At 40.4% G+C, this 288,358-nt stretch overlaps 3 protein-coding genes across 17 annotated transcripts; 2 read left to right on the forward strand and 1 right to left on the reverse strand.

The window, feature by feature from the left end:
• The first annotated feature begins 19,958 nt into the window (after nt 1–19,958).
• CALD1 (caldesmon 1) lies at nt 19,959–221,436 on the forward strand. 9 transcript variants are annotated; one of them, XM_039368434.1, is made up of 15 exons: nt 19,960–20,165; nt 108,967–109,080; nt 192,053–192,196; nt 193,209–194,499; nt 195,133–195,210; nt 201,268–201,425; nt 204,418–204,673; nt 206,460–206,600; nt 211,679–211,722; nt 211,817–211,895; nt 213,083–213,220; nt 213,654–213,749; nt 215,246–215,326; nt 216,721–216,754; nt 218,768–221,436. In XM_039368434.1, the coding sequence occupies exons 2-15, from the start codon at nt 109,010–109,012 to the stop codon at nt 218,797–218,799; spliced, it is 2,643 nt and encodes an 880-aa protein (XP_039224368.1). In that variant the 5' UTR covers nt 19,960–20,165; nt 108,967–109,009; the 3' UTR covers nt 218,800–221,436. The 9 variants fall into 9 exon arrangements, with proteins under 9 accessions (XP_039224854.1, XP_039224368.1, XP_039224685.1 ...); XM_039368751.1 differs by having other exon boundaries at nt 218,771–221,436; XM_039368597.1 differs by having other exon boundaries at nt 108,972–109,080.
• Nucleotides 221,437–229,661: 8,225 nt separating this feature from the next.
• Nucleotides 229,662–255,212, reverse strand: LOC120320107 (perilipin-3-like). Of its 5 annotated transcripts, none has more exons than XM_039369601.1 (9): nt 255,104–255,212; nt 252,550–252,842; nt 251,233–251,316; nt 244,655–244,740; nt 243,035–243,230; nt 239,759–239,841; nt 238,338–238,602; nt 235,311–235,540; nt 229,662–230,207 (listed from the first exon to the last, which is right to left on the reverse strand). In XM_039369601.1, the coding sequence occupies exons 2-9, from the start codon at nt 252,614–252,616 to the stop codon at nt 229,782–229,784; spliced, it is 1,437 nt and encodes a 478-aa protein (XP_039225535.1). In that variant the 5' UTR covers nt 252,617–252,842; nt 255,104–255,212; the 3' UTR covers nt 229,662–229,781. The 5 variants fall into 5 exon arrangements, with proteins under 5 accessions (XP_039225535.1, XP_039225699.1, XP_039225620.1 ...); XM_039369765.1 differs by lacking the exon at nt 255,104–255,212 and having other exon boundaries at nt 252,500–252,621; nt 252,693–252,715; XM_039369686.1 differs by lacking the exon at nt 255,104–255,212 and having other exon boundaries at nt 235,311–235,507; nt 252,550–252,832.
• A 4,695-nt stretch (nt 255,213–259,907) lies between these two features.
• LOC120320369 (perilipin-3-like) lies at nt 259,908–268,227 on the forward strand. Of its 3 annotated transcripts, XM_039370036.1 has the most exons (8): nt 259,908–260,000; nt 261,400–261,472; nt 263,918–264,113; nt 265,477–265,559; nt 266,066–266,264; nt 266,482–266,669; nt 267,618–267,680; nt 267,795–268,227. In XM_039370036.1, exons 1-8 carry the CDS (start codon nt 259,918–259,920, stop codon nt 268,194–268,196), a joined length of 1,287 nt encoding a protein of 428 aa, XP_039225970.1. In that variant the 5' UTR covers nt 259,908–259,917; the 3' UTR covers nt 268,197–268,227. The 3 variants fall into 3 exon arrangements, with proteins under 3 accessions (XP_039225970.1, XP_039174386.1, XP_039174465.1); XM_039318452.1 differs by lacking the exon at nt 267,618–267,680; XM_039318531.1 differs by lacking the exons at nt 259,908–260,000; nt 261,400–261,472 and adding an exon at nt 263,076–263,172.
• Nucleotides 268,228–288,358: the final 20,131 nt, after the last annotated feature.

Genomic DNA, 288,358 nt, shown 5'->3' on the forward strand with positions numbered 1-288,358 from the left:
GTAACTCCTAACTGTGTAAGGATGTTCTTATCCAACACATCCTCCCAGAAAATGTTAATGAACTTTGGAGTCTCTCCCCAAATCAGTGAATCTGTAGAATGCAATCTTTGAATTTGCCTGTTTCATGGCACACATAAATCAGGTAGCAGAGAAGAGGAATTTTGGATTAAGATTACAGACTGTGATATATAGGGATGACTCCCATTATGTTACACTGCAACCATCCCAGTGCTAAATCCTACCAATCTCTGCCAAATTGGGAAACAAGGATTAGCCTCTTTATCCCTTGTTTTGCAGCCTTGACCCTCACCTCTCCTCAACTGCCTTCTGAAAAAGATGTTGGGAAAATCCATTGCAAATATTCGTTGGTGTAGTCTGGTTCTGAACTCCACTTCTTGGTCATAATTAGCATGTCCCCCAGAATGTAGTGTCTTATTATGTATGTGGAACTGTGTGGTAGAACTGGGGTGATAGACTGTTAACCATATTTGGGGAGGGAGGAAGAATTAGCCTAATTCTTCTAAATAAACAAATACATACATACATACATACATACATACATACATACATACATACATACATGAAGAGAATGACTAAAGGTGACCTGATAGCAGTCTTCCAATCTTTGAAGGGCTATCACAGAAAAGAGGTGGGCTGGGTGTCAACCTATTCTCCAAAGCACTGCAGCATAGGACAAGACATAACTGGTGGAAACTTATCAAAGAGACATCCAGCCTAGAACCAAGGAGAAATTTCTTAACAGTGGAACAATTTGCCTTCAGAAGTTGTGAGTGTATCATCACTGGAGGTTTTTTAAGAAGAGATCACACAGCCATTTGTTCAGCGTCTCTTGCTTGAGCAGGGGGTTGAGCTCCAAGGTCCTTTCCAATTCTGTTACTCAGTAATTACCAAGAGTTGATTATACTCCATAATAGCATAGAGAGAACCCTTGATAGACATAGAAAATGAAGTGGTGGAAGCTTTTCAATTTATACCACTTGAGAACTGTTACTGATGCAGTAGTTAAAATGTTGGCCTAGAATTGGGAAGACCCAAGATCAAGTTCCACTCATCAAAATCATTGAGTGATTTGGGGCCAGCTGCTTTTTCAGGCCATCTACCTCATTGCAAGGTGATTGTGTGTGTGTGTGTGTGGGGGGTGGAAACTAGAGGAGGAATGCTTTGTATCCCACTTTGAACTTTAGGAAAGGAGTTCAAAGGAATCAATCAATTAAATAAAGGCATATTTTGCAGTACTCCAGCTTGATTACTAAATGGTTGGAAACACCATCTGAAATATCCAAAATGCTTCAGTCTTGATCCAAAAAATCTCCCTTTCCCTACATGACAGCTTTTAATGTCTCTTCCTACTGAGTTGAGGACATTCTACTCAACTTCCACAGTCTAAAACTGAGATAGGGCCTGTTGAGTCCTTCGCGAAAGGCAAGACACGAGAAGCAGTTGTAGTTCTCAGGTTTTCTTTTATTCTGTGTTCAGGTTACAGATGAAGGCTTCAGCAACGCCCCAAAGCTCCCAGCCTCTTATATAGGCAATTCCCGGGTCAATGTGTTACTTTTCCCGCGCCAGCACCCGCGCATGCGCACAGGCGCTGGCGACAGCCTGTCTGGTCCCGGGCAGCTTGCACCTGCCCGGGACTGCCTGCAAACGCCCCGAGCCTGTTTGCAAGGCTCGGGACATAACACCCCTTTCCCCCGGGCTAAGACTACTACCAACACACAATTATTTCTTGATGCAGTGTTCTACTCCCCAGTGCTCCTACTGTTTACTGGCTTTTGTTTAGCCAGCAATGTTATGTAATCCTCTAAGTACTTAGGAGATTTCCTTGCTCTCTGTGACCTTCTCAGCTCTGGGTTTCTGACAGGTGTTCCCTGACTGAAAGGAGACGTGAGCCTGTTCTCCGCGATTTCGAAGGCGTCTTGACCGCAGACACACAGCAGGATGGCAGCCTTCAAGCTATCTTCCCTCACTTGGTTCACCTTGAGGTAGTTTTCCACCCTGGCTACGTAGGACTCCCACCTCTCTGGATGTGAGACGTCGAACTCCGAAAGCCTTCCAATTTTTGCCATCTTCAGGAGACGGGTCTATCAGCCAGCCTACCCCCGAATGCGCACTGGATTGGCGGGTAGCTGCCGAGTCAACGCCGTTCCGCCGCTCAGGACTCACTTGGGTAAGCTTACACCTTTTTCTTTTCCGTCGGTGCAAGGCATCCCACCTTCGTCGCCAGTGTTGAGTCCTTCGCGAAAGGCAAGATACGAGAAGCAGTTGTAGTTCTCAGGTTTTCTTTTATTCTGTGTTCAGGTTACAGATGAAGGCTTCAGCAACGCCCAAAAGCTCCCAGCCTCTTATATAGGCAATTCCCAGGTCAATGTGTTACTTTTCCCGCGCCAGCACCCGTGCATGCACACAGGCGCTGGCGACAGCCTGTCTGGTCCCGGGCAGCTTGCACCTGCCCGGGACTGCCTGCAAACGCCCCGAGCCCGTTTGCAAGGCTCGGGACATAACAGGGCCAAAGATAAAAGCTCCAGTATCTCCACATCTTCATAGAGTACATATTTACCTCCCTATTCTCCACCTAAATGCAATTCATCAGCAGGAAACAGCACATCTTCAGAGAGACAAAACTCTTAAGAATATACATTGTAAGTACAAAGACTGGAATTTAATAGTTTTGCCTTAGAACTTGATTTGCATACTACTTTGAATGACCTCCAAATATACCACTTCAGAAGAAAGAAGTTGAAGAGTTCATTTCTGAAGAATTCTAAATAAAGGGAACCAAATTGCTTCCTTAAAGGTTTACTCACTTTCAAAAACAAAACCTGGTATTATCCACAAAAGAATGCTTACTTTTTTATTGTTTCTTGTTTGACACAAAAGCATTGACGTTGATTATAATGGTGTTGTCAACCTCCAGCTCAAGTATCCAAATAAAAGTCCAGGATTAGTTTCCTCTCTGAAAAATTTACTGTTTATTGAATACATGGCCTGGTAAAAGCGAGGTAAAACTAACTCTAAAATCCCAAGGCATCAGACCATAGCATATAACAATGACTTTCCCAGCCAAATCTGTCTGCTATCTTCTTCACACCTGTTAGAATGTCCTTGAAAGGTTTCCATACTGCCAACTTTCAGCAAACTTCCATAAAACTGGAGAGGTTTCATTTCTCTAACTAGCCCATTCAAGAACAACACCCCCCTCTCTTAGTCTAATGGCAAGATGAAAACAGAAAGGCACATAGCTGCCAATTTTTCACTCTTGACAGGTGTAACTTCCTATGGTCCCAGTCTTTCCCCCTTATCCTATGGTTATTAAAAATAATAGTGCAATAATACCTAGAATAGCTTAAAATAGCTGTTAAAATGCAATGGCCCACCATCTTTGGGAGGTGAGCTATTGAATTACCCATCATTTTTGGGAAGATAACTAGCTTTTGCTTGTAAGGGAGGAAGGTTCACTTTGCATTTTCCTATGATGAAGAAATCCTGGCTAAGAAATCTCAGAATTCAAAACCCAAAACTGCTCTGTTCAGAATGAAAATCAATCTGCACATGGTTCTTCTAAGCATGTTCTGAAACTCTACAGGCAGGAATGAGTACGAGATTAACCAGTTTTAACTTAAAATATCCCATAAGAGTATAGATGAATAATAAAGAGTAGGCTTGTTTAAAGTTAGAATAATCCAGGGTTTGTTTGTTTGAGATTTTTGGTCAAACTTGGAGGAAAAATTAGACAAAATTAGAAAAAAAAAAAGGCCCTACAATTAAGAATTTGGGACTTGCTGATTTTTTTTTTATAGATTTGGGAGCAAGATAGTTTTTCACCGAGGATTTTATTTCAACTATTTTTGTTTCTTTCTTAACGTGATGGATATATAGCTTGCCAGGAACAGCTTAAAGTTTGAACGCCTCATTTGCAATAAGGAAATATGACTCTCCAATGATTGGCACTAGTCATTGTATTATTGACCATTTTCTTAATTTGATGCTTATATTAACATGGTTGATATCATTTGAGAGCCACTTTGGTGCAGTGATTAAAGGCCCCAGACTAAATACCAGGAGAGGTTCAGTCCTGCTTTAGGGATGAAGACAATTGGATGACACTGCGACAGCCATTCTCTCTCAGCACTAGGAAAGAGAAAAATGGAATAGAATTGAATATTCTTTATTGGCCAATAAAGGTATGTATTAAATTTAATACTGAGCAAACCAGTTTAGAACCAGGCTTTTTTTTTTTTTTAAAGTCTCACATTTTGCTTCATTGGAACAGTCCTTTAAGTTTTCCTTCAAGGCTTCTAAATGAATTCTGAAATAAAAATATCTAAAATCTGTTAGAAAGGGCAGAGAAAGTTTTATTTATAGTACTTTGTTAACTCTATAAGATATCAAAAGATCTTTAAGTCTTTCCTACAGTATTTTAAAATGACCTTAAACAGGGGACTTGTAGTGAAGACACTTGGGATGCTACTATGGAAAACAAGATAGATAGTTTATGAATTGATTAGTCTTTCAACCATCTCTGTGAAAAGCTTGCTCCTGGAAAAAAATGCAGAACATTTAAAGAATAGAAAAGAACAAAGGTTATTACTCATCTCATATCTAATAAAATAAATAAATATAATCCTCAGCAGATGTTTTTGAAGGGTGGGTGGCAGGCATGGCCTGCTGGGTTTATGGCTATTATTCATTCTGTCCTTAGCTGTACTGGGAATAGGTTTCTTTTAAGAGCCATCTTTTGCGGCTTGTAATACAATGACGAAAAGTTGTAGCACTGGTTAGGGTGAAAAGGTCCAGGAAGAGGAAATGACCAACAACTGTAAGTTCATCTTGATTTGGGGTGAAATTTGGCAGAGTCTGTGCTACGGTCTTCTTTAAATAAGATCTAATGCATACTAAATAATGAGAAATCTGGAACTTAATATTGCTTGTTGAACCTGAGTATACACTTCCATTTTTGACCCTCCCAATAAAATAAATACAGGAGTGTCTTGCATGTTTAGAGAGAAATGAATATTATAGAAGGCCACAATGGTGAATGTCTCCAGTGGCAGTATTTCTAACTCTTACCATCTGTGTCACTATAGCAACACCAAGCAAACAGATTTAAAAAAAAAAAGAAATTGAACATGGGGAAATCACAGCTGGGAGCAACTATACTAAAAAATAAAACAAAACACCAAGTCTTCCATAAGATCAGCCCACACTGAAGGATTGATCTATCCTGAAGAACCCAAATTCTTCAGATTGAAACTATATATGGAATTCCTAACATGTCAATTTTCCTCTAAGTAGTTGGTGGTTTTGGGTCAGAGTTGAATCCTGGCAACTGCCAGGACAAGTCCTTGAGGTTTTCTTAGGGAAATTTTCAGAGGTAGTTTGTCCTTGCCTCTTTCCTAGAGGCTGAGACAGTGTGAATGCCTCAAAGTCTCCCAGCTTGCTTCATGCCTAAGGTGGGACTAGACTTCCCAGTCTCCTAGTTTCTAGTCCAATGGCTTGACTGCTACACCAAACTGGCTCTCAACAGTTTGCAATGGGAATTTGAAATAGTGGCTTAACTTTATCCCCTTCACCTGCTTTCTACTCTCATCTCCTTTTATGCCCATGAGATAAGGAAGTAGAGATGTTAAAACCCTACATGTCATAAGGCCAGGTTATTCTTCCAAGAATGCCTGCCTGCCCCACATATTCTCATAGGGACAACATGTTCCTTCTTTTAAATCAGACATGTCAAACACAAGGCCCGGGGGCCGGATGTGGCCCACGAAGCCATCCTGGAAACAGTGAGGGAATGGCCCCCTCTGCCTTGGCCCTGGCCCAGGCCAGCTGGGAGCCAATGTAGAATTTTGTGGTGGCCTTCTATGCTGAAATGCATTCAGTCATAGCTCCATAACACCCCCCCCCCAGCATGGCCTGAGAGGAACAGTGAGGCTCCTCCAGTGGACCATGCCTTGGCACTTGCCCTGGTCTCACCCTCTTCTGCCAGAGACCCTCAGATCTATCCCACTCCTGCCCAGACCCCCACAGGCCCCCTTGACGTGAACGGTGTAAAGCTGGCCACGCCCACCCAGTAGGCTGCATCCACCCTGTCCACACCCACCCAGCCCCCTAAGGGCAACCACAAGGCTGATGCGGCCCTCAATGAAATTGAGTTTGACACCCCTGTTTTAAATCTTGTCATTGGACTGAAGAATCACGCCTTTTCTGTGACTGCCCGTTTTCTGGAATGATCTCCCCTCAATAATTTATATATTTATGTATAAATAATCGTGGCAATGAACATACCTATTACTCCTCCCTCCTCCTACTTTTCCCACAACAATAACCCTGAGAGGTGGTCTGGGTTGAGAAAAAGTGACTGGCCCAAGGTCATCCAGCCTGCTTTCTTGCCTAAGATGGAACTAGAACTCAGTCTCTTAGTTTCTAGCCTGGTGCCTTAACCATTAGACCAAACTGACTTTTGACATGCTTGTTTAGCAACATTTGGATGGCTGCACTTTTGTTCTCTTCAACTTTTCCCCTCTACACAATAGAAAGGAGATGCTGGTGTTTCTCCTTGACCAAATTATGTCTGTCCACCAAGAAAATGGACAACCATCCAGAGGCTCCCCATTGTTATGAAAAGTTTTGCAATCTTGGTGCCTTTCAAATGTGTGGACCTCAACTCCCAGAATTCCCAGCAAGGGCCGTGCTGATTTGGAAATTGTGGGTGCTGAATTTCACAACTCTAGAGGAGATCCAGTTTGGGACAGGCTGCCTACTGAAGTATAATGGTATGTGGGAATGAACTTGGGAGACAGGAGGAAGAGCCACAGACTAGACAGCCATCAGGGAAAAGATATTTCAGCCCACAGAAACAGTGAGGATGTAAGAAGCATTTTAGGAGGGACCCTAAAGGAAGAGAAAAATACTTTCAGAGTTGCAAGATTATGTAAAGGTAGCCTTACAATTCATGGTTTATGCTTCTTATCTGGACTATTTCAAACGGCTTATGGGAAGTGATCTTCCACTTGCCACAAGGTCTCTGAATTTTTTATGTAGTCCACTGTTCTAAATTAACAGGAATGGAAAAATATGGAATTTCATGATGATATAATACAACTATATTCTCTGCATTATGGAGTATAAGGGAGAAGGTCAATTTTGCCCTTCCTACTTTCAAAGCTAGTTGCATCCAGTATTAACCTTAATGCTGATTTCCTGTCCTTGCAGCTTCCTGTGCTATTCTTTGAATTTTGTACATTCTTGACTACAGCACCTTATTATCTCCTTTCAGTGCAAGCAATGTTTGTTTTAGAATTTTTTTAAAAAATAAGTATAACATTTTAAAAGTTATCATTATAGGGTGCTAATATACTCTTTTATAGGGTGCTAATATACTCTTAAGTGAACATGTTAAGTTTGGATCCTAGCAACATCCAGCGCTAATATTTAGTTTAAACATCTAATGTTGTCATAAAAGTCTCCATTATTTTGCATAAAAAGTCACACCAATATATAACATTGTCTTTTAGCATGAATGATTGCTAAAAAAAAATAGCCCTGCAAAAATATGCCGCTTTATAGATAATGATAATTCCTAAAATGGAAAGTAACACAAATGCCTAATTAGTATTTATAAGTAAACCATCAAATAGACAAGGTATTCACAGACCAATCTGAACTCTGCCCTATAGTATGTATATGCTGTACTGAACTTAAAGAATTATGGTTTAAATGGCTTCTCATTCTCCTAATGAACCAATTTCATGTCATTTTGCATATCCACACCTTCTCACAAATCAACAAAAGTTCATGAAAATATGGATGTAGTTTCCTCTTTTGTTGCTTGAGTGCACAGTTGATAGCACATGGACTTTTGTAAATAGTTTTTGCAACCTTAACATAATGTCTTTGTTTCTATTAAAAAAACAAACCATCTACTATACAAGTGTAGTGTTTCTCAACTTCAGTACTTGAAGATGTGTAGACTTCAACTCCCAGAATTCCCCAACCAATATGCTGGTTGGGGGATTCTGGGAGTTGAAGTCCACACATCTTAAAATGATCAAGGGTGAGAAACACTGCTCTATGTTATCCTTCATGCAAAGTTCTTGAATTTGACATTTCTGGCCAAAAAGATGCATTGCTTAAGGAAACCATAAAATGATTATATATACGTATGATATACATATAGATATGAAAAACAGGCTGTGCATGTGTGTGTGTTTGGGGAGATAAGGGACAGATGATTCTAATGTTTTATAAAAATTATTTCTGGGAATTCGACATACTGTCTGGAAAAATATGTCTGGAAAACCCTAGGTTTCCTATTTAATTCTGTCTTCATGTGCATTCAAATAGATGTGCTTTAGTGTCTTGCCAGCAAATAATTTAAACCATTTGTAGAAGATACTCGGGATCCCCACCCATTAGGGCCATTTTACTTTCTGTTATAATATTTAATGTCAGTGGCAATCTAATTTTTAATGTGACAAAATTTGTTCTCTGGCAAAATATTAGCCTTGGATACTTCAGCATTTATTACAGGAGCACTTTGTCAACCAACTTATAATTGTCTCTGCTTTATGTTAGGGTTTTGTCCCATCGGTTGAAGATAGTGAAGCACTTAGAAAGGGAGTCTTTTTACTGTATCCCTCAGAGTAGGAAATTGTACTTTTTCCAAGTGAAGTCCCACATTTCCTGTGGAACCTCCAGTCCATCACTGAACAGTATGCCTATTCTGCAACTGTCGGTAGTCAACAATCAAAATTCCATTAAAAGAGTCTTGAAAAACGGAATTTTGGGGATGTGCTGAGAATTTGTTATTGAAAAATCCCATATGTCTTTATAAAATCCCATATGCCCTAGTTTTGGCCTCCTTTTCTTTGGAGCAGAGCAGTGGATGGTTGTCATTGTCAATATCCATCTTGACATGGGTGCTCTTCTTTATGCCCCGGTTTGTGTGTGTTTGTTTACATGATGTGAATGGTTACAATATTATATGTTTTCATATAGTAGATCCTGTTGATTCTGCCTAAGGATGACTGATTTTGATATAGTCAGTCATGGTAGTATTGCAGACTAATTGCAGACTAACTCTGCCGACTGCCAGCAGTTTGATCCTGACCGGCTCAAGGTTGACTCAGCCTTCCATCCTTCCTAGGCCAGTAAAATGAGGACCCAGATTGTTGGGCAATATGTTGACTATGTAACCCGCTTAGAGAATGCTGTAAAAGCATTATGGAGTGGTATATAAGTCTAAATGCTATTGCTGTTGCTAGTCATTTTCACAACCAGGCGTGATGGGACAATCCAGTCTAGCTAATTTCACTCTCAGTGGATTTGAGAATTGTTGGTAGAAAGGTAGTAGAGAAATTTAAGGAATCAAGAAAGAAACTGGTCCATGCTTGACCACCATGAAGGGGTTTTTGCAAGACGTAACTAAACAGGACAAGGACATAAATCATGAAAGTTTGTCATCTGATTTATCTGATTATCAGAAGGCAGCCCTAGTGGGTTTATTAAACCTTGTAATGTTAATCTGGAAATCTTCCTGAAACATCCATGGGGTTCTGCTATTAATCATAAGCTTTGGAGTGAACCAGTAACTAACCTCATACCTGGGGTGAGATTACAATATGTACTTTGAATTTTAACTGCCTTTTTATGGCTGCCAAATCTGAACAGGCTGATTTGTTGCTCAAACTAAACAGGAGGGATTTAAAAAAAAAAAAAACGAATAAGAGAGACAGAAAGAGAAAAATTCTCTAGTAAAAAAACCAAAAACAAATCAGTGTTAGTTCCTTAGCAGTCTATATGTGATCCTCCAGCACCCATTTTTTTTTGCCATCAAAGCACCTCCCATCATGCCACTGAGGTTTACTGAAAAAACATTGATTTTCAGATTGTGCATTTTCATATTTTTTTTGATACAAATAAGAGGCAAATTTGTTCTGTATGCAGTATGAATTCCAAATGCAAAGGGTGCATTTCAAATCTGATGTTAGGCAATCTATCTATCTTGGTATAGTAAGGCTATTCCAAAGTAAATGTTAATAAGATTGCAGTCTTATGAGTTACTGCCTGAAATGTTGTACTGATTGACTATATGGTATTCTGAGGACAGTTGCCTTTGAAAGTGGTCCAGAAATTGAGCTGATAACCGATCAGCTAGGATCAGCTCCTTTAGCTCCACTAGAATATTGCTTCTTCATCAGTTGCACTACTAACCTCTAGTCTGTTCACTCATGTTCTGGTCATTTTCTGAATGGATTACTGTAATGTTCTATACAGTGCTTTTTTTCTAAAAAAAAAAAAAAAAAAAAAAGGTGCCGGAACTCACTCACTTTATACAACCCGCCTTGCCTATCCTACAAGGTTCCATCCAAAAAAGGTGCTGAACTCCATTCTGGGCGTTCTATGAGAAAAAAAAGCCCTGGTTCTATACATGGGGTTACCTTTGAAGAGTATCCGGAAGCTTCAGTATCCAGAAGCTTCTGGACTTTGGAATGCAATAACATGGACAGTTAGGTGTGCTCCTAGTGCCATTTCCTTAAGAATCCCAGGCTTGTTGACATAACCTGTTTTAAGAGTCTTCTGGAAGGACGTCAAGGATGGGGCCTATCTCACCTTGAAGTAGAGGAATGATGTTCTACAGGATCAGTGCCATGACAGAAAAGATCCATCTCCTGAGTCCTGCCAGATGAAATTCTTCTGTGGACAGGACCCACAGCATACCTCTTCTGCAACCTCATGGGATGGGTGGATGTAATTAGGTGCAGGCAGTCCCTCAAATAGTCTAGTCCCATGCTATGAAGGGCTTTAAAGGACAAAGCCAACACCATAAATTGGATCCAGAAGCAAACTAGAAACCAACACAGCCATGGAGCAGAGGTGTAATATGGATACATATATGTATCTAAGGATACATATAACTGCCCGCACCACTGCATTTTGTACCAGTTGAAGCTTCCATATACTCTTCAAAGACAGCCCCACATAGAGTACATTACATTATCTGTGGGTCCCCCCCAACTTAATTAAAAAAAAATGTTTATTGCTTCATGCTGCATTTTTAGAGGTTCTGGTGAATAGGCTCAAAGTAACCCAACCCTTGGATATAAAGCATTTTTACAAGCAGACTTAAGGTACTTCAATTGCTCCTTTAAATATAACACCCCCCCCCCATTCCCCCTCCCTGTTTTCTTTCCCAAGGAAAGATCCTTCTGGATGTCAGCATTAAGAGGCTTGGCAGGAAATTGCACAGAACTCTGTGAGGAGCTGCAAATATGTAGCCAAAATTCAAAAGTCAATAGATCGGGGGGGGGGGGCTTGTTCTACATTCCTAGCAGCTATGGGAGGGTCTAGAGCAGTATTTGTCAACTTTAGCAATTTTAAGAGGTTTGCATAGCAACTCCCAGAATTCCTCAACCAGCATACTTGCTGGGAATTTCTGGTAGTTGTCGTCCAGACATCTTACAATTGCCAAAGTTGAGAAACACCAGGATAGAGAACCTCTAAATAAGAGATGAAAACCTGTGGTTCCAGATCTTCCAGTCATCCAAACCCAGACCCATTTTTGTGACCCCTGGAACTCTTTGAACCGTACCACTGAACTTCAGTATTCCGCTATTTTTGACTTGGAGAAGGCGTGAAAATGGCCATTCAAGCCCAAAATATGCTTCAATGTAAAGCAGAAGCTTCTGTTTTTCCTCTCTTTTCAAGGTGCATGGAAATTTCTTCTTAATTAAAAAAAAAAACAGGAGGAGAGGGTTTCTTGTGATATGTTGGGACTCAGATCAAGTGTTTGAAACGATATGACACGATTGTAGAATGAAAGAAACAAGCTGACGGGGAGCCTTGAACCTCTCATAACAAACTAAGAATACCCCTATTTTACTCAAGAATTGTCCCCCAATTCTCTTCTCCTTTGAGGGACATTTTGAAAGCCCGTTCTTTTTCATCAAATTTCAATGCAACTTATACAACTAGTCCTTGACTTTCAACAGTTCTTTTAGTGACTTTTCAAAATTACAACAGCACTGGAAAAAGTGACTTACGACGGTTTTTCACACTTACAACATCCCCTTGGCCATGTGATCAAAATTCAGATGCTAGGCAACTAATTCATATTGACGGTGGTTGCAGTGTCCCAGGGTCATGTGACCACCTTTTGTGACCTTCTAACAAGCACAGTCAATGGGGAATCCAGATTCACTTAACAACTGTGTTACCAACTCAATAGCTGCAGTGATTCACTTAACAACTGTGGCAAGAGATGTTGTAAAATGGAGCAAAACTTACTTAACTGTTTTGCCTAGCAACATAAATTTTGGCCTCAATTATGGTTGTAAGTCGAGGAGAACCTATAAATGAGGATTCTTCCCCAGCCCACCCCAGCCCCCCTTTGCAGGACACAACCTAGAAACTATTAAGCCTAGTTCTGACTCTCAAGATTTGCTAACCTTTGCACCAATGGCTGATGGTTCTCCAACAAGATCTGTCCTACTCAGCAGTTAAGATGGAAGAGCTGAGAACTTGCCTGGGGCAAAACACATTGGTGAGCCTCTCTTTACAAACATCTACCAAGGAATTTTGTGGCTAAAATAGGACGTGAATCAAAACCTTGCAGGCCATATGCCACCCTTATACTGTATTGAATCCCCACCTTCCTTGAAGTTTTAGTTGAATTTTGTTGACCTCATGAAATGCCTACATTTCCATTAATTAGTGAACAATGGGTGATTTCTGCAGGAGGGAGGGGTGAAGTCTAAATATATTTAGTAGTGTGGCCGATTCAAGTGATATAGACATAAGATACGATGGAAAGAAAAATCAAAGACTTATTTTGAATTGCCATTCGAAGGTGGGCTGGCAAGATTTATGAGCTCTTTTTCCCATAGCTGTCTGTGTTGCTTACATGCAGATTCCAAAATGTTTCAAAAAGAGCACAGCATTTAACAAAAAGGGAAAATTAATGATAAAAATCCTCTGTCTGTTTATTCAGAAGTAAATTCTTCTACGTTGAGTGGAATTTTGTCCAGTTGTGGGCTGATAGTCATAGCTGGGGATCAACAAAGAATTAGCGGAAGTGAGGGATGATCAGTTAAATGACATTCATTGGCCGGTTCATATATTATTAACACTCTTCCAAAAGAACTTACAGTTTTACAGTATAAGTTATAAAAACAGCAGTTTTACAGCTGTTTTTATAGTACATACAGGACTTTTTTTGTTCTAAAATGAATGGCAGGCATAAATGGATACACATGTGGTAGATCCAGATGTTGTAGCCCGGATCTGGTAGCCTTTGCTGTGGATAAATATGTCACAGCAGAGGTGGATAATTAATTTATTGTTAATGTGTATCTTTTGCCACACACAACATATCTTGGAATGTAATATTCTAAAATTGCCATACAAATAGATACAATAAATGTGGCTAAACATAAGCACATAATTTAAAGATGTCTTTAAAGAAAGCTCATCTAAAACTCAACAAAGCGAGAAATTCTAAAGGTAGTTTTACCTTGCAGATAACCGAAGTACCATGTGACTATTAATGTCAAAAGATTGCCAAGCTGGTACTGGTTTGGCCTGCTCAGAGCTTAAAAAAATCAAGTATAAGTGATTTGCAAAATATGGCCTATAGACCACCAGTATTTCACAGATGTTTACCATATTTTATTTTCGATTACAGCTTTGAGGAATGGAATTTAGTTTAAGTTAGGTCATTTTTTTTTAAATAGAGGGGATGGGAAGGCACACACAATCATTTGATTTGTCAAAAGACATGAACTCCTATACTTTTGAAGATGAAAGCATTAAAGATGAGGGGTGTTTGTTTAATTGGGTGGTCTCCACATTTTCTTGCATTTATTAGTAGCCCACAGGTGCGGAAAGTTTGAGAAACACTTTTCTAGAAGTTCCTTGGGGGGGTTAACTGTGATGACAGCAGGAATTCTGACAAGCAATAAATTGTCATACTAAACTTATTTATAGCTCTGGATTTAATCCACATTTACCAAGAGAGTTGAAAAAAGAATATTCATAGTTATGGTCCTCAAAGTTTATTATATTTAATTCTATACGTACACTCTGTTTGCTAGACTCCATTTTCCAGGTAAATTCCATTGGCAAAGTTCACAGCTGACAATACATTTGCTTATGGCTTGGTTTACAATGTATGATTTATTCCATTGGTTTCTGTAAGTATGAAGATAAAAGTCGAGGACTACTCAACTGGTGCAGCACCATTTGCAGAATGGGACTTTTGGCGGGCTCAGCAGGGCAGAGACAGCCTGGACAATTCCTATTGGCTTTTGAAAGCCAATAGAATTAGACTCTATTCAAGAGAGTCTATTCTATTGGCTTTCAAAAGCCAATAGAATAAAAGGGAATAGCACAGCTAAGGAAAAGAGGAAAAAAATGGCAGACTGCGTTGTTTGGCGACCCTCGTGAAATGGTCGTTCGACCCCAAATGGGGTCCCGACCCACAGGTTGAGAACCACTGCACTAGACCAAACTGGTTGGAGAAAGTCTGCATGGTGTCTTGCAGACTTCTCATTCAAGAAACATACAAGTTGCAGCTAAGGCATAATTTTTAATGGCACAAACAATATAAATGCAGAAAGTAATGATATTAAAAAAGGAAAGACTTTAGTGGAATTTGATGCTTAGTGAATATATGAACATAGCACTATCATTTTTGGGGAAAAGAAAGGAGTTCCTTTTCAACAACAACAACAACAACAACACTACTACTACTACTACTACTACTACTACTAATAATAATGTTGGAAGGGATCTTGGAGGTCATCTAGTCCAACCCCCTGCTCAGGCAGGAAACCCTATACCATTTCAGAAAATGGCTGCTTTCTTGCTTGATTTTACGGTCTAGATTAGGGGTGTCAAACTGCCAGCCCGTGGGCCAGACGCGTCATCCGGAAACCTCGCCTACCCCATTGCCGGCAATGGCAAAACCGTGCCAATACGTTGCACAATGTCACGTGACGTCATGAGTTTGACATGTCTGGTCTAGATACAACCCAAGTAGTCTCCCTTCCAAATATTAATCAGTTCTAACCCTATTTAGCTTTCAAGAGCAGCAATTAGTGAGTTGCTGCCCCGTGATGTATCGTTAATACAGTTTTAATTCTGTTTAAATCAAATTAGACTCATCCATTTCTTTGTCTTGGTTTTCTCCATGTATTGGTGTGTGACCCCAATACAACACTCAAAGGGTGAGAGTAGCCCATCCAAAGTTGTGCACCCTGCTATAGATAGAGTTGGGAAGAACAAAGTTGTCTTCTCAGTATTTAAACAAAACAAATTAAATGAAGCACCGAAAAAGAGGAATCAAATCAAATTAAAAAAAAACTTGAAGTAACAAAATGAAATTTAACAGAGACAAGTACAAAAGTCTTCATTTAGGCCAGTGATTCTCAACCTTGGCTACATTCAGATATGTGGACTTCAACTCTCAGAATTCCCAAAGTACAATTTCCAAATCACTGGAGGAAATAATTCCACTTTGTTCTGCTTTGGTGAGAGTTCACCTAAAGCTGGGGTCCCCAAACTTGCTAACTTTAAGACTTGTGGACTTCAACTCCCAGAATTCCTCAGCCAACTATGCTGGTGGGGGAATTCTGGGAATTAAAGTCCACAAGTCTTAAAGTTGCCAAGTTTGGAGACGCCTGAGCTAAAGTATACCGTTGAGTGCTGGGGACCATGCTTTAAGAGTGTTTAGAGGAATAAGTTAGAAAAGGGTAATAAAAAACATAAAAAACCCCAAAGCAAAACAGAAAATCCTGTCTGGACCATCTAATTTTAGATTGCCCATGGAAAGAAGGGGAAAAAAATATTACATTATGAAAGTTTTCTCAAGAAAATTATTCTCTTGGCCTAAGTAAATAAATATCAGAAAGAAGGACCTTGGCCAAGCCCTTGCTGATGCTTAGCGGTCTAGGTATGGAGGGAATGTATAAATATCAAAATTGAGCAACATTTCCTGGCCAAAAGGGTGTACTTCTTTTTTAAAAAATAAGTTGGTCCTGCCTCCATTCCTCTGAGGATTTCAACAGGAATATTTAAAAAAAAACAGCTGCAAAATCATATCTCTGTGAACTCTTGAAATAGCATCAGACTTTGAAATGGTTCAGACAGACCCAGTTTTATCTCTTCAATGAATATGACCAACTTTTAATAACCAGTTTAATAAAGATATCTCTCAATATAAATTTCTCAAATACAAAATTTCTACCTTCACTAGCCTCTGATTCCAGGCAGAGTGATTTTCAACCAATCAACCAATTCAGGGTTAATCTTTGATACTTTCTCAACTGACTGGGAAAAGATGGCATTACTATGGTTTGCTTCCATCTAATTTAAGTACCTCTAAATCATCAAACTGGCTGGATGATAAAGTTAATCTTCGATTTACAACAGTTTGTTCAGTGACAGTGGGGAAATTGCAACAGCACTGAAGAAAATGACTTATAACTGTTTTTCACACTTATGACCGTTGCAGCATCCCCATGATCACGTGACCAAATGCAGATGATTGGCAACTGACTCATATTTATGACAGTTGCAATGTCCAGTGGTCACGTGATCCCCTTTTGTGGTCTTCTGACAAGCAAAATCAGTGGGGAAGCCAGATTCACTTAACAACTGTGTTACTAACTTAACAACTGCAGGGATTCACTTAACAATTCTGGTAAGGAAAGTTGTAAAATGGGGCAAAATTCACTTAACTGTCTCGCTGAGCAACAGAAATTTTGGGCTCCATTGTGGTCATAAGTCGAGGACTACCTGTTCTTGCTGTTTTATTTTTAACAAGAATTCATTTTTCATATGATCATTTCTCAGGCTTGGCACTCCGATCCTACCTCTTAACATTTGCATTTCATTGAGGAAACACCGACAGATTGGGTTAAAGATCCACTCACCTATGGCTGTCTGGCTTCCAACTGAAATAGAGTGATGTGTCAAGTTCCCCCCCCCCGCCAAATGTAAAGTCTCTAGTTATATTTCTAGCAGCTACACATTTCATCCAAATGCTGGTGAGTGTCTGTGATCCATGATCACACAGAGATCTGTTCAGATGTTATGGACACCTCTTAGAAAAGGGTTCAGCTGCAACAAACACTTGCTGGAGTGGCTGGGGAATGAGGATCGTGGAAGGTTCAAGGCAGCAGTCGCTTGCATTTCTGCAAATCCATGAGATGAACAGAGATTACATCCCCAAAGTCAAAGGTATGATGGCAGTTGCAAACTACTTTGCCTGGATTGTTATCTCCACAAAGAGAACAAAAGCCTGATGCCTCCCTTGCTCGATTTTGTGAAGATATTGTATATTTGTAAGTTGCGCAAAGAAGAGGGAGTCAAGCTATTCTCCAAAGCGCCTGAAGGCAGGACAAGAAGCAATGGATGGGAACTAATCAAGGAGAGAAGCAACCTAGAACTAAGGAGAGACTTCCTGATAGTTAGAACAATTAACCAATGGAACAACCTGCCTCCAGAAGTGGTGAATGCTCCAACACTGGAAGTTTTTAAGAAGAGACTGGACAGCCATTTGTCCGAAATGGTGTAGGGTTTCCTGCCTGAGCAGGGGGTTGGACTTGTTGACCTTCAAGGTCCCTTCCAACTGTATTATTATTATTATTATTATTATTATTAATAATAATAATAATAATAATAATAATAATAATAATGTGTCTCTGGTTTTAAAAATAGCATGATGATATGTATCATTTCTTTCTTCTGTCTTTTCGGCTGGGGTTGTCTTTTTGGGTGTTTGGTCCACAGTGTGAATACTTTCCAGCCCAAATCAGATTGCCTACTCTCTCTCTCTCTCTCTCTCTCTCTCTCTCTCTCTCTCTCTCTCTTCTATCTATCTATTTTTCATCCCTCCACTTCATTTCCCTGGTTCCCCCATTTTCTTCTTCTCTCATTTCTGATGCCCTCAGCTTCATTTCAGCCCTGCAGTTGGCATGTCCATAATAAAGTAGACCAGAGCTTCAACGCAGGAGTTGTAGACTTTGTTTCCGCTATCTTCTTCCCCATGTTGTAGAGAGAAGAGGATTTCCAGAGACCACTTCTGTATGGAGGAAGTAGGTTTTTTTGGGGGGCTGGCAGACCTTTGCGACCAATTCTCCAATCTCAAGGAGTGTTATTTCTTTGAGATTAGAGCCCTGCTACTAGAAGGTAGCACTGGGTCTTGCCTTGGATGGCAAGAGAATAAAAAGAAAAGCAGCAGATATCATTCTTCTGGTTTTATGGTCCTAAAGTTCTGAAGAAGCTTCTTGGATGAGAAGTGAATTGTTTTCAAAGAAAAAAACCAAGAAAGTGCAGTTTCCTATTGGAAAAAGCACCTTTGGGACAACTATGACCTGGATGATTGAGATGATTGTTCTTGGATCTCATGGAATAATCATGCTTTGTGGTTGGAGAACCAACAACCCCCCCCCAAAGAACTATTGTTTCTCCCCCCCCACCCGCTCTTTTGCATGCATAAAGTCCCTGTTCTGCAGAATAGGAGGCTGGAAATTCTGCATTGGCTAACAGTACTTTGTTCAGTCACATGGAAGAATTGCATGCTTTTCTCCCTCACCATCTCCTTCCCATCTTTTTTTACCTGGCTGCAGATCCAGATATTTAGGGTGGAAAGGCACATAGTTTTATACAAATGTCCTGGACTATGGCCCTTGCTCAGCTGAGCATAAAAAGGAATAAAAAGAATTGTCTTATTCTCCAAATCACCCGACAATAGGACAAGAAATAACAGGTGGAACATCATTAAAGAGAGAGCCAACCTAGAATGAAGGAGAAATTCCCCGACAGTGAGAAAAATTAATCTGTGTAATGTAGGGGTCTTCAATCTTGGCCCTTTTATGACTTGTGGACTTCAACTCTCAGAATCCCTCAGTCAGGCACACTGGCTGAGGAATTCTGGGAGTTGAAGTCCATAAGTCATAAAAGGGCCAAGTTTGAAGACCCCTGGTGTAATGGCTTGACTCTGGAAGCTCTGGGTGCTTCATCACTGGAGGTTTTTAAGAAGAGATTGGACAGCCATTTGTGTGAAATGGTATAAGATCTTCTGCTTGAGGAGGGGGCTGGATAGAAGACCTCTAAGGTCCCTTCCAAGTTTGTTATTCTGTAGATAGATGGATAGATAGATAGTCCTAATAATGTGTCTAAATATGTTATAACCAGGGATATGTTTTCTAAAAGTGTATATGCCATGAGAAACAACCAAGAGGGTTTTTTTTGGAGGGGGGAGGAGAATGTTTAAAGTTGCACAAGCAAATAGAAAATCTTGTTCCCTACCCCAGAATGTTTTCAGAGTCAGCTTCGCCAACTTTTGCACCCTCCTCTCCCCTTTTGTTCCCATTCTGAATGATAAAGGACATTCTTTAAAAACATCTGGTATTCATTTCCAAAATATACTGTGGTTTCTATTTTGTTTGTGGCAAATGGCTTTGCTTGATGTTGTTATTCCGCTGCATTCTCTCCAGAATGAAAGTATCGGTAAATACGTGGATCCATTCTCTCTCTCTCTCTCTCTCTCTCTCTCTCTCTCTCTCTCTCTCTCTCTCTCTCTCTCTTTCCCTCCAGGTTTTTAAATGTATTTCAATTTTTTTTGAGCACCTCCATTTCTGTTTAAGAAGAGAGCCTCTTTCTCCAAGATTAACATTTCTTATGATTGTTCTTGACAGAGAATTTACTTTCAGAGGCCCTGGGAAGGATAACCAAAAAAGTGCATGGAACAAGACAATTTTGGCAGCCTATATGAATTTTCAGAGCTTTTTTAGGTCTTGGTTTTTTTGGGTTTTTTTTTATGAGCAGCTTCCTGAATATGCCTGGAGAATGACAGGCATCTCTTAGGCTGGCTGACCCCACCTTTGGCTGCAGCCAAGCCATTGGCTGCTTTTTAGAATAAATTGAGGACAATGCTGGCCACTGGTTGCCAATTCTAAACATCAGGGATATGTATTCACTTAGCACTAACTTTTGGGAGGGGCCAAGGAGAGAGTGCAATTTCGTGAACTGGGCTTGTGGGGTTTAGAGACAGTCAGAGAGCCTCACTTGTACAGTAGTGCTCTCATCTAGACGGCCACGGCTGCCTTCCTACGCTGACCAGAGAGTTGGGCTTTGCTACAGAGGTAAGGGCTTAAATATGCTCTCATTGAAAGCAAGAGGATAGGGAGCCTTGCTGTCGTCGTTTCTTTTTGCAATTCCACCGTGGACTGTTTGCAGAGGAGTTTTGATGTGGCGTCAGGGGAAACCAGCAAGGATGGAGGTTTTGCTGAATTAATCCGGTCACTTTTGGTTAACATTCTATCTCATGTTAATGTGAAGAAGAGCGACGAATCTCTCGTACAGGCATGCATGCAGTCACCCAGACAGATTTTACCCATGCACCTTTCTCTTGCTTATGGGGAGAGAGGTGGCTGCATTTGATTCCACCGATGGGTCCTTTAATTGCACATCTGGCGCTGCAGTTCAGCCTTCCCCCTTTTTTCCCCTTTGAAAAATGTGCCTTGCCTGCTGCTCAGCCTTGACATGAAAGGTGTCCAGTTGAGCCTTGTATTTCTCCCTTTTGGGCTTTTCTTTAAGCAGGAGAATTGGGGGGTGGGGTGGGGTGGGGGGAAGAGATGCCAAAGTCAGATTCCAAAAATCTACAAAGCACCAGACCCAGATTGGGCAAATTCTGGTTAAGATTAAGGATTTGATATTCTGTTGAAATAGATGTCTTGTCCAGGCTGTCTTTCATTAGAAAGGAAGATGGTGGTGGTGGTGGGGTTTTTTGTTGACAATAGAGTCCATCTGTTTTTAATTTCTACCCTTGCTCCCCACAGCCAAGACATTTCTAATGAGAGACCCTTTCTAGTTCATACAAGAAACTGTCCATGAGTGATTCTCTTGGATGGCCGTGTTTGTATGTGGGCGAGGCAGTTTTTCATTCCGGGAAAGAGAGAAAGCAGATTTTTAAAAAATAAAAATAAAAAATTGGAGCATTTTTGCCATGCTCAGAGAATTTAACAGAGCAGAGAGCACTGATAATTTTACACAGGACAGCGTTTGTCCAGGCTGATCATGATGAGCATCAAAAAAGGAAAAGCAATAGAAGGACAGTTTAAATGAGAGAGGAAGGCTGATGCTTTTCCTTATTCAATCACTGCTCAGGAAATATTTGGTGGACTCTTGAGCAAAATATTTCCTAGAAACTCTCCTGCTTCTTTTTATTTTAGTCGTAAAAACAATACGGCAAAAAAAAAAAAAAAATCTACCAGGAATTTCTACACAAATGCCTTTGCAATTTGAGAGATGGAAGAATTATTTGTTGGACTACACCAAGTTCTTTCTCTGAAGGCTTTATTAAAATTGAAGTTTAAAGTATTTTAAGTGCATAAAGTATCTTAAAAAATAACGATTAGGCTGAGAGATGTGTTTGATGACCTTGGTATTATTCAGGAGTGATCATTATGGAAGAAATTCCCTATCAAGCATGCAATCTCATAGGTACGACATGGAAAGATTATTAAGTCTAGGATCAGACAAGAAATTCTTTTTTCCATCACTTCTCATTTAGTTGGATGAAAGAGAAATGGCTTTAGAAATTATTCCAAAGAAAATAATTGTCAGGGCTGGAATGTGGTGTCCTTCACGTATCAAGTAGTGGGGTGGCCAAGGGATAGGTGCTTTGAAGCTAAAACAGATTTTTATTATCCTCAATTCTATTCACTTTCCCTTGGTCCCTCTACAAAGGCATCCTGCTTCAAGGCATGGTTTTGAAAGGGAAGACATCATCATCATCACCGAGATGACAAATATATACACAATTGTGATCTTATATGATAATATTGGAGAAGCATTGATCCTCACGACTTTAGGCAGCTGTGATGGAGATAGGCCCCCTCCCCAAGAATTGGGGGCACAAAGTAGCTGTAACGTGGGAGATCATGTACAGGTTAGTAGCAACTGGTCTGAAGAGGAGGAAGCTCAGAACGATGGGGTGTAACCACTGTCTCTTCTGCCTCCTTATAGTATCAGCTATTGGAATTACAGTTTGGAATGGTTAGAAATGTTCTCAGATTCTGGTCTGGCCTCATCCATCCATGCTGGCAACTGGTTCATCCTGGTTAGGAAGGGCTCTAAAAAGTTTGCTCTTTGAGCTCGTGAGCAAAATGGTTTTCCCAACTTGGTTGTGCTTTTTCTCAGCATCTCTTGGCTTGAACTCTCTGATTCAGTTCTTGGTTTATTGCCAATAGCTGCCTATAACTCAGCTTTGAGAATGGGTGACTTGAGACATTGGCTTTCATACCGACCAATGCAACCATGTTCTGAATGATATTCCCAACTTTGCCCTTCTGCAGTTACTGTTTCCAGCAAAACAAGTTTTGCTTGGGCCATGTCTATAGGTAGTCCTCATTTTACAATCACAATTGAGCCCAAAATTTCTATTGTTAAGTGAGTTTTGCCCCATTTTATGACCTTTCTTGCCTCAGTGGTTAAGTGAATCATTGTTGATAAGTTAGTAACTCGGTTGTTACGTGAATCTGGCTTCCCCGTTGACTTTGCTTGCCAGAAGGTGGCAAAAGTTGATCTCATGACCTTTGGATACTGCAACCGTCATAAATGTGAACCCATTGCCAAGCATCTGAATTTTGATCACATGACTATGGGGATGCTGCAAAGGTCATAACTGTGAAAAATGGTCATAAATCACTTTTTTTCACTACTGTTGTAATTTGGAGTGGAAATGGAGTGGAAAGGATTAGGCTGAATTTGTGATGCTTCTTTCAGATTCCATCTGCCAGTTTAGAGAAACAAAAAGCATGACATCTATTTATCCCAGTTGACTATACTTTAAAAACATGCAAAAGTATGCTATTCAAAATATACTCTAAATCCATCTTGTTAGTATGAAGATATTAGACAACTCTCAAAAAGCTCAAAACCGAAATGTAAATGTAGACTTACAAGTGCTTCAATTCTACAATTTCTACAATTCTAGAGTTGTAGAATTCAGTTCTACAAATGAGTGTGCAGCTGAGGATATATTATGCCATTTCACCTGGAAGCTTGTTCACTTGACCCTTGGATTCAATGATCTGATTCTAGTTCAAGTCTTATCACTGTGGAATATTCAACATATGATCACCTCAGTTGCACTTCAGAGCATGCTGGTAAATATCTTTACTGTAGAGCTCATGTTTTTTAGCAAAAATATCTGTAGCAGAGAAAGCCCTTTGCAGGTGCTACTGTTGGCTTCCATAAGGATTCACAGTGCTTCAGCAAAGAAATCCATAGTCCTGTGCATCATGCAATGTTTTAAATGTTAGAAGAAAAAAAAAACGTAGCTAGTAAGTCCAATCCAATCTTCTAAAATTTAGCCTACTCCCCACTTAAAGGGGAGGGATTTTTGTCTGATGCATGTACTTGATGAGATTTTCATTTGATGAGATTTTATTAATGTTATTTGAAACATCCTTACAAATTTCTATAGAAATTCAGCTACCTCTTGGCATGCAGCCTAGCATTGAGGGATCCAGTAGATTTCCCTGATTTCTAAACTTGATGGAGATATCTATATTCCTTAAATAAGCATTTTGAGGGGAAATTGTACTTAAATATTTATTGAAACACACATTTCACATATTTATATATTGTAGAGTACTTTTCAAATTTACAGATTAAATTTGATACAGAACAGAGTGAAAAGAGTAGACACATCTATTTACCCCTAATTTTATTGGTGGACAAGAAAAAGGAGATAAACAGCAGGCTATTATGAAACATGTTACATGGGCAGGACCTACAGTATATTGGAACTCTTTTCATGTGTGAAGCTGGTGATTTTCCAAAAATCAAACTGCTGCTCCATAGACCTGTGACAGTACAGCACTGTATTTGTCACATGAATTGAAATTACACATATCTCAGACATGGGAGAAATAGGAGATGAAAGAAAGTGAAGTTGGGGTATGCATCATGCATTCTAAGAGTAAACCAACTGACATGTTGTTGGGCTATAATGCTCCTGTAGAACCAGTCAAAAGCTCAAATAGGATGGAATCTGAAGTATTTCCTGATCGTCATCACACTTGTACACTTCATGGTGCTTTTGTGAAAAACAGAAATTGAAGATAAATTGATGACTTAAAGCAGGGGTGTCAAACTGCCGGCCTGTGGACTGGATGTGTCATGCTGAAACCACGCCCACCCCAGCTCCGGCAATGAGGAAAAAGTTGCGACACGTCATGTGACGCGGCGAGTTTGACATCCCTGACTTAAAGCAATGTTTCTTAATCTTTGTTATTTGAAGATGTGTGGACTTCAATTCAAAAAGCTGGCTGGGGAATTCTGGGAGTTGAAGTCCATACATCTTCAAGCAGCCAAGGTTGAGAAACACTGACTTAAAGTAACCAACAAAAATGTACCACATGTAACACACCCAAAACTTTGGCAAAAACTTTAATTTAGAAAGATGGATGAGCCTTTGGAGAAGAAATTTGCTGAATATTTGCAATCAACCTACTGATGAGTCTAATATTTATGATCTCAGCAGCTGGAACTAGGAAAGCAGTGGGAAAGTACCCTACTTGGAAAAGATTTTGCTCAGTGGAAACTTTCACTACATATTTCTCTGCTTGGCTCATGCAAATAATAAATAAAGAGAGAGTCCTTGGAGAGATATGACAGAATTTAAAACAATAAGTGCCTTGGCCATTCACACGTTCATTTGTTATATGTCCTTAAATAGGGAGAAAAAGTCCTATTGGGCATGTAATCTTTAACTATCCACCAAATGTGTGGAGAATTATTTTGCAAAAGTCAAAAAGGGAAGCAATGTTTTATGAGGCCAACCTCATAATCTACCGAGAAAAATAAAAGGCCATAAAATGCATTGGGGAATAAATAATTCCATGTCTACACCAGGAGATCCTTAGAAGTTCTCAACCCTTTGAGGTAGACCAGTCTAAAAAACCAAAGTTATGAATTCTGATACTACTTTTGTTATAAGGTTACGGTAACAGAGTTTTACAAGTCTCAATTTGTCTCCCCCCTCCCTTTATCTTTAAGATAAGTAGGGAGGGTTAAGTCTGAGATGCTTTCTCAAATTACATTACTGCTCTGGACTCAAATTTCTTTTATTTGACCATTACAGCTCTTCTTCCAGCTCCACATGGTTATTCCTACAATCCATTACTGAAGTATGCTTTCTCTTTTATTTGGAAAAATAAACATCTTAGATCAGTGGTTCTCAACCTTTTTAATGCCGTGACCCCCAACCTGTCGTAAGTCGAGGACTACTCAGCCGGTCGTAAGTGGAGGACTACTCAACTGGTGCAGCACCGTTTGCAGAATGGGACTTTTGGCGGGCTCAGCAGGGCAGAGACAGCCTGGACAATTCCTATTGGCTTTTGAAAGCCAATAGAATTAGACTCTATTCAAGAGAGTCTATTCTATTGGCTTTCAAAAGCCAATAGAATAAAAGGGAGTAGCACAGTTAAGGAAAAGGGGGGAAAAATGGCGGACTGCGTTGTTTGGCGACCCCCATGAAATGGTCGTTCGACCCCAAATGGGGTCCCGACCCACAGATTGAGAACCACTGTCTTAGATGATGATCTGAGTCCAAGAATGGAAGATTCTAGATTTTTAGGGGGGAAAGCTCAAAGGCTGCTATAAGAGGGAAACAGAAATGTACAGCTGATCTGAGTGGGATAGTTATGGTGGTACACTAAAAAGATTCAAGAGAATTAAGAAGAATTGGGGCAGATGGCAGGGCAGAGGTGTCCCCAGGTGCAGTTAAGAAAATCCGGATAGCTGCTATGCTATAAGATCCATTCTGGTTTTTATGTGTAGTTGCCATCTTCACTTTTTTGACCATATCCCATGTGGCACGGATATGGCACAAAATAGCTATCTATCAACCATTAAATTTCAAACTTACTCCAGGTGTAAAAGGTGGCATATATGGGTGTGTTCCTCCTTTTATTCTCATAATGACAACTATGAAGTAATCCAAAATCACCCAAGGACTGCCACAGTTAGAAGGGAACTTGAATCTGAATCTTCCCAGCCTGTATCCAACGCATTAACTATGATGTGGTGACTTCAGCGTGGTAGTTTGAAGACATATTGACCCCATTTTCCCAAAGACAATACAACTGTTTGCTGTAAACGCACAGAGTCACCTAGCTGAAATGAGTCATATAGAAATTTGATTGATTGATAAGTAAATACATAAAATCAACTATCACAGTTGTATTTACACTTACTATGTGTATTAATCTATTATATTAAAATCATCATAAGAAAAGAATAAAAAGTGTATATGTGAGAAAGATGGCAGGTCAGTGATTTATTTATTTTTTTAAAAAAGTGTTAGCTGGTTGAGTATATCAAGTCTATGAAAAAGTTAGATGAGGAATGCTGGCAAAAGAAATATTACTATCTGATGTTAAAAAAAATATCCAGGGTCATGTACATTTAAAGTATCAACCTTATTCAGAAGTTAAATGTTTATTTATTTGTTTATTTTGGGAAATACTGATGATTTTCTGAGAAAGTTTGCTGTTGATGGTGATTTAGAATACTTTCTAATGTTGAGGAGCCCACTTGTGGTGGAACGGAGATTTTTGATGTTTATTTATGTATTTAGGACATTTGTATGAAGTATTACTACACTTGAACAGCAATAGCACATATACTTTATAGCCCTCTCTAAGCGGTTTACAGTGTCAGCCTATTGCCCCCCAACAATCTGGGTCCTCATTTTACCAACCTTGGAAGGATGGAAGGCTGAGTCAGTGAGCAGAGTTAGCCTGCAATACTGCATTCTAACCACTGCGCCAAATGCCCACTAACCTTTATCTATGAGTAATCTATCTTGATGATAGTCCTGGATGATGAGGATAGAAGAAGTGCTGCGGGTCTGAATGTATTCATTTCTGCAAGCAGCAATATAGAGATAGAGAGTTGAGAGTTTACTGCATCCTGACTTTGTCTATCCTTTTGTTTGCTCTTTGTTGAAGAGAATGCTGATCTGAGTTCACTTCCTTTTACCTTATTTCCTAGGGCCTAGGCCAGGGCCTAGGCAACCTTGGCTCTTTTATGACTCGTGGACTTCAACTCCCAGAATTCCTGAGCCAGCATGGCTCAGCTTGGAAACCTCTCCCTTTCCCCTTAGCATGGCTGGCTCAGGAATTCTGGGAGTTGAAGTCCACAAGTCATAAAAGAGTCAAGGTTGCCTACCCCTGGCTTAGGCTCACTTATTAGTCTCAAAAATCAGATGTAGCTCCCAATCAAGAGTCTGCTTGTAAGGCCAGAAGAAAAGAAAGTGAATGTTTCATTTGCAGTGGCTTGGTTCAATTGTAAATTGGCCTTGGAAAGGAGGACAAAATAAATACAAACTGCATTCCAAAACTGACAACTCCTGTTAGTGCTATGTAGAGGCCAGAAAGGAAATACAGGAAGTCTGACTTATGAGCATAATTGAGGCCAAAATTTCTGTTGCTAAGTGAGACATTTGTTAAGTGAATTCTGCCCCATTTTACGACCTTTCTTGCCACAGTTGTTAAGTGAATCACTGCAGCTGTTAAGTGAGTAACACGGTTGTTAAGTGAATCTGGCTTCTCCACTGACTTGACTTATCAGCAGATCACAAAAGGTGATCACGTGACCCTGAGACACTGCATCTGTCATAAACATGAACCAGTTGCCAAGCATACAAATTCTGATCATGTGACCATAGGGAAGCTGCAATGGTCGTAAGTGTGAAATGCGGTTATAACTCACTTTTTTCAATGCGGTTGTAACTTCAAACAGTCGCTAAATGAACAATTGCCTGTATGGCAACAAATGTGAGAAATAGATTACCAGATAACATCTGATTTGATTCTTCCCCAATTTCTAATTTCATTAAAGAGAAAGAGAGGTCATTTAGTTGAGTGAGCAGGAATCTGCAATTTTGACAAATGGAAAAAATAAGGGAGGCTCTGTTATGCATTAAGCAAAGGAGAGGTGTTCAGTTTAACAAGTAAAGATGCATTCTACGTGGAGTCCGTTCTGCTCTTAGTAAAATACATTACAGAGAAAGGATATGATGTAAGATTAAAAAGCAATAATTATTCTATAGCCGACACTTGGGAATTGCTCAAGAAAGTCACTTTTGAGAAAAAATGGACTTCTTGAATTAAACTGTGCAGAAGATAAAACAGAAGCAGCAGAAATCTGCAACCAGAGAAATGATGCAACCAAATGGCATCTGGTGATGGAGCAGAGAGACCCATGTGGTAATTGGAAGACTGACCCAAAGGACTGAAGTTGACATCTTGCCTGAATTAGCCAAGGTGTGCGTGTTATATGAAGGCCAAGAACTGAGCCAATGAACCTGGAAAAAAAAAGAAAAGAAAAAGTGACAAGCTGTTAGAACCAGGTTACTTGTCGGCCAATGCATGTCACCACAGCAGGTGGAAACAAATATATCCTCACAATCACACAGTATTGCCCAAGACACATATTTTGCACAGTGAAAACAGTCAGTTACCAGTGAGATTTTAAACAACATATGTGGCTTTATTAAGCAGTAGCTTTGGGAAGGTAAAGCTGATCCTTGCTTTATCCCAGATTCAGAATTGACAGGGGAACATGAATTCTCACTTATCGGGGTGGTTTTGTCATCTGTTCCTAAGATAAGGATAGCTAAGTATTAGCAAAGAATGTCAACAAGGCACAAGAGATGAAAGCAGAGATATGACCTTGGCATCCAGATAGAGAGTGAAAAGAATTATCCCCTCAGTCAAAGACCAAAGATAAAAGAGCTTCCTGAATACTTAAGCTAACTGAAACCAATGAAGCCAGTGTGCGCATGGAAACCGACTTCCCAAAATAAACTGCAAATAGTGATCCTGTGCCTAAGACTGACAAAATGTAGGGTTTCATTGGAAAGCTCCAGTACTGAGCCACAATGACAAAGCCGAGCATTTCTGCATTAGTCCAAATCCTGAATAAAGCGAACGTACCAACCAGGAGGGTGCTGGATTAGAGTCAAGAGGATAAGCAGATATCTTAAAGCTACTGGACAATTCCTGAAGCAGCTTTGGATAATGCTTTTCTGCAGCCTGCCAAGTCCATGCAAAAACATTGCCCTGTTCTTGCATAATTTTTAAAGGCAAGAGCATTCTTATGTGGTGTTTGCAGTCTTCAAAAATTATCTGAGAATGATGTGCTTTTAAGAATAGTTGTCAGGTGTTAGTGAACAGTAGTGTGTCACCCAAAATATGTGGTCTCACCTTTGACGCGTGGACCAAAGGTCCATCATCACTGTGTTAGCCTTTGCTTATCTCTGTAATGTATTTCATGTAAATGCAACATCTTTCTGTTATAAAGTTTCTACTCTCAAGAACTCTCACACGCCCATAGAAAGACTTCAAGCTCCAACAGTCAAAAGCTGCTGTGTCGAATAAGACCAAGAGGTCTGTCCTCCCAATTTCTAGGTCCCAATGAAGCTCACCCACCACCCACCACCCATCAAAGTAATCAGTACTTTTTCTGCAGTGCTGAATGAATGCAGGTAGAGTTGGGTTGAACACCTGTTTCATTTTGAAAATTCTACATGGCAAGAAAATGTAGATCTATCTCTAGCCAGCAAGATCAATCAACCACCTATGGCAATCATCATAATGACAGAGATCCCAGCCAAGTTATCGTCATATTCAAGGTATAACCTTGTATTTCACTCTTCAGCTTCCTATTCTATGCTGCTGATCGCTGTCATGCTTGGGCTTCTGTTTTAATTTAGTTTTGCCGTGATGTTGATCACATCTCTTTTACCTGCCATCTGGAAATTATCCTTTTTTTTTCAAATAACCTTCCCCCCACCAAGTTTGCTTCCTTTATTTCTTTGTTGCCACTTCGTTTCCCAAGGGCTCAGGTTCAAAGGACAAATTGTGATTTGGAACACGTGTGGTTGTGCATGTAGGAACCAGTCAGGAACACCTCAAACTAAAAGTGCCTTTTCTCAAGTTTCATGCTTCAGCTGTGGAAAACAGCCTTGCAAGTCCAAGAAAATCACCCAAATTATTACTATAATTTTGAATATGAAGGAAGGGAAAAGATTAAATGGGACCCATTTACCAAGCTTTTCTTTTAAACTACTGTAATTATATTTAATATAGTTACATGCACATTCAATCCCATCATATTGAATGTTTGGTGTTTTCATTAAAACACTACAGCCTGTCCCTACCTACTTGATAGGGAGCAGATCTAGACCCCAAACTAGTTGTGTCTACTTCGGTGAGACCTTTGAAAGAACTTCTTTTCTGGAAGGGCAATTCAACAACAGACTTCTCCATAGATTCCCTTGGAAAGCTTCTTAGAAATAACAGAGTGAGTCATGGACTATTAGGCAGAACCAAAGGCAGGTGGCTGCACTCAAGGCTACGCAATTGTATAGTATGGAGTGTAGAAAGTACTGTTTTCCAGGAGTTATAAAACTTCTGCCTCCTGAGGATGCAATTTATGTACCAGATGTGATGCTGCTGCTGTGCAGGTGTGATCAGTGTGACAGGAATGGCCATTCTGGAAGCAAACAGATGGTCTCTTGATGTAATCAGTGTAAATTATGGTGACTTATACCTGGGTGCAATATAAAACTAACACGCATCGCTTACTCCAGCCATTTCCTCGTGTGCATGAAAGGGAATCAGCACTCATTAGTCTTCAGGAAAGCATATGGTCATAATGCAGCAATACAGCAATAATAAAAAATATATGGGGAGCTTTGCTAGGGATGGGCGTCCTACCGGGACTTTCAGAATTCCACCCAAATGAAGTCACAGAAAGTGAACGTGAAGGCGCTTTTCTCCTTCGTTCTTCTTCTTAAAAATTAAAGGGGATGGCATCCGTGTATGGCACATCTTGCTTTTCACTTTGGGCTTATCTGTGGTTGTCAGGCTCTTTGACCATGTCAGCAAAACAAATGTCAGGGCGACCCTCAATGGTGCTGAGCTGAAGTTTTTGAAGCAGCTTCAAAGTCCTGCCAAGTTGGCGTGAAAACTCCTTGGAAAGCAACAGAGCATTATGGACACCCGAAGGCTCACTTCACAGCAGTCTTAATGTACAGCAGTCCTGATTGCTTCCTCAAAACTGGAACACCAAGAGCAGTAATTTGAACGGCTGGGAGTGATTGAAGAAAGGCATCCCTTGTATTCTTTGATCTTAGTTCTCCCATTGTCCTTCAGGAAATTTTGAGAAAGTCATATGAATCCCCAGTTCATCAGAACCAAGAGTGAAATGAGTAAACCATTGCTTCCCCCCCCCAAACACTGTTAATTGAAAAGCAAATCAATTATTTTCTTCCTCCAAGATGATCCCATTGCTTATACCAGTGATAGCGAATTTTTAGAGACCGAGTGGCCAAAACTGCCTCACCCCCAGCCTGCCCCGCTCTGCCTACCCACCCCTGCCCACCCTGCCCTGCTCCACCCTCACCCTGTCTGCTCTCAGGGCCACTGCAGATCGCCCAGGTGGCCCTGCAGTGCCATGGTGGCCACGCCCTCCGCCCGCGACCCACAGCATCATCTGCTGCCCAGCTGCCATGTGTTTGGCTGCACTGGTCTGCCCGGGCTGCACCTAGGGGTGACTCTCCTCTGGGGGGGCTGCTGATAAGGAGGGGGCTGCGGGGGAAGGTGGGGCTGGGGTGATTGCATGTGTGTCCACAGAGAGGGCTCTGAGTGCCGCCTCTGGCACTCATGCCATAGGTTCGCCACCACTGGCTTATACTGACTCTAATGGTGACCGTTATGATGTATTTATTAAATGAACTTTAGAATGAATAATAAAAATCTGGGTTTTACCAATCCATTACATTGTCTTGACCTTCTGCAAGTGCCCAGTTTGGCAGTTAGCTTCCGCAATCAACTTACCTCTGGGAATGTTAGTCTGTTCCTGGATTTCAGGAAGCTCTCTGGCTGCTTTTTCTAGCTACTTTGGCCTACTTGGGGGAAAGAAGGAAGGACCCCATCTTGACCTGTTTCATATTTTGCTCAAAGGGATATGGGATGCTGAGAATAATCTGGACTTGAAATAGAAATATGTGGCTCTGTATTTAGTTGCCTTGCCGGAAATTTGAAATAGGATATTGTAGCACCTGCCTAGATAATTTAGGTCAGACATGTCAAACACAAGGCCCGGGGCCCAGATGTGGCCCACAAAATGGTTTCATGTGGCCCGCAAAGCCATCCTGGAAACAGTGAGGGAACGGCCCCCGCTGCCTTGGCCCTGGCCCAGGCCGGCTGAGAGCCAATGTACAATTTTGTGGTAGCCATCTATGCTGAAACACATTCAGTCTTAGCTCCACAAGGAGAAACAGCAAAGAACCAGCCCCTGCTGTGTCAGCCCCGCCCCCTGAGTGCATGCTGGGGAGGTGTCACTCTTTGTGAGGAATGAAGAAATGGACCATGCCTTGGCGGTTGCCCTGGTCCCACCCCCTTCTGCCAGAGACTCTCAGATCTGTCCTACTCCTGCCCAGGCCCCCACAGGCACCCTTGATGCGAATGATGTAGAGTTGGCCATGCCTACCCAGTAGGCCACACCCACTCCATCCACATCCACCCAGTACGCTGCACCCACCCTGGCCACATCCATGCACCCCCCCCCGAGGGCAACCACAATGCTGATGTGGCCTCAATGAAATTGAGTTTGACACCCCTGATTTAGGTGAAAACCTGCACAGTTCAGCAATTTCTAGGGCATATAATGGCCTAATTCTGCAAAGTTGCTCTGCTCTGTGACCGTGCATTCTTTCTGAACTTCACCATGCCTTGCTTCCACTCTCACACACCTCCTCACAACTTTGTTCACCCTCTACAAGCTTTGCTGCTCCTCCCTCACATCTTCCCCAAGCCTTGTAATGCTTCCTCCACCCCTCTGTGTACTCCTGTGCACCATCAAGCCTCCCACATTGCTGGCAGCACCACATACCTTACCTGCTTCCCGGTCTGCCTGCAAACTACCTGGGACTTGCAATGTCTGGTTGTTTTCTCCATTGTCTTGCTTGTGAAAAGCTGGCAAGAAGTTGCCTTGCCTAATGACCATATGGGATTCAGTTAGCAATGGCAACTGGGACTGCAAGGGTTGCTGTCACTCAGCAGTGCAGTTACATTTTATGATCACATCACTCAGTGGTGGAAATTCTGGCCCCAATTGCCATTATAAGTGAAAAAGACTACTGTAATATTATCCACGTGACTGCTACATACTCCATCTGATAATGTCCCTGTAGAGAGGTGTCGCTGTGGTTGTTTGAAGTCAGCATCAGTGGAGTGGCAGAAATTGATACAGTAAGTCAGAATCCAGCTTCGTTTTGGCTTCCCAAGTCAGACATTTTCCTCTTTAAACTTATTTCCAGTGTTGGCATTCCAGCTTCCAATCATGGACAGCACATCTTGCTTACACATTCTGTCGATTTCAAATGGAAATCGCATCAACCTCCCCTTCTTCTGCATCAGTGGTTGGAGGATAAACTTGGATGGTCATCATATTAAAGAATTGCTATAACAGTGAGATGGGCAGCATAAAAATATAATAAATAAATAAATATAATAAATAATTGTCTGCAAGTTTAATTGATATTCTTCAGTCATGGATTGCACTGAAACTAAGTACCATTCTTGCTATACCCTTCCTAGCTATACAAGCAAACACTGTTCCTTCTTTCTTCTTCATGTCCTGAATAATAAACAATGTGATTTGCTGGCTGAAAGTGACCAAACCCTGTACATCTTGATTTGCTGATTCCTCAGCAAATTTGTACTTGTTTAGCAATAACAATCGCACTCAGACTTATATATCACCCCACAATGCTTTACAGCACTCTCTGAGCAGTTTACAATGTCAGCATTATTGCCCCCAACAATCTAAGTCCTCATTTTACCAACTTCGGAAAGATGGAAGGCTGAGTCAACCGTGAGCCCGTCAGGATCGAACTCTAGGCTGTGGTCAGAGTTTGCATGCAATACAGCACTTTAACCACTGCGCCATCAGGGCCCTTTCACTGTGTTGAGCTTTACTTCTTATGTCCATCTACCCATTGTACTCCTCTCTTTAGATTTTCTTGTTCTGCATGGCAACATCAGCAACTGAGTCTCCCAAAGGCCTTAAGCTTCTCATATAATTAATAACACTCTCAAAGATCCTTAAATCTTCCTCAGTTGCAAGTTGAGTGCCACTCAACCTGAAAAACCCGTCAGCTGGCAGTATTTGGTCAATTGTTTTGTATTTGCTATTCACATGGTTTTCTTGGTAAAAGTACAGGAGTTGTTCACTGCTGCTTTCTTTCAATTAATGCCAGTCTGAATTCCAATCTGAATTAATGCCTTTGCCATTATCACCAGTGATCAACTGCCTCCAGCATCTTCCTTATTACTGCTGCCCAGTATAGATGTTTACTTGCTTTAGCTGGGCAGCTAGGAAGACCTTCACGCCTTAGGTGGTGTCTCTACTAAGATGATATACTCTTGATATACACTTTCAATGTTCTTTGCTCATCCCTCCCAAGAAAGCCCTCTGCCCCACTATGATGAGCCAGCATAGCAGGACTTGGGCGGGTGTTTATGTGTGTGCTTAATTCTGTTAAGCCTCCATAAGCCACAAGGCCTTCCTGGTGTCTGCTGAATTCCTGTGTACTTTGTGGGACTGACCTTGGTCTTGACTTCCTTTCAATTGTGCTGTCAGTCTTACTTTCAAGCTTTCTTAGGAGTTTATCCTTCAATCCACAGCTTGCCTTTCCCCAGTGACTCTTGCTTCTTGGCTCACCTCAAACTGAGATCCCTGGTCAAGTTTGAAATCCAGACCTTCAGCTGGGAGTGTAAACCAGTGACAGTTGGGGGATGAATTTGGCTACATGACGCTTGAGTTCACAGAAAAGGTATCACTATGCATAGACATCAAGACCGATGCACCAGAGACCACAGTCAAGGGTCCTCTCGGGATTAAACAATGCAAATAGTGGTGGTGGCAGCAAAGTTTTGGTTTCAGCATTTGCGCTACCGCAGGCATATGGAAATCCATCATGTATGATTTTAGTCATTGTACTTTGTGTAAGGTGACCAACTTTTTTACAATGAAAAGGAGGAGACAAATAAATTGAAGAAAAAATATTGTAAAAACTGGCTCGGCCTATGGAAGGTCAACTGCCTGCCGTGCTCCTGCCCGCAGCTGCTCCGCCAGCACTGCTGCCCTGCCATGTAGAGCGGGCTTCACAGCTCCCAAAGCACCAGCTGCGCCAGCTCTAGCCCTGGGGGGCAGCCTGCCGTCGACACACCCCGCCTGCAGCCGCCCCGCCAGCACCACCGCCCACCCTGCGCAGCCCCATGTAGAGAGGGCCCCGCGGCTCCCACAGCACGGTATCTTTGGAACTAACTAGGAGATGATGTAGTTGGGTAGCAGGCATGGATGCTAAGTTCCTGCCAATTCACCTTCGCTGCAGACAACTTGCATGTGCAAAGTTTGCCGGTTGGGTGTTTTGGCACGCTCAGCAGCAATTCCTATTGGCTTTCGAAAGCCAATAGGGGGAGTAGCACAGCTCATGCAAAAGTTGAAAAAAAAACATCAAAAAAAAGGTGCCGGAATGCCGTTCTGGGCATTCTATGATAAAAAAAAAGCCCTGCAGATTAGTCTTCAAATATCGAAAAGGAGGACATACTGTAGGAGGACACTTTTCGAGGGAGGACAGAACTTACAAAAGGAGGACTGTCCTCCCTAAAGGAGGATGGTTGGTCACCTTATATATGTTCCTGAAGGTTGGAAGGAAAGCTTGAACTTGTCAATTTTGGTTTCTTTCAGTTTTCCCCTCTTTTTTTTTGAAAGCTCTCAGATCTTAAGGTTGAGTTTTTTTTTGAAGTTCATACTACATTTGTATGTAGAGGTAGTCATTGACTTACAACAGTTCATTTAGTGACCATTCGAACTTACAACAGCACCTAAAAAAAGAGACTTTTTTAAAAGAAAATTTTATTGATTTTCTAGTTTTACATTTAAATATTTGAAAAGCAACATGGCAGCTGAGTTGGTAATAATTCAATAACATATAAATATCTTTAGTACAGATCTCAAACTATTACATTAAATGTTTCCTCTCTTTTCCCCTTGGTATTTACTGTCTCATATTTAAATTAATACAATTCTTATTATATCGATTAAATAAAAAATAAATTTCTTATATTTTTCAATAATATTTAGTTTATACATATCCTAGTTGTTTTAACATTCAATCTTTTTAGACAATCAATGTCCTGGTTAATTTTTACCAATTTTTAGTTTCCCATTAATATTTAAATTTAACATTTAATATTTATAATTTCCAAGTTTTAAATAACCCCAATTCCCTTTATCACAATTCATCACAAGATCTAATGTTCAGGATATACGTCTTATCTATTTGAATTCTCACCATCTTACATCAGCTAATTAAAAATGCAATATAATATTCTTATTTTCTGGTAATTTCCAAATATCTTAAATTTAGTAACCAAAATTTCTCTTAGCTCAACATTTAATACTTCCTCTCTTTTTCTCTTAATATCTACTATCTCATATTTAAGCTATTAATTTTTATTATTACAGCTGAGTAAAAACATATTTATTACATTCATAGATAGATTTTTAGCTTATATATATCTTAATTACCTTTACATTTAACCTTTATAAGCAAATCAGTGTTCAAATTTAACTGTTGAACTTGTCAATTTTGGTATCTTTCAGTTCCCCCCCCCCTTTTTTGAAAGCTCTCAGATCTTAAGGTTTGTTTTTTTTTGAAGTTCATACCACATTTGTATGTACAGGTACTTACAACATTTTTATGTACAGGTACTTACAACAGTTCATTTAGTGACCGTTCGAACTTACAACAGCACCTTAAAAAAGTGACTTATGACAATTTGTCACACTTATGACCGTTGCAGCATCCCCATAGCCACATGATTTACATTTAGATGCTTGGGAACGGTTTCATATTTACGACGGTTGCAGTGTCCTGGGTGTGTGTGTCATGTGATCCCCTTTTGCGACCCTCTGACAACCAAAGTCAATGGGAAAGCCAGATTCACTTATCAGCTGTGTGACTAATTTAACAAGTGCATTGATTCTCTTAGCAAAGGTAGCAAGAAAAGTCGCAAGATGGGGCAAAACTCACTTAGCAAATTTCTCACTTAGTAACATAATCTCTGAGCTCAGTCGTGGCTGTAAGAGGAGGACTACCTGTATTTTATTACACATTGCTTCAACGATGCACACTTTTGTTTGCAGGTGTTCCTTAGATGTGCAGATATTTTGCAAAAAAGTCTTTTAATACAATGTCTTTTGCACATTGTTTTCACAAGAATATGTTGTCTTATGCAGATATTTATCTTTTTCTTAAAAAAATTAGCAAACTCTGTGCAAATTACCATGGCTCTGGAGTCCAACAAAGTAAAAGAGAGACTGATGAAGGGCAAAATCCCCTTAACCCGAAGCTGATTTTGTTCTTGGCAGTGCTTCAAGGCCACAGGAGTCTGTGTTTTCACCTTGCATTCCTCTGTCTTCTCTCTGATTAGTCTGGCTTCTACCACTGCTACAGAATTATTGGGTTCTGCTAATTGTAATTAACTCCTGAATGTCATAAAAAGCTAGACAATGACCAAGGAGTCATTGACTCTGAACAGCTTGAAAGCATCTTCTAAAAGCATAGGAAACATAAATAGTAAGTTTAAAATAAATAGGGGAGAAAAATAGATAAAAAAAAACACACAATGCAGTTTAGATATGCGTTTGTGTATGCGTGTGCTAAAAAATATTCTACATAAAAGTTCATGATAATTTACACTTGCTCGCGAGAGTGGATTTTCTTGAGACTCCTAAACATGTCTATGCAAACCCCTGAGTAAGCCAACTATAGCGAGAAGAACTCGTTTAATAGACTGTTTGCCTTCTAAGTGCCTCAGCAGTGGTGATTTATATTTGGAAGGACCCCAAACCTCTTTTGCATTGGAGAAAATATATGATTTTTATCTTGGGTGTTGCTGCTTTGTTCCATTCTGCCTGCTTTGCAAACTACATTCCATTTCATAGAAGTGTTGAAATGTAACACAACTAAAAAAAATGCATTTATGAAAATTATATGATTTATTAGTGCACACAAAGCTGGAAAACTGATTAACGCACACAGTGCTGAAGGTGGAGATGATGGGATGCGTATATAAAGTTGGAAGGGACCTTGGAGGTCATCTAGTTCAACCCCCTGCTCAGGCAGGAAACCCTATACCATTTTGGACAAATGGCTGTCCAGTCCCTTCTTAAAAATTTCCAGTGTTGGAGCATTCACCGCTTCTGGAGGCAGGTTGTTCCACTGGTTAATTGTTCTAACTGTCAGGAAGTTTCTCCTCAGTTCTAGATTGCTTCTCTCCTTGATTAGTTTCCATCTGTTGCTTTTTGTCCTGCCTTCAGGTGCCTTAGAGAATAGCTTGACTCCCTCTTGGATCCTGTCCGATCCAAATGGCAACAGTGGGAAGATCACATAACTTTGACAATTAATACAGCCTTTCTTTTTGTTATAAAAGAGTTGAAGCTTGTTTAGAGAGGGCAGTAGTCTAGCTGGAAAACCTTCAGCCTAACAGAGGAAAGCACATTTGATGCTTTTGGTTAGCAAGAAGGAGCAAACTGCATAACTGAGCTTCAGTAACCAGCATGACTTTTGCAGAGCAGCTTGTAATGAAAAAGATAAATCTATATAAGCAGCTGTACAGGAAATTTTAACCGCAGACCTTTTAAAGATCCATTCTGGTAGTCAGGAAGTTGACTATGGAAATAGACGTGTGGCCTGTTGAAACAGGATTACAACAATGTCCAGTCGGAGATAAATAGGGCAACTTGTTCAAGAAAATGGAAGCCTATTCATTTATCCTAAGCATTCTCAAAAATCAACAAACATACCATTAGTTTTCTCCACTATCAACTGATCATTTCTCTTAATGTCTGAGCATACCATTTCTTCTGCTTCACCCACCAACTACTGGGCGGCTGGGGGGGGGGGGAGAAACAGGAGACACACAGATTCTGATCTCTTTAGGAATAGATCAAATTACGCATTTGTTTAAAAATATCATGTTTATCTTGGAGGATCAAAAACTTGAGACGGTTGCATAGCTGCGCCTAAAACCCAAAAGAAGTTCAGGTGAGAATCTTTGGCATCCCTCTGACATCTAAGGAATGTACTACCAGTAACAAAGTTAGAGTAAGTAGACAATTTAGGGAACTTCTGACCGTAAAAATAATCAACATTTTTATATTCCTTTGGCAAATGCTGCCATGAATAGTTTTGCTCACCCAGATGAATTTCTTCATTTCATCTTCCACCCCATCAAATGGGTGCATACCTTTCACAGCTAGTTGGAGAACGTATGATGAAGCATGGAAAAAGGTAGGGAGAAAAAAAAACTGGAGCGAAGGTTTTAGTCCTTTTTGGTTAGCAAGGAGAATCAAACTGGATACTGAGCTACAGTAGCCAGCAGGACTTTTGCAAAACAGCTTGTAATGAACGGAACTGAGCTTGTAATGAAAAGAGCCAGAACTGATGAAGCTTCTTAGATGAGAGGCGAAACATCTTCTTCCTCAAGAAAAAAAAATAGACTAGTTTCCTTTTGAAAAAGCACCTTTGGAGCGAAAATGTAAATTTCAATGCTTGGTGGTCAACGGCTAATTCTAATTTCCTGGAGAACTCTTGTGCACAGTCCTTACTGCCTAGCCCTGCTTGGAAGATGAGGCTGAAATATTCTTCAAAAAGCTTGCTTCAAACAGATGCATCTTTTGCTTGCTTAATTCAATGTTTCATTTCTTAAACTAGAGGTCTGTTGCCTTGTGCCTCGATGCTATATGGCAGTGGTGGCGAACCACTGGCTGAGGAATTGTGGAGCTGAAGTCCACAAGTCATAAAAGGGTCAAGTTTGAAGACCCCTGTTATAGAAAGTCTTTTTGTATTCTTATTTGGGATATTTCATTTTACTTGCAAAACTGTACATTGTATTGATCGTTGTCCATGTCAGAGGTGGCCGGATCTCCCTGGTTTCATGCCAAATGTCACAGGTTCCGACTAATGAAGCACTTCAAAGAACTTTCAGGCATGTTTCCTAAAGTCTTTATTACAGAGCTACAATTTTGCCGGTCACCATCATGGACGTATTGATGCCAGAATCTGACTTCCTCTCGCTGGCATCAATCTTTTCTTGCTAAACCCCTCCCTTGTCTTGCAGTCACAAGTCACATTATCCAATTAGTGTGAAGGTCAAAAGTTTACTTCCTCTTTCTTTCCCGGGCTTCCCCCCCCACTCTAAGCTATGTATTAACCCAGTAATTACCAGACAGTTTTGCATATTGTCAAAGCAAGAATATACAGTATTTGCAACATTGACACCAAACATATCTACTGCTAAGGAAAAGGGATGGAATAATGGCAGTGGATAGAATCTTGGCAGGAGTTGATACAAGGCCAATTTGGGGCATTCTTGAAAGCTGAGATAGATTTTGTTTTGAGGGTCGATTCCTGGGAATGTTTTGTATGGGTCTATCCCAGAAAGGGTATCTTCACATCTACAAGGGGATGGTTTGATCTCGGAAAGAGAACTTGTGAAATAATCATTTTCTATTTGGAACATCCCAACCAAGCGCAGCACTTTTCACCCTGACCCAAACAAACCAACAAGCAAAATAAAAACAGTAATTTCTACCTGCTGACTTCAGAGAAACTTTGGGATTTCTTAGGAACTGAGATTGTTAGACATATGGCAAGTCCCATATGTCTGATAAAGGCCCCTCGTGGCTCAGATGTTGGTCTTTTCTGCTTGACACAGTCTGATCATCGGTTCTCTTTAAAAGACTAAGAAAAGACAAGAGAAGGAGAAAGAGCTGCGCCCTCCCGGTCTGGGCCCTAAGCCAGATCACTGCTAGACAAAACTGTAGAGGCCAGGAGACAAACTTAATAAAATTGGCAATTGGAGACTAGAGTGGAGGTGTTAATTATGTAATATCTCTGGAAGGCACATCTTTCTGGTGCCCCCTTCTATGGGGAAGGGAGTTAAAATATCTATAAGTACATTCAGCTTATTGGAAGCTTTACTTGTTTTCTTGCAGCAAACTGGCAGGGGAAAAAAAAACAGCCATTATCTGGCAGTTTGGCTTGGAAATTAATGTCTAATTAATGATACAGTTGTAGGCTAAGGAAGGAATAACAGAATAACAGAGTTGGAAGGGACCTTGGAGATCTTCTAGTCCAACCCCCTGCCCAAGCAGGAAACCATTTCAGATGAATGGTTGTCTAATCCCTTCTTAAAAACATCCAGTGTTGGAGTACCAACAACTTCTGGAGGCAAGTTGTTCCACCGATTAATTGTTCTCAGTATCAGGAAATTTCTCCTTAGTGCTCGGTTGGTTGTCTCCTTGATTAGTTTCCAGCTATTGCTTCTTGTCCTGCCTTCAGGTGCTTTGGTTGAGCTCCAAATCAAGACGAGTTCTTCCCCATTCTGCCTATGTCAGACTGCACCAAAAACGTGTCCAGTTTACAGCACTGCATTTTAGAAAGGATATTGTCAAACTAGGGTGTGTCTAGAAAAGGACAGCCAAAATGATAAGAAGTCTGGAAGGAGAAAATACTTAGAAGGAAAAATTGCAAGAAGTTTGTGGAAGGCATAATAGCTGTCTTCAAGTTTTTGAAGAGTTGCCAGGTAGACGATGAGAAAGAATTGTTTTAGAAGACAGGAAAAAACACCACATGGTGATACATTTTAATGGATTATCAGAAAAAAATTCTAATGGTAAGAACTCTTCAACAATAAAACAGATTGTCTTTGTTGAACACCTCCTTTGTTGGAGATATTTAAAACAGACAAGATGAACATTGGTCAAGAATACTGTAATTATGGATTTCTGAATTGGACAGGGGTTTGGATTGGATAATCTTTAAGATCTCTTCCAATGTTTACATTTTATGATTCTTTGATCTTCTTCAAGTAGAATAAGTAGTTGATAGCAGTAGTTGATAGTGGTTTACCTCACAGAAGACAGATTTAAAACATGACTAAGTGTAATATGTCCCTGATGTCTAAACCAGATTCTCATGGCTGCTAATTAGTAAAAACAAAGCTTCTGATTTCATATCTTGCCATGCTTTGAATCGGTTCTGGAGACAACAGGGTTGTGTTTTGGTATTGCTCATCCATACAGAAGAAGAGGCAGATAATACTGAAACAAGATAATCAAATTGCACTGGCTTTACTCCCTTGCACTTTTCTGTGTGTTCACAGAATCTCTTTCTGGCTTTGTTTGTACCATCTGCTAGACCAGGGGTGGTCAACTATGGCCCCTTGACGGCCTGTGGACTTCAACTCCCAGAATGCCTGAGACAGCCAGTACCATAAGTGCTATTACTGTATAATGATCTATTTAATTCCAGTATTTGAGGGGCTGCCACAAAGAGGAGGGGGTCATGTTATTCTCCAAAGCACCAGAGGGCAGGACAAGAAACAAGGGTTGGAAACTGATCAAAGAGAGAAGCAAGCTGGAATTAAGGAGAAACCTCCTGACAGTGAGGACAATCAACCAGTGGAACAGCTTGCCTTCAGAAATCATTGGCGTTCCATTACTGGTGATTTTTAAAAAGAGGCTACACAGTCACTTGTCTGAGATGGTATAGGTTCTCCTGCTTGAGCAGGGGGCTGAATTAGAAGACCTCCAAGGTCCCTTCCAGCTCTATTCTATTCTATTCTATTCTATTCTATTCTATTCTATTCTATTCTATTCTATTCTATTCTATTCCTATTCCTATTCCTATTCCTATTCCTATTCCTATTCCTATTCCTATTCCTTTCTGTTCTGTTCTGTTCTATTCTATTCTATTCCATTCCATTCCACTCCACTCCACTCCATTTCATTCTAGTGGTGTCAACTCACAATGCCACGTGACCTGTTGTGACATATTGCGATTTTTTTTCCATTGCCGGCAATGGGGTGGATGAGGTTTCGCCATGATGCATTTGGCCCATGGGCCGGCAGTTTGACACCTCTATTCTATTCTATTCTATTCTATTCTATTCTATTCTATTCTATTCTATTCTATTCTATTCTATTCTATTTTCCTTCTGTACTGTAACACATCACACAATGATAGCAAGTTTGGGAAGTCTTTTCAGGCTGCACCCCGGAGCTTCTGGAGTCTCAAGCTGGACTTTTTTTTTTTTTTTTTTTAGCTGAGGTCATCATTTCTTGGGAATCAGCTCAAGTTGATGGTACTACATTAGACTGATTCCTCACTGCTCTGTCTTCTTTCTTTGCAATAGATGACATTAGATACTTATTCTGACAGGGATAAGCTAGAGCTTACTGGGGCGTAGGGTTAAGCCATGTTCATCGAGAAGAGAAGCGGATTTCTTTTTCCTTGGGAAGTCGGAATTTTGAAGAAGCTAGCCACTATCTTTCATTCAACCACCGGATTTTGTGGGTTAAATTTTTGTCTGCAGAGAATAAGTAACATCCTTCCTTAATTGACCGAGGGAACAGGAGTAAGCTTCTTTGATGTGTGAATGTTTTGGCAGAATCAGAAAGGGGAAAGATTCTGGGAGTTAAGTGGTTCTTATAATCTCTATTCACAGTCTCACACTCAAATCTGGAAAGAAAAGCCAGACTATAATCATATTCTTAAAAATAAACACACTGGATAAACTTTGTTCAGTGAAGACCTTGGCAAGAGTCCAACAAACCTTATTAAGTCAAAACTCTTTTCAGACAAAATGTTTACTAGATTTAAAGCACTGAGATACTTGACAGACCAGAACCTGACTCCATCCATCCATCTATCATATTCTGGGCGGGGGGCTATATGAAATAATCTAGATATTTTTCCATTCTTCGATTCTAGGAAACAGCTTTTACATTCTGTAAAACTGTCAATATATGGAAGGAAACAAGCCAAAGAGTCTTAACGTTCTCCGTCCTGTATCAATAAAAGGCCAAAAATCTCAGGGGGAAAAAAAAGAAAGGATAGTAATGTTGGCTGTGCCTCTTTGCTAAAGTGTAAATGGATAAAATGCTCAGCAAAGGTTGTATGTCCACACATGTATTTTATCTTAACAAGTGATATACAGTGGAGAGGTTTATAAGAGAGACCTGAGGCCAACTTGGCAGAAACATGTGTTTTTGTTACAAGGTTATTTTGAGATGGATGCTGAAGTTCTTCTTAAGAGTGCCAGGTTCTAGAATGTTTTTCTTTCTGGCCCAGAGTTGCTAGCAATATACACTAGCTCCATGGTTCACCTCAGATTAACCACCGTTAAAAGTATTTCTTATAGAATAGTGTTCTTAGTACTCTCTGAGCTTGGTTCTTTCCTTGCAGTCATTTCATTAGTCAAATTAGGTAACTCTGAGCTTGGTGATTTTCTTGCAGTGCACCGATGTTACCTAGTTTGGCAACATCATTGGTGTTAATGTAGTTTGTTTACTCAGTATATTATATGATCACTACCATACTATATCTCCTCCACACAAGCAAGGTTCTTGTTTCTTGGCTTTAATGTTAATTGGTTAATTACCTTGACTGTGGTATATATTTATTTTGGATCTTTTTATTGTTTTAAGTGTTCTTTTATGGCTTTAATTGCTTTTCTAGTTTGGAATTGTAAGCCACTTGGAATCATGGGTTGAGATGGATGGCTATAGAAATTAAATAAATAGTCTCATAAATTTATTAAATCTTGCCCTTTTGCCTTAAAATTCCCCAAATTCTTGTGAACGCTTGCAAGGTGCAGCTATATTATAAAATATTGGCCATTTTCTCCATTTTTTAAAATGTTACTTTAATTTTGAACTCCCATTTTGAGAATGGGAGTTGGCCCAGCTGCTTTGGGAAGTGTATTGCTAACTGCTGGCTTGGCTTATTGTGTGAACTTGATGATTGTGGCATAACCAATAAAATATTGTTAAAACTTACCACCGACTAATTTTATGTGTAGAAGAAGGAGGCAAGCCTACCTATCCGTTTTGGATTTCAAAGTTGTTTTAAAAAACAGTGGTCACCTTTGCATTAAACTTAATAATTTAATGGACTTATCCAGCCAATGTTCTTGGCCCCAATGTTTGTCACTTTCTTTGGATAATTTCTTTTTTTATGTTCCCAGTCTAGTCTATAGTCCTGGAATGTCCTGGTTTCCCATCCAAGTATTTACCACTCTGACCTGGCTTAGTATGTTCAAGATCATCAGCTCCATTTAAGCCAGCAATTAATTTATCCCCTCCCCCCAAAGACCCACCTGAAATTCCAAGCAGTAAAGCTTTCTGCTCTCTTAACAATACGGTGGGCAGACTTTTCACTGTGGTCAGCTTTGTATGATGCAACATACCAAATAAAAATCAAACACACAGCATTATGGATATACACATACAATGAGAGGAAGTAAACGCAGCTGCAAAATAGATTCCAGCAGTTCAAGTCTGTCTCCAAAATGGCCAGGTTTCAAGGGGTCTCCCAGACAATTTGCCTTTTCTGTCCCAACCGTTTGGAGTCCAGTTTAAAATGTGCTTGAGATTGGTCTGAGCTGTTTTGACTTATTTGGACATCCCAATGCTATGAGGACAGTCCTGTTTATGTTGCTCAGTCTGGAGCTTGCAGAGAACTACCCACCTATCTCTGTTTGCTTTTTTTAAAGAGCTTTTAGGATTACTTTCCTGTTTTCTAAGATTTGTCCTGATTTCTGCAGCCCAGATCAGGTAGCTGAGTCTCTGTATTTAATTGTTCAATGAGGTTTAAAAACAAAGAGCTCATTGTACCTTCACAGAGCCGTCACAACTAAAGCTACTAGAGGTAGTCTTCAACGTATGGCTACAATTAAGCCCAAATTTGTGTTGCTAAGAGAGACAGTTAAGTGAAATTTATTCCATTTTACGATCTTTCTGGCCAAGCTTGTTAGGTCAGTCACTGGAGTTGTTAAGTTAGTAACACGGTTGTTAAGTGAATCTGATTTCTCCATTGACTTTGCTCGTCAGAAGGTCGCAAAATGTGATCCCATGACCCTGGGACACTGCAACCATCATAAATATGAGCCAGTTGTCAAGAATCTGAATTTTGATCACGTGACCATGAGGATGTGACAACAGTCCTAAGTGTGAAAAAAGATCACTTTTTTTTCACTGCCATTGCAACCTTGAACGGTCATTAAATGAACTGTTGTAAGTTGAGGACTGCCTGTATTCTCATCCTACCTAGATGCTTCTACATGAAAATAGATCTTTACTCCTAATTATCTGCAAGGGAAACAGGATCACTTTGTTGTCCTGAAGTTAAGTGCAGATTCATGATCTTAGGACTTTTGCTCCTTTCCCAGTTGTGTAGCTGCTCAACATTCAACAGGATCCTGGTTGACAAACAAGTTGATTCCTAGCCATGCAGATCTACCAGTAGTTTGGATCGTGATCCCGCCAGCAATTTCTAGCAAATACTAGAGCAGTGTTTTTCAACTTTGGCAGTTTTACGATGTGTGGAAGCCTAACACCCAGATGCTTGTTGGAGAATTCTGGAAGTTGAAGTCCACACATCTGAAAGTTGCCAAGGTTGACAAACAGTTCCCTGGAGGTATGCAATCATGGTTATGTCAAAATCAGAATAAGGGGGACATGTTATCATTTCACTAGTGGCTGGGGAAGTTAGGGATATCCACAGGGGACTGGGCAATTAAAGTCCTTTCCTTTCTTCCATGTGTTACATACAGTTTGGCCATCTTAATTTTGTGACCCCCTCCACTCCTGGAATGCCTTTAGCTCAGTGATGGCAAACCTTCTAGAGACCGAGTGACCAAACTGCAACCCAAAACCCACTTATGTATTGCTGGGTGCCGGGTGGGTGTGGTCCACTTGGCGGGTGCAGCTGCAGTAGGCGTGGCAGACTGGGTGGGCATGGCCACTGGATGGGTGTGGTTTCAGTAGTCATGGCAGACTGGATGGGCATGGCCAGGGTGGGCATGGCCACCCCGATGTTGCTTATGGGGAGGAACACCTGTGGGAGCCGGGCAGGGCAGGGTTGGGGGAGATCCAGAGGGTCTCTGGCGGGTGGGATGGTGGGCTCCCCAATGGTGGCTCCAGGCTGGCTGGCCTTAGGCCAGTGATGGTGAATTTTTAGAGACCATGTGTGCTGGGGTGATGGCGCGTGTCCATAGAGAGGGCTCCGCGTGCAGCCTCTGGCACGCGTACCATAAGTTCGTCACCACTGCTTTAGCTGATAAATAATTGTAAGAAAAAAGAGTGGAAAATTATTACAATATTGTATGTCTACACACACACACACACACACACACACACATCTTCCATTTTTTATGTTACACACACAGAGATACATGCATACACACACACACACACACACACACGCACACACACACATGCAATCTGCTAGCTATAAGATCAGGTTACAGATGTTCTCAAACTTGTACATTTAGTACCTGAATTCTCTTCACTGTTGTTGGTAGTAAGAACTATATTTTAGATGAGAGATAGAAAGAGGACAAGAAAAAGCTTGCATCAAGGGCCAAACCTGTCTTAACTAACATGATTTTACTTTCAGGTTGTCAGGTCCAATATACGCCAGGTGGAAAGTTGCATGGTTATCCCACACTGCTGCTGGACTTTTATTATTATTTTTAATTTTTTTTCTGAGAGATTAAATCAAACCACATTTAAAATGTGCTCTCTTTTTTTTTGGTAAGGTCTTGTTTTCAAATATTGTCATGATAATTCCCTGGGTTGCCGCCACTTCAATTAATGAGGAAGAAAAATGCCAGAAGAAATAAGACACAATGAACCCTATTTACAGCCGTTGTAAAATTTCCCTGGAACAGGATATATGCACAAATATCCACTGGCAAACATGCAACATACTGATATATTTAAGATTAAAAGCTTTCAGACAAAACTGGGAGTATTACTGTTTCCTTTAGCATACGATTTCAGTCCTGTGAGATTTAGATCAATATTTTATGTCCTTATCAAATATTTGAACTGATCCTCTTCTAGTATTTTTTTTGGTCTGCTTTTCTTGTTGCATTTGTTTGATTTTCCAGGATAATTTGCAAGAACAGCAGACTTGTCCACACTGCAAATGTTGATTTGGTTTCAGTGCATGCTAATTTTATTTTACTGAGTTTGGTCAAAGTCTTGGGCTTCTAAAGAAAGTGCTGGAAATTATATTTGTGTGAGAGGAACAAAATCTCAGATTTCATAATTGAATGTCTTAGGAGTCCTTAGCTCTTAACTCTGAGAGAGCTTTGAAATTAGCTAAAATTTATAATGAAGGCACTCTCCCAATATTTAGGGCAGAAGAATATTCCTAAGAGTGGGGATCAATCTATTTTTGATTTTTGATACGACTTTTGTAATTTTTAGAGCATTTGGCTGCCTACCATCTTGATAAAGCTCTTTTCAAAAGGTAACATGTGGATTCTGAAAGAAACAGAATAAATAAACCTGGGTTTTGACTAAGCCTTTCTCCTCTCTGAATCTTTTCTCATCTTTTAGATCTTTAATTAGAATTTAACTAAATTCTTTGGGGAAGCATTCCAGCAAGATTCCTCAAAGAAAAAGTAATCCACATAAGTATTAAGGCCCTAAAGAAGAATTCAATATAAAAAAAACAAACTTTGTTTTAATATTCTGGGATGTCAGCTTTTCATCACATAACACAACTCTAAGGGATTCCACTCCCCAATGTATGGGTGTAACAACTGAGAATTTGGAATTGTATTAGTCAATAATCTTCATTTTCCAAGGTGGAGGAAACACATGTTAGTTTTAAAGACATTTAAAAATGTGCTTTTCTATTTGTAATTGGATAGCTAATGCTTGGTTATCGTATATGTTATTGATGAAATGCTCCATGAATATTATGGCCATATTAAAAACGCACCCAAACCACTCAACTGAAATCAACTATCAACTGAATTTAACTATGGATCTATCTATCTATCTATCTATCTTCATCATCATCATCATCATCATCATCTATCTATATCTATCATCTTCTATCATCTATCATCTTTCTAACTAATGAAGTGATAAAGCAATGTCTGGAATTTCCCATTTGAGACTGCAGGTGATTACATGCTATTTAAATTAAATATAGTTTCATGATCAATGTAACTATTTTCTAACCCCTGGCCAAGAGCTTTACTGCTGTGGAAGGCTGAATTTTTTCTAAGTGTGTTTTGAAGGGTTCTTGCAAGTCCGTATATATTTTCTAACCTATTGCCCTCCAACTGCAGTGGGATTTCCAGAATTCCTTGTCAGCATAAATTATAATTTTAGTCTACTTTGAGATCATGGAGATGGTAGATATAGTGTAGATGATGCTGTTGTAATAGGTGGTCTGTAAGATCCCTTCCTATGAGTGAGATTATATTACTGACCCCTGTAGAATTAAAATTCCTTTCTAGAATTAGCTATAAGTTTCCAGCTGTGTCCCTGATATTTGCGTAATACATCTGTCCGTGTCTTTCACAATTAGATTCATGGATAATGTGATTAAAGTATCTGTGATGGATTTAAGACAGATTGTGTTTTTCTGCCTTAGAGGAAAGCTGTCATTTTAGGAGATGCCTAAAAGTCATCCAAATAATGTTTTCCATTTTTTTAAAAAATGCCTTTGATGCTGAATTGATACACATGCACAATCCTGCCAAATACCTGATTTTTCACAGAACGATCTTTCATTGAAGAAAGACTTCTTACATGCATTCTGCAAAGTTCATAGACCTCTACAGTTTATTTTAAGAGACTGGTATTTGTTTGGCATACTTTTATGTCAATTATCTAATCAGAAGCAGACATATAGCATCTTATGCAGTGAAAGATACCAAGGAATGTCTGACACACTTCAAAGCAACAAGTAAGAGTTCAAGATCCATCTTAAATGCAAGACTCCATATGAACCTTCCCACCCCTTTCTCACTTAATTGGATTTTTATATATATGTGATCAACAGATATATTTCTTGTGGCTGATTTGTACAGAGTGGCTTGCTGGATAGACTATTGGTTAGCTTTGCTTAAGTCAAAAGTAACATTATGAAGTGTCACATTAATTAATGCTGAACAAAAGGAGAAGGTCAAAAAACATGAGACAGACTCAGAAGAACTGGAGAGACAACATCAAAGACACACTACAACAACATCAATTAACAAAGGTTGAGGCCAGAGAAGAAGAAGAAGAAGAAGAAGAAGAAGAAGAAGAAGAAGAAGAAGAAGAAGAAGAAGAAGAAGAAGAAGAAGAAGAAGAAGAAGAAGAAGAAGAAGAAGAAGAAGAAGAAGAAGAAGAAGAAGAAGAGCAGCAGCTAATTTGAGAACAAAAGGCATTTATTTTTCTACAGAAAATAAAGTAATAAGAAGCTCAGGGTCTTATATTGAAGAATTTACAACTATGGGGTTCAAATATCTTACATCAGTGTTTTTCAACCTTGGCAACCTGAAGATGTGCAGATTTCAACTCCCATAATTGCCCAGCCAGTCATGTCCATATATGAAGTCCAAGTTGCAAAGGTTAAGAAACACTGCCTTACATGCTTATGACATCATATGAGTTTAATGCAGGGGGGAGCTAGCTGGGTACCTTCTCCTGCACTTCTGCACATTGTCAGAGGATAGGATAGGATAGACAGACAGACAGACATAGAATGTGGCATCAAAGTTGGGGTCATATGGCACAAGCAACCACTTGGCTCTTGTAATGATGTTCTTAGCACTAACCATTCACCCTGGTTGCTTATTAGCTACTAAGCCATTTGTCTTAGCTACTAAGCCACTTTGCTTATGTGTCTCTAACTTCCAAACTTTCTCAGCTTGATTTCTCCCAGTGTTTTGGATTGAATAATTCCAGTCACATGCCCAAGGCCAGCTTTGAGGGTTAGAAATAGCAAGGAGAGAATTGTAGAAACAAAAGGTTCAGTTTACTTCCAAAAGCATCAGGCCCCTGAAAGTCTTGTCACTAAAACAAAGTTTTTGATCCCTGGTGGCGCAGTGGTTAGAATGCAGTATTGCAGGCAAACTTTGTCCACAGCCTGGAGTTCGATCCTGATGGAGTTCATGGTTGATTCAGCCATACCATTGTTCCAAGGTCAATAAAATGAAGATCCAGATTGTTGGGGGCAATATGTCGACATTGTAACCACCCAGAGAGTTCTGTAAAGCATTATGGGGCAGTATATAAGTCTAAGTGCTATTGCTATTTATATGACAAATGGGAAAAATTACCAAGTCTAATAATAATGATAACTGCAACTAGTTAAATAAACATTTATTGCATTTATGTTTAAATTAAACTGGATTTATTTATGAAACAAATTTAGATGGCTAACTAACAAATGTGCAATGACATTAGATTAATACCCAAGATTATGTTGTGAACTTTATGGCAGAACAGGGATTTGAACCTGGATCTGCCTGATTTTGATATAATGTGCTATCTTATCAGTCCCATCTGTTTTAAAAACTGTCCCAAATTAAGCTGCCTTAGTATATATTAGCTCTTTCCATGCTGCTACTTTTCAAAGCATCCAACTGCAATTTTCATAATTCTCAACCATTGAAGACTTTGGCCATAATTCCAACTAGCACATCTGGACAATTGAGGAAAGCTGGAACTATTTACCACGCAACAAGCTGTATGTTAAGATGTACTTTGTGATACTTTTGGTAAAAGGGCTAATTCGAGGAGTTGGGGCCTATAGGAGGTATTGGGCTAGGGCAGGGGTAGGCAACCTCGGCTCTTTTATGACTCATGGACTTCAACTCCCAGAATTCCTGAGTCAGCAGCTGACTCAGGAATTCTGGGAGTTGAAGTCCATGTCATAAAAGAGCCGAGGTTGCCTACCCCTCGGCTAGGGGATAGACAAAGCATCTGGAATAAGGGAGAATTAAATACGTTATTGTTGTTTTTCCATAGTACCTGGAATGAACTAGTTGCTTCCAGTCCTCTCACTTTCATCATACAGGTAATCCTTGACTTACAACAGTTCATTTAGTGACTGTTAAGTTACAATGGCACTGAAAAAAGTGACTTATGACCATTTTTGAAACTTACGACCGTTGCAGCATTTCCATGACCACATGATCAAAATTTAGACATTTGGCAACTGACTCATATTTGCAGTGTCACAGGGTCATGTGATCACCGTTTGTGAACTTCTCTCAAGAAAAGTCAGTGGGGAAGCCTGATTCACTTAACAATCATGTTACTAGAGAAATGTTGGGCTCAATTATGGTCGTAAGTCAAGGACTACCTGTATTAATAAGGGAGGTATCTAACATAGGTTTTTTTTGAATAACATTTGCTGAAGAAGTCATGAGAATTTCAGAAGATACCCACAAAGCTGTCAATCTGCACTTGTCTCCTTTTCACTGGAATAGATTCAATTATGAGAACGTTCTTGCTACTCCGGAATCCTTGGGTGTTTGGAATTCCATTTCTTATCATGCAAGGTAAATTTAATTGGAAATAACACAATGTTCTTTTGTGGAGGAGGAAGGGATATTTTCACCCTCAGGGGCAAAAGGAGTGTCTGTGATCTAGGATTGTATTTCTTACTTTTAGTAGTATATCTCAAAAATCAGCAGGACCGGATCATAGGGATGTTACAAAAGAAGAAAAACAAGGCAACTCGTCATGGCGCCTTGGAATATGGAAAATTCCAAGAATAGTTTGGCTTCCATGTTGAGAAAAAGAGTTGCTTTTGGCCAGAAATGAAACTCAATAAAACCAAGGAATTGTCCACGCCACGTCTCTTCTTTAAAGAAGCAAAATTCTATCTTCTGTTGGACCCCATTGTGGGTAAAATTCAATATGATAAGGGAAGATTTATGTCATGCTTGGTCTTCCTTTCAGATCATAGGAGCCAGAGGATTTATTAGCTCCATTTATAGGCAGCCTTTCTCCCTACATCAGATCCAGAGAAAATGTCACAGCCACAAAAGGAAGGAAGAAGAGGAAAGGGTGGTAGAAGGAGTACATACTGTCTTGGGGATAGGAACAAAAGAAAGTTATATTGCTTCTCATTAAAGGCAGGGTGTTGATGAAGGACAGAGCTGAGTTGTAACATGTTCCTCAGAGCTTTCTCCCAAAATTATCCTCATCTGCAATTCATTGGGAGATGAAGATCAGCAATCAGTACTGTATTATTTTTCTGTACTGGATTCTGACCTACAGTAATCAATGGTTTCTATAGTCATGGTTACTCGAATAAACCATAACTGGTTGGAATCACATGTAGTTCTAAGCCAGCAGTGTTCCTGAGGCCACATATAACCATTATATCCATATCCATATCCATATCCATATCCATATCCATATCCATATCCATATCCATATCCATCCATCCATCCATCCATCCATCCATCCATCCATCCATCCATCCATCCATCTATCTATCTATCTATCTATCTATCTATCTATCTATCTATCATCTCTCTCTCTCCATCCTATACTGAATCAATATGAAACAATGCAATCAACCGCATTCTATTATTTTTTTATTAATTTGATTGGCATTTCAAATCTATTTCAGTGAAAAGATTTCCCCCATGGCTTTGCCTAATTTTGGGGCAAATGCAGTGGAGGGATTCAGCCAGTTTGCACCAGTTTGGCAGAACCGGTAGCTAATTTTTTTGTTGCCCAGGCCCAGAATGGACTTCCAGAAGTGGCGTCCACACAGAGAAGTGGTTGTTCACATATTTGAATCCCACCACTGGTCACATGGCACCCAGCATACCTCCTAATATCAACTGTGATCCTCATCCTGAAAATACTTGTGCTCCCTTGTTCCAAAGGTGCTTTTCCAAAAGAGAACTAGACTTTCTTGGTTTTTTCCCTTGAAAACATTTCACTTCTCATCTAAGAAGCTTCTTCAGTTCTTGGATGAGAAACAAAAATGTTTTCAAGGATAAAACCAAAGAAACTCAGTTACCTTTTGGAAAAGCCCCTTCGGGACAACCATGATCTGGATGAATGAGAATCTCCACAGACATTTGTACTCCTTTGCTATGAACTGTAGTTTCCAAATTCCGATGGTTGCTTAGCACAATAGGCCACAAACAACCTGATTTTGCCAACAGGCCTGGGAAACCCAGAGTGGCCTGGAGTCCATCCAGTGGCTTCTTCGATTGATTGTTGTCACCAGGTGGCTGTGTGGGAGGGTATACCGTATATGCCGGCGTATAAGGCGACTTCCGCAAGCATTAAAATCGGCGCCAAAGACGGGGGTTGTCTTATACGCTGAGTCGTCTTATACGCCGGAAATACTGGTAGTTTCCGGCATATAAGACGATGTTCTAGAAATGCGACTCGGCGCCAAAGACGGGGGTTGTCTTATACGCCGGGTTGCCTAATACACCGGCATATATGGTAATTGTTTTTACTATTTGTATATTGTTTTTTTTTATTTTTTGTAAGCCACCCAGAGTCACTGAGAGTGAGTGAGAAACCCTATAAATAAATAAAATTTTAAAAAATGATAAGAAAAAAACCAAACAAATCCATATAATGGCCTACCAATATTTCACCTTAATTTCTCTTACAAATTAGTACATTAATAAAATTAATACATTGATATGCAGTTCCATACAATTCATCAAACCTGCAACCTCATGGTATCATCTCCATACAAATGAATATACAATGTACATCCATATTTTCAATTAGAAAACTATTTTTTTACATTTTTCCATAAATAATCAAGAGGACATCATATACCCTCCCTGCTCAAGGTTGACCCATTTGTCAAACATTCTAGTGATTCTCACAGATGCTCTACAGACTATTTACTGCTCTTATCACATTCACCAACCCACCTTCTGTTCCAGATTCATACAAGAAATTCCATAGCTCAAGTTCATTCGCTTTATTCTAAAGCTTTCTCTAAATCAGCAAACACACAATAAACTTTTTTCACATTTGTACATTTCTCAAAGACTAGCTGAAAAGCAAAACTTGGATCTGCACACTCCTGCCTGGAATAAGGCCATGTTGTGTTTCCCGAATTTTGCTCGTTGTCATCTCATATGTTTTTGTTCAAATTCTGGCAAACATCTTCCCAAGCACACTTAATTTATTCCCCTGTAATTTTTGCATTCACTCCTGCCACCTTTTCCTTTGTGTAAGAGAACAATAACAGCATTTCTTTAGTAGTCAGTCACTGATGCAACCTTCATGCTGTACTGCATATGCACATGAAACACAGCTGTTCCATAAGCAAATCACATTCAACAATTTAAAATTTTCCAGTTGCAGTTTTAACCTGCAGCCTTTCTATTTTTCGACAAGGATTTTTACACCATTTTCTACTTCTTTTTAATTTGGTTTGTGGTAAAAACAATTTCATTCTTTTTTTTTTGTTCCCATGTAGATCTCTAAAACTTACTAGTCCTTTTTAAAATTCAATTCCATTATTGTTTAACTCTCTTCATCCATTTTCTAACCATTTTTTAATTCCCGTCAAATACTGCTCTGCATATTCTCTTTTAATCTTAACCATTGCTTGCTCTCTTTGAATAGAATGTCTTGCAACATTTTCCCCTCTTTTAAAAATATTTATTTAAAAGACTTGTATGGCTGTCTGCCTTAGAACCACAACTAATGGCTTACAACTATTAGCAAGAGCAAGAGCACTTAGCTTTATATCAGTGGTTCTCAACCTTTTTAATGCCGTGACCCCCAACCGGTCGTAAGTCGAGGACTACTCAACCGGTCGTAAGTCGAGGACTACTCAACTGGTGCAGCACCGTTTGCAGAATGGGACTTTTGGCGGGCTCAGCAGGGCAGAGACAGCCTGGACAATTCCTATTGGCTTTTGAAAGCCAATAGAATTAGACTCTATTCAAGAGAGTCTATTCTATTGGCTTTCAAAAGCCAATAGAATAAAAGGGAGTAGCACAGCTAAGAAAAAGGGGGAAAAAATGGCAGACTGCGTTGTTTGGCGACCCCCATGAAATGGTTGTTCGACCCCAAATGGGGTCCTGACCCACAGGTTGAGAACCACTGCTTTATATACTGCTTCATAGTGCTTTACAACCCTCTCTAAACAGTTTACAAAGTCAACATATTGCCCCCAACAATCTGGGTCCTCATTTTACCAACCTCGGAAGGATGGAAGGCTGAGTCAACCTTGAGCTGGTCAGGATTGAACTGCTGGCAGTCGGCAGAATTAGCTTGCAATACTGCATTCTAACTACTACGCCACCAAGGCTCTTAACAATATTCATTAACAAGAATATTGTTGTTCCAAGTCTCATTTTTTGCAGCAGTCATTTTCTGATATGGATTTCCTCTCTCCACAACCTCTTCTACTTCATCTCTTCCCCAACCATCCTTTTTCATACTGTCCATTAGTATATCTCCACACACTTCTATGGCACTCAGTATTCGCTTTTCATTCTGCTGTCAGTAGCTTTTGCAACATCTGACAGTTCTTTACAGTGAGCTGGATGTAGGACATGGACTTCAAGTATAGGCTATCTCTAAATAAATGGTAATAAGAATAAGGACAGCCTGTATTTGAAGTCCATGTCCTACATCCAGCTCCCTCTAAAGAACCATAAGAAGAAAGATGAAAGAGTAGATGCTTTGAAGGACACCAGGCTGAAACACAATGGCCACTTGGCTACAGTTTTCCCACAATAATCAGACACATTGGCCTCTTCTTAAAACATGTTTGAGCCAATGGAGAGAGTAATAAATATATGAAAACCAAAAAAGGCTTAATTGGTTTAGTCTACTAGTCTTGATGGTGAGGGTTAAATCCAAACCCAAATTATTTCAGTCATAAATAGGACTGAAGATCAATTAGATCGATCAGATCAATGATGACCCAATTGGGCTTAGCATTTGCTACCAGAACTCCAGTAAGATTTGGCTGATTAGTGATTGCAGTAAGCATATTGTAAGAATTAAGCAATTATATTTTAATGTAAGCAATTTGCTTAAATGTGCATCTCGCATATAAACTAAATATTTTCCATATCTTGGATTTCAAAAAAACTAGATGGCATTACAATAGAATTTTAATTAATTGTCATTAGTTAGCGTTTCATGATGAAACATTAGCTAGTGCTACCTAATATGGGCTGCTTCTTTAAAAACCTCTAATCCTGGTTGTCAGCTAGTGATCATCTAGATTTGTATAGCTATACATTAGCAAGATGGCGCAAAAGGTATGTCTTTGGGAATTCTATATTAGAAAACAATTTCATACCCAATCAAAGTGCAACTGGTATTGTAGTATAATTCCACTGTTCCTCCTCCTTCCAAACTATTATTCATTGCATATTTCTTCTGAAATGTTTTGGCTGAAGTCTTGAAAAACAAACATGGTATGATAATTATCCTTTGATGTCTTGCCTTCTAACCAATTTTTCATCCTCACTCCCAAGAAGGCATACTCTTATATTCGTTCTGGTCTTATTTCTATGCATGTATTTATTATATGAATCATACCCTCCCCTTCTAATGTACGACTTTGAGCAATGGTATGCGGTTACTTTGGAAATGTGACCTTTATGAGTTTTATGAAGCAATTCCATTCAAAATTAGACGATTGGTTAATCTACCTATATTTATCCACAAACCTACTCTAACTTTCCTTAAGTTGGTGTTTTTCTAAATATCTTCAACAAATAACTTCAAATATCTTTTTTTTTTTTTTTGAGAGGTGGGGGATTATGGTGGTTGAAGTCCAGGAAAAAACAAGGTTGAGAAAGATGCCCATGTTTAGCATGGCTTCAACATTGCTGCTTTAGTAATTGGAGATATAAATTTCAACACATGAAGTGTATACATATCTATTTTACTACTCAGTTGGAACCTAAAATTTAATTGAAAACCAGTCTTCTTTTTGTCTTTTCAATGGGGTTATGGATTACCTAATTCTGGCACTAAGCAGTAATGAAGAATGAGACTGTGATAAGGTTTTGTTAAGTATTTTTCACTTGAAAAGTACTATATAAATAATAAATTGAATCACTCTATAAAGATGTTTCAGGCTGGCAGCTAATTCTCTTAATTCTTCACCTTTAGTCTGATTTCAAATTTATCTTAGTATCATCTCATTATTTGTTTACTTTTTTTATTTAAGACTATGGAAAATCTGTCTTTCCCCTATCAGCATGGCTATCCAACCCTAATGTGTGAAAGCACCTAGTTTATGTTCTCCCTGATCATGTTCCCCATTCATAACTTTAAAGCGCTGCTTTACAAGAATGGAATAAAAAGTTGTGTGAATTTTTTGTGAACTTAAACTGAGGGTTCAAACTATTATGCAGTTTGGACCCAGGGGTTTTCACACATATTGGATTTTGTGGTCAATATTTGAGGTTCTCTAGGACACCAGTATCCCTAAATGAGGTTTAAGGGTTAGATGAAGAAAACCTATCAAGGTAATGATTTAGAAGCTAACCAGCTGATGTAAGATGTATGATGTAATGATGGGAATGACTCAGCAGGGTCTATGTCCCTTTAAGAGCCAGCTGGGTCTGTGTCCCTTTAAGAGCCTTTGTATAAAAGGAAGGCTCTGCTGCTGTGTTCTCTCTCTTCTGTTTCCTGCTGTAACTGCTGTGTGTTGGAGACTGCTGTATTAACATATGTATGTATATTCCTGGTGTATGATATTGTAGATAGTGTATGATAAACCATCATTTAATATAGACCACTGTTTACTGTGTTTACTCCTGGCTATCTCAGCGCAATGTGCATGCTCTGACAAAACCCCATGCAGACTAAGAACCTGGTATGAAATACTAAAGGAGCACCATTATAGGCAAAATTGGGTTTCTTTTAGATATTTGACTGTTGAAGTTTATTTCTACAGAAGGCTGAAGAAAACCAGAGCTCTGAATATCAGTCTCAGATTAGCATAGCCCTTGAGTGTGGAAAGATCCTGAGACAATAGTGTTTCTAAGCCGAAGCCTACTTGCAGATTTATTTAAAGACTTAGTAGATTCTTGAAATGATTCTGTCACTAGATTGCTCCATTCTCAAAGTTATAAGATTTCTGTTGATGTTGACCCGTGGAATTTCCTTAGCTATTGTCCCAGAGAAACACAGAAGTTATGCCAATGAAAAAAGCATGCAAAAATAGTCTCTCTGTACTAAAATAATTCCTAAAAGAGTCATTCTTGACTGGCTTAAAGCATGCCAAGTTTTTTTTATATTCTGAGTAAGGCTTCAATCATACATGAAGTTCCATAAAGCTTAGTGGGCCTCATAAGTAGGGATGGTTCTTTTGGCCCAAACTGCATCTAGTGAGAAGTCTGGGACAATATGTAAGTTGTGGAAAAGTTTCTTAAAGTTTAGACCAACTTTCTCCAACTTGGCATCCCTTAGATGTATTATATCTCAGAATTACCAGAGATATTAGTCTGATATATCCACTCTGGGAATGAAAGATATTAACATTTTGCAAGACGAGACTCTGAAGAATCAGCCAAATAGCAGCGGGGAGAGAATTCAAGATTATAAAATTTCATACTGAGTAGAAGTTTCCTCTTTTTCTACTTCCCCAAATTCTTGCCGTCTGGCACCTTGGATCATTCAGATAGCCCCCCACCCCCCCAAAAAAAGAAAATTGGTCTCTATTTCTACTCCAGTTACTGTCAAAGCCTCAACAATCTTAAGGGAATATCCAGCAACAGTGGGTGTTGTTTTTGACTTCATCCAGTTCAGCTGAAACATGGTTAACTCCATCAAGGTGATGATTTGATGGAGCCAATCATGATTACTGGAGTCAACTCAGTTACACGTCACACATTATTTTCCTCCAAAGAGCTCAAAAGGATACCTAGTTTCCTCATTTTTTAAAATCTTTATTACATCGGAGATCCAGTCTAAAATAAGGTCATCTTATGAGCTTCATTGTTGATGAAGGTTTTAGGCTTCTGTAGTCTTACAACAACTTTCTACCTATTATACCTCATAGACTGAAATGGCAACAGAGAGACGGATCAAATATCCTTTCCTTCTCCGTTTGTGTAGATTGGGCTGTTACGCAAATCACTGTTAATTTAAGAGACATTGAATCGCAGATTCAAAGCTTCCTGGATTGCTTTCTTTTAGACCCAGAATTGGCAAATCATGTCCCCCCCCCCCAATGATTGGATTTAAATTCCAAATGATTGGACTTCAATTCCAATATCATGCTGGAAACCATCCTCAGAATGTAGAGAGAAATTCCCTGAGGATGGGCTCAGAAGACTAAACCTCTGGTCCTGGTGATTAGATTGGATTGGATTGGATTAGATTAGAATAGGTTAGATCATGCAGATTCAATATCCATAGTGGTCATACTATGTTTGAGTAAGACATCAGTCCTGATCCTTTCTCAACTGCTATTCACCAGCAGTGATATTTGTATTGTCTACATCTAGCCATCATTACTGCAGCCACTGATTAATTTAACCAGTTTGTCTAATCTCTTTTTAAAGCATCCATCCTAGGCAGGAAATACTATATAGCAATGGTTCTCAACCTTTTTAATGCCGCGACCCCCAACCGGTTGTAAGTCGAGGACTACTCAACCGGTCGTAAGTCAAGGACTACTCAACTGGTGCAGCACCGTTTGCAGAATGGGACTTTTGGCGGGCTCAGCAGGGCAGAGACAGCTGGACAATTCCTATTGGCTTTTGAAAGCCAATAGAATTAGACTCTATTCAAGAGAGTCTATTCTATTGGCTTTCAAAAGCCAATAGAATAAAAGGGAGTAGCACAGCTAAGGAAAAGGGGAAAAAATGGCAGACTGCGTTGTTTGGCGACCCCCGTGAAATGGTCGTTCGAGCCCAAATGGGCTCCCAACCCACAGGTTGAGAACCACTGTTATATAGTTTAGCTACACTGAAGAGGTTTGGCTTCTTGTATTCTCATGATACAAGAGAGTAAGGAAAACGCTATAGAATTTGAGAACATGGGTTGTGCTTTCTGTGGCATCCATATAACAGAGGCTGTATTACAGGGGTTATGCGCTGATGGGCTGGAGTAAGACATATTCATGGACTATTTGATATATGACAAGTTTGATGTTTATTCTTTCCAATTAATGTAGAAACAGGGACATTTGTGGGAAAAGTTAAAAAAAAATTAGGATGGCAGTTGTGATAACATGATTAAAACCTTGTTCGTGTTTATGTGATGCACAAAAAAGGACAGGGCTTTGATTATATGGTCGTGGATCCATCTTGATTTCCCCCCCATAATGTCCCTGCACAAAGAGTAATTGAACAAATGCGCACTTTCCTGGATCCAAATCTTGATTATACTTAACAGGCAGGCGTTTTAAAAAATGCTTGGAATTTTTCTCTACCATGATCCCTCACCCGATTTCTTTGTTCCAAGCCCCCTCTCTCTAGAGAGAGGGAAATGAAATGATATATTTTCAGAAAATAATCAAGTCACAACGCATTAATATGACATTTCTAAGCAGTTTCTTGCTTTTCATGTAACCTGACCATTATGGCAGACATAAAAGGCTGTGGGGTATTATTCTGGCTTGCAGTGGAAAGTTTTGTTTGAATAGGTGTGTGAATTTGTGTGTGTGTGCATTATTTCAAATCTGAGGAGCTCCTTGGCATAAAAATGTGTGGCTTTTAAGAAAGGCTTTCTGTATCTGAAAAATATGGGCTCAGTAGAGGTTCTTGGCTAATTTCTGTAAATATGGGCTGCTCACCTCAGAAGGCTTCGGAGGATGTTGAAGAAATGTTACAAATATATGTTTTACATGGATCTAATGCAGTGGTTCTCAACCTGTGGGTCGGGACCCCATTTGGGGTCGAACGACCATTTCACGGGGGTCGCCAAACAACGCAGTCCACCATTTTTTCCCCCTTTTCCTTAGCTGTGCTACTCCCCTTTATTCTATTGGCTTTTGAAAGCCAATAGAATAGACTCTCTTGAATAGAGTCTAATTCTATTGGCTTTCAAAAGCCAATAGGAATTGTCCAGGCTGTCTCTGCCCTGCTGAGCCCGCCAAAAGTCCCATTCTGCAAACGGTGCTGCACCAGTTGAGTAGTCCTCGACTTACGACCAGTTGAGTAGTCCTCAACTTATGACCGGTTGGGGGGTCGCGGCATTAAAAAGATTGAGAACCACTGATCTAATGTAAAGGGATATAATGTGGATTAGTGGAATCTGGAAAGGCTTGTTTTCCTTCTCTTATACATTCATTGCATTTTGAACTGCATATCAGCACTAGCCCTCTGAGGGGGTATGCCTATTTATTAAACCTAGAATTGCTATATGATGTAGCATAAAAGTACCAAATGTACAATATTAAAATATAATATGTAATTAATCAGCATCATTTTTCAAAAGTAAGAATCTCCTCGATAAGAGTGATCATGATAAAATTTCACAAGAATGTTTGTTTGTTGTTTGTTTGTTTATTATCCTGTTGCTGCTGTGGGGCAAGGTGAACTCCCATCACACAATCCAGCTCCTGCCAAACCAGCAGTTTGAAAGTGGGCGACCGCAAGTAGACTAATAGGCATCATTTCGTTGGACACCTTCAAAGGGACACAAAAGGAGCCCCAAGTGGGTGTTTCCTAGGCAACAATGTTATCGCCAGTAAAGACTTTCGCCACACAACACTTCAGTGCTTCCGACGCAGAAAAAAAAATCCTGCCTTTATTAATTTTATAAATGACTGAAGGAAGTGAGCATACCTAATACTCTTTCCTGGCAGGAAGGCAGGACTAGAACTCACAGCCTCCTGGTTTTCTAGTTGGGTGCCTTAGTCCTCAAAATGACTGTGAAAAAAATTGTACTTTTTTTTTTTTGTCCAAAGGGCTATAATATAGATGTCAGGTGTATTATTTTTTTTTTAGGAATGGTGAACCACATAAGCAGCAGCCCTTTGATTCATGGATCAATCGCCTATTAGATGTATATATCACTGTGGGCTTGACAAGCTATGACTAGACTGCACGAAGCACTTTGGAAGGGACCCATATTATCTGACATTCTACTTTCTTAGCTGCCATGAGATTTCAACATGTTGGAGCATTGTTTTGGTCTAACTTGTATAGGGGTGTCTCTCTGTGTGTGTTCATATAACATGGAGAGTCCCTTCAAAGAAGTGTGTTGTACTCAAAGAGAACACAGCATGTTGATATTTTAAGTAACAGGCTCAGACAATCATTTTGGGCAAAGGGCTTCCTCTCTCGGTGCTTCAATACAGGTAGTCCTTGAGTTACAACCACAACTGAGCCCAAAATTTATGTTGCTAAGTGAAACGTTGGTTAAGAGAGTTTGCCCCATTTTACGACCTTTTTTTCCACAGTTGTTAAGTGAATCATTGCATTTGTTAAATTAGTAACACAGTTGTTAAGTGAATCTGGCTTCCCCATTGACTTTGTTTGTCAGAAGGTTGATCACATGATCCCAGGACACTGCAGCCATCATAAATATGAACCAATTGCCAAAGCATCCAAATACAGATCATGTGACCATGGCTGCAAAGGTCATCAGTGTGAAAAACGGTCATAAGTCACTATGTTCAGTGCCATTCTAACTTCAAACAGTCACTAAATGAACTGATGTAAGTGGAGGACCACCTATACTCCTGATTCTGATGAACCTTTAGCTGCATTTAGAGACGTACAATAAAGCAACCCCAGATTTCAGTGGGAGCAAACTGTTGTCATTCATCAAGCTAGTGCCAATCAATAGAGTCTGCAAATAAACAACATTTGAATAATCAGCCACACACTAGACAAGGATGCATCCAGACAACAGAGCATACATGAGAAAGTTGAAAAGAAAAGGTTGTATAAGAGAATACCTGCATTCAAAATACTTGTAGTGAAAAACTAGCATTTATAAAATGGTTTGAAATAACGGCTACATATAAGCAGCATTTAATGAAGGTAGAAATGAAACAGTTTATATTAGCTATGTTAGCTATGTTATATTTATACTGTATTCAAAGTCTTTGTGTATTGCAGAATTCTGCATGCCAATGCAGATAGTCCTTAACTTATAACTGTTTGTTTGACACTGAAAAGAGTGACTTGCAACCAGTTGTTGTACCTTTTACCACTGCAGCATCTCCAAGGTCATGTGATTGCAACCTTACCAGCTGGGTTCTGACAAGCAAAGTCAATGGTGGTAGCTGGATTCGTTTAACAACCACCTGATTCAGTTAATCATTGCAGTGATTCACTTAACAATGATGGCAAAAAAAGGTCATAAAGTCCTGTGCAACTCACTTAGCAACCGCCTTGCTTAGAATAGAAATCTGGACCCAATTGTGGTTGCAAATCGAGGACAACCTGTATTGATTTCCACTCAGTTTAAGTGTGTGCTGCCCCACTCTCTCCCCTTTCTCACACACACAGGTACAGCAAGAGTTCTACAGGTATTTATTCAAATTCACCAAACAGATCTTCAGAAAGCATCCCCATTGTGCAGGTTCGGATTCCAAACTCAGCACAGCAAGAGTCACTGGGTAACCGAGTCCAACGGGCACACACGAAATCCAGGAAAGTAGGCCATGAGTCGAACAGGTCAGGATTCACGGCACGAGCACACAAGGCACGGAACTGGGCACAGTGCTGCAGCCGTGCTCAGGTCCTGGGGGTGGGATTAAGTAGGCGATGCCAGTGTAGTCCTTCACGAGAGGCGAGGCTGCCTCCTCGCAAGTAGTCTAGCTGACTGGTGTTGTGCCTGTCTCCTCTCTGCCCTATGTGTCCTTGGATCAGGAGGAGGTGTGAACTCTACCTTCTCCTCATTGCTAATGGGCGGCAGCTGCTCCCGGTCCTCGCTTAGACCCTCCTGGCCAACTTGCTGCAGCTTTGGCTCACCTTGCTCAGCCTGTCAGTAGTTCGATTGACCCAGCTGAGGCTGCTCCATCAGGCTAGCACTCTCTGACCTCCGATCCATCACTGGGCTCTGTTTTTTCCTCTGCTAACTCACACTCCTCCTCCTCCTCCTCCTCCTCCTCCTCCTCTGAACTTGCCTCCGGTCTGGGGAGGGGGGCCGAATCCACGACACTAAGTCAGAGATGATGAAATAATGTCTGACATATTAATGGGGAACTGATTTGGACTGATCTGCATATTCATCCAGTAATTAGCTTAACTAAGGTGACCAACTTTTTTACAATGAAAAGGAGGACACAAATACATTGAAGAAAAAAAATATCGTACATAAAAGAAACATTTTATCCATTGCAACAATAATACAGAATACACTATAATATGATAAATGCAGAGTGGGCCCCGTGGCTCCCAAAGCACCAGCTGTGCTGGCTCCGGCCCTGGGGGGGCAGCCCGCCATTGACACACCCCACCTGCAGCCGCCCCGCCAGCACCACCGCCCACCCTGCGCAGCCCCGTGTAAAGCGGGCCCCGCAGCTCTCACAGCATGGGGGGCAGTCGGCCACCGCTGCCCCTTACATCCCCGTCTGCAGCAGCCCCGCTGCCCCTGCCTCTTGCGCCCGCAGCCATTATTGCTCTAGCAGGGCCGAAGACCAAGAGAAACTTACCGTGGCGTTGCCGCTCCAGTCTCCTCTAGGTATCTTCGGGACTAACTAGGAGATGGTGTAGTTGGGTAGCAGGGAGGGGTGCAAAGTTCCTGCCAATTCGCCTTCGCTGCAGACAACTTGCATGTGCAAAGTTTGCCGGCCGTGCTCAGCAGCAATTCCTATTGGCTTTCGAAAGCCAATAGGGTGAGTAGCACAGCTCATGCAAAAGTTGAAAAAAAAACCATCAAAAAAAGGTGCCGGAACACCGTTCTGAGCGTTCTATGAGAGAGAAAAAAAGCCCTGCAGATTAGTCTTCAAATATCGAAAAGGAGGACATGTAGGAGGTCATTTTTCGAGGGAGGACAGAACTCACAAAAGGAGGACTGTCCTCCCTAAAGGAGGATGGTTGGTCACCTTAGCTTAACTATTCTCCTATGACAGAGAGGAACTGGTCACCTCGTATTCTAGCAGCCTTGGATGGGCAAGATGGTTTCATGCAATCATTTCTCCTCAGTGTATCAAGTTGATTTCATGCAGCACCGTTTCAACACAATTGCAGTTTCTTATCAACTGTCACCAACATACCTGATGAGTCATTCCTACCTGCCTCCTAACCAGGTATGTTTGCACGTGGCATCTGCTCATTTTAAAGAGTCATTGCCAAAATGTAATTATGAGGGGAAAAAACATAGGGTGGAAACCGGAGTAGCTATTTAGGAGAGATACTGTCAAAACAACCTGTTGGAAGTTACCTTCCTTTGTAGCAACTTCTTCCACCTGGCAGCTGAGAGAGCTGTTTTGGGAAGAATTCTTTCTGTGTTCTGCAGCCAATTCCGGCACGCCCCAGGGACTGGAAAACTGAGAACTGCTGGCTTTGCAATGGGCCCAACAATATCATTATTATAATGATCTGTGGCAGCAGACGCCAAGGCTTAACTTTCTGCAGAGAAACAATGGCAGCTATTGAGCATTAATGATTGGCTCTGTGCTTGCCTGCCTGCCTAAAAGGAGGTCAGAAAGGGACAGGCAGAGCAAAGAAGGAAAAGAACTGGAGCCAAGATGCTCTATGGCAATATTTCTTAATCTTGGCAACTGGCTGGAGAATTCTGGGAGTTAAAGTCCACAGCTCTTAAAGTTGCCAAGACTGAGAAACACTGCTCTATGGAGGCAAGGAAGAGAGAACAGCCCGGTTTGATTCTAGGCTGCCGTAAGTGCAATACTTAACAAACTGGTGTATGACTTGAAAAGTCCAAGTTCAAGCCCTTTTTTCTCAGCTTATAGGGCAGCCATCTTCTAGGCTGCTGACTATTTCTCTGCTCTTGAATTGTCTCTGTTTTGGCAGGCACCAGCTGTCTTTGTAAAAGGGAAGGAAGGAAGGAAGGAAGGAAGGAAGGAAGGAAGGAAGGAAGGAAGGAAGGAAGGAAGGAAGGAAGGAAGGAAGGAAGGACAAATGGGCAGAAGATAGACTTTGGCAATAATATCAATAATGGGCCACAGGCTCCACTATTTGCTGAACATGCTAACTGCCGGCATGAGGCCTAACTCTCTACAAGTTTGTTTCTATTTATAATGAGGTTTTATTTCAGTGCTTTTCTCAAGGCAATACATTTAAAAAGAGAATAGAACTAGAATTATTGTCATGGTTTAGGATTAATAGTCCTTTCTGATTTTAGGCTAATGATTCCCATAGTAAGTGCATGGCACTTCAGTAGACAGATGTCAAGAATAAGGCAGTATCTTAGACAAACGTATCATGCTGGTTGGTCCCATCTTCGCATGCCTCTATCAATGATATCCCATGACAATAAATACTCAGTGAATTCACCCATCCAGAAGTATGCACACCAGATGGCTTCCCTCGTGACTTATAAAGTAATCTCTGATGTTCACCCAAAAGAACATTTCTAGTCCTATGTTTTACTGACTAGAGGGATAGTGAAATGAGATGGAGTTTTTCATGTTAAGATGTTTGTTTGATACTGGGGAGAGCTAGTTTTGAGTTCCCACCTGACTAAACAGAAGGAATGGTTTGGGCTAGTTATTCTTTCTTAAATCAGACTATGTTTGATTATTGATATGGTGATGACCAAAGATGAAAACACAACTGCTTTGAGCTTCCAGAGGAATGGCAGACTGTTATTATTATTACCATCATCTATAAGAGTAGGTAAATTTAATCGTATGAGTTACAGATAATCTACCTCCTCTTAGTTCTTTTTCTTGATGACTTAAGAATTATCAAGTGCCCTCTTACTGTAAGGTTCAAGCATAAGTGTTTTTAAATTGAGTCTGATTCCTAGCATTTTGCATCAATATAGTTATTTTTTCCCTCACATCATTAACAGAAGTAGTTCTGTAACATTGTGAGTTGTTGAGGAAATTTACTATGAATTGTGAGTTGAGGGAGTTAGCTACTGAAGAGAAGGTTAAGGGGGGAGGGGATATGATAAATATCTTCCAGTAGTTGAGGGACTGTCAGAGAGAAGAGGGAATTGACTTGTCCTCCAAAGCACCAGAGGGTAGGAGAAGTAGTAATGAGTAGAAGTTTGTTAAACAGAGATCCAGCCTAGAGAGAGGAATTTTCTGACAGTGAAAACAATTAATGGGATAGCTTGCCTTGCAGACATGTGGATGCTCCATCACTGGAGATTTTCAAAGATAGACTAGACAACCACTTGACTGGGATGGTATAAGATCTTCTGCCTTGAGCAGGGGATTCGACTAGAAGACCTCTGAGACCCCTTCCAGCCCTATGATTCTATGTTTTATCTTCTAAATCAAATCCTATGTTATGACCAATGACAAGATTTATCATTTGTCACTGCTTCCTTCTGGAATGTATTTTCAACTTTGCAGCCTAACCCACAAACCTAAAACCCCCAGTGGTTTCTGTTAAGTCCTCAAGTTAATGGCGAAAGAAGAGCACGCATTCTGTAGCCAACAGTTCTTTATTCTTCTTCTGCTCACTCCAACAACAACAACTCAGAGGCTTGCAGGCCTCTCTCTAAATTTAAGGATTCCCGGGCAAAAAGGTTACAATGAGAAAATGGCGCACTTTCGCGCCTTGCGCATGCGCACAGGCTGGCGCCGCTTAGTCTGGTCCTGGGCAGCTTGCAACAGCCCAGGACCATAGCAACGTCCCGAGCCTGCTTTTGCTAACAGTTTCCCCTTCCAAACACTAACCAGACCTGCTGAGCTTCTAAGATCAGCCAAGTTTGGCCAGGAACTGGCATCTGCTGAGAAATCTTGAACTTCAGTAAACAAATATCAAGTTAGTGTTGGGAGTTGATAAATTCAACTTGACTTTGCCCATACTGATGCTATTTTGGCTCCACCATTTTGCTCCACTGCCCCTATAATTCCAAGTTGGGAGATAGCAAGATGGAATTCAGGAACCCACTAGCACAAGGTCTAATTGATAGTCTACTTAGCTGGTCCCTTGAGATCCATAGCTGAAGCAGGCCCTTTAAAACTTTGGGGCCAAGAGATGGAGAAACTAATGTCTGCTGAGTTTTCAAAAGCTCCTGGGGACCTGGCAAGTCTGATAGTCTTCTCTGTATTTTACAAATGAAGATGGAATCTTCTGAAATTCACTCTTTTGGAGAACCACAAAAGTGAAAGTTTTTAACCGTATTTACCATTCCCTGGCGCCCAAGGAAGCAGCAGTATTTTCCCCTATGCTTTCTCTCTTAGCTGCTCTAAGTAATAATTTTGGAGCTGATTTCACTTAGCTACCATTTAGTATCTCCTCACAATATCTGAGTTTACACAACACATCTGAAACATATTATGTCCTGTCCAGGGTTTGATAGGAATAGGTGGGCTATATATATTGTTAAACAAACAAAAAGTAATAAATTGCTGTATTTACATAGCAGACCATGAGCCAACCATGTTATGATTTAATACAATGATCTGATCCACCTAATACGCTAAGATGGGGTTTCTGACAACCTTAGCAACTTGAAGTTCCACAACCTGGCTACAAATTCTAGGACTTGAACTCCACCCATCTTAAATTTGCTGAGGTTGAAAAACACTGTGCTAAGTAAGAGAATGTTTAGGTTGCCAGCAAGTTACGGAATAACAGACTGCTGTAATCCTATTTTAGCCTGGCTTAGGATATTGTGTGAATCCTTTTCGGGACTTTGCAGAAAAGCATTTCTGCAGTGTGCTCTTCTCGGAGAACTTATGGAGGACAGTGTGTTTCTAAACTTTTCTGTGAAATTTGGGTTCAGCTAAAAGTCTTCTCTTTCCAAATAAAACTTTGGGCAAAGGTTTTCCCCTAATTATGACTAAAATTTTGCCCTCTGGAATTCTTCTCAATTCCAAGAGGAAAGTTGCTCAACAGAAAGCTTTTAAGTCTTCACTCCTTGTATGGTAACAATTTATTTTACTGTTTCTCTTCCCTGACAGCCAAGAGAATTGCGCTTTCTGTTTACTGTAATGGAACAACTACAGTTATACCTTACAAGAAATTATCAACTCTGGGCTGCAATTTTTCTAAGCCTGAGCAGAAGGCTCTGTGGCATTTTGCTTAGCTGTTAAATTTGGCTCCTGCCAAAGCTCGGATATAGTCAAGCATTTTGTTAACCATAATAGGTAATGTGGACACCAGCCAGGGACTGCAGACCTTGGTCAGTGACTTATTGTTTATAAGTGCATTTTAACATTTCCTTCACTCACTCATTTTCTTTAATCACATCTACAGGCTTGTTCTACAGGGCAGAGGGAGGGGGGAGGGGAAGTCTTGTTAAAGCCAATTTACTGGCTCAGTGGCCCATTTAGAAAAATGAAAGCAAGTAATTGAAAGTGGTGGATGACACGGTTGCACGAAGCCTGAATAAGTGCAGTCTACTTGCCAAGGGGGGTAAAACATTTTGTACATGGTTAGAGAAACCTCTAGGGTATTTTAGGATACATTTATCAGGCTGAGATTGGGAAAGAAAAGAGATTTTGGCATTGACATAAATTAAACTGGGAGAGGGAAAAAAAATCAAAGGAGAGATCCAGCTGAGACTTACAATCTGATGCAGTGATATCCATCAATGTTTCCATATGGTTATTATTTTTTATTTATCTTAATGAAGGAACAACAAAATCTCTGGTCCCAGAACTCCATGCGGAAGCCCAATCTTTAGCTACAGACATCAAAGCTCCCCCAAAACCTGCTTCTGAAATCTAATGCATAATGCACTCTATACATTGCCTTATATTAAGTTAACTAAACTTAACTAATTTGTGCTTAGCAGTGCTCCAAAAGAAACAGTGCGAATACAGTTGGGTAGTGTTTCAGCTTGTGGTCTGAGGGCCCCATTCTTTCAGAATGACCGGAGGGCCAGTTTTACCAGACCTCTCTCCAAGCCAACGATCTGTTATTTTGCTAGGTGCACAAGCCAACACAAAAAAGCAACTCACAAAGGCAGGAAATGGGATACTAGCTCAAGCACAGACAGTCCTGCTCTCATATTGACCTTCCTTTCCTCTTTCCTCTGCTTCACCAGCCCCAGGGAGGAACAGTGTGGATGCTTGTAGGGTGGCAACAGAAGCACTGAAAAGGACAAAAGAAGTGAGGCCAATAAGCCTTTAAGGGGTCAGATGTATTTTTTCTGTTGAGCTCTCTGTATTTTCTGGATTTACCCCCAATTTGCTAATGAGCTTCTAGTCCAGGGATCTTCAAACTTGGCCCTTTTATGATTTGTGGACTTCAATTCCCAGAATTCCTCAGCCACGCTGGCTGAGGAATTTTGGGAGTTGAAGTCCACAAATCATAAAAGCGCCAAGTTTGAAGACCTCTGCTCTAGTCTGTTCATACTCCTAGATCAGTGTTTCTCAATCTCAATAACTTTAAGAACTGTGGAATGCTGGGAGTTGAAGTCCACAAATCTTAGAGTTGTTGGGGTTCAGAAACACTATCCTAGTACATATAATTTAGAACTAAATGCTTGCTAATCACAGCCTGAATATGAAGTTCATTGTTTTCCCACTTTACACAATGTTATCACATATTGAAATTCCCAATCTGAAATATGGATGACTGGAGGTCATTGGAGATGATTGGGATATTAGGAGTCAGAACTAGAAAATTGTTCAGATGGTGAACTAGTCAGTTATGGGTCAATAATGTCAAATGGTTTCTATTTTTTAATAGTAGATTAAAGAAATCATTTGAATTTGCAAAAACTGGTTTTTTTTTCCAGAACTCCCAAATCTGCATTAATTAGACCCAATCTTTGTGTTTCCGTAATATCTAATGTCTCAATAAATGGACAACTATTTGGATAATCATTTGTCTGAAATGGTATAGGGCAGTGGTGGAGACCTTTTGGCACGGGTGCCAGAGGCGGCACTCAGAGCCCTCTCTGTGGGCACGTGCACCGTCGCCCCAGTCCTAGGTCTTCAGCTGGGTTTTATAAAACCTTTTCGCTTTAGGCCTCCGCCGCCATGTAAAAAAAAAAAAGTCCAATCAGTCAATTTCAACTTCTTACGGGAAAAAAAGATCTTGCAAAGTTGGAATTGATTGATTGAACTTTTTAGTCCCACCTGGTCTGCCATTACCACCACAGCCACACCCAGCCAATGGGCCATGCCCACCCAATTGGCCACACCCAGCCAATGGGCCACACCCACCCGGCACTTGATGATGCATAAGTGGGTTTTGGGTTGTAGTTTGGGCACTCAGTCTCTAAAAGGTTCGCCATCACTGGTATAGGGTTTCTTGCTTGAGCAGGGAGAAGACCTCCAAGGTCCCTTCCAACACTATTTTTCTCTCTGTTCTGTTAAATAAACCACAGTATGGCTTGATGGGGTAACCTGGTTCATATAACATATTAAGATTGTGGTTGGTTTGCCTACAATATGCTGAATCACAAACTACCCAACTCTATTTCAAAACTCCATTTTGCATATTTGTGAACCTAGCCATTTATAGTGTTCCTGTAGGGAGGAACTCAGCTTCCTGGAAATGGGCTTACAGAATCAGATCCCTTGCCTTTTGTACTTGTCCCTGCATATGGGATTTATGCCTTTCTCAAACAAGATACTCTATGGGAGTGAGTATCTGGAGCTTCTCAAGATAAGTTTGATTGAAAAAAAGAATTCTCCTATGCATGTTTCTCATGTCTTTAGCATGCAATCACTCACATGGTGTTCCTGAGAGTTCAGTGGGCTTAAGGCTAGGGAGGAGATTGTCTTTGGAAGGATGGGAAAAATAGCAACCAAGAAGAAATATTTTGCTGGATTGTAGATATGCAAAATGAGGAATGCAAGGAGAAGAAAGGGACTAGATCAAGGTTAAAGGTTAAAGATCATTTGTGGCTTAAATGTGATTAGAGAACATTTATATCCCTAACCTTAAACCTACTCCTAGACCAGTGGTTCTCAACCTTTTTAATGCCGCGACCCCCAACCGGTTGTAAGTCGAGGACTACTCAACTGGTGCAGCACCGTTTGCAGAATGGGACTTTTGGTGGGCTCAGCAGGGCAGAGACAAAGCCTGGAAAATTCCTATTGGCTTTTGAAAGCCAATAGAATTAGACTCTATTCAAGAGAGTCTATTCTATTGGCTTTCAAAAGCCAATAGAATAAAAGGGAGTAGCGCAGCTAAGGAAAAGGGGAAAAAATTGGCGGACTGCGTTGTTTGGCGACCCCCATGAAATGGTCGTTCGACCCCAAATGGGGTCCCGACCCACAGGTTGAGAACCACTGTCCTAGACCAATTTTTTGTGACATTCCTTTCCTCCCCCTGTAATCATTCTGGATCAAAGGCAGCACTTTTGACCCAGAACTTAGCAGTTTTTGGATGTACTGGACCAGAAGTCAAGGAACTCTTGACTAACAAGGCTGAAAAGAATTTCAGCCCAGCTTACCGAGAGAGCACTGGGACAAAGAAGGAAGTTCTGGCTTATTCTTGACACTTCAGCCCCCAAAGGGGTCCCTTGTTGTTGTCCTTTACACCAGGGATCTTCAAACGTGGCCCTTTTATGACTTGTGGACTTCAACTCAACCAGGTACGCTGGCTGAGGAATTCTGAGAGTTGAAGTCCACAAGTCCTAAAAGGGCCAAGTTTGAAGACCCCTGCTCTACACTCTAAGAGAAATTGGGGCTAGTAGAAGGACATAGAATTTTTAAGAGGACCTTTTAAAATTCATTTCCATGTGTTTATTGTGGCTTTTTGTTTGTTGGTTGCTATATTGGTTAAGGTGGACAACTTTATATATTTCTTAAACAAATAAATAACCACCGAATCACAATACGGCTTAATAGAACATCTAATTCATTTTGATTGCCTCTTGGATAAAATATGTATGCATCCTACAAGACCCAATTAATTAGAGATTCTAGGATCTTGGGATCTTTGCAACTAGAGCTCACTCCTCCTCCTAAGAATAATAAGCATTAAAATTATTTGTTTATTTTGATTTGATATCTTGCTTTTTGTCTCAGAACTCAAGATGACATATACAGTAGGCTACTCCATCCTATAATGTAATCTTCAGAAGGGGTGGGCAATTAAATTCCCTTGACCAGCCAGGCCTTTGATTCTAAATGTAATCTGGGCGTCACTGAAATCTATACATTTACTTACTTACTTACTTACTTACTTGTTTGTTTGTTTATTTAAATGGAGTAGTGCAGAAGTCAGGCCTTTGATTCTAAATGTAATCCGGGCTTCACTGAAATCTATAAATTTATTTATTTATTTAAATGGATCAGCGCAGAAGCCAGGTAGTTCTTGAGAAAAAATTACGGTTTCGAAATAAATTTGCAACATGTTTCATATGACAAAAGAGCAGTGCATACCATTATTTATGGTCTAGACTAGTAACATTTAGGTTTACCACTAACTAGAATTTATTTTAAGGAGGGGGAAAACGTTTGCAAAACGGGACATGACTTATGTGGAAATATTTTTTCTAACAGGTTTCCATAATAAATTGGTTTGGAGAGCAAAATGCCATCTGTTGCTCATTATTTCCTAACGGTTGTCACGCCCAATTAATTCATTGGCATTGTTCATTAATTTGGGGGGTGTTACAGAAATGAAGACTGGGTTTAAATGTGTATTTTTTGAATGTTTTTAGAGTTTAAACAGCCTGATAAATCTGAAGCCTTGTTTGGGTTATAAATTAATCTATTGCTTTCCAATGCAATTGTCCACTGGAGGAGAAAAGATTGGGGTAGCAAGCCACAAAGGCAAATACAGTCATGATTCCAAAATGTATATTTATTTATACAAGACATTTAGAAGCCATTTCCCTGCTAAGATACATTTAGGACATTTTGAAACTATCCTATAGTTAAAACATTCTCCAAGCAGACAAAATTTTGTCTGATTGGCAGATAGAATCCTTCTTCTTGTCTTTCTCCTATATATCAATAATAAAGTAGGACAAAGTGAAACAAGGTCTCTATCTGATGTGAGTGTAGTGCTAGCCAGCCTAACCAATCTACAGATCGAAGGCAATGATCACCTTTGTAGGCTCTTACCCACTTTCGGCCTTCAGATGCACCAGCAAATTTACCATATGTACTGATGGATAAGTCCATCCATGCATAAGCCAAATCCATTTTGGGGGTCTATTACAGCATCTGAAATTCTCAGTTTATCTGCAAGTAGATACACGCTGGCTGAGGAATTCTGGGAGTTGAAGTCCACAAGTCATAAAAAGGCCAAGTTTGAAGACCCCTGCAGTAGATGTAGTTATTTCATTTCCAGTCCAGACATGAATCTGTGTTGATGGAAATTTATCTTCAGATCCTCATATTCCTAGACAGAAGCAGTTTTCCCTTTAGTTCTAATCCAGATGCCCCCAAACTGGACAGCTTCCAGATATGCAAATTTCAACTTCCTGAATTCTTGGCAAAGACCATGCTGACTGAAGGATTCTGGGAACTGAAGTCCATGCATGCACGTTTATAGATAGACCAGGTTTATATGGCTGGCCTAACTGTGTACTTTCTGACTAGTATTTCATTAGTTGTACTTGTTTTAGTAAGAAAGAAGATTCTGGAAACCTGAAATGTGCTGGGCCCTGGCCTGGAAAAATGTGTGAGGTCCTCAATCTACATTTAATCTGTTTGTTGATGGTCTTTCATCCAGGGTGTGTTTCCTTGCTTGGCTGGGGGCGGAGGGGGGGCTAATATGGCATAGGTGCTATAACTGTGTTTTTTTTCTCTCTTTCCTATTTGCATTTGTCCTTGGAAAGTATTTGTTATTTTTGGCAGTCTCTGCAGTATTATTGGGAATTTACTAAGTTCCTTCAAAGCCTCTTTGTTCAGTTGTCGTTTAATTTACTCTGTTTGCTTAAGGACTTTTCATTTCACCCAATACAACTTTAGGAAAAAAAGAAAGAAAGAAAGAAAAAAATGGTTAGATAATTGGAAGCCTTCAAACTTAATCACCCAGGAGAAATAAATGACTAAAAACAATTGTTAATATGTTTGTTTTCTTAAGGCCTTCTTGAAAAGACAACAGGAAGTGGGGAGATGGTTTAGAAAGGAGGTCATTGAAAGCTCACCTTGGACTACAATTGATTGTCCTCTTGCAAAACCAGGTGGGGCAAGAACAAACCTACAGATCTGATTCATATTCACCGCTTTTGATAAAGTAGAATATTTGTACCTCAGGGTTGGAATAAGGGGTCCTCAGTGTTCTTTGAGCTTCGCTGTTTTTATGCAGACATTTTATTTTACCCAAACTAGCTTAAATTAATCAAATTAACAGTAAATGGTCCAATGAATTGCCACTGGGCCAGTTGAACTTCCAAGACCACTCCCAGTCCCACTGACACCGACGGGGCAAGCCACTAGAACAGTGGTGGCGAACCTATGGCATGGGTGCCAGAGGCGGTACTCGGAGTCCTCTCTATGGGCACACATGCCATTGCCCCAGCCTCACCTCCCCCCATGCCCCCCTCCCCTTCAGCAGCCCGCCTGAAGGAGAGTCGCCCCTGAGCGTGGCCCACGCGGAGCAGCTCAGCCAAGGACATGGCAGCCAGGCAGCGTAGACAAGACTCTGCCCTCACACCCCATCATGCACAGTTGATGCTGCAGGGCGTGAGCAGAGGCTGTGACCGCCATAGCGCTGCTGGGCTGCCTGGACAATCTGCGGTTGGCCCTGGAGGTGGTGAGTGGCCCTGCGGGCAGGCGGGGTGGGAGATGGGGGGGCGGAGCAAGGGCGGGGTGGGGGTTGGAGCGGGGGTGGGACCAGTTTTTGGGCACTTGGTCTCTAAAAAGTGATCACTGCACTAGAATATAAATTGAGAAGCAAACCTCACTCCTAATAGCACTGATGATATTACCTAGTTTGGGTAATGAAGCATCTGCATAAAAACAACCAAGCTCAGAGAGCACCAAGGGCCCGTCATTTCACCACTTTTCTGAGCAAGTGCTTAGGGAAATTTTAGAAGCAGCTCTTTGCAGGGTGATTATAGACTCAGTGCAAACGCAGCAAATAATTTTTGCATTACCTTCTCAGTTTGGTATTCACGTCCTTCCACTATTTCCTTTAATTTAGATCAAAGGTCCCCAACCTTTAGGTGCCTTGTGGGACATCAGGAATTTTAAAACTTGCTGTGGATAAGGCTCCACCTTCCCATTTGGTTTTCCACCCAGCGTTGGTCTTTCAGTTGGCTTCCAAGTACATTTTTAATGCTAAATGACTCAACCAAAGCCATTGGCAGACTGTGGTATGACAATATCTTCTGGGAAATTCCCAGAGGCATCACTGGGACTTCTGGAAATTAGAATTCAGTGAAATCTGGATTCTCCAATCCAATTCCATGACTTGCAACAAGCCTAATTAAGCATTAGAAAGCCAAATACAGATCAGAATAACATAATAGAGTTGGAAGAGACCTTGGAGGTCTTCTAGTCCAACCCCTTGCTCAACCTATCATTTCAGACAAGTGGTTGTCCAATCTCTTCTTAAAAACCTCCAGGGATGGAGCACCCACAACTTATGAAGGCAAGCTGTTCCACTGGTTTATTGTTCTAACGGTCAGGAAATTTCTCCTTAGTCCTAGATTGGTTCTCTCCTTGATTAGTTTCCGTCATAGCTTTTGCCTTCATGTGCTCTGGAGAACAGATTGACCTGCTCTTTTTTGTGACAGCTCCTTAGATATTGGAACACTGTTATCACAAGCAGTTTGCATTAAACACCCAGAAAATATGGAATAGGAGAAAGGAGGTTGGGAAAATTAGCAGGCCCTGTATAATAAATACGTCTCTACCTGACTGCCAGCAAGGAAACAGCACCATCATGAAAGAGATTCATGTTTTGATTTATTTTTGCTTATAGTTTTCAAACTATATTGCTGTAAAAAGTGATGAATGGATCTCCTTTCAAGGTCCATGACTTTGACCTGTGTCAGATGTGCAAGAATCCTGGTCTCCCCTAATGGCACTAGAAAGTTTTTTAGAGTTTTGCTCATCCGAAAATGGAACAGACACTCTGAGCCAAAAAAAAAAAAAAAAAGGCTGAGAGCTTGGACAAATTCCAGCCAAAATAACTTCGTTCCAGTGAAAACAGGAATCAGATGTATGGTCCCTCTGATAATCTAATAGCATAGTGTTATTTAGCCTACGTTAATTGCAGTGACATTAGACCCAAATTTTTGTGTGTGCAATTGCCTTAATGGTTACCATCCGTGACCTACAATGTCAGGAAGGAATATCACTTGTAGAAATGACTCGTGCAGAAGATGTTTTGGTAGATCTTGGTTATTCCTAAAGGTCATTCGAAGAAAAGCTAAGCAACATTTGCATCTGTAATACCAACAAGAAGGGTGGTAAAAACAGATGTGACCTCTTCTATTTCTGTGTTGCGGTAAGAGGCGTATATTTGAGGACGTGCCTTGTCTTATTGTTGGATATCCCTAAATAACTTTTTAATTCGGCATCCCCCAATCGTGTGCCCTCTAAATACACTGAACTTTGTTCCCATAATTTTCAGGCATGCAGAATGAACTTCCTTTCCCAGATCAGCATGAAAATATCACATGTTAATTGACCCAGAGGAACCTAGAAGCTGCAGTACTATGAGAAGGAAAGAGTTGGACTTAAAAATATCATCAAAACTAAAATGCCAAAGATTCCTTTAATAGGAGATCCTGCAACAGGGGCATAATATCAGTCTAAGGACCAAGCACATGCATGCATGGGAGTTATAAAAACTAAAAACTTTATGAAAACTGTTCTTTTCTTTTCCTTAAGAAAAATCAAAGACCTGTATGTTTTATCTGAAATTCTTGAGCATCCCCATTTTGCGCTAGATTAGAGTCTGCAAACTTGGCAACTCTAAGAATTGTGGACTTCAATCCCCAAGATTCCTCAGCCCGCCATGCTGGCTGGAGAATTCTAGGAGTTGAAGTCCACAACTCTTAAAATGGCCAAGTTTAGAGACCCCTGCTCTAAATGAAATACTGCATAAAGTACAGATAGTACTTGACTTATGACTACAATTGGGACTAGAATCTCCTTTGCTAAGCAAGGTGGTTGTTAAGTGAACCACACCTGATTTTACAACCTTTTTGCTACAGATGCTAAGCAGATCAATGCAGTTATTAAGTGAATTGTGTGGTTATTAAGTGAATCCACCTTCCCCCACTGACTTTCCTTGTTAGAAACTGGTTTGGAAGGTCACAAATGGCGATCACATTTGCATCCCTCATAAATCCATGCCAGTTGCTAAGCAACCAAATTTTGACTATGAGGATGCTGCAGAGAATTAATGGTCCAATTTCACCCAGTAGAGCAGGGGTCTTCAAAGTTGGCAACTTGAAGACTTGTGGACTTCAACTCCCAGAATTCCTCAGCCAGCCCTGTCCACAAGTCCACAAATCCACAAGTCTTCAAGTTGCCAACTTTGAAGACTCCTGCAGTAGAGTGATGGTTGAGGGTGGGCTTGAATCTGGGTCTTAATTCTATTTTTTAATTAAACTCCTACCATATACCACACTGTTGTACAAGTACAAAGAAACACACATTGCTCTTCTTCTTTGTATGAAATTCAACAGCAACATGACCTTCAAACCAGCTAAATATGCAACGTAGAGACCCAACTGACATTAAGAGGATTGTGATCTTTTATCTTCATTGCCTCTCTTACAAGGAGGGGAGATGTAACATATTGTCACATACAGACTTCATTCCTCCAAGTTCTCAGAAAGAATGTCAAGCATTTCAGCAAGTTCTTCAAGTGGATGGGAAAAAGCCAAAGGGGGATTTGGGGGGCATTCCAAATGCCTGACCAGGCACCCCAGAGCCATTGTCATTCTGGAGAACCAATGCTACGTGGTGGAACAGAAAAGGAGAGATATGGCACAATGGATGGCTGTCTCAGAAAGAATGATGACAGACTCGGCATTCAGTGAGAGGACTCTATGTGACTGGGCATTCAGTTTAGTAAATATTCTTAGCAACATATAACCTTTTTTAAAAAACAAATAAAAATAAAGTGCCCATTAATCCCAAGTGCTTGACAATCATTCCCCTTTTTTCTTTATTAGTGCCTTCCCCATTCTGCAAACTTTCAGCTATATTTAAACCAAGGTTTCTAGAGGTGGTTTTTGTCCATGCCAGCTGGGAACTGTAAAAGTTGAAATCTCACTACACAGCGAGGATAACACTCTGCCTTTCCACTTTCCCTGTATGCAAAGGAATTAGCAAACTCAGTACTCTCTCATCCCCCCCCCCCATGCTGAGAATTGTGGTTTAGCACCACCAGGGAACCACAGATCAAAAAATGCAATTTCAAAAGAGCGGTGCTTTCTATTTATATTAGGTGACTTGTGACCCATTGGTCATTGTTTCAGAGACATTTCCTTCACTAAACAAAGAAGCAGAATGGACCAACAAGTGGTGACAGTAGTAGCAACTTCTGACTTCCTGCCAGCTTCCCCACTGACTTTTTGTATAGGAAGCTGGCAGGGAGTGATGGAAATGATGATCAGGTGACCACAACTCAGTAGGCCAACGTGACAGTACTGAAGAAGCCACAACTTTGCTAAATTTCAATTCTATGGAAGCCATAGAATTCTGGACACATTCTGTAAATTAGCCCATTGGAAGTACATTTATTGAATAGTTGTTGCCGTTTGATGCACTGTTTTTCACAATCAAACAGATCTGAGAGTTTTAGTACAGGTGGTCCTCGCCTTAGAACCACAATTCAGCCCAAAATTTCTATTGTTAAGTCAGACATTTGTTAAGTGAGTTCTGCCCCATTTTTTACGACCTTTCTTGCCTCCGTTGTTAAGTGAATCAGTGCAGTTGATAAATTAGTAACCTGGTTGTTAAGTGAATCTGGCTTCCCCATTGACTTTGCTTGTCAGAAGGTTGCAAAAGGGGATCATATGACCTTGAGACACAGCAATGGTCATAAATATGAGTCAATTGCCAAGCATCTGAATTGTGATCACATGATCATGTGGATGCTGCAAAGGTCATAATGGGAAAAACAATCATAAGCGACTTTTTTCAGTACTGCTGTAACTTTGAATGAACTCTTGTAAATTGAGGACTACCTGCACATTGTTGTTGTTAGTTACGAAGTCGTGTCCAACCCATTGTGACCGCATGGACAATATTCCTCCAGGCCTTCCTGTCCTCTACCATCTTCTGGAGTCCATTTAAGCTCACGCCTCCTGCTTCAGTGACTCCATCCAGCCACCTCCTTCTCTGTTGTCCCCTTCTTCTGTTGCTCTCAATCTTTCCCAGCATTAAGCTCTTCACATGCTGTAGATGTGTCTAGATATGGGCTATTTCTCCTTTTTGTCTTTCTCCTTCTATATGAGATATCTTCAAATCTGCATTGGCCAGGATCAGCACCATGCCCCTGTGTTTCCATAATTTCAGCATCTCTTTGCATCTGAGCCAATTTGCTTCCAGGTCACAGGAAAATACTGCAACTCTATTTTTGTGGTGTTCATCCATGCGTTCATGTATGCTCTTGGTGGGCACTTTTTTCCCATCTTGTTACCTGGTGACAGGCTGTCTTCCCTCCCCGCTAAGTCAAGGTGCCATGGTGCCTCACTTTGCCTCATGAAGCTTTTGAAATGGAGAGAGCTGGAAGGAGGAACGATTGGCACGGAGGAAAAAATGGGCATGGATGACAATCATGTGAAGGCTGGGGGGTGAACAAGAACCAGAACCTAAAGAGGAGGAGGAGGAGGTGGAGAAGCTTCTTGAATGAGAAGCGAAATCTCGTCTTCTTCCTTAGAGAAAAAGCAGTCCAGTTGCCTTTTGAAAAAGCACCTTTTTAGAAGGAGGAGGAGGAGAAGGAGAAGGAGAAGAAGAAGAAGAAGAAGAAGAAGAAGAAGAAGAAGAAGAAGAAGAAGAAGAAGAAGAAGAAGAAGAAGAAGAAGAAGAGGAGGAGGAGGAGAAGGAAGAAGCTACTATGACAGAAAATAATAAATGATAATTGGCAACCTGAACTTAAAGCAGAATAGGAGTGGCTAGTTTTGTCTCCATCCCAACTCCTCTTCTTTTTTCCTTCCTTGGTTCTTAGCGGAATGGGAAGATCTTTATGGAGGATAGCAATTAATAAACTTGGTGTAGAGTCTAGACAACAGTTAAGCACCAACAGTCAGCACTTAAAAGTTTCCCATGAGAAGCACAGCAGTCCTGGACTGCTGTAAATAACTTATGCCATTTGTGTTTCCTGAAGACAAAGGGGAGACAACTGGTCGGCTTTTAACCATTTGTGTTGCATAATCACCACAAGGTTTCTGACTGTGTTTTCCAGGGGCTTTTAGCACTCATCTGGCAGTGTCTTAAGAGTAGGCATTAAATCAAAGGTCAATTTTCTTCTATATAGTAATAGTAGTAAAGTTGGAAGGGACCTTGGAGGTCATCTAGTCCAACCCCTTGCTCAGGCAGGAAACCCTACACCATTTGGGACAAATGGCTGTCCAGTCTCTTCTTAAAAACTTCCAGTGTTGGAGCATTTACTGCTTCTGGAGGCAGGCTGTTCCACTGATTAATTGTTCTCACTGTCAGAAGTTTCTCCTTAGTTCTAGGTTGCTTCTCTCCTTGATTAGTTTCCACCCGTTGCTTCTTGTCCTGCCTTCAGGTGCTTTGGAAAATAGCTTAATTCCCTCTTCTTTATGGCAGCCCCTGAGATATTGGAATACTGCTATCATGTCCCCCCTTGTCCTTCTCTTCGTTAAACTAGACATACCCAATTCTAGCAACCGTTCCTTATATGTTTTAGCCTCCAGTCCCCTAATCATCTTTGTTGCTCTTCTCTGTACTCTAGAGTCTCAACATCTTTTTTACATCGTGGTGACCAAAACTGGATGCAGTATTCCAAGTGTGGCCTTAATAAGGCATTGAAGAGTGGTATTAATACTTCACTTTTCTCTTTTAGAGAAAGAGCCCTTAAACAGTTATACTAAATCTGCAAATGGACTCTTGTTATTAATTTTACTCACTGTCCAAGTTACAACTGATCTGTTAATACACAGAGTGCGGCAAGCCAATGCAAAGTATCCATTTCTGCTCTAAGATGCAGATTTTTTAATACAGGGAGTCCTCTACTTATGACCACAATTGAGCCCAACATTTCTGTTGCTAAGCGAAAGTTTAAGTTTTGCTCTGTTTTACAACCTCTCTTGCCACTGTTGTTAAGTGAATCACTACAGCTGTTAAAGTTGTAACAGAGTTGTTAAGTGAATCTATCTTCCCTCACAAAAGGTTATCACATGACCCCAGGACACTGCCTAAGAGAGACCCATTGCATTACTTCCCTCCATGCAGGCAACTGTCTTGCTTAGCAATGGAAATTTTGGGCTCAGCTGTAGTCATAAAATCTAAGAGCAGGTGAAATAAAACCAAGGATTCACAGGGCATGAAAAGAAAGCAACACTGAAGAATTATATATGGTTAAAGGGGGGAAATGGGCAGTGAGTAGCATTGTTTCTGTAATGTGCTGAATGACATTAGATTGCTATTTATTGCCTTTCACGCTCACCTACTGTAGTTTTACAACCATAGGTTATTCTCTCTACAAATTTTAATAAGAATAAAATAAACAAAAATATGTTTCCCATTCCCTCCCTCTGAGGATTGTAATGGAATGCTAACCAGTTCCCTGATAGCAAAAACACAGTTTATTTTTAATTAAAAACAACAATGTTGAATTGACCTCCGTTTTCCCCAGCTGCTCTCTTTCCATTAGGGCAGCTCATAGGACATAGACTCCTTGCTGCTCTTCATCAGCACTTGCACATGACTTGAGGGGTATCAAAAAAAGTCAAGATGGCAACTGCAAGTTCACAAACAAAATCCAAAGATCCAAAATCTTTTTAAATGTGTGTCTGTAAAGCAGGGCGGTGATCAGAAATCTTGACTTTTTGACATCAACCTGCAGACATCCCTGGCTGGCTGGCTGGTTGGCAGGCAAAAGAATGAGTAGATACTGACGGTACTCCATCCAAGGAGCAGGAAAAGACTGAAGCAGAAGCTTCTGCTGATGCTGCAGGATCCTTCTGCTTCTCCCTCTCTATTTTAAGATATTGAAGGCGTGGTAGCAGCAAAAACAGCAGGAAAAAAGGAGGTTAATACTATCTCAGTTAAAGTATGAATGTCCTTCTATACTTGGTTGATAGCAAATCAGCATCAGATGCTACTTCCTAATCATGGGCATTTGAGGTTATTAAATGGAGTTTTCAAGGTCAAATTCAAATTCAGAATAGAGCTGGAAGGGACCTTGGATGTCTTCTAGTCCAACCCCCTGCTCAAGTAGGAGACCCTATACCAGGGGTAGGCAACCTTGCTGGCTCAGGACTTCTGGGAGTTGAAGTCCATGAGTCACAAAAGACCCAAGGTTGCCTACCCCTGCCCTATACTATCCCAGACAAGTATCTGTCCAATTTCTTCTTAAAAGCCTCCAGTGTTGAAGCACCCACAACTTCTGAAGGCAAACTGTTCCTTCAGAAATTGTGGGTGCTTCATCACTGGATCTAAAAATAGGAGAAACCAGTCAATTTGATTATTAGAGAGAGATCTCCTCATCTGGAATATTTGTTTATATAGCATAGTATTGTTGAATGTATGAGAAAGCTTATAACTAATTGTAGACCCATTACATAAGGGGAGGAGAATTTATCAGGAATTTTATTTTATTTTATTTTACTTTATTTTATTTTTATTTTTTATTTTTTTTATTTTTTATTTTTTTCAGCATCTAGCCGGTATAGATTTGTTTATGTTTAATGTTAGACTTATTTGATATTTTGATCATTTTTTCCCCTTTTGTACACAATTTATTTTTTTTGTTGTTGTTATTAGTGTTGGATGTATGATTTTCTGTTTTTTCTGTTTGCATTTTATTCTTGTTGATTATATATATATATGTGTGTGTGTGTGTGTGTGTGTGTGTGTGTGTGTGTGTGTGTAGGTCTTTGGTTATTCGGGTTTTCTCCCGCGTAAAATTGGAAGTGTCTGGGCGACGTTTCGATGAAGTCCCATTCGTCATCTTCAGGCTGGTGTTTTCAGGGAGCACGAAGCTGAAAATACCAGCCTGAAGATGACGAATGGGACTTTGTCGAAATATATATATATATATATATATATATATATATATATATATATATATATATATATATATATATAGTGGGACAGATACAGTGTATGTTGAACTCAAAGCTTTTTTTATTTGCCAACCTTTAGGGCCAAAGTAAAGAAATAAATAAATCTAAATGAGGTTGGAGGCAAAATAAACTGGCTGATCTCCTTCCGTTTCCTGCTACCACCCGTTGTGGGCAGTGCATGTTGTGTGCCCAGATTATCCATCCAGACTAGTTTCTTCCTTTTTATCCCGATAAAAGATGGGTGAGAAAATGCTTACACTAGATGTCATGGGATTGGTGATGTAGTTCTTCTCTGCAGGGCAAGGAGCTTATAAGCTGAATCTCAGTGGCCCCTTTTGTTAACTAGAGAATCTGGGGCTGTAATTCTTGTATAGAAAATGTTTTGGCAAATCCCTATTATGCTTTATTTGGAAGCAGGCTGAAGAATCAGTTGTTGGGGAGAGGATTAGGATGGGAGAGCAGAACTGGATCGTAAGAATACTTTCCTATACTTTTCTGTTGAGGAGTAAACCACTTAATTTTGTAGTTTTTTCTCCAAAGAAAAAAAATAAGTTAACAAAACCAGTAAAACAATGATGGTGGTGGAAGCCATTCCTCAAAAGTATTTGTCTCTGGAATTACCATGTAATTCAAAATAAACTAGAAAGTTCTGAATCACTCCTTCATGCCAGATTTCATGGTCTTTTCCTTGAAGGTCATATTAATTTGGCATCAGATGAAAGTTAACTCTAGGCTGGAATGAGGATTTGCTAGGAAAAGAACTCTTTTGTTTCTAGTCAAATCAGCTAAGGAATTAAAGGATCATCTATAAAAAGAAATCTCCCATACTTCCTTGGCAAGAACTTCTGTAACTGCAGAACAAATGTTGTGATCCATAAATGTGACTGATAGGAGTTATGTCCTAAAGCACCTGGAAATCTGTATGTTGCTTAGTTGGCAATATCAGTTCTCAATCTCTTGGGAGGCTGTCCAAAACTCATACTCTTTCTGGCATGGGAGGGAGTCAGTGGTTAAGAGAGCCTGCGAGACACTGTTATATATTATGATCCTTCTCTCAAGGAGAGGACCAACCTAGAACTAAGGAGAACTTTCCTGACAGTTAGAACAATTAATCAGTGGAACAAATTGCCTCCAGTAGCTGTGAATGTTCCAATACTGGAAGTTTTTAAGAAGAGACTGGATAGCCATTTGTCTGAAACGATATAAGGCTTCCTGGTGGTTGGACTAGAAGACCTCCAAGGTCCCTTCCAGCTCTGTTATTCTGGTTGCCATTTTTCTTTCTTTTTCTTTTTTTATTAATTAATTTGATGATTTTTGTGTCCCCCCTCTCTCAATGTCGATTATGCAAGATGGAAGAGGGGGCTGTATAAATTGAATTCAATAAAAATAAAATGAAATAAACGAAATAAAAGGGAACCAAATCTTTTTTTAAAAGTTTTTTATTTACAATACAATTAAAAAAAAGAAAACATTGGACATGATGTAACATTCCAGTTTGAACATTTCTATCAAATTATTTCTCTTCTTACATTCAATTCTTTATCTCTATAAATACATATGAATTTTTTATACAATACTTAATACATTTTCTCTATTTGCTAACCTAAGATTATATATGTTTCCATCTTATCACTAATCTATAACCCCAACAGTCCTCCTCGATTTCCACCAATGGTACAATTTATCCCAGATTTCAAAATATTCTGATCCGCTTTTATCTTTAAATTCCATCGTAAGCCTGTCCATTTCAGCACAAGATAGTATTTTATGTAGTATCTCTTCATCTATGGGAGTTTCTTTGTTCTTCCATTTTTGTGCAAACGCCAGTCTAGCAGCAGTCAAGATGTGCAACATCAAATAGATTATTCCCTTATCATATTTCTCTGTGGTTATGCCCAATAAAAAGAGTTCACGTTTTAGCTCTATCTCCAACATTAATATTTCTTTCAACCATTTTCTTATCCTATTCCAATAGTCACAGGCTTTAGGACATTCCCACCACATGTGGTAATAGGTTCCTATTGCTATTTTACATTTCCAACATATAGGTGAAAGATTTGGGCCCATTTTGGCTAACCTCGTGGGTAGGAAATGCCATCTGTAAAACATCTTGTAGAGATTTTCCTTATAAGAAGTAGCTAAAGTAGAGAAGAATGGCTTCCAAGAATTTGTCCATGGGGTCGCGATGGGTCGGACACGACTTCGCAATTAACAACAACAACAACAACAAAGTGAGTTTCCTGTTTCTTTCCCACAATTCTTGCCAGATATGCAGATCAATATTAAAGCAGAAATCCCTACTCCACATTAACATAGTTTCTTTGACCTGCTCTTCATACATTGCCTGGTCTAGAAGGTAGTGGTATATTCTTTTAATCATTTTGTCCTCGGTTCCTAATAATATTTTATCTAACTCTGTCGACTCTGTTTTAATACCCCACTCTTTTTTATCTTTCCTATATCTTGATTGCAGTTGGAGATATGCCCACCATTCCAATTCTATCCCTTCATCTTGAAGATTTTTCCTTGATTTCAATTCTCCTCTCTCGTCTAATATATTTTTATACGTTATTACTTTCCCTAGTTGTATAAATATTGGGTGTATGTGCATTTCCAATGTTGAAATCCAATTAGGAACTTGCATATAATTTTGTTGCCTGATTTTAACCCACACATCTATTAACGCTCGTCTAATGTAATGCCTCTGGAAGTACTGGTGGACCTTGTATTTCTCCTCCCATAGTATGGCGTGCCACCCAATCTGCATATCATGACCTTCCAATCTTAATAATCTCCTATTTTTCAATTGTATCCAGTCAAAAAGGAACCAAATCTTCATACAGTTCTCTTCAGCAAGATTTGTAGAGAAGAATGGCTTCCAAGAATTTCAGCAACCAAACTATTTCCCATTTAGAACCAACATATCCCCCTGTGATTTAGGAGAGAGACTTTCTGAGCTTCTTTCTAATAGTTTTTCTGTGATCTGACAGAGGAGTGGAACTTTTTACCAATAACAGAGAAATTTGCAACTGGCTATTTACATCAGGGGTGTCAAACTCAATTTCACTGAGGGACGCATCAGCATTGCGGTTGCCCTTGGGGGGCCGGGTGGGTGTGGCCAGAGTGGGTGTAGCCTACTGGGTGGGTGTGGATTGAGTGGGTGTGGCCTACTGGGTGGGCATGGCCAGTTCTACATCATTCGCGTCAAGGGTGCCTGTGGGGGCCTGGGCAGGAGTGGGAAAGATCTGAGGGTCTCTGGCAGAAGGGGGTGGGACCGGTGGCAAGTGCCAAGGCATGGTCCACTGGGGCAAGTGCCAAGATGGCCACCACAAAATTTGTACATTGGCTCCCGGCTGGCCTGGGCCAGGGCCAAGGCAGTGGGGGCCGTTCCCTCACTGTTTCGAGGATGGCTTCGCGGGCCACATGAAACCACTTCGCGGGCCGCACCCGGCCCCCCGGCCTTGTATTTGACATGTCTGATTTACATGATGACTCCTGAATCTTTGTAAGTTTTTTTTAAACAGACCTTTTTGTGAAACACCACAATTTGAAAGCATTAATTCTTCAGCACTCAACCTTCCTTATGGTCCAACTCTCACAGCCATACATTACTACTGGGTAAATCATAGCTTTGACTACAGTTGATTTTATTAGCCCTAGCTAATAAATCTTCATCATAACCATCTTTCAAATTCTTTTTAAAGTTCTTATTATTTTCACCATTTCAGTTTTAATCCTTTTACCTACCGTCTGTTGTCTCTCTAAAGTAGTTCCTATATGTAACTATCCTGACCTTTCTGTATTTTGGAAAAAGAAAAAGGAAGGAACAATTTAAAAAAATGAAAATACAGATTATCCTGATAAAATGCACTCGGCCAAATAAATTGTATTTCCAGTGCATCTTGAACACATTTTTTTCTGACAGTTCTGCTATAATTCCTATAAAAAGAGGAAAGAAGGTCATTGCAGGTTCACTTTCAAGAATTTCTTGATTTATTTTATTTAAATCTTTATAGGCCATCTTTAGGATTAAAATTCTTCCAAGGCAGCTTCCAATAGTCAGCATAAAATACAAATAAACTTCAAGTAAGGCGAGTGTGAATAAGAGCCAATGATAATAATAACAATAAACCATCTGGCTCAGTACAGGATTTACAAATAGGAGGGCTGCAGAAATTCTCTGATGCTCAGACTCCCCGCACTGCCAAAACCTGGTTAGTCTCCTAGTAGGTGACAGAAAGCAGAAGTAGCCATCTCTAGAAAAAAGATTCAGAATAACAAGAGTTGGAAGGGATCTTGTAGGTCTAGTCCAACCTCCTGCTCAAGAAGGAGACCCTATACCAGGGGTAGGCAACCTTGGCTCTTTTATGACTCGTGGACTTCAACTCCCAGAATTCCTGAGCCAGCCATGCTGAGGGGAAAGGGAGAGGTTTCCAAGTTGAGCCAAACTGGCTCAGGAATTCTGAGAGTTGAAGTCCACGAGTCACAAAAGAGCCAAGGTTGCCTACCCCTGGTATAGGGTCTCCTTCTTGAGCAGGAGGTTGGACTAGATGACCTACAAGATCCCTTCCAACTCTTGTTATTCTGAATCTCTTTTCTAGAGATGGCTACTTCTGCTTTCTTTCACTGACTTTGCTAGTTGGAAAATGACTAGAAAGGTTGTAAATGGTGATCACATGACTTTGGGATGCTTCAACTGTCATAAATACATGCCAGTTGTGCCAAGTTCCCAAATTTTGATCAGGTGACCCTGGGAATGCTGTGATGGTCATAACAACTTTTTCCCGGGCCATTGTAACTTCAAATGGTCACTACACAAATGGTTGTAAATCAAGGACTAGCTGTATAGAGGCTTATTCCAAGCTTGACAGAGGGGAACCATGCCAAAGGTCCACTGGACCTTGATATAGCAACCTTAATTTTTGCTTGGTTTGGTTCACACTAAACCTGAAATCCTGGTTAACGAAGTTTAATTGTTATTTTGCCATAACATGATGGCTTAATGCGATGTCCTAGTTCACAAAATGTATTAGCAAAATAGCAAGTTTTCCACAACACAGGAAATTACAACATACTAATCTTCCTTTCAGTCCATCTCAGTGTTTCTTAACCTTCACCAATTTATGATGTGTGGACTTTACCTCTCAGCATGTTGGCTGGAGAATTCTGGGAAATGAAGTCCATACATCTTAAAGTGGCCTAGGTTAAGAAGCACTGAACTAAATCTTAGGCTCGTAAACCCAATCCTATATTGATTTGTAGTTAGAAATTGCAAGGATTTACAGAAAGACAGTACTACTGTATTACACCACAAGGATGGTCAACCTACAGATCTCCTAAGGGCTCCCAGCTCCATCTTTGCAGCTCAAAATAACTGATTTTAGGATAGTGTGATTCCCCCCCCCCAATGTTAATTCTAACAAAGGTACAGAATAGGTGTGTAAAAGGCCTGCAAAGATTAATACCTCTACTAAACTGTAATTTCTCTACAAATCCTGTCTACAGATCAAATAAAATCTTAAATAATTCCACTCCAGCATCCTAGAGTCACTGTTCATGCTCCGTACATCTCTCACAGATTGGAAAAAAGCAGGATCCCCAGCAGTAAAAATGAAATGAATTTCCTACATCAGGGGTGTCAAACTGCCGGCCCGTGGGCTGGATCATCATAGCAAAACAGCGCCCACCCCATTTCCGGCAATGGCAAAAAAGTTGCGATACGTCATGACACATCATGTGATGTTGCGAGTTTGACACCCCTGTCCAACATGAAAGAAAGAAAGAAAGGAAGGAAGGAAGGAAGGAAAAGAAAGAAAGAAAGAAAGAAAGAAAGAAAGAAAGAAAGAAAGAAAGAAAGAAAGAAAGAAAGAAAGAAAGAAAGAAAGAAAGAAAGAAAGATTACTGCTTTTCAAGAAGGAAAAGTGAAGTTCAGGTAGGTACAGTGCAAAGATTAGGAGAATCCATAATCAACTTTGCATCTCAGAGCATCCTGGTTTTGACAGCCCTCTAGCCACTAGTTCACAATATTTTTTATCTAGGGTTCATCTGGGTATTGTAAAGAGCACATTCCAGCAAGAACCTGAAAGAAAGAAAGAAAGAAAGAAAGAAAGAAAGAAAGAAAGAAAGAAAGAAAGGAAGGAAGGAAGGAAGGAAGGAAGGAAGGAAGGAAGGAAGGAAGGAAGGAAAAGAAAGTAAGAAAGAAAGAAAGAAAGAAAGAAAGGAAGAAAGAAAGATTACTGCTCTTCAAGAAGGAAAAGTGAAATTCAGGTAGGTACAGTGCAAAGATTAGGAGAATCCATAATCAACTTTGCATCTCAGAGCATCCTGGTTTTGACAGCCCTCTAGCCACTAGTCCACAATACTTTTTATCTAGGGTTCATCTGGGTATTGTAAAGAGCACATTCCAGCAAGAAATAAAAGGTGTAAAGAGACTGCTTCAAAGCAAATGGCTTGGCTATGGAGATAAAGAACACATTTTTTCCCCCCTGACAAAGTTTGTTTTCCCATGATAGTCTTGTGATCAGCAGTGTGATTCAGAAGCGATAAGCAGTGAACAACATAAAAAGTGTAAACCCCACTCCACTGATGCTTGAAGCTTTGCTTGAGGGAAGCAAAATCTCTTGTCAACTTAATTTCTCAATTTTCAAGCAGAATGAAATTGGGAGCATGCTGAGATGGTGTATTTGGAATACAGCTATATTAAGGTCTGTATTTTTCAATAGTAGTGTTTTATTTATTTATTTATTTACAAATATTTATATGCCGCCCAATCCCAAAGGACTCAGGGCGGCGTACAAGGTTAAAAGCAGTCATAAAAGAATAAGATAATCCAGTCATACTGCGAGTCCAATCATATCCCGGCCCCCCGGGGACATCAGCCCCAGGCCTGCCGGAACAGGAGAGTTTTAACGGCTTTCTTAAAGGCCGGCAGGGTGGGAGTAGTTCGAACCTCGGGGGGAAGTTGATTCCACCAGGTCGGAGCCACCACAGAAAAGGCCCTTCCCCGAGGGCCTGCCAGCCGACATTGTCTGGCCGACGGGACCTGAAGGAGGCCCAATCTATGGGACCTCACCGGTCTCTTGGAGCTGTGCGGCAGAATGCAGTCCTGTAAGTAACCTGGCCCTATGCCATGAAGGACTTTGAAAGTGATAACCAACACCTTGAATTGCGTCCGGAGACCCACAGGAAGCCAGTGCAGTTCGCGGAGGATAGGTGACACATGGGCGTACCTTGGCGCGCCCACAATCGCTCTCGCGGCTGCGTTCTGAACCAACTGCAGTCTCCGAATGCCCTTCAAGGGTAGCCCCATGTAGAGCACGTTACAGTAATCCAGTCTTGAGGTGACAAGGGCATGAGTGACTGTGAGTAAAGCCTCCCGGTCCAAATTACTCATTAGCAGTCTATTTAATTGAGCTTAGTATTTTAAGAAAGCTTGATTTTAGGTATCAAGATCCGGACTCTCTTCTAAATTAAGAAAAAAACCCTCCTCCCTTGCAGATTCTTTTAACCTTTGTGTCTGCCTTGGACTGTGGAGACATTTTTTAAAGATTTCTTTGTGAAAACTGCTTTTTCACTGTCTTTCTCCATCACCCTTCCCATCCATACTCTGCTGGGTCAACAGCTCAATTTTACTCAAGCTGACCTATATCTGAGAGTCATCACACATACACAGACCAGAGAAGACCATAATGGAAGCCTAATAAACCTTGAACAATTAAGTCAGGCTGTTGAATCCCTTTGTAGGGAGGACCTGTGTATAAAATTAATGCAAAGCAAAATACTTGTGCATGTTTGTTCATTTGTATGAAGTGCAAGGTGTTCTAGTTCATGACAGAAAAAAGGTGGTGGGTTAAAAGGGAACTGACCCCTCCTGGTGGTCAGGTTTTGGACAGTTTGATCCCTTTGCTTAGCTGGTGGGACCTAGGAGTAAACTTTTTCTTCTATTTAGGATGGGGGGGGGGGGAGAAACTGCAGTTTATGCATTAGCAATTGTGCAAGTTAGATCAGCGAGGTCCAACTTAATGGTTTAATTCTCCAGGACAGGGGTCTGCAACTTTGACAACTTTAAGATTTGTGGACTTCAGGTCCCAGAATTCTGGCTGAGGAATTCTGGAAGCTGAAGCCCACAAGTCTTAAAGTTGTCAAGGTTGCAGACCCCTGCTCTAGGAGGTCCAAGCTTGCCCAATTGAAAGACCATTTGTACATCTTTCATTCTCACACAATACTGTAACACGAAACATGGGTGCTGCAGCTTCCTTTTGCTCACTGCTATTTCTTGATCTGTTGGCTTTCATTACCCCCGTACAGGTAGTCTTTGACTTACAACCACAACTCAGCCCCAAATTTCTGTTGCTAAGCAAGACAGTGGTTGAGTGAATTTTGCCCCATTTTACCACTTTTCTTGCCACAGCTGTTAAGCGAATCACTGCAGTTGTTAAGTTAGTAACAAGGTTGTTAAGAGAACCCAGCTTCCCCTGTTGACTTTGCTTATGGGAGGTCGCAAAAGGTGATCCCAGGACCCTGGGACATTTCAACCATCATAAATATGAGTCAAGTGCCAAGCATCCACATTTTGATTATGTGGCCACGGGGATGCTGCGCTTGTCATAAGTGTGAAAAAGGGTTATAAGCTCCTTTTTTCAGTGTCGTTATTAACTTCAAATGGTCACTAAACAACCGTTTGTAAGTCAAGGATTGCCTGTATCTTGTTGACCCTTTTTGGAAAGTGAACGCTGCTGGAGAACATGATCCTTCTTCGGCTTGATCCAGCCTAGTTCTTACATGTATCTTCAGCTGATGAGGAGCCTTGCTCTACTCTTCTTTTGGACTACAATTTTGTTTGACCGTGAATTCTTATTTTTCCCTCTTGGAGAAACTTCTACCTTCTCTGTGGTCTGAAGTGGAACAATCCAGGCACAACTAATCTGTTGTTTATGTGAGGTTGGCCTTGGTTCCTTATAAAACCATCAATCAACACTCTCTTATTTCTCTCACTATAAAAGAATGATGGCAAGCTGAATGGTGTGGCTTGCTCATATTCTCGAGCTAGCTTAAAGCAGTGTGCAAGCATTTCAAGAATTCCAGGATGCTATTTTTGCATCATTCCCAATCTTGAAGCTATGGAAATAAATTCCATTACCAGGAATTCAGGAGCCCTGAGGTATGGAAAAAATCGAGAGATGCCAGGGGAATTTCTTTCACATCATCCTTCCCTCTTTTTCTTCTTCTGTGGAACTAGAAAATAATTCTCTGGCTATGTGAAAAGGAAAAGGAAGCTTCTGTTCAGAAATATTCTGTTTTAACACAGTTCTCAAATCTGCCAGCTGGCTCAGCATTAAACTACTGTTTCACCCACACCTTTTGGAACTGGAATCGATATTAAATGAGATTAAATTTTATATAGGACGATATTGGCAAGCCGAAACATACCTTTAATAATTGCCCTCAAAGTATTTAGTCATTTCCAGAGTCAACTTTGTCTGCTTTAACATTTTGTAAGATGTGAAACAGGAACCACGCATCCTCAGAACAGTACGAAAATATCCACCTTTGAATATTTGGGAGGATCTGTTCTAATTGGCAGCTGAGGATTGCTTTCAATTTGTTGTGCTTTGGTTTTTTTAAAAGAAAAAAAATACATGTTAGGGAAATGGAGTATGCAATACTTACATGATGGAAACATGAAAATTGTAGAGGCATGCATTCAAGTCAAATGTGTGCATTTTTGTAGCTTAAAGAAAGTGGGACAATATGAATTAGGCAGAACCAATTAAAAACAATAAATAGACAGATATATTGGTAGTCTTCGACTTATGACTAATAAAGCCTGAAAGTAAGGTTGTTGTGGTTGTAAGGTAAAGAATCACAGGTCCAGATTTGAAGTGACAACCTGTTTTTATGACAGGCATTAAGCAAACACCATAGTCATTAAGCAAATCCATTTTCCCCACTGAGTATTTTTTTTTTTTACTAAAAACCAGAATTAAATAATAGAAACTGGCAAAAAAAAAAAAAGTCGCACATTGTGGTCACGTGTTTGTGGAATGCGGCAGCATAAAGGTGAGCCAGTCGCAAAGCACCCGAAATGTGATCACACGATTCCTTATTTTAGCACAATGTTTCTCAACTTTGGCAATGTTGCTCAACCTTTTCAACCTTGGCAATATAAGACATGGGGACTCAACTCCCAGAAATCTCCAGCCAAGCTGGCCACAGCTGTGAATTCTGGGTGCTGAAACCCACTGAGGCTGAGATATGGTATAACTGGATTCAAACTTCAGCCTAATCTGCAATATCATTTGTTTGTGGCTTAGCATATTATGGAGACCTTGTTCTACATATTGTGCAGACCCGGACATCGTAGTTTATTCAGTAAATCATAATTAAGAGATAGCTTACCATGACGCAATTGACGGTTTAGAATACAAGAGAAACCCTTCTCTTTGTGTGTTTTGAATTTAATTACTGGCATAAGGATCAATTTATTCAATTGTTTTATTTTCAATTAATAAACTCTAGTTTTTACAGAGTTTTCTGAAATGCTCTAGTTACTGTATAGTTTTTTCTTGTTTTTATGCCTGCATGTGAACGTATTGTTATATTATTAGTTTGGGCAGATGAATCACATTTAGGCATTGGTTATTAATCACAAAGACAGCAAAATGATCAAATGTGTATCATGACATCACAACAACGGGCCAATATATAGGGTTTTATATATTGATATAGCTGTGCTACCGGTATATACTTAGATTAAAGTAATACCTTTTCAGAAATGTAAACAGTCTAATGAATGTAAGAATCTAATAAAGTATGATGTTATACGTTGTCTAAGTCAGAGGTTCCTCAACCTTTTGGGCGCCAGGGACCGGTTCCGTGGAGAGAAGTTTTTCCACAGACCAGAGGTTGCGTAGTTTTGTGTGCTGCCTGCATCTTGTGATGAGACTTTGCTTGTTTGTGTGGCCCGGTTGCTGGCGCGCTGCGGTCCGGTACTGGTCCATGGACTGGGGGTAGGGGACCCCTGGTCTAAGTGAAACAAATATATTATTTTTAATTTATATATCCCAATCTGTTAATCTAATTTTTGCAGATATATTATTTATTAGCTCTGGATTCTTGGCCACTCCCAGATATTTTTCAACGATGCATCCATGTAGAACTTTTATAGAGCTGAATGAGGCATATATTGTTTTAAAATTTCGCCTATCATTAGAAGGTCTTGAAAGACTTAAAGATGCACTGTGAGAAAAATGAAGGGAAGGGCTAAATGAAAACAAAACTGTACATTCACATGACTTAATATGTTTGTTTTGCTTGGAGTCCCAAATGAACTGTTCTGTTTGGAAAGAAGCAAGGTTTTTCACTGATTTTTTTTTTTTTTAAAAGACTGATGAAGAAGTTCAGTATTTGCAGTGAAGATCGAAACGCTGCCAAGTTTCCACTCAGGGTGCAGATGTGGTTATTTAAAAGGAACACCAAAGGAGAAATTGCTGAATCAAGATACGTCTTATATAGATTCCTAACCACACAAAGAAATATAAAAAACATTTGCTCTTTGCTTCCATCTAGTCATCATTCTGATTCTTGCAAGCCTGATCTGTTGGTGTATTTACACAGATTTGTAGCGTGGAATGAGGTGGTTGTGCATAACATAACTGCTAAGTCTGTTAAAACTGAAGATTTCTCTTCTCTTCCTAATTGTTGCTTGGTTACTGCATCTTATTCTGTCTGAGACAATGTAGGTGGCTTGAAGAAAGGGTAGCACATGACACTTCTTGTCCATTGGTGACAAAAAAGCAGATGGTGATAGTGATGAGCAGGGAAATGAGGACTGATGACATTGTTGGTGAGAAGGATAAGATATGGAAGGAGAAGGGCTTAGACACGAGACTTTGCAATTGGTATTGCTAAAGAGAGGATCTTTAACTACTGTTCGGAGCTCAATGGTTGAAAACTGAGAATTTCTGTCTCACCTTCTCTACTACTTATATGTATGAGACAATATATGCAAATTAACATATACTTGTAACATATGAGAGCCAGTTTGGTCTAGTGGTTAAGACAATAAGCTAGATAGCAGGAGACTGTGAGTTCAACTCAGTGGTGGGATGCAGCTGGTTCTCACCACTTTGGCAGAACCGGTAGCTAATATTTTGTTGCCCAGGCCCAGAATGGACTTCTGGAAGTGGCATCCACACAGAGAACTGGTTGTTCACATATTTGAATCCCAACACTGGTTCAAGTCCCACCTTAGCCATGAAAATTAACTGGGTGTCCTTGGGCCAGTTTCTCTTTATCAGCCCAACCCATCTCATACCTTGTTGTGGGGAAAGGAGGAAGAGGAAGAACATGTATTGGAGATGTTTGCCACCCTGAGTTATTTGTAAGATAAAATAACATTGTCATTTTTTTCTGTGAACACACTGGCATACATTAAAAAATGAAATTCTGATGCCCACTCTCAAAAGAATACACACACACATACACACACACACACACACACACACCCATATCCATACATACACCTATGGTATATATATAGCTGCCTAACATGCACACAGCCCAGGTTCGAATCTCAGAAGGGTATATCTGGCTGAAGAGAGTTAAGAAGCTCGAAATAGCTATTCCAGTTTTCCCTTTATTCTTTGTTGGCAATCTAATATATATATATATATATACACAATATATATATATATATATATATATATATATATATATATATATATATATATATATATATATATATATATATATATATATATATTCAAAGTGAACTGTAATATGTGTGTGTATATGTGTGTGTGTATATATATGTGTGTGTATACACATATCACAGTCCACTTTGAATAGATAGCAGAAAAAAAGAGTCCTGAGAGTTAACAAAGTTGATACTATATAGTACAAAGCTATTACAGAATCTAGTTGTTTTGATTCGGATACTGTGAAGCCTCCTCCCACAAGGTAACAAAGGAAATTGGTCATGGAGAGGATGTGTAGCATCCCAGACAATACTGCAGACCCTGGTCCAGCATCGCGTATATGCTAGGTCCTGGATAGAAGGAAGTGAACTTCTAATGGTCTTTTCTGCTGTCCTCATCACTTTCTCATAGCCTTCCTGTCTGAGACAGTAATACCTCCAAACCACACAGTAATGTAATATGACAGGTTGCTTTCAATCGCCCCTCTATGGAAAGTATTAAGGGCAGGAGAAGGAAGATGTGCCCTTCTCATACGACACAGAAAATGCAGGCGTAACTGTGCCCTCTTCACCAGTATCTCACTGTTGAGCGACACAAAATAAAAAAAGAATAAATGTAGGATATCAACAAATAATAAACATGCACCAGTTGTGAACGAACCATTAGCAAAGATGGAATCTGGACTCGCACTCTTTTTTCTCAGTTCCTGCAAGAAGAATTGCCCCTGTTTACAGCTGGTTTAAACTAGAGCCAATGCTCCTCCTCTGCAGAACTTTTCCAAACATCTCTGAAAAGATTTTGATAGAAAACAGATTTATTTGTTTTCCTTTAAGACAGACTAAGAACCTCATTCTTTTAGATACTGCAGAAGAATGCTTGACATGTGGTTAGATTAGGGTGCCAGTTTAAACAACTTATGCTCAAGTCAGAGTTGTCTTAGTTTGCTTCATTTTTTAGATGAAGGGCGGAAGGGGGGATTTATTCTTTCTTCTTCCTTGGGTTGCTTGCTTGTGGTCTAACAGATGCTATTGCACACAAATAAAGCATTGCATTATATATACACAAGGGTCAGAATGCACAGTTTGCTCTCAGAATGAGCTGTTCCATATCCTAAATGATGTCTTTAAGAACAGAGCGATCCGGTTCAAGTTGTCTCTCCAAGGTAACCAGGGTGGGCCATTCCACAGATAACTTCAGGCTGTCTCTTTTATAAACCTTTGTCCTTCCTAGGCAGATTTCTGAAGATAATTTATTCATCCGCTCTGGGCTATGGGCCCCTTTCAGATAGCTTCCAAGGATAAACCCATGCGGAACTTCTATAGAGCTGAATGAGGCATATATTGATTTAACATTTTGCCTATCATTAGACAATCTCATCATAGATCCTCAACATCAATATGATTTAGTTTAGTTGTAGACCTGTATTAAGTAGAGTGCTCGGCGAATATATATTAAGTTATAATGTAAACACTAACACAGGGGCCTGCAACCTTGAAAACTTTAAGACTTGTGGACTTCAGCTTCCAGAATTCCTCAGCCAGCATAGCTGGCTGAAGAATTCTGGGAGCTGAAGTCCACAAGTCTTAAAGTTGGCTGAGGAATTCTGGGAGCTGAAGTCCACAGGTCTTAAAGTTGGCTGAGGAATTCTGGGAGCTGAAGTCCACAGGTCTTAAACTTGGCTGAGGAATTCTGGGAGCTGAAGTCCACAGGTCTTAAAGTTGGCTGAGGAATTCTGGGAGCTGAAGTCCACAGGTCTTAAAGTTGGCTCAGGAATTTTGGGAGCTGAAGTCCACAGGTCTTAAAGTTGGCTGAGGAATTCTGGGAGCTGACGTCCACAAATCTTAAATTTGCCTGAGGAATTCTGAAAGCTGAAGTCCACAAGTCTTCAAGTTGTCAAGATTGCAGATCCCTGCACTAACATTATATTAAATACGATTACTTATAAAATTAGGGGTCCTTGATGATCTCTGAGCTTGGTTGTTTTCTTGCAGACGTTTTATTACCCAAACTAGGTGATATCATTAATGCTAATAAGGAGTGGGGTTTGCTCTCTGGTTATATTCTAATGGCTTGCCCTGTCAGTGTTGGTGGGGGTGATCTTAGAGGTTATTTGGTTGGGCTGTTTCCTGTTGGCTTGTTTGGAAGTTCCTTGATTGGGGTATTGTTTATTTGACTGCTGGTCTGATGTTAATCTTGGAATTAATTTATGCTCAAATGGATGCTGATTGCTGATGGGAAGCTGCTTTGGTCTTTTTGTTGGTCCTTGGTCAACAAAAAGAGCAAAGCACTTCCCCACCAGTTATCCCTACCATGGTGGCACAGTGGTTAGAATGCAGTATTGCAGGCTAATTCTGACGATGGTCAGCAGTTTGATCCTGACTGGCTCAAGGTTGACTCAGCTTTCCACCCATCCGAGATTGGAAAAATGAGGGTCCAGATTGTTGGGGGCAATATGCTGACTCTGCAAACTGCTTAGAGAGGGCAGTAAAGCACTATGAAGCGGTATACAGTGTGTTTGCTTTTGCTATTGCTATTCTGTATTCTGTATAATATATAATCAACTATTAAAAGCAGCAAACAATTTGCAGAAAACATAAAAATGACCAACCTAACCAATAGCATGAAAATAAATTACATTGACAGGCTTAACTTCTTTATGATTACACTGACAAACAAATCACTGGAATGCATACGAATTTGCCTGCAAAGGGGCAATAATCAAAGGCTGTGCAGAATTAAATTAAAAGTGAATTACTAATCTAGCAAACAGTGTAAACTTTATACAGTTTTTCATATGGCACTGCATACTACAGACAGATAAACAATCTGGAAAACAATGCCTTATTGACCATAAAGGAGTCGAGCCCATGGGTAAGATATGTTGATGGCATATTTGTGCTTTGGGATAACAGTGAAGATGTAGAGGAGTTCCTATAGCACTTGAATCAACAAAATCCAGCAATAAAGTTCACAGTGAACAAAGAACAAAACGATGGCCTGCCTTTCCTGGATGTCCTCATTATCAAAGAAAAAAGGAAGCTAAAATCTATTATCTATGAGTTCATACCTCCTGATACTTCAGCTGCCGCTCAAATCATGCAGAAACAGCTAAGACTGGTGTTGAGTCCTTGGCTAATGGCAATGACAACGCGAGACATTCTTGATGTTCAGTAACCTTCTTTATTTCTCTTCAGCAGCCCCGTTACAACTCAAGGCAGCACGGACTTCTCAGCCTCTCTTAAGGACCTTTTTCCCCAGGCCAAAAGGCAACATTTAGGCGTGCGAAGCGCCTCGCGCATGTGCGCGAGCGCTGGCGCCAACCAGTCTGGTCCCGGGCAACTTGCAGCTGCCCGGGACCGTTGCAATGTCCCGAGCCTGCCCTTTTGCAGGCTCAGGACATAACAACTGGAATCTGAGGAGGCATGAAGCTAAGACAGATATAACGTGGGTCAGGATGGAAGATAAGTTATAAGAAAATAAAAATGTAAAGGAAGCCTTCAGGAAAAACAACAATCCCTGAAGGACAATTTAGTCTGAGAAGGAAAATACAAGAACCAGATGCTAAATATGCAGAGGTTCCAGAGAATTTGCCAAAAATGCACTATTTGCCTAGTAGAAATACTAGGCAAAATACAAGTTGAAAATGCCTGAATAAAGTAGTTCCCCCCAAAGACTGAAGGAATTGCAACAAGATACCATCTATGAAATCCTCATATCACCCTATAAAGGAAAGCAGACACAGGAGAAAGAGTTGGGATGAATGACCAGGTTAGCAAAACATCAGAATCGTTAGAAAATCAAAGGACCAAAAAAAAAAAAAAAAAAAAAAAATTGGAGTTGCGGAACAATACGTTAAACAGCTGCTTCAGACCACACTGGGGAAACATGAAAATCATAGCCTTTGAAGCCAATAAATACAAAAGGAAGATTTGAGAAATAATTGAAAGGGAAAGTGTTAGCCCTGAAAACTTTGGAGAAAAAGCCTTGAACCTGGAAAGGCATGGGATGCAGAATTCCTTAGATGATTCAAGAATCTACCATAGGACACCGTCCCAAGGGTGCTTTTTCAAGAGGCAGCTGCACTTTCTTGTTTTTCTCTGAAGACGTTTCGCTTCTCATCCAAGAAGCTTCTTCAGCTCTGAGCAACACCTGGACAACAAGCCAATTGTCATCATTAGACAAGTATAGAAAATGTCAGTTGACTATAGACAGGACACATGAGTGGGTCTTCGTTGAGTTGGCCTGTGGACTGAGATGCTCAGTCATCAAGGTCATGTTGTCCCAAAGGTACTTTTTCAAGAGGCAACTGGGCTTTCTTGTTTTTTTTTGAAGACATTTCGCTTCTCAGCCTTGGCAAAAATTTTTATAGAAGGAAGTATAATTTTTTCTTTTGGTCTCTTCATTAGAATTGTTGCATGCTAAGTCCTTAGATAAGTAACTCAAAGATTACTAAAGCACCTACTTTTTCCTATGAGCATTGTCTTGGTATCCAACGGTGATAGATGTGGATCTAGCTTGGCAAATTCAAGTTCCAAAAATGGATCACATTCTGTAAGTTTGTGGCTAGCTTGAGATTTCTTCTTAAAAAGCATATTTTCACTTTTGGGATGCCATAGCACAGTGGTTCTCAACCTGTGGGTCGGGACCCCATTTGGGGTCGAACGACCATTTTACGGGGATCGCCAAACAAGGCTGTCTGCCATTTTTTCCCCCTTTTCTTTGGCCACGCCCCTGGCACCCGGTGATGTATAAGTGGTTGGGGGTCACCACAACATGGGGAACTGTATTATGGGGTTGCGGCATTAGAAAGGTTGAGAACCACTGCCATAGCACTCTTAAAACTGTAATATGTCTCAATTAAGATTTAATAGCATTTATAGTTAAACCTTACTTGATTTCTAACTTTCTACAGCAGGTTATTAACACATCTGTGACTTGCAACATTAAAAATGTCATGTTAATTCTTAGTCCTCACACAATCTGATTTCTGATGAAATACATCCTTGTCAGTTCCTTTTTCATCCAGGCCTTTTCTGTTAATACAATTATTCTTTCAGGTCTAGTGCCTTGCTTTGGCTATTTAAATTGGATTTATGACTTCAGTCCAATCAGCCTCAACGGATTGGATAATTTCACTTGGAAGTCTGATTTCTGAAATGATGCTCTATCAACTGTATTATTATTTTCTATTTCAGAAGGGTTAGTTTGCAGCAACGAAATATAGGTAATTCTTGACCTATGACCACAATTGGGACTGGAATTTGGTTGCTAAGTAATGCTGTTATTAAGTGAGTCATGCCCAATTATACATTCTTTCTTTGCTGTAATCATTAAGCAAATCACATGGTTGTTAAGCTGAGGTTGCAAATAGTGATCACGCTGGGATACATACTGGTTGCCAAGTACCTGAATTTGGATGCTGTAACAGTCATAAGTGAGAGGACCGGTCCTATGTCATTTTTGTAACCTTCAATGGTCATTAAAAATGATCATAAGTTGAGGACCAACTGTAAGGATGACTGGGATGATTCTGGAGGACCTTTGGCAGTGAATTGGTGCTAGGATGATAAATGGCTACAATGGGAATGACTGAAGTAGGCCTGAAGCGGATGGCTGTTAGTAAGCTGGAACACACCTTAACCTGGATTTGTTTGATGACTGTATGTCTTAGCCGGGCAGTTCCTGAATACCTATTTGAAGAGATAGATCTGGAAGCCTAAATGAGATGATAGAGCTAGAGCTAGAGACAGAGACAGAGAGATAAAGATAGAGAAAGACAGAGGCAGAGATAGAGAAATAAAGATAAAGATAGAGACAGAGATAGAGAAATAGAGATAGAGATAGAGATAGATAGATAGATAGATAGATAGATAGATAGATAGATAGATAGATAGATAGATAGATAGATAGATAGATAGATAGATGGGGGGGGGATATTCTGCATAGCTGCTCTTTAATTGTTCTGTTGGGGTATCCCTACTCATCCAGGCAGACAGTTAAGCCAATCCACAGGAACTTAAGTTTTGTCTCTAACAAACCTACTTTTAGACCAACAAAGAATAATCTGGAAAGACAGTATATATGTTTGGGGCTAAAGACCAGTGCTACACCAGAGTCTGTCCTTGACCAGGCCCCACAGGTGGGCCTAGCTGGCAGGAAAAAAAACACAAAATAGCCCAATGACCTCTGACTCCTATTGGAGTCAACCAACTATGGGTCCTAGTAGATGCAGCATAACCAGGAATTAGGGACTGTGGAAACAATACAGTGAATGCATTCAAGACTGAACATTTTTGCTCCATTGCCAAAATGCCAGACAGCACTGGGGGGGGGGGGGAAGGAAAGAGAACAATACAGCCTTTAAAGTGATTAATTGCTATATTTTGTATATGATGTCATTGAGACGTTCTACCAAAAAAAAGTATTCCATGGCAAAACATAATGTCAAGCAGGAATTGCCAGAGATCCTAAACATCTTAATAGGCAAGACTAGTGGTCCCTCACCAGGGACTTGTTCCGTGGAAAGAGGTTTTTCCATGGACCGGAGGAGGTGTGGTTTCACATGCTGCCTGCATCCACTGGATGGGACTTTGCTTGTTTGCGTGGCCCAGTTTATGGCATGCCACGGACTGGTGCCAGTCCATGAACCAGGGGTTGGGGACCACTTATTTCTTATCACCAGTTTGATACAATAGAACCATGTTTGATATAGCATGGTAATTGATGAATGAAAGCTTTTTCAAAGGATATAACAATAGCACTTAGACTTATATACCGCTTCACAGTGCTTTACAGCTCTCTCTAAGCAGTTTACAGAGTCAGCATATGGCCCCCAACAATCTGTGTCCTCATTTTACCAACTTTGGGAGGATGGAAGACTGAGTTCACCTTGAGCTGCAGAGGATTGAACTCCTGGCAGTGAGCTGAATTAGCCTCCAACACCACATTCTAACCACCATCTCCAGCTGATCATTTGGATTTTACTAGGGACAAGATTGGGGTTGTAACAAAATAGAAAAAAAAAATGTATGATTGAGATGTCATAATGTAAAAGCTTTATAGGAAACTTTGTTTGGGATGACAGCATGTATTTTTTTAAAAATAAAATGAAATAATATTAACTAACAAACATTAGATCCTTTCTTACAATTTTGGGGTGCAATGATAAGCAGTGGTTGTCCCAAAACTACTTCAGAGGTCTAGATATGACCTATAATGAATAGATTTTGCTCCTGGTAATTACAGTCAATGTTAGTTTTCAAATTGTCCCTGGATCTTCATTAGGGACCAGTTAAACATATCACTCTCAGTAAGCCATGAGTTTTGTTGTAAAAATGAGCCGTGATATGGTAAGCAGTAAACTATAATATAAAAAAACACAATGGTTGGTTTCACACAACTTCCATACCGGGACTGCAAAAATTCAGATGAGCACTAGGTGTCAATAGATAACTAAGAGCTTTGTGTATCTCATCCGCCATCTTAGGACCATCCAAATTGTTGCAGCCCAGGTATTATACTCTTAATTCTACAGTAAACCAAACCTGATTATTTATGATTAGCATGATATACTATAAGTTTGTACTGGGCTGAAGGCCGTTATGAAATATTACTATTGTATTATATTCACTCCCTTGGTGTGGGGGAAATTCTCTATCCCATTTTATCCCCATGACAAAACATTGATGAGGTAGATCAGTGTTTCCCAAACTTGACAATTTTAAGGCATGTGGACTTCAACTCCCAGAATTCAGGAAGTCCTCATGCCTTAAAATTGTCAGGTTTGGGAAACATTGAGGTAGATCAAGCACAGAGAAAGGAAGTAGCCAAAAATCACCTAATGGTCATCAGGAATGGTTGCACTGCATACTCTACATGTTCTTCAGAAGGTTTGTAGGGATCTCTGGCTCCTGTAGTCCCAGGTACATTTATACATGCCTGTTTAGCGGTGTTAACGCCTTGTAGCATGTCCATAACTTTTTCTGAAGTGGGTCTAGGCCAGGGGTAGGCAACCTTGGCTCTTTTATGACTCGTGGACTTCAACTCCCAGAATTCCTGAGGCCGGCTGGCTCAGGAATTCTGGGAGTTGAAGTCCATGAATTATAAAAGAGCCAAGGTTACCTACCGCTGGTCTAGGCTAACATGTTTTGCTGCTATGGCCACAACATGTGGGCCTTAACTATTTGCAGTTGATGTTCAATTCAAAAAAGTAGAAGGGAACAACTAGTAGAAGGTTGACAACTTCACAGATGACAACCCTCAGGTGAGGAGTATCCAGATGGGAAAGCCCCAATTTATAAGGTCCACTTCTTTGTGTCAATAATTGTTCAGTTGAATATGATCCTTTAATCGGGTTTCAAGCTCGTTCTAAAAGTATGCATTTTATTAAACAAAAGAATAAATACCTTGAGAGGAGTTGAGTAAGAGCAGGAAACAATTATTGTAAGAGTTGTCTTGCTTCAAAGGATGTGTTCAGGTGGAGGCTAGACAGCCATCTTTAATTTGCATTCTTGTGTTGACCCAAAGGGTTGGACTTGGTGTCCTCCAATTGTAGTATTCGGCGATTCTTACTCCTTGTCCCACCACCTGTGGGCCGATATAATTTCTTCGTCATGAAAACAGGCATTAAAGTCAGATTTTATTGGTTAAATGTATATGTCTGTCCATCTCACAAAAATAGGCACCTTACAACAAGACACAAACAATAAATGTATTTAAAAAGCTGTCATTATTAAAAAGCTTTTAAAAATCATAAGGCATACAGGAGATTTAATATTAATAATGGAACCACCTCAAGGTTTCCTCAGTCTCCTGGGATCTCCAGGCCTGATGACATAGCCAGGCCTTGAGGGACTTCCAGAAAATAAGTAAAGATATGCTAACTTCACTTAGGTATGTATGTGGAGAATATGTTGTATAAAGGTGGGCACTCCAGATGCCCAGTGCGATGTTGTACAGGTAGTCCTCGACTTACAACCACAATTGAGCCCAATATTTCTGCTGCTAAGTGAAACAGTTAAGTGAATTTTGCCCCATTTATGACCTTCTTGCCATAGTTGTTAAGTGAATCACTGCAGTTGTTAAGTTGGTAACATGTTGTTAAGTGAATCTGACTTCTCCATTGATTTTGCTTGTCAGGGTACAAAAAGTGATCATGTGGCCCCAGGGACACCGCAGCTGTGATAAACATGAGTCACGTGATCCTGGGGAGGCTGCAATGATCCTACGTATGAGAAGCAGTCATGTCACTTTTTTCAGTGCTGTTGTAACTCCGAATGGTCACTAAATGAGCGGTTGTTAAGTCCAGGATTACCTGTATATGTTTTTATATACATATACAATAATGCTATATTGTACTACTGTGCTTAAGTATTAAGGATCAGCAATGATTATATCATTCTCCTCCACCCCACTGCCTTCTCCCGAGTAATCCTATGAGACCGAATACAGGTAATCATCAACTTATTACCACAATTGAGCCCAAGACTGTGGTTTAATGAGTTTTGCCCAATTTTATGACCTTCCTTGCCATAGCTCTTAAGTGAATCACTGCAGGTGTTAAGGTAGTCACATGGTTGTTAAGTGACTTTGACTTCCCTTTTGACTTTGCTTGTCAGAAGCTCACATGACCTGGGACACGACAACCATCATAAATACATGCCAATTGCAAGTATCTGAATTCTGATCACGTGACCACAGGGAAGCTGCAACTCTCATGTGAGAAACAGTCATAACTCACTTTTTTCAGTAACTTTGGACATTTAAATGAATGGTTGTAAGTCGAGGACTACCTATACCACACAACACACACAACACAGAGAGAGAGAGAGAGAGAGAGAGAGAGAGAGAGAGAGAGAGAGAGAGAGAGAGAGATCCCTTAATAATCAGCAAACAAGTGCTCATTAACGCAGGATCCTTTTTGCTTCTTTAGACTAGCAGTGTGTGTTTATCTCACGTTTGCCCAGTTTAAATTCACTGTAAAAAAAAAAAAAGCCTGAATTTGGACTGCCATAAAGATTTGGAAATTTTGAAAGAAGGAGGGGAAAGTTACTTAAAAAAAAAAAAAAGGGGAAGAAAGAAAAAGCACCCTGAGAGCGGAGTCTAGGCTAGAATTCCAAAGGAAGTTGAGGGCCTCCAGCTCAACACAGGAAACGCTCTTGGAGCAGGCCTTAAATGCTAGATTCCAGGCAGAGTTTAACTAACCACTGACAGCTCTGTAAACAAAGCCGGGACAAAAAGAGAACAGCTTTCCCTTTTCTGGTAGTCATTTTTAGTTGGGGGGGCCTGCAGGAGAATTCTCCTATATTTGTCTCGATAGGATATAAACCAAAGCCTGAAAGGGTTTTGCGCATAAAGGAACTATAACGGAGCAAATATTTTATGGAGTAAACCTACAAGAAGAAGGTAGGTGCAGATTTAAATTGCAGATGCTTCAATCTGTCCAATTCTTTTTTCCCCCCACTGCTTCCTGCATCTCAAGTGTCGGTTTTAATTTTTTTTTAAAGGAGGATTTAGAGCAACATTTCTAAGGAGGGTATTTTTAACCATTAGCTTCTTTTCTTTTGTTCCTACTGACAGCGGAATTTTCATTTTTAACCTTTCCAAAAAGCATGCTTTTAGCTTTGTGATTAGCAAAGAAAGTAGCATTAAAGTGAAAGATAATATTTTGTTGCTGGAAAACTGTTTTTGACCATTAACAAATTCTTTTCTGACTGTTGCGCATCTGCAATGGTGCAAACCTGAGGCTACAATGAAATAGCCTCCTTTGTGTTTCCAGTTATCAAAATAGCAAATTTGCACATCTCACTTAAAACTGTTATTATTATTTTGCTAAACATTTATAGCAGGAGGACGACATCAGTAAGCATAAATAGCTCTTTTAAGACATTCATCAAACGTAAAATGTTACAACTTTGTTTTAATTTCCAGCAAGGAAGCTGACTTCCAAACAGAAACTTGCTAAACATTTAATAAAATGTTTGGTGCTTCTAGAGAATCGTTTTAACTGTGGATGCGAACATGACTATACTTGGGTATGATTCTGTTAATAGGAGGCTTCATATCCATGTCTGATTCTGACTTTTTTTCCCCCTCTTTCTCTCTCTTTCTCAAGTTCAGTCTGGTTTGGAGGATTTATCTGAACTTGAATATATATCATGGACGACTTTGAACGTCGCAGAGAGCTTAGGAGACAAAAACGGGAGGAAATGCGCCAGGAAACAGAGAGGTGAGTAACTTTTGAGACTCAGCCATGGCCTGCTTTTTTTTTTTTCTTCACTTTTTTAAAGTGTTGCCTTTGAAACTTCATCCACTTAATAATTTGGGTGCAAATCAACGTATTGCATGGTCCAGATGTTTGCAAAAAAACCATTAACAGCTCCTCTCTGTGAAGGCTTTCTGCAAATTCTGTGTGGCCTCAGTTGTGCCTTCCGAGAAAATTCCTGAACTAGAAAAGGTGAAAGGAGGCAGATATGGAGCTTGTTTGGTGACCAGGAGGAGCTGGTAATAGCCAAGTTCAAAGTGTCTGACAACTATTATGTAGATTTGATTGTGTTGGACAGCCTGAGATGAAATTATAGGATGTTTGAATAGAGGCAGGCTTTGAATATTTTAAACGTGTTCCAATATTGATTATGCATCAGTAAATATCATTCACTTATTATTAATGCAGACAATGTCTGATATTACTATAGTCTCTCAGATTTAGTTCCATAGAACCAAGCATTGCTTGTTTGGCTGGTGTTTGGTTTTTTGTAATGGAAATCAAAATCGGGGTCTAACAGATTAGATGTAGGACAAACCAGCAGAGGATCTTGAGGAAGCCCCCGGCCTAGAGGATATCTGTTTGATGACGTATCTCAGCTGCATTCTCTTATGCAAGAACCTAGGTAAAGGAGTTGTTTAATCCCTTCTCCTTCATTCAGAGCTTTCCCCCAACATACTACCTGTGTAGGGATTAAAGGGCAGCCCCAAGAGCAGCTGAGGTATCCATAGGACAGTGGTTCTCAACCTTTTTAATGCCGCGACCCCCAACCGGTTGTAAGTTGAGGACTACTCAACCGGTCGTCAGTCGAGGACTACTCAACTGGTGCAGCACCGTTTGCAGAATGGGACTTTTGGCGGGCTCAGCAGGGCAGAGACAGCCTGGACAATTCCTATTGGCTTTTGAAAGCCAATAGAATTAGACTCTATTCAAGAGAGTCTATTCTATTGGCTTTCAAAAGCCAATAGAATAAAAGGGAGTAGCACAGCTAAGGAAAAGGGGGAAAAAATGGTGGACTGCGTTGTTTGGCGACCCCCGTGAAATGGTCATTCGACCCCAAATGGGGTCCCGACCCACAGGTTGAGAACCACTGCCATAGGAGAATTTTGCAAACAACTACTGTTGTTCCTTTGGAGAAATTGGTGAAGAAGAACTACTTGTCTAGAAATGAGGGTAGATCTGCATCTTCTGCTTGACCCATTGCTAACATGTGCCCCTTGCCACTTGCTAAGTGCAGGGATGGATGGTATTTTGCTCCACTTCCAGCCCACTGCAAATACACCCCACCAGTTTTTATTCAAAACGGTTGACCAAGCCACGCTAGTGGCTTCATTCCAGTACTTCATTCTGATCTGGTAGGCTCTGATTCACTGCAGTGCCTGACATTCCCTCTCCCCTCCTGTGACTAATCATTGCCCTGGATTACCAGGTTGTATATTCTGTACTGGTTGGCAGTTGCTTGATTAAAATAATCTTGTGGTTGACTCATTGAGTGTCTAAGTCAATGAGCTCTCCTCAACCATAGAAGCTCGTACTCTTTTCCATTCTTGCATTGTCTAATGGGCACACTTTCACTTTCTGGCCAGACTGAGCGAAGGACGTTTCCCTTGCTTTCCCACCTTCTATCCGTAGACCTGCAAAGCTTTCCTTGCCTTTTGTTTATTTTTTAAATGACACATCTTTAGGTTGCACGGTAAGAAAGTTGCTGTCTTGTTTCTAGGATACTGAACAGTTCTTCCTTGCTGCAAAGTTTTCAGAGATTTACAGAGGGATGTAGGAATGAAAGGACAACTTATTCCCTATTGCTTTGGTTATTCTAGCGTCGCAGCTATGGTGGTGCCATAAAGGGAAAAGAAAAACGAAAAAGAGTCTACATTAGTGACAAGGCACATATGGTGGGAAATGAGGTGAAGGCACTTATGTGTATGGCACATATGTACACATGAGGAGTAGTGGGGAGGGAATAGCCCCTAAAAGGAAAAGGCATAAACTAGTAGACTGGTCCACACAGGAATCAGCCAGCGAGGAGGGGAAGGACACAATCGGGGAGCAAGTACACAAGTCTTACAATGGACATAGTCCAGATAAAGTACCAGCCTAGCCTTGTGGCCAAGCCACTGCCATCTGGACTGGAATTATTGTAACTGTCTTAAGAAACAGATGAGAGCAGCACGTGAGACAAGTGGCATAGGTTCCAAAACTGAGATGGTGTGCAGATTTAGAAGCCACTGCTGGAAAGAGGTAAAGAATTGCTTTCCTCAAATTGTTGTAGAGTTCAAAAGATTTGCTGGCCAGGTATTTGTGTTATTTTGCCCACGTGATGCATGGATGAAGGGACAGCTTTGAGAAATTGGACATGACACCTCTGTTGCTTTTTACAGATTTGTTAATTGACTTCCTGATTTAATCAGTTTGCAAATCAAGGGTGCACATACAAATTCTTTATTGTTGTGCTGGAATTGTACTCAAAGGAAGCTTGGACAAGATGTTTTTGGAGTTTTCCCCTGTAAAATGCTCACGTACTGTAGCGTTAATGCTACAGTCATCCTCCATTTCTTTGCCTGTCAGACCAATAGGAACCACGTCCGATTGATGGGGTAATAAGAAATACTTGGAAAAGTCTAACCTTCTTTTGTTCCTTCTTTAGCTCATGAAGTGTTCAGAGGACCTTATAGCTCCAGCTAGAAGGAACAGCAGCAAAGCCAGTTAATACCAGGGACTGGCAATAAAACTCTGACTTAGAAGGGCATATTCACAGTCAATGTTCAGCAAAGGCTATCTGAACTACAGATCTGACTCCTCTTTGATTGAAGATAGTAGCATGGCAAGAACATCATTACCTAAAGGGCATGCAGGCATCTTCATATTTATTTATTTATTTATTTATTTATTTATTTATTTATTTATTTATTTATGAGACTCATATACCGCTTTAAGTGCAAGCACTCTCTAAGCGGTGTACACCAGTAAGCAATGTATATATATATTTACATTGCCCCCAACAATCTGGGTCCTCATTTTACCTACCCCGGAAGGATGGAAGGCTGAGTCAACCTTGAGCCGGTGAGATTTGAACCGCTGCCCTGCTGAACACAGTCAGCAAAGTGGCCTGCAGTACTGCACTCAAACTGCTGCACTACCTCGGCTCTTATGGGGCCTTCTCAAAGACTGTGGCTCGTGTTTATCATGTGCTTAAGCCAGATCTGCTTAGTTGGAAATCATACTAAGGCACAGTATTACCTGAAATGGAATATTGTGGAAAAACAGGAGAGCAACCAGGCTACTGAGGGAAGAGGCACTGCTGCTCTTTGCATTAATGGCCACAAAGAAGGCAAGGAGCACATCTTCTAAACGATAAAAACATGGCAAACTTCTTTCTCTCCCCAACTGCCTCTCTAAACTCTGAGAAGATTTGCAAATGTGCGAATGCAATTTCAGTTCATCTGCCTCTACTAGATCCAACTAGTGGTGGTCTCACAAATGGAATCTGAAACAGTATACAGTACTCCTTTGTACTGTTAAGAGAATATGTAGCCTTACCCTTCAGACTATGCTAGTAAAGTCTATCGGTCAGGTGCAAAAGACCAGGTCTACACATGAAGGTTCAATTAAATTGATTTATTGCCACGTGGACAAGAATATTTCCCTCTAATGTTAGCATCAGCATGGAGTTAGATAAGAGTCAACAGAATTCAAGGGGGGAGGGTTGAACTTAGTCCGCTTATGACTATGTAAGGATTCTAGGCTGATTTCTCTTTTATCTCCACCCCAAGGTTCTGCGACTCCTTCTCCTATGTAACCGAAGCTTAAATCTACTATTTAGGCTAAGATTCATTTCTGGAACTTATAAAACAATGAGCACATATCAATTATCACCTGTTCCTAATTCTTCTCCTGCGTCTCATCATCAGAGAGCAGAAATAGCTTACCTCCAAATTTTTGAGGGGCTGAAGACCTCCCAATAAAAAATGTAGTTTCTAGGCCAGCTAAAATCTTAACACAGTGGTTCTCAACCTTTTTAATGCCGCGACCTCCAACCGGTCGTAAGTCGAGGACTACTCAACTGGTGCAGCACCGTTTGCACAATGGGACTTTTGGCGGGCTTTCAAAAGCCAATAGAATAAAAAGGAGTAGCACAGCTAAGGAAAACGGGGAAAAAATGGCGGACTGCATTGTTTGGCGACCCCCGTGAAATGGTCGTTCGACCCCAAATGGGGTCCCGACCCACAGGTTGAGAACCACTGTCTTAACACCTTTCTACTTCAAAAATCTTACATGGATGAAACCACATCTCTTTAGTTATTTGGAAACTACAATTTAAGTTATGGGGCTAGCTGGATTCACACAGCCCACTAGCCTAAAATAGGATTGGATGGTTTGTGGTTCAGCTTGCTGTGGGTGACCCAGCAGTTCTCTTAGCATATTTTGTAAGCCAGTCTATCAGAGTAAATCATAACATGGCTTATTTGGTCATAATGTTATCTGAACACAGCAATTATGTCTTATCAGCCTGGCTTTAATAAGGTTAGCCGCCAGTCAACAGAAAAAGTCGTAAGACAGTTATTAACAAGATATAACTCTTGCTGTTTTCATGTTTCTTTTTGTCCTTTTCTTGGTGTTGTCTAGAATAATAAGAATGATCAAAGCTATGTCTGGTTATCCTTGTGTTGAATGTCCTCTTATTACATATCTCCAACACAGCTTCTTCTCAAGGGTAGGACACCACATCATGTCTTGTCTTAACTCCCTAAGAGGCATGAGAGAGATTGGTTTACATCTCAATGTTATTATTGTTATTTCGGTTTACATCCTGCCTTCCTGTCCATAAAGCACTCATGTAAACTGAACTAAATTTGCCTTCCACAGTGCACAAAACCAAACTTAGGTCTTTGAAATGCTCTGCATTTTTACTGGTTTGTTAATGGTGGTTTGCTAGTTAAAACAAATCATTATTAAAGGAAAGCCTGCATGAATAATATAGATCACGTGCCAACATACTTTTGTTCAAGAAAATTGTGCCAAAACAATATTTGTTTTTCAAACAAATTTCAAACAAAGATGCATACTGGAGACAAACCCTCAAGACACATGCAGGCATTTTGAGGCATTTTTTTTCCAAAAAACAACAACAGGTCAGCAAACCAGTAAAGGAATAAGAGAAAATAAATTTGCAAATACAAAAATGAACAAGTGAAATTGATAGAATGAGAGGAATTGAAATTGACAGATCTATCCATCTCTACTGCCTTCTGCTTAAATCAGATACCTTCCAATTTGATAGGATTGCAACTTGCAGGATTTGAGCATATTGGCTGGAGTTTGGGAAGTTGCAGTCCCATTATTTTTGGAGAAGACACAATTTCCCCACAACTGAGGGAAGCCTCTAGACTAGAGACATTATTAGAAAAATGGGAAGGAGAATGTTCATCAGATGAAAAGCAGCCCTCCTCTTAGAAGCAATAGTTTTGGCCTCTAAATCAGTGGTTCTCAACCTTTTTAATGCCGCGACCCCCAACCGGTCGTAAGTCGAGGACTACTCAACCGGTGCAGCACCATTTGCAGAATGGGACTTTTGGCGGGCTCAGCAGGGCAGAGACAGCCTGGACAATTCCTATTGGCTTTTGAAAGCCAATAGAATTAGACTCTATTCAAGAGAGTCTATTCTATTGGCTTTCAAAAGCCAATAGAATAAAAGGGAGTAGCACAGCTAAGGAAAAGGGAAAAAAATGGCGGACTGCATTGTTTGGCGACCCCCGTGAAATGGTCGTTCGACCCCAAATGGGGTCCCGACCCACAGGTTGAGAACCACTACTCTAAATGAATCTAATTTAGCTAGCCATCTCTTCCTCCAGTTCTGTTCCTCTTCTGTAAAACAATGAAATAATTCAGCATTTGGTAAGTATTCCTTTTGCATTTTCTCAATTCCAGAACAACTGAAAGAAATTTGGTTAGTGTTCCAAAAATATTGATGAAAAAGGTAAGATGAGATTATAGCCCAAATTGGCATACCTGGGAATATGTTTGTATTACTGTAGCTATTAACGGATTAACAAATGATTAGTGCACTATTGTAGGCGAAGGCAGTGGCAGAGCCTGGGGGCAGAATCAATAGAGTAATTAACTAAGAGTTGTTACATTCTCACAAGCTGTCCAAGCCCTTAAATTCTGTTAACTCTTATCTGGCACCAGTTTAGTGCTGATGGTTAGTTGACTAGATTTTTGTGTATATACATGAATAATAAATCAGCTTGACTATAATTTAAGGTATGGTCCTGATTCTTCACATCTGACAACTATTGTAACTAATTAAACAATTGATATTTTAAAAATAGTTCCAAAATCCATCGTACAAATAGAGGAGAATATTTGTAATTTAGGATTGAAATGAGAGGTCCTTGGTGCTTTTGAGATGTTTTATTACTCAAATTAGGTAACATCATCAGATGATGATATTTAGTTTGGGTAATGAAATATCTGCGAGAAAACAACCAAGTTCAGAGAGCATCAAAGACCCCTCAAAATCCATTGTTTTAGCAACGTATTAGCAGAACTTTTGGATTACTCAGCAAGAGTACAAAATTCCTTTTCCTTAATTCCTGAATTACTTGAGAAATTTAACGTTTTTGGACTAATACCATGTAGGTTTGGATATATATATATTCCAGAAAGCTTGGTTAGCTTTCATGCCATGCATGACATTCTCCACTGCATTATTAAGAAAATGATAGAATTATATATAAAAAAATTTACGGTAGGAGAAACTTTATAAATCATGAGGATAATTCTGAACTAAAATATTACCTTGTAGAGAAATGCTAGAACTATGTACTTCATACCGAGTTTGGCCATCAGTCAGTACAGTTCAACATGATTTATATCAACTTTCTCTCTGCTAAACCTCTGGTTGGTTGAACTACTTTTCTTGTAATCTGAGTTTAGTGACCATTTGAAGTTACAACGGACTGAAAAAAGTGACTTTTGATTGGTCTGCTATGAGAAGACCTACCAAGTCCCTAAGAGGCAACCATGTATTCTAAAACAACATTCTTATATTTACACTGTCTGATGAATTTTAAAATTCTCGTGCCATTATTTCCACATGGAAAGCAAGGATGCCTAGAGAACTTTAGTTTTGTTGCAGGAAAATAAGTAGAATATTTGGGCACTTGAAACACTGAAACGCGATAATGCTTTCCATGTGGCAGCAAATAACTTAACCTCCATACTAATACAACTGGCAAAAACTTTTGTAAGTCATCGTGATATTTTAGCATTCTGATAAAAAAAAACTTGTAAGATTTTAATAATGGCATGAGAATTTGAAAGTTCATCATGATTGTTAAGTGATTCCAGATTGCTCATTGACTCTGCTTGTCAGAAGGTAGCAAAAGCTGATCACATGACACTGTAACTGGTGATGTGCAACCACCCATTGCCAAGTGTCTCAAGAGTATAGAGAAGAGCAACAAAGATGATTAAGGGACTGGATGCTAAAACATATAAGGAACGGCTGCTGGGTATGTCTAATTTAATGAAGAGAAGGACGAGGGGGGACAGGATAGCAGTGTTCCAATATCTCAGGGGCTGCCACAAAGAAGAGGGAGTCAAGCTATTCTCCAAAGCGCCTGAAGGCAGGACAAGAAGCAACGGGTGGAAATTAACCAAAGAGAGAAGCAACCTAGAACTAAGGAGAAACTTCCTGACAGTTAGAACAATTAACCGGTGGAACAACCTGCCTTCAGAAGCTGTGAATGCTCCAACACTGGAAGTTTTTAAGAAGAGACTGGACAGCCATTTGTCTGAAATGGTATAGGGTTTCCTGCCTGAGCAGGGGGTTGGACTAGATGACCTCCAAGGTCTCTTCCAACTTTATTATTATTATTATTATTATTATTATTATTATTATTATTATTATTATTATTATTATTATTATTATTTTGATCATGTGACCATGGGGATGCTGCCACTTTTTTCAGTGCCGTTGTAAACTTCAAATGGTTATGAAGCAAATGGTTGTACAAGGCTTAATTGTGCAAGATCTTTTTCTGATCTAATTGGAAATGGTGGAGATCTGGTTCTTCTTATGTAAAATATGGGTTCTCCCACTGAGTTTCACCCCTTCCCCGGAGAGAAAGTAACCAAGACTAGAATGCCTTTTCAAGAGCCCCCTCAGGACAAATGTAAATCACCCAACTGCTCAACTAAAAGATTTATTTTTCATGCTCCAGCAGAAGCCTCCCAATGCTGCTGTTATGGCTGAAAGGCTTTTTCATTAAATAACTTTTTTCTTGTTTCTGACCTTCTTTCTCATCTGCTGATTTACAGTGGCGATGTAAAGAGCCCCTTAAATGAATGTAAGCCTATAACTATTTAAGAAAATATTTACAGTGACTTAAAAAACTGTGCATCAAAGTTATTTCCCTCTAGGCTAAAAGTCCAAGAATCCGTCTGGAGAGACTGCATTTGTGTCCTCTGGGTATGATGGTTTTCCACGATTTTTCTGCAAACCCCAGAAAATACTGGGATTTCTCATATAGTTCCCTTGATTCCATTCTCAAGTTGTCAGACTGTTGAGGTTGAACATTTCCCAAACAAATAAATTTTAAAAAAGGAAGATTGGAGACAGTTGCTGTTTACACCAGCCTTCCCAAATTCCTCTAAATATGTACGTCCATTCCCAGAATTGTTAACAAGGACCATGCTAGCTAGGCCATTTTGGGAAATGAAATCTATACATTTGGCAGGCATCCAGATTTGGGAATTTTGGCTAATAGATGAAGTTTTATTTTTAGAAACACATCCTCAAGTATCCATTAGGTAACATGATATGTAAATGTGCTATGGAAATTACTTGTGTAAAGTTTTCTTCATATCTATTGTCTGCATGGAGTGAAGGTCTGGGGCTGTTTGAATTAATCCAACTAGGAGTTATATATTCTCCATTTATACTGTACTTTTTTAATGTATAAAGAGAAGGAATGTAGCTGTGAATTTCACACAGTTTTCTTTGTGCTGGGGGTTGGTGGTCTGTAACTTTTTCACCTCATCATAAATATGACCATTGGTAGACATCTCTGAATTGCCCAGGTCTGTGGAGAACAGTGGCACTTTTATGCTACCCTTACTTCCAAGTTAGGAAAGACTGTATATTTCTTTGATCTGATAAACAAATGTTCTGTTTTCTGTCTCAGCAACTAATAACCTGTTGACAGAGGCTCAAAAGTTTTATCCAAATGTGAAGTCTTATTTATTTAGAAGATAGTTCTGCTGAGTTCAGCAGGTTCTTTCAGTTAACTGATTAGGTCTGTAGTTTAATGTCTGTATCTCAGTAATGCAATTCATTTTGTTAAACTACGAATATTTTGGCCGGAGTGCTGCAGTGCATCTGGGACATTTGGCCAATGGTATGATTTAGGGAGTGACTTACGATGGAGTTTGAAAAAGAGGTTACTTGTATTTTGCATTGTTAAGGATTTGAAAGCTTCTGATGGTGATTATGAATGAGTTTAAGGACAATGCAGCTTCCTGGTGTCTTAATAACGAAGGGCAAGGCCATGGAGGAAGATTGAGATGGAACGGACATTCAGTTCAAACCCAAAACTAAATTGCTGATAACTTACTTTAAAAATACAGGTAGTCCTTGACTTACAATCACAATTGAGCAAGACACTTGTTAAGTGAGTTTTGCCCCATTTTACAGTGTCTCGTGCCACAGTTTTTAAGTGAATCACTGCAATTGTTAAGTTAGTAACAAGCTTTTTAAGTGAATCTGGCTTCCCCTTTGATTGCAGGAGATGATCAGGCTGAGCCCGAGGGAGGGGCCAAATGTGTCATCAGTCTGGAGTCCCTTCACAAGAGATCTTGCCAGGCATCTGAATTTTGATCACATGACCACGGGACGCTGCAATGGTCATAAATGTGAAAAACAGTCATAAGTCACTTTTTCCAGTGCCCTTGTATCCTCAAATGGTCACTGATCCAATGGTTGTAAGTTGAGAACTACCTATAATAGGTTTCTGTGACAGGCAGTCCTCGAGTTATGACCATAATTGAGCCCAACATTTTTGTTGCTAAGTGAGACAGTTGTCATGAATTTTGCCCCATTTTATCACCTTTCTTGACACCGTTGTTAAGTGAATCATTGCAGTTATTGAATTGGTAACACGATTGTTAAGTGAATCTGGTTTCTCCACTGATTTTGCTTGTCGGAAGATTGCAAAAGGTAATCGCCCCCGGGACACTGCAACTGTCATAAATATGAGTCAGTTGCCCGGCGTCTAAATTTTGATTATGTGACCATGAGAGGTGCTGCAACAGTTGTAAGTGTGAAAAACGGTCATAAGACACTTTTTTCGATGCTGTTGTAACTTTGAACGGTCACTGAATGAACTGTGGTAAGTTGAGGACCACCTGTACTTCATTTCAGTTTCACTCCATTCATAGTTTCATTCTTTTCATTTTCTATTCTTTGGCCTTGTACTCTATTCCTCCAGAACCTTATGAACATTTATAAAATTAAATAGACTTTGTAAAATTAATTCCAGCATTGAATCGTCTCAGATTTCAATTTGTCTGTAGCTGTTTTACACATGAATATGAGGGAAAATGCAGTGCTTATCTATTTAACCCTATCTTTCTTCTCCCAAACTGCTAGTTGTTGAGGGGACCTGGGTTCAATTATTCATTGATGTCATAACTATGAAGAATGCTGGGACCACAAAAAAACTGTACCATACCTCCAGTTTACTTATGTTACTTACATTTCCTGAAAGATTTTATGGGAATTAACCCCTGGGCAGTATAGTATGGTAGAAAAAAGAATGGGAATAAGGGAGGAAGATGTGGGTTTTGGAGAGATATGAGATGTTTTTTTTTTTAATAAAAAAGTACATTAAGAATATTGGGACCTAAGGCAGATGGAGACCATGAGATAAAGGGAAAACAGCCTTGTCTTTCCTTCTCTCCCTGATCCTGGATGGAAACGTCATCTCATACATTGTTAAAGGAAAATAAGGCCAGTTTACAATGGAAACATTTGCTCCTGTGTTGTTTCTATTGCAAGTTTTAAAAAATTCTTTTGGAATTGTTTTTAAGAAGAAAAAGTTAAATGTTTTCTGCCTGAGTATTATGATCTTGATTCATGCAAGATTCCTCAGTTTTGGCTTTGATTACAGCAACTGTAATGTTGAAAATGTTAAGTGTTGTAAGCGTAGTGTAAATACAAGGTTTGGCATATTATTATCACACTACACAATAGTGGAAGATGGAGTCCAGTTATTAAAGGCCAAACATCTGGCTAATCATGGGACTTGGAAGAACAAAAGTGATTGTGAAGAAGGATGTCTTTGAACACGCTGCCCAGTCAAGAAAACGTAACCAGAAAATGTAAAATGAGGCATGCTGGGCTAAAAAGATTAATTTCACTTGTACATTGAGCTGTTTGTAACTCACCAGAGAAATATTGGCATTATAGCAGATGACTCAAGAAGGTGTTGTGTGGGTGGCATGAAAATTGTCATGAAAAAGCCATGAAAACTTACAGTATTTTAGGTCATGAAATATCTGCAAGAAAGCAATCAAGCTCAGAAAGCACCAAGGACTCCACAGCCATTAAAAAAAGGCTTTCCATGCTAGTGATCATTAAGAAAGAGCCTGAAGATAAAACTGCCAACATTGTAATGCCATGGTATAAATCCCTTGTATCTTTAAATCTGGACTACGGGGGTAGAAATATGGTTGCTACATTTCAAAAAGGATATACTACAGCTGTAATGTGCTTGAGAGAAACACTGTGTTTTGTGAGGAGAAAAAAAAAGGCTTTCAGAAAACAAATTGGAATGCATGTTGTGTTCTTTGTGAGAGAGGCCATTGACATGCTGATAGGACATAAAACCCATTCAGAAGTAGTAATTTCTCAGCAAGGAGGCAAGCCTTTTTGGTGATGCCCTCACAAAGTGAGGGGAGTGGCAGGTATCTAAATTTGTTTCCAAATTTTAAGAATTGAGCAGAGTCATTATGGGAGCAGACAAGCCTTCTGCTACCCTGGTGGCAGGCCACTTTAGGCTTTCAAATACCCATTTACTCCCACTTACTTAGGAGTAAGCTCCACCAGTCTAGAGCAACGATTGAGGTGCTGACCTAGAAAGTGAGAGACTGTCAATTCTTAGGCATGAAAGCCCACAGAGTGACTTTGGGCTAGCCCCTCCCTTGCAGCCCAATTTACCTCATAGGGTCATTGTTGTGGGTAAGTGGATATAAATGCTACATATGTTAAATGTTAGAAATGTTTCATTTTGTTTCTTTTGTTTTGCTTTTAAGGACTTTTTAGACAAGGCTGTCTGTGTGGTTCCATGTTTTACCTGTGTTTACAGATTTTGCATACCTCCCAGAGTCCATTGGTGTTGGGGAGCTATTACAAATTGGAAGGAAGGAAGGAATAGAAAGAGGAGGGGAAGGGGAAGGGGAGGAAAGAAAGAAAGAAAGAAAGAAAGAAAGAAAGAAAGAAAGAAAGAAAGAGGGAGGAGAAGGTAAATAAATTAACGAATTAAAGAAGGAAGGAAGGAAAGAAAGAAAGAAAAAGAAGGAAGGAAGGAAGGAAGGAAGGAAGGAAGGAAGGAAGGAAGGAAGGAAGGAAGGAAGGAGTTACTAGGCAGCTGATTGGAATTGTGGAATTTTAAGAGAATCAAGACTAATGTTATCTTTCATATGTAGCATTTGAAAAGAAGGTTCTGAGAAAAAGTTATTAAGCTACTTAATACGTTGAACACATACAGAGGACTTATTTTTCTCAAAGAAGACACCTGACCATCTGGTGTAAGGCCACAAGCCTTACATAAATATTAAATACACAAAGAGAAATCTAATGAACTTCATTAAGATAATGATACTGAGTTTAAATCATTTGATTTCTTTGTTTTCAATGTAATTAGAATTTTAAAAAAGAAAATAAAAATTAATGCAAACTATTTGAAAAGAAAGAAAAGAAACAAAGGAACAAAGCAAAAAGAAAGCAAAAAGTTCAAGAAAAGAAAAAATGTTAAAGAAAAACAGATGAGAAAGAAAAAGAGATATAAAGCAGTGGCTTCCGATATTCTATATAGCAATTATAAGTACAATTATATTTTAACCTCTTTAAAGTTACATAACAATACTCTTCTTTCTGTCATTTATCCTTTCTAATCATCAAACCATAAATGACATGTTCAATTTTTTGAAGTTTATGCAAAAAGTCCATAAGAGGTTTCCATAGTTTAATTCATTCAATTTCAATTCATTTAACAATTAATTGAATTTCTTTAAATCAAATACTTCTTTTTATTCTGGCCCTTCTTTTTTATAGTGTTCGCAATGACTTGTTGGAGTGTATAGAAACTCAAAGGTTGAGCTTGGTCCTCACTGCAAGAAATGGATTCACATTGGTTGTATATGCATAAAATCAGAAAGAGGGTTTTAAAAGGAAGCAAACACAGAATGTCTTTGCTTCCTTGCTGGAGGTCTAGAATTAGTGTCCTAAGCCTTACCTTTCATTTGCTGTGATCGTGGTCTTATAAAATATCCCTGCTGACTTGACATAAAGTTAGTGGATATTGCAAATGCAGTATCATACCACATGATGAGCAAACAAGGCATGCCAACAGACTGATAGCTGAAATAAATTATTTTAATTTTCTTTTGGTTTTTCTTCATTTTGCTCTGGCAACTGCCAAGATGATAAGACGGGTTGATCCAATAAAATTCTATTTGGGTGGTAATTTTGCTCAGGTCCATATCTGTCGAAGCCACAGCATTAAGTATCTGTTTCCCCTTTCCCACGAGACTTTTGGACTTCGTTTTTTTTAGTTATGAGATGAGTTATGGGTAAAGAGTTGGATTTAGAGAGGGTGATAAGCTGTTAACATTGTTTTTACTTGCTGGGTTTAAGGAAAAATTACTCTTTTATCCTTTCCTTTCTCCTTCTGTCCCCTCCCTCTCTTTCTCTTTCCTTCCCTTTTTCTTTTCTCCTTCCCTTCCCTTCCTTCTCCCCCACTCCCCTCCCTTCCCTTCTCTTCCCCTCCCCTCCCCTCCCCCTCCTCTCTTTTCCTTTCCTTTTGCATTTTTGGTAGTTTGCGTTAGCTTTAATTCTTCCTATTGGTAACCCTTAATAATGTGATTTGAATTCTTTTCAAAAGCTTTCCCCCTTTCCCTGCAGTTATCTATGCTAGCAAATTAATGGGCAAGATTACACCCTTTGTCTTGGAATAGTTGATTTGCAGCTCATGTGACACGGCCATGTTTTCTGGTCTCTGTTAGTGAGAACATTCCAAAGATTCCCCTTGTGAGCTGTCACTTCAATGTCTTAATAAGGCCAGCTGTGTGCAGCTGTAAAATGGATGACGGTTGCCTTTTCTAAATATTGGGTGCCTGGAGATTCCATTTATGGTGAGGCTTGCAAACTTGGTATTCCACCCGAAGGTCAGCCTCTCAGATAACAGCATTGCTCACCGTAGCCCAGAGTTTCTTCAGCCAAGAAACTTCAGATTGCAGGGATCACTTTTCCCTAGAGAAACTGGGCAGAACATGGATTGGAATTAGGGAGGAGAAATAGGCCACCTAAAGGAATCAAGCCGATGAAGTGTCCTTTTGATCAGATGCTAGTTTATGCTGCTAGGATGTGGATGTGAGGCTGATGGCAGCAGGACTTGAATGACTCATGTAAATTTGGATTTTTGTCTTTTGGCTAATGCATAGATTTGGCTCTTTCTTGCAGTACTGTTATTAGCTCACAAAGTGGAATAAAATGGGCTATAGTGTGCCTAGTTGAAAGAGTGGTGTGGTAGACTAATGCTGAAGACTCTTGCCTCCCACTTGGAAGGTTGAGAATTCAATCCTAGATAGAGGCAGAAATTTTACTTCTAGGGTACAAAGAAAAAAAATATCTGCTGTGAACTTTGCATAGCATCGGGGGGGGGGGGGGGGCATCCGGCCAGTAAACGATCAGCTCTATCCAGTTGCCCTGACTCTACTCCGAATTAAGAGATTACAGGATTGTAAAAAGAGAGTATTTGAAAATAATCTCAAATGTGGTTAGACCTGAATATTTTAATACATATTTGTTTATGAATTTACAATGAGCTTTTACTTATTTTTTTAAATAAAAATTACAAGTTAAAATAGCAAGAAGGCAAAACAAACAAATGACTATCAAAATGACAAGGATACAAGATGACATTTCCTTCCTTTCGGTACCAAGTTTTCTAGTTTATTGCGCTGCCCTGATATATGAACGTTGCTGAACTCTGCAATTCTTTCAGTACTATATCATATTTAGCTGAAATGGAAATGGAAGGAAGTTTGCAAAACTATCAGGAATATAGTGCATAGACCTGCATTATTGAAGAATAAATCCCAAAGTAATAATAATAATAATAATGATGATGATGATGATGATGATGATGATGATGGAAGGGACCTTGGAGGTCATCTAGTCCAACCCCCTGCTCAGGCAGGAAACCCTATACCGTTTCAGATAAACGGCTGTCCAGTCTCTTCTTAAAAACCTCCAGAGTTGGAGCATTCTGGAAGTTTTTAAGAAGAGACTGGACAGCCATTTATCTGAAATGGTATAGGGTTTCCTGCCTGAGCAGGTGGTTGGACTAGATGGTTGATTGCATACAAACTCTTGAGAACTTGAAAGCTGTTCTTTAGATCCTAGTATAATGTTTAAAAAATATCCCACAATTTGGTAAATTTGATCTAGTAAAGGTTTTGCTGGTGCTACTGCTGGAAAACCAATAGCACTCTTCATGAGAGTATTGGATATTTATATTATTGCTTGGAATGTATAAGCATAGTGGATTACAAGTAGTCCTCAACTTACAACATACAAATTCTGTCTCTTTCAGGTACCTCTACATATGTTATACATTTTCTTCAACCTATCTGAATTTTGAGGGATTCTCATAGATTTTAGTGCAGGTTAATCAACAACAAAAGCAAATTTAACACCTGATATGTGGCAGAGGCAATATCATCTCCTTCCAGTTGTATTCATTCAATTTATTTACTTAAGATGTGTAGCCAATGCATTTCCTTACCTCATTCATCCTCAGCCTGTAGACTAAGTCACCATTCTTCTCACTGTTAGTGATTGGGAATTGAGACCCACAAGGTAGTGTATCACAGAAGGCCACCCAGTGAGTTTGTAGCTGGACTGAGATTTGAATTTTCACCTCACAGGTAGAAGTCCAAAATGGATGAAAAAGATTTGAGTTTTTCATTGCTCCAACATGACTGTGCTTGTTAGACCAATGAAATCACTCTTCATTTAGACAGTGATCGGGCAAAAGTACAAGTACATTTTTTCTAAATATCTGCAGGTTGCGTTAATCGGTTGAACACTTCAGGATCAGCTTTCTTCAAACATTGAGTTAATTTGCTTAAAGAGTCCATTAAGCTTTGATGAGACAGGAATTTGAATTTTCAGTTTCAACCCATATAAATCATCTGGGTCCTGAGTTGACTGGATTTAAAGGGAGTTTCAGTCCAGGTGCAAAACATGAAATACTTGATTTTGATTAAAACTTCACATTTGTTTGGAGTGAGTCTCTTTGGACATAGAGTTGTTCCAAATGAAAGAGTGTAGGCATAGGCAGTGAATTTTCATGACTTCTGGCACACCAAGTAAAGTACTCGGAATTGTTCCTAATGTCCATCCTAAAGGATAGGTTTGACCAGAAATGTATAGAAGTTTCTGGCATTATCCCCAGTCTCCCCATTTAATTGACAGCAGGAACTGGTAATATTAAACTGTTTGCAAATCAGTTGCGGTTAGCTCCACTAGATAGACCTGATCAGAAAATCATTTTCATAGGAGCACTAGAAATATACTTTACCGAGGTAGACTATAATAATAGAAGTCTGATTGTCTTTTGTTGTTGTTAATTGCGAAGTCGTGTCCGACCCATCGCGACCCCATGGACAGCGTTCTTCCAGGTCTTCCTGTCCTCTACCATCTTCTGGAGTCCATTTAAGTTCACACCTACTGCTTCAGTGACTCCATCCAGCCATCTCATTCTCTGTCGTCCTCTTCTTCTATTGCCCTCAATTTTTCCCAGCATTAGGCCCTTCTCCAGTGAGTCCTTCCTTCTCATTAGGTGGCCAAAGTATTTGAGTTTCAACTTCAGGATCTGGCCTTCTAAAGAGCAGTCAGGGTTGATCTCTTCTAGGACTGACCGGTTTGAACGCCTTGCAGTCCAAGGGACTCGCAGGAGTCTTCTCCAGCACCACAGTTCAAAGGCCTCAATTTTTTTGCGCTCAGCCTTTCTTATGGTCCAACTTTCACAGCCATACATTGCAACGGGGAAAACCATGGCCTGGACTATACGCACTTTTGTTGGCAGGGTGATGTCTCTGCTTTTTAGTATGCTGTCTAGATTTGCCATAGCTTTCCTCCCCAGGAGCAAGCGTCTTTTAATTTCTTGGCTGCAGTCCCCATCTGAGGTGATTGTCTTTACCTTCCTCCTAATTATACCTCAATGAATTAGGATCTAAAAAAATGTACAGCCTTTGCTGAGATAATGGTTCTTGCATCCTCACCTTACAACCATTCATTTACTGACTGTTTGAAGTTACAGCGGCATTGAAAAAAGCGACTTATGTCTGTTTTTCACACTTATGGCTGACGGTTGCAGCATCCCTGTGGTCATATGATGAAAATTGGTAAAATGAGGACCCAGATTGTTGGGGGCAATGTAAACATATATATATACATTGCTTACTGGTGTACTGCAGCTGCCAAAAAGGCCAACACAGTGCTAGGCTGCATTAACAGAGGGATAGAATCAAGATCACGTGAAGTATTAATACCACTCTTCAATGCCTTGGTAAGGCCACAATTGGAATACTGCATCCAGTTTTGGTCACCACGATGTAAAAAAGATGTTGAGACTCTAGAAAGAGTACAGAGAAGAGCAACAAAGATGATTAGGGGACTGGAGGCTAAAACATATAAGGAACGGCTGCTGGAATTGGGTATGTCTAGTTTAACGAAGAGAAGGACAAGGGGGGACATGATAGCAGTGTTCCAATATCTCAGGGGCCACCATAAAGAAGAGGGAATTAAGCTATTTTCCAAAGCACCTGAGGGCACAGGACAAGAAGCAACGGGTGGAAACTAATCAAGGAGAGAAGCAACCTAGAACTAAGGAGAAACTTCCTGACAGTGAGAACAATTAATCAATGGAACAACCTGCCTCTAGAAGCAGTGAATGCTCCAACACTGGAAGTTTTTAAGAAGAGACTGGACAGCCACTTGTCCGAAATGGTGTAGGGTTTCCTGCCCGAGCAGGGGGTTGGACTAGATGACCTCCAAGGTCCCTTCCAACTTTACTACTATTACTATTACTACACCGTTTAGAGAGTGCTTGCACTTAAAGCGGTATATAAGTCTCATAAATAAATAAAATTTGGATGCTTGGCAACTGGCATGTATTTATGACGGTTGCAGTGTCCCAGGGTCATGCGATCCCCTTTTGCGACTTCTGACAAGCAAAGTCAATGGAGAAAGTAGATTCACTTAACAACTGTGTTACTAACTTAACAACTGCAGTGATTCACTGAAAACTGTGGCAAGAAAGGATGTAAAATGGAGCACAACTCATTTAACAGCTGCTTTACTTAACAACAGAAATGTTGGGCTCTTAAGTGGTCGTAGGTTGAGGACTACCGTATTAATACAGGGTGAAGTTTGATAACATAGGGTGAGGATTTTTTGCTGGAATGGGGAGGAGGAAAGAAGTTCTTGAAGTCTGCAAATCATTAAGACCTGTTGTATAAGGTCAAAGAGGTGAGTGGACCAAGTAAAAGGATCTTCTCTGTGACGGCTTTTATCCTGTAGTTGTAAGTCGTGGATTACCGGTATTTCTATCATGTACGGTGGTACATGAGTTGCAAGCATTTATTGTTTCACCTAATGATTGATGTGCCATTATCCAGATTATTCTTACATCCATTCACCAAGGACTGGTTTCCCCAACATGATAAACCAGTGATGGCAAACCTTTTAGAGACCGAGTGTCCAAACTGCAACCCAAAACCCACTTATTTATCGCCGGGTGCCAGGTGAGACATGGCCCACTGGGTGGGCATAGCTGTGGTGGTCATGGCAGACTGGGTGGGTGTGGCCAAAGTGGGTGTGGTCACCTCAGTGTTGCTCCTGGGGAGGGACGCCTGTGGGGGCCAGGCAGGGTTGGGGGAGATCCAGGGGGTCTCTGGTAGGTGGGGCGGTGGGCAGGAGGCTCGACCTGTGGGGTGAGGTGGGGCAGGGTGGGGGTGTCATTGCTGTGGGCAAGGCAAGGCAGGGGCCGGGGCCGCTGCTGCCTGACACCATCATCCCCTGCACACAGAAGCCAGCGAGCAAATGGGGGCTGACGGTGTCCATCAGCAGCTACAGCCTTCTGGGTCCTCGACTGGCGCACTCTGGGGATCTGCAGCCCACCGCCAGCAGTTCAGAGAAGCTGCCTCTGAGCTGGACAGCTGGCCGACAGCTGAGGAGGTGATGCAGTGGGTCGTGCCCAGGAAAAGGAGAGCATGCGAGGCCAGGAGGGATGGGATGGGAGGAGAGGGAAACCAGCTATGCTGGGATGTATCCAGCCACGTGGGACCTCGGGTGGCTGGTTGAAGAGGAACGGTTGCCATCTCCAGGGCATGACACACGTACCCACAAAGAGGGCTCTGAGTGTCGCCTCTGGCATGCGTGCCATAGGTTCGCCACCAGTGTGATAAACCATGACTTGTTTATTTGGTGTCAGTGTGATGTGTGAATCAAATCTGGGCAGCATGTTCTTCTGTGGTTAAGCAAATCCTGGTGTGGTGGTTTTGTATGAACTAAATCTAGGTTTGATGAACCCTTATTTATATCAGAATAAACACTCGAAAATTCTTCCTCAAGAGAATTGAAATTTGGCAAGAATATTATACCTTAAAAGCTTTCAGGCATTCAGAGCAACTGACTCATTTTAAGATGGGATTACTCATAAAACGTACTGGCTGGTTGTTGACTTTTCATGGGGATAAGAAAGCATGATAGTTTTACTAGACTTTTCTGGGGCATGTCATGGTAACCTTTTGTGCTTGGGATTTCCCTCTCCTGACAGATAACCTCATGTCTCCAGCCCTTTTTGCAAACTTGAATGTGACTGCATCCGTTCAGTCTACCTCTTTATTTTTGCGTTCCCTCTAACTGGAGATTTTTTTTAAAAAAAAAACCTAGAACCAAAGACTATAATTAAAAAGAAACAAAACTTTTGTCTTTTCTGCTAGGTCTCAGTTAACCTTTTTCAGAACATTTCCATGTAAGGATTCTGTCCTTGGGATTTCATGGTTGCTGGGAGCCTCAGATTGTGACTCACATTATTGGTCTTAGCATCCTTTGTGCAGATACATACTCTGTTGTTGATGCTCGTCCCAGTGCTAGGAAAAACTTACTCATTTCAGATCAACCTTTGTAATAGACCCCAAAGTAAACAAAACCATTTTTAATCAGTTAACTAGCAGGCAGAAAAACCAAAGCAAACTGCTTTGGAGTGAGGTAACGTATATCTTCTATGCTCAAAGGATAAAGAGGAACTTCATAATAAAAATTGTCTGTATTCGGCACAGACAGTCCCTGGGTTAAGAACATTCCAATTTAAGGACAATCCGTAGACCAGGGGTCTTCAAACTTAGCAACTTGAAGTCTTGTGGACTTCAACTCCCAGAATTCCTCAGCCAGTCCTGGCTGGCTGAGGAATTCTGGGAGTTGAAGTCTTAAAGTTGCCAAGTTTGAAGACCCCTGCCCTAGACATCCGTAGACCATTTATTACTAAAAATGGCAAATGGCATTCTCTTTTTTCAAGCTGACAAAGGGTGGAAGCCATGCACCTTTTTAATATACAGCCTGATTCCTAAAAGCACGGCAAGACTTCGCTGCTTCTTGGCCCAAGGAGCGAGAATGCCAAGCACCACTTTCAGTAATAAGCTGTCCATTTGTAAGTACAAGTTCTGACTTACTTACAAATTCAGGTTTAAGAGAAAATTAGGGAGCAGAACTTGTTCTTAACCCAAGCACAGCCTGTGTCGGGTTAAGGTAAGATCCTGCTAGTTTTAATTCAGTCTTTACATAGAATTAACAGAATAATAGAGTTGGAAAGGTTCTTTGAGGTCTGCTAGTCAAAGTCCCTGCTCAAGCAGGAGACTATACCATTCCAGAGAAGTGGCTATCCAGTCTCTTCTTAAAAGCCTCCAGCAATGGAGCATCCACAACTTCTGAAGGCAAGCCGTTCCACTGGTTAATTGTTCTCACTGTTGGAAATTTCTCCCTAGTTTTAGGTTGCTTCCCTCCTTGATTAGTTTCCATCCATTGTTCCTTGTCTTGCCTTCTGGTGCTTGGGAAAATAGGTTGACCCCCTCTTCTTTGTGGTAGCTGCTCAAATAATAATAATAATAATAATAATAATAATAATAATAATAATAATAACAAAAATGGTAGAAAAAAGAGCAAAGAAAATCAAAAATTGGTCAGCACCAGGTGAAGATGAACTGCATGGGTTTTGGTTGAAACATCTAACTGTTATACACCCACTCATTGCCAAGCAGTTCAACAATATACTACAGGGAGGAGAAATTGAAAAGTGGCTAACAACTGGGAAAACCTACCTAATAATGAAAAATCCAGCAAAAGGGGCAACACCAGGTAACTACAGGCCAATTACCTGCTTACCAACAACTTTCAAATTACTAACTGGTGTGGTAGCTGATGCAGTACAACAGCATCTAGTTGAAAACAATCTCTTTCCACCTGAGCAGAAAGGAAACCGCCCCAATAGCAGAGGAACAAAAGATCAACTCCTAATAGACAAAATGATCTTGGAAAACTGCAAGAGAAGGAAGACCAACCTGAATGTGGCATGGATTGACTACAAAAAGGCATTTGACTCTCTGCCACATGATTGGATAATAAAGTGCCTAGAAATAACAGGAGTCAGTAGAAACATCAGAAAATTTGTGCAAAGATCGATGGCACAATGGAAGACACAGTTGCAGATCAATGGTGAGAAGCTGGGAGAGGTTAATATCAAGAGAGGAATATTTCAAGGAGATTCATTATCACCATTACTATTTGTTATTGCACTGTTTCCTCTGTCAACAATACTGAATAACTCAGGACATGGCTATCAAACATCAAAAACATCTGCTAGACTATCCCACCTCCTCTACATGGATGATCTGAAGCTGTATGGAAAAACATCATCTGAAATAGAATCGCTGCTCAACACTGTCCGTATATATAGCCAAGATATTGTAATGGAGTTTGGCTTGGACAAATGTGCCACACTTACTATCAAACAAGGAAAAATAGTGAAAACTGAAGGAATCAAGATGCCCCACGAAAATAACATTAAGAGTCTGGATGAGGAAGAGTACTACAAATACTTGGGTATCCTTCAAGCTGACAACATCAATCACACTGAAGTCAAGAAAAAGATTAGAGGTGAATACATCAAGAGAGTGAAGAAGATCTTAAAGTCCAAACTCAATGGAGGAAATACCATAAAGGCAATCAACACCTGGGCAATCCCAGTCATTAGGTACACAGCTGGAATAGTGGACTGGACTCAAGCAGAACTAAAAGCAATGGATAGGCAGACCAGAAAAATAATGACAATGAATCATGCCCTTCATCCACGCAGTGACATTGATAGACTTATCTACCAAGGCAAATAGGTGGGCGTGGAATGCTACAAGTACATCAGATGGTTGAAGAAGAAAAAATGGCTTTGGAAGAATATCTGAAGAACAATGATGAAGATGCACTGAAATTAGTATATCAGGAAGGCTTACTAACTACTGGAGAGACCAAACTGGCCTACAAGAAAGACCAAATGAAGAACAGAATAGAGGCATGGGAAGACAAAGCACTACATGGCCAATACATGAAAAAAATAGCTGGGAAAGCAGATAATAATAAAACCTGGCAATGGCTAAGAGCAGGAAAACTGAAGAAAGAGACCGAGGGACTAATTCTGGCTGCACAAGACCAAGCCTTAAGGACAAATGCATACAAAGTCAAAATTGAGAAGACAGCAAAGACAGTAAGTGCCGCCTATGCAAAGAAGCTGAAGAAACAGTGGACCACTTGGTAAGCTGTTGCAAGAAGATTGCACAGACTGATTACAAGCAGCGGCATGACAAAGTAGCAACAATGGTGCATTGGAAGATCTGCAAAAAATATCATTTGCCTGTAAGCAAAAACTGGTGGGATCATAAAATAGAGAAAGTCATAGAAAATGATAAAATTAAACTGCTCTGGGACTTCAGAATTCAAACAGACAAGCACCTGCAACATAACACCCCAGACTTAACAATTGTCGATAAGAAAGACAAAAAAGTCTGGATAGTGGACGTGGCAGTGCCTGGAGACAGCAGAATAGAAGAGAAAGAACTGGAGAAGATAACAAAATACAAAGACCTACAAATAGAAATAGAAAGACTGTGGCAAAAGCAAGCAAGGGTAGTACCAATAGTCATAGGCGCCTTGGGTGCAATCCCAAAACAACTGGAGCACCACTTGAACACCATTGGCATTGACAAATTTGCTATTAGTCAATTGCAAAAGGCGGCCTTACTAGGAACTGCTTCCATCCTGCGACGATATCTGTAATACCATCAAACATCCACATCTGCCTATCCCAGGTCCTGGGTAAGGACTCGATAGGTAGACAAAATGCCAAATCCAGTCTGAACATCTGGCTGACTGTGCGATGATCATAATAATAATAATAAAATAGAGAAAGTCATAGAAAATGATAAAATTAAACTGCTCTGGGACTTCAGAATTCAAACAGACAAGCACCTGCAACATAACACCCCAGACTTAACAATTGTTGATAAGAAAGACAAAAAAGTCTGGATAGTGGACGTGGCAGTGCCTGGAGATAGCAGAATAGAAGAGAAAGAACTGGAGAAGATAACAAAATACAAAGACCTACAAATAGAAATAGAAAGACTGTGGCAAAAGCAAGCAAGGGTAGTACCAATAGTCATAGGCTCCTTGGGTGCAATCCCAAAACAACTGGAGCACCACTTGAACACCATTGGCATTGACAAATTCGCTATTAGTCAATTGCAAAAGGCGGCCTTATTAGGAACTGCTTCCATCCTGCGACGATATCTGTAATACCATCAAACATCCACATCTGCCTATCCCAGGTCCTGGGTAAGGACTCGATAGGTAGACAAAATGCCAAATCCAGTCTGAACATCTGGCTGACTGTGCGATGATCCATAATAATAATAATAATAATAATAATAATAATAGTAGTAGTAGTAGTAGTAGTAGTAGTAGTAGTAAAGTTGGAAGGGACCTTGGAGGTCATCTAGTCCAACCCCCTGCTCGGGCAGGAAACCCTACACCATTTCGGACAAATGGCTGTCCAGTCTCTTCTTAAAAACTTCCAGTGTTGGAGCATTTACTGCTTCTGGAGGCAAGCTGTTCCACTGATTAATTGTTCTCACTGTCAGGAAGTTTCTCCTTAGTTCTAGGTTGCTTCTCTCCTTGATTAGTTTCCACCCGTTGCTTCTTGTCCTGCCTTCAGGTGCTTTGGAAAATAGCTTAATTCCCTCTTCTTTATGGCAGCCCCTGAGATATTGGAATACTGCTATCATGTCCCCCCTTGTCCTTCTCTTCGTTAAACTAGACATACCCAATTCTAGCAACCGTTCCTTATATGTTTTAGCCTCCAGTCCCCTAATCATCTTTGTTGCTCTTCTCTGTACTCTTTCTAGAGTCTCAACATCTTTTTTACATCGTGGTGACCAAAACTGGATGCAGTATTCCAAGTGTGGCCTTACCAAGGCATTGAAGAGTGGTATTAATACTTCACGTGATCTTGATTCTATCCCTCTGTTAATGCAGCCTAGCACTGTGTTGGCCTTTTTGGCAGCTGCAGCACACTGCTGGCTCATATTTAGTGATTGTCTACTAGGACTCCGAGGTCCCTCTCACAGTTACTACTATTGAGCATGGTGCCACCTATGCTGTACTTGTGCATTTGGTTTTTCTTGCCTAAATGTAGAACCTTGCTTTTTTCACCATTGAATTTCATTTTGTTAGTTAGTGCCCAGTGTTCAAGTCTGTCCAGATCCTCCTGTATCCTAAGCCTGTCTTCTGGAGTGTTGGCTATTCCTGCCAGCTTGGAAGACTGCTATCATGTCACCCCTAATTCTTCTTTTCACTAGCCCAGACCAACCCATTCCTATTACTGTTCTTCATATGTTTTAGCCTCCAGCCCTCTAATCATCTTTGATGCTCTTTTCGGCACTCTTTCCAAAATCTCAACATCTTTTTTATAATATGGTGAATTGAATTCAACATTTCAGTGGAACTGAATCCCTCTCAAATGTTTATAGTCTTAGCAGCATATTGGCTATCCTCAGAAGCATTCTCTTGGCATGACAGTATTATTCTTATTTTACATATTGATGAACTAAGATAAATGTACTGATTTGTTTCTGGCAACATACAGAATATACAATCAAGGATAGGTGGATTTGAATCTAGATCAGGGGTCTCCAACCTTGGCCACTTTAAGACTTGTGGACTTCAACTCCCAGAATTCCCCTGGCTGGGGAATTCTGGGAGTTGAAGTCCACAAGTCTTAAAGTGGCCAAGGTTGGAGACCCCTGATCTAGATTTCCTATATTCAGGAAAGCCCTGCATCATTGGAGGACACTGCCTGTTCTTCATGTCCCTAGGCATGTACATAAGAAGGAAACCAAGTGGAAAGGAGAATTTGAAGAATCTGCAGTATACAGAATGGTCAAGCTTGTTTTATTAGTTCTGCTTTGCCTCAACATGTGTCCAAAAATTGCTGGACTGTAAATTATTGGGATTTGCAATATAGGGTTATTAAACTGGTTTCCTTTCTCTTTTCCTAGTTCAGTGTTTCTAAACCTCAGCAACTTTAAGATATGTGGACTTCAACTCCCAGGAATCCTAGAAACTGAAGTCCACACATCTTAAAGTTGCAGGGGTTGGGAAACTCTGCTCCAGTTAATTAATATCAGTAGAGCATATGGAATTCAATAGATAACTAGCTGTATAGAACTAAGGAGAGGTGCCTTGGTGACAATATTGGAAAGAAGAACTATGAACGTTTCCAAACTGCCTTATGGAAGAATGAATATCAGATGTGCAAACCCAAAACAGGATGTAGCTGTATTCTCTAAGACCGCCTTCTGTCCTTGCAATGCATCCCTTGCCTATAAAACGAAAGGCTGAGATTGAAAAATGGATGTCAGCATGTAATACTACTGGTGTGGTCTTTAAAAGCCTCTATTTTTCTCTGCTTCATGTGGAACAGATTAAGCCACCCATTAGGTTTGTGTCTTAAGCCTGCTAATTCTGCTATATTAACTAATTCCTCTTAATAAAAAAAATTGAAGGAAGTCTTAACTTAAGAACAACCATTGAAAACTAGTTATTTATTTATCCTGTTAATTAAATTCACATTGCAAGGATAGAAAAACACCTAGAGTGCAGTAGCAATGGCAGCTCTATAAATAGAATAATAAAGTCAACACAGGGTAATGGCTTAGCTTGATTTGGATCAATGTCCAAATCCAAAACCTGATGGAAACCACTGCTCAGTCCATAAAGGTTGAGATGTGAAGGAATCTATTTTTTTTTATGTTGCTGATCTGTAATTCCCAACATCCTATATCATTGCTGACTAGAATGCTGAGAGTTCCAGAACATCTCAAAGGTGATAAAACTAAATGAATGAATAAACAAACAAACATAGAAATTGAATACACAGGCAGGCAATAAAATATTATTAAATCTATACATTAATAGAACATATAGACATGCTTTTTGTAACCAAGATGCATCTTATCAATCAAAAGATTGATTTCAAAAGATCATCAATTTCTTGAAATACAGGAATTAGAAATCTATATATTATTAAAACTCTCCGGATTGTTTGTCTGTCTGTAAGCTTCAGTTGGGTAAAATGATGCATCACAGGGTAACAATTTTTGAATAAATTTACTTCAAATGGGCTAACTTTAAAAATGTCCTAAATCCAGGAGATGTTACTCCCTTGAGACTGAAATGTGGCCAAGTTGTGACATGTGATCATCATTTCCAATTCTCCCTGCCAGTTTTCCCACAAGTCAATGGGGAAGCTGGCAGGAAATTGAAAGTTGCTCCTGCTCCTATTGCTTTTTTGCTTGTTCATGTATGCTATTTCTCTGTTTACTTATTCAATTTCTAAGGAAATATCTCTCAAATAACCCCACAGGAGATCATGGGTTGTCTGGGCTTTCCTAAAGATGGAAAAATATTTAGATATGACAAATCAAAGCCCATATTATCAGGAAGTTATAAGGCATCAAAGCATAACAACATGTCAGCATAACAATGTTAAACCAAACTTGGAAATCAAAGACAAGTTAGTATTACTTTTATTATAAAGTGATACTAGTCTTGTAAGTTTGAATGTACCTCCTCTTCTCTCTCTTTTTGTTTATAATAACTATAGATGGTCCCGTCTGAAATACTTTCTCAAATTACATTTTCACATACTTTTATAATATTATTCACATACCTACCCCCAGGAGATGTGATTTTCTTATAGGCTGTCAACATGTTCCTTATTCTTCTTTTAGAAACTCTACCTGTAGTTGGATGCTGAGATCTGAGCCCATATTTATCAATGACAAACCAATTAGTAAAGTATTCTCTGGAGAGTGACAAAGTGATGTCCCTTTGAAGAAAAACTGTGCTTAAAAAATGTGTAGTAACTAAATTAATATAGGATGTTGCTTGAAGCAAAAGGTTTGTCCCTGTTTTTATTATACTGCTTATATTTTTTTAGTCATCTTAGGACTATTAAAAAATATAAAGGATAAAGAAAGATGGGAAGGAGTGAGGGAGGGATGAAGGGAGAAGGAAGGAAGGAAGGAAGGAAGGAAGGAAGGAGGGAGGGAGGGAAGGAAGGAAGGAAGGAAGGAAGGAAGGAAGGAAGGAAGGAAGGAAGGAAGGAAGGAAGGAAGGAAAGAAGAGGCATGAAATCTCAAGCATTCCAGGGGGTGGGACAACAGAGATTCTTTTGAGGATCTGGGAAAATATTGTAGTCCCATGATAATATCATAAATTTTACTTATTGAATATATTGATATAACTCAGTGGTGGTGAACCTATGGCACTGGTGCCAGAGGTGGCACTTGGAGCCTTCTCTGTGGGCACATGTGCCATTGCCCCAGCCTCGCCTCCCCCCACAACCCCCTCCTCACTAGCAGCCCCCCTGGAGGAGTCGCCCCTGAGCATGGCCCACACGGAGCAGCACAGCCAAGGACATGGCAGCCAGGCAGCGTAGACAAGACTCTGCCCTCGTGCCCCATCCTGCACAGTTGATGCTGCGGGGCGTGGGCAGAGGGCGTGGCCACCATGGCGCTGCTGGGCTGCTTGGGCAACCTGTGGTGGGCCCTGGAGGCAGTGAGTGGCCTTGCGGGCAGGCGGGGTGGGGGATGGTGTGGGGGCGGAGCAGGGGCGGGGCAGGGGGTGGAGTGGGAGCGGGGCCAGTTTTGAGGCACTCGGTCTCTGAATGGTTCGCCATCACTGATATAACTCGTGTTTTGCACATAGAAGACTCCAGCTTTGATCTGTTACATCTTCAGATGGGGATGCGAAAGACTATGGTCTGAAATCCTAGATACTTGCCTTGGTCAAAGAACCAAAGAATATTTGCCAGGACAAAGTTACATGGAGTATTAAACTTATGTGGTAACTTGTTTTCTAAAAAACCTTCCCAGTTTGTTAGCCTTTGTTTGTCTTTTCCAACTTTTCTAATTCCAGCATGAATTGCAGTCATCCCAGCTGTTTTGACTGTTTGAAGATCTTATCTTACCTTCCTTTCAATTCTTTACCTGGGTGTAGATACAGTCCAGGAAAAGTAAACAGGAGTGAAATTGACTAGAATGTTTTAGAAATAGATCAGCTGGCATTGTCTGCTTTCTACCCAGTAGGCTGAAAGTGTTTATTTGTAGGTCAGTTTTGAAAGGAACAGTTGCTTCAAAACAGAAGTTCTGTATTGATGGAAGGATAATTGAGATTTCATGGAATTTCAAGCCTCTGAGTATGGTATAATTTGATCACTGGAAGTTATCTTCCACTGGACGTCCAACTGGCTCCCACGCTAATTGTCTGGAAGCTGCTCAAAACAAAGCTGTTTTGGAAATCTTGATCCCACCTTGATTTGGTTATGCTTTGATCTGATTAATTTAATGTTCCTTTATGTTTTCACATAATGTGCAGATGTTTTATTTGTGTACTCTTTGTTTATTGTACTTTGTTGTTGGTGTATTTTATTTATAAAACTGTCAAGAGTCTTTCAAGGTTTGGAGTCCGTAGAGAAAATTAATAATATCTTACACAAACTCTGTGAGTACTTGCAAATAAATCTTCCTGCTGTTACAGTGATCCAATCAAAGCAAACAACAGTGAAATTGAGCGGAGTTAATTAGCAATAGACTCCATGCCAGTTGGTTGAGAAGCTCTTTCTTGAGGTTCCTCAGTCAACGAAACAACAGGACTATATTTATATTTTGTGGATTTGCAAATCTCCTATTGTAACATTGGTTGACTATTCTTGCACTTAAACCAAAATCTTATAGAGTTTAAGAAAATGCTTAAAGAAGAATGACATCTAAAACAGGTAATGGAAACTATTTCAATTAATTTAGGAACTCATATTCAGCATTGTCACTAGACGAAAGAATAAGATTAAGCTAGTTTGGTGACCTCTTATAGTCCTTTAGCTGCTACAAAAAACCTTTTGGCTGCCTGATTACTATAAATAGTATATATTTCAATCCAGGATAAATTTCAGACAAAATTATTTTTAACCGCATACATTGTTTTGGAGTATGACATTCTTCAGTAACATCTTGTTTTTCATTTTCAATATTGCTGGCTTTCTCCCACCCATTTATTCTCTATGCACAATTCAAGACAACCATGGATCTGTTGGAAAGGCAGACTTTTGCATGTATATGAATATAAAATAATTTCAGACTTGTTCATTTAACCCTTCCACACTCATGGGAGAATTGAAAGCATTTCGGAGATTATCAAACTGCTAACAAGATATGATGCAAACTTTGTTGCCATGACCTGGATATCAGATGTTTTATAGCAATAGCAATAATACTTAGACATGTATGCCATTTCACAATGCTTTATAGCCCCCTCTAAGCAGTTTACAGAATCAGCATATTTGCCCCCAACAATCTGGGTCTGCATTTTACCAATCTCGGAAGGATGGAAGGCTGAGTCAATCTCGAGCTGGTGAGAATTGAACTACTGGCAGTTGGCAGAATTAGCCTGCAATACTGCATTCTAACCACTGCACCACCACGGCTCCTGTATATTTTAAACCCAGGTTCCATTGGAGGAACAAACCTTTTAGAATAATAATGGCTAATCAGCTTTATACTATCAGAGAAAATATTCTGCTTTTTGTAGTTAAGCCTTCTCTATCCTATATGGTGAGGTCAAGGTTACCCCCTAGTAGTTCAGGTACAGACTGACCCGCACAAAATAGAGCATGATTTGGACAATTTAAGTTGGCCAATATGATTTAAATGAACTTTTTAGTACTTGCTTTTGAAATTCTTATTTAGAATTGGAATCATTTTTATATTTAATGTTACCAATCCAGATGTGTCTTTATTCTACAGTATAGCTTTTAATAGCTAAGTAGAGAGCTTTCAGCTTATCTTTCATGTACATTTGAATGGGGTTTAAATATGTTCATCCAGAATTTTATTTTTGAACTTCAGTACCATTCTTGTTGCAATTATCTTTCTGTTGGCCGGAAATCAAAATTTTTACCTATTGATGGGTGAAAAATGTTCTACTGTAGACCTCAGAATTCCTTTAAAATATAGAATAGAATAGAATAGAATAGAATAGAATAGAAATAGAATAGAAATAGAATAGAATAGAATAGAATAGAATAGAATTCTTTATTGGCCAAGTGTGATTGGACACATAAGGAATTTGTCTCCAGTGCATATGCTCACAGCGTACATACAAGCAGCAAGTAAAATAAGTCATAGATCATAAATCATAGTTACAATCATTAATCATAAATTAAAAGCAACAATTTATAAACCATAAGATACTAATCAGAGAAGATAGCAGGAAAGATGAGAAAATGAGAAAAGATGAGAAATAAGACAGTGCTGTGGGAATTAAGAGTGATGGTATGGGGGAAAGTAACTATCTTTATGACTAGTTTTTTTTTTTTTTTGGCATGCAATGCTCTATAGCAGAGTCCTGAGGGGAGGAATTGAAATAGATTTTGTTCAGGATGTGAGGGGTCTGTAGATATTTACTAATATGTGAGTGCCATTGGATAGCCCTTAGGTCAGTCCTTGATATCTCCAGTTTAAAAAGACCTGTGACTTTAGAACAGTGTTTCTCAACCTTGGCAAATTTAAGAGGTGTGGACTTCAAGTCCCAGAATTCTCCAGCCAGCCAGGGTTGGCTGGGGAATTCTGTGAGTTGAAGTTAAGCCCTCTTAAAATTGCCAAGCTCGAGAAATATTTTGTTAGAAAGCTGTTGAGAGTCAATGTGACTAACATTAATGTAGATCAGCGGTTCTCAACCTATGGGTCGGGATCCCATTTGGGGTCGAATGACCATTTCATGGGGGTCGCCAAACAACGCAGTCCGCCATTTTTCCCCCTTTTCCTTAGCTGTGCTACTCCCTTTTATTCTATTGGCTTATGAAAGCCAATAGAATAGACTCTCTTGAATAGAGTCTAATTTTATTGGCTTTCAAAAGCCAATAGGAATTGTCCAAGTTGTCTCTGCCCTGCTGAGCCCGCCAAAAGTCCCATTCTGCAAATGGTGCTGCAAGTTGTCTGCAGCGAAGGCGAGCTGTCTGGAAGTTTCCACCCCTCCCTGCTGAGCAACTACTAAAAATGTAAGTAAAAGAGGGCCAGGGGTGGGAGGTGGGAGGCCGGCGGGCGCAGGGAGGGTTGCTGGTGCGTGTGGGGCCCAGCTGGGCTGGGCCAGCTGGTAGCCCAGCCAGTGGTCGGCCTGCGCCATCTCTGCTGCTTGCCAGCAGGGGGCGGCACCACGCATGCACGGCACTCCCAGGCAGGGAAAGTCCTTGACTTACGACCGGTTGGGTAGTCCTCGACTTAAGACCGGTTGGGTAGTCCTCGACTTACGACCGGTTGGGGGTCGCGGAATTAAAAAGGTTGAGAACCACTGATGTAGATGGACAGAGGGCTTGATTTTTCATAGACCAGACCAGTTTCTTATCCAAGCAGCAATAACTGTACTGATAGTCAAAAATATGAGAGGCTTCCCTAGAATGTGTAAATAGACCTGCTGGTAGCCTGCAAATATTGTTAGCAAAGGCATCCAGACAGCGTTAAAATAGTGTCAGGGGAATAAACTTCCAAGGAAATGTTAGTTTCCTTTTCCTGTTTTTGAAGAATGCCATATGCATAGGGATACTGAATTCAAATATTTTTGTCAGTCTTTGAAAGTTTTCAGCTTTCATTTTCATTGTAAAGAGCCATTAGAGGAAACCCTGGTCAGGCTGATGCTGTATTCATTGCAACGGAAAATGTGGTTCGAAAGATAATGCATTCTTTTAATAACATGTTTCTTTATTTAAGCTTTCAATGGCAAGCAATATTCCTGAGCATATAGTATATTGGCGTGAATTTTGCTTTTTGCATGGCTGAGATTATATACAGCTAAATTATGTTACATAATCTTTGGTCTGCATCTTTCTTGACTCTTGGAGATAGGAATGTAGTGTGAGCTGAAGAAAACAATCCAACTCTTTTCTACTCCCAACCCAATTTGTTTCCAAACAATAAACCCTGATTGTATCAATATGCATGGTTCAGCACCCTACATTTTATTATATTGCTCCATCCATCACAGGATTCAGAAGGAATGGGAAATTATTGTTTTCTAGGGTCAGGTGAGACTGATGTTTTTAGAGTAGAGTAGATCTGGTTCGTATGAGAACACGTTGGATTATAACTATAGTCCCTGTTATGGTCAAATCTACGTTTTCTCATGTAATCTCAGATGTGAGAACAAATTCTGTATGAGTAGTTCTTGATTTCAAATAGTTCGTTTAGTAACTGTTTGAAGTTACAACAGCACTGAAAAAAGTGACTTTTGACAGTTTTTCACACTTACAACTGTTGCAGCATCCCCATGGTCATGTGATCAAAATTCAAACGCTTGGTTATATTTATGACGCTTGCAAGTGTCCCGGGCTCATGTCATCCCCTTTTGCAACCTTCTGCACAAGCAAAGTCAATGGGGAAGCCAGATTCACTTAAAAAACAGGTTACTAATTTAACAACTACAATGATTCACTTAACAATTGTGGCAAGAAAGGTCATAAAACGGGGCAAAACTCACTTAGCATATGTTTCACTTAACAGCAGAAATTTTGGGCTCAATTGTGGTTGTTAGTTGAGGACTACCTGTATTTATGTTCAGTGAAATTTCAATGCCCATTTTTCTTTTTCTTTCTTGGTGGAAGCTCAGAATATCATTAAAAAAAAAATCCTACTGATTTCATAAGTAAAGTATCATCTTCTGTCTTTAATTAACTGTGTTAATAATTCCCAGAACCTCATAGCATACATGGTGGTATTTAATTAAATCAGAGGAGACATGATTTGAACAAGACTTTAGTTTCACTTTGAAAGTTATTAAATAAACTGATATGGTTTTGTTCCTTTAAGGTTCCTGGGAGCATCCGGTTAAATTTTAATCATGTGCAGCTAGTCAAATAGTGGCCCCTTCCCAAAAATCCTGAAAATAATAGTAAGATATTAAAAAAGAGATGCTATGTAAGATTATATCTAAAGGCTTTAACCTGGCAGATATTTGAACAGAATACAATTTTCACCCAACTGAAAAGGTAAATATCAGCTCATTAAATGGACTTCAGGGACTAGTTTAGTGTATTAGCCATGTGCTAACCATCTATTGGGGCATTGTGTGGGAATGGCTAGAATTTTATGGGATAATCACTGCAGCTACTTATCATTCTATTTCTCAAACTGTTTGCCCCCATTGCACCTTTCCCATCTTTGAGGGCTGTAAAGAATGTTTATACATCTGCTACATACTATTAACGCACTGCACAGAATTCTGGAAACAGTTTAATATGACTACTGAAAGTATAACCAGAGATTTCAATCAATCTGAGTCCTTTCTTAATATCGCCAAGGCTCTTGACTGCTTTTTCCTATTTCAACTTGAGTATTGCAAAAGTTTAGGATGAATCATCTCTTGTTAGTGTCTAATTCATTAAGCTTTCCTGAGCCAGTGGGAACATTTGGCATTTTAACAGCATGTCTTGGATACACAATGAAAATGGCTGCTGGAGGGATTTGCCCACTCAAAAATGGCTCCCACAGTGGGCGTGGCCAATCGCAAAGCAACTATTTACCTAAGAACAAACTTGGCAAGCCTGCCATCTTCCACCATTTCTAACCTTATTCTTTAGGAGACTCACTATCAATCTTCAGTTCACTCTTCCTTGTTGTTTTTCTGGGCATGTGGGCAGACTCTTCTTTTTATTTTTGGAGAAAACGTGGGGTCTTAGATGGATTGCAAAGGCTTTCTTGAGTTTGGTTCTTTGCTTTGCAGTAAGTCAGCTTTATTTTAAATTTTGTTTAGGGTTAAAATCCCAAAACTAGTGGACATTAAGCAAGTTGTCTGCAGAAATATTGTTGGCTGGGTTCACACATCCAGGATCCCGGTTCAGTTAGATACAAGAAATCCATTTCCTAATGATGTTCTCTTACATGTTTGTACTGCAGGAGGAGAAGACTGCAGTAATGTAGAAATATATCCTAATCCGATGGAAGAGAATATTTGTAGCTCAGGGTTAAACTGTGAGATCCTTGGTGCTCTCTGAGCTTAGTAGTTTTCTTGCAGTTGTTTCATTACCAAACTGGGTAACATCATCAATGCTAGTAAGGGTGTAGGGTTTGGCCTCATTTTATATATTAGTGGCTTGCCCTATCAATGTTGGTGGGAGTAGACTTGGCGATTCTATGATATATCCTAATTATTTCACTTATCTCATTAGCTAGGATTTGTTTTTAAAATAAAATTCTTTATTGGTTGGTAACAAATATGTTCTCTTTGGAACCTGATATTTAGAAGCTTGTGATGAAGCCAAAGAACAACATATATTGCTCTTGTTGCACATATATTTGTGTATATTTCCTAACATACCCATTTTTATATTTTTTTTTTTTTTTGTGTTGCACTTTTTAATGGATTTTGTCCAGGGTAAACTTTTTTATGTAATATACTCAAATTTATATGTAATATACGGTACTCAAATATGCATAATTTTTGTGTATTGTCCCTTACTGTATGCTTTCTGTGATAAGAGCTATGTAATTCAGATTCAGTTCCAAAAAGCATGGGGGACATAGTCTTTAAGCCAGCCATAGTTTTCCTGAGATCTCGTGCCAGTTGCACCATCCCAGAGATAAAAACAGCTGCTCGCTTTAAGACCATTTGCATGCTCATGAGCTGCAAAACAGTTTTTCGGAATTATTATTATGGTTGGTTGCAGTCAGCCAGAGGTTTAGATTGGATTTGGCATTTTAACCACTTATTGAGTCCTTTCCAAGCACCTGGGATAGACAGATGTTGTTTGATGGTGTTAAAGGTATCATTGCAAGATGTGGCCTGTCCCAAATAAAACTGCTTTTTGAAATTGACTGATGGTGATTTTATCAATGCCGATGGAATTCAAGTGGTGCCCAGATGTTTTGAGATTGCATCCAAGGCTCCTATTACTATTGGTACTGTCTGTGCTTTCTTTTGTCACAGTCATTGTGATTCTGTTGGTGGCTCTTTGTGTTTTGTGATTTTCTCCAGTTCTTTCTCTTCTATTATGCCGTCTCCAGATATTGCAAAATCCACTATCCAGACTTTTCTTGGCCTTTCTTACTGACAATTGTTTTAAGTCTGGGATGCTGTGGGACAGATGCCTGTCTGTTTGAATTCTAAAGCCCCAGAGCATTTTATCTTCTTCATTTTATATTATTTTGTCTGTTGTGTGGTTTCAATAGATCTTGCTTGCAGGCAAATGATACTGCTTGCAGATATTCCAATGCGCCATTGTTCTACTTTGTCATGCAGTTGTTTTGTGGTCAGTCTGTGTGATCTTCTTGAACTAGGTGGTCCATTGTTTCTTCAACTAGTTTGCAAAAGTGGTATTTGCTGTCTGTTGCTGTGTTCTCAATTCTGGTTTATTGCGCATTTGTTCTTAAGGTTTGGTCTTGTGTAGTCATAATTAGCCCCTCTGTCTCTAATTATTAATAATATTGGGCTGAGAGAGAAGACTCTAGAAAGAGTACAGAGAAGAGCAACAAAGATGATTACGGGACTGGAGGCTAAAGCATATAAGGAACAGCTGCTGGAATTGGGTATGTCTAGTTTAATGAAGAGAAGGATGAGGGGGGACATGATAGCAGTGTTCCAATATCTCAGGGGCTGCCCCAAAGAAGAAGGAGTCAAGCTATTCTCCAAAGCTCCTGAAGGCAAGACAAGAAGCAACGGATGGAAGCTAATCAAGGAGAGAAGCAACCTAGAACTAAGAAGAAACTTCCTGACAGTTAGAACAATTAACCAGTGGAACAACCTTCCTCCAGAAGTGGTGAATGCTCCAACACTGGAAATTTTTAAGAAGAAACTGGACAGCCATTTGTCTGAAATGGTATAGGGTTTCCTGCCTGAGCAGGGGGTTGGACTAGATGACCTCCAAGATCCCTTCCAACTTTATTATTATTATTATTATTATGAACTGTCCCAAAGTCACCCATCTAGCTTCCCTACCTAAGGGAGACCTAGAACTCTCAGTCTCCTGCTTTCTAGATCAGCACCTGTACCTCTATACCAAGGGTCTTCAAACCTGGCCTTTTATGACTTATGGACTTCAACTCCCAGAATTCCTCAGCCAGCATGCCTGGCTGAGGAATTCTGGAAATTGTAGTCCACAAGTCATAAAAGGGCCAAGTTTGAAGACCCCTGCTCTATACTAAACTGGCTCCAAACCAAACTGCTACGGGGCTATAATTTGTATATGCATGTTTGATATATGAGCCATGTTGCGGAATTCTCAAAAGTTTTGGGTAGGCCTGCTTATTTGGAGGTCTAAAACTGATAATCTATGTCTTAAAGTTAAGAAAGATCTAAAATTCTCAGGAACTCATGTTTGATCCTTAGCCAGCTTTTTCTAAGTCTTTGTGGCTGGGGCAGAATGGGCTGTGCTTGTGTTATTTGACTGGTGTAATTTCCTGCAGTGCACTGCAGAGCCACACTTCACATGGTATGCTGCTCCTTTGAGGCATCCAAATACCTTTTTCAGTGAGTTTTAAGAGTGGGGGTTTTACTTTTTTTCTCCCTCCTCCACCCTTCATCTTTAGGTCACATCCGTCTTTAGAGCAGGGGTCTTCAAACTTGGCAACTTTAAGACTTGTGGACTTCAACTCCCAGAATTCCTCAACCAGCCAAGTTTGAAGACCCCTGCTTTGGAACTCTCTGTATATTTCTGATGTTTTACCACTTTGTTTAATATTTCTAGATTTAAACTGGTAGCTTGTTTGATGGCATCTATCAATGTGTTCTTTGATGGCCACACCGTGGATTTTGCAAATGGTTCAGGATCTATTTGGCTGCCCAGTTCAACAAAAAGGGACTGGATTCTGACTGGCATATGATTAAAATTTTATTTTACGTTTTGTTCTATTCCCAACACCTCCTTTCTTTCAAAATTGAAAACTTCTTTATAGAAATGGCATCTTCCTTCAGAAGAAAGGACTCCACCAGCATTGTACATTAGAAGCCTCTTTCCCTGGTGGTGTCTATGTAAAACTGGTATATTTTTTTGCTTTTGGAGAACTTTGTAAGAAAAACAGACAAATGAACCCATTCAAATAGCCTATGGTATTTATATTGGAGTCCTTCCTGTAGCTCTGTTTCAGACATACATAGGCTGGCAGCTGGATACTTTAGCAAGTTGGTCAGCCAAGAACTGGATGTTATGGCTGATGTACAACTGTCGCCAAAACCATCAATGCAATGTCTCATTCTTTGCTCCTTTATAATTTCAAATAACAGCAAATGCAATTCATTGGGTTTTAGCCCACTTTTCCTCCAAGGAGCTCAAGGCAAGCTATATGATCTACTCCCATTTCATTTTTCCTCCTAGACTGGGCTATGAGAGAAAAACTTCAACTGGTAAACTTCATCACCAAGCAGGAATTTGTACCAGCTCCACTATTCCAGTCTTAATCTGGTATAGGTGAAGGAATCGCAGTGCTTGTTGGGAGAATAAAAAGAGGGATCAGCCTAGAATCTTTACGTAGCCATAAGCAGCTAACCTCAACCCCCTCGCCCTTGAATTCCATGGAAACTTATCTAACTACAAGCAGGTGGTAGAAGCACGGTGGCTCCAGTAGTTGGGATGCTGGACAGGAGGACAGCTAGCCCATGTTCAAGACCCGACAGCTACGGTTGGGCAGGGTTGAGCTCCTGTCCTTCACTCCATCTCCTGCGGGGACATGAAAGGAGCCTCCAACTGGATGTCCCCAGGGCAACAGTAATATCATTGGCTAATCCTTTCAACCCATAAGTGCAAAAATAGCAGGTGCTAACCCCATAGTTGAGAAGATTCCTATGCATACCCTGTTTAGCAATAAATCATTTCAACTGGAATTTCATGTGTGGATCTGATCTTTCATGCCTGATTTCTGGTGGTCTAAGGCAGTGTTTCTTAATTTCAGCAATTTCAATTCCCAGAATTCCCTAGCTAGCATGCTGGGAGTTGAAGTCCATACATTTTAAAGTGGCTGAGATTGAGAAACACTGTTCTAAGGCATATTACATCAAGCTAGCCTCTAATTATATTGCATCACAGCTCCCATGATTCCCACCTGCACAACATATTTTGAAAGTGCTAGGGTGGGGATTCTGTTTTAGCCATTCAGGTTCTGGATTCACATAATGTGAAATTAGCAACCTTTGCAAATGATATCATGCTGACATACCATATGTTACATATCAAAAGAGATTATGGGCAAGAGACAAAAGAGAACCATTTTCATTACTTATGTTGTTATGGCTCAATCCAGCCTGAAGATTCAGCCATCTGTACTTGTGGCTTCAAAACTTGTCATTTCATGTACGATGTCCTTATATTTGTTACAAGAACAACTGTGATTGTTTTACAGGGTTTACAAGATGAATTTCTGTACAATATGGGAGATAAAAACCTTTACCTAATCAGTCATGAAATCCTATTAAAATAGTCTTAAATAAATGCCAAAATATTGCTCACAGTTCCATCAAATGAAGTAGTAGAATTACATACATGTTTAAATACATCCTCTAGAACAGCTTTGCTGGCTGGGGAATTCTGGGAGTTGATATCCACAGATCTTCAAGTTGCCAAAGTTGAGAAACAGTGCTCTAGAAAATCCTCAGAAATGCATGCTTTTAAAAAATTTCCATTATAAACACTTAAAAATACCGACCACCAAAGTGTGCTAAAAATAGCACTCCCAAATACCATCAGAGGGAAAGCTTTTACCAACGAAAATACTTTGACCTGATAGAAAAACCAGACAGGCTGGGGTCCAGCTGTAATGGGAATATGGCACATAGCTGGCTTGTTGGTACAATAAGGGCATTTTCACATATAGTTCTTTGCAGTACTCCAGAAGTCGCTTTTCAGTTGTGTGACTGTAAAACTGAAGCCAGCAAAATTGGAAGCAACAATTTTTAACCCAGACAGCATCATTCTGTAAACACTGAACAGATGTCCCCGAGTTTCAACGTTGGGAAAAGTCTCATGGATGCAAAAAAAAAAAAAAAAAAAAAAAAAAGCAGGAGGAGATGGCCTAGCTTTAAATCCTGGGCTGATATTGAGAATGTTGAGGCGGTGTTCTTCCCTTGCAGTGCTCAAGTTTCACAGAGTTGTGGGTAACTATTTTTTCATTCAAGAAGCTTCTTCAGTTCTGACCGAATGGTGGAGAATGACTGCAAGGAATATAAATCCTTATATTCTTCACCATTCAGTCAGAACTGAAGAAGCTCCTTCGATGAGAAGCAAAATGTCTTCAAGGAGAAACAAAGAAAGTCCAGTTGCCTTTTTAAAAAGCATCTTTGGGATGATCAGAGCATTATGCATGTTGCTTGAAGAATATATGGATGGAAGCATACAGAATTGACTAGTTTCTAAATTCAGGCCTAAGTCAAGTCCATCTATCTACGGCAGTGGTTCTCAACCTGTGGGTTGGGACCCCATTTGGGGTCGAACGACCATTTCACGGGGGTCGCCAAACGAGACTGTCCGCCATTTTTCCCCCTTTTCTTTGGCCACACCCCAGTGATGTATAAGTGGTTGGGGGTCACCACAACATGGGGAACTGTATTATGGGGTCACGGCATTAGAAAGGTTGAGAACCACTGATCTACGGTATCTTCAGTTTTCAATTCCAATTGACTCTTGTTTAAATGGCAACATGTTCTGCAGCCTAAACTTGATAATTCTTTATTATTTTTGTCTAACTCAAGGTAGGCAACCTTGGCTCTTTTATGACTCGTGGACTCAACTCCCAGAATTCTGGGAATTGAAGTCCACGAGTCATAAAAGAGTCTAGGTTGCCTATCCCTGGTCTAACTCTTTGACTTGCCTCCTGGCAAATGTTCAGTTCTGGCTTACTTCAGACTGCCTCATTTGACTCCTATCTGAAACCATTGAAGAGCAGCTAAGCAAAAAGACATGGCACTTTCCTTCTTTAGAAGCATCTTCCAGTGGTTTTCCTCCAAACTGTTGAATATGCTTTTGAAAAAAACAGTTTAGTTTTTTTCTAGTATGCCGACTAGATTCCTCACTTGAAAACTGGATACTCAAAATGCTTTCCATTATTTTACTGGAGATGTTACTGTTGAGTTGCTTTTAAAGCCAGTTCTTAGAGCAATGTTTCCAACCTTTAAGATTTATGGAATTCAATTCCCAAATTCCTCAGCCAAAATGGTGGGAGCTGAAGAATTCTGGGATTTGAAATCCACATATTTTAAAGTTGCTGAAGCTGGAAATATATTGATCTAGGACAGGGGTAGGCAACCTTGGTTCTTTTATGACTTGTGGACTTCAACTCCCAGAATTCCTGAGCCAGCATGGCTCAGCTTGGAAACCTTTCCCTTTCCCCTCAGCATGGCTGGCTCAGGAATTCTGGGAGTTGAAGTCCACAAGTCATAAAAGAGCCAAGGTTGCCTATCCCGGTCTAGGAGCTTTTGTGTCTGCAACATTCAGCTGCTCGACTCCTGCATGTAAATCAGCTTGATTTCATGCCCTTCACCCATTTTGGCCATGGTGCTACCTTTTGCTCTGACTACACAGTGCTTACCATATCTCCAAATAATGAGTTCCCTACTTCTTCTCTCCCCTTTCTGTGTTAGAAAAGCAAACACCAATCCTTCCCCCCCCCACCAGATGATTTTTTTTAAAGAGAATCTGTACTTTCTATTGATTAGACCTTTGGCACAAGCTGCTCTCTGTTGACTTCTCCTCATGCATGATTTTGGTGTATCCACTGGTATACCAGTAAGAAAAAAAAACAGAAAGGAAATGCAACTTTATCATCCTTCCCCTGAGTTGAATTAAGGCAGGAAATTGGCAGAACTCTTGTCAATTTCACTGAGTTAAAAAAAAAGAGATAAAAGAAAAAGAAAAGGAAATGATGAAGTGTCACAGTCTCATCAATGAGCTTGCTGGAAAAAAAAATGAACGAGAAAGAACTTTCATCATTTCAACATAAACTCTGGAAAAACCTGCTGTTTGACGGTTCCATTGGTGAAATGAAGACCTAAAGGCAAACGTATCTTGTAGATGTGGGGGATTGTGGAGGATGGTAACCTTTAGGAGGTGCTGCTCCTGTCACACAATGTAATTGCTAATTGGAATGGAGGTCTATTGTGAAATTGAGCACCATAAGACTTGGACAATGCAGTTGGTGCCAGCAGAAGGCAGGAAAATTACTTTGGATGTCTAGGAGGGAAGGACAGGTGGAAGCTGTGCTCCTGGTGAACCATAGAGGACAGTGTTGTCCATTCCTACCCCTGAGAAACAGTAGTCCATATTTCATCCTGGGCAACCTGCTTCAGATCATAACTGCCTTTCCACTAGGAGGGAATAATGTTAACACTTATTTGTTGCCCATTGATTTTCAGCAGTGATGGTGAACCCATGACAGGTGTGTGTCAATAGTGACATGACATGGTATTTTGAGTGATACACCAGCATTCATCAACATCCAACAACTACTCTTGAAAACATGCCTCGTTCTCACATGATTTTCAGAGGTTGCGCAGGCCACATGAGAAGGTCCTTGGCTCTTGCACAGCCTCTGAACCCTATGAAAATGAGTTTGTTCTACTTGTATTTCATTTTTGTAATTATTTGATGTTTCTCTATGTAATATACAACACCACACATGATTGGACTGTGTTTATTTAAAAATAAATATGTAAATAATTCTCTCTTTTTTGTGGGGGTGGTGTCACTCCAGCAGAGTCAAGTTAGGCATTTTCTGAATTTTTGGCTCACTGAGCCCAAAAGATTTGCCATCGCTATGATGAAGCCTCTCAGTTGGGCCAACAGGCTAGTATTTTTGGTTGTTGTTGTCGTTTTAAATTTTAAGCGGCCTATTATTCTAATAAACATCTTTTTCAGTGATTTATTTGTCTGCTGATTAACTTTTTTGTGTTTGTCTATGTTTGCTGGGGGGGAGATTGATCCCCCCCCCAATTTATTCTATTATTCTGTAAGAACACACTTGCAATACTGCATTTTGGTCGGCACAATGTAAAAAAGATGGTGAGACTCTAGAAAGGGTGCAGAGAAGAGCAACATAGATGATTAGGGAACTGGAGGCTAAAACATAAAGAACGGTTGCAGGAATTGAATATGTCTAGTTTAATTAAAAGAAGGACTAGGGGTGAAATGATAGCAGTCTTTCAATATATAAGGGGTTGCCACAAAGAAGAGAGGGTCAACCAATTCTCCAAGCACCTGAAGGCAGGACAAGAAGAAATGGATGGAAACTAAATCAAGGAGAGAAGCAACCTAGAACTAAGGAGAAATTTCCTGACAGTTAAAACAATCAGTGGAACGACTTGCTCTTAGAAAGTGTGGGTGCTCCAACATTGGAGGTTTTTAAGAAGAGATTGGACAACCATTTGTCTGAAATGGTATAGGATTTCCTGTTTGAAGAGCGGGTTGGACTAGAAGATCTCCAAAGTTCTTTCCAACTCTGTTATAGGTCCCCCACACTGGAGACCGAGACTCCAACTATTTGGTCTTGATAGCTGAGAACATTGGGAATTGTAGTCCCCACACATTTGGAGTGCAGGAAACATGGAAGATTGGCAGGTTCTCCAAAAGGGGGTTAGACTAGAAGACTTCCAAGATCCCTTCCAACCGTTATTCTGTTTTATAGTATAATTTAAACAGATTTGTTACAAAATATACCTTTCAACTATAAATGGCTTTTTAGGGTTGAAAGAGGATTATGGAGAAGTTTTATAAACACATGTTTAAATCTCTGCATTTTCTCCTTTAATTATGAAACCCTGGAAAAGTAATTTAATCCCAAGGACTATAGAGATTCCATTGTGCATACTTGGTACACATTTGCCATCTTCCATAGTAATCAAACTACCCAGGAAATCTTTTATAGAGGCCATCTTTCTTTCTATCAGCTTGATAAAATATTGTTTCCCTTTCTTGCTGGTTTTTTTGCATCCCTTCCTGCATTCCTGACTGAGAAGTTACTTGCAGAAATACCGTTTTCTCATCAGGCTTTGATTTGCAGCTGAGAGAAGGAATTCATATCATATCTTGTTAGCCTGTGATTATAATGGACATAACTAAGTGAAGTATGAGGAATATTCTGCTTTAGAGATTGTTAGAGACATGGGCTAAGAGTCATCCACCAGAGTTCTTTATGGTTGCATGTTCTGGGAGAAAGCAGAAGTTTTTTTTAGAAATAATGGGTACATTATAATTCAAATGAAACTTAACTTAATACAGTATTTGGGGTTCTGACAGATGTTCAGATGACAGATATTCATAAGTGAATATCTGCCTCATCATGCTTATGCCTCAGTTCTACATTCTGAGTAATTGATAAGCATAAAATCCTTTAAAAAAAGAATCTAAACAAGAGTGACCTGATATGTAAAAGGAGGAGTAGCAAATAAGAAAAAAAAATCTTTAAAACCTTGGTAGTCAGAGGTAGGATCTGGCAGTAGGAAGGAGAAACGATTTGGGAATACAACTTTCTGGACTCCAAGGAAAGACCTCTCACCTCCAATGGTGAGAGAGATCTGGCTTTCAGACCCCCTCTCCACATGATTCTGGGAGGAGAAAGGACATTGGGGGGGGGACCTAGAAGTGTCTGCAGGGTATGGTCAAAGATGTCAAGATGGCAGTTGCAACAGTGTTATCGTGTTGTCAAAGCTTCATCTATTTTTTATGAACTTACCTTTTGTGGATCTACTTCCCCAACAGGGTAGGGGAGGTTGCTGACCAATATGGAGCAGCGGTAGAGATGAATGGCTGACTCAGGAGCGCCAAGAGCAATTTTGCTTTCCCCTTGTCCATGCAGCTCCTTTTGGAACTCTGTGTGATCAGATCTGCTGAAGGAGAAGGACAAGGGGCAGCCTGGGGCTTCATGCCCTTGTGGTCTTCAAGGTAGCCATCTTTTCGGCCTTCAGTAGGTGTGCATCCTTGCTCCAGAGGGATTGTTCAGTGGTTTGATACCACTATAAAAAAGATCCGTTTCTGTAGTTGCTATGTCTAGCTTGATCTGCTGAAGAGGCACATGAGAAACATTCTCTTCAAATAACCTGAGACAATAGGGAGATTCCTATGCTGATATGGTGGAATGTAGTCCAGATTTGCAGTGGAGAGAGGCTCTTTCCCAGAGAGCAAAGAGACAACCTAGCTTGGAATCTTAGTTATGCAGGAAGAAAGAGAAGGCCACCCACTCATCCCAGCAATTGACAGGGTATATCTAATTTTTTTGCATATAGGTGCTTTAGTCTGGCAAGATTGCTGTCTATGGGCAAGCAACAATAAACTACTGTAAAGTAACTCTTTCTATCATTCTTGGTTCTTGGTTCTTTGGGCCTGACAGCTATATAAATATTGGAATTCACCATATTGGGATTTAAAAAGAATTTAAAGAACTTAGTTTTGACCCATTGAATAAACTTAGACTGAACTGGAGATGGAATCCTAAATATGCTTGTAATTGTTTTGGGTACTAATAGCATCTTAAAGATAATAATACTATTTCCTTCCTCTGTTTACTAAACAAACAAATTACTCAGATCTGATTCTTCCTGGTGCCCCAGTAAACTCCCTATAAAGGCAACCGTTTTAAGGTCCCTCTTTGTGAAGGTTAAGTTAGTCATCAAGACATCATAGGTTTCCCAGACCTGGTGGTCTGTTGATACATTTAGACTACAGTCTCCAGAAAAATGTAGAAAGTATGTTATCTAGGAATTATGGGAGATACAATTCTAGCACATTCTGAAAGGAGGCAGATTTGAGAAGACAACTATAAAGGATTTCCTGTTCCAGTCAATTTTATGTGAGTGTAACGCAGCCTCCTCCATTGGCAATGCTGGCTGCAAATTCTGCGAGATACACTCTGAATACATCTGGTGAGCAGCAGAGAAAATCATAAACACAGATTTCTAGTTCTGTAACAAAATACAAGTTCCTTGTGGCAGCCCTAGCTTTTCTGGGCAGTGAAGAGTTAATATTATTTTTTAAACAATGAACAGATGTTAACGTCATTATGGTGGATTTTTAACAACAAACACATTTCTTTTTCCTGCAGGATACCAATAATTTTGTGGAGCTTTTGACAAATAAATGGTGTTTTCCGAGAAGGGCTATATTAGATGGGGGGGGGGAGAGGCGGATAGGGGACTCAGTGTCTTGGAAATTAGGCAATCATTTCTAAAAATTATTTTGTATATTGATCTTGTATATTTGATTCTTACTTCTCCAAATCTTCAGTATAAGTTTCTACATTGCTGGAAAAATTAAACTGCTTTATTAAAAGAGTGAAATAATCAAACAAAGCTTTGTTTTTAAAACAGTGTTTGGTCTTAGAGAGATAGTTATGTGGTAAGATCCCTCTTACTTCAGATATGTACTTAGATTCATTTTGGATCTTTGTCTTTTTAGGGCTTGAACTGTTCTTGGGGCATGAAACATAGAATTGCTTTGTGAAGCTGTGCACCGAATATTTCCATTTCTTATAAGAAGAAATCTTGTAAAAGATAGAACTGGTTCATTAGATTTATTTTAAAATGTGTGATTCAGTGTCATATTACTGACTATGATACTCTTATTGGTCACCTTCATGAGTTGGAGATTGGAGAGAAAATTTTGCAGTGGCTCTGTGCATACCTAAGTAGGAAGTATTGTAGGGAGAGGTTGAGCCCTTGAATACTCCAGCGTGGGGCAGTCTTTTAATTACTTTCAATCTTTATATGATACTTTTGTGCAAGGTCATCTGTTAATTTTGAAATCAGGAATCATCAATATGCTGATGATAACCAGATTTACAATTGTATCCAAAGCCAAGTTCATACTATGGTAGAAGGCTTGGCCTGGTGCTTATGGGCCCTGAAGAACTGGATGCGAAAGAACATCTCAGAATGAAGCTCAGCAAGCAAAATTGCTGTTGATACAGAGATCTTCTGCATCCATAAGTGTCCCATCAATTGCTCTTGATGGGGGTGGTGGTGTTGCTTCTGAAGGAGCCATTAGCAATCTGGAGGGTCTCCTGCTTTGGCTGATTTACCAGGTGTGGTTCTTTGTGGACAAGGAGAAGTTGGAAGCAGTGACTTATTTATTACCTTGTCATCTGATTAGATTACTGCAATTGGCTATCCAACATCACCCCCCTCCCAAGTGAACAGGGCAAGGTCTTATTGAAGTTCCTTCACTTTGGAATATTCTGTGATCCTGGAAGTCAGAAAGATCAAAGCTATCCTTCTTTGAAGGGCTTTCAGAATGTAGGGTTTTCTATAGTGGACAGCAGCATTTGTGATCTTTTTATTTTGATTTTATTAGATGCATTGTGTTTTATATTTTCTATGCCATAATTTTAAGCCACCTAGAACCTGGTAAGTAAGTAGCATGAAAAGATTTCTACATAAATAGATAACCTTTATTGTTGCCCACTCTCAAAGTGAAACACATACATGACAGACACCTAAACATACTATATACAACATATGTATAGATCCACACCCCTACATATACATAACAAATAAATATTAAATGCTGTCCATCTTGAATATATAATGGAAGGAAGAAGCTTGAGATAAATAATATCCACATGCCCAGATTTATGTAAAGTGAATTCCAGACAGACATGTCAATGTGCTTATTTGTGTTTGAATGGAATACTGTTAGTGTGATTCCTCTCATTCATTCAAACCCATTGGAATTGTGAAAATATATGCTTGATACTATCATCTTTGACTGAAATTTCAGGGAATGAATACAGGACTTAATTCAAGACCTTCCTTGCTCCTTATGAGGTGTTTGGTGATATGGCATCACCCTTGGGAGCATCAACTACCTGACTACTACACACATTCAGTTCAATGTAGGTAGGCATCTCTATTCAGTTGTGATGTCAGGGGCATGTAACACAATTGATAGGGTCCCAGCCTTCTGAGTTCACAATTTCTAATTGTATTTTTAAGAATCCCAATTACACAGATTGGTGTGTCTCATTAACGCAATCATGGTCCATGAAACGGAATAACAGAGTTGGAAGGGACCTTGGAGGTCATCTAGTCCAACCCCCTGCTCAGGCAAGAAATCCTATACCATTTCAGACAAATGGTTGTCCAGTCTCTTCTTAAAAACCTCCAGTGTTGGAGCACCCACAATTTTTGGAGGCAAGTCGTTCCGCTGATTAATTGTTCTCACTGACAGGAAATTTCTCCTTATTTCTACACTGATTCTCTCCTTGATTATTTTCCATCCATTGTTTCCTGTCCTGCCTTCAGGTGCTTTGGAGAATAATAAATCCACAAATTTTAAGTACTTTTTTTTTTGTTCTTGGCTGGTTGCTCTGAAATATAGTTCTTGCTACCTAGGCTGCCTTCCTTGGAGTGCATCTCTTGCTGCAAGCAGCTATTTCTATTTGTAGGTAAACAAACACCTTTGTATTGAGTTTCACATTCCAGTTGCTCAGTCCTCACTGCAATGAAACTGAACTGAATCAAGCCTATATCTGCTTACTTGTGACATTACGACCAAGTAGTAGATGGAAAAAACCTTCTGTGCTTGCAGAGAACGGGCTTGAGTATTGTAAATGGGGCTCTATTCGAGAGAATACAGTAAAGGTAGGGTGGGAGTGGGGGTTTAGGATCATATGATCTTACTGCTGAGGGTGTATGTGGGTGGTGGAGGAGGAGTATTCAGGATCGGGAGACAGTGGATCGAAGGCACCGTTGTCGCTGCCCTCCGATCCACCCAAAGGATCACTCCAGAGAAGTTTGCAGGCAGCGTGGCGTGAAGACAATTGGCCAATTCATTCTTCAGCTGCCTGAAGGCAATATATATATATATATATATATATATATTGGTTACCTCCTTCATTCTCGAGCCTATTTCAGCAGCTCCTGTCTCTCGGAAGCTGTCAACGAGCAGAGAGGATCTACTCATTCCTCTGTTCCAGGCATGATCAGCGGAGCGTTCTGTAGGACAAATTTATCAAGTCTTTCCAAGTGAGTTTGCTGACTTATTTTGGAGGTGGTGTTGGCGCTGCGGGATGGGTACGTGTGCCTGGCTTCAAACTCTTCAAGCTTCAGGGGTTTCTTTTTTAAAGCTGGAAGTTGGCTTTGGCGAGGCGGAATAGGTTGCAACATGTCAGCGACTCGTGCACGAATGCTACGGTTTTATCTGACCTTCCTCCTTGTGATGCTTTGTTGTAAAATTCACCATAACGTGTATAAGCTACCAAGGCATGTCATTGTAGAATAGGCTCCCCCCCTCCGCCCCGTCTTTTAAATTCCTTGCCTGCCTAGTGGATGCAGTGTAGTTCAGAAGTTGCTTTCATCAGTGCAAAAGTTGGGTCTCTAGGTAAATAATGGAACAAACTATAAACCAAATAGCAGAACTGCAAAAACTAATGATATATTGATCAAAGAACTACATTTTGTTGGCTTCACTACCCCTTAAATATCTTCAGGGCAGTCCTCTATCTCTGTTCTCTTTGAAGTATTCTAAAATTATTTCTGCCTTTTGTAAAATGAGGAAAAAGTTTTAAGATTCTAGCTAAATCTACAGTATTGTTATAGTTGGGAATGAGTTGAAACTGCTTGTTGCTTTTGTCATTGTTGAATGAAATATAACTATAAAGCTGTGATGTGCCTTAGACATACAGAAATAATGTAATCCATAGACAAAAGGATCCAAACATATCTCTTTCAGATTTTTTTAAAACCTCCGGATTGTATGGCATGATTCATAATGTGAGAATGTGCAAGAAAACAAAATGTGCATAGGCCAAAGATTTCCTCAAACAAAAGACATGGTTTTAAGACTGCATTAAATAAATCTGGATAAATGAATCGGCAGCCTAATATAATCCCTAATTAAATTATTTGAGTGCAAGATAATGATTGTTACCTAACTGTCAGGCATTCATTTGGATTGATAAAACTAACCTAATTTGACTTGGCTCCTGAATGATCTGATTCAATTTGCACATTTTCCCAGCTACCAAAACCCCACCTCACCCTTCCCTCATTCAGATCGCTCACTTATCTGCTCACAATAGAAGATGGAATATTCTGACTTGAGGAGATTCAGATGACTGACTCATGGCTGAGTTCATCCATAATGCCTAACTCTAAATCTGGGTTAATAAAACTCAATTGCGGTGCTCATTAATAATATGCAGTGTTTAAGTGAACCATACCATGATTAAATGTGAGAGCTTGGTTCACTTAACATTTAAGAACGTGACCAAAATTTCCCCATCAGCTGAATCACAAACTACCCAAATACATTGTAGACCGTTGTACCATGTTGTGTGGACTCAGTATTTCCAAGCATCTGTTGCAACTGAGAAGTAAACACAGATAAGTTGACACAGAACCTCTGTTTATACAACCAGCTAAATTGGTTTACAGGCTTCATCCATTTTCTTATATTGGTTCATCCAGAATTATATGGATGAATTATGCTGACCTGTAAACCTGGTTCACGCAGTATATTGAACTGCTGCAACCCTCCCTCCTCCCCCCAAAAAACTCTAAACAAATTGAAACATAATTAAGTTAAGTGTGGTGCAAATAGATCCAGTTAGGCCTTTAATTAGTCAGGTTTAATATATTGTGGGAACTCATCTGGAGAATCCAGTGAATGCAGAATCATTCTTCTTAATGCAGAATAGAGTAAGCAAAATAAGCAAAGCAATTATTAGTCATTTCTTAGGGATAGGAGCAGCCTTTGGTGTTCAGTGTCCCAATGTCGTGTCGCAAGCTCTGCTCCTTTTACTCATACAGATGACACTGCATTGCTCAGAGAAAAGGACAGGGCTTACATTTGCAATGGCACAATGCTTTAAATAAATGGCGACCTCTTAACAAGATTAATATAGTACCACAGCATTATTTGCTATGCAGTCGTAGCAAGCTGCCAATTTTTTCAGAGCTGAATTCGTCTATGGTTGTGTCAACAATTCTGCTTTGTATTAAAATGAATGATAATGACAGGCTGATATGAACACTGAATTACAATGTAAGTTCCCAATGGTAGAGCTTAAGAGCCAGTTCAATGTAGTAGTTGAGGCACCGGGTTAGAAATCAGCCCCATCCTTAGGCACAAAGCCAGCTGGGTGACCTTGGGCTAGTCACTTTTTGCCCTAGGAAGGAGACAATGGCAAACAACTTCTGAAAAACCTTGCCAAAAAAACTTCAGGGACTAATCCAGCCAATCACCAGGAATCAAAAACTATCTCAAGGGCACACATACAGTTGCACACACAAAGACACTGGAGCTTAGTTATGTGAATGGCCTTTTGGAAATTCCAAGTGGCTCCAGGGACAGCCTAAGTAGAGAAATTCCTGCTTGAGAAAAAGTTCTCCCTGCTTCCATTCTTTCCTTCATACCAACTATGGTCTACTTGAAGAAGTTAAAGAACTGTAGAACAGGATGTCTTCTTCAAATCCTGCAATCTCACTTTGCCCACTGATAGGGCAGGCCATGAATGACTCCTCCTCCTCCTCCTCCTCCTCCTAAAAACTGAAGTAAGAAGGGGTTGGATGCTTAGAGCAGGAGTGTTGGGTTTTTTTTTGCAGCCCAGAGCCATTTTTATTGCTATCTAAAGACAAGATGTGATGGGTGGGTAGGTAAGTTTTTAGGCAGGAGTTAAGGGATAAAATAGAGGCCTTGGTGTATTCAGTAGAACATTGTGGATAAAGAGAACAATATATCCTTTTACAGAACTGAAGAAAACATGTGGATAACAAGCCAACTGGAATGGTGGGAAATTTAGAAAAAAAAATAAAAAAGGGCTTTTCTAAAGAATTGGAGATAAGAAAGTTTTCGTACTGTTTGTAATAGCACTCTGGAATTTGGTACTAAAAGATAGAGTGACAACAACAACAAATATGATGGTTATCAAAGCGGTCAGGGCCTTTCCCTTCTATTCAGTTAATGTCCCCCCCCCCTCATTGTGTTGGCAGAAAACAATATAGGTCTGACATTGATTGTCCCAGTTGCTGGTCTTTGTCTTGCCCAGGAGTGTCCATAGGGTGTAGGATTCAACAAAGCATAAGATAGAACCACAACCTTATGATCAAAGCAACAACCTATTTTCCAAGATGCCTGAAGGCAGGACAAGAAGCAATGGGTGGAAACTAATCAAGGAGAGAAGCAACCTAGAACTAAGGAGAAACTTCCTGACAGTTAGAACAATTAAGCAGTGGAACAACCTGTCTCCAGAAGTGGTGAATGGTCCAACACTGGAAGTTTTTAAGAGGAGACTGGACAGCCATTTGTCCGAAATGGTATAGGGTTTCCTGCCTGAGCAGGAGGTTGGACTAGATGACCTCCAAGGTCCCTTCCAATTTTACTACTACTACTACTACTACTACTACTACTACTACTACTACTACTATTATTATTATTATTAACCTTATTTGATTTGTGTCAATGTTGCATTTCATGTTTGTGCCATCTTGAATTGGTTTCTGTTGCCTTCTTCTATTCATTGACAGTCACTTGACTTGTAAATAAGTAAACAGCCAACAATACCCAACAGATCTTAGGTTCCTTTCAATTTTTGTTGATATTTGTTGGATCCATATTCCTTTGATTCAAAGCCACCTAGTGGTTTTTTTTTCCTCTTCAGAGTCTGGTATCTGGCAGTACCAACGTTTTGGGAGGAATCACTGAAAAGTTTTGACATTTTGGTCTTCTTGGCTGCTTGCTGGGGGCATCTCTCTGTGTGTGGAGACAAAATAAGAGGGTTCTTTGATTTCTTTGAACAAGGTTGTTCTTAGAGGTGAGATTTGCCTTGTGACGTTATTGTTGATCAGCATTCACATCTATTAAAAAGAAAAAAAATTTTTTGCCTGGCTACCATACTAGAGGATTACCTATTTATTTCACAAAAAATATTTTCATATGGATTTTTTGCTCTGGTTTTCTATCACAGGGAAAATATTTTCTTTGCTTTTCAAATGTCTATTTTCTCTGCTGATTAGTGAACTTTCCATTTCATTTTGGGTGTCACCATCTCCCATTTGAGGAACATCTGGAAAAATGGTTTTTCCTTCTCCAGGGCAGTCTTTAGGTAGAATTGAAACACTGAAAGGTAAAGCTACATTTCTAACAGTAACAAGAGACTTGTCTTTCTTTGCTTTTTCTGCAATCCAAAGTCTACAGACCCCTCATTTAAATTCAGGGAAGAAATAGCAAGGGAAGGATTTTCTTAACAGGTTATAGTTTTTTTTAAAAAAAGAGACTTGGCAGGACTAAGATGGGAATTCTGGGGGTGGCAGAATTGGCAAATCTTCCTCCCAACCTCACAGATGTTCTGGCAACTGGCACTGGTCTTACCATGGGCTTCTAGAGCCACAGAAGCCTGGTTTGTGAATAGTTCCAGGCTGGTTTAGGATTGGAATACTTATCTTGACAAACCAGTAGTTCATTTCAAATTTGGCACAACCATGGACTTTCCAGATGTTCAAATGGTGGTTACTCATTCATTTCAGGTGGAAAACATGCTTTTCTTATCTAAACTCACTTATCTCACACTCTCAACTGGCTTAACTGTATTTTATATGTGTATGATTTCTGAGCACACTGGAAGTTCTTTGTGGTTATTTTAACATTGTCCCTAATGAGGATCTCCCTCCCTCATTCACCATCATCTTCCATCCAAAATCCTCACTTATCACACTCAAGTACAGTAGTCTCACAGTGTGCTGACTTGCTGCTGAGTAAAATCCTTTAGCAAAGCTAGTGGTTTTCTCAGCTGTTGAATAAGAGTTTTTAAAAAGTCACTCCAGCCTGCAGTCAACTTCCCTGATCTCACCTTTTCCTTGCCATATTATTTCTTTTTTTCCCAGGGTGTTGAAAAAAGACCCTCTCAGAGTAGAGGTAGTGTTGGGCTTCAGAATTTAATGATGGTGCTCTAGAGTAGAGGTCTTCTTGCTGTCTTGGCAAACATGGCAGGCTGAGTAATTCTGGGAGTTGAAGTCCACAAGCCTTAAAGTTGCCAAGTTTGGAGACCCCTGGTCTGGAGCACAGATTTCCTGGTGGATGGATGAGTGGGTGGAGAGATGGATGGATGGCACCTTCAGAGGCAAAGTGGTCTGATACACAGTCCACAGGCAAGCCAGAGACTGACTGGGCTCTTATCTTTATAATCAGGTCCCTTGACATCTGAATTGGCTTTTAACTGAGCTGGTTTCTAATTGTCTCTGTTGGAAGATGATTAATTAGTTGCAAACAATCCTCAAGACCCATGTGCTATGGGTAGTAGGGGCATATCCCTTGAGCATGGCAGGGAAGTTTCTTTGTAAAATGAAGTATGAATATACAAATATCCTTGGTTTGGTCAAGCTGTGGATGAAGCTTGATATCTGTAAATTCTTGGCTTGGTTTTCTTACCACATTGCAAGAAGCTGTTGTATGTATAATGGTACAAAGGTGTCTTAGGCTCATGGTTGCTGTATTCCAGCTTTCCCTAATTGCTACCTTTTGGATGTATTAGATTCTACTTCTTTTATTCCTCCCCAACATGATTGGTAGCCTTATAGGCTAGAACAGTGGTTCTCAATCTTTTTAATGCCACGACCTCCAACCGATCATAAGTCGAGGACTACTCAGCCGGTCGTAAATCGAGGACTACTAAACTGGTGCAGCACCGTTTGCAGAATAGGACTTTTGGCGGGCTTAGCAGGGCAGAGACAGCCTGGACAATTCCTATTGGCTTTTGAAAGCCAACAGAATTAGACTCTATTCAAGAGAGTCTATTCTGTTGTTGTTGTTGTTAATTGCGAAGTCGTGTCCGACCCATCGCGACCCCATGGACAACACTCCTCCAGGTCTTCCTGTCCTCTACCATCTTCTGGAGTCCATTTAAATTCACACCTACTGCTTCAGTGACTCCATCCAGCCATCTCATTCTCTGTCGTCCCCTTCTTCTATTGCCCTCAATCTTTCCCAGCATTAGGCTCTTCTCCAGTGAATCCTTCCTTCTCATTAGGTGGCCAAAGTATTGAGTTTCAACTTCAGGATCTGGCCTTCTAAAGAGCAGTCGGGGTTGATCTCTTCTAGGACTGACCGGTTTGAACGCCTTGCAGTCCAAGGGACTCGCAGGAGTCTTCTCCAGCACCATAGTTCAAAGGCCTCAATTCTTTTGCGCTCAGCCTTTCTTATGGTCCAACTTTCACAGCCATACATTGCAACTGGGAAAACCATGGCCTGGACTATACGCACTTTTGTTGGCAGGGTGATGTCTCTGCTTTTTAGTATGCTGTCTAGATTTGCCATAGCTTTCCTCCCCAGGAGCAAGCGTCTTTTAATTTCTTGGCTGCAGTCCCCATCTGAGGTGATCTTTGAGCCCAGAAAAATAAAATCTGTCACTACCTCCATTTCTTCCCCATCTATTTGCCAGGAATTGAGAGGGCCGGATGCCATGATTTTGGTTTTCTTAATGTTGAGTTTCAAGCCAACTTTTGCACTCTCCTTCTTCACCCGCATCAAGAGGCTCTTTAGTTCCTCTTCACTTTCTGCCATTAGAGTGGTATCATCTGCATATCTTAGGTTGTTGATATTTCTCCCGGCAATCTTAATTCCAACTTTTGATTCATCTAGCCCTGCCTTTCTCATGATGTGCTCTGCATATAAGTTAAATAGGCAGGGCGACAGTATACAGCCTTGCCGGACTCCTTTTCCAATTTTGAACCAATCAGTGGTTCCGTGTTCGGTTCTCACTGTTGCTTCTTGACCCGCATATAGGTTTCTCAAGAGACAAATGAGATGGTCTGGTACTCCCATCTCTTTAAGAACTTGCCACAATTTGTTGTGATCCACACAATCAAAGGCTTTAGCATAGTCAATGAAGCAGAAGTAGATGTTTTTCTGGAACTCCCTAGCTTTCTCCATGATCCAGCGTATGTTGGCAATTTGATCTCTAGTTCCTCTGCCTCTTCGAAATCCTGCCTGTACTTCTGGTAGTTCTCGATCCACATACTGCTGGAGTCTAGCTTGTAGGATTTTAAGCATAACTTTACTAGCATGTGAAATGAGTGCGATAGTTTGAACATTCTTTGGCATTGCCTTTCTTTGGAATTGGAATGTAAACGACCTTTTCCAATCCTGTGGCCACTGTTGAGTTTTCCAAATTTGCTGGCAAATTGAATGTAGCACTTTTACTGCATCGTCTTTTAAGATTTTGAATAGCTCAGCTGGAATACTGTCACCTCCACTAGCTTTGTTGTTGCTCAGATTTTCTAAGGCCCATTTCACTTCACATTCTAGGATGTCTGGTTCGAGGTCAGTGACCATCTCATTGTGGTTATCTGGGATGTTAAGCTTATTCTTGTATAGTTCTTCTGTGTAGTTTTGCCATCTCTTCTTAATCTCTTCTGCCTCTGTTAGGTCTCTGCCATTTTGGTCCTTTATCATGCCCATCTTTGCATGAAACGTTCCCTTCATATCTCCAATTTTCTTGAAGAGATCTCTGGTCCTCCCTATTCTGTTGTTTTCTTCTATTTCTTTGCACTGTTCATTTAAGAAGGCATTCTTATCTCTTCTAGCTACTCTCTGGAATTCTGCATTCAATTGGGTGTATCTTTCTCTTTCTCCTTTGCCTTTCGCTTCCCTTCTTTCCTCAGCTATTTGCAAAGCTTCCTCAGACAGCCATTTTGCTTTCTTGCATTTCTTTTTCTTTGGGATGGTTTTAGTTGCTACCTCTTGTACAATGTTGCGAACTTCCATCCATAGTTCTTCAGGCACTCTGTCTATCAGATCTAATTCCTTAAATCTATTTGTCACCTCTACTGTATATTCATCAGGAATATGATTTAGTTCATACCTGAGTGGCCTAGTGCTTTTCCCTACTTTTTTTCAATTTAAGCCTAAATTTTGCAACGAGAAGCTCATGATCTGAGCCACAGTCAGCTCCTGGTCTTGTTTTTACTGACTGTATACAGCTTCTCCATCTTTGGCTGCAGAGCACATAGTCAATCTGATTTCTATGTTGACCGTCTGGTGATGTCCATGTGTAGAGCCGTCTCTTGGGTTGTTGGAAAAGAGTGTTTGTTAAGCCAATAGAATAAAAGGGAATAGCACAGCTAAGGAAAAGGGGGAAAAAATGACGGACTGCATTGTTTGGCGACCCCCGTGAAATGGTCGTTCGACCCCAAATGGGGTCCCAACCCACAGGTTGAGAACCACTGGGCTAGAACATTAGGAGTAATTCCAGATTGGGAAAGGCTACTGTGGTGCATGTCCAAAATATAAAGATTTTGAGTAAAAAGAAAGAGAGAGAATCCAGCCTTATGTTACTCCATCGAGCTGTTTCTCAGCCATTTCCATGTCATGCTTGCCATTCACAGCAATTTCAGTACCTATGGCCTTTGCATAATGCCAGCTGCAATCCATTGGAGAGATATAGCATATAGCAAGAAATGAAATGAAATAATGAAATGAAATGGGCTCATTTATATCTTTGGGCAACAGGTTCATTCTTTCTATCCACTAAAGAGCCAGAAGGAATGTAGGTTCCTATACATGTCTTGGATATGCTACATTGACCAGCTCAGACCAGCTCAGCTCAAGTCAGGGAGATCATAGACCCTTCCTGGTAGAGGACATAGAAGGAGGGGGAAACCTGCATTTCAAGGAGCATGAGTAGGTAGTCCTTGACTTATGACCAGTCACTTAATGACCGTTTGAAATAACAATGGGCCTTTCAGGGGTATTTAGGACCTGGTTCTGATGTTCTAATGCCCGCTCTCTACTTTGTGGTCATGTGACTGCATTTTGGGTGCTTGGCAACCAGCCTGCATTTATGGCCATTTACTTGTCCCATGGTCACGTGACTGAATTTTATATTTTTTCTAAAATTTGGCATTTATTTCTGGTTTTTGGCAAAATTAGCTCATAGAGAATAATTGGCTTGATTAATGACGAAGGTGGTCATGTGAGAATTTGGGGGCATTGTAAAGCAAGCAGTATTCTTATATATTTTGTTCTTATCATTTATCAAGCAGTGAGATCCAATAAAGTACCTTTTCTAACCAGTGGAATGCCCTAGCATCCCTCTCATTGCTGAAATCTCAGCAGCCTACACCAGTGATGGCGAACCTTTTAGAGACCGAGTGCCCAAACTGCAACCCAAAACCCACTTATGCATTGTTGGGTGCCGGGTGGGTGTGGCCCATTGGGTGGGCCTGACCCATTGGGTGGGCGTGGCTGCGGTGGTAATGGCAGACTGGGTGGGACTAAAAACTTCAATCAATTCCAACTTTGCAAGATCTTTTTTTTTCTCCCGAGAAGTTGAAATTGATTGATTGATTGAACCTTTTTTTTTTTTTGCATACTGCAGCGGAGGCCTAAAGCAAAAAGTTTTTATAAAACCCAGCTGAAGGCCTAGGACTGGGGTGACGGCGTGCGTGCCCACAGAGAGGGCTCTGAGTGCTGCCTCTGGCACCCGTGCCATAGGTTCGCCACCACTGGCCTACACCATAATGGCTATCTGATTTTCACTACATTAGATTAGGTTTTTAAACACCCACATTCTAAATAAAAATTAGCCAATCAATGGAACGGTTTCCTACTGTAGGTGTGGATAAGAAAAAATGTCCATAAATGGGCTCATTTTTTAAATTGGATTTTCAAAATAATTCGATGGAAACTTTTTTTAAAAAGAATATACATAGACAAATATGTGCATTGTATAAAATAACTCCTGAAAAATCTGTAATTGGCAGGTTTTTTAAATGTTATGTAAGTTCACTTAGTCTCTGGCACTTGGTACTGGATCTGAAGTTGAGTTATGGATCAGATTAACAAGATGCCTTTCATTTTTACTGTTTTTTCCCCTTTTAGCTCCCATTATTTGTGGAATAGTGAATCTTGAGGGAGCTATTTAAATGCTCAAGGCCTACATTTTACTCAGTACAGAAAACCAAATCAAAGATGGCCGCCTAGTTATTCAACCACTAAGGTTTTCCTAATTTTCTATTGGAAAACTGCCCTCTTTTGACTTAAATGCAAATTTGGGTGCAGCTAACAAACATAAGCAAAGGCAACCATCCCTTCCTAATTTTTGTTTGTATTGCCTTCCCAAGATCTTTGTATTTAACTTAAAACCCGGCTGTATCATATTTATTTTATTGCTGACACAGAGCATCTGTTAACAAAGGAAACTTCTAGCACCAGCCACAAAACTTGCCCTAATAAGGATAACTGAAAAAATACCCAGCTTTCAGCGGTGAGGTCAAAGATATGAGGCAGTGGATAATAATTCCACTCTCTCCTTCGTCACTGAAAATATTATGGTGTGGCTTGGCTTAGGCAGCAATGGTCTGGCTAGCTGGTCAGGGACACTCTGTTCTGTTGAAAACCCTTCCAGAGCAGAAAACCAAACTACCATTTTTCCCTTTTTGCAATTGCTAATTAAGTTACACACTGGATGTGTCAATTACAAAACTAAAGAATGCTAATGAGGAGGTTTGCCAAAAAGGTTTTGTGGCACAGTAAGAATGAAGCAATTATAGTTTGTACTCTTATTTAGTACTGTGATGGAAGGGTTAGGGTGAGTCCCTTATGAGATTGTGTGTGTGTGTGTGTTATCTGATCCCCTTGTTAATGCAAACCAAGTTTACGGAGAGCCCTGCAGGAATGAGATGTGCCACGTGCCCAATCTACCACACCCCAGCAGGATCTAAAAGTTCCAGTTTGTCTTTCAGTCTGCAGTTCAGATCTTCCTCTTTCCCTCCTCCCATATCCATGCCCAGCCTTCCCATCTGAGGGTGGAGAGCAACTCATTTAGTGAGGGAGTAAGGGGGTGTTGTTCAGTTTTTTTTGGCTTCTGTGTTACAGAGCAGGGAGGCCAAAAGCAACAATTGCAGCACTAATGGCCATTGTGTGGGAGCAGGTTGGAAAGAGCTGGATGCTGCTCTGGTTATCTAGATCAGAGTTTCTCAATCTTAGCAATTTTAAGCTGTGTAGACTTCAACTCCCAGAATTCCTGTAGGAGAAGATTAGACTGAGCCCAAGGGAGGGATAAAACGTGTCATCAGTCATGAGTCCCTGAACTTCGGTCAGACCTGCCACAGCTTGGTCTGCTAGGAAAGCAAGACTCTCGACTCCATTTGTAGTGAAAAGAATACTTTTACTTAAAAGCCAAGTCATTACAGTAGATCAGAGCCAGGTTTTGCACGCCAAAGCTTCCCAGTTAACTTTCCCTTTCCCTTTCTCATTACCCACCCCCACCCCCATTATCTCCTGATTGTCCAGTTGCATTCAAAGAAGTTGTTTTGATAACTGTCCCTGCAAAGGTGGGCTAGATCATGAGCTGTTACATTCCATTTCCCAAGACTATGATCTTGGGATAGTGAGCCAATGTCTCAGGATGACACTAAACTTAGTTTTGGTTTCTCCCTTCCCCTTGCTCCCTCCCCTTATAGTTTATGGCAGGTTGGCATCTAGTGAAGCAAGGGGTGACAGTTGTGACAGCACCCACAAGAGATCTAAGCTCAGTCCACCTTGAATGCCTTATCTCCCGCTCATATCCCTTGACCGTTAGTAGTTCAGATTCTTGTAGAGAGCTTAAGCTTGCAATAAATCCTTATACTCATTTGAACTTCCAGAATCTCTTGATTTCCTTGCTCTTGATAATTCCCCAGTCAGTCATGGGCTTGACTATGTGGTTGCAGAGTCCATGATTTTGCCCGCCCCCCTCTCAGAGGGTGCCCTGATTTTTACTCTAGCCACTTCTTCCATTTTGTTGCAATGTCTAGAGCAGGGGTCTGCAACCTTGACAACTTTAAGACTTGTGGACTTCAGCTCCCAGAATTCCTCAGCCAGCCGTGGCTGGCTGAGGAATTCTGGGAGTTGAAGTCCACAAGTCTTAAAGTTGCCAAGTTTGAAGACCCCTGCCCTAGACATCTGTGGACCATTTATTACTAAAAATGGCAAATGGCTTTCTCTTTTCTCAAGCCGACAAAGGGCGGAAGCCATGCACCTATTTGATATATAGCTGGATTCCTAAAACCACAAAGTGTGTCCTGAATTTTCAAGGACCAGCAGCTATAGGATGAGGCATGTTTTCTTTTCCTTTTCTTTAGATCAACCACGTTCCATTGAAAGGTTATGAGATGGCTTCCCTTTTCTTTTGTGGATAATTGTTGACCAAATTTCTCCTGACGGATCCATCTTCACCCTTTCCCTCATTGCTCTCTCCTGGAAGAGAGTTGGAAAGGGAGGGAGAATTTCCAGACAGGAGTTATAGAAAGGAAACAAAATGCAAAACATAAAAGAAGAAGAAGATGGAAACGAACATCAACATGTTGCGCTTATTTTGGATGTTTTGAAAGTGCCCATCAGTACGTAGTACAGGAAGAGGGAGGATGTTTAATCACTGAATGAGCTGTAAACTGTCAAATGCTTTGAGTGGTTAGTGGAACAAAACATGTGGTGAAGATTCTTCTTTCCATTGGGGAGCTTTTGATAAAATAATTATGCCATTTTGTCTTATTATTTGTATTGATTTATTCTAAATATTCTAAGACCTTCCGTGGATTCAATGGATTCATTTGTTTATTATTAATCAAATTTATATAGCTGCTCATTTCATCAAAGGAGAGTCTGGGCTATGCGCAACGATAAATAAAACAATCCCAATATAAAATAAAAATTAAAAAACCCACAGCAATAGATAACGTAAATAATACGAAAAACAAAAATACTAACCATGGGCAAAGGGAGGATAAAAATGACCCCATTCGGAAATGGATCCATTGAGACAAATCTCTGATTCCCTGGAAAACCCAGGTCTGATGAATAACCAGGTCTTGAGGGCCTTCGAGAATTTCAAAAAAGATGGAGCTAATCTAATTTTGGGGAGAAAAATGTTCTATAAGGCAGGCACTATGGCAGAGAAGCCACATATCCTGGGACCCACCAGATGTAGATCCCTACCTGATGGGACCTGCTGCTTGCTTCCTTGAAATTTGGGACAAGCCGTTCTTCAGATAATAGTAGTAGTAGTAGTAGTAATAGTAGTAGTAGTAGTAGTAGTAGTAATAATAATAATAATAATAATAATAATAATAATAATAATAGATTATGTTGAAAGGGACCTAGTCCAACCTCCTGCTCAGGCAGGAAACCATATACCATTTCAGACAAATGGCTGTCCAATCTCTTCTTAAAAACTTCTAGTGTTGGAACATTCGCAACTTCTGGAGGCAAGTTGGAACATTCACAACTTCTGGTTTATTGTTCTGTCAGGAAATTCTTCTTAGTTGTAGATTGCTTCTCTCCTTGATTAGTTTCCATATGTTGCTTCTTGTCCTGCCTTCAGGTTCTTTGGAGAATAGCTTGACTCCCTCTTCCTTGTGGCAACCCCTGAGATACTGGAACACTGCTATCATGTCCCCCCTCATCCTTCTCTTCATTAAACTAGACATACCCAATTCTAGCAACCGTTTCTTATATGTTTTAGCCTTCAGTCCCCTAATAATCTTTGTTACTCTTCTCTGTATTCTTTCTAGAGTCTCAACATCTTTTTAACATGGTGGTGACCAAAACTGGATGCAGTATTCCAAGTGTGGTCTTACCAAGGCATTGTAAAGTGGTATTAACACTTTACGTGATCTTGATTCTATCCCTCTGTTAATGCAGCCTAGCACTGTGTTGGCTTGTTTGGCAGCTACAGCACACTGCTGGCTCATATTTAAGTGATTGTCCACTAGGACTCCAAGATCCCTCTCACAGTTGCTACTATTGAGCAAGATAGCACCTATACCTGTGCACCTGTACCTATACCTGTGCATTTGGTTTTTCTTGCCTAAATGTAGAACCTTATTTTTTTCATCATTGAATTTCATTTTGTTAGATAGCACCCAATGTTCAAGTCTGTCCAGATCCTCCTGTATCTTAAGCTTATCTTCTGGAGTGTTGGCTATTCCTGCCAGCTTGGTGTCGTCTGCAAATTTGATGAGTTCCCCATCTATCCCCTCATCCAAATCGTTGATGAAGATGTTGAAGAGCACAAGAAATAACCTAGTCCAATGCCACGAAGTGCTTTAAAAGTTAAAACCAGCACCTTGAATTGGACCAGAATCAAACTGGCAACCTATGCAGCTCTTGGAGCTGAGGCGTAAGATGTACTGCCCTAGGAGTGTGCATAACTGCCCAAACTGCTGCAGTAAGAGCCCTGGTGGTGCAGTGGTTAGAAGCAGTATTGCAGGTCGACTCTGCCCACTGCCAGGAGTCCTGACAAGCTCAAGGTTGACTCAATCTTCCAGCCTTCCAGAGTTGCTAAAATGAGATGGGATGTAGATGGTTGGGGCAATCTGCTGACTCTGTAAACTGCTCAGAGAATGCTGTAAAGCATTGTGAAGCGACATATAAGTCTCCGTGCTATTGTTCTGTACCAGCTGAAGCTTCTGAATACTCTACAAGAGCAGCCTCATGTAGAGCTTCTTGAGGAGGGGACACCAAGGCTAGTGTAAGAAATAAAGAAACAACCTAATTTCTCAAAGAAGAATTAGCTACTGCCAGAACCCATTCACATGACACTCCCCTCCCCCCCCCCAAAAAAAAACCAGGCTGCTTTAATAAGCCAGAATTTCTAAAGCTTTTGGATAAACTGGACAAGCAAAAAGCTATCTTGGAATTTTTATAATGCTACTGGGAAGATTGCATGGCTGTAGTAGCCATGCTCAACTTGAGGTCATTTTACAGCTGTTCCAGATATTCTTTTCCCCACTTGGAATTCATTCTGTTTTTTTTATTTTTCTACCTCATCCTAAGCTTTAGGTTAGCGCTCCCCAACCGTGGCAGCCTGGTGGGGGGGAGAGGGAAACTAGCCCCCACAAGCAGAGGGTTGGTGCAAGTGCGTGTGCACTGGTCTGCTGCTTGTGCAAGTCAAGCTACGCTTGTGCGCTGGCCAGCCGCTTGTGCAGCCCGGTTCAAAACAAGCCACGGCTCAGTAGTGGATTGTGGACCCCTGCTTTTGGTTGTTTTTATTTTCAAAAAACCCTCTAGTTTTTCAAAGTTTATAACTTCCAATTCTTCCTAGTTCAAACAACTTCAATCACAGCATACCTTTTAATGTGCCAAAGTCTTACGAAGAGTCTGCTTTGCCACTCAAACTATCACAGTGCATATTAAAATCTGTGAATGAAGCAGGGGTGGCTAAAAATAATGTGTTCTTGTTGTTTATTTGGGAGTATTCTTGTGACATACTTGGAATGAAATAAATATTCAGTTTTAACAGATCCTGGGATGTGCTGTGAAGCACTCTGTTCATCTAACTACTTGATTCTGGCATTATTGCAATTACTGACAGCATTATTTTGAAATCTTCAGTGCGGATGGCCAGAATGATGGAAAAGGTATAAATACAAATGGGAGATAGAGACAGAATTAGAAACTCTCTTGTCCATTGTGTCCGTTCTCTTGGACAGAATAGGAAATTCAGAAGCTATTGGCCATTTCTGTATTGAGGACCCATGCGAAATGACATTCCTACAAAAGATCATTGCTATTATCTTAAATGTGGCAAAAGATGAACATTGTAAGCCACACCGTATCATCTTTATACAGGTAGTCCTCAAATTATGAACATAATGGAACCTGCCCATTATAGTTGCATTTCCTAATGATCCCCCATCCCCTGTTCTGCCCAAAGCAATCATTAAACAAATGTGCTGATTAAGTGGAGCACTGAGTGCCTCATGGATGAGGGAGGTCCTTGATGATCCTATGGCACGCATGCCAGAGGGGGCACTCAGAGCCTTTTCTGTGGGCACACGCACCATTACCCCAGCCCCGCTTCCCCCTGTGGCCCCCTCCTCATCAGCAGTACCCCTGGAGGAGAGTTGCCCCTGGTTGTGGCCCCCGCTGAGCAGCGCAGCCAATGACATGGCAGCTGGGCAGCGAGGACAAGACTCTGCCCTCACGCCCTGTCACGAGCAGATGATGCTGCGGGGTGCAGGAGGAGGATGTGGCCGCCATGGTGATCCTGGGCTGCCTGGGTGATCTGCAGCGGGCCGTGGAGGCAGTGGGTGGCCCTGTGGGCGGGCAGGGTGGGGACAGGGTGGGGTAGAATGGGGCGGGGCAGGGGTGGTTTTTGCCCACTCGGTCTCTAAAAGGTTCGCCATCACTGTCCTAGACCTAGCATAGGCCTGCTATCCCAGGCCTCCCAAGGTCTCCCTCAGCCTTGAGGCATCTGACCCCCTGCTCCCAATCCCTTGGGGTTCCCTGGACCTCAGCCTGCTTCCAAGCCAGCTATTCCACAAGGCAAGGGAACCTAGGGCTGGTCAGCAGAAGTGATATAACACATCAGTTATAACCCATCCTAGTCCATGCTGCTATTACACCAGGCTGCTCTCATTAAGAATACTAGTGAATTGGTGACACATGCACTTTGTGTCAGATAACCAGGACTTGCCAGCAAGTCTCTGTTCCTCCTCCCCCCCCCCTCAAATTGTGCATGATTATTACAAGCTTGGACTTGGCTGAAGTCTATCAAATACTTGACTAGGTCTTGTTAGTTTAGAACTTTTCTTTGAAAACTATAACGAAGTGCTATGAAAAATTGCTTGTGGAAGTAATAGCTGGAGTGGAAGTAAACTGATGAAAAGAAAACTTATGAATGACACCAGCGCCTGATAAGCTGAACTGTAATATAAACTAAGCATTATTTCTGGGGTCATCTACATGTGTATGTACTTGTGTGTGTCAAAATGTTTAGCCTATTTGTTGGCATTCGTACAGCAACTTCGTTGGAGGCAAAGGTGGATTGATTAAACCTATATGAGTGAACATCTTATAGCAGGGGTCTTCAAACTTGGCCCTTTTATGACTTGTGGACTTCAACTCCCAGAATTCCTCAGCCAGGCATGCTGGCTGAGGAATTCTGGGAGTTGAAGTCCACAAGTCATAAAAAGGCCAAGTTTGAAGACCCCTGTCTTATAGAATCTCAACTAAGACTTGATTGAATTGATTCCATTCCCAGTTGATGATAGTCTCTCATCTCTGGATTTTCCCTAAACAATCCAATCTAAAAAGAGAGACAGGTAGTCAATTAGCAAAGGATCAAAGTTACAACAGTCCCCATTTAGGACACTCGGCAACCAGTTTGCATTTGTGTCCATTTGCAATGTCCCACGGCCGTATGATTATGATTTATGACGTTGTTGCCAAAAGCTGGCCGTTGCTCTTGGATATAATATTATGTCACCAGCGTACATACCTCCTCATCCAGAAAAGGGAAAAATAGAGTCACATAGTCAGAAATAACAGATTCCCCACTGTGAAGCATGTTGCAATTTAAAGTAGAGGAGAATAGCAAAAATGGAGAAGTAGCAAAGAAAGTGATATGTGATATATTACCTATATTCCATAATAATAATATTTTTTTTAAAAAAAACTGCATTTCTACCTAGCTGTAAAGAATTTACAACGTTGAATTCCTACTAATCATTGATTCACAGTTATTTGGATAAAACAGATTAAAACCAGCTTGTTTTTTCAATGGTAGCCTCAGTATAATCCCTTCCTGCCAATGAAAGGTGCTTTGAGGTAAGGCTTTTACTGTGCAATTGCTCTGCCGTAAATAAATCAGGGGAGGAAGGAAGGTGCTAAATTATGCCTTATGATTGGTGGTGCTGGGAAGAATCCAGCTGGAGGATTCAGAGGAGCCATTCTTCTCTCTGAGCTGTAACCAAAAGAGAGACAAGTTGATGCTTTTCAGATGTTCTGGACTTCAGCTCCTGTCAGCTTGAATCAACTTGGTCAACTGCAAAGCATTTTAATATAAAATAACCAGAGAGTGTTAGATTGCATATGCTTTCTGTTTCCCTTCCCTTCAATGGTGTGTTTTCTACAAGGACATGTTATCATTATTTTCTTTCTTAAAAATATAGGATTTAGTTTCATGCCTTTTAAATTCTCAAGGTCTCATTCCAGATTAGCTTGTTTTCTGAAGAAGTTCTTATCACTTTTATTCCGGTCTCCTTTTTCTATTTCATAAGCAGATGGGAACAACTGGTTTTGGAACAACCAGCTAAATTTAAATGACTGGTTTTGAATTTTAGATCTAAGTGTACGGTATATTGTTTTAGGGTATTGGTTTAAAAAGAGGGTTTTTTTTCCTAGATTTGATGGTTGCATTTAAAAAGATTTCTCCAGATTTTCCATGCACAATAGGAGATATCCTGAATGAAATTTGAAGAGAAAGGTGGAAAGGATGGTGACAAATTGGAGCATATTCAATTCCCCAGCTGTCAAGATCTTGGAGCATCTAGAAGCTTATGAGGGTCATAGGATCTGGGTATGTTTAGCATGCAGAATAGATAACTGAGAGGAAGTATAACTGCAAATAAATTGTCACACACAACAGGAAATAGACTAATTTTCTCTTGGCCCAGAGGCACGACCAGGCAGCAACAGGAAATTCAGATTAGACATCAGGAGAAACACCATAACTCTAAGATCTGTCAGCCAGTGGAAAAGAGCTGCCACATATAGTAATAAATTATGTCTTGCTAGAGGACTTCAAACAGAGGCTGGATGGTCTTCTGTTAGAGATGCTGTGATAAAGGATCCTGCATTGAGCAGTGTCCGAGCTAGATTAGAACACTGGGTTCTAAGGTGCTTCCCATTGTATCATTTCATGAAACCGCCAAAGAGCAACAAAGACGATTAGGACAGAGGTTCCCAACCTTTTGGGCACCAGGGACTGGTTCAGTGGAGAAAAGTTTTTCCACAGACCCGGAAAGTGTGTGGGTTTGTGTGCTGCCTGCATCCCACGGATGGGGCTTTGCTTGTTTGTGCGGACCGGTTGCTGGCATGCTGCGGCCTGGTACCGCTCCATGGGTTTGGAGGCCCCTGTCTTAGGGGACTGGAGGCTAAAAGATATGAACAACGATTTCAGGAACTAGGCATGTCTAGTTTAATGAAAAGAACAGGTGACATGATAGCAGTGTTCCAATATCTAAAGGGCTGCCACAAAGAAGAGGTGGGGTCAACCTATTCTCCAAGCACCTGAAGGCAGGACAAGAAGCAACGGATGGAAACTAATCAAGGAGAGATCCAAGCTATAACTAAGGAATTTCCTGAAAGTTAGAACAATTAATCAGTGGAATGACATGCCTCCAGAAATTTTGAATGTTCCAAACCTAAAGGTTTTTAAGAAGAGATTGGACCGCCATTTGAGCAGGGGGTTGGACTAGAAGACCTCCAAGTTCCCTTCCAACTGTTATTGTTTTTTTAAACTGGACACTTTAATTTCCTGGAAAGGTTTGGCATTAGATCCATTCAACTGTATTATTAACAATAGGCTATATCCTTGACCTATGTCCCTGAATTTTCTCAAGTGGGTGAGAATCAGGGTTTGGATGACATCAAAAGATGCCACCAGTGACAACACAAATATTGGCGTATGACATCAAAAGAACCTGGCTCAGTCCTTGAACTTCAGGCTCCATCATGCTGCCTTTTAGAAACCTGCAATGCTGCCAAATACAAATAACCCAAATGAGGACCAATATGTCAAGTTTAGCTGCTCTTTGAATACAAGAAAAATGAAAACAGAATAATCTTGAAGTAGCAAGTGTGGGTGTGCACTGCATGAGTAAGGAAGAAAACAACAATGCCAACTTACCGTAAGTTGCCTTTGGTATTTTGTACTTATAGGGGCATATCTCTAGAATATCATTTGCATTATAGGTTTGTGAGTGTGTGTCTATATGTATCTACATATTTATCGCTATTTATCCATATATGACTAAATTGTTATCCTGAAAACATTTAGACTGTAAATGTGGCTGCTGTAGATAGAGATAGACAACATGCAGAAGAGGATAAGGTCCTGTGGCCCTGTTTCTTCCACATGTCTTTCCTGGTGGGCAACAGCTGCTTCCAAACTGAGTTTGACATGGAATAGATTGCTTTGTTATTTCTACTCCGTTTCTCTCAGTGGCTGCACAGGGTGGCTTGTAAGATAAATCAAAAGTTTGCTTTAGAAAAAATGCACCTTTGATGCACCTTGGAAAAATGATACGATTTAAAGAATCTTCAGAATTTGGATCAGCAGCTAAGAATCTCACACATAAATCCAGGTTGTGTCTGGCAGCCTTTCCCAGCTTGGCCCTCCCAGATGTATTGGGAGAGCTCCCAGAATCTTTAGCTACTGGATTAAGCCTTGGAATTTGGGAGTTGTTGCCCAAATTAATGTGGAGAACACCATGGTTGGGGAAGGCTGGTTTACGGAGTATCTGATTATGAAGTCTGGCTTTCACCTATATGGAAAAAGAGGCCTATCTGTTCCAAGGGAATTACAGCTGCAGCCATATGGCCTGCCAAAAAGTCACTTTGGGTGTGGGTGTGGGGCAAAAAAATTATTTTAGAAATAGTCCTCCACTTAGAACCATTTGTTTAGCGACTGTTCAAAGTTACAAAGACACTGAAAAAAGTGACTTACATTCCTTTCTCACACTTACAATCATCATAGTATCCCCATAGTCATGTGATCCAAATTTGGGTGCTTGGCAAGCGACATATATTTATGATGGCCGCAGTGATCACATGATAGCCATTTCTGATTTTCCCTGCTGGCTTCTGATAAGCAAAGTAAATGGGAGGGAGAGAAAGATCTGCTTAACAGCCACACAATTACTTAGCAACTGCAGTGATTCACTTAACAATAATGGCAAAAAAAAAGGTTGCAAAATTGGGCATGACTCATTTAACAACCAACTTGCTTAGCAATGGAAAATTCTGTTCCCAACTGTAGTCATATGTTGAGGATTACCTCTAATCACCTCAGCAAAGTAGCCATTGAGTAAAACTGGTTGCTGAGGGTTTTGTTTTTTTTTAAATCCCTGAGTTAAATATTTGCCTGTTTCATCATTGTTGGGCAACAGTCATTGTTCAGTGCTTTTGAAATGTTGACTTCCAGTCCAACTTTTCGACTTGTGTTTCAAGGTACGAAGCACGCTTCTGGAGGATGAGTTTCGTGGAAATCTCAAGCTGCGTGCGATTTCATATCCCCAGTGGTATTTACAAGACCGATCCCCTGCCTTTTGTTTTTGTTTTTTTGCAGAAAGGCAGACAGAAGCCAAGGACCAGTTCCTTGACTTGGAAACTGTTTTGTTTCTGGGGATGTTGAGCAACTTCAGGCAGACTCTTCGTAAAAGTTAGGAAAGTACACAGCAAGTTAATACTGCAGATAAGGCTGTAGATGTTCTTTGGAATCTGTGTTATGAAATCTTTTGGTAAGGAGCTTCTTCTCCTGGTTCCTGATAAAAGGAAAAGTTAAAAGCTTGCCTGAAAGTAAGATGCAGGAATTTCTGCCCCCTTGATTTTGTGGAGAAACATCCTCTTGAATGTGGCTCTTGTATAGGAAAAGTTTTGGTCACCACGATGTAAAAAAGATGTTGAGACTCTCTCTAGAAAGAGTACAGAGAAGAGCAACAAAGATGATTAGGGGACTGGAGGCTAAAACATATAAGGAACGGTTGCTAGAATTGGGTATGTCTAGTTTAATGAAGAGAAGGACGAGGGGGGACAACATAGCTGTGTTCCAATATCTCAGGGGTTGCCCCAAAGAAGAGGGAGTCAAGCTATTTCCAAGGTGCCTGAAGGCAGGACAAGAAGCAACGGGTGGAAACTAATCAAGGAGAGAAGCAACCTAGAACTAAGGAGAAACTTCCTGACAGTGAGAACAATTAATCAGTGGAACAGCCTGCCTCAAGAAGCAGTAAATGCTCCAACACTGGAAGTTTTTAAGAAAAGACTGGACAGCCATTTGTCCGAAATGGTGTAGGGTTTCCTGCCTGAGCAGGGGGTTGGACTAGATGACCTCCAAGGTCCCTTCCAACTTTACTACTATTATTATTATTAAGAACTCCAAATGTCTTTCTTACCTGTGTAGTTGCAATAAACTTTAAACATCCCCAAAGCCTGTTTTAAGCTTCATTCCCCCCTCCCACTTTGAAGAAAGAACCACACACATGCCTGCCAACCAGCCAGCCATAAGTACAGGGACACTGATGAGGCAGGAATGTGGACATCTGATTCCTGTTAGCTCTGTTCCCCACACGTTGCTGCACGGTGCATATTTTCGAAGCTGGGCCCTCACTTCCCCATTCCTCCCCCCCACTCCATCAGCACAGTTTACTTCCATCAATGTGAAATTTCACAGCCTGCTCTTATTCTGCAGCAGTTTCTTTATAGTTAATAGTCATGGGTAGCTTCTGTGTCCATAAAGGAGGAGAGGAAAAAACTTGGGAGAAGTTGATTGTCTGGGATAGAATTGTGGAATGTTTTCAGTCTATCCAGACAGGGCCGGGGAACTTCATTTGAATGCACCTAGGCAGCAGAGCTTTCTCTCCTATCAGAACCAATTATCAGTAAATAATAAATAGAATTTTTCCATTCTGATTAGACTCAAACGTAACCATTTTTTTTGTCTTTTTCCTCTAAATTTTCTAGCTGATTTGGAAAAATAGAAGAGAATGTTTGTAACAGGGTTGAACTGTGGAGTCCTCGGTACACTGTGAGTTTGGTATTTGCTTGCAGGCATTTCATCACCTGACTAGATAACATCATCAATGCTAGTGAGACTACCAAAATCAGTGCTAGTGATCTGGAGAAAGCTAAGCAGGATTGGATCTAGTTATCAGTTAGAAGGGGGACCACCAACAAATGCACTAACCTATGCAGGAAGTCAAAGGCAAACCAGTTCTTTAGATTGCCAAGAAAATTACATGGATATGGAGAATCAACCTTGACTGGAAGAAGACTTTGCCCTGAATACTTGGAATTGCAAGCATTCTTCAAAGAGTGATGGACAATGGAAGATTTATGATGCCCCATTCAGAAATTTCAGTAATTTCATTAGTAATTGTGAGAGAATGATAGACTGCACTCCAGAAGTTGTGAATGCTCCAACACTGTAAGTTTTTAAGAAGAGAGTAGACAACTATTTGTCTGAAATGGTAAGTTCTCCTGCTTGAGCAGGGAGCTGGACTAGAAGACCTCCAAGATCCCTTCCAGCTCTATTCTATTCTGTTCTGTTCTGTTCTGTTTTTTATTATTGTCAGATTATTGTACATGAATGTAATTTAAAGAGGTGTCTTTCAAAATGACTCAATAAGACCATTATTAGACTGAAAGGCTGAGCAGCCATTTGAAGTATAAGTGCCATCTGCCGTATCAAGTAACTCTGAAAATGAGTTTATTAATACTTCCTTTACCTAGCCTGATCATAAAGAGACTGGAAAATGAGGAGAAAGCAGCAGAAGTGAGTTTAAAAGAAATACAGATGCTTTTCTGGGTTAGATTCATTTTATCTTCTCTGTATTTCCTGGTGTAACATCTTCCCTGCTTGCTGATAAAAGTTGATTTGGGATGCATTCTGGGGAAAAAAATAGAAGGGAATCTGTCAATGCTATCTTGGCTAAAATAGTTCCTTTCTATCCTTTCCAAAGATGAGAACAAAACCTCAGAGTTCAGTCAAAGGAAGCTGAGAAAATAATCAGTCTTTTGTGGAGTTGGGGAAACTTTTCAACAAAAGTGATGTTGGTGTCAGTACGCAATACAGAGATGCCTTTAGAGTGGAGAAGGCACGTGAAAAAGCTGTTAGAGGAGGAAAGTAGAAACTTTTTGCAGCCTGGAGTTGCGTTATTTATTTAAAAAGTAAATGTTTGGAGCGGCGGAGGATCTTGGAGAATGATAACAACAAAGGACCTATTTCACTTGTTACTTAGCCAAGAAACAACGGAAGATCACATTGCTTTCAGCAATCGGCAAACAAGGATGACAATGACAATGCAACATGGCAGCACAACCTAGCAGGAGTCAGGAAGCCTCTGAAAACCCACCACTACCGTATCATTTGTGGCAGTGATGCTTAGTTTGTCCCATCTAAACAAGGACAGGACAGTCATTGTTCTTCAGACGAACATTTCTAGCAAGTACATAAGAGAAGCATGTGAGTGTGTGTCATTAATTAGTAAATGGAAGGTGGGGGGAGGGGGGTATATAAAATGGCAAGCTTGCAATTTTACAACAGCATCAGGAAAGATAGTGTATTATTTTGATTTTGAATCAGTATTCCCCCTCCCTCCCTCCCCCAAAAGTTCAAAGCTTCATATTTGAATCTATTTTGATAATGTTTTGGGGGGGGCAACTGTCCTCAGTTACATATTCTATAAATAAGTTAAGTGTGAAACTCCTGGAATTTCAGCCAGGATGGTCATCCGGGAGGTGACTGCTCTAGTCTAGGGCATGGGTGTCAAACTCAATTTCATTGAGGGCCGCATCAGTATTGTGGTTGCCCTCGGGGGGCGGAGTGTGTGTGGCCAAGGTGGGTGTGGCCTACTGGGTGAGCATGGATGGAGTGGGTGTGGCCTACTGGGTGGGCATGGCCAGCTGTACATCGTTCACATCAAGGGTGCTTGTGGGAGCCTGGGCAAGAATGGGACAGATCTGAGGGTCTCTGGCAGAAGGGGGTGAGACCGGGGCAAGCGCCAAGGCACAGTGCATTTCTTCATTCCTCACAAAGGGTGACACCTCCCCAGCATGCACCCAGGAGGCGGGGCCGATGCGGCAGGGGCTGGTTCCTCGCTGTTTCCAGACGGCCTTGTGGAGCTAAGACTGAATGGGTTTCAGCATAGATGGCCACCACAAAATTGTACATTGTCTCCCTCCTGGCCGGCCTGGGCCAGGACCAAGGCAGCGGGGGCCCTTCCCTCACTGTTTCCAGGATGGCTTTGTGGGCCACATGAAACCATTTCGTGGGCCTCATCCGGCCCCCAGGCCTTGTGTTTGACATGTCTGGTCTAGGGCATCACAGATAGATAGATACTAACTGAATTATTATACTGGTCAAGGTTTGTGTAATGCATTCTCAGTTTGCATCTATTCATTGTAACTGACAAGTATATGATTTTGTACAATTTCTCCAGAAAAGAAACATCCGATTTTGGAAACTGTCCCATTCATTACCCTTGCTAACTTATCCTCTTGATATCATTGGAATGTTCTAAGCATGACTAAAGGCACATATATGCATCACCATTTTTACCCTTACTCAGTTCCTCAAAAGCAGCTTGAAAACAACTTATATCTGTCTTCACTTTGCTAGGCTTAGAAATGCTGAGGAGTGGAAACCACTGCTTTAGGTTCAGCCCAAACCCTTTTACTGCCAGTCCACACAAGAAAATATTTGCATGGCATCAAGATTGCCATTTCCACTTTGTATGCCTGGAGTACTCAGAGACCGCATGCTATGTGTTTAATAAGATTTACTGGGATGGCTGAAATTCAGGAACTGGAAGGAAAGAGAAGCTCCACAGAATTCCAGCATTTCCAGGTGAACCTCCAGCTGGAAATATTGTGGTTCCTCTTGAACCTGGAAGTAATTCAGTTCAGCTGCTTGTGACAGAGGAAATGGGGGAATACAAGGATATGGAGCCAATCTGGAAGTAGCTCCAAATACCTTGAGTGGAAGTGCCGCAAGGCTGAACCTGGAACATTTCATTTGGAACTGATTGTTCCACATGAATCTACTGTCCATTATTTTGCTTGATTTGGTTTTCTGTGGGTAATTATGCAGTAAGCAAGAGAAGAAGAATGTCAGAGCTGTTCAGCTTCAGATATATATTTGATCTGCGTATGGAAGGAGGGGGAATTGCTGCCATACAGTATATGCAAACTAGCCAAATCTCAAACATATTATAGAGGGACGGAATGAATGAACCTATGATTGATTGCATATTGAATAAATTACTTGCTTCCACTTTGGAATGCAACCAGAGAGTCTTTTAATCTTTATGCTAAAGGCAATTTCAACATGATTTTGGTAGCTGAAGGGGCTATTTATTTATGTATTATTCTTGTTATGGGCGTTCTTGGCTAGACTTCACTCTGAGAATTGTGAAGGAGGCTGTGTAGAAAATGACTTGAAATGCAGTAGGCAAAAAGCATACTCTTGGTATAAAGTATATTTTCAGCATTCTCCCCATTTTATACACGCTGCATAAAAGGCATACTCTGTTTTTGTACACATTAGAATTGGGATGCTCAGTTTTATAGGTTGTCAAAAATGAAGAAGAATGCCACTGGATGAATGACTTGCCAGTAGTTCAGTTGAAGATATCGACGTTTTAGTTTTGTTCTTTACCAAGAAATATGTATCTCTGCATGCATAAGCCTTGGAGTGTGGGAAATCTGTACATCTCTGGCTAATGTTCCATTACAGTTTCTAGCACCCGTCATCATTCTTTTTGATGGTGGAGGTTGAAGTTCAGCAAATACCTGGATGGACTATGTTTGCTTTCTTAGAGATGGTTCCTAGACTAGTCATAGAAGGGAACTTTTGGTGTGCCCCACCACTGCCAAGCATAATTATTGGGAGCAAGTAAAGAAGGAAATAATAACATTGGAAAGTTATACAAAGATGATTAGTGGAGTGGAGGCTAAAACATATAAGGAACGGTTGCTGGAATTGGGTATGTCTAGCTTAATAAAGAGAAGGATGAGGGGGGACATGATAGCAGTATTCCAATATCTCACGGGCTGCCCCAAAGAAGAGGGAGTCAAGCTATTCTCCAAAGCACCTGAAGGCAGGACAAGAAGCAATGGATGGAAACTAACCAAAGAGAGAAGCAACCTAGAACTAAGGAGAAACTTCCTGACAGTTAGAACAATTAACCAGTGGAACAACCTACCTCCAGAAGCGGTAAATGCTCCAACACTGGAAGTTTTTAAGAAGAAACTGGACAGTCATTTGTCTGAAATGGTATAGGGTTACCTGCCTGAGCAGGGGGTTGGACTTGATGACCTCCAAGGTCCCTTCCTACTTTATTATTATTATTATCTCATCATCATCATCATAAGATACAAACAATGAATTGGTATGATTACTACAAATCATAATATAAAGTTTTACAAAGTAAATACAAAACAATGCAATGTTTGTATTACATACAAATCATGCTTGGTACAATTACTGAGAATATGGATGACACCAGGATACACTAATCCTTAATCCTGGGTTTTCAAATGTGATAACTTTAAGATGTGTGGACTTCAACACCCCAAATTCCCCAGCCAGCACAACAAGGACAGAAGCCGAGCCTGAATTCTTTGGCCCGAATGAGAAACATACAAAAGATTTATTTGTTTGTTTGTTATCAAAGTGATTTGTTATCACTTATCTTGCAGCTCTGGGTGGCTTACAACATAAAACATACTTTTTCATTTCAGAATTCCAGCATCTGTTGTAGGTTTATCTATTGTGATGTATTTTTCTTTTTATGTAAAAAGCATAAAAACATGAATCTGTCAGTTCACTAAAGCCCATTCCACTCAGCCTTCTGTTACCACTAGCAACAGCAACAGAGTGTGAAGAGAGAAAATCTGAGTTCGCTTGTCGTGTTTGTCAAGCAAGCAGAATTTTCTGGCTTCACATAGTATTATAAATCATAATGTTTATGGCAAAGACTACAGTTTATAAACCACAGTATCTGGTTTTATACGGCATGCTAAGCCAAAACCGAAGAAATCACATTTTGCAATCCTAGTTATGAATATAATAATGTTGTCACAGTAAAAAGCCGCTCGTAAGTTTAGCTTACCACAAATTCTAATTCCTTTATGAATAGTCGTATCAATAATTGACCAGTCTCTCTGATTTAAATAAAAGTTGATAGTCCGGGTTTTAGAACAGGGTTGCATTTCCATAGAAGTTAAAACTAAATGATATTCTAAATCATTTAGTGTCATAAATCATAAATCAGCTAAGTGAGGAGGACTAGGGCTGGCATGATAGCAGTCTTCCAATATTTGAGGGGCTGTCACAGAGAAGAGATGGTTAACCAATTCTTCAAAGCACTCAAGGGCAGGGTAAGAAATAATTAGATGGATAAGAAATAATCAGATAGAAACTTATCAAGAAGAGATTGAACTTAGAAACAAGGAGAAATTTCTGTATTCTGTAAATGGGTGTACTACAATTTAGATTGGGTTTCAAACTGTTGGCCTGCAGGCTGATTGCATCATGCGGAGGCCATGCCCACCCCAGCTCTGGCAATGTGAAAAAAGTCGCAATACGTCACGACACGTCACGAGTTTGACACCCATAGTTTAGAACAGAGGAACACCCAACAGATAGAGAATTGAGTGTCAGCTGAGTAATCATCTTGGGGCTTTGTAGATATGTAGGAGAACTTCGCTGGAATATTTGAAAATATTTGAATATTTGAGATACAGGATACCACAATTGCCTTCTGTTTAAATGATTATGTTTACCCCCACCTCCCTGAACAGTAAGAAACACAAGGCTTAAATATGTTTAGTTTGTTTTGCAAGGATTCCACAAGAGATGTATTAGTATTTTGTATTTTTTTTCTTTACAAATTACAGTTGTTCATAATGAACTATTATAATAACTTACAATAGACAAAACAAATTATAGTTGAGCTTAATAGAGAAACTATTATGCTCAACTGTAATTTGTAAAGAAAAAAATTGTAAAGAAAAAAAGTACAAAATATTAATACATCTCTAGAGGAATCCTTGCAAAACAAACTAAACATATGTAAGCCGTGTGTTTCTTACTGTTCAGGGAGATGTGGGGTAAATATAACCATTTAAACAGAAGCAATTATGGTTTCCTGTATTATTAATTTCTATGCATCTTAAGTGAGATATGAGGAGCAATATCTGAAGTGGTCTCTATCTGGGGTTCCCAGCTTGCTCTGAGTCGCATGCTTGGGACAAAACTAAACTGTAGTAATGTTATTGTTTACTAATTGTTAAATTTATTTGCTGCCCATCTCACCGGGGGGCTACTTATATATAATATATTTACTGTACATATATGTATGTATACATGCACATATACAGTAAGTTTTCAGCTAAAGCATCCCTTTACCTGTTTTTTTTAATTGAAATTTTTATAAACATTTTACAATAAAATCCCTCCCCACCTCTCTCCCTCCCCCTCCCACTAATCCCCCCCTTCCCAGAGCTGAATACAGAGCTAAAAACAACAAAAAACATAAAAAATTAAATAAACATCAAACAATTGTACATAAATCCTAAAAAAATTTTAAACCCCTTTAACTCCATTACAATAAAATCAACAAATCTAAACATAACAACTTTATACAATAAGTTATTCAAAAGCTAAATAATACTTTCTAATCCCATATTTGTTCTGAACAAAATTTACCCATCTTTTCCATACAGAGTTGTATCTCTCTTGTGAATGGTCTTTCAGATAGGCCGATATTTTTGCCATTTCTGATAAATAAGAAACTTTAAGAAACCATTCCTCTAAAGTAGGCAAGGAGTCTTTTCTCCAATATTGCCCAATCAATAACCTTGCTGCCGTAATAAAATTCAACATTAAAATAATCTCTTTACCATCACAATCTTCAATAATTGTGGTGTGAATTTTATCTTTCTATTAAATTTTTTTTGAATATTCCACCAAATCTTGATCCAAAAAGCCTTTATATTTCTACAAGACCACCAAATATAATAATAAGTTGCATCCATACAACCACATCTCCAACATTTGGGCTGTAAATTAGAATACATACGAGACATCTTTTGTGGATCAAGGTGCCATTTATAAAACATTTTATAAAAATTTTCTCGTAAATTTTGAGCTTCGGTAAACTTACCTGTTTTGAACATATTTTTATGGGGTGAGTGTGAAAGAAGGTGAAACTATTGAAATCGTCAGAATAATTCAGATGTTGCAGTTTTGAATATTTGGGCACCATGTTATTGTTCAGAGAATCATTGAATAAATGAGTTGGAGTGGGCTGCAAAGGCCACCACCCCACTCCCTGTTTACTGCAGGAGCCCAAATTCAAGGTCAGCGTTGCAATCTTCATTTTGCTAATGGGGGATCTGAGGCAGAAAGGAAACAACTTGCATGTGTCTATTAGAGAAACGCATTGAATGAAAGTCTGCTTTGTACGTTGTAGTAAGACGTTGGACAGGAACAGCTATTTGAATACAGTAGCTACATTCTCTGTCAGAGAGAGGAAGAGGTGTTTTTATTTATTTAATGAAACAGAAAAAAAAGAAAAAAATACACCAGCAAAAAGAAATAAAAGGCAAAAAAGAACACAACACAACAGCAAAAGTTGTATATGTTAAGACTTCTCATGCGTGACATTGTTACCCAACAGTTCCATCAAAACTGGCTATATTTCATTGTAATTGTACCTACCCAACCTGCACTTGCATTCAAACTGTTTATAAATCACAAGTAACATCAGGCCTTCAAGGCTGAATCATTGGAGCCATAAAATTATCTTTCCAAAGTGGAAGGACTAGCCTCTTAGCACTAAAGACTAATTCAGCTAACTGGGATGGGAAGAGAGGTGTAAGCAAGCTGATAGAAGAACAAATGAATACAATCATTAATTTGTAAGTGCTTAGGTGCAAAATTAGAGAAGAATATTCTTTAGATTGTTTCCCATTATGATTCTGTTAATGCCAATTCCAAAGCAACAATAAAAGTCGGGTAAGCATGCTGTAAATATTTTGAGCAAGGTGAGAATAAGGGAGAACAGTCACCCATCCCACCAAATTTTACTTGCAGTTGAATATTTTACAGGCCTTAACAAGAACATCAGGTAAGTTGATGTGCTCTTTTTCTAGAGCTGTTTTCCCAGTATTGGAAACAGGAATTAAATCAGGAAAGAAGTTTGATTTGAAGCCAAAGAGAGAAAAAGTTAGTTTAATATGGAGTAAATGAAAAATGCTTTGTGGGGAAGAACTCTGCTTATTTTCGATACTAAGGAAGAAAAGGAAAATGAATTTGAACCTTTATAGGAATATTTTCCATTACTTTTATTTTGCTATCATTTTTTTCTGTGAAGAGAAGGAAACTCCATAGAAGAATGCCAGAAAAAAAGGAAGTATCTTAGGCCAGAGGTCCCCAATCTTTTGGGCACTAGGGACCAGTTATGTAGAGAGAGGTTTTTCCATGGACCGGAGGGTGTATGCAGTGGTGGGATTCAAATATGTGAACAACCAGTTCTCTGTGTGGATGCCACTTCTGGAAGTCCATTCTGGGCCTGGGCAACAAAAAATTAGCTACCGGTTCTTCTGAAGTGGTGTGAACTGGCTGAATCCCACCACTGGATGTATGGTTTTGTGTGCTGCCTGCATCCTGCGAATGGGGCTTTGCTGGTTTGTGTGGACCGGTTGACGGCATGCCGCTGCCTGGTACTGGTCCATGGACCGGAGGTTGGGGATCCCCGTCTTAGGCAACCAGACTAGGAAAGTTTGTATCCTGATTGTTAAGAACTTTGCAAGAACATGGTCTTCTAGTGGCCACATATATTGGCAGGTGGGCCACACATTAAGTGTGGGAAGTTGTCATGCACTAGAACAGTGTTTCTCAACCTCAGGTGTGTTGACTTCAATTCCCAGAATTCTCCAGCCAGCATGCTAGCTGGAGAATTCTGGGAGTTGAAGATTACACATCTTAAAAGTTGCAGGGGCTGGGACACACTGCACCTGAATAAGCAAACAGTCTTTATGCATTTTATTTATTCTGTCTCTTTTCTACTAAACTTGAGGAAGGCATATACATAGTCTTGCACATACGATCATAATGCAGCCTGCCCATCAAAGTAATTAGGTGCAATGGTTATAAATTGTGTCATCTACATCACCAATCCATTTTTATCTTTTTTGTAGTAGTCATTAATCTAATGCCACGGACATAAAGTGATCGCCGTGGTTGTTAAGTAAACACCATGGTTGTAAATGAAACAATGGTTCTCTATGGACTGGTTTTGCTGAAAACCGGAAGTAAGTGCTGGTTTTTCAGAAAACTGTCATAAAACATGGTCACGTGACTGGGATTCTGCAAATGGCTGCAAATGTGATCTGGTTGCCAAGTGCCCGATATACAGTAACATGATTGCAGGAGGGGACTACCATTGGAATTTTGAGATTCTTGGAAGGTCCATCATAACTTTGAATGGTTGCTAAGAGACCAGTCATAAATCAAGGACCACTTGTATGTATTTGCAGCATTTGGAGGCATTTGAGAGTGAATGCAAATCACAATTCTCATGGCCAGCCTGATCTTTCCAGGCATATCACATACTCCTGTTTATCTCATTAGGGCAGGGGTCTTCAAATTTGCCAACTTTAAGACTTGTGGACTTCAACTTCCAGAATTCTTCAGCCTGGCTGGCTGAGGAATTTTGGGAGTTGAAGTCCACAAGTCTTAAAATTGCCAAGTTTGAAAACCCCTGCATTAGGGGAACAAGCGGTGGAGCTTGTGTGTAACAACATGTTAACTTGGACTGAAATGAGCAGTTGGGGCTTAGCATTCTGTGAAAAACCAGACATTGTCTTAGTTGATTGTATAAAGCAGGGCATCTTATTCAGCTGCAATATGGTTTTCAGTCTGGGCATATCATGGTAAGTGACATACTTTATTATGATCTGTTAACCCAGGTTTGGGATCTAGTGTGTGATGTGAATTCAGGAAGTAAGGCTGCTACTTCTTGCTGTCCAGGTTTCTCAGTTTTAGGACCATGCTGTAGGTTATATTTACAATGATTGTGCCAACTGTATGTAGGCATTTTTTTGTATTTTAGTAGAGGGGTCCCCAACCCCTGGTCTGTGGACCGGTACTGGGCCGTGGCATGCGAGCAACCGGTCCGCACAAACAAGCAAAGCCCCATCAGTGGGATGCAGACAGCACACAAAACCACCCAGTTTCCGGTCCATGGAAAAACCTTTCTCCACGGAATCGGTCCCTGGTGCCCAAAATGTTGGGGACCTCTTGTTTAGTAGACTGACCTCTATAGGATTTGCTCAGTGATCCTTGACTATTTTAGTTCCATAATATTTTTGTCTGTCTGACCTTTGTGTTACTAAGATAAAATCCTTGTAAACCTGAGTAGCTGCAACAATCCCGGTTGCTATGGAAAGTTTAAAGTGACCTAAAGCCCAGTTTAATGTGAAAGCTTCTGTGCTAGCTCTGGAATGTTAAACAAAGATTTGCTGGGATGGAGTTTGCATGTTTTAGGTACTCATTAAACCATAGTTCAGAAATTCAGTTCTTCTGAGAAAGTCTCTGCTTTCATTTTTCTCTTCCTTCTAAGATAACCTTAGCCAACTTGAAGTTGTCCAGAAGAGTTTGCCTGCAGCTTCTTTCCTCCTTTCCAGCTAGCACTAGATATAATGTGTGGAAGCTCACCACATCTCCAGAATATATCGGGTCCAGAAAAACCATTCTAAAGCGCTGCTTCCAACACAACAAAAAGTTGTCAGAAAACATACCTAGGTGCTTTGGAATACAGAAGAACATGAAACTTTGGACACACGAATAAGGAGAAAAATTCCTTGTGCTTTTAACCACATTTGAACAAATAAAGTATTCTACTCCAGGGGTCCATAACCCCCGGTCTGTGGACCGGTAATGGGTCGTGGCATGCCAGCAACCGGTCTGCACAAACAAGCAAAGCCCCATCTGCGGGATGCAAGCAGCACACAAAACCATGCCCTCTCCAGTCCATGGAAAAATGTCTCTCTAGGTAACCAGTCCTTGGTGCCCAAAAGGTTGGGGACCTCTGTTCTACTCTATTCTATTTTCTTTGTAGCACCGTTGCCTTGTTTTGCCTTGGCTTCACACTTTAATTCTTAGCCACCAGTAGAAACAAACCTTAAATATATTGAGAGTGTGCAATTTCTATACCATGCTACCTTTGACTCGCCTAATCTCCTTTACCTATTGCTAGGGGCTTCTTCCATCTAATCATGGAGTGCAGAAACATTTTTATTGATTATCTTGTAAAAAGATATTACATTTTGATGGTACTGAACAAACTTAATATGCTCAGTGCAATATGATATGAATGTAGAGTATTTCAGCAAATATATTTGTAGTCTTGTAATCACCTTAGATATTATAGTGGCGTTCTGAACAGAGGATCTAGCTTTTTTGAAACTGTATTTTGCAGATTATCCTATCAAAGAAATGATGATGATGAAGAAGAAGCTGCTCGAGAGCGACGCAGGCGGGCCCGTCAAGAAAGACTGAGGCAAAAAGAAGAGGATGACATAGGGCAAGGAATTGAGAAATCTGAAATGAATGCCCAAAATAAGTAAGATTCTGCTATATGAATAGTTTTGGTGGATTTTCATTCTGGATCATGCCTGCTTTGAAAGGGGATTTAATCAGAGAAGAGGAGCTGAACAATTTAGTTGCTCCTATCCTTCAATACATAGTTCTATGTCATCTATTCTCTAAAGTAGTTCTTGGTGCAGTTTTACTCACTTTCCTGGTTAGGAGAGAATACTGTATATCTCTATCTCCATCTCCATTGCCTACCTATCTACCTACATCCTATCTAGTTCTGTCTCTCTAGCTCTATATTCTGTGTGTGTGTGTGTGTGTGTGTGTGTGTGTGTGTGTGTGTGTGTGTGTGTCTGTCTGTCTATCTATCTATCTATCTATCTATCTATCTATCTATCTATCTATCTATCTATCTATCTATCTATGCATTTCTATTATTAAAAGGGCAGTCTGGTTTCCCCATATTCTAGGGAATTGATTCTATGATCACACTTTTCACCAGGTATCCTCCACTCAGCTCCATGTTTAACTGAAGACAGGCAACTTAGAAATAAAAGCCTTAAAAACAAAACAGAACAGAAAGGTAGTTTTGCATCAAGAAGTCATTTTTCATATTCTGCTCTTAGAGATTTGAATGAGTCCCAACATTTGGGGGGGTCCTGATTAGAAGCACAAATGGGTAGAGGTTTTTGGCATTTTCAAATTATAGAGCATTAAAAACAATATGATATAAAACCCTATATGACATCCTGGAGGGTCTTTGACAGTCAAAATAAATAACTTGGATTTGTTTTATGTGAAATTGACAAGTTTGTGTCTTTGTGTATAATGATTAGACTCAACTGTTAGCTGTCTGATTAGGACTGTTTCAAATTCCAATTCATCATGAAATTCACTAGCTCTTAGTCAAACCTATCTATGACGATTAAATGGGGAGGGCAGAAGGCAATTTAAACAATCCCCATTGCACTTCAGGAAATAGCATAAAAAGTAAGAGCAATAAACAAATCAATAAAACTAAAACTCTGCATCTTTTGTAGCATTGCAGAAGGAGAGTCCAAACGTACTACTACAGAGACCACAACTGCTCAAGGTGATGGAGATGATGACGCTGTGTTCCTGGAGAGGATGGCACGGAGAGAGGAAAGACGTCAAAAGCGTCTTCAAGAAGCATTGGAGCGCCAAAAGGAACTTGACCCAACCATTACTGATGAGACCATATCCTTCACAAGCAGAAAAGTGGTGAATAATATGGAGGAAAATGAGACCCCGGGAAAAGAAGAAAAGATAGAAACCCACAGAAGACGCTATGAGGTGGAGGAAACAGAAACCATCACTGAGTCATACCAGAGGAACAACTTGGAGCAGGATGAGGAAGATGAGAAGAAAGATGAGAAAGACAAAGAAGAGGTGGAAGACCAGAAACCAAAGCCACAAGCCCTAGAGGAGAATCAGGTAGAATTAACAGTAGAGAAGGAGAATGTAGACAATGAGGAGGAATCTGCAGTCTTGGAGGGAAAACATTTTGAGGTAAATGTGGAAGAGAACAGATTAGACAATGATACCCATGTCCTTGCCAGTTCAAAGGAGGTTCTCAGCGTGACAGTAGTCATAAATGAAAATAAGGAGGAAGACAATGAGGCAGAAATGAACCAGAAACAAATTGAGGAGAGAGAAAGGCTTGAGAGGGAAGAAAAGAAAAGAGCTCAGTATGAGGAACAGAGGAAAGCAGAGGAAGAAAAAGAGAGATTGGAAATGGAGAAAAGAGAAGCTGAGGAGAAAGCAAAGAGGGAAGCTGAGGAAAAAGCAAAAAGGGAAGCTGAGGAAAAAGCAAAAAGGGAAGCTGAGGAAAAAGCAAAAAGGGAAGCTGAGGAAAAAGCAAAAAGGGAAGCTGAGGAGAAAGCAAGGCTTGAGGCAGAAGAGCAGGAGAGAGTGAAGGCAGAAGAACAACGGAAGGCTGAGGAGGAGAGAAAGAGGATGGAGAAGGCAGAGGCAGAGAAGAAAAAAGCTGCCCAGGAGAAAGAAAGACGCGAGGCTGAGGAGAAGGAGAAGAGGAAGGCGGCTGAAGAGAAAAAAGCAGCCGATGAACGAGAGAGGGTTAAGGAAAAAGAAAAAAGGGAGGCAGAGAGGGCCAAAGCTGAGGCTAAGAGGGTAGCTGAGGAAAAAACTAAGCTAGAAGAGGAGAGGTTAAAGGCCAAGCAAAAAGCTGAGGAGAAAAAGGTAGACCAGCTGAAAGGCAAGAAAGGGGACGAGAAGAAAATAGAAGAGAAGCAGGTAAAAGAGAAGAAACTCCAAGAGGAAAAAATCACAGCAGCTTCCGTCAGGAAACAGGTAGAGTAAACATTTTGCACCCAACCACCGTTTTGCCTGTGTTTTGTAGAAAATGTAATGCATTTCACCAGAAAAAAAGAGAGAGAGAAACTGAAATTTGTTCAGTTATCTCTTTCCACTTTGGGCTACTAACTCTTGCCAATGTTTTACTCCTTTTTGGATTTAAGCTTCTAGCTTCACTTCTCCGTAGCATGATCAGTGCATGAAAATTGGTTAAGCTGCTCTCTTCTTGGCTCTTAAATCTTCTGGAAATCTATGCATGCTCAATTCTTCACAGCTTCTTTGTCTTCCCTTTCTGTGGCTGATGGTTGGACAGGGAAGGTAGCCAGAGGCATACACCAGGTCCAGAGGCACAGCATGAGCCACGGATGAGCACCCGGGAAACCTTGGTGGTAGAAGTGTTGAATAACCACCCACAAGTATTAGAAGCAAGCACAGCCAGGATCCTGCTGAGCTATGTGAGAACACAAGCACACCAGAGGAGAGGGCGCAATGTGCAAAGGAAAGTCACTGTGCCACCCAAGGGCAGATGCGAGGTTGTATGAGCACAGCTTTGTAAAGCTACAGTAGTAGCAGCTGTTAATAGGGCTTGCGATGGGATTGATGTTTTCCTCTTGAAAAATATTGCAAAAGGGGGAAGAAAATAAAGTGGAAGCTAAAAAGGAAAAGCTACAGGACAAGAAGCTTCAGCCAGCCTTCAGGAAAGAGGAGGTAACTATCACTTGCGGGTAGGACGGGGCCTATGGGAAGCAGACTCAAGCCCCACATTGCCTGTGTTCATCATGAGCTCCCACAGCAAAGGTCAAAGATCATTGATACAATTTCAAGCTTAGGAGCAACCTGACTTAAGTTCACGTTTTCTCCAGCAGCCATCTTGAAGGCTGTCTCAAGATGTTAGCCAAAAGCAGACAAGAGCTTTTCAAAACTGGCTATATGGTGAAGCATGTTTCAGCTTATTTCAGTTGGTTTTATATTGTACTGTGAGCTGAATATTTAACTTGCTTCTTTGGTGTAGGATGAACATCAGAGAAGTATTTTAAGTTTACCTGGGCTTAGATCACATCTGGAAACACAACCTGGGTCATAGAAATTGGGCCTAGATTTGTGTGGAATTCCTGAGTGCCCTCCAGTTAAGCCTTCTTGCCTTAATTTCTCCCTTCATTTCGTGACTTTTCTTGATGGAATTAGTGGTTTCGATTATAGATGCCTCAAGATATCTTTAGTTCTGTAATCTGAATTTAACCCAATGATTTTTCTATTTCTTAATATCAATTATGCGCTCTCCAAAATCTCCTTTCCTCTTTTGATTCTCCCCTCCCTTTGTTTACAAAAAGTGGTGCATTGCATTTCTACTGAAACTCAGAAGCTGGTGCCATGGTGTTTTACTGTACGGTGAGTAAAATTACTGGTATCAAGCCATCATTTTTAATCATCTTCAAGTAGGATATTGCAAATACCAAAATGTACTCTTAGGTTAGCCACTTTTGAATGTTTGGATACTGGTATTTTTATCAAGCTGTTTTATCACCTATCTTACTTGCCATCCGTGAAACAACATCACTTTAAATCAGTCTATTAGGGGAATTATAATAATTTTGAAAGGATCATTTGTTTAATGTCTGCATTTATAAAATGCCTGTAGGAGAAATTTTATACCATTATGCAACTCAAACACAAAGCTGTAATACAGTGCAGAGTGGAAAAGTCACATCCAACATAGTACTGTAGAAAAACAGGTACAAGCCAATATGGCAAAAAAATAAAAACAAACAAACCTCAACAAAGCAAAATGAGAAGCAATAAGAATGGGCTAAAACCAGTAAAGAAATAAAATAGGAGATAAAACTATTAAAACATAACGAAGATTAAAAGACACCAAAATCCTGGGACAAATTTTAATCTGGTGAAGAAAGAAAAGAAAATTGGCATTAAGCAATTTTCTTGGGAAAAGCATTTTATTGGCATTACCAAGAATGTTTTCTCTGTAGTGATCTAACTCCAACAGATGAAGAGTTTTGAACTATAATAGTAGATGTATTTTCCCATCCCTCCCTTTTATGCCAAAGGAGTCAATGCAGGGTAACATGTAAAGCTTCAAAAACCAACAAGGAAATGTAGGGTTACTTCTAAGCAGATTCTTTTATTGTTCCTGACCTATAGACAGAAATCTTGCTAAACTAAAGCAACTACTTGCATCGTTAAACATATACTCTGAAACTTTTAGGGAGGAGCTATCTTGATGCTCTTTTTCCCAATCAAACAATCTAAACTTTGCTGTCTCTTGGTCCTTTGGAATCTAGACTACATTCCAGGATACAATGATATTTCTTTCTCATGCTTTTTTGTTTTCTTGGATTGGGCTCACATTTTGCTGCACATTTTCCTCAAAGCCACCTCTGTGTTCTTCTACAGATAGACTCAAGGCTTCCATTTTGATATGGAGGTTTAAAAGAGAAGTCATGTACTCCTGCAATCACGAAGAACTAGAAAGATACCTCCTAATATGTGAGGATTGGAGTTTCCAGATTTAGAAGCTCCATTGGAGAAGGCTGAAATAAACTGCTCTCTCTGATATGGGATTCCACTGATAATAGCCCTAGATAGACTTTATGGATAATACTTTTTAGATATGCAACATGCCTTGGGCACCTGAGGGCAGGACAAGAAGCAACGGATGGAAATTAATCAAGGAGAGAAGCAACCTAGAACTAAGAAGACGTTTCCTGACAATTAGAACAATTAATCAGTAGAAGTTTTAAAGAAGAGACTGGACAGCCATTTGTCTGAAATGGTATAGGGTTTCCTGCCTGAGCAGGGGGTTGGACTAGAAGACCTCCAAGGTCCCTTCCAGCTCTGTTCTTCTATTCTATTCTATTCCATTCTATTCTATTCCATTCCATTCCATTCCATTCCATTCCTTACTCTCTGGTTCACTAATTGACAGTGGACTTCCAGGAGCTCAGGCAGATATCATTCTTAGTAATGGTGAAACTTGCTTAATGGGAGACTCTTGGAATACCTCATTGATAGAGAAGATGTTTTCCACACAGAAACTTCCAAATTTCCATCCTTGATACTTCTAGTTGAAAAAAGAGAGGTGGGGAGGGGGGGTAGGGAAGGTAACAGCCCAATGCAGAAGACTTCTGTAGCATATCTAGTGGGCTGTTCTCAATCAGCAATGTAGACAGCCCTTGATTGGCCAGAGCAATAGTTTCATGAGTAGGAAGCCTTCTTCAGCATCACACGAAGTGAAGCCCTTCAGCTTGCACACAGTTTACTCCATTCCTCAGCTGCACCTTTCCCTAACTTACACAGGGAAAGCAACATTTTTGGTCTCATAACATTCCTTTTGAAAAGGGACTTGCGGTATATTCTGATCGATACCAAGGTTTAAACAACAATGTCTCCTCCCCATCAGCAGCCAGCAAGATCTTAGCTGTCAGTCAGTCATCCTGGAAAAACTGAAAATGGCTAGAGGAAGAGGAAATGAAATTTCATGTGAAACTGCCTTTCCCTGATCTGTTTTGAGTTTGTTTTACATCCGAGAATTTTGTTCTATTTTCTGGACTGCCTTAAGACCTTGGGTGTGCAGAGCTGGACTGCAAAGCCTGCCCCGAAGCAAGCTTTCTCATGACATGATAGTTGTGGTATTTCCTGCTTCCAGTTTGGCTAGACATACTACATGAACAGCATTTTTTCTCTTTTCTTTCTTGATTGCAGAGTTCCCTCCCCCCCCCTTTTCATGCCCTTCTGTTTATAAGAAGATAAGCAGTTAGCCTAATCATTCTGCTCAGATGCTCACAACCTGAGCTAAAATTGAAATTCAGACCCTGGATTTGGAATGTCCAAGAAAGCATTAAATATTTAAAATAACATTTTGGGGGGTGATAAATAAAGCTGGTAGTCAATTGTTTATTAACTCCCTGCATTTTAGTCAGTCAACACTGCATTAATCAAGCACATTTAAATGATCCTGCAGGTTAATGGAAACATCTAAAGCATCTTTCATTTCTTAAGGAAGTATGTTATTAAAATGTGCCTGTTAAAGACAAAAATTAATACCAATATTACAATGGAAAGAAGATCCTCATCCTCTCTCCCATTCAGGTTGCTGCCATAATTTCCCCCAGGAATCTGGAACAAAACCAGGACTTTCTACTTGGCAGATCTAGGCTTGTTTCAGAAATACCATATCTAGTACGGTGGGGAATAGATTTTAAATTTCTCCCAGTCCTTTCTCTACTTAAAAGAGATCTGAAAGGCGGAAAAGACAGACTGACAAAACCACTCTCATCCTACAAGAAGTAATTTCATTTCATTCATGCAAATATCACTTTTCTAAAGTACTTTTTTGCCCTTGTGGAAAAGATACTATGTTCTTTTTTTTTTTCTTTTTTTTTTTTGAAGGATTAGTTCCAGGGTTGTGGATGCCTTTAGCTCAGGTTTCCTATGCTGGAATGGTGTATAGCAGGGGTCTTCAAACTTGGCCCTTTTATGACTTGTGGACTTCAACTCCCAGAATTCCTCGGCCAGGTACGCTGGCTGAGGAATTCTGGGAGTTGAAGTCCACAAGTCATAAAAGGGCCAAGTTTGAAAACCCCTGATGTATAGATATGGCCTTGGGAGACAGGGCAATAAGACTAGCCAAGGGAATGGTCAGATAAAAGGCAACTGAGTCCACAGCAGGAATGTGAATGTGACCAGAGGCTCAGAGACTCAGACCCTCCCTAATATATTGAGATGTAAAGGAGACAGAAGGAGAAATGTAATATCAGATTTGCAAGATTTATAATAAAGTGGATTTAGCTCATCTGGTCATGTTTCCTGTCTGGTCTACCTGGAAAGTAGTATGTTTGCTTTTCTGCCTTGCACTGTATTAGGAAAAAGAAAAAGGAAAGAAATAGCGCCCCCTAGAGCAGCTGTCACACTGGTGTGTTCTAGAGATGTTACATGTTTGAGTCATCCTGGTGGGCAATATAGAAGTTAGTGGTACCAAACTGAGCCTGCTCTAGACTTTAAAAAAAAGTCTGATGAACTGCAGAAATGTTTTTTTTTTTCCAAAAACAGCAATGCTGAAAGCAGGATAAGCCACTGAACTGAATTCAGATTTCCTGAGCCTTCTGTTAGAAGTAAAGTCTTCATCCTGGTTCATCCAAGCCGGGAATAAATAAGCAAACATGGCGACTGCTTTGGGAAGAAAGTTACAGTTTATTGCTGAAAGATGGTTCTTCAGGAAAGAGCAGAGGAGAGAAGGGCTGAGCGCATGTGCTTGGGTTTTTTTTTATACCCCCTCTAGCCTTTTATTTGGAATAGTTCCTGTGGCATGAACTTTGAGGCTATTTCCTGTGTCACGTATTCTGACCTGAGTTTAGGTGTGCCTCTATGGTATACTTGATGGTAATGGGTTAGTCCTATTACATCCCAGAAGTCATCTCCTGCTTCCCTGGGGCTGGGCTAATGACTCTTAAGAGTTTCTTTGTCTTGAATTCCCTGGCTCCAACCTTCCTGATGGATTTACATTTGCATTTGTATGAGGCTAGCTCTTGCTTGGGACAAAGAAATTTGGGGCCAGGTTTGGCTTCTGCTTTTCAAAAAATCCTTTTGGTGAAAAATATATTTTCCTAACTTCCCTCACTTCCTTCTGAAATCAATGAGATTTGTCTCATTAAATTAATTTAGATTGATATCAGTGAGCCTCCTCGCCATCTGGATCAGGATAAATTTAGTCAGGGAAGAGCATTTGCACAGTTGTTTGTTGCTATTTCCGATTTGCGTTGGCCACTGCCTTAGCCAATGTCCTTCATGAGATTAATCTCTCCTGCAGACCAGAACGAGTTTTCTGGAACGCTGCACTCTGCACACAACTCCAGTTAGCATCAAGGCATGTCTCGGCATGCTTGATAGTCAGATGGTCAAGAGCAGCTCCAAAAGACACTAATCTGACAATGTTTCTGGGTAGGGGAGAAATGGGAAGCCAAGACAAGCCATGCATAAAACATGCTTACATCTCCAGATCCAAACTGGGAGGACAATTCTCTACTTGGCTTATCTTTGAGATTAATTACATCACGTCTACTTAAATGTTTCCACAAACATTGTAATGCATCTTTTGGCTGCTCTTAGCAGCACTATTTACAAATCCCAGTAATAATATTCCAAATGAATTGATTGCTAGTTCATAGGCAAGGGGACTTTGTGACTTAGTTGGATGGGAACGTGTCCTGTGTGAACATCCAACCCAGAGATGCCAGAACCAGATGTTACACAGACTGTAGGACATCTAGTTAGGGGTGAGACAAAGTGCTTCTTCCAGCTTCTCTGTTCTTTTCGATTGTAAGGAAAAGACACATTTCAGTGACTTGGGTGAATATGTATAAGAGGCAAAGCTGGTGATAAAAATTTTCTCCCCTATCCAAAAATCTGGACATAAATTTGTAGATAATTTAATGCTTTTGATGATTGATTACCTGGCCCAGATATTATGTGGTTCCTTGGCGTCCTCACTGTATAGATGAGCCACAGTTGAATGAGGGGCCATAACAATGGAAGCAAGTATTATTTTACGCTTGTGTGTAAAATCTTTCCCAACTCAGAGCATTCCTACAGAGCAAAGCTGAATCTACAAGCTGTTTTTAGGACCTTACATTTGCAGTAGATTAATAGTACTTTATCTTTCCATTCACAGTGGAGATGGATACCTCTGACGACTCCTTCAGAGTCCTGGATGTAACTCATTCTTTTTGTTTTACAACCATGTCTTCTTATTAGATCAAAGATAACAAACTGAACAGAGACAAAATGCCCAAACAAGAGGCAAAATCCATCTGGGATCGCAAGAAGGGAATGCCGGAGTCCAAGCCACAAAATGGAGAATGCTTCCAAGAACTCCCTGCTCACAAGCTGAAGCACACAGAGCATACTTTTGGGTAAGATATACACTCTTGGGCAAGAACGTTTACACTCGGACCCAATTGTTGCCTTTTATGGGTCTTATTGCAACAGGCTAGACTGCTATACAAAGGCTAAGGACGACTTTTTTGCATCACCTTGAAAAAGTATCTTGCTTTAACTTGACAGGGAACATAAATCAGCCTTCCTTAGTCTTGTAAATGGCCGTTGCTTAATCTTGCAAGTATTATTATTCAGTTGATATTCATATCCAGTTAGCTTTAAACTGGGAAATTCGTTTTCTCTCTCTCTCTCTCTCTCTCTCTCTCTCTCTCTCTCTCTCTCTCTCTCTCTCTCTCTCTCATCAACATGCACTATATCAGCATGGTTGATCACAATCCATAACTTCAATGAGGTCTTAATTCTGCAGTAGAATCATAGAAATGTAGGGCTAGAAGGGACCTTGAAGATCTTCTAGTCCAGCATGGCTGGCTCAGGAATTCTGGGAGTTGAAGTCCACGAGTCATAAAAGAGCCAAGGTTGCCTACCCTTGTTCTAGTTTAACTCCCTGATCAAAGGCAGGAGTCCTTATACCATCCTGGACAAATAGTTGCAGATGGATTTCAAGTGATGGTGATAATAATACAAAAAAGAAAGAAAATCAGAAATACAAAATAACAAAAACCTTATTGGCATAAATTAATTTTTTTCAGCCTAATTTTTAAACAGATCATGAAACCTTGGACACACAAATAATATAGTATTTCGATTATCCAATAGAATGTCATCCAAAAGGGTTAATCTGAGATAGCTCTACATTTTCAATACTGAACAATAGTTTTCTTGCTTCCCCATGCTTGATAAGTCACTTCTAAGTTCTACTTTTTTGAATATAATTCAAAAGTACACCATCGTCTTTTAAAATATAGTGTAATACCCTAGTAAAGAGGTTTATGGATATCAAACCAAAATGGGGAAATAATATTCCTTTATCCATTTTTCCTTCCAGCATAATAAAATTAATAGCTAGCCATTTTTAAATGTTCTCTGAGATAGAATATGGAAAATAACATTTGTTGAAAATCCTGGGATTTTCTGGTGCTCTCTTATCCTGATACAGTAGTCCTCAATTTATAATAGTAATTGAGCCTGAAATTATGGTCATTAAGCGGCCAATTTTTATAACCTTTTTTTGCAGTGGTCATAAAGTAAGTGCCACAGTCATTGAGCAAACACTGGTCGTTAAGTGAATCCGTTGTATCTAGTGGGCATTTTTTTTTTGCCAGAAACTGGAAGTAAATCCCAGTTTCTGACAAAAAAAGTGTCATAAATTGTAGTCATATGACAGTGGGACACTGCAAATGGCTATAAATGTGGGCCAGTTTCCAAGCGCACCAAATACAGTCATGTTATTTGTGGGGCAGCCCTCAGAACTTCGAAACTGGGTCATAAGTAGTTCTGGAGAGGTCTAATACAGCTTTGAATGGTCAAGAGGGAGTCAAGCTATTTTCCAAAGTGCCTGAAGGCAGGACAAGAAGCAACGGATGGAAACTAACCAAAGAGAGAAGCAACCTAAAACTAAGGAGAAATTTTCTGACAGTTAGAACAATTAACCAGTGGAACAACCTGCCTCCAGAAACTGAGAATACTCCAACACTGGAAGTTTTTAAGAAGAGACTGGACAGCCATTTGTATGAAATGGTATAGGGTTTCCTGCCTGAGCAGGGGGTTGGATTAGATGACTTCCAAGGTCCCTTCCAACATCATTATTATTATTATTATTATTATTATTATTATTATTATTATTATTATTACTACTACTACTACTACTACTACTACTACTACTACTAAGTCATGGATTACCTGTACTTACTTCTTACCTTCATTTATACAAGTCTATTGATTGATGCAAATGGCTCCCATCTCAGTGTTCCTTACCAAAGTCATCATTCCCCTTTATCTCGTGGTTCGATTACACAACTGCTTTGCTTTAACCCCTCATTCCTTTCTCCTGAGGCAGAGGCCCAAAAGAGGGTCGTCCAGGTGTAACACAAGTTTTGCATCCTGGTGTTGCACCTGCATACCAAAGGGAAGAAATTTGCCTTGAAAATGTGTGTTGCTGCTTTTTTATTATTATTATTCTGGGGACAACCTTACTCAAAATTATCCTCTATTTTTTAAATATATTTTACTTATTACCTTTCTAACCCATCGGAATCAACGGCTCCCAGTAAAGGCAGTTGTTAAATGAATTTAGCTCCATTTTACCACTTTTCTCCCCCCACAGTTAAATGAATCGCTGCAGTTGTTAAGTGAAATCATGTGGCCGTTAAGCGAATCTTTCTTCCCTCGTTTTGACTTTGCTAGTTGAAAGCCGGCTGGGAAGGTTACAAATGGCGATCAGATCACCCTGGGGAAATGCAACTGTCATAAATAGAGGCCAAGTGCCTGAATTTTGATCACGTGACCATGGGAATGCTACAATAGTCATAAGGGTGAAAAACAGTCAGACATTTTTTGGTGCTGTTGTAACTTCAGATAGCAATAGCAATAGCACTTAGCCTTATATACCGTCTCATAGTGCTTTACAGCCCTCTCTAAGCAGTTTACAGAGCCAGCATATTGTCCCCAACAATCTGGGTCCTCATTTTACCAACCTCAGGAGGATGGAAGGCTGAGTCAACCTTGAGTCGGTCAGGATTGAACTATTGAACTGCTGGCAGTTGGCAGTCAGCAGAAGTAGCCTGCAGTACTGCATTCTAAACACTGCGCCACCAGGCTTTGGTCACTAAATGAATGGTTGTAAGTTGAAGATTATCTGTATTTCAAAAAGCAGTCGTTATAAAGAGGATTTGGATTTTGATGTTTTAAAACGGAGGGAGTCCTTGAAACCAAGGTTTGCCTTAGGAAGAGATACCATCCACAGCTGTACCCAATCTCTAGTGGGGATTACAATTCTTTCTTCAGGGTGGGCCCTAATCGGTGAGTGACGGGTGGCTTCTTCGTAAAACGTTTCTCTTCCTTTCTCAGCCGACCGGGGCTCAAAACCACGCCGGGATCCGAAGACGCCAAGCCCCAGGTGGAAGCCGGCAAGAGAGTCGAGGAGTTGCGCCGCCGGCGGGGTGAAAATGAGAGTGAAGAATTTGAGAAGCTGAAGCAGAAGCAACAAGAGGCGGCGGTGGAACTGGAGGAGCTGAAGAAGAAGCGTGAAGAACGGAGGAAGATTCTGGAAGACGAAGAACAGAGAAGGAAGAAAGACGAGGCCGAGAGGAAAGCTCGGGAAGAGGTAACAAAGCTAGTGCGTTCAGAAAGGGAGCAAGGATGCTAACTTAGAGTAGGCGTGTCCCTGGGTTTCAGATTTAACTGGCTTTGCACAGGGCACTTAATTAGATAAGTTAAAGACTCAAGTGATTTGGCCTAGCGGTTAAGTAATCAGGCTAACAACCAGGAGATGGTGAGTTCTAATCCCGTCTTAGGCATGAAACCCAGTTGGGTAAATTCTGGGCCAATCACCAAAAGATTGCAAATTCTAGTCTTGCCTTAGGTGTGAAAGCCAGCTGGATGATTTGGGGCCAATCACCAGGAGATTGTGAGTTCTAGCCCTGCCTTAGTCATGAAAGCCGGCTAGGTGGCTTTGGGCCACTCACCAGGAGACTATAAATTCTAGTCTTGTCTTAGTCATGGAAGCCGATGGAGTGATTTTGAGCCAGTCCCTCTGTCTCAGCCCAATCCACCTCACAGGTTTGTTCTTGTAGCGAAAATAGCAAGAGGAAAGATATTAGGTAAGTTTGCCACCTTGAGCTATTTATAAAAAATAATAAAGGCGGGGTATAAATAAATAAAATAAATTCACACAACCTGGTAAGCTTGGCTGGTGTTGATTTTTGAATGTGTGTCTTAGCATTTTTGGGTAAATCTAACCTTCTAGTTAACCTGTAATTCACTATACTGTATGAAGAAAGAAAATAGGTTAGTTCAGTGATGAATAATCATGTTGCAGCCATTGGGTTTAGCCAAAAGTGATAGAGCAGTTTAATTCTGACTTAGGGTGATATATGAATCTGCTACTCTCTTTGTAGGCTTACACCTTAACATTTGGTGTGTTTCAACTCAGGCGGTGGTTCATTCAGTTTTAGCTTAGCAGAGTGAATGCACGAAGATCCAAGAAGCGATTCTGTGTGATTTGTTTGAATTAATATACTACATGGATGCTTCCATTGTGGATTATAAACCATGTGTCCAGTCATTTACTCTATCTTTCTTGTTCTGCAATATTTTGGAAATATCCATTTTTATTCCCAGAGTCTAAGAATACTCCATCTTTCTTGTTCTGCAATATTTTGGAAATACCCATTTTTATCCCCAGAGTCTGAGAATTCCAACACTGTAGTTTTGAGTTTAGAATCATAAATGAACCAGGGCACTGATTTATTTAACATACCATATTTGAAACATATTATGGCTTAGCACAATGGGCATTTAATTGCTCCCTGTTCCATCTTTTTGTATGATCTCTAGCAGTCGTGCCCATCCTGGAACCACTCAGATGTGTTGCTAATTAAATGAACATACAGATTAGTTATCTGTGAATTGTATCCAAAAACTGGACACATTTTGAACAATATTTAAGAGCAACTGTCCATATCCATATTTGCATAGAAACTGACACAGACAGCGGTCAGCCATTGAATGTAAAATGTTTACACTCTTTGATGGTAGGTTTAGATGTCTCAAGTTTTACGTACATTTTTGCGTAATGGTGGCTAGTAGTGAAAGGTGTTTGTGCAATCTGAAAATTTCATCACAATGACAAAATCAATTTTTGTGATGAACTAATGCATGCTCTGCCCTGTAGGATATGTGTCTGATGCCACAATACATATACAAAGTGCTAAATCTTGCATCACAACCGTTCTTTCATCATTTTCTCCTACTTGTTGATACCCAACACCAGCTGGACTTGTTCCTTATTGCCACTTTCGAATCTTAAGGATTAGTTAAAATTGCTATATAGGCAATTAAATGGTTCCCTCTTATGGTTTTTTTTTTTTTTTTTTTTTTTTTTTGGGCAGGAGGAGAAAAGGCGGCTGAAGGAAGAAATTGAGAGAAGAAGGGCAGAAGCCGCTGAGAAACGCCAGAAGATGCCAGATGAAGCCCAGGGTGAGGAGAAGAAGCCTTTCAAATGTTTCACTCCAAAAGGTTCTGCTCTCAAGGTAAGACTCCTTCCAGCTGCTGATGCCACGCCATTTGGATCAAGTATCTGTGAAAGACATTCCAGTTGTCATCATAATGGCTGTACAAAAATCAACCCTGTGCATTGTATGTGCTGATATAACAACACCTAGAAGCATCGTTATATAATGCAGCTGCATCTTCTGAATCCATTGCTCCTCTTATTCTGTGCAAAGCTCTTAGACCAGTGGTGGCGAACCTATGGCACAGGTGCCAGAGGCGGCACTTGGAGCCCTCTCTGTGGGCACACGTGCCATTGCCCCAGCCTTGCCTCCCCCCGTGACCCCCTCCTCTCCAGCAGCCCCCCTGAAGGAGACTCGCCCTCGAGCGTGGCCTACACGGAGCAGCGCAGCTAAGGACATGGCAGCCAGGCAGCATAGACAAAACTCTGCCCTCACACCCCATCATGCAGTTGATGCTGCAGGGTGCAGGCAGAGGGTGTGGCTGCCATAGCGCTGCTGGGCTGCCTGGGTGATCTGCGGCGGGCCCTGGAGGCGGTGAATGGTCCTGTGGGCAGCCAGGGTGGGGGATGGGGGGCAGAGTGGGGAGTGGGGGCGGGCCCAGTTTTTGGGCACTCGGTCTCTAAAAGCACTTTGTATATGTATTGTGGCATCAGACACATATCCTACAGGGCAGAGCATGCATTAGTTCATCACAAAAATTGATTTTGTCATTGTGATGAAATTTTCAGATTGCACAAACACCATCAATGTCTTAGACTTTTGTGTGTTAGGGCTTCTTTAGTCACAACAATCGTATGTCAAAACAAAGCTTGAGAGAGAGGGAGGTACCAATATTCACCATCCCTGTGGAAAAAAGGTTTTGCATGCTGAATGAATTGGGCAGACTTCAAAAACCCAAACAACTTTCTGGAAATTGAATTAAGGTAGAGAGGGAACAATGACGGTCTCATCCATGCAAGGGCTGAGTTCCGTTAGAATGTATATTTCTTCTTTTTAGTGGGAACAATCACTGAAAAGACAAAAGGTGACCTCGTTATTTTGACTAGAGTGGTACCTTGGTACTTCTCGTTAGTTGATTCCAGGAGGCACAAGTATCAAAAATGATGAGTATCAAACCATTTTTTCCCATAAGGATTATAAATTTAATGTGTTCCCAAATCAAAGACAATGCACATTTTAAAGGCAATATGTAAAAAGATGGGGTTGTATATCAATACTTCACATGAGAAATAAACCTAAAATGAATACATCACTTAAATATGAGCCAGCAGTGTGCTGCAGCTGCCAAAAAAGCCAACATAGTGCTAGGCTGCGTTAACAGAGGGATAGAATCAAGATCATGTGAAGTGTTAATATCACTTTACAATATCTTGGTAAGGCCACGCTCAGAATACTGCATCCATTTTTGGTCACTATAATGTAAAGAAGATGTTGAGACTCTAGAAAGAGTACAGAGAAGAGCAACAAAGATGATCAGGGGACTGGAGGCTAAAACACATAAAAAAATGCTTACTGGAATTGGGAATGTCTAGTCTAATGAAGAGAAGGACGAGGGGGGGACATGATAGCAGTGTTCCAGTATCTCAGGGGTTGCCACAAAGAAGAGGGAGTCAAACTATTCTCCAAAGCACCTGAAGGCAGGACAAGAAGCAACGGATGGAAACTAATCGAGAGAAGCAACCTAGAACTAAGGAGAAACTTCCTGACACTTAGAATAATTAATCAGTGGAATGACTTGCCTCCAGAAATTGTGAATACTGCAACACTGGAGATTTTTAAGAAGAAACTGGACAGCCATTTGTCCGAAATGGTATAGGGCAGGGGTAGGCAACCTTGGCTCTTTTATGACTCGTGGACTTCAATTCCCAGAATTCCTGAGCCAGCCATGCTGAGGGAAAAGGGAGAGGTTTCCAAGCTGAGCCATGCTGGCTCAGGAATTCTGGGAGCTGAAGTCCATGAGTCATAAAAGAGCCAAGGTTGCCTACCCCTGGTATAAGGTCTTCTGCTTGAGGAGGGGGTTGGACTAGAAGACCTCCAAGGTCCCTTTCAGCTCTTCTATTCTATTCTACTCTATTCTATTCCATTCCATTTATATTCTCTTATTCTATTCTATTCTATTCTATTCTATTCTATTCTATTCTATTCTATTCTATTCTATTCTATTCTATTCTATTCTATTCTATTCTATATTCTATTCTTTATATTCTCTAATTCTATTCTATTTTATTCTGTTTCTATTCTATTCTATTCATTATTCTCTTCTCTATTCTGCATTCTATTTTCTATTCTATTTTATTCATTATTCTGTTCTGTTCTTTTCCGTTCCGTTCCATTCATTATTCCCTTCCCTTCTATTCTATTCTATTCTATTCTATTCTATTCTATTCTATTCTATTCTATTCTATTCTATTCTATTCTATTCATTGATGTTAGTGTAACTCTTGTCCCGTGACGAGTTGTGGCGTAGCGAGGTGGCTGTAGTGAGTTGTCTTAGACCACCTGGTGACCTTTGAAGAAGAGGGGATAACTGCACAACTATTTTTGGATTTTCTTAAAATGGATTAGAATTGGATTGCTACAACATTCTCTGCCTTGGCTGGGTTCTTTCATGATGTACCTTTTTGTGAATCTAGGCAAATGTAGCTTATTACATAAACCATGGCTTAGTGTGAGCATGAAACTATATGTTGATGGACTTTTACCATTTATTTTATCTCATAGGATTTCACCTTATTGTTTTTATGAATAGAATAACATCAAATTTCGAAAACAGAAGTTAAAAAAAAAAGACTGGAGTTCAACTTCCTAATTTAAGGCAAAGCGCAAGAGCATTTTCTTAATGCTATGCTTTCCATCTTATTTTACAGATATATTTTGTAATTCTGTTTACCGTATGTTTCTTACCAATTTTCAGTTGTGGGCATGTTGTTGGCTTGCTGTTGTGGTGACTTTTGTTTCCTAAGAGTGTGTATAGTGTTGATCAGTCACTGGCCTCTTTGTTCTACTGAATCCTGTTAGCAGATGAGTCTCACCACACCAAACAGAAAAGAAACAACGATTATAATATTATATTATGTGATAGCATATTTATACTGCTCTTTGAATAAAAAAAAACAAGCCAGCCAATAGCATTAAAACTGCCAGCAAAAGGAGATACAAGCCTGATAAATATGAATGTTTTGTGCAACTAGCTCTGTCCCTAGTATAGAAATGAGAATTCTTTCCAAGAAGAACATTACAAAAGATGCTATAGTCGAAAACACCTTTTTGTATATCACTACTTTCATGGATAAAAGCTGGGTTTTAAAAAGAATTGTAAAAGTTAGGATGCAAATTTAATTGAAACAAACTTTCCTTTAGTCAGATACTTAACCATATGCTTGCCTAAAGCAGTTTTCTAATTCTGAACAAACCTGCAGTGTAACAAGCACACTTTAGTTTTACACATACATTTTAGAGCTAATACTGAAACAGTTTTAAAGCATTGTGAAAGCATTCAAGGTTTGAGAAATCATATGGATTGCTGAGTTTTGGACATGCCAAACAAGGAAGTTTATATTTGCTTTAACTAAAACTGAATCACTCAATCTTTTCTACCAGGAGTTGCAAAATCCGTACCTGGTGTCCTGACATTTCTGAAGCAACATCTATTGTTGGTTTGGGAAAAGTGTGGATTTTGAAATGAAAATGCAAGTCATGAAAAAGGAGCAGAACATCTGGGACCTACTTCAGATGCAATGAACGTTGTCATCTAATTATTCACCCCTTCCCTCTATATAAAAAGCCACACAGATTATCCACAGATAGTAATTCATTAATCCCCTTGTAGCATTTTCTTGTATGTGCTTGCAGGTTAAAGCAAAAATAAGAGCAACAAGAACTTGCTACAACTGGTGGCTTGCAAGTGTTATCAGTGTGGGAAATTTGTAATTTTTAAACAACTCTTAAGAGAGTTGAGATGATGGAAAAACAAACTTTACTTCTGTTCTGCTGCCCTCTGGTGGCTCTGAAAAGCAGCACAACATCATGGTATGGTAATCCTCCTTGGACAATGAATGTAGAGATTCAAGAATTCTTTAATCTTAACATTCCAGTTTGTGACAATTAAGATTTCTCAATTCGTTATGCAATCCATTTTGTTTATGAAATCTTTCACTTCTTTCCTCTGTATTTTAGAATGGGTTCCTCCTGTCTTGTTTTACACAATTCCCCATCACATCTCAAATATAACCCCATGGTTCAACATTGATTTTTAATTAGGGTAGTAAGGTGGAGTAGTTGATAAATTTGGGATTGTATTATAGATAGAACTGTGCAGTGAGAAGATTAGACAAGAAGCTAGGTGGTTAGTTTTTTTTTTTTTTTTAAATAATACTTGGGATTGTGACATTTTTAGAACTGATGGTCAAATTATTTCCTCAAGTTATCTCAGGTAGTTTGATGTTTTTGGCTTCACTCTGTTAGTAACTTTTATCAAAGGAGATTTCAAGAACCATCTGCATAATCAGTACTACAGGTGCTAAGAAGAGGCAGCCCTGGTCTAATGTATATGGATAGTTCGAGCGAGATGTGCTTTCAATAACATCTGACATCACTTTTAAGTCTTCTAACATATAGTTTTGTCACCTGATAAATGCGAAAGAGGATGTCAGACTGGGGGGAGAGGGATGTCAGAATGGAGTGGCATGCATTTTAGACCCCTAAATATTCTTAGAGAAACAAAAACAGAGGGCTGCTGTTTTCAGTTCTTTAACTTTTACAACATCTGGTTTCATTTCTGGATGGCGGCTGCATGTGGAGTGATTCTGCTTTTCTTTTCTGCCCTGGGGTGACTTTTTAAAGCTACTTCATCTTAGCATTATTGCTCTGTTAATTTTTTTTCTTACAAACCCTGTGACATTTTAGGATCCAAAGTTGGCCCTCGTAAATGTAAGGCCCTGATCCTTCTCTCCATTTCATTGTGCTGTTGTGATATGTGCTACACCCTTGCTATATTTGTTGCGCATATGTAAACCATTGCATTATTTAAACCTCTTTCAGGTTCTGTGATATTTGTAGATCTCCCTTTTATTTTCTTCTCTGCCTCTTTTCTTTAGATAGAAGAACGTGCAGAGTTCTTGAACAAATCTGCCCAGAAGAGGTAAAGAGCTCAAACATAAAGAAAAAGGTTATAATGAAAGTTTAATGCGCAGGATATGAACTGACAAGTCTCTGTCATTTCATTCTTTCCACAGTGGCATGAAACCTACTCACACGACTCCAATTGTCTCCAAGATAGACAGTAGGTTGGAACAATATACCAGCGCAATTGAGGTGAGTGGCTTTCATCTTCTCAATTTCCCATGCTCTTCTGATTGACCACTGTGGTCAGGACAAATCAAACATTTTTCCTAGACCAAGATTTTTTAAAACATGTCATTAAATACTCTAGAATTCCTTGGAAGAGATGGAGCAATGGATATTTATTTAAGCTTATGAGTTCTGTCTCAATGTATGATGTACAGATTAGCCTGTTGAGTAGGACCCAGAGAGCCTCAGCTTTAAGACTGTCTTCAACCATGGAAACTCATTTGGGCCAGTTACCCTCAGTCAACCCAACTTACAAAGCTTTTTGTAGGGAGAAATTATATACTGCCTTAAGTTTCTGGGGGTGTCACATTGGCTCAGTGGTTCAGATGTTGGGCTTGCCGGGTAGAAAGCTGGCAGCCCAGGTTCAAGTCCCCAGCACCATGTGACAAGGTGAGCACCCGTCCTCTCCTCAGCTCCTGCTAACCTAGCAGTTCGAAGCATGCAAATGCAAGTAGTTAAACAGGCACCACTTCAGTGGGAAGGCAATAGCACTCCATGACATCATACTGGTCACATGACCATGGAAATGTCTTTGGATAGCACTGGCTCAATGGCCTAGAAATGGAGATGAGAACCATCCGCTATAGTCGGCAACAACTAGCACAGGGGTAGGCAATCTTGGCTCTTTTATGACTCGTGGACTTCAACTCCCAGAATTCCTGAGCCAACCATGCTGAGGGAAAAGGGAGAGGTTTCCAAACTGAGCCATGCTGGCTCAGGAATTCTGGGAGTTGAAGTCCACCAGTCATAAAAGAGCCAAGGTTGTCTACCCCTGGACTAGCAGAATAAAATCTGCAGGGACTCCTTTACCTTTTTAAGTTTCTGGAGAAAGATGGGATAAATCTAGCAAACAAATAAAGTACATTTCATTCAAATACCCCATTCGCTTAAGCTCCCCTCACTGCCTGAGCCTTTGTTTCAGTCTTCCTTTCAGTGGCCTTTGTGTGAAGTGTATTTAAGAGATCAACTTAAAATGAACTTGGGGAAATTGTTGTGGATTTATTTTGGCCATCGGTCCGTCTGATTGTTGGTTTGTAAGTTGGTGAGATTGAGCCAGGTTGTAGCCCAATAGCACTGGTAAAGTAGGAGGATGAAAAAAGAGTGGTGGCCCATTGGGGCAGCTATCCTGACTCACCAGTTGCTTCTTGCAGGGCAACAAAGCTGCAAAGGCCGCCAAGCCAGCTGCCTCTGACCTCCCAGTTCCTGCTGAGGGAGTGCGCAACATCAAGAGCATGTGGGAGAAAGGCAATGTGTTTTCATCACCCTCTGGAATGGGGACACCCAATAAGGTACATGTCATCCTTCAGACCTTCCTGCCCTTGTGACTGACTCTGCAGTTCCCAGGTCAGTCAAGGCAAGGCATATAAATAAGACCTGAGGTAATTAGTGAAAATGCAGATTCTGAACTTCAAACAGGAAAGGAAGTTTTGCTTTTTGAAAGGTATTTTTTAATTCTGTTTCTGAGATGGTGTTTCACGGAGACATCGCTCTGAGTATTGAAGCTATGAAACAAAGCTTCGGCATAAGAGTTCATGGATTGGTAAACTTCTGAACTGTAGGACTTCTCATATGTGTTCTTGTGAAATTGCACAGATGTTTATGAGATTTAGCACTCTTACACACTAAAACATATAGATTTGGGTGATCAGCTGTTTCAATCTGTAGGGCTGTTCATTCTTACCAAGAAGTTTCCAATTCTATTTACAAACAAATGTTCTGCAGGAAACAGCTGGGCTAAAGGTTGGAGTCTCCAGTCGCATCAATGAATGGTTAACTAAGACCCCAGAAAGCAACAAATCAGCTGCTTCAAAACCATCAGTGAGTACTTGCTCCTCTTTTTTTTCAGTAGTATCATAAAATAAAATAGAAGCTTAATAACCTTTACAGGAAAGAAAGAGAACTTCAGTACTATTTTGGTAGATATTACTGCCTTCGGATTTGGGATGCTCATCCACATTGGCTTATCTTTATTTCAATAATTTCTTGTCCTTGCCATCATCACTGATTGATTGCCCAGGCAGTTGACAGAGGAGTTCAGGGTTTTAGTCTAGTGCTGTCTTAGAACAGAACAGGCGAGTAGTCAGCACATCATGGATAATGCAGATGTGGTGTATATTTGAACCTATTGAACCAAAGCGCTTGAAGGCAGGACAAGAAGCAACGGATGGAAACTAACCAAAGAGAGAAGCAACCTAGAACTAAGGAGAAATTTCCTGACAGTTAGAACAATTAACCAGTGGAACAACCTGTCTCTAGAAGCGGTGAATGCTCCAACACTGGAAGTTTTTAAGAAGAAACTGGACAGTCATTTGTCCGAAATGGTATAGGGTTTCCTGCCTGAGCAGGGGGTTGGACTAGATGACTTCCAACGTCCCTTCCAACTCTATTATTATTATTATTATTATTATTATTATTATTATTATTATTATCATTATCATTATCATTATCATTATCATCATTATTATCATTATTATCATTATTATCATTATTATCATTATCATCATCATCATCATCATTATTATATTGTCATTATTATTATCATTATTATTATTATTATTCCTTACCATTTGTGAATGATAAAAACTATAATGTGAGAACCCAGTGTTCAGAAGGTTGTCCCTGTTTTGAGTGTACCAAGGGCATCCTTACTCAACCTGATGTTCTCCAGCGTGTTTAGATTATATTTTTTATAATTTGCAACCAAATGGAAATTGCAACCTACTGTTGGAGCTAAAGTGGTGGTTTCGATAGCTGTGGTATGTTATCAATCTGCTGTTTCTACGTTCTTCTCTATTCAAAACTAGCAGCCAGATGTTCATAGCTCAGAGATAAATATTTCATATAAGAAGGCTGGACATTATAAGTAGACTATAGTAGAATTATTCATAGACGTGAGTTGATACTAATCTGTCCTTTCTCTCCATTCCTTCTTTCTCAGTCAACTGCTTTCTTCTCTTCCCTCTTTCGCCATCTTCTTGGCTGGAATTCTCTACATATCTCCGTTGTTCTGTTCTTCTTTCGGATTGACTGTTTGCTTTTAAACTGAGTCAGGTAAATCAGTTTTAAAACTCTTCTGCAACACCGTGACCTTCCAGTTCCAGCCCATTTATGTATGTCAAGTTATGTGTGGACCTATTTTTTGAAAGAAACGATTTAAAAGTCTCATGGTTTCACCTTTGGGGAAGGTTTGTTTAAATAGCACGAAGTTTGATACATACATACATACATACATACATACATACATACATACATACATACGTATATTTGCCCCGTTCTTTGTTTCAAATGCTTGCTTTGTTTTCTTTTGGAAATAGGACTTAAGACCTGGAGATGTATCTGGCAAACGCAACCTTTGGGAAAAGCAGTCGGTTGAGAAGACCCCTTCTCCATCAAAGGTGACCACCCCATCTGTTCCTATTCCATTTTGGGGAGTGGGGTGGTGGTATAATCTCTGAAGTCCCCTTCAACTGCCCTGCTGAATTTCACTGACTTAATTGCCAAATCTAGGAGAATAATGTAGAATAGATCCCAAACTATTTTTATTGTCCTGTCTTTCTATTCCATCGAAGGTGGCTAATATTAGTTGAACAAACATTTAAAATGAAACTTGATTCTAATATAAATTAACCATTAAAGCCTTAGCTGTTTTCTTAATACCAAGGAAGTGGAGGAAACTGGCCAAGAAGGGCATTTAATGCCTGAGAACAATGCATAAGTCCTGCTTCCTTGAGGACACAGGCATTTTCAAAAACTCCTCTTCTGCAGATTTGAACACTCAATTTTACAATGGGAGAGAGACTCTCTTAGATAGTCAGCTCCTATCCCAAGTAGGGGTTTAAAGGTCAATTAAATGTGTTAAATTGTGCTTGGTAAACAGTTGAGATTTCATTATAGGCATTGTATGAAACCCCTGTATGAACTTATGAACTTTGCATTGGTTAGTGATCTAGGTGCCCCATTTCCATCAATTGCAACATTTTCTTATTTTTCAAAGGTAATCCTATGTAAAGTATATTGCAGTAGTCTAGCAAGATGAAATAAATGCATAACTGTCCTCAGATATGATAATTCACGAAGTGACAGCTGTGCACTAGGTGGAATTGTGCAGACATGCTTCTCATCAGAGATGTCATCTATGAATCTAGTAACAACTGAGGATCAAGGAGTTTAATGAAAAGAAGGACGAGGGGGGACATGATAGCAGTATTCCAATATCTCAGGGGCTGCCCCAAAGAAGAGGGAGTCAAGCTATTTTCCAAGGGACCTGAAGGCAGGACAAGAAGCAACGGGTGGAAACTAATCAAGGAGAGAAGCAACCTAGAACTAAGGAGAAATTTCCTGACAGTTAGAACAATTAACCAGTGGAACAGCCTGCCTCCAGAAGCGGTGAATGCTCCAACAATGGAAGTTTTTAAGAAGAAACTGGACAGCCATTTGTCCGAAATGGTATAGGGTTACCTGCCTGAGCAGGGGGTTGGACTTGATGACCTCCAAGGTCCCTTCCAACTTTACTACTACTACTACTACTACTACTACTACTACTACTACTACTACTATTATCCTCCAACTGTTTATTTACAAAGACATCCAGCCCACAAAGGGGAACTGATCAATAGACAGGCCTATTATGGTTTATTTTATCTCTCATTCATTGCGTTCTTTGTACACCATATCCACATCGTTAAGATCTACCAACCAAAAAATGAAAAATAAAAATCCAGTATTTACTGCTAATAAACACTTTATGTTTCTCTAACCTTTTTTTTTTATTTCTCTTTTCTTGAATCAGGTCACAGCAGCAGGAAGGAAGCTGGAGACCAATGGTAAGCAAAAGCGAGCATTTCAGTGTTCAGTGGTCTGAACAAGGGGCCCAAGCCTCAATTTTGGAATAATATTAATAGGATTGTCAGACAGTCTCCCCTCCTCAGTGGCCTGTCCCTGATGGCAAATGGGGCTTTTTGGCTGGAATCTATAAGAGGCAAACAGCAGATCATTCAGATTCCTGGCTAGTTTCAAAGCCTCTGAAGATGTGAGCTACCCATTGAATATTGTATTGTTCTTCCTATGGTCCTCTTTATTATTGCTGTATCTTCAACTCAGCTCTCCTTTTATGTAGTATTCCAGCTATTGTCTTTTCTTTCCTGCCCCCCAACATTGGGTAAATTTGCCTGTGAATTGGCTCACCTATCACGTGAAGCTATGATTGGCTTGGCCATAGGTGAATAAGCTATTATTAGATGGGTTTGCTCAACACGATCCAATGCCATAACCATGGTTTGCATACAGCAGTGTCTGGATCCATTTATAAACAAGAATCTAGCCAAGCACTTTATAGGTTAATGTAAGATATATCATGGTCTTTCTGTTCACATTCCTGCCCACTATGAAGAAACAATTACTTTTATTTCCTTCCTGTTCAGCTCCTTACTGGTCTAATTAAGCATCTCCAACTTAAGTAGGTATTAATGAGCCTTTTGAAATCTTTTAAATGGTTCTCTGCAGGATCCATTTCTTTTCAGGCATTATACCAGTACTGAGATATGCTTACTTACCCAAGAATAAGCTGATTCAAACCCAATTTTGCAGCTCAATATACTAAAAGATTGCGTTCCATATGAATGAGGAGGTAAAATTTGAGCTGGGAGCAGTAAAAAGTATGGACCCTTTAAACCAGTGGTTCTCAACCTGTGGGTCGGGACCCCATTTGGGGTCGAACGACCATTTCACGGGGGTCGCCAAACAATGCAGTCCGCCATTTTTTTCCCCTTTTCCTTAGCTGTGCTACTCCCTTTTATTCTATTGGTTTTTGAAAGCCAATAGAATAGACTCTCTTGAATAGAGTCTAATTCTATTGGCTTTCAAAAGCCAATAGGAATTGTCCAGGCTGTCTCTGCCCTGCTGAGCCCGCCAAGTCCCATTCTGCAAACGGTGCTGCACCAGTTGAGTAGTCCTCGACTTACAACCGGTTGAGTAGTCCTCGACTTACGACCGGTTGGGGGTCGCGGCATTAAAAAGGTTGAGAACCACTGCTTTAAACACTAGGTTTAACTAATTTGTCTTTTGAAAAGAAGCAATAAGTGGTAGTTAAAAGTGAACCTATTGGAAATCAAAATCACATGAAATATTGGTACTACTTTATAAATCCTTAGTAAGACCACACCTGGAATACTGCATCCAGTTTTGGTCACCACATTACAAAAAGATGTTGAGACTTTGGGGAAAAGTGCAAAGAAGAGCATTAAGATGATTAAGGGCCTGGAGAGAAAAACATATGAAGAACAGTTGCAAGAATTGGGCATGTCTAGTCTAGGGAAAAGAAGGACTTGGGGTGACATGATAGCAGTATTCCAGTATTTGACAGGCTGCCACAAAGAAGAGAGGGTCAACTTATTCTCCAAAGCAGCAGAAGGCAAGACAAGAAACAATGGATGAAAACTAATCAAGGAGAGAAGCAATCAGGAATTAAGGAGAAACTTCCTAACAGTGAGAACAGTTAACCAGTGGAACAGCTTGCCTTCAGAAGTTGTGGGTCCTTCATTACTGGAGATTTTTTAAGAAACTGAACAGCCACCTGTCTGAAATAGTACAGGGTCTACTGCTTGAGCAGAGGGTTGGACTAAAAAACCTCCAAGGTCCCTTCCAGTTCTATTCTGATTCTGATTCTTCTAGAAGATTGTGGAGAATGAGCAAGAAAGGAAGATGGTATAGTCCTTAAAATTTGATTTTAGCATTGCAACCTAAGCAAGTCCTTGGACAAGTAAGGGTTTTCCAACTAAGCCCCAAATGGTGACATTTCTGGTGATTTGAGGCAACTCCACCACTTTTCTTTCTTTCAGCAGGTTTGAGACAATTTGAAAAGGAGCCTTAAGGAAGCCACCAATTACGCTGGACCAATTCGGTTTTCAAAAACAGAAGTGCTAAATTTGTCCTCTTCTTTTTATATATATTTATGTTTGTTTTTGTTGGTTTATTGGGGGGGCGGGGGGTTGGCTACATTATCCCAGTTTTTAAGGAAACCATGTATATTAGCACTGTATTTAATATTCAGTCTTAAAACATTTGTCTTAATAGTAGTGCCTTGTAACAAGAGCCTTGTTCCTCAAAGAAATCCATGCTGTGAAAGAGAGACACTTCTACTGAAGAAGTCTAACAAACTGTGTGTCCAGACTAGAAACATTCAACATGTAGGAGAGGACATCTGCTGTGCACACCTTCCACTTGTGAGTCCTATCCCAAATAGGTGAGGCAAACACAGGGCCAGGATAGGCGGAACACAGGCTGGTCCATTCACAAGCAAAGCACCTGATCAGTGGGCCCTCAAGAGTCAAGGCAGAGTCAACCTCTTTGCTACTATTGACTTATTGTTGACTTGAGTGTAGAAAGGTTTGGTATAATTCTCTAAGCCTATCGTGGTCCATAGAACACTATATGATAGGTTCACCATCTTTGATGGTCCACCACCTTTGATAGAACGGTGGCCTTCCCTTTTGCGCTCCAGCATTATATTACAGATTAAGAGGATGCCACGGATGTTGTTGGTGGAGTGGCTAATCCATCACTTTCATTTTGTTTGGGACATACCTGTAAGTGGAGAGCATCTTCTCCATCCATAAGGTCATGTGCAAAGCCAAGGAGTCTTACTTTCCATGAAAGGAAAGTAGAGGAGATGCAAGGATCCCACACAAATATCCTTCCCATACCTAAGTGAGATGAGCCCCATTTTTTTTCCTTTCAGCACTTTAGAGTAAGGCATGGAAGAAACATGCTGAGTTGGCCATTTCTTTCCGTAACTAGTCCATAATGAATTAGCATCATCAATACAACTTTCATAGTTTGAAGTAGCATTCCCCCGCTCCCTTTGGTAAGTTATAGTTAATACTTTGAATTTGGACAATGGCAATCCGCAGTGGTACTGATAATGTATCTCTCTCCTTTTTGTTTGTATTTTTTTAAAAAAATAGTTAACAGTTTTAGAATATATACATTTTGCTTTTCTAAATGTTATGTATAAGGCACTACTAATGATAGAAGGCTTTTAATACTTATTTACTTCATTTAGCTATAAACGTACATAACTAGCCAATATCACAACTTTTTTTTTTAAAAAAAAAGAATACACACCTTTTATATTAATATTCCATAATTGCCATTAGGGACATGGCAAGAGAAGTATTAGATTTTGTTTTTTTAAAAAAATAATAATAAGATGAGCGAATAAAATTATAGTTTTAAAGAGGGAAGAAAAAAAGTTTTAGGTCATAGGTCACATGTATAAAACAATATAGCTAATTTATATAGAACTACCATAATTACCACACAAGAAATACATGCACACGCGCTGTTGGGTATCCTTTTTCCCCACTTTATTGCACACTGATTTTGCTTTTTATCAGGTCTGTATACATGTCTCACATTCTCGCTTTAGAAAATAAATAGGGCACCATCCTTCCCATTGCCATACAATTTTGTGCACAAGTATAGTAGCCCTTGGCCCTAAGCCAGTTTTTGGATTATGCTACAGGTTTTCTGAAGAAAGAAGAAACAAGTGTCGGCTTAGCTCAGGGGTAGGCAACCTTGGCTCTTTTATGACTCGTGGACTTCAATTCCCAGAATTCCTGAGCCAGCATGGCTCAGCTTGGAAACTCCCGTTCCCTCAGCATGGCTGGCTCAGGAATTCTGGGAGTTGAAGTCCATGAGTCATAAAAGAGCCAAGGTTGCCTACCCCTGCCCTAGGTGCACTAACCAAGGAGGGCAGAGGGTCACTTTCTGTAGCCCAGCTGGTACCTTCCAGATGCATTGGAAATCTGAGAAGTTACAATCCCAACACATCTGGAAAATCACACGTTGGGAAGGGCTACTTGATGCTCTTCAACCTTCTCCCTCCCTTCTCAAGAAGTCTAAAGCTAGAGAACAAGCACTTGCTGAATTGCGGGCAATGGGGAAGAAGGCTTCATTTGAACCCAGAAGCCTCTCCAGAGAGGATTATCTGGTGTGCTTCAGTCACTTCACTCCAAGTCTTTAACATCCATATTATTTGACCTGTATATAGTAAACCATAAAAGTTTTTTTTAAAGTAAGTTTGAATTTACAAATCACATGATGATTAGGGTTCTTTTTTTTACATCATACTTTGGGTGGAGTGAAGTGAGCTTTATTTAAAATTTATAGCCCACTCCAAATGCGACAATAGCTTGAGAATGGTTAATTTCTGTATACAGGTTTACATTTTTATTGCATCTGTTTGTCCTTTTTAGTTTTTTTTTTTTTTTTTTTAAGATGGAATAGCGGTATCCAAGCTCCATTGCTTTTGTGAATCATCAAGTTTACATAATTTCACGGGGGCTTACCGGCTGGATCAGAATCATAAAAGAAGAAGTCTTGGGTCTGTTTGTGGTTTGGCTGTTTGTTTTTTTAAATACACTTTGGAATCCTTACATCTGAATACCTACCATAAAACCAGTATGCTGAATTTGTAATTCACAATAAATGGAGTTTGTCTGCCAGATGGATGGAGTGATTTTCTTTCTCAACCAGGGCTTTTGCATGTCATTAGGCTCCTGACATTACCTTCATGTTTGTCTTGCATCTTCAGTTATTTTTTCTGACAAAACCACCACTTCAGTGCAATTACGCTGTACTGTTCATTCACTTTGTGTTCAATTTATATTCATTCAGGCCCGTTCATACCTGTCTCTGTTCTTGTTTTACCCACAAACAAGTAATAGCAATAGCACTTAGACTTATATACCACTTCACAGTGCTTTATACTGCAATTGGGATCACAATTTCTGCCTGAAGTCCTTGCAGTCCTAAGTCAAATCAGATGATAATTTTTATGGCATAAAGTCATTAAGTGAATTGCAGCTGTTAAGCAAATCCAGCTTCCCCAATGAACATTTTTCTAGCTAGAAATTTTGAAAATCACGATCATACGATCATAGGATGCTACAATCAGTCATAAATGTGAATTGGCTGCCAAGCAACCAAATTGCATTAATGTGACTGGTGATGCAACAATTGTAAGTGCAACTACAGGTTGTAAGTCATTTTTTTCCAAGGCCGTTTTAACTTTGAACCATTGTGAAACAAATGGTCGTAAATTGAAGACTACCTCTACCTCTTAAGTAACCCTTTCCTCCTGCATTCGATTTACTATCATGTTTCTCTTGATATATTTGCCTCTCACTTGTGTACTGTACTGTAGGACAGGACACTCGTATACAACCATTTTTGCTTCTTTCAGCATTCTTTTCTTCTTTGTCTTCTATCAACATTTGCACATATAGTATTAAACAGTTTCCAGTTCCCTTTTTAAAATTTTCTGCCAGAATACACAAATTCATTTCCTTGTTCTATACTTCACCATTTACTTATGCATTCATTGTTCCTATTTTTCTGGTCAAACGAAGCTACCTGCATATTTAGGGCATTTATTTTCAGATCTACACTCTTTTTGCTATATCTTGGAGGCCCACACAGTTTCCAGCATATCACCAAGTAGAAGGCGCATGCACAAGACTATCATACTTAGGCTATAGCGACCTTCTTTTGCCAAGGATGAAATTCTGTATGGGGAAGCAAGCAAGGCTCAAAGTGGCAAAACTGGGACCTGCAACCAGCTAGGAACCACACACCATTTGTAGCAATACATAGGGATCTAAATCAGCTTGAAAAACATATGACTGTTTTCCCAGAGTGGAGGTGGATGGTTCTAGGTAAACATAATAAAACAAAACTATTGGCCCGTTATGTGCCCATCCTGCTCATCAATTTACTATATCATTTCCACCAATTATTGAATTTGTAATATCAGTTCTATGATTGTTTCTAAATGCAAAGAATCAGCATGATAACCTTCAATATATGTTCCTGACCTACTGCCCAAATTTTTCCAACTATTATGAAGTTGTTGTGGAGGAAGGAAGAAAAACAGGAGGAGCAGATATCTATCTACGGTTTTGGGAAGTTCTTAACCTGACAACTATGTCCACTTTTCAGGATATGTTTTCTTCTTTGCAATTTGTCTCTATGTGGGCAGGGGGCTACTCAGTTGGTGAGGACTAGTGACACATGATAAAGTTCTACATGAATGGAATTCCTATATTTTGGGGGCCAGTTATCCAATATCTTAGTACAGTGATGGCAAACCTTTTAGACACTGAGTGCCCAAAAACTGGTCCTGCCCCCGCTCCACCCCCTGCCCCGCCCTGCTTCACCCCCACCTCGTTCCCCACCCCGCCTGCCCTCAGGGCCACTCACCACCTCCAGGGCCTGCCGCAGATCGCCCAGGCAGCCCAGCAGCACCATGGTGGCCACACCCTTTGCCCGCACCCCGCAGCATCAACTGTGCAGGATGGGGCATGAGGGCAGAGTCTTGTCTATGCTGCCTGGCTGCCATGTCCTTGGCTGCGCTGGTCCGTGTGGGCCACGCTCGGGGCGACTCTCCTCCAGGGGGGCTGCTGGTGAGGGGGTCGGGGGAGGCGAGGCTGGGGCAACAGCACATGTGCCCACAGAGAGGGCTCTGAGTGCTGCCTCTGGCACGCATGCCATAGGTTCACCACCACTGTCTTAGTAACTGACTTTAAATGTGTAGTTTTATGTTTGATGGCAATCGCAAGAATAAGACAAGGAAAATGCATTAGAACGTATCTTTTTTTTTAAAAAAAAACCAGCACAATATCCATTTCCAACACAGATATGAATTCAAGCAAGCACATTCAAATAAATTCTGCATCATAAAGCCACCAACCAATGAGAATGACGACTGGATACTTTTAAAATTTCATTGTGGAAAATGTTGTAGATATGACATGGATTTTCAGGGGGCAATTAAACGCAGTCTTCCATTCATCCCCCTTCCTTATTCTATAGGAAGCCTCCCGCAAGTCTAGTTTGGAGAAAATCTTTCCTTTTGAATGCACCTAATAAATGATAATAGAAACAATTTCCTTGTTCCAAAAGCATAGGTCTCCTGTGTCCTATTTTATTTACATGTTGGTGCTCTTTCCAGAAACTCAACAGTGTTTGTGACTATTCTCCTAGTTCTAATTCTTACATCTCTAAAGTTGTGGATTACACTTGAATTATTAGCAACTGGTTGGTTTAAGACGATTATAATCATAATCAAGGTATCAAGATAATCATATCAGTTTTATATTAGTTAATCATAATATAATCATAGTTTTATAGCCTAGTTGGAATCCAAATTTTTCTACTCTATGTATGTAATCTTTCTCCACGCTGTATCTTTACCAGCTGATTTCACAGAATCTGGAAGTACTGTTTAAAATATTTTTTAAACATCATTTATTGAAAAAACACTAGCTGAGCTCTTACAACATACTAAATCAACTGTAATTTATAACCCATGGTGACTGAGCAAATACAATATGCTAAGCTTTGAACAATCAAGCTACATTATTATTTAACACAAGGGGTGACCAATCTTGACTGGGACTGGGTCATGCTTAATTTGTTTTGGGTACGAGGGTTGCAATGGATGATTTCATTATACAAAGAAGATGGGGACTATGTTTTCTCCTCCCCCCTTTTGTGTTTTGCATTGATATGGACTCATTCTACTTATTTAAAAAATACTATATTAGGTGTACAGTATTTAAGATTTCCTCTATAATATATGGTGGTGCTGCACTTAAAATTCAGTTCCAAAAAGATGCATGGGCGATGGTGTGGGTGGAACATAGCTGTAGAGCAGCGGTTCTCAACCTGTGGGTCGCGACCCCATTTGGGGTCGAACGATCATTTCACGGGGGTCGCCAAACAACGCAGTCCGCCATTTTTCCCCTTTTTCCTTAGCTGTGCTACTCCCTTTTATTCTATTGGCTTTTGAAATCCAATAGAATTAGACTCTCTTGAATAGAGTCTAATTCTATTGGCTTTCAAAAGCCAATAGGAATTGTCCAGGCTGTCTCTGCCCTGCTGAGCCTGCCAAAAGTCCCATTCTGCAAACGATGCTGCAAGTTGTCTGCAGCGAAGGCAAGCTGTCTGGAAGTTTCCACCCCTCCCTGCTGAGCAACTACTAAAAATGTAAGTAAAAGAGGGCCAGGGGTGGGAGGTGGGAGGCCAGCGGGCGCAGGAGGGTTGTTGGCGTGCGTGGGGTCTGGTGGGTGCCTTACCTCCCCTGGGCAGGCCCAGCCGGTGGTCAGCCTGCACCGTCTCTGCCGCTTGCCAGCTACGCCTCGGACGGCGCAGGATGCAGCACCACACATGCGCGGCGCTCCCGGGCAGGGAAAGTCCTCAACTTACGACCAGTTGGGTAGTCCTCGACTTACAACCAGTTGGGGGTCGCGGCATTAAAAAAGTTGAGAACCACTGCTGTAGAAAGTCACAGAAATAACCCCAGGCGGTGGGCCCTTGCAAGTACCTGCCTCTTACAGCTCCAAGACTGACACCTTACCTTTGCTGGCCAGCCACTCTGTACACGCCATCCCTTTCTGCCCCCTAGGATGAAGTTTTAGCCAAGTTTTGCCAAGCCTGCCCCAGCCGCTCTCGGGTCGCGTTGAAGGAACGAACTAAAGTGCCACTCTCCGATTCTCGTCCTCTATGCTGGGCAAACTCCCATCGCCTCTTGCGGAGGCATACCGGGCGGCTCTGGGGCTCCCCAGCTTGTATTCTTTTGTCTCTGTGAGGTCTGGCACGCCTTAACTGGGTTTGTTCCAATGCCCGGATAAGTGCAAAAGACGCAGGGCTGCATGAACACATGAGCGATCGGGTCGCTTTGGAAAAGCATGGACTTTCTGGTTTATGGAAGATCATCACTATGGGAAGGGCTTCCTTCAAAGGGCTCAGAACAGAGGCAAGGAAAGCCGGTGCTAGCTATAAGGGATTAGACCTGGACAAAGGTAGATAGAGTTTAAGGCCTGGCTTGGTCCCTCTGGCAGTTCACATTGGTTCTGAGGCCAAACTTGGAGGCTTTCTGGGTGGCTCAGAAAAGGCGGCCTATGAATACAATTAACCAAGTGTTCCTCATTCACACAGCAGCTATGGCCATTGGGAGACTTGAGATAACAGGTTAGGGATAGATCTGATGGAGAAAATCGATCTAGTGGGGGCTGGGAGTCGGAAATGTCTTGGTGACCGGACATCAGTCAATCAGTCCCATAAGAAGCTAATGAGGTCAGTTAAGGCAGGAGGACTCCCTTGCTTATCGACATGATTTATTGTTAAGTTTCTAGGAGATCAGTGGCCTCCAAATAATGCTTTTCTGATGGCCACTTAATTGAGGTTTTAAAGATACATGTGCATTAAAAAAATATAGAGCCTCAGTTTTTGGATTATGCTACAGGTTTTCTGAAGAAAGAAGAAACAAGTGTCGGCTTAGCTCAGGGGTAGGCAACCTTGGCTCTTTTATGACTCGTGGACTTCAACTCCCAGAATTCCTGAGCCAGCATGGCTCAGCTTGGAAACTCCCGTTCCCCTCAGCACGGCTGGCTCAGGAATTCTGGGAGTTGAAGTCCACGAGTCATAAAAGAGCTAAGGTTGCCTACCCTTGGCTTAGCTGGATCGCCATTCAAGAGATGAAAACAGGTAGTCCTCGATTTATAGCCATTCTCACTTAATGACTTTTCAAAGTTACAACGGCATTGAAAAAAGTGACTTTTGATCAGTTTTCACACTTAACAACAGTTGCAGCATCCCCATGGTGAGGTGATCAGACATATAGCAACTGGTGTGTATTTTTGACCATTGCATTGTCCTTGGATAATGTGGTCACCATTTGCTTCTGACAAACAAAGTCAATGGTTGATTCACTTAACAACTACGGAAAGGAAGTTTGTCAAATGGGGCAAAACCCACTTAACAACTATCTTGTTCAGCAAAAGAAATTTTGGGCTCAGTGGTTGTAAGTTGAGAACTCCCTATAGCAGACATGTCAAACACAAGGCCCAGGGGCCGGATGTGGCCCGCAAAGTGGTTTCATGTGGCCTGTGAAGCCATCCTGGAAACAGAGAGGGAACAGCCCCCTCTGCCTTGGCCCTGGCCCAGGCCAGCTGGGAGCCAATGTACATATTTTGTGGTGGCCACCTTGGCACTTGCCCCGGTGGACCATGCCTTGGCACTTTCCCCGGTCCTACCCCCTTCTGCCAGAGACCCTCAGATCTGTCCCACTCCTGCCCAGGTCCCCATAGGCACCCTTGGCCTAAATGATGTAGAACTGGCCATGCCAACCCAATAGGCTGCACCCTCTCTGGCCACCCCCCCCCCAGGGCAACCACAATGCTGATGCGGCCCTCAGTGAAATTGCATTTGACACCCCTGCCCTATAGCAAAAAGGCCATTCATAAATGTAATTGTGTCATAATCTTGCTCTTCTTAGTAGAGTAATAAATAGGAAGTGCAGAATTCTTTTTAAGACGTTTGAAGCCTCTCTGTGTGGAGTAGAGTGAAGCACCTAGATAATACAGAAGTTCTGACAATAATTATCACTAAATATTTGCAGTTAGTGATTATGTAGTAATTTAGCTGATCCTGATTTCTGAAATTGCTTGGCTCATTTACTCAAATTGCCCATTGATGACAACTTAACAATAAACATTTTAGAGTATGCAGTGCTTTTTTTCTAAAAAAAAAAAAAAAAGGTGCCGGAACTCACATACGTCATACAACCCGCCTTGCCTACCCTACAAGGTTCCATCTAAAAAAGGTGCTGGAACTCCGTTCTGGGCATTCTATGAGAAAAAAAAAGCCCCGAGAGTATGAATGGATGAGTGTGAAAATTCTTCCCAGAGACAGTGGGATGGATAGGAGTCAAGCAAAAAACTGCAAACAAAAAAATGGGGTCAGCTGAGAAGTGGAAAATCAAAAACGGCTGCCAAGAAGCCTTCATGGGGTGTTGTGACCTCTAAATGTGTTAAACATAAATGTAAATTTGCTAAGTTTGTTAAAAGGTGCAAGTTTTAACAACTTGCAGGAATACTTGCAGGAATCAGGAAGAGATTTGGCACACATGACTTTTTCTACTGGATTTTTAAATCCAGATTTTACTCCAGATTTTTGAGAAGTTTCCTGTTTTGAATTAACTGTGACTATATTAGATCCAGCTGGCAGTTTGTGTTTCCCTGTGGAAGTGTCTGAAATTAACATTAATTATGATCCTTTCCAGTTTCTTCCATAAGAATTACTTCTTGCAATTTGTTTTAGTACTATTTAGGATTAAATCTAGGATTAACTCCGCTTGGATGGTTCCAAAATGAACTCTTCTAAGGAACAATCATTGTAGGTGTTTGGTACCACTTTTAAAAATGTCAGTTGTAAATCAAGCATTTTGTATTTGTACCCTGGCATCAAACTTAAGATGACTTATGTTGTGATGTTCTAGCGCATTTCATCATTTGCCCCATTTAACAATAATAATTTAGGGTTTCCAGAAATCTGGTTTCTTTGTTGTGACATTTGCCTGAATATCCAAGTCAGGATAATTGAAGGCCCCATTATTACAAAAAATCTTTCCTGATTTTTTTTCTCCATTTGAAGGTTACCTTCAAGTCTGCTGATACAGAGGTATCAGCTGATACAGTTCTACAGATGAATTATTGAGTCTGTCATTTATACTTTAGTAACTGTCTGCTTTGGCACAGCAAACAAACAGGACAGGTACAGACTCCAACGAATAGTAAAGACTGCAGAAAAAACAAATGCATCCAACTTGTCTTCCATTGAGGACCGGTGTATTGCATGGATCAAAAAGAGAGCTGAGAACACAGCTTTAGACCCCACACATCCTGGACATAAACTATTTCAACTTCTCCCCTCAGGATGGCGCTATATAGCATTGCATGTGAAAACAACTAGATAGGGACAGTTTTTTCCCCTCAGGCCATCAATCTGCTTAATTCTCACAGCACCAGCTTATGCGTAAACATAATTATCCATGTAGTAGGATTGTATTGCTTTTATCCTTCTCATCTTCTCATCTTTCCTGCTACCTTCTCCTATTGGTACCTTATGATTTATCACTTGTTTGTATCTTATGATTTATGATTGTATCTTATGATTTATGATCTATGGCTGTTTGTATGTCCATTGAGACATACACCAGAGACAAATGCACCAGAGACAAATTCCTTGTGTGTCCAATCACACTTGGTCAGTAAAGAATATTCCAATTCCAAGTCTATTGAGTCAGAGAGGTAGAAATGTTTCTAATTTACTTTTGTGGTTTTACTTTAATTCTTTCATAATTTATGGTTTTACTTTAATTCCTTCATAATTTGCACAGCTTGTCTGGATTCATGAGGGCATCATTCCTTCACCCCTCAGGATTCAGTGAGGATTCAGCCTCACACAAGATAACGGTGGATAGATCAGTTTGCATAACTATAATGTCTATGCAAATAACTGAGCATGTTTGCAATGTGCAGTTTGGGAAGGATTGGATGGAAACACCCTTCAGCCTTACAATAATATGAGGATTATTGGGATTCTGGTACTGTTCTGCTATCCCGTTCCATCTTCACCTAGTGCAGGGGTAGGCAATCTTGGCTCTTTTATGACTCGTGGACTTCATCTCCCAGAATTCCTGAGCCAGCCATGCTGAGGGGAAAGGGAGAATTTCTAAGCTGAGCCATGCTGGCTCAGGAATTCTGGGAGTTGAAGTCCACGAGTCATAAAAGAGCCAAGGTTGCCTACCCCTGACCTAGTGGGTTGTATGGGATTCAGAGATGGCTGAGAAGAATAAGAAAAACACACATGAACATATCAGATAGTCAATTTCCTATTTTACTGTAAGCTTGCAGTTGCCCTGGGATTTCGGTTAAGAGCCAACCCCTTAATATGTCCAAACCCCTGCATCTCACTTTTTTCTTCCCCACGGGTGACCAGATGCGGCGTTCAAGTGGCCGCAACTATTGAGGAGATTCCACTTCCCTCCAGTCCAAGAAGACTGTCCCTAGATGCCTGCACCCTCTGGATGGCCTTTAAAGCTTTTGCTGTGCTATCTGTGGAGGTCCTACATTTGCAGTGATTGGCAAAAAAACAGAAGGGAAGCGTTTGCACGATATAGTTCAAGAGAGTGTTGAGGTTTTCTTCCTCCGACATTTTTTCCCAAACGCGGGCAAAGATTTTCCAGCAGAGTTCCTGAAGGCAAGTGAGAGCAGAGAGGACCAACTTGAGGTCTTCTAGGATGTAACAAGCTTGGGGAACGTTCTCATTAAATTTGGCAGACAGTTCTTCAACAGTAAAGAGGAGGATCAAGTAGATAGTCCTCAGGGGAAGTGTTATGGTGTAGTACAAGGCTATTAGCCAACCTTTCCATTCCTAGGGGTATAAAAAAACATACACTGGGGATTATTAGAATTGGAAATATCCTATAGTTAAACCACTGTTCCATTGTCTTGAGATTTTCTAAGCTGCTCTTCAAAAGCTGCTTTACAGAATATTAAACATGAATCTCACTCATCTTGACAAAACAGGTGTTTTGTCACAGAGATACAGCCCCTGTTTAAAAATAGATTTCAGTGTGACATCTATTGTGACAAGACTGTTGACTGTTTCACTACAGGTAGTCCTCAACCTATGACCATTTATTTAACAACAGTTCAAAGTTATGTTGAAGCTGAAAACAGTGACATTGCTCTCTGCGGTCATGTGATCATGATTTGGGCACTTGGGAACCGGCTCTTATTTGTGATGGTTGCAGCATCCTGCAATTAACATGATCACGATTTGCAATCTTCCCAGTGGTTTCCAACAAGCAAAATCAATAAGGGAAGCTGGGTTTGCTTAATGATTGTGTGATTCGCTTAATGACTGCAGTAAAAAAATCATAAAATCAGGGCCAGTAACGTGATGATGATTTGCTTAATGACTGTATTGCATAATAGTTGAAATTCACATCCCAACTGTGGTTGTAAGTCAAGGACTACCTGTAGTTCTTACGCTTTTAACAATAGCTTGATATATGCTAATAGTTACCTCCTGTTCTAACCTGATAGACAATTTAACCCCCTTTTCCCAGGAATTCTTCAGCAAAAGTTAATTAGGACAAACCCAATCTCCTCAGTTTAACTGGGGGTCCTTAACCCTCCTAGTAAGGAGTTTCTCTTAGGCCCAGTTCTAGAAAAAAAATAGAAAGGAAGGTACTTTGGATCTTCCTACCTGAAGTGAACAATTCAAAACTGAAATTATTCTTGAAACACAAGGGGGCGCTGTACAATCATGCAGTTTTGCATAGGGGCAGGTTTTCGGAAGAGGTGCCCTGATCTGCCTTTTCTGAACCCGTGAAGCCAAATCTCTAGATTTTTTTCAAAAAGGGAGTTATTGGGAAAAGTAAAACAAGAGTAGCCAATAGTCATTCACACAACATTCCAAATAAGACCAATTTAGGCAGGCAAATTACATGAGTGCTATAGTACCTGCTTTAAAGGAATTGCTCAAAGTTTATTTCTGTATGATGGAGAGACGTTAAAATTCAGGGGTTCTCAACCTTGGCAACTTTAAGACTTGTGGACTTCAACTCCCAGAATTCCTCAGCCAGCAAAGCTGGCTGAGGAATTCTGGGAATTGAAGTCCACAAGTCTTAAAGTTGCCAAGGTTGAGAACCCCTGGGTTAAATGACTCTCCACTTATTCTGTTTGGATACAGTGGGGTAGGACTTTGGGGGTTCCTTCTCCGCTTCCATTTCTGCTCCCCTTAGTTTTCTAACTTTTCCCTGTCGTTGGAGATTCTGTCAATGTAGTTTACAATAAAGTAGAATTAACTCATCTGGTTGTGATGCCTGATGCTGACAACAATCTTGCAATTCTGAAAGTACAATTCTCCCCTTGACTCCTTTACAGCCTGAGGGAGAGTCTCTTCTGAGACTTACAACTAGGGCAGTGGTCTTCAAACTTGTGGACTTCAACTCCCAGAATTCCTCAGCCAGTGTGCCTGGCTGAGGAATTCTGGGAGTTGAAGTCCACAAATCATAAAAGGGCCAAGTTTGAAGACCCCTGAACTAGGGAGAGTCTCTTCTGAGTTTCTTGTCCCACCCATTATACAGCTGCAGACCATTATACAGCTGCAGTGTCTCTTGTCTCCATCTCACAAGGTCTTTCTCACATACCCTTAGAGGAGTTTCCCCTTTAGCCGTACACTCCTTTTCAGTTTATGCCAGTGGTTCTCAACCTTTTTAATGCTGCGACCCCCCAACCGGTCGTAAGTCGAGGACTACTCAACTGGTGCAGCACCGTTTGCAGAATGGGACTTTTGGCGGGCTCAGCAGGGCAGAGACAGCCTGGACAATTCCTATTGGCTTTTGAAAGCCAATAGAATTAGACTCTATTCAAGAGAGACTCTTCTATTGGCTTTCAAAAGCCAATAGAATAAAAGGGAGTAGCACAGCTAAGGAAAAGGGGGAAAAAATGGCGGACTACGTTGTTTGGCGACCCCCGTGAAATGGTCGTTCGACCCCAAATGGGGTCCTGACCCACAGGTTGAGAAACACTGGTTTATGCCCTTAACTGACTGACTCAATCAAACGAATAAGCGCAGTAAAATTATCTGACTAAAAAATAATTCAGAAGGGGAGAAGTGCTGTTAGAGCATATAACTATCTCCTTCTTTAAGTCTGTTCAGAGCACAAGATGTGTGCTTAGTGGATTTTTACAAGCCTGAAGGGCAACACTGAGCCCATGGTTGTGGACCTGAGCAATGGCCCTTTAAGAAAGTGGGTAAATCTTCCAAGGGGTGGGATTAATCTTCCAAGGGACAGGATGGGATTAATAGCAGCTTCAGCCTTTAGAAGATCTTCCTCTACTTTCCCTGGATGAGCTCCAGTTAACCCTGGTTGCAAAGAATACTTCAACGCCTGACAGAATTGGTTTTATCTTCTTTCCCTGTGATCCTGCAGAACCAGGTGTGACTCTGTCCTTCCATGAGGTTCCTGTACTTTAGACAATAACTCCCTTGACTATTGTGGTTGCAAATAGGACAACAAATTTATCATGGCAGAAGCTACTTGGCAGAGGCTATTACTCAACCTATTTTAAGCAACCTTGAATGGAGGCAAATATATTTGCTCATGGAAAAAAATCAGTTTTCAAAGCTGAGGAGCTACTGGAAAGGAGAGAAATGGTGATCTGGGTCTATATACTTGCTCCTTGTAAGGGGTTCATTGCTCAATTGTAATAGACGTCTGTTGTATGTGCAGTATATCAGTGGTGGGCAATTAATTTTACCAAGCGGCTACATGAGAAACTGGGATGGTTGTGGAGTGCTGAACCAATGTAATCGTATTTGATTTCCCTAAACATCTGAAGCAGCTCCAGGAGAGGAGCAAGCACTGCAAAGGCTCTGTAATGTATTGAGTTGCAATTTTAAGGCATGTGGACTTCAACTCCCAGAATTCCACAGCCAGAAGTCCACATGCCTTAAAATTGTCAAGGTTGAGAAACACTGAGTTAAACTTATGAAGCAGATGGCTGAGGCCTGTGCAGGAAAGTTGCCAGACTTGCTGTCTACAAGGCTGTTTATTATGCCTTTGAGCGGGAGAATACTGTGCTCTCATTGGCTGACGCTGTCCAGAGCTGAATGTATAAATAGGGGCAGAGCAATCCTTGTTAGTTTCTGTTTTGACTTCAATAAAGAAGTACTTGTTTCTATTGCTGCCTCTTCAGTGCTGAACCAAGCAGAAGGCGCAGAAACCCACTTTGTCTCCCCATCCTCCCACAGCCACCAGTTGACTGAAGGAGCCAACTTGGCTTCTTCTTCTGCCCCTGTGGCATGCTTATTTACATGAGACTGCTAATTTCTGACTGACCTCATGCAGGCTATACAGGGACCCCCCCAAAGGGCCATATGTGGCCCGGGGTCTGTAAAATGTCCCGGTTTAGTATATGATCCAAGATTTCAAAACAAATTAATTTCATTAAAACGCTTGAACAATCTTCTACAATTTGACACTTTCTGGAGGTTTGGAATGGAGCACCCAGCCTGCAAATGAGGGATCCTGGGAATTGTAGTTTCATATTCAAAGGGCACCAAGTATTGGGAAATGTTTCTTTTCTAAAATAAACTGTAGAACCATCTTAGCCTCCAGTCTCATTTCTAGGTTCTTGAGACGGCCCAAATTATACTGCCAGTTTTTCTCAGGGTGATTTTTCTTTTTAAAAATCTTTTCATTTAAAGATAAAATATGGAGGCACCTGGTAGGGACTGAAGTTAGTAAAATGGGGAGAAAAAAGGAAAGAATAAAATCCAAGAATTTTGGTCTTATGTTTTTTTGGTTGATGTCATTGCTATATATACAGATTAGGTCCAGATAATGTTAAACCTGGCTAAAAAAAACCCCCACAGTTGTTGTGTTCACATAACACTCTATGTTCCTCCCAAGTTTAACCTTATTATGATTTAAAGCAGTGGCCTACGTCATACAATATGTTAAGAGAATAGTTGGTTTTCCACATCAATGACTTACAAACTAGTTACTCTAATGCAGTATTGTCCAACCTTGATCATTTAAAGATGTGTGGACTTCAATTCCTAATGCTGGCTGGGGAATTCTGGGAGTTGAAGTCCACACATCTTCAAATGATCGAGGTTGGAAAATACTGCATTAGTCTAATGTTGTGTAAATTTAGCCATGCTCCATCTCTCTTTCTCACTTTCTGGGTACATCCAGATGGACTCTCTGAAGAGCAACTGCCACACATTGAGCCAATCATGAATATGTAGGGATGAGCCATCTCGCTCATAAATGTTCACAAATATGTAATGAAGATAATTCAGTAATTATTTCCATTTTTTTCAAGATTTTTTAAAAATATTCTGGGACGTCGAGGGTCCAGAAGATCAAGATGGCTGAAGCTGCTACCTCACGCTTGTGCTTCGCAACTATTCAGTATCAGGTGCCATGAATTCAAGGGGGGCTGGATGGGAGGGGGGGATGCTTCAAAGTAACAAAACTTCACTGTATCTCTCTGAGACGGGCTTCAAGGACAACCGTCTGAGACAGAATGCAGCTGAATGCGAAACCTACGTCTGAAGTAACCGTTCTGAAAACATCTTGCTTGAATTTCATTAGACATGGAGGGGGGGCAGTAATGGGAGGTAACTAAGGGACGGAAAAGTTAGACTTGGGGATTTGGGCATGTGATTCTCACTTTTAGCTATGTGTTACTGAAATTCACTTGACTTCTAGTAAACTACTCCTTTCTCAATAAACAGAGTTAAGGATGGTTCTTACTTAGACTGTTCAAGCTGAGGCAGCTCTGACAATGGCTGCTTTGAGTCTGCAGGACTGGGTGCGATTTTGGGTTTTTTGCCCCCCCCCCCTTCCCTCATAGATGCAGGAATAGGTGTAGTAATATGTTAAACATATATGGATGTGATTGTTTTCTTCCAAGGACAGGCAAACGTAAAAATGAGAGGAATCGCACTTACCGAAAAGGTGTTTTCAAGGGCTATTTGGAGACTCTCATTAGCATTCCTAAGATGGTACCAGGATTGCTTGGATATATAGCGTTGGAATTTGTTCAAGAGAGAAAGCATGCAGGCCAAATAACCTTTATACTTGATCTGGGTCTGCACTTCCTGCACAGGATCCATCTCTGTCCCTTGAGAACATGTTTTCAGATCCACTGAAAGGAGGAAGGCAGTGTAAATAACAGGCTCTAAAAGTAAGAGGAAAGGATACAGGTAGTCCTCAATTTAGAACCATTTGTTTAGTGACCGTTCAAAGTTACAACAGCACCGAGGAAAGTAACCTATAACTGTTTTTCACACTTACAACCGTTGCACTATCTCCGTGGTCACACTATCAAAATTTGGGTGCTTGGCAACTTGCATATGACAGTTGCACCATCCTGGGGTCCTGTGACCCCCATTTGTAACCTTCCCAACTGGCTTCCGACAAGCAAAGTCAATGAAGAAAACCAGATTTATTTAATGAAGGCATGATTCATTTAACAAGTGCAGTGATTTGCTTAATGTGGCAAAAAAAAAAAGATCATGGGGATAAAACTCATTTAACAACAGAAATTTTAGGCTCAATTGTGTTCGTAAGTCGAGGACTCCCTCTTTAGCAAGAACCTTACAAAACTCTTCTCATCTTCCAGTTCTTAAATGAAGGAGAGTTTTGTTGGACTCCATTGTCAGAAGATATGTCCATGTCTTTGGATGGCATTTTATTTATTGTTGCCACTTTATGCCACCTTTGTGGCCCCTGTGTCACAAAGAGTACATCAAGAGACTGGTCATGTTTGGGATAGGATAGGGCAGGTCTTTTTTCTTTCCAATTTCATTCTTACATTTGCCTGATTGCCCCAGGGTAGGTGATTATTATTATCTACACCAGTGGTTCTTAACCTGGGCGATAATGCCCCCCAGGGGGCAATTTTGTTTTTCAAGGGGGCGATGGAACGAAAAGGGGTGACGTGGGGGCAAAGGAACAAAAAGAGGGCGATATGGGGGCGATGGAGTGAGAAGTTTTGGGGACACTTTTGAGATTTTTTCATACAGTGAATTGCTGTATATCTGTCGTACAAAAACATCAGATGATTGCTATTAGTAGATTGAATTGTGTTTTCAAATGTTCCTCCAGCTAGCTTCAGTACAGAACGCCGTACATATGTGAATACGCATCGCTTATCTTCATGCGCATTGCGCAGCAGCCTCTACCCATACAGTGGTGTGCCATTGGCCAGAATATGGGAGATATGGGGAAAAGATTGGAAATAAATTATTTGCATCGATATGTCCTGATCACAGTTTTAAAGAAAACAAAAAAAGTGTTTGCATAAATTGAAGAATTATTTCCTATGTTGTGATTGAGAGGTTATGTTGGGGGAGGGGGGCGATGACAACTTCCTCATTGGCTCAAGGGGGCGATTCGTTCAAAAAGGTTAAGAACCCCTGGTCTACACAACAATGTGAAAACACGACTGCCAGTTCTTTAGCTGGTATTAGCCTTCATTTGCACTGAGTCCTTCCCAAGAACCTGGGATGCTGTAATGTATCAGTGTATTATATGTACAGATCCAAGCAGGATGGCTTTTTGCAACTTTTTAAATGTTGTCAACGTGCAACTTTTCTAAGTATTATTATTATTAAATGATTAATTATTAAATGTATAAGCTGCCCAAATCCCAGTGATGCTTGTAAGGTAGATGAGAAGAATGATAATTATACAAATGAAGGCAAATATACGTGTCCCAGGATAACATTACAAGATCCAATCTGGATCGGTCACCGGGACCAGAGGCTTAGTCTTCCGAGCTTTTGGATTCATGCTGAAGCCCATCCTCAGGGAATTTCTCCTTAGAGAGAAGTTCCCTGAGAATGGGCTCCAGCACAACCCTGAAGCTCGGAAGAGTAAGTCTCTGATCCCGGTAACCGATCCAGATTGGATCTCGAACGATCATCATGTCCAAAGAAACAAATACGTTAACACCTAGTTTGATAACACCTCTTCAAGTGAAATATCTAAAGCAGGGGTGTCAAACTGTCGGCCCACAGGCCGGATGCATCACACCGAAACTGTGCCCACCCCATTGCTGGGAATAGAGAAAAAGTCACGATGCATTGCGACACATCATGTGACATTGCAAGTTTGACACCCCTGATCTAAAGAATTCTAAGGAAAATCAAAACAACTTTGACAGGACTATCATTCTTAGGATGTTGATGACTAACAGATGCAAACTTGGGTATTAAGTTGAAATTGTGGTATTCCTTATTTATGCTGTTCCCAAATAAAAAACAGTAAGTATAATTTAGGAGCTACCTCACTGAACCTTTGTGATATATAAGTTCACCAAACATAAAATCTGCTTGTCAAATGCTTCGGGTTTTCTACCTCATTCTCCGGGTACTTGAGCATTTCTTTTTAATCTCTCTTGGTGGCATTTTCACTTATTGTTAGAGATAGCCCTTTGATTCACTTTACAAATGTGGCAAGAAAAATCACAGAATGGGGTAAAACTCACTTAACAAATTTCTCAGTTAGCAACATGAATTTTAGTCTCAACTGTGGTCATAAGTTGAGGGCTACCTGTAACTGAAAACAAATTCTCTTTCTTCTAAGTGAAAAAAAAATGCAAGAAATTTTTTCCGCATAGTAAGAACATTTGCTGTGACAACACTGTTCAGCGTTACCATTCAACCTTTGTTTAACAATCTCTAAAGCAGGGGTCTTAAAACTTGGCCCTTTTATGACTTGTGGACTTCAACTCCCAGAATTCCTCAGCCAGTCATGCTGGCTGAAGAATTCTGGGAGCTGAAGTCTACAAGACATAAAAGGGCCAGGTTTGAAGACCCTTGCTCTAAAGAATCAGAAGAATGTCTTTTTACAGCATGTGTCCCACCACTGAAAATCTTGTCCTCTTTTGGTGGTGCTTCCTCATTTGCCCAAATTATTAACATGGAGAACCATTCTAAGATATATGCTTAGGCTTTCTAGTAGGCTCTTACTCAGATCTTCATCACTGATAAGAAGGTAGTGATCTATAAATGCATGGGACCGGCCCAGCACGGTTTCCACACTGTTCTTGGCCATCTTTCCCATTCTTGTTCCCATCACCACAGTCATGCTGCTGCTCACAAGGGAGGCCGTGGTTTTCACGCCATTCTGAACCACATCTTTGGTCATGCCAACCATCCCTGACAGCCTGCGAGTCACAGCATTCTTGGCATCAGTGACTTTAGAAGTCATCAGTTCTTTTGTCCCAGACACAACCTGTAGGAGACAGAGTAGACGTCATTTTGGATTAAGCTGTCTTTATCACCTCAGGAGGTAGGACTTGCATTTAAGTGTGATTCACAGAATGATGTCCACTTTGATTCTTTTTAAACTGTACAACTCCAATTCCCGGGCATCTGTTGGGGAGAGTGTAAATGTAGGCAAGATGGCAGCTGTGATCTCCCAGTAATGGCTGCCATCTTGATTTTTAAAACAAAAACAAAAACCAAATGTCCTGCTATGGATGCCCTTCGTCCACTTTGTGCAGCAAAGGGGGGAGATAAAGCTGCACAGAAGATGAAATTTTAGAATCTATAGCTTAATATGCAAAGATGAGACCAGATATCCCAATGTTATTTATTTAAAATCCCCATCTCCTTCTACACAGAATATAAAAGGGATGGAATTGTTTTTCTTTGCAATTGGTTGCCTTCTCTCTCACTCTATTAAAAAAATCTTTCATTTTTTTTAATATTTCAAGGATTTTTTAAAAAATGTTTGTTCACTAACTGCCCAGAAAATTTAGTGTCAGTTGGCAAGATAGACAGATAGATATAGATTTTAAATCTTGAGCCTGTTATTGTCTTAGCCAGCCTACCTCCTGAGTGAAGAAAGCTGAGCTATATGTGCAATAATATTTTTCTTTTACAAGAGGTAAGTAACAAAGGAAGTGCGTAGCTCAGCAAAGCATAGAATATACTTCTACCATGTCTCTGCTGTTTCTGGTTCATGCAGTCATTCACGCTGTAAGTTGCTCTGAACAAACTGATCTGAAACTGTAAATAATCTTCATTGAACTAGTGTTAAATACTAGGCTTCACCTACTGTTATTTAAAATGGTCTTTACAGAAACACAAGATATTATCTAAAGTAGCCTTTCATACCTTTGTGCTTTCGAATATGCTGAAGTAGAACCTACCTGGAAGACTCAGGCTATGGAAGGCTAATCTAATGTCTCATCCATCCATCCATCCATCCATCCATTATACATACATACCTACCTACCTGCATTCATACATACATATGGACCATCTGACTCCAAAATAACTCTGAGCTATCATTTAGCATGGCATACTAAAACTAGAGTTGGGCCAAAATTGGTTTATGCTTTCTTCCTTCATACCAAGATATTTTTTAAAGTTAAAAAAGCTACCTGATCAGCTCTCTGTTGAAGAATTGGCACCTTCTGTTCCATTGTATCCAGGCCACGACATACATACTTGTTTGCTGTTGCAACTAATGAAAGACAAGAAAAAGGTAGTGATTTATGGCAGGGAAAAGGTCGGGGAAGATGTATACTAAATATGGGTTTCTTACTTTCTTCCATAAAATAATTGACTTAATAAATATATGTAGCTAAATTGTAAAACAGATGAAATATCTCTTTCTGCATTTCTGGTATCCTTTATAACTTGCCCAGTTACTGCCTGGCTCCTGATTTGAAGCCACAAATCTTAAAAATTGCCACCTGATTCTAGTTAATCCAGAACAAAATTGTGTGCATAAATGCCAAAGGAGCTTAACTTGATTATAATGCTGAAAGCAAGATCATTGTACAAAGAAGGATATGTGGTTGAATTGTTCAGTAACTGTTTTATATTGTGAATTTGAACTAAAGCAAAGATAGGCGTCAAAAGATCCAAATGTTCTAAGTTTCATTTCAAACTTGGCCATAAGGCCTTCATAAGGGGATTTTCCATTTGTACATACATGCTCAAAAAAACAGGAATGGGCTCAAAATAGCTAAGGCGAGCTTTGAAGAACCATTGATTCCTCAAATCTCTGAGTAATGGATTCCTGGAAACTCTGAGGTTTGCACAGGACATGTATTTAAGGGGAAGAAAGAAATTCTACCTCATTCAACTTTCTTAGTAAGCCGGCTATTATTTCTCGAGGAATTTTACACAGTCAATTATATTGTAGAGCTATACAATTGGACATGCATTGAAAATGATTTGGAAGAAGTGCTTTAGATCTCACGCAAGCACAGGACCTCCATGGGGTTCATTAAAGCAGCCCAGTGTTTTGCAATCTTCTATGCGATATGAAGAATAATACTGCTGCTTTAAAGCACCCGCTCATTGAAGTTAACTCTTAATCTAGGCTCTTCTTTTTTAGACTCACGTGAATGCCAGAAAAGAAGTTGAGTTTCTTTAATAAAATCATTTTAAAGCACGCACAGCCCTACTTTATCAGTTATCTTTGAGAAAACACTGTGTGTTGAAATAATGGTTCCTCACATCCTGTATATTCAGAAAAAAAATCCAAGCTTATAAATGATTCTAACAATGATGTTTGGATCTGGAAAAGGAATCTTCAGGTTGATTTGTAAATTATTGGATAGTGAATCATACCATGGTTTGTTGGTTTGCTTGCCCATTCCTACAGCCTTAGCTAAAGGACAATGGAACACATAAAGGGAACTGCTACTAGCTATTCTACAAAGCTTTGGATCCAAGACATTCCCATTTCATCTGGGAGCTATAAGGGATGAACCTGGAATCTTATAACAGTAAATTTGGTGGGCCTCTATGGTTCCCACCTTATGGGATATTCTATGGAACCTGCTACGGTTCCCACCTTATGGGATATTCTTCACCTTGAAATGGGGTTGGTTTCTTCTCTTCTAAATTTTTGAAGGTTCCTCAAGACCTGGTTGTGCCACCAGGACTGGAGACCCAGGGGACTGGTGAAATATTGAGGTGACTCCAGTCAGTGGTGGTATTCAAATATGTGAACAACCGGTTCTCTGTGTGGATGCTGCTTCTGGAAGTCCATTCTGGGCCTGGACAACAAAAAAATAGCTACCAGTTCAGTTCTACTAAAGTGGTGCGAACTGGCTGAATCTCACCACTGATTCCAGTGTAATAAATGCCTATTAACTTTTCTTTTTTGCTTTTGTCTTTTATATAGTAATAGTAATAGTAGTAAAGTTGGAAGGGACCTTGGAAGTCATCTAGTCCAACCCCCTGCTCGGGCAGGAAACCCTACACCATTTCGGACAAATGGCTGTCCAGTCTCTTCTTAAAAACTTCCAGTGTTGGAGCATTTACTGTTTCTGGAGGCAAGCTGTTCCACTGATTAATTGTTCTCACTGATTATGGTTTTAATAATTACTGTTTTCTGCTTTGTTGTACACTGCCAAGAATCTCTTGTTTGTGAGATGGGCAGGCACAGAAATATGACAAATAAATACATAAATAAGTAAATTTTGCTCTCTTTTGTGACCATCCAGAAACCACAATTGAATATTACAGTTTGAATTCTTCCTGAAATTCTTCTTACATTCTGTAGATCTCTTTGTAGAAGAACAGAACAAAACAGAATAGAATAGAGCTGGAAGGGACCTTGGAGGTCTTCTAGTCCAGCCCCCCGCTCAAGCAGGAGAACCTATACCATGTCAGAAAAGTGACTGTCCAGTCTCTTCCTAAAAATCTCCAGTGATGGAGCACCCACAATTTCTGAGGGTAAGCTGTTCCACTGGTTAATTGTCCTCACTGTTAGGAACTTTCTCCTTAATTCCAGGTTGCTTCTCTCTTTGATCAGTTTCCAACCATTGTTTCTTGTCCTGTCCTCTGGTGCTTTGGTGAATAACGTGACCCCCCTCTTCTTTGTGGTAGCCCCTCAAATACTGGAATACTGCTATCATGTCTCCCCTATTTCTTCTTTTCTTTAGACTAGGCAAACCCAACTCCTGCAACCATTCTTCATATGTTTTAATCTTCAGGCCTTGGATCATCTTAGTTGCTCTTCTCTGAACTTTTTCCAATGCCTCAACATCTTTTTTTGTAATATGACAACCAAAACTGGTTGCAGTATTCTAGGTGTGGTCTCACTAGGGTTTTATAAAGCGGTACTAATACTTCGTGTGATTCTATGCCTCTGTATATGCAACCCAGGATTGTGTTAGCTTTTTTGGCTGCTGCTGCACATTGTTGTCTCATAGTCAAATGATCATCCACTAGGACTCCAAGGTCCCTCTCACAGTTACTGTTTTTGAGCCAGGTCTCACCTAATCTGTACTTATATCTCGGATTTTTCCTGCCTAAATGTAAAACTTTGCTTTTCTCCACATTAAAACTTATTTTGTTGGATAGGATGATAGCTATTCAGAATGGTGATTTGATTTATGCCACCAGAGTTTTTAAAAAATAGCAGGAGGAGAACACTTTCTTCACCCAAAGCTTCAAGGCAGGATGCCGGGAAATTTATTAACCATTTTGTTTTTGGTACATCACTTAACTTTACTGGCAGTTTTATGATATTGCAGAGTGTCTACGCTCCATATACAGGGAAGGGTGTTTGACTTTTATGAGAAATTATTGGGTGACTTGCCCCAAAATGATCCCTTTCCATTCTTCAATTAATTCCAAAGCACCCCATTTCATACCCATAAACATACCAAATTTTCTGTTATAATTTTACTCACGTTGAGGTTCAAGACTGTTCAGAAGCGGTTGTGCCCGGCTAACAGCAGCACCTGTGAGAGTCTTCATGCCTTTCTCTGCCCCATCGCACACTGTCTGAAGGTAGGAATTTTTTCGCTTAATGGAGGTGTAGTTTGAAGAAACCAAGTCACAGACGGAGCAAACCAAGGGCAGACTGCTAACTCTCTTCAAGATATTCTGATATTGAAAACCAAGAGAAACCACGTCACTGATGCATTCTTGATTGATCAAGAACCAGTGTTGACAAATGGAATAAAAGCCATGCCATTTTCCTGAGTCTTGGGGACTCAGTGGTTAAGATGCTGGGCTTGGCGGCTGGAAAGCCAGCTGCCCAAGTTAGAGACCTGAGCGCCATGAAACGGAGTAAGCCCCTGTCCTTGCACCAGCTCCTGCCACTGCTAGGAGTGGATGTGAGTGGATAAATAGGTACCACTCTGGCGGGAAGGTAATAGTGCTCCGTGACGTCATGATGACCACATGACCACGGAAATGTCTTTGGATGGCACTGGCTCAAGGGCCTTGAAACAGAGATGGGCACCACCCCCTACAGTTGGCAATGACTAGCGCACAGGTCAGCAACCCACGGCTCCAGAGCTGCATGTGGCTCTTTGAGCCTTCTCCTGCAGCTTCCAGCCTCCTCCACCATTTGCAGAGAGACAGAGACAGAGACAGAGACAGAGAGAGGCACCTGCACTTCCCTTCTCACTCTCTCATGCACAGAAGCCTCTATTTCCTTTTAATTAAACTCTTCAATCAAGCTCCCCCCCTTGCACGTGCGCGCACGTGCACGTTTTGCGGCTCCCAGTGTTTTCTTTTCTCTGGGAAATGGGTCCAAATGGCTCTTTGAGTGTTTAAGGTTGCCAACCCCTAGCGGAATAAAATCTGCAGGGACTCCTTTACCATTTTACCATTTTCCTTATTAAATCCCTCATCCACAGGAATTATGTTTTGTCTTTAAGGAATAAATGTCCAGCTACTGTACGTTTGTTTCCATAGAAAAAACAACAGATCCATGGGCATGTGTGACTGATCAAAACAGAGACAGAAGTATGTGATATATTCTGGGATATTTTTTTAATGCAAAAAAAATCACACTTATTTCCTCTAATTTGGTCCCATGTCAATCTTTTCAGAAATTAAAAATTATCTTGTAATTAACACACATAGTTTCTTGGACACAGGTTTGTGGGAAAATAAATAAAATCAAATTATTATAAATTAGGATATGCATTAATTTCACATCATTAGGGATTGCTTCTAGTAATCTTTCCTTCATTTGATTTTTTTTCTTTAAAGATGAAGCTCCTATGCAATCCACTGAGTGTTTAAAAACAATCCGGCTATGAAGACTTAAATCAGATTCTTGTTGAACACTGCCCTATCTCCCTATCATGTTTTAAGGAAATGTAGCTGAATGCTCTATTCTTCCAGCACCCTTTTTTCCTGTCACTTTTCTTAAATCTCTTTGCAGCATATGATAACAATTTGAATGAAATGAAAGAAGACGTAAGGTCAAACTTTCCTTCCTTGGACTATGTTGGAAATGTCTCACATATCAAAAAAACAAAATATAACTTCTGCCCTTGACAAGAAAGAGCTACCTCCTCTTCAAGGCTTTCGTCAGAGGTCTCTGAAGACATGGCATTTTGGTCTGGTTTCATGGAAGACATGGTGGTTTCTCTGGTCACTGGAAAGGAAGATAAATTGTTATCTAAAATGACAAGTAAGGATCATATAATAGCAGCCAATTGGTCCAAAGGCAGCAGACAAATGTCACCTTCTCCGTCTAATGATGAAAAATCCATCCATACATTTTCACTCAAACCATGAAATGTACTGGCTGACTTTGAATTGTTCATTACAACTTATCCTGAACCGACTTAGGAGGCCTTTCTAAACACAGAATGAGAAAACAAAGTATACTGCATTGAGTCTCTTGCAGGAATAGTAAGACATAAACATAGCAAATTAATCAATAATGAAAAAAAAATTTGAATAGCTGTGCCTTTTCATTTATGGAAATTCTTCCAAAGTTGAAAATAAAATATTTCTGGCACTGCTGAAGATATGGACAGATGAAGCTTTGCTCGCTTCTGTGGCCCAGTTCCTAATGGGCTGCAGCCCGGTACCTGACTGTAGCTCAGAGGTTGGGGACCCCTGCTCTAAGTGATCCTTTGTAGGAGAAGAGAAGGAGGAGCTGGGGGGGCAAAGTTAAATGGATTAATATCAGGCGCAAAAATCAGGATAACCATTAGACTGCAGCATAAAAAATTTATTCAACTCTATACACAAGAATCTGGCCAATTAAAGTTTAACACTATATTGGTTGGAGCACTTGTGGGAATGCAAGGACTCTAAGTTGATGATGCCCGTTCCAGCTCTGTCCAGCTCTGCCTGCTCCTACACCCTTTTTGATATTAGTGGGTTTGCTTGCTAAGTGGTGAGAGCCCTAGACATCCATTTCAGTTTCTCACAATGGAGTAGTATAGCCCTCAAGAACCAGCAGTGTTTAAACTCAGCAATGAAGCCCTTATTCCCCAGTCTAGAATTGGGAGAACTTTGATTTACTCCAGTAAGCTTAATCGTCACACTTAACAACTCACAGTGTTAACATTTTGGAATGTTTCCCATTGGCAAGGGCTTTATTGGCTCTCAGGATGATACGTCCTGTGACATGTTTCCAAACTTTATCCCCAGAGTGTACTAGGCTGGGTTGAAGTAAGACAACACTATTTTGTCATGGGCTAATCAGTGTCAAGTGGAGAAAACCACCAATAGGACAAGCTATGGAATTTCCATTGTTTCTTCAGTATGATAAGCACTCAAGCAGGACATGTTTTCAACCAATCAGACTACATATGTAAATTGATATCATTATGAGTTCTTCCTCAAATGGTTACAGCAGAAGTTCAGTCTATACTTTTATTCCCATTGTTTGGGAAACAAACCTCTGTGAATCCAATAGAACATGCATAAAATCAGGGCTTGAAAGCCATAAAATCTTGACTCTCTTAAAGAAAATTTATGGCTATCCTTTCAAGGCAATGACTGCTGGATGAACAGTTTTAGTAGCTCTAAACATTGATGGCCAACATGCTCAGTACATTTTTCTCCATCAAATCCATAATCACTATTTTAAAGAAAGATGTTAGGGAGTAGATCGTTCTAATCTAAGCAAAGGAACCTAAATCTTTAACAGTTGTGTTCCAGGGTCACAATGGAAATATTAGTGCACATTAATTTCCCGATTTCCTAAAGCAGGGGTCTCTAAACCTGGTGACTTTAAGACTTGTGGACTTCAGCTCCCAGAATTCCCCAGCATGACCGGCTGAGAAATTCTGGGAGTTGAAGCCCACAAGTCTTAAAGTTGCCAAGTTTGGTGAACCCTGTCCCAAGGTGATACCTTGAACAAAAAGACTCCAATTTTGTAGTTAAAAGTGCATGATACGATCTTGTTGTGTGCAGAAGTATCTTTGCACTTATAAAATTGTAAGTGGGATTGCAAATGAGATGTACTATCCAAAAAAGTTGAATTAAAAAGGGTACAGAGCGCCCTGGAAAACTATATCTACTCAATTGTCTTTAGAAATAATAGAATTCACAGCATGATCCAACTGAGCTGAATACTGAGTGCTTGCATGAAAAGGCTGGATTACAATTCCAAGAATTTCCACCCAAAGTAATCTATAGGACTGTAAACTATCTTTTTGTTTGGAAAGATAAGGATGTGGTGATTTTCCTTTTCTCAACTCGGGATTTAAATTTCTGGGGGGGGGGGAAATAACCTGCTGTGAGTCTTTAGCTCAGTGGTTCTCAACCTGTGGGTCGGGACCCCATTTGGGGTTGAACGATCATTTCACGGGGGTCGCCAAACAACGCAGTCCACCATTTTTTCCCCTTTTCCTTAGCTGTTCTACTCCTTTTTATTCTATTGGCTTTTGAAAGCCAATAGAATTAGACTCTCTTGAATAGAGTCTAATTCTATTGGCTTTCAAAAGCCAATAGGAATTGTCCAGGCTGTCTCTGCCCCGCTGAGCCCACTAAAAGTCCCATTCTGCAAATGGTGCTGCACCAGTTGAGTAGTCCTCGACTTACGACCGGTTGAGTAGTCCTCGATTTACAACCGGTTGGGGGTCGCGGCATTAAAAAGGTTGAGACCACTGCTTTAGCTCCACAAACCGAACTGATATGTTTTTGCTGCATATGGCAGGAGAAACACCACAAATACTGCCTTATACATGTCATACGTGGTTTTTGTATTTACTGCTTGTAGGAATTTTGAATTGTATATGCATCTCACTTCTGTCTCTTTCTGTGTACAGTATATTAGAAGGGAATGTTGTATTTAAGGTCTGTAAGACACTAGCATTTGCTCCTCCTTGATTTATTTGATCCTGCTGTTCTTCTCGTGAATTTAGAGTTCTTTACATGTTTTCCTTCTGCTTTTTTAAAAAATGTTTATAAAAAAGGTGTTAGACTTATTTGTGAGAGATACACTGCCCAGTCCATCACAACAGGTTGAAATTGGAGGCCCAGCTAAGTTGCTGTCCCTAGTTAATCTTGTCTGATATCAAAAAAGCTAATCAAGTTAGCCATCAGAAGATCCCAAGACTGAAAATTAAAATAGGAACACCCCAGAAGGAGGCAGTGTCTAACCATGCCTGTATTGTTGCTAAGAAAATGACACCGATACATCATCAAGAGTAAAGCGTGATTCCAGAGAGACTTTACTTTTTAAAATAATAACAGATGTGGCTTCCTAATGCAAGGAAATATATTCTGCTCGTGTCCACCTTATTCTTATACCCATTCCTGCAAAACAGGCCAAATCTAAGCAAAGTTGGTTTAAAGAAGGTCTTGTTTACAGGAGCAACATTATATTAAGCACTTATTGCTAGTGAAATGAGGTTAAACTCTTTTATAGCTCTTTCAGTGCAATCTTTGCTTCTAAACCCATTGTGGTCTTTGAAAATAGTCCTTGGATGCTAAGTGATGTGCAGTGTATTTCTGAGGAGAGTGCCAGATATATATTGCCAAGCTTATTAAAGGTCATGAACAATGCCGTTTGCATAATTATATCATTTCAGAACTAAGAGAAGGATGAATCATCTATTTCCCACAGAGACATGAGAAAACAGCTTGATATTCACCTCAGAACTCCCTCATATTAATATGCAAGGTAATGGTGCATCTGTTCACGTGTCCATTGAGAGGGCCCTGAACATATTTCTTCATTATTGCATTCAAATGATACCACTGACATTTGTCTACCATTTTCTCTCACTTGTTTTGATACCCAATAGTTTACCTAATGTCCTGGGAGGGGTGAGTAATCATGCCTCTATTAAAAACTGGCAAATGGAAGTAGACAAAACTTCCCGTGAATGGGGAATTGGCTTGTTCCTAAGTTTTGTGGAGTTCTAGCATTGCAAATCATAAAATGGCTGCAAGAAAATCACCTCAGCCAATATTCTAAGGAAAAGAACATTGTGAAAATGAAACAACACAGAGGAGTGAATGCCACATCAAGCGCTTCAGGAATAGTGTCTCCCGGTGGAATTTAAAAGGCATCTGAAAGGCTTTCGAATTGATTGGGAATCAGGTGGTTTTGTGACACCATCAAAGCTCAATTTCAAAATCATTTTTTGCTACAGAAGTAATTTGGTGCAATCATGAATTCTGGATTGTTTTTTTTTAAATGATCCAGAAAATAAATTCCTTTTATTAGTAGATTTTTAGTTATTATTAGATGGTTTCCAGCTTTGCATGACTTGTGAACCTCCTAGAACAGTGGTTCTCAACCTGTGGGTCGGGACCCCATTTGGGGTCGAACGACCATTTCACGGGGGTCGCCAAACAAGGCTGTCCGCCATTTTTTCCCTCTTTTCTTTGGCCACGCCCCTGGCACCCAATGATGTATAAGTGGTTGGGGGTCACCACAACATGGGGAACTGTATTATGGGGTCACGGCATTAGAAAGGTTGAGAACCACTGTCTTAGAAAGATATAGTTGGCTATAGGTAGAGCGGGGGCATTAGGGAGAGATGAAGTTGGGGGCAGTTCTTATGATATTATTTGTTTATGTAAGCTAGGAGTCATATTTAGGAATCATACTTAGGATCTCAGCCTGATAATACAGGGTGTCATCCCAAAGTTATTTCAATGGGCCAATAATTTTGGAGGATGAGTGGGCACATTTGAAAGACTGAGGCAACACTTGGAACTCTGATGTTGCACACATTTCTGTCCTCCCTGTAAAAACATAATATGTTCCTAAAAAATTTGGGAGTAGGCCCAGCTGAATGTAATATTGGGCAAGGAAGGGGGCAGAACAGTCAGAATCTTATAAATGCAATCCAATGCTGTTTACTCAGATGTAAATCCTACAATCTCCATTAAGATGTACTCCCAGGAAGAGGTGTATAGTAGCCTCCTGTGGGAGTGACTTTGGGATACTGGGCCCAAAAATGCTGTCTAGGGCAGTGGTTCTCAACCTGTCGGTCGGGACCCCATTTGGGGTCGAACGACCATTTCACGGGGGTCGCCAAACAATGCAGTCCCCCATTTTTCCCCCTTTTCCTTAGCTGTGCTACTCCCTTTTATTCTATTGGCTTTTGAAAGCCAATAGAATAGACTCTCTTGAATAGAGTCTAATTCTATTGGCTTTCAAAAGCCAATAGGAATTGTCCAGGCTGTCTCTGCCCTGCTGAGCACGCCAAACGTCCCATTCTACAAATGGTGCAGCATCAGTTGAATAGTCCTCGACTTACGACCGGTTGAGTAGTCCTTGACTTACGACCGATTGGGGGTTGCGGCATTAAAAAGGTTGAGAACCTCTGGCCTAGGGAATGGTTAGATAAGAGACAGCTTAGTCCACAGCTGGATAATGGGCCAGGCAAGAGGCTCAGATGACACCCTCCCTAATTTTTCAGGGTGTAAAGGGTGTAAGGGAAGAATTGCACTTCAGATTTGCAAGATCCTGGTAATGTAGCTTTACAATAAAGTAGCATTAACACATCTGGTCTTGTTTCCTATCTGATCTACCTGTTAAGCTTGGCAGTTCCAGATCAGCATTTCTCAAACTTGTCAACTTTAAGATGTGTGGACATCAACTCCCAGATTCCCCAGCCAGCATGAGTTGATATAAATAAATTTTAAAGTTGACAAGTTTGAAAAAAACATTGCTGCAAACTGATTGAGATGGCCTCTTCCAAAATTACCAGTCAAGGGGGCTTTGGGCTAAAAATTCAACATATTACAATCTCAATACATTCGGAGGCAGCAGGGTTAAGAATAATTCACATATTGCTGTGACAGTTGCATCTAAGAATAAACAGAAATATTTTCACTGACATTTGTTTATCATGCATGAGTATGGGTGTGATTCTTTGAAATATTTTTTACTCAAGCCTCACAAAGAAAAACCTCTAAGGCACCTAAAAAAATTCAAAATAATCGTAATGAAAAATACAGAAAAGTAGAGCAGTTAAGCAAGTAAAATGTTAAAAGCAACAGAATAGGAATTATTAATTTTCTAAGCCTAGTTTTCACCAAGTGCCTTAAGATCAGTCAGTTGGGAATTCACAAAATATTCCACAGCATCACAAGTGAGAACACTGATTCTGGGCCATTAGCAACTACAGGTGTGATGACATCACATGGAAGTTTTTAAGAAGAGACTGGACGGCCATTTGTCTGAAATGGTATAGGGTTTCCTGCCTGAGCAGGGGGTTGGACTAGAAGACCTCCAAGGTCCCTTTCAACTTTATTACTACTACTACTACTACTACTACTACTACTACTACTATTATTATGGATCATCGCACAGTCAGCCAGATGTTCAGACTGGATTTGGCATTTTGTCTACCTAACGAGTCCTTACCCAGGACCTGGGATAGGCAGATGTGGATGTTTGATGGTATTACAGATATCTTCGCAGGATGGAAGCAGTTCCTAGTAAGGCCGCTTTTTGCAATTGACTAATAGCGAATTTGTCAATGCCAATAGTGTTCAAGTGGTGCTCCAGTTGTTTTGGGATTGCATCCAAGGAGCCTATCACTATTGGTACTACCCTTGCTTGCTTTTGCCACAGTCTTTCTATTTCTATTTGTAGGTCTTTGTATTTTGTTGTTGTTGTTGTTGTTGTTATTGTTATTATTATTATTATTATATCACCTACCTGATGGGGAGCTATTGGAGAAAGCAAACTTCTCAGGTGCAATCATCATAGCAAAGGCTCTACGCAGTTTATATAACGTTGATTCTAGAAATAAAGATTGTAAAAAGGAAAAATAGGTTACACAACTCCTCCCAACTATTTTATACAAAAGCCTTTGCAAATAGCTTATACCTTTTAAACATCTAAAAAGAACTAAGCTCTTGAGATTTTTTTGTTGGTCCTCTTGATCTTCTTTTGGGAAAAAAGGCATTGATGAAAAAAATCAGAAGAACCTCAGAACATCTTCACTTGAAAAAAATGCTTTATTGGGCCAGAGCAGAGTGAAAACTGCGATCTAAAAGTTTGATAGTTATTAGGTCAAGTCAATTGATGAATCTGGTCAAAATCTAGTACCCTCATAGTGGTTGACTAATGCAAGTCTTGTATTTATTTGATGGCCAAGTGAGAAATTGACTTGATCTTCTCACTGGTTATATCATTCCAGAAGAATTAACCTGGAGTCGAGAGCAGTCTTAATGATTGCTTTAACATTAACAGAGGGATAGAATCAAGATCATGTCAAGGGTTAGTACTACTTTATAATGCCTTGGTAAGACCAGGGCTTTTTTTATCATAGAATGCCCAGAACGGAGTTCCGGCACCTTTTTTGGATGGAACCTTGTAGGGTAGGCAAGGCGGGTTGTATGACGTGTGTGAGTTCCGACACTTTTTTTTTAACACAAAAAAAGCACTGGGTAAGACCACACTTGAAGTATGACATCCAGTTTTAGTCACTACTGTATAAGAAAGATATTGAGATTTAGAGTGCAGAGAGGAGCAACAAAAATAATTAGGGACTGTAGGCTATGCAGTATGGTTGAAGGAACTGGGTTTTTGTCTAGAAAAGAAGGACAAGGGGTGACATGATAGCAGTGTTCCCATATCTAAGGGGTTGCCACAAAGAAGAGGGGATCAATCTATCCTTCAAAGCACCTGAAGGCAGAACAAGAAGCAATGGATACTAATCAAGGAGAGAAGCCACCTAGAACTAAGGACAAATTTCCGGACAGAACAATCAGTGGAACGGCTTGCCTTCAGAAGTTGTAGGTGCTCCATCACTGGCAGTTTTTAAGAAGAGATTGGACAACCCATTGTCTAGAATGGTATAAGGTCTCCTGCTTGAGCAAGGGCTTGGATTAAAAAACCTTCATGGTCCCTTCCAACCCTCTTATCCAGTTATTCTGCTTTCAAGGGCAAATTATTAAGGGACAAAAATAATGAGGCTTACAAGTTATGTAGGATGGGTACCCAGCAACAGAAATACAAATCCCGTCTCACTTTTTTTCCAAAACCTCTGTAACTTCAGGGAGGGGCGTCTCTCCTTTTCTGGCCCCCGAAGTGGCATTTCCCCTGCACAGAGAAGAGGAAGCTCTATGGTCAATAGAATTCTAAGCCCGCCCACTTCTTTCCTACCTCCTCACCTGAACGCATCAACAATGCCCTGGTTGCTGTTTAGAATATTGGCAATATTCTCTGGAAGGCCTTCAAAACTTTTCCCTCGAAGGATCCTCCATTGACGTGACCCTGAAATGCTACTGCCAGCACTTCAAAAACAGACATTTTATGGCTGACTGAAAAAAAAAATCATAAAGAACAATAAGACCATCCACCTTACTCTAAATCAAGTGATAGGGTGGGGCTTAAAACATTTTGGTACATTAAAAACAAAACCATCCCCTTTGTTCTTCTTTGAGGAAAATAACATGGGAAAAATTGAGGAAGGCAAGTTACCAACTTTAAAGAATACTTATGTTGTGTGTCTTTCTAACGTGGCATTCGATAGTAACACAGAGTGTTCTGCCTTTTATGGATTTAAGCAGAAAATTGTCCTTGATGAAAACAGCTAGCAAATCTGAATGAATGTGCATCTGTTTGAATGAAGCTTCTCATTGGTGGTTCCTCCTCATTCATGTAATAGCTTCAGGCACAAAAAATCAGGACCACACAATGAATTCTAGTTAAGCTGATTTATTGCTCATGTCTATATCCAAGAATCTAGTCAACTGAGATCAGCAATGAATTGGAGCTAGGTAAAAGTCAACAGAATTCAAGAGGGGTGGGACTTAGACCTTTTCTGAGAATGTAATGACTCCAGGCTGATTGCTCTCTTGACTCCGCCCCCAGGCTCTGTTTGTCTTTCTCCTACGCTTTCCCATGCAAGTTATTGTAAGTGCTGAATCCATTCCTCTTGAATTTTCCAAAGTTTTGTGTGGACATAAAAGGTTAAAAACAGTGGTGTAGAAATAAAACTCTATGTCCTCCAATAAAAGTGTTTGACATTTAGAGACTGAGGAAGTGCAAATATTCCATTCATCCACTTATGCTTAGCACACACTTTCCCATACTCAATAGATGAGCAATATTGTTTAGAGGTAGCTGTTGCGACTATTATTGCCATCATTAATTCTAAAGCACAGCCCTGATATGAAAACCTGCTCCTTAAAACCTTTGTCTGGGATTGGTTTTGACATTAATTCTACATTTTAAAAATGACCCATGAGCTTCTCTCAGATCAATAATGTTTTGAGCCAGAAAAGTATTGATCAGTGCCGTTATCAAGACTAGCTGAGACATTTTTGTTTTTTGAGGCTCATTCTTCAACCTACATGGAGCTGTGAGTCATCCACTTTAGATTTCCAAGCGGCGGGGGAAGGGCGGACAGAAAGGAGAAACAAAAGGCCTTGAAGGAATCTCAGGAGAGAAATACAGAGAATCAATTTTTTCTTGGGGAGTGAAAATAATAAAAGGAATCAGGCATAATTGCAAGCAGCAATTTCTTCCTCTTTACTCATATCATTTATACAGCTGTGTATAGCAAAATGCAATGAAGATTGTAACCAGATCTTCCAAATAAGCTATTGAACTACATTTTTTCTTCAAAATTATGACAGTATAATTTTGGGGATGAATTTTACATTGTTCTTAGCTTATATTTTTTTCCCTGCCTCTGCTACTTATCTCTTTTTATTCATTTTGTTCCCGCACAGGGATGGGAGAGTTTATTTATTTATTTAGAGATTTCTGTATCTTGCTGCTGTCTGACTTATTTGAGCTTCTCACAGCTACATCATAACCAGATAAGCTAACGTCCAGAAGATTGTTGCTTGGTTTAGGTGACTTTAAACACTGACAATTCTATCTCCCTCTCTCTCTCAAAAAAAAGAAATGATAATGTTTGACAATATAAAAGCTATCGCATTGTATGAGGATATATTGACAGTATGTTGGACAACCAGATCTGGTCCACAAAAATTTGGATGCGCTTTAGATGGCTGAAAAGCTTCAAAGCCTTACATCAAAAACATTTTGGAAACAGTAGAACGCAGCTTCCGAGATCTGCAATGCCTAGAGGCTACCATACGAGGACAAATTATGCATTGTAAAGATCGCTTGGAAGTGGGAGATACTTCCAATGTAATCTACCGGATCCCCTGCATGGATTGCCCCCATGACTATGTAGGACAGATGGGGAGGAAGCTAACCATCAGATTGCAAGAACACAAGCGAGCAGTCAGATGAGGAGATCCAAACTCATTGGTAGCCTCATATTGCAATAAACAAGGACATAATTCAATTTTGCAATTACTAAGATTGTTAGACAAGCAGGCACAAAAACAGCCAGGGAAGTGATTGAAGTCTAGGAAACACGCCTCTTGTCAACCAACAGGAGTGCTGATTTGCCACCAGCTTATCAAAGGAGGTGAAGTCTTGGCAGCACAGGAAAACAACAGCCAATGGCTTAATAGCGTAATCAACACCCCAATCAACATCTAAAAAGCCACACACAAGAAGCACCATGTAAATACCACACAGAGAATAGCCCAAAGCTCACATTCTGTTAGAAGTTCGCTGAGGATAGGTGACCGACCCAGATTGAATCCTGCAAGCCTTAGTTCTTTTCTACATCTCTCTATGCCAGAGGTGTCAAATTCGCCGCATCACATGATGTGTCATGATGTATCGTGACTTTTTCCCCCTTGCTGGATCTGGGGTGGGCACGGCTTCCACGTGAAGCATCTGGCCTGCAGGCCGGCAGTTTAACACCCCTACTCTATGCTATCTAATGGATTCTGGATTTTTGCAGACCTACTCTCAGACTGGGATTACTTTATATATTTTATTGCTGCAAATATGAGGCTGCCTGCATGTTGCAAGTGATCACATTTACTCTATGAATCAAGTACTTGGAATTGATACATAATCAGGAACATCCATAGAGAGGTAATGAAAGTCAAGTGTTGGTAGCCATGACTGCATAATGGAAACCATGGCCCTTTTATTGTGCAGTTACATGTGAGATAGAAGCAGGATCACCTCATGCAATTGTCTCTTCATCTTGACTTTTCTGGCCTTACAAATGCCTGCATCCATAATATTTTTAAAAAATATGTGTACAGTAAGATACCTTGTAATTATTTGAGTAGAAATCAGCTATTAACAAGCTCTGATGAGAGCTACTAATCCAACTGCTAATCCAGCAAAGGCCGAAGTGAGGGATAGTCAAAGTACAGATAGTCCTCGACTTACAACTATTCATTTAATGACCATTGGAAGTTACAATGGCACTGAAAAAAGTGAGTTTTGTCCCTTTTTCACATTTACAACAGTTGCAGCATCCTCATGACTATGTGATAAAAATTCAGATGCTTGGCAACTGGCATATATTTATCATAGTTATCCCAGGGTAATGTGATCACCTTTTGTGATCTTCTGACAAGCATAGTCAATGGGGAAGCCAGATTCACTTAACAACTGTGTGACAACAACTGCATTGATTCACTTAATAATTGTGGCAAGAAAGGTTGTAAAATGGGCAAAGTTCAATTAACTGTATAGGAGACAAAGGAAGAGAATAAGGATAGCCACTCCCTACATTCTCCCAGAGTATGTCTGTTAAGCTGAGAGTAGTAAAGGTTTAATCTGGCAAGATTCTGTTTATCTGATGTAAGCAAATAGAGAACTGAACATTTGCTTTGGTTTGAAGCTAGTATACTCAGGGAGTGTGATCTATAAACTATACTTTGATTACTTATTACAAAAATCTGTTCGTACTGCTCACGCACACAATTCTGACAGTTTAAAGCCGGCCCACCGGCCAGATGCATCATAGCAAAACCGTGCCCACCCCATTGCCAGTAATGGAAAAAAAGTTGCGATATGTCGCGACACATCACATGACATTGCAAGTTTGACACCCCTGGTTTAAAGGAACAACACATCTCAATCAGATTATCCCTCAGTTCTCCATTAAAGCCAACTTCTTACTTATTTAAAGACAAATATCTCTTCCCTTCATAAATCTAATCCCTACAGTGGTGGGATTCAGCTGGCTTGCACCACTTTGGCAGAACCGGTAGCTAATGTTTTGTTGCCCAGGTCCAGAATGGACTTCCAGAAGCGGCATCCACACAGAGAACTGGTTGTTCACATATCTGAATCCCACCACTGCCTACAAAATGAAGTCTAGTTGCACACTGGAATGCTTGTTGAAACAGGACCATTTTTATAGCATTTGAGAAAGCCAGGTGGATGGACAATATTGGGAGAAGACCATTCTAAGATGTTAAGATCATCTATAAGAAGTTTGCCATTTACCCTTTAATTTCTTACAGGGGGTTGCTTCTTAAGCATCACTTATCAGGATGGTCACACAGGATTGGCCGATTATAGTTGGAGAATACAGGCCTGAAGGTAGAAGCAGAAATAGCAATAGCAATAGCAAAACATAGACTTCTTTATTGGCCAAGTGTGATTGGACATACAAGGAATTTGTCTCCAGTGCATAAGCTCTAAGTGTACATATAAACAACAAAGTAGTAAGTCATAGATAATAAGTCATAAGATACAATCATAAATCATAAGATACGAACAAGTGGTAAATCATAAGATACCAATAGGTGAAGATATTAGGTAAGATGAGAAGATGAAAAGATGAGAAGGACAATAGCAATACAGCCCTTAAACAATACAATACAATAGCACTTAAACTTATATACCTGTAAACTGTAAACTTATATAAGTTTACAGCGCTCTCTAGGCCAGTGGTTCTCAACCTGTGGGTCGGGACCCCATTTGGGGTCAAACGACCATTTCACGGGGGTCGCCAAACAAGGCTGTCCGCCATTTTTTTCCCCTTTTCTTTGGCCACACCCCTGGCACCCGGTGATGTATAAGTGGTTGGGGGTCACCACAACATGGGGAACTATATTATGGGGTCGCGGCATCAAAAAGGTTGAGAACCACTGCTCTAGGCAGTATACAATGTCAGCATATTGTCCCCAACAATCTGGGTCCTCATTTTACCAATTTCAGAAAGATGGAAAGCTGAGTCAACCTTGAGCCCGTGAGAATCAAACTGCTGGCAGTTGGCAGAATTAGCCTGCAATACTGCATTCTAACCACTGCACCACCAGGACTCCATGTAAGGCTTAGTAACTTAACACTAGAATTTTGAATTGGACTTGGGTGCTTACTGGCAGCATATACCATCCTCTCTATTAAAGAAACATTCAGCAACTTCTGGATCTGGTGACACACACCCTTTTTTCCCACCTGAAGGACCCAATTGACACATAGCACCAGTCTATAGTTGGAAGAGTTCGTATCACAGAGAACTCTATCCCCCCCTTTCAAACTCTACAAAAGAAAAAAAAGAAAAAGCAATCACTAACTCAAAGGGCTGTGTGAGATGTTGCCTGACACTCTTAAGTGGCGTGCGACCTGAGCAAAACTAAGCAATTTCCTCAGCGAAGACTTCCATAAACCTGGCATCGTTGACTTAAGAATTGTTTCCCTATTCTGCTAGAACTATGTAGGTAACTTTCAACAAGGCCACTGTTTAAAAAGTTGCAATGGGCCTGCTAGATCACTCAATAGCTTCAGAGGATCCATCAGCATTTAATAGTTCTCTAACTCTGTAAAAGTGTGCCATAGTCCACATATTGACCAGAAAGTGATTTAACCATAGCAAAGATCTTGTCACAACATTTCCCATCTTCATATCTTGCCTCAACTGCTCTGAGGTAAAAATGAGGTCTAGCCAGAGACTGTATATACTGTATGCATCAGGCCCAAGATCACCCAGAAACCGATGGTTGCTATGGAGGCCATGAAACCTTGGTCAGTTTATCCTAAATGAACATAGCAACTAAGAAAACAGAAAACTCAACTTCTATTTCTTCCTTGTGTTTCCCCTTTTAGCCAGCATCAGTTCTGGGTTGTTTCCTTCCTCATTTCTCTAACTAGCTAATAAAGGTGAAATGGAGCAAACATGATATGATCTATGAATGAACTCAGTAGGATTTAATCTTGCGCAATTACAAACAGCACTGACTCGGCAAATGTACCTTCAGCAGTAGCATATAAACATGACTAGACAATAATCATTTTTCTCCTTGGTCTGAAAAACTTTGCTTGCTGATGTTGGTGCCAATGCAAGACAGAATGGTAGATCAGGTCAGGTTTTTTCAAACCAAGAAGAAAAATGATTCTTGTCTAGTCATGTTTACATACTGTGCTACTGCTGAAGATACATTTTCCTCTTTCTATTTCGTTGGCTTAAACCTACTAAGAAAATCAACTCTACCAATTAAAGACAAAAAATTCTGTGACAGATGCCTAAGTATTTAAGGGATTAGACCCCAAAATAATCATCCTTTTCAAAGTAAGCTGCTGTTAACTAAGTTGAATCTGGATTAGTATATATCACTAGACCCACATGTGGTCTGCTTCTCTTTGCTGCAGATTTTGCAGCCCTCATATGGTAGGCCACAAGATCGTGGGAATATCATGTTGTTACTCAAAGCATTGGTTTACACCAAATACTAAGTTCTGAGTCCCTGCTGAGATAGCTACGAATGCCATTGTGCAGATATATTGTGGGCACCTGCTATGTTACCTTTTTGAAAGGATTTTTAAATCTTTTATTAAAAATTGGGAAGCTAGCATCCCAAAAAACAATGCTCGGTCTTGAACATAATCTTCATTTCCAAGAATAATTCCAGGCTCTGGGGACAATCTTGAAAGTAAAAGTAATAGCAAGCTTTGGAGACATGACTATTACATTAATGAGTGTTTGGTGCTGATGGTGCCTACCATGGCATACCCAGAGCATGTGTTTAACATCCAAGTGGTTACAGCCACCTCAGAGTTCAAAGACCTTGTACTAAATCATTGTTCACTTTATTGGAATCTGGCTTAGCACATTGTGTGAAATTAGCTACTGTGGTTTCTAAAACATGGTTTATAATTTACCTGAGATGTGGACAAATTGTGACATATTCAACAAACCATGTCCAAACAAACCATGGCTGAAAATATGATGTCACCACATCAGATGAGACATAGTTTAAACAGGGCTTATTCAAACCAAGCATTACTATCTGGGCTGTATAACATGCTGTTACAGACCATGTTTTATACACTGGGTTCACATAACACTTTAAACCCAAACTAAACAAACTGCATTATAATTCAAACCAATGTATGAACCCAACCCCTATTGCTTTTATTATGAGTTGTTCAGTTGAGGGCATTATCTGGAGAGGTCAGACCTTCTCACATTCTTGCTTTGCTGACTGGTTATGAGAGAGCAAGCAATGTTCCCATTGGTCCTCTGTTCTGTCAATTGGAGGGCTTGATGAATAAATGAAACTGGAGCTGACTAATTTACCCTACAAGAGTTTCTGGGAAGAGCTGAAGATCATCTTGAAACTTCCTACTAAGAAAATGTAGGTCTTTTTCAAGTTTTTTTTTTTAATAATTGTATTTATGTTGTTAAGTATGTGCTCATGTATAATATTAGGGATGATATTGGCTATGTAAACATAGAATGCTAGTTCCACCTTCTCTTTTATCTCCAGAGTTTCTAAGAGTGAATTCATAGAACATTTATAAGCCATCATGTAGTCTGCTTGTTAGTGTATTGTGTGAATTCAGCCTGTGAAATATATATACCTATGTTTATGGGTTAGTAAAATCAATTTTAATTTATGCAATACACTCTATTTTTTTTTAAAAAAACAACTTTACATGTTTGCATTTTATTATTAAGTTTTACCAGATTACATTTTTATCCTCTAGTGTCACATAAGACTACATGTATTTTAGATAACTTTTATATAGAACAATTAGCCTTGGAAATGTAAAAGCAATGTTGCTTAATCATAAAGTAAGGTTGCAAGGCATTAAGAGAATCACTCCTTAGATTCCTGCCTTGTGATAAGCCATGTTTTATTTAACCCTATAAAATAAGCCATAATTTCTAGATTCCTACCCAAAGCTAAATTATAAACCATGATTTCCAAGGCACAATTGCAGGTTTATATAAGTCAAAACAAATTACACTATGGCTTAATATTATATAGGAAGATTTGTTGGGTTAACAATCTGGGTTGTTTTTCCTTAGCATTATTCATGCACCCAATTAGGGTTTATTCAATTACACTCTTGCTTGGCATGATATAGTCTGAGAATATAAAAACATTGCTTCCATTGTCTTTATTATCATCTTGGCAGCTCAGCTCTTTGAGATTTGCTTTTTAACAATGACAAAAATATTAAATTGTTCTAGAAATAAAGTAAACTCAATGCTTGCATGATGGTAAAACAGGGAAAGTCAGGTTATCTATTGTACCTTAAAATGCAGCTAAAACCAAACACAGCTCATCTGGATGTAGAATAACATAAGATTAAGCTGAGTTTGACCCCCCTGGGAATTACATGGGCACCCCCATGTATATTCCTTGGTAGCTATCTTCTGGGATTTTTGTTCTTTCCAGTCTAGACTCCAAACCTCAACCATTTCTGATATTGCTCAGCCTTTCTTCTCAACGAAGTCAGTGAAAGGAAAATTCTACTAAAAAGTTATGGCAAAAAAGTATGATGTGCAATAATAAGCTTGTCACTTGTTCTCCTTTAGCAGGTCTCCCACACAGCTGCAAGGTAACCCCACAATCATGTCTTTCCTTTCTCTGCATCTGGTGCTTGGGAAAAGCCACACATGAGCTGTTGCCTATGGCAAAGGATGTGTAGTGGAAGCAAGAGCTACAGAGAAAGAGCACCATCAATGTTCTTCTTCAGCTGCAGGTATCTTGAGAGAGTTACTAAGGGATATTTTTTTTCTTGTAGGCCAGGAGATCCAGTGGCTCCCAGAAATAATGAGGAACAGACTTTAGCTATGGAGAATAATGAAACACCGCAGGTAGGCTTGTCCTTAGTGGGTATAAACTAATGAATAATAACAGTAGACACCTGTATATAATTTTGATAGGATAATAACATTGCAGGGCCAATTTAGATTTTAATGCCAAGTAACATTTAATGTGATAGAAACAGGATGTTTTATGTAGACAGCCCAACTGTGCTATTTCATTTTAATTAAAGATAATTAATTTTCTCAGCCCAGTTAGGTTTTTTTAGCAGCATTCCTCAGTCCATCATTCAAAAGCCAGGTCTTTTTGTGCCAGAGGCTCTATGAACGTGAAGCGCTTCCAAAGCACATGAAACAGCCTATTCCGCTCTTGAAATAATTGAAACACAATTGACTGCTAAGTTTCTTATGGTTTGAAATGTAGGGCTAGAACCATTTTGGTGTACTGGTTAAGGCACCTATATAGAAACCAGAATATCAGGAGTTTTAGTCCTGATTTAGCCACAAAGTAGGACAGCTGGGGGGGGGGGGAGAGAGAACGACCGTGCTTTGCACTTCAAAAATCTTGCCAAGAAAACTCCAGGGGAATTAATCTAGATCAGGGGTGGAGAACTTGGGCTCTTTTATGACTTGTGGACTTCAACTCCCAGAATTCCTGAGCCAGCCATGCTGGCTCAGGAATTCTGGGAGTTGAAGTCCGCAAGTCATAAAAGAGCCCAGGTTCCCCAACCCTGATCTAGGTGGTCAACAGGAGTTTATACTGATTCAAATGTGCCCCCCCCCCCAGTGGGCTGCAACAATTAAGGCAACCACTAGATGGCAATGAAAAGAGACAACTTTAAGTCTTTTGGAACCCCTGAAATATGCAAGGGAGAAGGGATGGCCTAAGTGTCTTTCTGATCTGAAATGCCAGCAGTTTTTTTCATAAGATTTCACTGCTATTTCTCTTCCGTTCTGCAATGAGAATTTTCCTAAGTGCTGGAACATACTGAACTTAACACTAGCAGTCAAGGCTTATTTGAATCCCTGGCATTGCTGTTTAATGGAGGCATTTTCTCCTTGGAACAGGTCGTCCAGCTTGTGGGTTGGGGTCATATTTTAGCATGTTGAGAGCAAGGAATGGGGACACTCACAAAAATGGCTGCCACCAGTAAAATTTCTGTTTATTTAAAGGATCATACACAAGAAAGATATATTATGGTATGGAGAAGATGGATAGATTACATTAAGATTAAATATGGAACTGAAAAGTTCCACTTATTTTATGATTAAAAAAATAAGTATTACTAATAATATTTTTTAAAATCTCTTTATTATATAATAATTGCTTATAAATTGATTTGTTTATAATATGTTATTAAGGTTTAAAGGGAATTAAGGGTTAAGTATGATTTTAATTGTTGTATAAATTGTTAAACTTGTTTAGCTTATGATTAATATATTAGTTAACTTAATTAGATTATGTTTAATATGTTTGAAATACCCTGTATTTGGCTCCGGGAAGTGGGGGGGGGGTAGGGGGGAGGGTTAATGGGTTCATTTTGTAACTCTTAATAAAACTTTTTAAATAAAAAAAAAGGCTGCCACCAGAAGATTGCCTAGTCATTAAATGCCTGTTATGGGGTGGGCGTGACCAGTTGCAAAACATCCATGGTTCAAAAGCTGAATAGTTCCTCCAGGAAACTCATTCCCCTCTGTAGAGTATTTTTATATGATGCAAAAGAGTACTTCATAACAGTAATGCTAGAGTGGTATGCCACTTTCCATTTTACTCTCTTATTTTCTGTTTAACTCTCTAAATCTCTTCACTTTTTTTTTTAAAGTCCTGTGGACAAAAAGCCTCATAGATACCAAGCATGGTATTGATTCCAGTGGGTATTATGTGACCTCTCTGTGTCACAGTGTTTTGTGCACGGTGTTTTGTGCTAATCTATGTTGAGTATTGAGACAGCAATTGGTTGGGTGGTTGTAGTTTAATTTACGAATTCCGAAGTATAATACATTAGATAGCCGCCTGCTATAATAATCTACATATTGTATGTTTTGGTGCCTAGGCCAGCAAATGCTAAAATGTTGTGAATGACCCAGTGTGGTTGGAGGGAAATATTGTCTAAAGCAGAAGTCCCCAATCTTGACCATTTTATGACTTGCGGACTTCAACTCCCAGAATTCCTCAGCCAGCCATGCTGGCTGAGGAATTCTGGGAGTTGAAGTCCGCAAGACATAAAGAGGCCAAGATTGGGGACCCCTGATCTAAAGGAACTGCTAACACAATTGTGTCCAATCCCGTCTTCATCAATTGTGTGCCTTTATGGTTTTCAAATGACAATTTCCAGAATTTTCTGCTAAAAGGGTTACTGATTATACAGGCTGGGAGTTATAGTCCCAACACAGGTGGAGGTTATTCAAGAAAACCTTGTCTTTATAGGTATTAGCCACAGATACAGCTGAGTACTGGATTTATTTTCTAACTTTATCTCCTATCATATCCCAAAGGATGTTCTTTCAAGAGCCAGCAACCTACCTCTTGTTAACTCCACTTATGAAATGGCAGCTTCCGTTTATACCTCAACTAAAGAGAACCACCCCTATGTTAAAGTAGTCCTGGATTTGGCAGAGAAGAATGTGAAGCATGTCTCTGAGATGGCTATGAGTAGCGCTCAACCTTTTCTGAGTAAGCTTGAGCCCCAAGGTAAGGCACTGCCCTCATTCTCAAGATTTTCTTTGTACAAAGAGACAGCAGGTCTTTGGGGCACCTCACAGGCTTATTTTTACTGTAGATTTTGGGACTGGTTTACTTGTGTAATGTGAGGGATTCTACTGGTATGTATTTATTTATTTATTTATTTATGAGACTTATATACCGCTTTTAAGTGCAAGCACTCTCTAAGCGGTGTACACCAGTAAGCAATGTGTGTGTGTGTGTGTGTGTGTGTGTGTGTGTGTATATATATATATATATATATATATATATATATATATATATATAAACACTGGCTTGTATCCTGACGATGATGGCAGATGTTAGCCATCGAAAGCTTGATTTTATTTATTAAAACCTTGGTGTTTTACTTCCTGGTGATCGCTTTCCTTTTTTACTGAAATGTATGTACCCAGGAATCGCTATTCTTCAATTTTTAATGTAATTTTAATATATATATATATATATATATATATATATATATATATATATATATATATATATATATATATATATATATACACACATACATACATTGCCCCCAAGAATCTGGGTCCTCATTTTACCTACCCCGGAAGGATGGAAGGCTTCTTGAGCCGGTGAGATTTGAACCGCTGACCTGCTGAACACAGTCAGCTAAAGTGGCCTGCAGTACTGCACTCTAACTGCTGCACCACCTCGGCATGTACTGTATGCATTGTTGAAGTCCTGCATATATCTCAACAGTGAAAGCAATAACTCAGAAAAGTGGTTGACTCCTCTTCATTGAGGCGTCCTCCAGGGCAGATTAGATGCCCCCCTTTAATGTGGATTTCTGCATTGACCAGAAAGATTTGAGAACTTCAGCGATCCTTCCCAATTTTAGGAATTGGTTATCTCTTCCTCTCTTCTCCTACTGAGTATGGAGGTTTCCCCAGAAAATCTGTATTTACCCATGGGTGTTGTAATTTCTGTCATTTCAGTAATGCTTTTGATGGTTTCCAAAATGTAAGAATTGTGTGTTAGGATATGACATTTCTTGAAAGGATGGAAATAGGACTCTGAAGTCCACATTAATGTTTGTAAGCCATCCAGAGTCACTTCTTTGTGGGATGGTCAACATATAAATCTAAAAACAAAGAAATGAATAAATGAATATCCTCCTGGAACCATTTTTCTGTAAAGTGCAACACATTTTAATTTATAGAAATTTATACCATGAGAAATTTAAATGGAGCATAATAAGGAAGGAAAAAGGAACATTCAGTTGGAGCAACCAATTATTTAGTGATTAGAATTCTAAAAATAGTTAATACTTTTTGGGTGTTATGGCAAAAGACTTGCAACCTATAAGCTAAAGTCTACATCTCTGTAGTTTCAGTAGCTAGTCACTATGCCTCCAAGGGTTTGGATAAACTGGAGGAGAACCTGCCGTTCCTCCATCAAACAGTTGACCAGGTAAACTGAGTATCTTATTTTTACTTCTTTCTTTTAATATCATCTTTGATTGGGTGATAAATCTGATGCTCTCTAGAGGTTTGGGAGTGCAACTCCAACATGTCTTAAAATTGCCTTACATTGGGGATTCTGGTATAGTAATCCATTGTTCTTATTTCTGATCAAGAGCATGAAGAAAAGATTCAAAAATGCACTGCGATATAAAATTAGAAGCTGCTTGCTCAGGGGATGAGAACTTGTGTGAAATCTGATTTCAGCATTGTATTGATTTATTTGATTTGATCTGATAGCTTGGAACAGAGTAGCAGCTGGTGGAGTTAACCATAAAGTAAATTGAGTCTAAAAAGCAATAGAGGGACATGTTACTTGTTTTCCAATATAGCATTCTGACAGTGATGATTTTTTTGCCCACACAGAGTAATTCTTAAGAAAATAATGGTTAGCATTACATTAGTCCAGTTCCCAAGACACTGAATGTTGCTGCTTGTTTATTGGTATCTCCATAGGTTATTTCTGAGACACAGGAACTGGTATCCTCCAAAGTAGCGGATGTAAAAGAAGCAGTAGCCAAAGTTGTACAAGATGGCAAAGAGATGATCATAGACACAAGAATGGGTAAACTTGCCATAAGTGGGGTAGAAGCAGTACTAGAGAAATCGGAAGAGTTGTTGGATCACTATCTACCAATGACGGATGAAGAACTTGGTAAGCGAGGAGTTTTATTCCAACATCTCCAATCTAGTTCTCTGAGATCAGTTTTGCTCATAGGAATTCAGCCTTTGCAAAATTCCCAGCCTCACTCAAATATCTTTTGTGAATATTGCTGTTTTCAAAGGCCATACTTGGAAAAGAAAATGGCTTCCATGTGTTGAAGCCTGAGCAGAAGTTTCAGAGAAGTAACGTGTTTAACTCTACTCCACAGCTAAAATAGCACACTCTACATCAGAAGGGATCGCCCTACCACCTGAATCCCAAGGTTATTTTGTGCAGCTTGGTTCCCTGTCAACTAAACTCCAGCATCGTGCCTACAAGTATGCTGTGGTGAAAATGAAAGCTGCCAGGGAAAACATCCAAAATACATTCAGCCAATTACATCAAGCGATTGGGCAGGTAGGAGAATTCAGCTCCACACCCAATTTTTTTTATTGAATATGGAATGAGATGTTCTTCAACCCACCTCTCCTTAACTATGTTCCGTTTGTGGTATAAGCAACTCATGCTGTTGGGGCACAGGGACAGCAAATACACAAAAAGAACACATGTTTTTCTGCCAGATCAATAGAATGTTGAACTTTGTGTGACACATCTGGAAAGGAGCTTAGACATTTGGGATGTGCTGACACATAAACTAGCCTATAAGCTAGCTATAAGACATAAGCTTACCCTGCTATGTATATGGGAAATGATTTATTTAATGGAAATAAGAAAGCAAAAGGGAAGCTGTATTAGAAAGATGGTGGAATACGAAGCTTAAGATTAGATATCTAAACTTGACTTTTAGTACAACAAAATGATTTGCCCTTTTTTTTTTCATTTGGAAAGTAGCAGCCCTGTTTTGCCTTTAACACCCAAACTGGTATTTTTTGTGAATTGTTCAAGGCAAATCATGGTTGCCAAATCCCATTCAAAGAGAAAAAGCAGAAAAAAGGCAGAAAAATTATACGTCTGCATTTGTTTAAGTTTGGAGTGGAGACTCCAATTGATAAACATTTGTATTCTTTTATTTATTTAGTGCTTTGAGATATTTGCAAGGGGATGGATAGCTTGCTCTGGTCATTATCTTTCTAATGGCAAAGCAAATTGTATTGCTCTAAACCAGTGGTTCTCAACCTTTCTAATGCCGTGACCCCATATTACAGTTCCCCATGTTGTGGTGGGTGTGGCCACCAATAAGAGGGAGTAGGACAGCTAGGGAAAAGGGAAAAAAATGGCGGACAGCGTGGTTTGGCGATCCCCGTGAAATGGTCATTCGACCCCAAATGGGGTCCCGACCCACAGGTTGAGAACCACTGCTCTAAACAAAGCTGTACTAAAACAATTCCTTGTTTTGTCCACTAGATAGAACATACCAAGCAAGATATCCTTCAGATACCCCAGGAAGAAAAGGAAAAGCTCCAGCAGGTACGGCTGGATTAAAGTCATAGTTGAGACCAAGAAAACATGAGCTCTTGATGTAATAATTGTAAGGCCATTCTTGAGAAGCTAAAATATCTATTGGTTCATTTCTTTTCACAGATGGAATCTCATACCTTGGCCATGAGTTACCACATCACTGAACAATTGCAGATGGCATACATGAACTTGATGGGAAGCATCCAAGGTCTGCCTGGTATCTTTCAGCAGAATATTAAGTCGGCTCTCCATAGTATTGAGGAACTTCAAGCTACATTTACTGATGTTAACTCTTTCAAAGATCTTTCTAGCAGCCTTTTGATTCAAAGCAAGAAGACGGCCAGCATGGCCCAGAAGTATGTAGATGATATCTTGGACTATGTGCTGCAGAACACTCCATTGTCCTGGCTTGTAGGACCCTTTATTCCTGCACTCAAGAATACCTCAGATGACCCAGAGCCTGCAAAACCTAATGAAAGGGAAGTGGAAACTCTAAAACCAGAATCTCCAAAGGAAACTCAGTGACTTAGTATTTAGTCCAGATGGTGGCATGCTGTTTCTGAAATACAAAGAGAGTGTACAAAACCAGTTGTGGTTTCTCGGGGGGGGGGGAGGGGGGGGGAAACTGAAGCTAACATGATTGAAATGTTCCTGTCTTCCAAGTTGTATCACAGTGGACTTGGGAGCTCAATTATTCCAAAGGAAAGATACATGTTAGTTGATTTTCCTAAGGACTTCACTTTGAGAAACAAAACAACTGATTCATGTTGTACTATAACTTGGTTTTGAAGCTTCCCGGGTATATTGAATGGTACCACTGTAGCTTTTTCTCCCTTTCATTTGAAATAAACATCATTGCATAAAAATAAAGGTAATTGAAGTCTGCTTCAAAGTCTTGCTATAAATCAGGAGTAGTCAACCTTGGCTCTTTTATGACTCGTGGACTTCAACTCCCAGAATTCCTGAGCCAGCTGGCTCAGGAATTCTGGGAGTTGAAGTCCACAAGTCATAAAAGAGCCAAGATTGACTACCCCTGCTATAGATAATCCGTGCTACTGGGTAGTGATTCTTTTCTAGCATTCTACAATCTTGATTTCACAAGGACATTATATATTTATGTGCTGGAAGTGGAAGAGAAGAGACAGGTCCACTTGTCAGAAAATTTGTCCTTGGTTCTAGGCTGAATCTCTCTTTGATAAATTGCAAACTTTTTTTGTTGGAAACTTATCAAATCTCCTGGGAATCTTCAGTTCCCAAATCAGAACTGATTCTAGGCAATGATTTCCATATCTAGTTGGGTCAAAAGAGTTTCCTTTTCTCATATTTTAATATTGTAAGTCTCATTTGAAAGTCCAGCTTGTTTTAGAATCTGACATTCTAAGCTTAAAGGGATTAATTAGGATTAATGGATTAATAAGGAAGGGTGGAGGTTGACTCAACTGAACATTAAATTCAACTTCTGAATTTAAATATTTGGATGTTTGATAACCATAAAGGAGAAATTACTTTCTGGGCAGGAACAACCATCAGTGCTATTGTCTCAAAAGAATTGTAGCCAAATTTCTCAACTGCTCTGCAGATTTTAAGATAATTTCCCTTTTCTTCCTACTTATTGCCAGCTTTGCTTTTACTGTCTTGATATGTAGGTAGGATACATTTGTATGGAGAAGTTTTTCCAAATCTGTAACCTGTAAATTAAGTGGACTGGTGATTCTGAGAGTCTGACAGATGTTTTAATATATCCAAAGCATCCCACCTTAAGCCATGCGTAAATAACAGGAAAAACATTTGTGAAGACCTAAGCATTTGCCACCCAAAGATCAAGTGCATGCTGGAACTTTCAAAGTCCATCATTGCTTCTAGTCAAAAAGCCACTTCATTTAACACAGCATGCAGCATGCAGTTTAGCCAAGTCTATGTTAATTGCTGCATGAAGAGTCTTGATATGAATAGTGAGCAGCAGTCTCAAGATGCGCAAACCTTGAAAACCTGTCAGGCTCCAAAAAATAAGACACGTTGAGGTTCTTCTAAGCAGTTTCCTTTATTGTTCCTCACCTACAGTAGGCACAAATCTTGCCAAACCAAAACAGACTACTAGACCAGGGGTAGGCAACCTTGGCTCCTTTATGACTTGTGGACTTCAACTCCCAGAATTCCTGAGCCAGCATGGCTCAGCTTAAAAATTCTCCCTTTCCCCTCAGCATGGCTGGCTCAGGAATTCTGGGAGTTGAAGTCCACGAGTCATAAAAGAGCCAAGTTTGCCTACCCCTGTACTAGACCATTAAACATGCATGAGAACTACTAGGGAGGAGCCATCTTAACACTTTTTTTCCTACACAAATTATCTAGACTTCACTGTTGTTTGCACCTCTGGAATGCACATCAGAAAACCATACTCTCCCCAAAAGAAGAGATTGATATCCCAAAGATGCTTTTTCAAAAGGCAACTGGACTTTGTTTTTCCTTGAAGATGTTTCACTTCTCATCCAAGAAGCTTCCTCAGTTCTGACAAGTTCAGAAGCCTCTTGGATGAGAAGTGAAATGTCTGCAAGGAAAAACAAAGTCCAGTTGCTTTTTGAAAAAGCACCTTTGGAACAACCATGATCTGGATGACTGAGAATTTCCATAGATGAGAAGAGATTGATGTTCCAAATGGCCAATTAGGATAAACTAATACAAGCAGACCCAGAGGAAACCTTCCTGCTTCCTGACCTATTGTCACTTAAATTCCAAAAGATCCTTTAAAGATTGGGAGTTTGATTCAGATTTTTGTGAGGTATTTAACATAGTACCTAGTGCAGGGGTAAGCAACCTTGCTTCTTTTATGACTCGTGGACTTCAACTCCCAGAATTCCTGAGCCAGCTATGCTGAGGGGAAAGGGAGAGGTTTCCATGCTTAGCTATGCTGATTCAGGAATTCTGGGAGTTGAAGTCCACGAGTCATAAAAGAGCCAAGGTTGCCTACCCCTGACCTAGTGAATAGGGTGCATCAAGGATCACATTTCACTCTCTCCCTAAGGGATAGGCAACCTTGGCTCTTTTATGACTCGTGGACTTCAACTCCCAGAATTCCTGAGCTAGCATGACTCAGCTTGGAAACCTCTCACTTTCCCCTCAGCATGGCTGGCTCAGGAATTCTGGGAGTTGAAGTCCACAAGTCATAAAAGAGCCAAGGTTGCCTACCCCTGGTCTAGTGGTTAAGGCATCAGGTTAAAAACCAGGAGACTGTAAATTCTAGTCCCACCTTAGGCATGAAAGCCAACTGGGTGACTTTGGGCCTGTCATTCAACTTAATCTACCTTATAGGGTGGTGGTTGTGAGGAAAATAGGAAGAGGAAGGAGCTACTTTGAATTATTTATAAAAAATAGGCAGGATGATAAATAAACACCCTGAGATAACATGGCCTCAACCTTTCAGAAGTGGTCCCTTACCCAAAATTTATAGATAGATATAGAGATATAGATGAAAATCCACTTTAATAAAATTGAAACTAAGAAGAACTTGGATTATGCCTGCTGTGTCCTCTTATTCTCTCTGTGTGTTCAAGATACATCTACATTTCAAAACTAGGAGAGACATTTTCTTGGCAAAAAAGAGTGATGCCTTAAAGCAGATGTTCCAGAAAGAGTCTTTTATTTATTTCTCTATGTTGAACATGCTTATATCAATGATTTCCCAAACAACACATGCCAAGTCACAGTGGTAGGCTTGGAAAAGAACCATGAGAAATAATGAAATGTTCTTCAAAGCCTGGTGTGCCAACTCATTCAGGTTGGGTGGAGAGCTGAACAGAGAGATCTCTTTTGAGGAAATACCACAAGATTACAAACTCTGCCCAGGGGCAGTAGTTTGGAGGAAGATAGAGCTCATTGCTTGTTTATAGGGTTGGGTTTTCCCTGCTTTTCATGAAATGTTTTAGAATCACCAAACCTACCATATTGTAGGGGAAGAAGGGACAGAGCCTGGTGGCAGAGTTAAGAAAGTTATCAGTCTGGAGTCATTATATTGCCACAAACATTCAAGTCCAGCTCCCCCCCCCTTCAGAATTCTGTCGACTTTTATTTAGCACTAATTTAGTGCTGACCTTAACTTGTGATCCTGATTCCTTGTACTTGACACATCAGGTCTGATATACAGAAAATGGTTGCAGATTTTTATTTTTCTGTAAATAAAGAGTTCCCCAGTGTTTCTGGCTTTGTGGACCAGTGGTGGGGGGAAGGCAGAGGGGATGATTCGGCATGAGCAGTTATAATTATCAGTTTATCATTCCACAAGACACACATAAAAATGGGAGAGACTTTGATTGCACGGTCATAGACTTCATCTTGATGTTTTAGGATCCCCTACTTCAATGTCCCTGCTCTGGCTAATGTGGATGTAAGAAAAGAAATTGAATGACTTACATAATGGATCTGTAATCCAGCTTTCCCAAACTTTCCTATGCAATAATTTAACGGCACTTTAATACAGAGTGGGATTGCTGCGCTGTGGAAGGTGTTTTCAAAACTTCATTTACCTCTGCCATTGCCCTAATTTGCTGGTAACTCTTCCCCAAAGTTGCTGGCTTCCTGTCAGGGAAATACAAAGATATACTTTTGTGTGCTTTCTTCTACAGGAAAGGTGTGGGTGTGTACGTGTAACAAGGTATACAGAGGAATGTGATTGAGCGGTAACTAATATTTAACATTCTGGCATTATTCTTCTCTCCATACTTCTTTTTTTCCCCTCAGTCCACCTGCTTTGAAGTAATAATACCCAGGCACTGCTAAATAAAAGGGTATTTCCAATTTGCTGGAAAAGAGATTTTCGTTCTCCTGGAAGACAGTATAATGAGATGGAGGAGGTTGCTGACAATAGGTCAGGGGTAGGCAACCTCGGCTCTTTTATGACTCATGGACTTCAACTCCCAGAATTCCTGAGCCAGCCAAGCTGGCTCAGGAATTCTGGGAGTTGAAGTCCATGAGTCATAAAAGAGCCAAGGTTGCCTACCCCTGCAATAGGTTAAACAGAAAAGCCAAGGAAATGTTGGGACTGGGGCCAACAAAGGGTTAAGGCTTCAATCAGAGCTCTCCCAAAAAATGACAAATTCAAGGGCTGGTTTGAAGTCTCAGAGATGAAGAAACCTCTTCTTCTCAAAGACAGAAGGATGATGTCTGTTTTGAACTTGATTAATGTGCTGATCAGCAGTCCCGCAGAATGATGTAAAAAAGAAAAACTGACATTTTTAGCTCTTCCTACTCCTGAGGGTGAAGGTTCGTTCTCCGAGCTTGTGAGTTGGTTTCTGAATGTTTCATTACCAGGATACGTAACTGTTATGTCCCGAGCCTTGCAAACGGCTCGGGCGTTTGCAGGCAGTCCCGGGCAGGTGCAAAGCTGCCCGGCACCAGACAGGCTGTCGCCAGCGCCGTGCGCATGCGCGGGTGCTGGCGCGGGAAAAGTATCACATTTACCCGGGAAGCATCTATATAAGAAGCTGGGAGGTTTTGGGAGCTGCTGAAGCCATCTACTTGTAAGCTGAACGCTGAATAAAGGAAACTGAGAACTTCAACTGCTTCTCGTGTCTGCTTCCCGCCAAGGACTCAACACTGGCGACGAAGGTGGGATGCCTTGCACTACCTGGAAAGGAAGAAGTGTAAGCTTACCCAAGGAGTCCTGAGCGGCGGAAAGGAACGGCGTCGACTCGGCAGCTGCCCGCCAATCCGGTGCGCATTCGGGGGTAGGCTGGCTGATAGACCCGTCTCCTGAAGATCTGAAGATGGCGAAAATCGGAAGGCTTTCGGAATTCGACGTCTCACATCCAGAGCGGTGGGAGTCATACGTAGCCAGGGTGGAGAACTACTTCAAGGCAAATCAAGTGAGGGAAGAGAGCTTGAAGGCTGCCACCCTGCTTTGTGTTTGCGGTCAAGACGCCTTCGACATCGCAGAAAACCTTGCAGCACCTGTTCCAGTAGAGTCTGTCAGCTACGCAGATCTGAAGAAGCTACTGAAGGAGCACTTCCACCCCAAGATGTCCGTCATCGCATGGCGCCACACCTTCGAGCAGAGGGATCAACGGCCCGGTGAGTCGGCCAAAGAATTCATCGCCGCATTACGGAAGGCCGCCAAGCACTGCGAGTTCAAAGACCTCGAAGAACGACTGAGGGACCGATTCGTGTGCGGGTTAAGGCATCGAGATCTACAACAGAGACTTTTCGCTAAAGAAGAATGTCCTACCAAGATGCCTTAAGGGAAGTCACCGCAGAAGAAGCAGCAGGCGGCGCTGTCAAGAACATGCGGCCGATCAGAAACAGTCCAGAGGTTGCATCCGTGCACCAGGAAGACGCCCAAAGAAACTCCGAGGAGGATCCGGACGAGGAAGTCGACTGTCTCCACCCCACGACGGAAGAAAAACAGAAGGGAAGCTCTTCAGCTCCGCTCAAGTGCATCGGCTGTGGAGGTCGCCACAGGAGAACCGACTGCAAGTTCCGCTCCGCTACCTGCCGGGCATGCGGCAAACAAGGACACATTGCAGCTGTGTGTCTGGGCCGACGAAAGGTACAACCTCAGGAAGAACTGCGCCTGAAAGGTACCAGATTCCCCAGCCAGAATAGGGTAGGGTTTTGCGCTTCGCGAAGAAGCATCCTTAGGACAGGCACACACAAGCCCATTAAGAAAAAGCTGTCACTCAAGGTGAAGCTACAAGGGGTTCCATTATCTATGGAACTAGACACAGGGTCTGCCTTTTCAATTATCTCATTGCATACATTTAGGAAGATTTGTTCCGGTAGTGGAACTCAGGCCAAGTTAAGGCCTTCTGACATTGTGTTAACAGACTTTCAAAATTCAAGAGTGTGTGTTAAGGGGGAGGCCACCCTTAACGTGCAATACAAGAGTTTTGAAGGTCCACTAGACTTATTAGTAGTAGGGGGTGAACGAACGAGTCTCATAGGACTCGATTGGTTTGAGGCCCTGGGGATACACGTCACAGGACTCAACAGTTACAAACACTCGACCTACAGGAAGTCTGCAAAGAATTTGCAGATGTTTTCAGCCCCCAGCTGGGCACATTCAAAGGACCCCCTGTGTCCTTAAAGCTAGACCCCACTGTCACTCCCATTAGAATTAAAGCAAGAAGGGTCCCTTTTGCTTTAAAGAGTAAAATTGACACTGAGTTAGACAAACTGATTCAACAGGGAATCCTAGAACCTGTTGATTCCAGTCCTTGGGAGACCCCCATTGTCACGCCTCTAAAGGCAAATGGGGACATTCGCATTTGTGCTGACTACAAATGCACTCTGAATAAGGCATTGCAGCAACATGCCTATCCTGTTCCTGTGGTCAGTCATATTCTGGCCTCCCTCAAGGGGGGGCGCGTTTTTGCAAAGCTTGACCTAGCTCAAGCGTATCAACAGCTGCCTGTTGATGATGATGCTGCTATAGCTCAGACTATTGTGACCCACAGGGGAGCCTTTAAGGTAAAAAGGCTGCAGTTTGGAGTGAATGTCGCTCCTGGGATTTTCCAAAGCGTAATGGAAAACACACTACGGGGTATACCAGGGGTTTGCCCCTACTTTGATGATGTCTTAATTGCAGGAGACTCCACACACATTCTAGCTGAAAGGCTAAGGGCTGTTCTGTTAAGATTCAGGAAGTCAGGCCTCAAGCTCAAAAAAGACAAATGCAAGATTGGGGTGCCTTCTACTGAATTTCTGGGGTTCAAAATTGATGCTGCTGGGATTCACCCTGCTGAATCCAAACTAACAGCTATTTTAGAAGCACCTAGGCCAAAGTCCAAGGCCGAACTTCAGGCCTTCCTGGGCCTCCTGAATTTCTACAATTCTTTTCTTCCACGTAAAGCTAGTGTAGCTGAGCCTCTCCACAGGCTACTAGACAAACAAGCAGTGTGGCAGTGGTCACATACACATGAGGCTTGCTTTAACAAAGTCAAGGCCTTGCTCACTTCTAACAGTGTACTTGCACATTTCAACGAATCTCTTCCTGTGTGCATCGCATGTGATGCGTCCCCTTACGGGGTAGGAGCTGTCCTGAGCCACCTCAGGTCTGATGGAACTCAGGTTCCTGTTGCATATTACTCCAGAACATTGTCTTCTGCTGAGCGCAACTACGCTCAGATAGACAGGGAGGCTCTGGCTGTTGTTGCTGGAATTAAAAAATTCCACGATTTTCTATATGGCAGGCATTTCACGGTCTTTACTGACCATAAGCCTCTGCTGGGACTGTTTACCACACGTAAGCAGACTCCCCAAATCATTTCCCCTAGAATGCTTAGGTGGTCTATTTTTCTGTCTGCATATGATTTTTCTTTACTCCACAAGCCTGGGAAAGAAATGGGCCATGCTGATGGCCTCAGTAGATTGCCTCTGCCAGTAGTAGAAGCTGACCCTGCGCCAGCTGTCAACATTATATCAATCCAAGCCTTGCCCGAGCTCCCTCTTTGTGCCAGGGATGTTGCCGCTGAAACAGGTACAGATCACACACTTTCACGTGTCCGTTCCTGGGTTTTGTCCGGCTGGCCTGAGCACTGCCCTAGTCCTGAGTTTCAGAGTTTCTGGGCCAAAAGAAACGAGTTGTCCCTTTCTCAGGGTTGTCTGCTTTGGGGAAACAGAGTTGTCATTCCCTCCTCAATGAGGACTAGGGTCTTAGAATCCCTCCACGAGGGTCATCCTGGCATTGTTCGTATGAAGGCTCTTGCACGCAGCCACTTGTGGTGGCCTGTTTTAGATAAGGATATTGAGGCTCAGGTGCATGCATGCCACCTGTGCCAACGATCTCGCCCAGAGATGCCCCAAGCTCCCGTGCATAAATGGGAGGAAACGCAGTCCCCATGGTCTAGGGTGCACATTGACTACGCTGGGCCCTTTCAGGGCCAGTTCTTCTTGGTCCTTGTTGACAGCCATTCAAAATGGCTTGAGGTTGTACCTGTCTCTTCCACCACCACTGCAAAGACTATTCAGGTACTGAGGGGGATTTTTGCTGCACACGGGCTTCCAGATGTCATTGTGTCTGACAACGGCCCTCAATTCACTTCCTCCGAATTCCAAGCTTTCTTACAGGCTAACATGATTCGTCATGCCACGTCTGCACCCTTCCACCCATCCACCAACGGTATGGCTGAACGCATGGTGCGCATCACAAAGGACGCCTTGAAGAGACTCACCTACGGGGACTGGCATCACAGGTTGGCTGACTTTCTCCTTTCTTATCGCACCACACCGTCCACTTCTACAGGGAGAAGCCCAGCTGAACTTCGTTGGGGGCGTCAACTTACTACTAACTTGACCGGTTGCATCCGGACAGACTGCCTTCATCTACCTCACATCCTAGGGCACCTAGACAACTACTTGTGGGTGCCCCGGTTTGGGCTCGCAATTACGGGCCTGGTCATACATGGGTCCCCGCTTCTATTTCCAGGGTCACAGGTCCTCTCTCCTACGAGGTTGCCCTGGACAACGGTCGTGTCCTGCGTCGGCACATCGACCAACTCCGCCCTAGGCGGGACTTTTCAGATGAGACTCCTGGGTCTTTTCCAGGGGGGGAGGGGGACCCTTTGGAGCAAAGGGAAGGGCACGAGCTGCTGCCCATCTCCACTGATGGAGCCACAAACGGCCCATCCCAGGGTTCCGCGAGAGCTCCGAACAAGAATTCTATGAGCCTACCTAACTACCAGGCATCCACGCCTACTCCAGTCAGGGAGTCACCCCGGGGGCATACTCACTTTCCACACACATCACACAGCACTCCAGTCATGGAGGATGCCCGGGGGCATCCCAACAAATCATTCCCCGCAAGAGAGCTGGCACACAATCCCCAAGGTTGGCCTGACCTTACCCCAAATTCTACAGGGGGTCAAACATACAGGGAGGTGGTCGAGGAACCAAGTCCCGACTACAACACCTCTAGCCCAAATCAGGGAGTAACTGAGTTTTGGGAAAGTACAGGAACCCACACAAGCCCGGACACAGAACGGGGTTCAGGGAATGGTCAGCCTCCTGACAGGTCTTGGACGGACCTAGGAGGTTCAACAGAGATGCCCAGCAGTGGCTATCACTTCAAGGGGCCCGAGGGTCTACAGCTAGGCAGGTCAACCAGGTCACAAAGTGACAGAAGCCCTGGCCTGACGAGCCCGGTGGGCAAGCAAGCAGGCCAGGCATCGGGGCACAGTCCTTGGAAGGCACCAAGGCAAAATAAGGAGAACAGGCTCACATCTCCCTCCAGTCAGGGAACTCATGCTAGTAACCCAGAGCTGAGAAGGTCACAGAGAGCAAAGAAGTCTCCTAAATACTTAGAGGATTACATAACATTGCTGGCTAAACAAAAGCCAGGTAACGATAGGAGCACTGAGAAGCAGAACACTGCATAAAATAAATGTTTATATGTTGGTAGTAGTTTTAGCCCGGGGGAAAGGGGTGTTATGTCCCGAGCCTTGCAAACGGCTCGGGCGTTTGCAGGCAGTCCCGGGCAGGTGCAAAGCTGCCCGGGACCAGACAGGCTGTCGCCAGCGCCGTGCGCATGCGCGGGTGCTGGCGCGGGAAAAGTATCACATTTACCCGGGAAGCGTCTATATAAGAAGCTGGGAGGTTTGGGAGCTGCTGAAGCCATCTACTTGTAAGCTGAACGCTGAATAAAGGAAACTGAGAACTTCAACTGCTTCTCGTGTCTGCTTCCCGCCAAGGACTCAACAGTAACATCTTCAGTGGAGTTTAGGGCATGTCAGCGTCAGTGTTCTTCTGTTTATAAGGGTTTCGTGTTATAAATGGAAATTTTGGGCAAAATTGTGGTCATGAATCGAGGACTATCTGTAGCTGCAGCCTGGCCATATTTATAGCCCTTTGTAGTGTCCCACAATTACATGACCACATTTTATAACGGTTTTGCTGAAAACCAGCACTTCAGGTTTTCATCAAAACCACTCCAAGGAAATAAATGACTGTGGCGTTTGCACTTATAACTGCGCTGTTTGATTATGCTCAAAGAAAGTTGTAAAATCAGGTCGATCATGTAATCGATCCATTTTATGACCGTTACAACTTACAACTATAATGGGCAATCTCCATTACAGTCATAACTTGAGGAGAAACTGTATTTTTTCTGCTGCTATTTTTTTCAAATTTGCTTGGAGTCTTCCAAATGTGCTGAGATTACAGATGAGGACTAGGAGATCTGGACTGCAAAAAAACAATTGAAGCAAAGAGTTAAGAGGTTTTTCTGTCTCTTTGCTGGCATTTAGTTACCCTTTGGCATTGCAGAGCTTGGCTCTAAATCCCAAGCAAGAATCACATGTCTTGCTAAAATTTGATGAGGGGATAGATGGGGAACTCATCAAATTTGCAGACAACACCAAGCTGGCAGGAATAGCCAACACTCCAGAAGATAGGCTTAAAATACAGAAGGATCTGGACAGACTCGAACATTGGGTGCTATCTAACAAAATGAAATTCAATGGTGAAAAAAGTAAAGTTCTACAACCAAATGCACAAGTATAGTATAGGTGATACCTTGCTCAATAGTAGAAACTGTGAGAGGGATCTCGGAGTCCTAGTGGACAATCACCTAAATATGAGCCAGCAGTGTGCTGCAGCTGTCAAAAAAGCCAACAGGCTGCATTAACAGAGGGATAGAATCAAGATCACGTGAAGTGTTAATACCACTTTACAATGCCTTGGTAAGGCCACACTTGGAATACTGCATCCAGTTTTGGTCACCACAATGTAAAAAGGATGTTGAGACTCTAGAAAGAGTACAGAGAAGAGCAACAAAGATGATCAGGGGACTGGAAGCTAAAACATATAAGGAACGGTTGCTGGAATTGGGTATGTCTAGTTTAATGAAGAAAAGGACGAGGGGTGACATGATAGCAGTGTTCCAATATCTCAGGGGCTGCCACAAGGTGGAGGGAGTCAAGCTATTCTCCAAAGCACCTGAGGGCAGGACAAGCAACAGATGGAAACTAATTAAAGAGAGATGCAACCTAAAACTAAGGAGAAATTTACTGACAGAACAATTGATCAGTGGAACAACCTACCTACAGAAGCTGTGAATGCTCCAACACTGGAAATTTTTAAGAAGAGACTGGACAGCCATTTGTCTGAAATGGTACTATATAGGGTTTCCTTCCTGAGCAGGGAGTTGGACTAGATGACCTCCAAGGTCCCGTCCAACTACTACTACTACTAATACTACTAGTACTACTACTACTATTACTACTACTACTACTACTGCTACTATTATTTCTTCTTCTTCTTCGTATTATTAGTATTATTAGTATTAGTATTAGTATTAACCATCTTTGTTTTATGAAGATGTGTAAACCACAAGTAACATTTGACCGCACTTTTTTTTAACTCTAAGTTCTAAATGAACTTGTACAAACATAGTGGATTTCCGTAACATTTTAATGCACACAAACAACTACAGGTAGTCTTTGACTTACAACAGTTCATTTAGTGACCATTCAAAGTTACAACGAAAACTACACTAAAACAAGTGACTTATGACCAATTTTCATGCTTATAACCATTGCAGCATCCCTTGGTCACATGTTTAAAATTCAGATGCTTGGCAACTGGTTTATATTTATGACATTTACCGTGTCCTGGAGTCATGTAACCACCTTTTCCAACCGTCTGACAAGCAAAGTCCATGGGCAAGCCAGATTCACTTGACAACAGTATTACTAGCTTAACAACTGCAGTGATTGACTTATCAACTGTGGCAAGTAAGACTGTAAAATGAGGGAAAACTCATTTAACGTATGTCTCACTTAGTTACAGAAATATTGGGCTCAATTGTGGTCATAAATCAAGGACTACCTGTAGACTCAAACAATACACTGAGCCAAAAAAAAAACCCCAAACCGTATCAGGATTTGCTCTTTTTTTAAATGAATATTTTATAGATTTTATAAGGATAAAGGGGAAGTGGGGTCAATAGGGGTATAACAAGGAATGACAAACAAAAAAGGTTAGACCAGGGGTAGGCAACCTTGGCTCTTTTATGACTCGTGGACTTCAACTCCCAGAATTCCTGAGCCAGCTGTGCTGTGCTGGCTCAGGAATTCTGGGAGTTGAAGTCCACGAGTCATAAAAGAGCCAAGGCTACCTACCCCTGGGTTAGACCAAGGGAAGGGATCAGTATAATAGTGGGGTTATTCCCCACATTAAATCAATGCTTCAGCAAGTAAACCCGTCCGAGTATACATATTCAATCATGATAATTAATATAAAATAAGAATACTTGATATAATATTACTAATTATATTACTCATTAATCAGATAACTTTAACACATTAATATATTACTTATTAGTTATAGTTACTTATTATTAAAATCACAAAAAGAAAAAAGAAGAAAAATTCATAGAAATAAACATAAAATTTAAATACAAAATAACAGTTATCCCATTGAATTTCGTAACCTTTTCTCAATCTATCGTGTTGCAACCCATTGGTAAAATTTTTCCCATGTTTTAAAATAGATTGATTCTTCTTTCTCTTTCATTTCTAAAGTTAATCTGTCCATTTCAGCACATTCTGTTTTGTATGGGTTCAGCCCTCGCCATTATGTCTAGGGTTGCTAAAAATCTGAGGCAGAGTCTTAACCCCAAAATCTTTCAGCCATTGTGAGATACTGAATGAAACCACCTTATAATGAAGCTCCCAGTTCCAATAATAATGTGGTGAATGCAAGGTAGTGGTTTTCTTCATGTGAGGCAAGGCTCAAGTCCTTACTAGTTTGAATAAAAGATCCATCTCTCCCTTCCAAAACAGCATTTGTTAAAATGTGTTGCTTTTTCAAAGGAAGACAACCTGCCTGCTCTCAGCAGAGCTGAATGTACAGTTATATTACACGGAACATAAGCCTGGGATCCCATGCTGTCAAAAACATGGAGCTGACAACTTCGGAAATAGCAAACTGTGAGCATCAGATGCTCTGCTCTCAAAAGCATCTGTACTTTTGGAGAACTGCAAAGTGTTACCATATGGATGCCGGTTGACACAGATTTTCCTCAAACAGTGGATCATTGACAGAATGCATATCTCGGCACACACACGTACAAACCAGCCACCCATTAAAAGTGCAGTTTTATAGATATCTGTACAAAAGTAAATTCCACTGAGTTCATTGGGGCCTCCTTTTCATCAAGAGGGCATAGGATACCAGTCTAAACCAGTCCTTTTGGGCTTATTAAATCTAGCTTGCTGTGTTTCTTGGGGCAAAGGCATCATTTATTATTGTTTTAAAAACAAATCTATGCCGAAATCTACTTCACTGTGTCTCAAGTTTCCTTAAATTTTTTTTATTAAAGAAATTGTTACAGAATAAAAAATTTCAAAGGGAAAAGAAAAGGAAAAGTGGTGAAAAATAAATGAAAAAAGGAGATAAATAGAAAAAAGAAAAAGACAAAATATATAACTTCCAATCTTTTTTGTAACAACTATAAGTGCATTTGACATTTATCCTTTCTCTCTCTAGGGTTACATCATAACTCCCATTTTTCCATAGAAAGTTGAAACCGGAGCTCTTTTCTCCTTATATTGAATTTTCATAATGACTTTTACACACAATCTATATCCTCATGAATAATTAAACTTCCAGAGCATTTGGATTCCTTCTGACTTTCTCAGTTTTTGTCAAAGGATGACACAATGTTGTTCAATCTCTGCGAATAGTGTCATACCCCCTACAGAACCTGTACAGATGATCCTCGACTTATGACCACAATTGAGCCCAAAATCTCCATTGCTAAATGGAATAGTTGGGTTTTGCCCCACTTTACGTCCTTCCTTGCCACAGTATTTATATAGATGGATCACTGCAGTTGTTAAGTTATTAACATGGATATTAAGTGAATATGACTTCTTCATTGACTTTGCTTGCCAGAAGGTCACAACAAGTGATCACATGACTCCAGCACACTGCAACTGCCATAAATACATGCCAGTTGCCAAGTATGTCAAATGTGAAAAACAACCATAAGTCACCTTTTCAGTGCTGTTGTAATTCCAAATGGCCACTAAACTAATGATTGTAAGTTCAGGATTTCCATCTAGGCAGCAAGAATTATAGTAACTTCATTCATGTGTCTTTAATATTAGCATTAGATGTAAATACAAAATCTTGGAAACTGCAAGAGATATTTCCAACTCTTTTTATTAGTAAAGTTCATGAATTCAGGGACTCTTGGGAATTTTAACTAGATTTTCCCTAAGCTTCTTATCATCTGAATGTAGTTGCTTTTTATGATATAAGCTACCAATAAACTTCCTTCCTATCTCTTTACTGCATATATCTAACATTCCTTTCATTTCTCTTCCAGGCTTCCACAATCTCTCACTCATTGCTATAAAGCATGCTGGCAGGGGAATTCTGGGAATTGCCGTCCACACATCTTTAAGTTGCCAAGCTTGAGAAATACTGCTATAAAGAGTCTTTGTTAAGATGTTTAATTTAATAGCTGGAACAGTAAAAAGTATAATGGACCAGAACACACAAATGTAGTTGATTGGTTGGAAAGTGTGGGCTCCCGCATGAGGCAATCTATGTTATGATTGGTTGCTGGGTGTAAAGGGGGAGTTTCCCTCTTTCCCGCCTTTTTCTTCTGTGTGCTGTCTACGATTTACCTCATGATGTTAGTGAGTTCCTGACCTCTTATTTACTGTAAATATAGATGTAAAATACCCCGACAGTCTTCCAGTTGCTTCAACCTGCAGTTTCCATCTTGGACCAAATATGTGTTTTGGAATCTCTCCATTCTGAAATTGAATGAGGACTTTGTGGCTGTTTAGATGTTCCTGAGGTCTAGCAAATTGAATTATCACCTGATTAAATGACATCATTTCTTAGTTCTCCTCATGGCGCCTTTCACCCATTTGACTTTCAACCCAATCATGAAAACTTAAGGTGGGTTGTAAAATGATTGGGTGAACATCCATCATGACATTTTCATGTGTAGTTGGCCTTCTCAGCTTGATCCCAAACATAGCATTTGAAATTATCATATGGTTTCTTTAGTTCTGGGTTAGCATGTGATGAGATATATACAGTTACTGTGGCATATGAACCTTTGTTTATGATATGTAGCATATGCTAATCAGTACAGCCACTTTTAAAAGAAATCCTGAGCCTGCAATCATCAAATTAATATGACTAACAGTAATATGACTATGGGTTGCCATGAAGTCGTACTAATATTCTCAGACCAGTGCTTGGGGTCCTGGAGAAAGTTGATGGAGATTATTGGACATGGCTGACTCACTAAACTGAATTATCTAATGCCAGAACTACTGGAAAGACCATTTAACTGGGTTAGTGACTGATAGGGTTAAATATATTTATAGGCAATATGCCCAATGAGTATATTTGGATCAGTGTCCACTAGTACCATCACTTGCTTCAGTGATATAATCATTCACTATAATTTGGACATTTTCTTTATGAAATAATCTCTTAGATAATCCCATTTTCTGGCTGCTAATAAACAAAACCCAAAAAACTAATTCTTCTAAGAAACAGAAATTAATCACTGAAACAGTTCAGTATCTTTTCAAGAGTTGGAATGTGTTTGCTTAATGAGCCTAATGATGGCTTGGCAATATGATTCTTTTATTTAAAAAAACCATGGTTCATTTCCTGGCTAATTTCATGTGAGGATCAGTAATAATTTTTAAAGATAAAGATAAAACTGGAAAATGAATTGATTTCTTTCAAAAGGAAAGGAGGCTGGTTCCCAGAAGATTTAGAGAAAAGGTAACAGTGTCCTAGGCTTTGGTCACATCATAATGTTGGCCCTCTTGACTTTTTTGACCATATCTTCTGGAAATATTTTGGCTACTTCTGAGTTTAAGGTGGCAAACTCTGAGCTCAGACCAGAGAGACAAATGAATCCAATAGGGATGTTTCAAAGATAATTGCTCTGGAAAAACATTAAGATTTAGATGCGATGCAGTTTTGTTTCTATTTAAAATATGCTCATCTGCATGAATTGCCCCTGGAGTGTTTAATTGTGTATATATTAATTAGTAATTAAGAATGATTAGCATTTTGGTGGAGTGAGTTTTGATTTGTCTTTTCATATTTACATGACTATTTGAATGTTTATTGGATAACATAGAGGACAACCTTCTATTTAACTTGGAAAGTCATCCTTCCATACAAAAAAGGGCAACCTTTTTTGGCAGAACTAACAAGAGCTCAGAAGATATCCCCTCATTTCAACCCTGACCTACAAATATTTTCCTTTATTACTAGGAAAAGCCAGGATCCAAAGGAATGGAGAATAACTTGAAAACCATCAATGAACCAGGAAGAAAAGAAGACAAATGTCATTGATTCACCTTACCCTGCATCTGGCTGTATACATTTCAAGCAGCCGACTCAGTTAAGTAGGGGAGAAAGGTTACACGGTGGAGGGAAAACTCATTGTTCCCTGTGTATTTATTGCATTTCAATGAGAATTTTAAGACACAGCTGGAGGCTCTTGATTTTTCCTGATATTTGGATGGAATTTATGATCTGTGGCTTTAATAATCATAATGCATCAGGGGTTCTTTTTTTAAGCACATACATAATAAATGGCAATTACAGGAAGCTAAGTGGGAGGGAACAGCACATTGTGTCTTGTGCCAGGTGTCTTTGGAAACTTTCCATGGCTCAAAGTCATTTTTGGACTGACGTTTATTGGTAAACAAGAGCATCTCCCAGCCTCAGTGCAACCAACCAGTTTTAAGAATGTGGAAATTGGATTTAGGAAATGATTGTGGGCTTATCTGCAGCATCGTCCATTAACAGATAGGAAGAGTAAATGGTACTTGTTAGTGGCTCATGGTGCATTGCTTTGAATTTGGGATATGAAAGAATTGTGGCTACCAGACATGATGATGAAGCAGGCCAACAAAATGCTTATTTACAGGATGCCTCCCACAGTGCAATGGTCTAACCACAATATAAAAAATTAACAGAACTAAGTTAAAATGAAACAAAAAAGTACAAAATAGGATTATTTTCATAGCAACTGTAGTACTCGACGTATGACCACAATAGAGCCCAACATTTCTGTTGCTAAGTGAGAAAGTTGTTAAATGAATTTTGCCCCAATTTATGATTTTTCTTACCACAGTTGTTAAGTGAATCACTGCAGGGGTTAGGTTAGTAACAAAGTTGTTAAGTGAATCATGCTTCCCTATTGGCTTTGCTTATCGGAAGGTTGAAAAAGGTGATCACATTGGGCACTGGACACTGCAACTATCATAAATCTGAACCAGTTACCAAATGACCCAATTTGGCAATGACCATGGGGATGCTGCAATGGTCGTAAGACTGAAAAACGGTCATTAGTCACATTTTTCAGTGCTATTGTAACTTTGAATGATCACTAAACAAATGGTTATAAGTCGAGGACTGCCTGTATATTATGCTATATACATGCTTATTCTCAGCATCTGTTCAGCACCATCTCCGCTTGTGTGCATGTGGGCTAAGAGAGGAGGGCACCAATGTACAGAAACTTGGAACCTTGAATTTAGAAAGGCTACCTTGTTTGGTTGGTGCAGGAGACACTGCAAAGCTTTGGAGGAAAATTGATGTTGCAATAAAGACAATTCCCCCCCCCCCAGTTAATGCTTGCCTAGATACACAAGACCTGAAGGTGATCACATGTGTTTTTAAATCCTACCTTCTTTCTTTATCAGGACTCTCTTCAACCCATGGGAGTCCTGCACTGAGAAAACTGAGGGTTTAAGTGAATCTAGTTCCCAGGAAACTGCTATCTGAAGATACCATAGAAGCCTTTCAACTCAGGATTTATGATGATGAAAGCAAAAACTACATGGGCTTTATTAACTAATTATGTGCCACAAAGTTGATGTGAACTCATGGGCAAGTACATCAATATATTCTTCTCCATCATAATCTGTAGCCAATGTGGTCCTTTAAATCTTTCAACAGGGCATCCATCATCCACCTTGCTGTTGGTTGTCCTCTTCTCTTTCCTTCTATCTTTTCTAACATTATGGATTTTTCCAGAGAGCCAGGTCATATGCTCAAAATATGATGATTTGAATTTGGCCTTTTTGCTTCAAGTGAGAACTCTGGGTTGATTTGTTCAATGACTTCTTGGGATTGGAATTCATGATCTCAGAACCACTGAACATAATCTTGCAGAGCTCCTGATGCACTGGGAAATTACCACAGGTGTGGAAAACACTTGATGTGGTTCCAATTTACGCAAAAGGGAAAAAGTGGATCCAAGGAACTACAGACCAATCAGTCTGATATTAATATCTGGGAAGAACTTAGAAAAATCAAGCAGCACATTTGTGAGCATAGATACCAAGACTTAAAGAAGGAAGACTTAAAGGCAGTTCCAGGACCAAAACAAACAGCATCATGTTTATTTAAATTACTTACAGCACTAATGATCCTTCCCTAATTGCCATGGTGAGCCCAAGGGGCAGCTACAGTAATTTGACTCACAAAGGGGTTGCTTTTGTTGGGCAGATTTTATAGTTCTGCAATGTATCTTTTATGTTCTGCCCACTTACTTTGTTTAGGCTTAGCGAGGGAAGGTTATATATTAATGATTAAATGTCTAGCAGGCATTGGATGTCTGCTACAATAAAAGCAGGAAATAATGATCTAATTAAGCTCAGAATTGGACATTTGTCATCTCACAATTCACAGCTACCTTGTCCAAATAGCCTCTCTTCCAAATGTTAATTAAAATATGCAGGTCAGAAACAGGACAGATGAGGTTTGTGATCTGCTCTTTTATAATCCTTCAAGCATTTTTCCCTATCTGTCTGAAGTGTAATGGATGAAAATAAATACAGGCTTATCTTTTCCTGGATCTATCTTATGCTTGTATGACTATATCCAAGCCAAATGTAAAAAAAATTGCATTGGAAAAACTGAAAGGTTAATCCATTCTTAATCTGATCAGCTAGCCTAAAGAGAAAAGTCATCTCTGTGCCATCGTTTTCCTTGGAGATTTTATCAATATCAAGACGTGCTTTCCTTGGCAACTTCTTCTGTCACCCAGAGCATTCTACTGAATGATCTGTCCAACTTGATATGATGAAAAAGACAAGGCAGGTGATAGGATGGCCAGCAAGCTTGATCCTGCTCAATGGAGATGGCCCGCAGTTTTCAGAGCAAATCCCTTTGTGTAATCTCCATAGAGACCTCTCTACCCCCCAATTCAATGGCATTTCCCACAGCAACTTAACAAAATAAAAGAGTTAGAAGGGAACTTGGAGGTCTTCTAGTCCAATCCCCAGCTCAACCGGGAAACCGTATACCATTTTAGACAAATGGTTGTCCAACCTCTTCTTAAAAACCTCCAGTGTTGGAGTACCCACCACTTCTGGAAGCAAGTCATTCCCCTGATTAACAGTTCTGTCAGGAAATTTTATTTCTTAGTTCTAAGTTTGTTCTCGCCTTCCATCCATTGCTTCTTGTCCTGTCTTCAGGTGCTTTGGAGAATAGGTTGACCCACTCAACCACTTTGTGCCAGCTCCTTTGTGCCAGCTATTTTATCACCCTTAGTCCTTCTTTCTTTAAACTAGACATACCCAAATCCTGCAACCATTCTTCATATGTTTTATCCTCCAGTCCCCTAATCATCTTTGTTGCTCTTCTCTGCACTCTTTCTAGAATGTCAGCATCTTTTTTATATAGTGGTGATCAAAACT

This window comes from Crotalus tigris, unplaced genomic scaffold (genome assembly GCF_016545835.1).
Source record: "Crotalus tigris isolate CLP2741 ecotype Arizona unplaced genomic scaffold, ASM1654583v1 scf7180000017541.2806704, whole genome shotgun sequence".
NCBI lineage: Eukaryota > Metazoa > Chordata > Lepidosauria > Squamata > Viperidae > Crotalus > Crotalus tigris.

Excerpts from the sequence above, each read along its gene's own strand:
- CALD1 (XM_039368434.1), top strand. The coding sequence starts at position 109,010 with ATGGACGACTTTGAACGTCGCAGAGAGCTTAGGAGACAAAAACGGGAG. Across the intron at positions 204,674-206,459 it reads AGAGGAAAGCTCGGGAAGAG|GAGGAGAAAAGGCGGCTGAA; the intron begins GTAACAAAGCTA and ends TTTTTTGGGCAG. Across the intron at positions 211,723-211,816 it reads AACAAATCTGCCCAGAAGAG|TGGCATGAAACCTACTCACA; the intron begins GTAAAGAGCTCA and ends TTCTTTCCACAG.
- LOC120320369 (XM_039370036.1), top strand. The coding sequence starts at position 259,918 with ATGAAACTGGAGCTGACTAATTTACCCTACAAGAGTTTCTGGGAAGAG. Across the intron at positions 261,473-263,917 it reads AGAATAATGAAACACCGCAG|GATGTTCTTTCAAGAGCCAG; the intron begins GTAGGCTTGTCC and ends CATATCCCAAAG. Across the intron at positions 266,670-267,617 it reads TACATCAAGCGATTGGGCAG|ATAGAACATACCAAGCAAGA; the intron begins GTAGGAGAATTC and ends TTTGTCCACTAG.
- LOC120320107 (XM_039369601.1), bottom strand. The coding sequence starts at position 252,616 with ATGCCACTTCGGGGGCCAGAAAAGGAGAGACGCCCCTCCCTGAAGTTA. Across the intron at positions 251,317-252,549 it reads ACAGAGGTTTTGGAAAAAAA|AATCAACGTTATATAAACTG; the intron begins GTGAGACGGGAT and ends CTTTATTTCTAG. Across the intron at positions 230,208-235,310 it reads CCCTTGAAAACACCTTTTCG|GAATGGAAAGGTTGGCTAAT; the intron begins GTAAGTGCGATT and ends TTATACCCCTAG.